The 288,358-nt window shown below is 38.9% G+C and overlaps 1 protein-coding gene across 1 annotated transcript; it reads left to right on the top strand.

Moving 5' to 3' along the window:
• The first annotated feature begins 117,091 nt into the window (after window positions 1–117,091).
• LOC149143773 (NADH-ubiquinone oxidoreductase 24 kDa subunit) lies at window positions 117,092–240,507 on the top strand. The gene is made up of 10 exons (XM_089447578.1): window positions 117,092–117,324; window positions 117,409–117,468; window positions 117,555–117,620; window positions 166,785–166,901; window positions 188,284–188,361; window positions 238,929–239,034; window positions 239,491–239,537; window positions 239,657–239,734; window positions 239,893–239,958; window positions 240,053–240,507. The coding sequence occupies exons 1-10, from the start codon at window positions 117,289–117,291 to the stop codon at window positions 240,158–240,160; spliced, it is 762 nt and encodes a 253-aa protein (XP_089303704.1). The 5' UTR covers window positions 117,092–117,288; the 3' UTR covers window positions 240,161–240,507.
• Window positions 240,508–288,358: the final 47,851 nt, after the last annotated feature.

Raw genomic sequence — 288,358 nt, 5'->3', positions numbered from 1 at the left:
TGTGTGGCTTGTGTGCTTTGTGCAGGTATCCTCTAGCTAGATCTGGCTTCAAGTGTCCCCTTCAATCCTATGGCTGCACCTATTTTGCTGCTGTGGCTTGATTTTAATGGGATCAACTGCTACAGGAATTCCTACAGGAGCTCCTGTAGCTGCATCTCCCTTTAAAATTTTAGCTAATTTTTGTGTTGGGAGCTATGAGGATGATACTGGAGATAGTGATGAAGACAAAGAGGTACTTGGTAAGGTACAGGTGAGATTTGGAGGTGTTGTTCCTTTTTTTTGTTTTTTTCTAAAAAACTAGTTTCTGTGTTTTTTGACAGGAAGGAAAGAAATCGATGATGATGAGGTGGTGCAGGTGTGGGATGGATGGCCAGGAGGGTGGATAGCTATAGGAAGGCCTACATGATCTTCATGAAATCTCTTAGCCCCTCAAACTACTTTTTGAGACCATTTCTGGCTCTCTATGATTTCTACAGGAGCCTCTTGTAGAACACATAGGGCCTCCTGTAGGATACACAGTCTTTGGAAAAAAAACACAGAGAGGTGGAATGAAGGTCAGAAACAATGGAGAAGAGTGTGGGGGATATGAAATAGGCTCAGTGGCATCTTCTCTTGCTCCTGTGGTCCACCTGTAACCTGCAATGTACATTAAAAGTCAATTTCCTTTTCCTTCTTTCTGTTTTTTTCTTCTTCTTCTTTCTCTCTTTTTTTTTTGAAAGACAACTAGGGCACCTCAAGGAGGTTTTCACCCTAATTGCCTGCCCTAGGCGCCTCCAAGGGAGGTTTTCACCCAGGGATCTTATTCTTTCTCTTTTTTCTATTTTTGTCATCACTGGGCCGCCTCAAAAGAGGTTTTCAACCCAATGATGGGACTCAAGCGCCTCATGGAGGTTTTCACTTGAGTCCTTATTATTATTTTTTTTTGCTTCTTCAGTGAGTGGGTGGAGTGGAGGCTAAGACCTGCTCCACTACCAACACTGTCTTATTCAGATCTTCAATGAAATCTTTCTTGGAGAGGGGCTTCTTGTAAATTTTCAACCTATGTCCATTGACAAGCATGGGGATGGCTTCCTCATCAATGGTTCTGATCAGAACTAAACCATTGTCATTACATTTTTCCACAGTGTAGGGTCCCAGCCATCTTGTCCTCAGCTTGCCTTTGAAGTCTTTATACCTTGAGTCATAGAACAGTGCCCAATCTCCCTCTTGGAATTGCTTCTCCTTGATATTTTTGTCATGCCATATTTTCCTTTGAAGCTGAACTACCTCTGTGTGGAGAAGGGCCTACAATATTTGTTCATCCAATCCATTGAGCTGGAGTAGTCTTTCCCTCTATGCATGGCTGAGGTCTAGGTCCAGCTGAGCTGCCATCCTTAGTGTATTGTATTCAAATTCTATTGACAGCAAAGCCTTCTTCCCATAGACTAGTTCATAGGGTGTGAACCCTGTGGTGGTCTTCCATGTTGTGTTGTAGGCCCAGGTGGCCTCAACTAGTCTATCTGCCCAATCTTTTCTGCTGCTACTCACTACCTTGGTCAGAATTCCTTCCAAAGCTCTGTTAGTGACTTCCACCTACCCATTGGCTTGTGGATGGTAAGGGGTGGAATTCCTGTGCTTGATTTTATGATGTGTGAGGTCTTTAATCAAATTGGAAGTGTACTAGTTGTCTTGATCTGTGACCAGTTCTCTTGGATACCCAAACTTATAGAATATGTTTTCTCTTAAAAACTCAGCTACTTTTTCCTCTATTGTTGCCTTGATTGCTTTTGTCTCTACCCATTTTGTCAGATAATCAGTGCACACAATGATGTATTGCCTCTGTTTTGAAGGAGGGTTGATAGGACCCACAAAGTCCATGCCCCACTTCTCAAATGGCTCAAAGGTCACTTGAGGTTGCATGGGCATCTCATCCTTTGGAGTAGGTTTCCCCATCCTTTGGCACCGATCACATTGGCTGGTATATCTCTTCACATCTTGATGAAGAGTGGGCCAATAGTAGCATGCCTGCAATATTTTGAAGGCAGTCCTCTTTGCTGCAAAATGACCTCCACAAGGCCCGTCATGACAGGTCAGGAGAATGTCAAAAACTTCCTCCTCCCTGACACATCTTCTCAAAATCTGATCTGGGCCAAGTTTGAAGAGATTGCCCCCAATCCAGGTGAAAGGGGCACTTTTCCTCACGATCTTGCTCTTCTCTTTTGAGGACAGGTGTGGTGGGAACTGTGCTAAAACCAAGTAATTTGCTATATCAACAAACCATGGAGAGAGTACTGAGATAGAAAATAGGTGTTCATCTGGCATTTGATCATCCACCATTCCTTCTTCACCTATAGGCAAATTTACTCTAGACAAAAAGTCAGCAACAACATTTTCTTTACCAGGCTTATCAACAATGGTTAAATCAAACTGTTGTAGTAAAAGCAACCATCTAATGATGCAAGCATTTACATTTGGTTTATTCATTAAATACCTAATTGCAGCATGATCAGTGTGTACAAAGGTTTGATAGCCTGTGATGTAATGTCTGAATTTATTTAAGGAATGCACTACAGCTAGGAGTTCCTTCTCGGTTACCGTATAGTTTAACTCTGCCTTTGACAAATTTTTACTTATAAAGTATATGGCATAAGGTAACTTTTCATCAATTTGTCCCAAGGCTGCTCCTATTGCTTTGTTCGAGGCATCTGTGTGAATGTGGAAAGGTAGGGCCCAGTTTGGGCCTCTCAAAATTGGGGCAGTCACAAGTTTGCCTTTCAAGGTATCTAAGGCTTCTTGACAGTTTTCAGTCCATATGAACTCGACATCTTTTCCCAAAAGACCAAACAATGGAGAGGCTAACTTACTAAAATCTTTAATGAATCTTCTGTAATATCCCGCTAAACCTAAGAAACTTCAGACATCTCTCACCTTTTGAGGAGGTGGGACCCTTTGGATGATGGCAACTTTGTTGGGGTCCACCTGCAATCCTTGTTGAGATATTGCATGACCTAGCACGGTCCCTTCAGTCATCAAAAATTCACATTTTTCCAGACTGAGGGACAGGTTCATTTCAATACACTTGTCCAAAACTTTTCCTAGGTTAGATAAAGCTTCTTGAAAGTTAGAACCATAAGGAGTAAAATCATCCATATATATTTCCACTACATCATGAACTAGTTCAGAAAATATACTCAATACTGCTCTCTGGAAAGTGGCTGGAGCATTGCACAAACCAAAAGGAAGGACCCGATATGCAAAGGTACCCCAAGGACAAGTGAAAGTGGTCTTATCTTGGTCTTCCGGGCTGATTTGAATCTGATTGTACCCGCTAAACCCATCTAGGAAGGAGAAAAAACTTTTTCCCCGCCAGACCATCTAACACTTGATCTATGAAAAGCAAAGGAAAATGGTCCTTTTTAGTGGCCTTGTTCAATTCCCGATAATCGACACAGATTCTCCACTTACCATTTTTCTTTGGAAATAGCACCAAAGGAGAGACCCATTCACTGTCAGAGATGGGGTAGATGAATCCTGCATCAAGTAATTTTTGCAATTCTTCCTTAACAATGTCTTTAAGGGCTGGATTCATCCTCCTTTGAGGTTGCCTGACTAGTTTGCAATCTTCCTTAATGTATATATGATGAGTACATACTGAAGGGTGCACTCCCTTCATCTCCTTATAACTCCAAGCGAAGGCATCTAAATGTTTTCTCAATAAGTTGCACAGTTCCTTCTCCTAGGAAGTGGATAGAAATGAGTTGATTTTCAAGGTTCTTTTTAGGTCAAACTCTATATTCTTAACACGGAGAGAGGTCAGGTCGGCCACACAGAGATCAGTTAAGGGATTGTCTTGGGTTTCTTTCACTAGATCTTCTAATGGCAAAATACTGGGGGGTGGATTCTGAATTAAATTTTCAATGATATCATCCTCATTTTGCGGTTTCCCCCCCATGACAGTTTCTACTGCACACAGTGGTGCAGAATAGACTTCATCCTCATCCTCCTCCTCCAACCAGAGAGGTAGATCATGTTCTAGCAAGGGTTGGGCAGGAGGGTATAGGATTAGCTGCTTGGACATACGCCTGTTCTTGATGGTCATATTCCCAGCCCAATAACTGATGTAAGCATCGGCAATGGCCAACCAGGGTCTTCCCAGGATCAAAGGATACCCAGTGAGCTTTTCCTTCGGTTGGAGAACTAAGAAATCAGCAGGGTACTCCCAAGAATCAATGGAGACCATCACATCCTCCACAATCCCTTCAGGGGTCACGGTGGAGCGGTCTGCTAGCTGCAATACTGTCGTGGTCTTCCTCAAGGAGCCCTAGAGGTTGAGTTTGAGCATGGTGTACTTTGTCATCACATTAATGGCAACTCCCAGATCAATCAAGGTATGTGGGATCATGGTGCCATTGTTGTGGACATCAACTATTGGGTTTCCAGGGTCTAGATATTTCGGACAGATTACCTACCCCAACATCAGGTCGGACAGTTGTCCTATGACATTGATGGTTGGGGCATCTCTCTTGTGCTTACTTGTATGCCTGAAGCACTTCTCTTTGATCATCTTATTGTATATAGGCACATCCTTTATGGCTTGGAGAAGTGGTATCTTTACACATAACTATTTCAATTCTTCCAGAAGTTCAGTTTCTTCTGGGATGGGTTGTGTTGTCCCAGATAATCTCTCAGGAAATGGTGGAATTGCTTTCAGTTCACTTTCCTTTTTATCTTCCTCAACCTCCTGAGGGGGAGCCTGGATATCTGGGAGAACCTTCCCAAATCGTAGGTTAATCTCCTGAATCTCCACAGCATAAGTTGGGCATGATGGTTCCCCACTATATACTTGTTGGGCCTATCTGTTGTTCAGGTTCGGGTTCGGTTGGGCAGGCATTTGGGGTTGCCTTGGTGGAGGCAAAAGAGCGGGAGGAGAGTTGTACTGGGGCCTCCACCCCTAATGAGATGCATTCCACTGAGGTTGTGGCTGAGCATAGGATTGAAATGCATGAGCAGCTGGTTGGGCATGATATTGAGATGGATAGGACCAAGGAGGAGGTGTGGACTAGGAAGGATGAGCAGGAGGGCCCCAAGAAGGTATGGAAGTGGCTTGGTTGGGGTTGTAGTATGCCTGAGATGTCCCTTGCATCCCCTGCTGGTATGGTCTAGGTCCATGCGGTCTCCTTTGGTTCATGAAATAGAGTGGTTCAGTGGCTCCTTCGGCCCCCTGGTATACAGCTTTAAGTCTGGGCAAGGAAGGGCACTTATCTATAGAATGATCTTCTTCACAGATCGAACAAACCTCTATAGAGTTTAATGGACATTCATTCCTAGGATGCCTTCTGGTGCACCTAGGATAGAGAATGGCCAAAGTCCTCTCTGCTTCATCTTGTTTCCTTTTGATAAGAAAGGTATCCATTTGCATGGCAAGAGTCTGCAGCATCTCACTCTTGAAGTCTTCCAGCATGTTTCCAAGTTCACCTTTGAGGGATGAACTGGATGAGGAGGTACTGGCTATGGGTTGACTCCCCCTACCTCTCTTTCTGGCTGCCCTAGAATGGTTTCTAAAAACAGTCTTTATGTCTTCATAAGGTAGTTGGTAGATGTCTCCTCCAACCAGTAGATGGAGGGTGTCTAGAAGGTCTTCCGGAATTCCCCTGAGCAGGACCAACTTCAAAGATTTGGGGTCAAGTGTGCACCTGGCCCTTTTATAACTGAGCTGGAACCTCTCTTCATAATCTTCCAAAGATTCATCACTTCCCATGGTCATTCGAAAGATTTCTTCCTTGGTGTATTTTGACCTACAATAGTCTCAATATTTGTTATTAAAGGCCTGCTGCATTTGAGCCCAAGTTGTGATGCTATTGCCAGGCAACCCCATGAACCAGCGCAATGTTGCATCCTTGAGAGTAGAAGGAAATAGTTTCAACTTTTTCTCATCTTCTGCATAGTCATAGGTTTGACAGATAACAACAAACTCAAACAAAAAGGTGTCAGGATCTTCTGTAGTCAATCCATGGAAGTGAGGTAGGGCTGAAGGGCTTATGTTCTTCATTTTAGTGTCCCCATTGGTCTCTCGGATGGGAAAGGTACCCTCTAATCTTTCTCCATTCCTCCTATCATTTCTGTTTTCAGACATTGTCTTTAGAGGGATGTTTTCTTCTTCTTCTTCTCCTATAGGTTCTTCAAATATCTCTAGTTGTTCACTTAAAGGTTCTTCCTAATCACTACAACCAAAGAAGAGAGAAGGGTGGCTATGTGATGTGGTGGGGGTGTTGGGCAAGAATTTTCCTGAATTATCTCTATTCCTACGAGGCATGAAAAGAAATCTTTTGGTTGATTTTTGCTTTTTTTTTCTTGTACCTGCAAAACTGAAATTGATTGAACAAACAAATTGCAACTAACTGAAATGAACTTACTGAAATGAAATTGCAGAACTGAAAAGGAAAGAAAATGAGATGCAGAAAGGAAAGCAAGGAAATGACTAATCTACTTTTGTTGAAATGGAAATTGCAGAATTGAAAGGAAAGTAGGGAAATGACTAATCTACTTTTGCTGAAATGGAAATTGCAGAAATTGAAAAGAAAATGCAGAAACTGAAAGGAACAACTACTCTACTTTTCTTGAAATAAACTACTTAGCATAATGTTGCAGTAGAAAATAGAAGAAAATAAGTAATCACAAACTCCTGGGCTTCCTACTTTACTTTTATCAACTCGGTAGTTCGTAACAAACTTGGAAGCAACGGTGATGTATGCACAAGTATTAGTTCTTACTACAGGCTGCTACTTGGTCAGCTGGTGCAAGATCACTGGGAGCTCAAGCCAACTTCTATGGATTCCAGAAGAAGCTCTAGATGTGATGAAAGAAAGGAAAGCTTACTCTATAGAGGCTACTCTACTTGCAGAAAGGAGAAGAAGACTGAAATGTAAGGTAAACCTAGCAAACCATAATTAACCAACTAATCCTACTTTTGCGGAAAGAGAGATGAAAACCATGAAATGAATGTCATCACTTAACCTAGGAAGTAAACATCTACTCAAGCTATTTCTAGAAGGAAATGAGAAAAAAACATCTTTTTGGATTTTTATGTATTTTTAGGGGAAATTGTCATGCATGTAATTTATTTGTTTGTGATTATGATAGTGATTAGGTGGTGATGGAGGACGACTTTGGAGTTTGCAAAGGTGTGAGAAGGTGTGGATGGGTCCTAGGAGGCCCCAGGTGGCCTTCTGGAGGCTTTTCCTGCAATCGGACTTCAAAAAGACACCTACAGGAAAATCTACAGGAGGCTGCAGGCGATCTATAAGAGGTCTACAAGAAGATGTCGAGAGCAGTTTTGGAGGTTTTGAAGGTGAGAAAGCGAGTGGAAAGGGTAGCTGAAGACTAGGGTGATGTGTTAAGGTGTCTAAGGTTTAGCAAGAAGGATCAGGGAAGAGAAAGATGGTTTGACTTGTTCAAGGAAAGAAAGGAAAGTTCATGAGAAAAGTGCAGAAAACTAAGGCAGATTTGTGAGGGACTTTGGGTGACTTGTGGAACATAGATCAAAGAGAAGTGGTGATGGATGGTTGGCTAACTTATTGTGAGAAGAGGATTGCTGCAAGAGAACTGAAACTCACATCATGAGATTAAGTAAGCAAAGAAACTAGCTATATCAAAAAACAGAAATTTGCATCAAGCGAGTCTAAATTCTGATCTAGTAAAGTAAATGTTGAAGAATGCTACATGGAAAGAAAGCATGGAAGGAAATTTATTGCAAAGACATAAATGAGCATGGCGAAATAGATCTACAGCAAAGCATTAATCTTCTAACAAAATGCAACACTAAAAATCCTATGGAAGAGGCAAATCTGTGTTTTTTTGTGGCAACAAGAGGGTCTTGGCCTCAGTTCATGGTCCCAGAGGGAGGAAAGGAGGCCAAGGCTCTGTCGATGACCTTTTTGTATCTTTTTCCTATCACTGTTCAACTTGCTACAGCAAACTAAAATGGAAACAACCCTTTTAAATCACCAAAAGCAACCTATTCTTAACTAAGACAAAAATCTATCTAACAGCAACTAATTCATAAACTGAAACAAAACATATAAATACAAAACAAGAGGAGCTTGGCTGCTTGGATTGGGCCCTAACCCAAGAGCTTCAGCCCTCTTAGGTAACTCAGTGCTAGCTCAAACAAGATTTCATCTTCATTATCAAAATAATAATAGGATTACATGAAACTGTCAACAAAAGTAAGCTCGAGCCCACGGGGCTTTGGATTGACGGTGAATGGGTGCGCTGTTAAGGCACTCCTTGCGATAGGTCACCGGTTCAAATCCCCCGTGGGTACTTAGGTTAGTCTTAACTAGAAAAAAAAAAAAAAAAAAACCAAAAGTAAGCTCGAAGTTGAGCAGAGCAAAGTTGCAACAAAAATTCGAAAATTTGACTAACTTCCAACAACCTAATGAGGCCCTAGGCCTCTCTACTTATACAACTGAAGCTCCCAACAGCTTCCTTAAAATCAGGAAGGCTTGGCTCCCAAAACTTGAGATAAACAAAGTTATCCTCCACTTGCTCGGTTGCCTCTTTGGTGCATTGATGTGGCTGCTTGTGCTCCGAGCTGCATGATGGAGAATTTGAAATGGAGAGTCACAAATGAGGGGGATACCCTCCTATAAATCCTCTCCCTTGTCTTCTTCGAATATTTGCTGCCAAATGTCCATTAAATCTTTGACTTTGTCTCCAAAATAAAATATGCATTAAACACACATTAGACTCCATGGCATAATGACCAACCCAACTCACTCTATTAACATAAATATAATAAAAAAACATGCAATAAACTAATGAGAATGGTGGATTAAGCTAAGTTAGGAGGCAAAATGAGCCCTTATAATTACCCATTTATGGGGCTCATCACTTCCTTTGGTTTAACTATAGTTTCCTCTTTGCCCGATCTTGTTTGATTTCCATGCCCAAAATATAGTTTGTAGCATCAAGATCCTTCGTGTCGAATTTAGAGGAAAATTGGGTCTTCAAATCCTACATAATTTCTTTGTCATTTCCAATCAGCAACATATCATCCACATACAATCCCAAATATGTAGCATAGTCGCCAATTAATTTAAAATACACACAGTGATCCGCTTTGCTCCTGGTGAAGCTAAGTCCCCGTATATATGTATCAAAATTTTGATACCACATCCTTAGTGACTGTTTTAACCCATACAAAGACTTTTTTAACCTGCACACCAATTCTTTCTTACCCTTCACTCTAAAGCCTTCAGGTTGCTTCATTTATATCTCTTCTTCGAAATCCCTGTCAATAAATGTTATCTTCACATCCATCTATTTTACTTCAAAATCAAAAGCAAAAACAACAGATAAAAGTAATCTAATAGAATGTAACATCGCAACAAGAGAAAATATATCACCAAAATCAATTCATGGCACCTAGGAATAACCTTTTTCTACCAATCGAGCTTTGTATTTCTCGACCTTTCCTTTTGTATTCATATTCTTCTTAAACACCCATTTCCTTCCAATGGGATTCCTTCCATCCACAACTCCACCAGATTCCAAGCCTCATTTTTATCTAAAGATGCCATTTCTTCAGCCATGCTATCTTTCTAGAGTTTTCCATCCTTTGAATCCACTGCCTCTCTGACAGTTTTGGGATCATCATCTGTAATAGATAAAGAAAAATTTGAATAGAAAGTAGATGGACTATACCTCTTTGGCTTCATTCTCTCTCAAATTTCTCTTCTCAAAACTGGAGTTTATGGATCTTCCTCTTTTGATTATTGTTTTGTTGTAGATTCTAATTCTTCCTCCTTCAGTTCAAACTCTATCTTTTTATGTTCCTTTGGTAGGACTTCGTGTTTAACAACATCCTTCACCTCTCTAAACACCACTTCTTGGTTGTACACAACCTTCCTTGTTTCTTGTTTCCAAATCTTATAACATTTTAAACCATCCTTATAGACAATAAAGATGCACCTTTCAAACTTACCATCCAGCTTAGTTCTTTTCTCCTTTGGAACATGTACATATGCATCACAACCAAATACCCTGAGATGTGAGAGAGGGGGTTTCTTACCATTCCATACCTCATGTGGAGTCTTATCCTCCAATGTTGATGAAGATGATCTATTAAATAGGTAACATGCAGTATCCACTACCTCTGCTCAGAATTCTTGTCCCAACTTGGAACCACTGAGCATGCTTCTTGCCTTTTCCATCGTCCTTTTCATTTTTTCTGCAACTCCATTTTATTGAGGTGTGTATGGAGTAGTCTTTTGTCGTGCTATACCACACTTCTTACAAAACTATTCAAATTCCTTCTTGCAGAACTCTTCACCATTATTTGTCCTCAACACCTTAATCTTCTTCTTTGTTTGATTTTCCACCAGAGCCTTAAATTCGTTAAACTTGTCATATACTAAAGATTTTTTCCTAAGGAAAGATATCCACATATTCCTCGAGAATTCATCTATAAATGAGACATAGTACACAAAATTTCCCAGTGATGGAATCAACATAGATTTAAACGCATCATTGTGCACAAGCTCTAATATCCCTTTCGCCCTCTTGGCACCAAAGGGGAAACTCACTCGATTATGCTTCTCATATACACAATGTTCACGGAAATCAAAATCCATAGATAAATTAAACATACCTTCTACTATACCATTACCATGTAGTATTTGAAGGTCATTCTCTCTAATATGTCCAAGTCTTTGATGCCACAACATTGTCTTTTCTCCATAGACCACTAGATTTTCATATCTGCTTTCAAGAACCATAGAATTGTTGCACCCATCACTAATAGTGCTACCTAGAAGCTTGTACAGAGTTCCAATTCAAACTCCCCGCATCAATACCATTGCTTCCTAAACCATCTTGCAGTTATCTTTCTCAAACACTGTTTTTACACTTGCATCATCCATCTTGCTTATAGAAATTAGATTTCTAGCCAATGTAGGAATATGCAAAACACCATGAAGTGTTCTAATCCTTCCATCTTGCAAATTTAGACTGACTTTTTCGCATCTAATGATTTTGGCCTTCCTGTCATCCCCTAGGAATACATCACCACAATCATATTTCTCATACTCGCAAAACCACTCCCTATGGGGAGTAAAGTGATAGGATGTACTTGAATAAGAATCCAAGTACACTTCCCGACCTTCATCTAAGGTGGTTTCCACCTCTACAAAATGAGCATCATTAGATTCATTTCCTTTCTCATGAGTTTTAGATTTACAATCCTTTTTGTAGTCCCCTTCTTTTCCACATTCGAGCATACCTTTACAAGATTTCCTAGATATTTAGATCTCCCTCTAAATCTAGATCTCCCACTTGAGGACATATTTCTATTTTTGTTATGGGTTCGTCCTCTTACAGACAATGCATCTCCATTTTAGCTCTCCATATTTTTTAGTCTCATCTCCTCCGACAACAAGGATGAGACTATTTCATCACACTTCAAGATAGTTGTATTGCTAGCTATAGCAACAACTAGGTTATCCCAGGAATCTAGTAGAGACCACAGGAAATTGATGCACTTATCTTCATCTGAAATTTTTATATCAACAAATATCAACCGGCGTACCACAATATTAAAGGCGTTCAGACGCTCTGTCACCGAGTCTATGTCCTTCATCCTCAGGTTATATAACTTTTTTCCACAGGAACAATTTGTTCACCAGAGACTTAGATTGGTACAAAGTCTCTAATTTGTCCAATAAATTCTTCATTGTAGCTTCCCCTGATACATTCAACAATGTTGAACCTGAGAGACATAATTGTATTGTGCTCTTCACCTTCCGATCTAACTTTGCCCAGTCTTCTACCAACATTCATGTTGGTGTTGTGCTTGTATCTATAGCAATTCACTGATCTCGGTCCACCAACAGATCCTCCATCTTGAGCTTCCACAGCACAAAAATCTAACTATTAAATTTCTCAATCTCTATCTTTCCACTATGTGCCATCTTTTTTAACCACAAGAATTGATCCCACATATCTCCCACTGAACAAGGTCTACCAAAAGCCTGAACAAAACCCCTCAGAAACAAAGGTGTCCCATTAAAGTCGAAACTATTCTGATACAAAATGTAGGTTTTAATCCTGTACAAAAATTACCTTCAAACAAATTCTTAAAACATAAAAATAATGATGAGAACATAAAACAAACATACACACATATTTTCCCTTGCATCCCAAAACCAGGACTACCAGATTGATATTTCTTTATATTCCTTTGAATGTTACAATATATATATATATATATATATATATATATATATATATATGTGTGTGTGTGTGTATATATATGTGTATATATATATATATATATATATATATATGTATATATATATGTATATATATATATATACATATACATATACATATATATATATCTATATATATATATATATATATATACATGTTGAAGCATTCATAAACCCCAATCCACTAGCTATTGATTAGAAAATAACCATAGTTCGTTTGATCGGATCTACAAAATACCATGAGCATAAAACTATCATGCCCAAAGCCATGCGTAAAACTGCAAAAAATAAATAAATAAATAAATTGGGACACTGCCCGAACCCTGAAAAATGTATTTTTGGGCCATTTGTGGAAAGAATATAAAAAATACCCAACAGGAACACCATACTCGGTGTCTAATGACACTTATAAACCAGTTAAACACATGTTTCCCATGGAGCATTATAACATAGCTCGATGCGGCATTTACATCATATCATATTGTTGAGACTATGACCATCATAACTTGAACACCATACCACTTATTAGAGCTTTATAACACAAATTGATGTGGTATTTACGTACATATGCATATATAGACATAACCAAAACACAACATTAAAACATATATCAGAATACATCCACTCAACTAACGAATAGAGAACGATACATAGTCTGCATATGATCAGCCATCTCCCATGTAGCTTCATTGAGCCCAAAGCTCTTCCACTACACTTTAACTTGCTCGATTGCTTGATTTCAGATCATGAGAATATTTCGCTGCAAAATGCACCGAGGTTCCGGTTGGAATTCACCTTCTGGTTCCACCTGGAATACAAACCATTCAATCACATGATCAACATCTTTCACATACTTCTTAAGCAATGGCACATGGAAAACATCATGGAATTTCACTGTTGGAGGAAGTTCAAGTTGGTAGGCCAGTGGTCCAATCCTCGCAAGGATCTAGAAAGGCCCACAATATTGAGGTGTTAGCTTCACACATGATCCAATCCTCAAGGAACTCTTCTTGGGCTTGATGTACAAGTACACATGTTCCCCAACATGAAACTCCTTAAATACCCCATGTTGATATACATATCTCTTCTGCCTATCATGTGTTGCCTTTAGATTCTTCTTGATAACCTGCATTTCTTATTCTATCTCAACCAACATGTCCGGTCCCATTAATACCCTATTCACTATATCACTCCAACTTATGGTAGTATTACAACTCCACCCATAAAGTGCCTCAAATGGACTCATATTCAGGGACTTTGTTGGTACCCTTCATCAACAGTTTCAAGAAATTGAGAGATCATATCCAGGGCTCATATCTAAAAATTCCCTTTAAATCAGCTAAGGAATGAAATTGTCAGACCCTAGAGCCATGGCAGAAGGTCTCAAGTTAAAGGCACTGCTCACATGACCCCCATTGGGCAAACGCAGTTAGGCAAAAACGAATTTGTGTACTGACGCAAGTGATTAGTTAAAACTTGCGCAGTTTCAGGGTGGATCTTCGTTCTTCCCCCCCCCCCGACCACCCCCTGGAAGCATTTTTGGGGGGGTTAAATTGCGTAGAAAATAAGAAATCCCCCTCCCCTGGAGTTGAAAAGTCAGATCGGTGGGCCCACCAATCCAACAGCCCAAATTCATCCCGAGGGTGAGCGCTAGACTCAGTCTTCCACTATCGTACTTGTCGAAGGATGGTGGGAACCACGCACCACGTCAGCCAACCCAGTGTCACCAATTCAAGCGAGCATGAAGTTTAAAAGGTAAATGGTAACTTGACTACCTCTGGTCCCATCCCATTGTCCCGCATCATCGCTCGATCTCACCCAGTCATGTGTCCCTCCCATGATGTTATCCCACGTCAGTTGATCATTTCCCCCTCTTCACTTATATAAAACCTTCCCACCTTGCATTTTCAAACATTCCTATCAGCTCCCGGTATAAGCTCTCCCTCCACTCACCTCTTCAAAACGTCGTTCAAGCTCTCAGCCTACCAGGAATCTGCTCACTACATCATTTTCGACCCACTCCATGACATCCAGGTAACCAGTCAGTCCCTTCCACCTGTAGGTCATTCAAATATTTGTAGAACATGAATAAGGCATTTGCTAAGACCCCCAAGGCTCGTGAGGCCAAACCCTCCTCCAATGTCAACCCTCTCATGGACACGGAGGCACAAATTGTTGAGCCCTCATGTTCTTACCATCTTTCAAACCTCCATTTCAACTTGTATTGTAGCCACATCAGGGGAGAAGACCCATTCCAGGTAGTCAACTCAGGTTTATATTACCAAATCACGCCCTCTGTGCACCACTTCCCTAAGTTCATCTCTTGGTTGACTACAGCCTACATAGAGGAGAAAAATTTCTTTGTCTCTTCTACTGGGGCCAAAATCCTTGAAGTAACCCCAGAGCTTATTCAAAAAGCCCTACTTTACCCTAGCTCTCTTGAACCCCAACATTTCATAGAAACCACATTGGTTTACCATTACTCCACCCTTGTAGTTGATGAACAACAATCCTTCCTGCAAATGGTCCTAACCCCTGGCCTGCAGTCTTTACCCATTGTTGAGTGTTTCCCATAGCCATCTTTGCAGAGCCCATTTAGCCTATTTTAGCCCTAATTGCTCATATGTTGGGGGATGATGATGCCAATATTGATACTAAGGCCACTTTGGGTTTCCTGAGGCAAATGATGTAGCCTGATCATTTATTTGACATTCCTACCTACCTATCTGGGGCCATAAGATTCCAGCTGCACCATTTTCCTACCACATCCTTTTTCAGATATTATTCATTGTTGTTCAATTTGTTGTGTACACTCATGTGGATGATATTGAGTGTCTGAGCATCAACTTGGTGGTCGGTAACAAGCAGAGGAAATCCGTGTTCGACTAGGATGTGGTTGTTAGGCAGAGGCTAGATTTTGATGGTTATTCCTAGTTTATATCTTCTTATATGGCCATTTCCTATAATATTACCCATGGTGTTCCCTTACCCCTAGAATTCTCCCTCAACAAAAAGAAATTCTCCAGCTTAGTAAGGACAACAGGGTATGGAACTGGTATCTTTTCGAGAATTACATAGAAATCAAGGTCTATGGGTGTGAGATCCCTCCTTACCACTTACCTGTGTTCATGCCCATGAGGATTTTTGCTCTGGAATTCATCAGACAAAGCCTTAATGTGGACCAAGTCCATTTTGTCCCTGCAAAAAAGGGATATATGTTTAAATTGGGAAGGCATGTGGGGCCTTTTATTGTCAATTCTAGACAGGCTTTCAAAGTAGTTGAAGCATTACTCAAAAATATGAATTTTTACCTAGGGGATGTCTAGCATTATGACCCTCATGGTGTCATTTCCTAGAGAAGGGAGAAGATCAAGGCTTCAACTTATGAGCATGAACCTAGGCCTAAGATCGAATGGAAAGCTAACTTTGATTCATGGCCTATGAACATAGAGATGGAGATTGAGGCTCCAACAACCAAGGACAAAGCACAAAAGAGGATCGTGGACCAAACTGGAGACATCGAGATGGAGGATGTACACACAGTTAAAAGGGAAAAAACCCAAGAGGTAGAAGAAGAAGAGCTTGAAACCAGGTTAGTGGAAATAAGGCCAGACCAACCAGGTTTCCAAGTGACCTTGGAGGATCCACTACAAACTATTGCCTCATCCTCTTCAGAGATAGCCATTTTAGGTGAAAAGGGAAGTGCAATTACCACTAAGTCAAGCTGGCCTGCTAGAGAGGCCATCGAAGAAAGTAACAATAAAGTGAGGGAAGAGATCCAACAGCAAATGGCATCTCATTCAGTTCCATATCAGACTAGATTGTTGGTTGCTATGGACTTAGAAAGGAATCAAATGAAGTTCTCACTACAACATCCACTGGCATAGTCTTTGCCTTCAGGTTCTCAGTTCAAAGCCTTAGATGTTTCTCTGGATTTGACAAGTGTTCCCCTGCCAAATAAGATAAATTTCCATAGGCAAGTTGGAGAGATGCTATACAGTGAGCTCAATAGGAACGCAATGACTATCAGTAAGGTTGAGAAGCTGCTGGAAAAAGTTGCAGCCAAGTTAAAGCAAGAGAGAGCCAACTCTAGGGCTCTTCACATGCAGAATGAGAGCTTCAAAGAGCTGATCGTGAAGCTAGGTGTGAATCCTGAAGACAAAATTGCCTTCAAAGCCCTCCTTCAAAGTTCCCAAACAGAAATCCAGGAGCTAAGGCATAAACTGAAGATGTCAGGTAGTGAGCATGTGCAATCCAAAGAACTTGCACAAGTGGAAGAAGAGAAGGAAATCCTAGCCAAAGAGCTCATTGAAAGGAATAATGAAATAGTAGCTCTCAAGCAGCAGGAAACAGAGCTGAAAATAAGAATAGACACACATATTTGTGCAATAATTGTACCTAAAGATCCTCAAAACCCCACTGAACAGCTCACCAAGACCCTCACTAAACTCCAACTTTCAGAAGGGGAGCTTAAAAGGGTGAAGAACGTCTGGATGTTGCCCAGAGAAGCCTAACGTAGAAATAGAAGCAACTAGAGACTACCAAGACAAATGTAGACATCATCAATAAGAACCTACATGCAGCAAACCAAGAGATAAGGAACGCTAAAAGGAAACATGTCTCTGCTGCAAGCCAAGCAACTGGTCTGGGATGAGATCATTGAAGAGATAAGGAACAACTGGGAGTACATAACCTTGATGGATGAATAGAGAATTGTAATCAAAGATTATGAAGGCTTCATCTTGTCAGCCAAAGAGGATGGAGAAAAGAACTCCCAGATTGCCAAAATGTTCATTCAGTTTGTGAATGAGAGACCACTCAGTGAGTTGAGGCCCATAGATGTGGTAGACAGAGTGACTACTATCATGGAGATCTCTAAAGTTGTCCAGAAGGAGGAAGCTAGAGTCAAAGCTGAGGAGTGCCTAGAGGTGGTAACAAAGGATGTGGCCACTTTTAATGTTGAGTTTGAGAGGATTATCAGAGTAGGGTTACCCAGTTGTTGGGACTTTGGGGGAGTACTAATCCAATGGGAACAATACAGTCAAAGACTAGTGGAGGCCAAAAGCAAGGTAGATTCTTCCCATGAGAAGACTTCCACTCTGAAGGGTAAGACCGTGGTTAATTACTTGAAGAGGGATTTTCAACTGTTGGGGATGGTAAAGACCTTGTTTCGTCCTAGACTAAATTACACAGGTCTGACCAATCTTAAAATTGCATATCAACGATTCTTTCGGGCTCCTCTACTAGCTCCACCACTGTGGAAAATATGTGAGTAGTTTGTCAACCCTCTTATGCTCCAAGTCATCAAACCATCAAGGCTACCTCTGCAACCTATCTATCATGACTAGAGATATTGTAGATCGTGTCTACCATAACACTTTAATTTCATGTTTTATGTAAATATTTTTATTTTCATTCAATTATAGTTCGGTTAGTATAGTTGTGTTATGGATCACGTTGATATTTTGTTATGATGATCCACTGTGAGAAATCAAGAAGGAATATTTTGTAATGGGCTCTCCCTCTGAGGCCCTATAAAAACAGTTTTATGATATAGAACCAAGGGTTGAGAATTTTGGTTTTCCAATAAAGAAGTCTTTTATACTGTCAATGAAATGTATGCTATGTGGAATATTAATACAAATTTTTGGTGATTCTAACTCATCTAAATCTATAGCATGTGTTATTTTTTATGTTGTTCCATATGTCTCACTATTCTTCTTAGATTACATGTAATAGTAGTTATTGGATATGTTTTCATGAATGTATGGATTCATCTAAGTTAAATGTTGGTTACATATGCCTATATTGATATGAAATATAATCCTTAAAATGCACTCCATGTATCTTAACATTCCACTTAAATCTTTGTCTCATCCATTTCACGTTGAACTTTGATACACAAAATTCTTAGATTTAATCTTTGTATATTGATTTTCTCTCTTACTCAAGTCTTCTACCAAATCTACTACAGTGACTAATAAGTTACAAGTTATGTGATGTTGGTCATCGAGAATCTAATACTAATACTTCTATGAGAAAGAGTTTACATCTGGCTTTGCATTTCCCCTCTTAAGGAAGGTTTTGAATCAATTTTATCTCATGCATATTAAATACTAAGTGTGATATGAATTTCTAGCAAATCTTTAAGACACTTATCAAGATGTCCTAGGAACTGGTCTCTCCTCAACCCAGGGGTTTTCTCTAGGAACTACAATAGACTCTTGATACCCATTATTGTATGCAAACTCTACCAATGGAAGATACTCTTCCCACTTCTGTTGTCAATGCATAACATGCACCCTCAACATGTCCTCAAGAATCATGTTGACCCTCTCTATTTTTCCATCTATCTATGAATGATAAGTTGTATTGAAGGCCAACTTTTTCCCCAAACCTACAAACAACTCTTTCCAAAACTTGGAAGTGAACTTGGCATCTCTGTTAGATACAATCTTCCGATGAATACCATGTAACCTCACTATCCACCTGATGAAAATATGAGTTATGTCACTAGTTGAGTTCATGAACTTATCTGCGATGAAATGAGCTACCTTAGTGAACCTATCAACCACAACCATAATAGAATCATGTTGCCTAGATATCCTTGGAAAACCTGTAATGAATTCCATGGAAATAACCTCTCATTTCCACTCTAGAATCAGAATTTGTTGTAATAAACCACCTGGGTGATTACACTCTGCTTTTACCTACTGATAATCTTGTTTAGTGTGTGTTAAATTTTTTCCACGACTAACCGCATGCACTGGGGGCGTGAGCTACCCCTGTTTGTTGCATCGGGCATAGCAAGGGGGTCACAGGGGGGTTTTAGGGGGGCAATAGCCCCCCTGTACAGGGTCGAGAAAATAAATAAACCTATATCGGCTGGGCGGACCTACCTGTTGTAGCATTTTTTGGTTTCGGTAAGTTAGAATAAATTAGTCCAAAAAATGAAAATATTTTTCAAAAAATGTTAAGCTAAGATATGGACAAAAAAAAATACTGAATAAAAATGTTAGGAAATATTTTGATAAATATGTCCATATCAAAGAAAATGTTAGAATAGATGCCCTCAAAAATGAAGGCAAAAATAAAATGTTAGGTTAGAGAGAAAAGCAAAACACAAATCATGAAAGTGTGCAAGTCCAAGTGCCACTACTTTTTACTTTATTATTCAAAATAATGGTTGTGTGCAACCTGTCACCACAACCCATGATACTCAAATAGTTTAATATTGACTAGTTCATGCTTTAAATTCCATGTGTATAGTTAGAGAATAAAGATCTAGCCAAACTGTTTAATCTCGGTAGATCGGTAGTTAGGTAGAGAATAATAAGGAGCTCATCAGTTTAATCTGAGCCCTCCGATGTTACAAGGTTAGAATTCGATAGTTTGTTTTTCAAAAGAAAAGGGTTTGCTAGCCTAAATGCACCCAATTAAGTGAAGAAAAAAATGTTAGGATAAGTAAAGGGCAGGTAGAAGAAAGGTTGCAGAAGTACAAAGTTGATTGAAGCATAAGCACGTTTATCATGTGTAATCCAATGTTTCAATGTGTAGAAGTAGTTATGAAAGTGAAAAGATGTTCACAAGTTGATTTGGTTAACTTCCCCTAATTTCATTTCATCCTCCACTATATACTTACAAATTTCCTCATTATCCCATCATTTCCTAAGAAAATACCCTTTCCCTTGATTTTCACCCTTGCCCTTTGGTTTCACACATTTTCCTAGCAAATTACCCTCCAAACTCATTCCCCTACCCAAAAACCCTTTTTTCTTAGTGTGAAACCCTTTCCGTTGAAAAAATCACTTTCCCCTTATTAATTTCCCTATTTTTCCTAAAAAACCCATAAATACCCCTTATCCTAACTTTTATTCCCCCCTCTGTGTTATTTAATTAAACTCCGCCATTCATGTTTTTCCCGACAAAACCCTTTTAACCCATAAAACCCCTTTAGCCTAAGTTTTGTCTCCCTCGGCTTTATTTTAATTAACTCTACAATTCACCATTTTCCCGGTACAAAACTCGTTTAACCTACCCCGCCGCATTTAACCCTAGTCCCATTTTATTAAACCCGCATTATATTCAATCCCCTATTTATTCATAAATTAATTACAATTCTTTGTAATTAACCCCCCGTGCCCCGGGAATCTCCACCCGATTTCCCTCCGTGCAGCTTCACCGTGCGATAGTCGTTAGATATTTCACCCCCGGATCTAATGACCCACATCCATATCATGCACTCCTGATGTCCGGCAATTAAAAGCCTGAGAGCACGCGAGATTCATGGATTTGCTCGGGCCCCTTTTTGCTACGTGGCAGCACTAGGTGAACTCGCGTGCTCTCATGAAAAAACCACCTGACGGCCAAAAGCAGGTGCGACAAACCTTAATACCACCTCCCCACTTAGGCCGAAACCATCCACTATTCACTTATCGAATTCCGCGCCAAATTTTAAACTTTACCCGTTAAAACGCCAAAGACCCTCGTTTTCGCTCTTTTCGCCCGTTTACACAGTGAAACCTGCCTAACCCTTCCTGCGCCACCTTGAACATCTGCAACTCAATTCGACCACCGATTACCTTCCAAACACTGCCAGGACTCTGTCCACAGACCTCTCAGCTCAAATAAAGCCATTTATCTCCTTCCTGCAAACCTGTGTTTTCATTAACTACTGGTTTATTTTTTTAGGTGATCATATAAGAACTGGACAAACAATTTTTATAATAGTTAAAAACCTATTTGTTCCAGATTCTCAGGAAATGTATTCAAATGGTTTTCCTCAACAGAAGATTCCATACATCAGCACACCAGAAGAAATCATTTACACAAAGGCAGTAAATGATAAAACAGAGATGAAATCATTTTCACCAGCAAATAGTGAAAGATTCATACTAGCAACTCTCCAGGACATATTTTACTGCTTGTTACTTATGTCTTATTGTAAAAGGTAAAAGTGAAAAGATAACAAAGCAATAAGGTGGAAGAATTCACAGTAATTGTTAAAACAGAGCATTCATGGTAAAAGACTAAACAGAGGAGGCAGATAAAGTGTATCAGATGAAAGGTCATCAGTAAATATGACATCCAGCGTGAAAATCAAACAACATTCAGCTTTTGGAGGAACAATCAGCCAGCTTCAACAATTTTTAGTTTTTTCAGTGATAGTCACCAACAGCTCAGCATCAAAATAGTGTCAGATCAACTAGCAGTCTTTATTTTGATTTTATAATAATCTGTTTTTGTAAAAATAGTTTAGGATATTTTCTTAGTTCTACTGTTGTATAAATAACTCTCTTCACAAGTTATTAAGGGTTGCACCCTTGATGAAGCATTTCTAAACATTTGATGTACTTGACTTTTCTGGAACCTTAATACAAAGCAAAGGATTATGAATTCTGTTTTACACAGTTTGTGTTTCTTGTAAGTTTTTCCAGTATTACTCATTATGTTTTTCTTCATATTCTTATGTCTTACAGAGATAACCAGGTAGGAATAATTGTGTTTCAATCTATTCCTATAAGCTTTTGAAGTGATAATCTATAAAGAGAATGAATTAATGGACTGTCTATTTAATTAATTCCCTCTGAATCAATAAATCATCAGCATCTTTTGTAAGCTTAAGCATATTATCTTAAACCTTCTGAACATAGGTCAGAGGTTTTCATACTTATGATTATTTAATTTTCAATTTGAAAATTGTGATAATCATATTTTTTTTGTTTCTGCTCACCACCATACAAGCTATTTCACTGTGTGAAATTTTATAGCAGCCCTCTGCTTTGGTATTAATATTATTCAAAAGGTTAGGCATTACAGTGTTACATTTATTTCATTCATTGGTCCTCCAAATTAAAACAAAACCCCCAAAACAATTATCTTAGATGCTTTGGCATGATAGCTGACCATTATCATCTCAGAGGTACAACATTGATCTGGCGCTATTGCTGGGGAATCGAGTTCCATTAAGTTTTCCTGGGGCAACGATATAAATTCTATTCCTTTAAGGTGATTAAAGGTTAAAATCCTTCACCTGGTGACTCCACTAGCCCAAACTGACACCTTTTAAGAACACTAGATCTCATTCGAAATCTGACTTAGTTAATCCTTAGTCAGATCCTGAAAAATTCTGAAAAAAAAATCCAATTCTAAAAGGAGACATCAACCATCTTCTTCTTCCTCTTCAGCCTTGCAATCTGAAGATTTAGTATCATTTGATCCTTTTAGTAATATTCCATCTGATCCTAATTGGACACAAATACCTCCTAGGGTTTCTGAACTATTAGATAGGGAGTTGATTTAGATTCAAATTTCCTCATTCATTCTTTTGAAACACATCCATAACCCCCACTACCACCAAGATCACCTAAAACTGAGTCTGACTTGGGTGTTCATTTGCCTAAATACAAACCCACGGATTTCATATCCCCTACCACTTATTCATCTCCTTCCACTTTTGAACGACTTGAAGCTTCTACTTCCGAACAACCTGAAGAGACCCTCTCTATATATTCAAATCCACTCTTTGAAACAAAAGAGGGTGTTCATTCACAGGTCCCAAAGTTAGTTCTTAAGACTCCTTTAAAGTTATTCATGAGATCCCCTCCTTCTTCACCTCCACATAGTTACACACCCCCTCAGTCACCCTCTTCTACCTCTTCTTCATCTTCTTATTCTTCATCCACACAAACACCTCATACACCACCTTCTACTATGGCATTCCAACCTATTGTACAGACTAGATATGCAGCTTTAGTCTTACCTGCTTACCTCGATGCATTCCCAACTGGGTACTTGAAATACCTTCCTAGGTATAATGGAGAAACTAGTCCCTCAGCTGAGGACCATCTTCAGGCTTTTCTAGACTTTGCAAACAACATGAATATCGAACAACAAAATGTTTACATGAGATTGTTTGTATAGTGACTTGAAGGAAATGTAAGAATCTGGTTTAGGCAATTACCTGTAAATTCCATTAGAAATTGGGAAGAGATTACAAACATATTTAAAAATCAATGGGGTGTAAAGAAAGATCCTCTTTACTTTCTGACTGAGTTTGAAGAACTTAAAAGAAACTTTGGTGAACCTATATCAGATTTTATCAAAAGGTTTAATAAACTTTATCATAAGATGCCCCCTAATTGTAAACCCCCTGTAGCAGCAGCTAAGTCTAGGTTTTCTAAAGCCTTTGACGATGATTTTGTTGTAATGCTAAGAGAGAGAACTTCAAGAACTCTTGAAGATATGCAAACAAATGCTATAGAGGTGGAAGCAAATAGGGCTGCTTTGACTTCCTTGAAAGCTAAAGAGGAAAAGGCCCAAAGAAAGCTCAAATCTATTCAAGAGGCCTCTAGTTCCTCTAGTTCTTCTAAGACTAAAACAGAAGATTCTAAAATAGATGAAATAACTTCTCTTCTTAGAAATATATCTAATATAATTTCCAAGATTGAGACTCAACCTAGGACAGTTCAACAAACAGTTACTAGACCCCAAAATCAAAATCAAGGTCAGTATAAAAGGAATCCACAATTACAAATTCTTCAGAGACCTAGTAATGATCAGCAGGATCCCAATCCTTTATTGATAGATGACTGGCAGCCTAATGAAAATACTATGACTATTACTGAAGATATCAATAACATGGATACTTCTTCTAATCAAACAGTTATTATTCCTCTCTCACAACAAAATCAGGTTCAAGAAGATCAAGAATCCTCACAAGTTTCTAAATACCATGCCTTCTCTGAATTTTTAATTGCAGAGTTGAACAAGAGATATGATCTTAGGCCTAGACCCTGCCCTGCCCTGGAAGACCTCCTAAGGAGACTCCAATAATTTAACCTCGTACCAAAGATGTTGAAACTCAAACAATTGTTATTCGACCATTAAATCAGTTAAATGATACTTCTCAAAATGATAAAAAAAAAAAATTGACTACATTTAATGTTGAAAAAGAGTTAGAAAGAGTTAAAATCCCAATTCCACTTTCAGAACTTTCCAAGAACCCTGGGTATAAAAATCAAGTCTCCAAATGGATATAAAACACCTCAGTTGATGTTGAAAGTGATATCATTAGTCTGCAAGATGAAAAACCTACAGTTGTCTTTGGTCCTAGCTCAGATATGATAGATGAAATAGTGCCTCCTTTCTATATAACTCTTAAGACAAATGATTCCATGTTATATAATTGTATGCTTGATTCTGGAGCATCACATAACCTCATGCCAAAAACTATCATGGACCATTTGAAACTTGACATAACTAGATCCTATCATTACTTGTACACCTTTAATTCTAAAAGGGTGGCCTGCTTAGGATTGGTTAAGGATTTAGTAGTCACCCTTGCCCAAATTCCAATGCAAAGTGTAGTGCTTGATATAGTTGTCACAGATATTCCTCCCAAATTTGGAATGCTCCTTTCTAGGTCTTGTTGTGCCAAATTAGGGGGAACTCTTCAGATGGATATGTCTTATGCCACTATTCCAGTTTATGTGGGAGAACAATTAAGGTTATATAGAGAGGTAAGATTTGTGCACATTGTTTGCAAAATAGACCAGCCAAGGAACCATCCCATTTATGTAATTGATCAAGAATTTGGTTGCTTTCAACTCTCTTCAAACTAAATACATGAAACTCAAGTTAAAATAGAAGATGTAATTGAAAGTCCTATACCAAATCAAACTGATGTATGGAAACTTTTTTTTGATGGTTCTCGTACAAAAGATGGAGCAATAGCTGGAGTAGTTTTAATTTCACCAGAAAAAATAAAATATCACCCAATCATGCAAACTTGACTTCGAAGTTACAAATAATGTGGCTGAATATGAAGCTTTCCTTTTGGGACTGCAATTAGCCAAAAGCTTAAAGGTTCAAAACTTAAGTGTTTTTACTGATTCAGAACTTATTGTCAAACAAGTGAGAAATATTTGCCAGACTAAGCATCCTAGACTTAGGTCTTATCGAAATGAAGTTTGGGATTCAGTTAAAAACTTCTTTGATGATTTTAATTTGACTTATATTCCAAGAAATCAGAATATTCATGCAGATGCCTTAGTTGTTTCTGCTAGTTCATTTAAAATTCTTGATCAGACCAATGTACTCTATCAAATACAAGTCAAGTACAGACCATCCATCCCAGACAATCTAAAACACTGGCAGATATTTGAAGATGATGAACATTTGAAATCTTTTCTGCAGGTTATAGATGAATTTTCAGTTCTACAAATTGATGAAGATAGAACATAAATAAATGAAAATACAAATGGAAATGATACTTCAAATTTCAATTCAAAAATTGTTGATCATGACATTATTCAATTGTCTAACAATTTTATTCCCAAAGGCCTCATTCCTTTAGAAAAATTGTTTGATCAAAATGATGTCCTCTGAAACCCTCAGTCCATTTCTTCACAAGATGACATAGAAGAAATTAATATTGGAACAAATGATGATATTAAAAACATCAAAATCTGTGCATCTCTAGATCCTGAGATCAAAGCTCAATATCTTAAGTTACTTCAAAATTATAAGGATGTTTTTGCATGGACCTATGCTGATCTAAAAACCTATGATACTTCATTAATACAGCATAAGATTCCTTTAAAGCCAGAAGCAGTTCCTTATCAACAGAAACTTAGGAGGATCAATCCAGCTCTTCTACCAACTGTAGAAAAGGAAATTAAGAAAATGCTAGATGCCCAGATCATTCTCCCTCTTAGATATTCTAATTGGGTTGCAAATTTAGTTCATGTTAGAAAGAAGAATGGAGAAATCAGACTCTGTGTGGACTTTAGAAATTTGAACAAAGCATCATTAAAGGATAACTATCCTTTGCCCAAAATGAATCAGTTACTTCAAATGTTTTCAGGAGCACAAAGAATTTCTATGCTTGTTGTTTTTTTAGGCTATAATGAGGTAAATGTTGATTCAGCAGACAGAGAGAAGACAACGTTTACTACACCCTGGGGTACATTCATGTATGCTAGAATGCCATTTGGATTATCCAATGCTGGAGCAACATTTTAGAGAGCTATGGATGTAGCTTTTGTGGGTCAGGTAAATAAATTTGTGGTCATTTATCTTCATTACATAACTGTTTTTTCTAAATCGGATCATAAACATCTAAAGCACTTGATCAAGGTTTTTGACAGGTGTAGAAAATTTGAAATATCATTCAATCCTAAAAAGTCTATGTTTGTTATCAAAGAAGGAAAACTACTGGGCCATATAATTTCAAAAGAAGAAGTGGTGATTGATCCCAATTGTGTGTCTGCCATTAAAACATTGACCTTACCTAGAAACAAGAACGAGATTCAAGCTTTTCTAGGCAAGATTAATTTTTTAAGGAGATTCATCCCAAATTATGTTGAGATTGTAAAAGATATAACTGATATGCTCCGAAAAGATCATGAAGTTAAATGGATTGTCTCTTCTAGGCATGCATTTGATCATATCAAGAAAGCTATCTCTGAAGCTCCCACCTTGGCCAACCCTGATTACACTAAACCATTCAGTATCTTTTCTTTTGCCTTAGAAACAACCCTTGTTGTTGTTCTACTACAAAAGAATGAAGATTCCCATGACCAACCCATAGCCTTTTTCAGTAAGGTTATGAGAGATGTTGAGCTTAAGTATGACATAATTGAGAAGCAAGCCTATGCCCTTATTCAAGCCCTAAAATCATTCAGGATGTATGTCCTACATTCTCCTATTACTGCTTATGTTCCTAGCAGTGTTGTAAAAATTATTTTAACCCAACCAAACACTGATGGAAAGAGAGGTAGATGGATCACTCAAATACTGGATTTTGATCTAACTATCAAAACTATAAAGCTACTAAAAGGCCAAGGATTAGCTAAGCTTCTAGTTGCATCCAACTGTAAAGTGATCGGAATCAATTATGTTTTAGAGATACGAGGGAAGAATCCACAAGAACCTTCTCAAACTTTAGATAAGAAGAATACACAAGAACCTTCTGTCCTTATAGAAGGGTAGAATCCATAAGAACCTTCCCTTCATCCAGAAGAGGAGAATCCACAAGAACCTTCCCTTCATCCTGAAGAAAAGAATCCATAAGAACCTTTACCTTCATATCAGATCCACCCTTTATACATTAATGACAAATTTATGTTGTGAGATTGGTACCAAGACATTATAAATTTCTTGATCCATTTTGAATGTCCAGCATCATTCTCCAGAAGCTAGTGTAAAACTCTCAAACTGAAAGGAGTCAAGTATTGTATCATAAATGCAAATTTGTAGTGCAAAGACCCACTAAATATTTTGTTATTATGTTTAACAGAATCAAAAACTGAAGGAATCATTGACCAGTTTCATACAGGATTTAGTGGAGGACATTATGCTTGGAGAGCAACAGCATATAAGATATTAAGGGGAGGATTTTATTTACCAATGTTGTTTTTGCAAGTATAAGCAAAGGTCAGAGGTTGTGTTCCTTGTCAAATGTTTGTTGGTAAGCAAAAATTAGCAGCTCTTCCACTGGTTCCATCAATAGTCTCAGAACCTTTTCTCCAATGGGGATTAGATTTTGTTGGAGAGATTCATCCCATATTAAGTAATCAGCATAGATGGATCCTCACTACAACAGACTACTTCATTAAATGGGTGGAAGCAATTCCAGTGAGAAATGTTATTGATTCAGTAGTAATCAAATTTATTAAAGAGAACATCTTATCTGGATTTGGTTGGCCAACTCAAATTGTCATTGATAATGCAGCAGCTTTTTCTAGTATTAAAATGATTGAGTTTTGCCAGAAATATTAGATTATGTTACATCATTCAACTCCATATTACCCACAAGGTAATGGCCTTGCAGAATCCTCAAATAAATGTCTGGTAAAGGTAATCAAAAAGACTCTAGCAGATCATAAAAGGAGCTAGGACTCTCATTTAATTTATGCAGTATGGGCAAACAGAATTACTCCAAAGAGATCTACTAGAAAATCTCCTTTCCAATTAGTTTATGGGAAAGATGCAATCTTCCCTACCAATTTGGCCTTCCCTGTTTTAAAATTCCTGCAGGATTCAACAGATGAACTTGATGATTTTTCAAGGAGAATAAATCAGATTATTGAACTAAATGAAAACAGAGATGAAGTTCAATACAAATTGAAAAAGTATCAGAATAAGATGAAGAGCCTATTTGACAGAAAAGTCAGGGAAAGGGACTTCAAGGAAGGTGATCTAGTTCTAAGATGGGATTCCAGGAGAGAAGAAAATGGAAAACATGGCAAGTTTGACAACCTATGGTTTGGACCTTTAGCAATTGCTGAAGTGAAGGGAAACAACACTTTTGTGCTATAAAATATTGAGGGGCTATATTCCACTTATCCTGTAAATGGAAGGTTTCTCAAACATTACATTCAGTACTGAGAAGTTGAAGTAGATTTCATTACTACCATTGTAAAAACTTTGGTTTCTTTATTTTTCAAGCTGTTAGTGTGATTTTTTACAGCAAAAGACTCCATAGCCCGAGGAGAAGGCACATGGATCTGCAGGTTCTCTGCATTCTATAGGAGAAAGCAGTCCCCATATGGAGCCAATGTTGTAGCATTTTTTGGTTTTGGTAAGTTAGAATAAATTAGTCCAAAAAATGAAAATATTTTTCAAAAAATGTTAAGCTAAGATATGGACAAAAAGAATACTAAATAAAAATGTTAGGAAATATTTTAATAAATATGTCCATATCAAAGAAAATGTTAGAATAGATGCCCTAAAAAATGAAGGCAAAAATAAAATGTTAGGTTAGAGAGAAAAGAAAAAAATAGATCATGAAAGTGTGCAAGTCCAAGTGCCACTACTTTTTACTTTATTATGCAAAATAATGGTTGTGTGCAGCTTTTCATAAATGCCACAACCCATGATAGTCAAATAGTTTAATCTTGACTAGTTCATGCTTTAAATTTCATGTTTATAGTTAGAGAATAAAGATCTAGCCAAACTGTTTAATCTTGGCAAATCAGTAGTTAGGTAGAGAATAATAAGGAGCTCATCAGTTTAATCTGAGCCCTTGGATGTTATAAGGTTATAATTAAATAGTTTTTTTTTCAAAAGAAAAAGGAAAGCAAAGGGTTTGCTAGCCTAAATGCACCCAATTAAGTGAAGAAAAAAATGTTAGGATAAGTAAAGGGTAAGTAGAAGAAAGGTTGTAGAAGTACAAAGTTGGTTGAAGCATAAGCACATTTATCATGCTTATTCCAATGTTTCAGTGTGCATGAGCAGTAATGAAAGTGAAAAGATGTTCACAAGTTGATTTGGTTAACTTCCCCTCATTTCATTTCATCCCCCACTATATACTTACTAATTTCCTCATTATCCCATCATTTCCTAAGAAAATACCCTTTCCCTTTATTTTTCACCCTTGCCCTTTGGTTTCACACAATTTTCTACCAAATTACCCTCCAAACTCATTCCCCTACCCAAAAACCCCTTTTTGCTAGTGTGAAACCCTTTCCCCTTGAAAATATCACTTTCCCCTTATTAATTTCCCTATTTTTCCCAAAAAAACCCATAAATACCCCTTATCCTAACTTTTATTCCCCCCTCCGTTTTATTTAATTAAACTCTGTCATACATGTTTTTCCCGATGAAACCCTTTTAACCCATAAAACCCCTTTAGCCTAAGTTTTGTCTCCCCCCGCTTTATTTTAATTAACTCCGCAATTCACCATTTTCCCGATACAAAACTAATTTAACCTACCCCCATTGGTGTGGTTAACAAACCCCCCTCGCATTTAACCTTGGTCCCATTTTATTAAACCCGCATTATATTCAATCCTCAATTTATTCATAGATTAATTACAATTCTTTGTAATTAAACCCCGGGCCCCACTAATCTCTGCCTGATTGCCCTTTGTGTAGCTTCACTGCGCGATATCCATTAGATCTTTAACCCCCAGATCTAACAACCCACATCCATATCACGAGCTCTAGATGTCTAACAATTAAAAGCCCAAGAACACGCGAGATTCGTGGTTTTGCTCAGGCCCCTTTTGGCTACGTGGCAGCACCGGGTGAACTTGCGTGCTCTCATGAAAAAACCACCCGATGGCCAAAAGCGGTGCGATGAACCTTGATACCGCCTCCCCGCTTAAGCCGAAACCATCCACTGTTCACTTATCAAATTCCGCGCCAAATTTTAAACTTTACTCGTTAAAACGCCAAAGACCCTCGTTTTCGCTCTTTTCACCCGTTTACACAATGAAACCTACCTAACCCTTCCTGCGCCACCCTGAACATCTGCAACTCAATTCGACCATCGATTACCTTCCAAACACTGTCAGGACTCCATCCACCGACCTTTCAGCTCAAATAAATCCATTTATCTCCTTCCTCCAAACTTTTGTTTTCATTAACTACTGGTTTATTCTTTCAGGTGATCATATAAGAACTGGACAAGCAATATTTATAATAGTTAAAAACATGTTTGTTCTAGATTCTCAAGAAATTTATTCGAATGGTTTCCTCAACAAAATATTCCGTACATCAGCACACCAGAAGAAATAATTTACACAAAGGAAGTAAATGATAAAACAGAGATGAAATCATTTCCACCAGCAAACAGTGAAAGATTCATACTAGCAACTCTTCAGGACATATTTTACTGCTTGTTACTTATGTCTTATTGTAAAAGGTAAAAGTGAAAAGATAACAAAGCAATAAGGTGGAAGAATTCACAGTAATTGTTAAAACAGAGCATTCATGGTAAAAGACTAAACAGGCGAAGCAGATAAAGTGTATCAGATGAAAGGTCATCAGTAAATATGACATCTAGCATGAAAATCAAACGGCATTCAACTTTTGCAGGAACAGTGAGTCAACTTCAACAATTTTTAGTTTTTTCAGTGATAGTCACCAACAGCTCAGCATCAAAATAGTGCCAGATCAACTAGCAGTCTTTATTTTGATTTTATAATAATCTATTTTTGTAAAAACAGTTTAGGATATTTTATTAGTTCTACTGTTGTATAAATAACTCTATTCACAAGTTATTAAGGTTTGCACCCTTGATGAATCATTTCTAAACATTTTATGTACTTGACTTTTCTGGAACCTTAATACAAAGCAAAGGATTTCGAATTCTATTTTACACAGTTTGTGTTTCTTGTAAGTTTTTCCAGTATTACTCATTATGTTTTTCTTCATATTCTTATGTCTTACAGAGATAACCAAGTAGGAATAATTGTGTTTCAATCTATTCCTATAAGCTTCTGAAGTGATAATCTATAAAGAGAATGAATTAATGGACTGTCTGTTTAATTAATTCCCTCTGAATCAATAAATCATCAACATCTTTTGTAAGCTTAAGCATATTCTCTTAAACCTTTTGAACATAGGTCAGAGGTTTTCATACTTATGATTATTTAATTTTCAATTTGAAAACTGTGATAATCATATTATTTTTTGTTTCTGCTCACCACCATACAAGTTATTTCATTGTGTGAAATTTTATAGCAGCCCTCTGCTTTGGTATTAATATTATTCAAAAGGTTAGGCATTACAATGTTACATCTGTTTCATTCATTGGTCCTCCAAATTAAAACAAAACCCCCAAAACAATTATCTTAGATGCTCTAGCATGATAGCTGACCATTATCATCTCAGAGGTACAACACTACCTATAGTTTTGTGCATGGGTTTTGCACATGATTTTGGGCATGATGGTTTCTACCCATGGTATTTTGTAGATATGGTCAAGGGAACTATGGTTATGTTCTAATCCAAGGTTAATGGATTGGGGTTTATGAATGCCTTGACATGTATATATATGTATTGTAACATTGAAAGGAACATAACGAAAAATCAATTTGGTAGTCCGGGTTTTGGGATCCAAGGGAAAATATCTGTGTATTTGTTTTATACTCTCGTCATTGTTTATTTCGTTTTTAGAATTAGTCTGTAGGAAATTTTTATACAGGGTTAAAACTTACAAATCCAAACATCTTACAACATATTTAGCCACCTCATTCTTCAAGTTCAGCCAATGGTAGAACTTATTAACTATTTTCAGTGTCTTATGATATCCTAAGTGACCTGAATAAAGCTTAACATGAAATTCCCTCAAGATAATATTCTTGAGCTCACTGTTGTCTGACACATAGATCATGTCCCTAAATTTGACCAAACCATATATCATGAGATGATAATCCACATCCTGTTTACCTATACCCTCGTGTTGTAACTTAAGCTTAAGTTGTTGGTACATGTCATCTTGTTGTCCTGCCTGCAATATCTGCTCCTGCAAGTCTGTCCCATATGAATTCATAGCTACAATGCGATTTACCTGCACTCTTCTACTAAGAGCATCTGCAACCCAATTCTCTTTACCCTTAATGTACCTGATCTCAAAGTTAAACTCACTTAGTGTAGCCAACCACCTAGATTACCTGGAATTCATATTAGATTGGTCAAACAAGTACCTCAGCCCACTGTTATCACTCATCAAAATTAAATTCTTGCCAAGAAGATAGTGTCTCCATATTTTCAATGCATGAATGATTGCTTCCAACTCAAGATCATGAGTCACATAATTCTGCTTGTGCTCATTCACTTTCCTTGACTCATAGCATACTACTTGTCCCTCCTGCATTAGGACACCACCAAGTCCTCTCTTGCAAGAATTTGTACATAGTATGAACTCTTTATCTGGATATGAAATCTTTAGAACTATAGCATTTGTAAGAAATTTCTCAAAACTAGTTGCACATTCTTCTGTCCATTCAAATTTCTTTCCTTTCCTCTGTAAAGATGTAATAAGATAGGAAATCTGTGAGAAGTTCTTAATGAACCTCCTATAATAACCTGTTAACCCCATGAGTGATCTGACCTCATCCACATTCCTATGAGATACCCATTCCATGATAGCTCTAATATTTTCCAGATCCACCGCTATGCCTTCCTTGGAAACATCTCCTAAGTAATATACCTTTGTCTGGAAGAAATTGTACCTACTATGCTTGGCATACAACTGATGCTTTCTTAGAAATCTCAACACTCTTGCCAAATTTTATCCATTCTCTTCCTCATTCTTAGAATATATCAATATGTCATCAATGAATATTATCACAAACTTTTCCAGATAAGGACACAACACATTATTCATCAAACACATGAAAGTAGTTGGAGCATTAGTTAAACCAAAAGGAAACACAACAAAATCACAATGCCCATACCTAGTCCACAAAGCAGTCTTGTAGATTTCCTCTTCTTTGATGCGTACATGGTGATATCTTTATCTCAAGTCAATCTTTGAGAACATTGTTTCTCCCTTCAACTGGTCAAACCGTAGTCATCAATCTGTGGTAAAGGGTACCTGTTCTTGATCGTCACCTTGTTCAACTTCCTATAATCAATGCATAACTTGAGAGTACCATCCTTCTTCTTCACAAACAACACTGGTGCAACCCAAGGTGGTACATTTGGCCTAATGTATCCCTTATCAAGCATTTCCTTTAACTGCAACTTAGTTCCACCAACTCTAGAGTGCTCATCCTGTAAGGTGCCTTCGATGTTGGTGTTGCTCTCTGCATCAACTCAATAGAAAATTTGACTTCCCCATGAGGCGGTATCTCTGAGATCTCTACAAGAAATACATCCTAAAACTTCTGCAAAACCGGATACTTCTTCAAGACTCCAGCATCCTCAACATCCTTCCCTTTGATACTAGATAAATGGATTGTAAATAATACACATCATTTCCTGCTTGCACTTTGCCTGCATAGTTGTAACCATTCTCACCGATGTAGGCTACTTCTTACCCTGCAAGAATCTCTTCTCTCCATCATCATCTGAGAACTTAATAGCCTTATCATAGCAATCTACCATAGTCTTGTGAATGTATAACCAAGCCATACCCAATAGCATATTGTATGATCCCAATGGAAGCACATTTAGATGCATTGATGGAGACATATCGTTTAGTTCAAATGCACAATATCTTGGCCAATGATGAACTCTTTTCTTAGTACCTGTAGCCAACTACACCAACCAAGACTCTGCATGCACTTCTTTATTCAAGAAACACTTATCCACCAAGTCAGGACTGATATAACTATAGTTAGATACAGGGTCAATCAAAATAGAAACAACTTGATCACAAAGCTTAACTTCCATCTCGATAATAGATTCTAGATAATTAGCATGCCTATTATCCAATGTTGGATAAATCTGAGGAATACTCTCTCCAACATCCCCATATTTTTGTGCCTCCTGAACATTGTAGAACTATAGTCTGCCACCCTGATGTTGTGGACAATCTCTCCTGCGATGATCCTTGCCACAAGTCCAACACTGCAAAGTCTTATTTCCATCACCCTTGTTCTTATCCTCAAACTGAAATCCCTATCCTTTGTCAACTACAGTGGATTTCTTGTATGATGTTGCATTATCCTACTCATCTATATCCTGAGGTTTTCCTCTCTTCTTAGCCTACTTTCCTTTATTCTTCTCATTACCTTTCCAATCCTGCTTAGACTCGGTATTGCGCTTTGATTTCTCATAACAGTGCTTCAACTTTCTGATAGCTTCCTCCAACGATCTAGGCTCATTAAACTCAATCTTGTCTTTGAATGTTTCTGGCAACCCACTTGTTGTAGTGAAAACACAACACCCCCATTTTATTCTATCATAATAGACATGGGGACCCTTTTGCATCCATTCAGGCTTTGAGTGGCTTCAGTTTATCCTAGTCATCTTTTTCATTAACACTTGTTTCATCTTCCCTTGTGGTTTGCAAATTTAGCCTTAGTTTTACTGTTTAGACTTTTAAGTTAATTAAAATATTCAATTTTCTAAATTTAATAAACTTGTAATTATTCTTTTGTTTTAATTAGATTAATTAATCAAACATAGCCCCCAAGACCAAGATTCATACATTAACCATATTATAATGTGGTAAGTGGCTTAGCCCTTTTTAATAAACATACAAATATAAACTCTGAACCATATGACAAATGGCTTTAATACAAACAAACAAATATAGGTTTCAGTGATATATATTATAAAGTGGTTGAAGTATTATGGAGGACCCACATACCACGTAACCCTCCTCTGCTCCCTTACATCGGAGTTTGTGTTATGTATCACCTCTTAAAAGTTCTGATAGCATATAACCTCTGATCTCTGATATGTGATATAACCTCCAACCTCCGATATGTTTTAATCTCTGATATGTCGGACCCTATTTGATTTAAGTTTTCGATTAATTAAAAATTGCATCCGCTCTTATATCAGAACTTTTGAAATTACATATATCTAAAATCATTGATATGACTTAATCTTTTGATCATAAATTTGGTTGTGGATCCGTTGGGCTTTATCACAACGATTTAATATAATGTCGCATCCGCTCCATATCAGAGCCGCCCAATATCGCAACTACTTTGTTTTGTCTCATTTTAAAATTTGAGATGAGCTTACCTCCGATACCACTAAGATCTTGCCATGTATAAGTAAAAGTCACATAGTTAATTTAAAAGGGTTTCTTGGCATAAGTATAGTTTAACGCATTTTTATAGTTTAATCTATGTTTTCGCTATTTTAATAAAAAGCCAACTATTTACAATATGATTTTGTTTTATGAGCAGTAGAATGACTACCTTGTCGGTGTTTTGATGTTGAGTAGCATGAGAGGAGGTGGAGTGAACAAGATGGCGACGGAGAGGGTTTATGCAGGTGTCTCTCATGTGATTTTCCAGTCCAGCGCCCAGGGAATCATCACAAAACTTAGGCCTTGGTACCGTCTGCCTTCACGACAATTCTACAATCACTTTTGTGGTCTCGGTCAGACTGCCCCCTGTGCACCTTTACCATGAATCAGAGCAAGAAAATATTGCATCTGCATGGTCTTTGTTTGGATCCGGGCTTATCCTCCCCTCCACGAAAAACAACTTTATCTCCATATATGTTAAAGATCTAACAGATCCATTCACCCAAAACACTGATTAGACAACTCCCCAACTAGATTCGGAGGTCTGTACACACCTTCGCTCTGTTCTACTCTGGATTACAACCCCAAAACGCAGAGAAGGGTATGTATGGGAAGCACTATCAGGAGCCTGGAAATCCCAAACCCATTCGTCGTCCCTACCAGATGAAATAAAAACAATAATATGTTACAATCGAGATGAGGGTTTGCAAATAAGGCCGTTCCTTTGGAAAATTGTATACTCAGTCCTCCAAGGAATAGCAAGCTTGACCCAACATTTATTTTCAAAGATCTTGGCTCCTCTGAAGTTCCCTTTGAAATCCTTTTCCTTTCCTTTACTCTTAAATGGCTTTTTACTACCTTCTTCAAGGGTGTTTTTCCCTCTTGCCTCAAGATAAGTGGCTTGCACACAAACATCATCTAGATTATTGGGATTAAACATTAGGATAATATGCCTAAGGTAACTGTGTAAACCCCCTATGTACTTCAGCAATGTGTCATGTGATTGCAAATCTACACCTAACATCAAAGACCTTTTTCTGAATTCTTGGGTGTAATCTTGCACATTTTGACCTTTAAGCTATCTAAAGTTTTGCCAATTCATGATGGATTTCTGCATATAATCTAGATGGTAGAATTGTCTTTTGATTGCAGCAATGAAATCATTCCGAGAAATTGAGATCCTACCGTGTTTTAAATCTCCTCTTGGGTCTTTGGTTCCCACCATACTAGTGTTGCACTCTCCATTCTCAAGGAAGCTAACTAAATTTTTATGTCATCCTCTTGAAGTTTTTGAATCCTGCAATAGACATCCAACAAACGAATCCAATTATCAAGCTTCTTTGCATTCACTTCACCATTATACATGGGCAGCTCAAATTTAACATCAAGTTTTAAAAAAGGCGATTTACCAGTTCCTTTTAAAGTATGATGATGAGTAAGAGTAAGGGTTGTGTTAGTGGAAGAGGGTGAAGATGCTCGTGAAGAAGATGATGAAGAAGATGGTGGAGAGGGTGGAGGTTTTTCTCCATTTCCATTACCTCCTCCTGAATAGCCTTCTCCTTTGGGAGGTTTGGAACTTTCCCCTTGCAGCCTGGTATTCCTCTCTTCATAAAGGACCTTCACCATCTTTGTCATATCAAAGAAAGCCATTTTGAAGGTCTTCTCATCTTCTATCATGTTTGTAGGTTCTCCTTCATGAGACATGATCTCTAGAGCCTCAACTGCAACTCGAGGTTGAACTAGTGTTGGAGATTGTGGCAACCTTTCGCTCCTTCCCCTTGACCCAACTTCAGGGCTTCCAACCAGGTTCCCTTCTCCTCTTTTGAGTTGTAACCTTGTAAGCATGACATAAACTTGCAAACAGTTAAATCCTTCTTTCATAAATCAAACCTTGTGCTCTGATACCAAAATGATTTGATTTAGAATATTAGATTTTTGTGCTAAGATCCTCCTTGAATTAGAAACAAAATTCTTTCATTGTGCTTAAGGAATTACGAATTTTTGCAAGTGAAATGATGAGTTTTTATGTTAATTTTATGAGCAATTTAACATAAAGAAGAGACTGAACAATAGCATAAACATGTACAGAACAACATCAAAAACACATTACAACAGGAACATTATAAAGGAGTTCACCCCTCCTAGGATACGTCTCCTTGGTCCAGCTTCCAATGGCTTGGGCCTCTCTATTATGCTCAAAAGTGTAAAAATATGTGTTTACAATGCTCAAATGCTTCTGCAACTTGCTCCAATGACTCTAGAATGTCCCAAAAAATGGCTATCTAGCCTCTTTTTTCATCTAATTTGGTGAAAAACTCCAGAAGTTATGACTTCCCCTTGTTTTGCCAATATTCACTCCACAAATTGCCGCATTTCTGGCATGATCCTACAAATTAGCTCCAAAAATCGCTAACTGAGCGAAAATTTTATTGTGTGGTAGTCCATGATCTTTCGGCACTGTCTTCCCCATCGGAAATCACAATCGGCGGAAAATCGTCAGTCTTATGGTCTATGAATGCGGCGGGCGATGTACGATTGCAATATGGCAGACCCGACGAAACTATTAACTGTAACCCAAAGTCGCATCGCATCCGGGATCCTTTGGCAAATCGTAATCGGTGGAGAAATGATAGGTGACATAATGCGATTGTGATTTACAATTGCAATTTATCGTATCAAAACCCTGACCTTGCTTGGGACTGATTCTTTAACACAAGGACCTCTGTCTTTTGCGAAGTACGATTTATGAAATGCGGGGGCCAATGGCGGCCTGCCACTTGGTGCTTCCCCATTCGTTGAAGGGCCTTGCCACATCATATTTTCCTGCCATTTGTCCAAGTCAAACCTAAACTTTGACTTACTCTAATTTCTTCATACGAGCTCAGATTCCAGTGTCATTTGCACTGTTGGAATTAGAATGACAAGATATCCAATTTGAAGCTAATTTTATCAAGGTTACGACACTTTGAGTTTTGAGCACCTGATCACTTTGGATTGTGGACTATTCTGCTTTCCAACCTGTGATGTCATTTAGCTCGTGTGTTCCTTTCAAGCTACGTACTATTACAGGATTCTAAGGGACACACTTCCTTTTACCCTCTGTGTGTTAGAACCCCGATGCATCTCACTTGACTCGCTGCAATGTCACACACTTGCTTCCGACTAAGATATCACACTTACCTTTGCATGTTATCGCAGTCAAGGCATTGCCTTACTACCCACTGCTAGGACTCCTACTCCAAACAGTATGAGGTATAGTTGGGCGTTCTTACCAGGGAGATCCCCTAACATGTTGGCGGGTCCAGCACCTTCAACAAGATCCTTCCTAGGTTACTTAACCATTAGATTGTGTTTTAATTAGAAACATTGTAAATGTTATTCCCCTCCCTTATATTCCCTCTACCCTCTCATGCTCTGTCCCTTGTAATCATTGCAATAATTTTAATCAAGCTTTGGTAAGGTTTTATGATGGCATGGTATCCTATCAAGACGTGTCAAGTTATGTATTCTGTCACCATGCAAAGACATTTTTTCCTGCCTCGCATGCTCGAATTAACAACATTTATCTGCCCAAGCCTTGGATTTTCCCTTCAATCAGAATAATGATGGATCTCCTTGGACGATGTATAGGGAAATTTAATGTTTTGAAGATGAAAATCGTGTGGAGTGACAGGGGAAGCAATGTTAAATTAGAATGGTGCCTCTATTTAGCTCCATTCATTCTTGTTATCATTCCTTTGAGTGCATCACCCCCTCAGGAGTCTGTGAATTTGGATTTTATTTGGCCTCATGACTTAATTGTGGCTTCAAGGCAACCAATCTTTTGGTAGCTCTGCGAAGAGCTTCGCTGCAGACTTCAATTGCTTCCACATTGGACAGTGACTTTATGGGTAAGGCACTGCTTCTCATGGAATTTTTGGCATCCAAGTCTTGCTAGTTTGGAGTCCTCCCTAGCAGAGCCTAAGCATCCTTTCTCTATCGTCCTTAGTTTGGTTCAAGCCTCAATTTTGGAAGGTATATCTAAGTTTCATGTTTTCAACTTTGTTCTCTACACCCAATTTGGTTTGGATGGAAATTCCAAAGATATAGGCTCTTATCTCGACTCTTTGGATGTTAATTGGAGTCTATTAAGATGGTTTGAGGCTCCGTTGGTTAACTCGGCAACATTGTCGCCCTTCTTTCCTGGAGCTTTTTACATGACATTGATTCTGTGGTGGTAGCATTATCTCTTGTCTCCTTCCCAGCTGAGTTTAGACCCCTCTATAGGTTTGCATGGATATTATGTTTATATCTAGGCTCGAGTCTATAATTTAAGGGTAAAAAAGGTGGACCTATCACCTCATTGTGATAAAATCCTTGAAGCCAACGAAGGGAATCTTGGGTCACCTCCTTCTACCATCAAGCTTCATTGAAATCTCGTTCAGTGTGGTATAATGAATTCTAATTCAGACTCAGAGTCCTCCTCATTTGATAGTCCCTATTATCATTACTTGTCTTCCAAAGAAACTCTTCGTAGGGCAGATTATGATCTCTAAGTCAAATTATGCCAAATGTACCAAACCCAGGTGGACATCACGGACAAGTTATTGACACTTCAACTTTAGTTCTCTCATTTGATAGATGATGTGGACGTGCTCAAGAACATTATCATGGACCTCAAGCTAAGCAAAGATGCTCCCACAGGTCTTGACCAACACCAGGAAGATTCAGGCAAGCGAGACATAGATCTCAACATGCCAACAACAATCAATGATTAAATCTAGCTACTATCACTACATGTGGATTTTTGTCCTTTTTGTAATCTTACAGATATGATGTAATCAAGTCTACTATAAGTTTTTTGGGTCCTTTTATGTAATGGGTCAGTGTTCTCTCTGAATTTTGGTCAGGTCTAAATATCGAAGATGTAACCCCGTGTATTTTGTTGCGACAAAGCGGATATTTAATATTAAATTACTCATTTTTGTGTAAGAAAAAAGATTACTCCAGCCAATTATTGATTCGTGATGGCTATGTGTGTGTGTGTGTGTGGATTTTTTAAATTTTATATTTTAATGTTAGTTTTTTATTTTTATTTTTAAATTTTATTTCTTTTCAAATTTTGGTAAAGATATATATATATATATATATCATTTTTAAATTAGTATTCTCCTCGTTTTTTAACCTTAAATATGTTTCCCCCACATAGGGTGATCAATAAAACCAACCCAAGTTCCTAAATTTCATCTCTCAGGTCATCCCTCTAGTGGTCGTTGGACAATTAAAATGCAGATGGAGGTAAGTATTCTTCAATTAATTCATTGCAGAGGTGGACCTCACCTCAACCAGTGCCATCACCTTGCCATGAACGCTCATGTTATAGGCACTCATTACATTTTAGTACGGGTTGTCTAATAGTTATCATTCTCGGGCAATTTAGTATTTGGTTTCATGTATATTATCATGGAGTATTTATATCCTACTTCAATGAAACATCTCCCTCACTTGATGAGTTTTTTTTTTCCATTTTGTCTCTTTTGAGTTTCAAAGTTGTGGTTTCTATTTCCCCCTCCTAGTTTTATTTCTCTATTTAACAAAGTTGACAACTATTTTGCTACAACTATGTGTTGATTTCTCTTTACGCCTTAGCATTTCTTCTACTCCCCAACTGATTTTATCCTCCCACTTTCCCACTGCAATATCCCTTCGATTTGTCTCTCTCTATCGTCTTTGTTTCTTGTGTTCATTATGCCCTATTAGCCCCTTCCCTATCCTAATCCTTCCCTATTTCTCTTTTCTCTCCCCCTCTACTCTACTTCGTTCAGCAACGTTGCTCCCTCTTGCGGTTCCTCTAACTTCCGAGAATCTGTCACTACAGTTAGCTTGTCTCATAGGTCCATTGTTACTCTTGGTCAATGCCCTAGAAGTAGAGCCCCTCACACTTGCACACATGCATAAACATATGTGGAAGTTGTTGTTAGAAGATACAGCGACCTCATTCCCTATTTAGTTCATGGAGGGATAGAGGATGTTGAGCAGAGAGCTTGAATTGAGATAATATTTCTCTTGGATGTTAAGGTGAAGGAAGATGTTGGCCATTGGGTTCCTGACACTGGAAACACATGCACCAAGCACACTAAATATGAGCAAATAATGGAATTATATTAGTATCTAAAGACCATTATGGGAAAGGTTCTCGTCGAAAGAAACGAATCTTGTGAGGAAATCCCCCTCTACATTGATGCCCTACAATAACAATTCAACAAGATGGACCACGAGTTCAACAAGTTTGCAAAAAAAAATTGGCCAACCTAGACCTTCAAAGCATTGAAGAGGAGGATCTAGGCCCAACTCCTATCGAGGTGGAATCTCTTACTAATAATAAAATAAGTCTATCTTTAGTTTTATTTAGGCACTCGATGCAACTTTCCTAGTTTTGCAAATAATATTTGTAGTTTCCCTATCATTAAAACTACTCTTAGTTACAAACTTCGTTATCTAATTATGTTTTATTTTGTTTTAGGACGTGCTTTCAAAACATGCTTTTGTATTTATGGTTTAGTTTCCCTAGTGGCAAACTATAAATATAATTTATGTATATATTTTTTCTTGAAAGTATAGGGAAACCTTAACCTTTTTTTTTTGTTAATTTAAGAAGTTTATTTTTTTTCTTTTCTCTTTTTATTAAAACAAAACTATGATTTTTCCTTATGTAAGTATTTTCTTTTTTAAAGTTTTGCTTGTAATGGTAGATTTTCTACTCATGAATTTTAAAATTTCACAATTTTAAGCTAAATAAAAGAGGTGTTATTGATAATGTCTCTTTTTAACATGGCAGTTGGCCTTAATATTTTGGATTCAACTGTATTGATTGACAAGGTCACGATTTCAAAAAACTTGCAATTTTATCTCTTAAAAACACAGACAGCTACTTAGGTTACCACTTTATGGTTCAAGGTCAATTTAAGGCTTTGTTTACAATGATGTCAATTGTCCTGTTTGGAGGTTCAATGTTTCAAAGAAGTTGTGGTTTTAACTTTGAAAATAAGAAAAATGGTGTTTTTTTGGTGTCATTATTCGATTCCTAGGTTGATTTCAAGGCTTTTATCAATAAAATTATGACATCGTTGAGGCCACAGTTATAGAAAGTGGTAATTTTAGCCCTTAGAAAAAGGGGGAGTGTTATTGGTAGCACCAATTTTTGAAACAAGGGTAAAAATAACTACTAAATGCAACCTCTAAAAAAATGAGAACTTTAGATAATTCTCTTCAAGTTGGAATATTTTTCATGATTTACACCCATTCATATTGCTCTATAATATAGATCTGGAATGTCCTTATATTTACTTGCTTCCCTTACAATTCCCATTCCAAATGAGAAAACATCATCTACAATGACTAAGTGGGTTAGAAAAAGGGATCTGCTAAATATGTCTGGCTTGCAGGTTTGATTTAGAGCTATGTGATTCATGAACTTAAGTTAACATTTGGAGCAGGGAATATTAGCATGCTAAAGTCCCTATCTCGCCTTACCTACCTCAATAAATGATAGAGATTTGTATGAGCCCTAATGTGGAAGTAAGATAAGTCAAGTCATCCCCACCCACACAAAGAGTCATTTTTTCTTTGGTCATGGGATAAAATCACTACACTATTAATTGAAACAATAGTTTACCTCAATTAACATAACCAGGGAAGAAATACCCTCTTTAGTAGACCTAAACACCCACTGAAGTAGGAAGAAAGATCGTTTATCCTTTATATATGCTCTCCTCAAGTACGAAGGATATGTTCTTTCTTCGACATGGGGGGGGCACCTATATTTCTTATTTCTTCGATCTATGATGAGTTCTTTGTGGATTAAGTGATGTTAAAAAAAGTAAAGATCAATTTATATATAATATAGTTGTAGGAGACCTAAATATAGTCATGGTATTTTTTCTTGTAAGAATAAATGGATATGAAATCTTTGAAAGGTGTTATTAAATATAATATAATGCATGGGTTAGTCACTTACACCCTTTCCCTCTTGATGGTCGGGTGAGAAACTCTTTTACTCACTCCTCACCCTCCCCATGATTTTCTATTGGTCATTCATGCTTCTTTCTCTTTTTCATTCTATTACTATTTTGCTTAGGACCTTAGCTACCATTACAAAAATAAAAAGAGACATTGGGCAACCTTGTCACTGACCCCTTGAGGGATTATAATTTCTAGAAGCTAACACATTTATAAGGAGAGAAATATATATTAATGGTATGCATCCCATGATCTAGTTATCTTACTATAGATCCATCCCAATATGGATAAGCATGAGCCTCGAAAACAACTAATTCACCCTACCATGGGTTTTTGGCATGTATAACTTTAATGCCATTGGTGACACTTTGTTTTATTTTATCATGCATCCTTGTGCCACTTCATCTACACCATGAATCCACCTATTATGTAAGAATCCAAACTACGATTTTCAAGTGGAAGTTAAGATGGGCCTCTTTAGCATTGTGGCTATTACCTTGCCAATAAATTTGTACATTATGTTTCATGGGGTTGTAGGTCTATATTACTCAAAACCTTCTAGATTATTATTCTTGTGAATAAGGCACATGAAGGTAAAATTAATAAAGCCAAGAACTTTTCCTACAACTTTTAACTCCTAAACAACTCTCATAATGTCTTCTTCCATCAACTAATAAAACCCGAATAAAATTCATTGGTTTATCTATATTCTTGTTCTTTGGTGTTCTCATTTCCTTTTGCTAACCAAACTACCCCACTTCACATTATCTTTTTTGCTTCCTCCAAGTGCATTATCTTCTTTTTTTTCTCCTCCAATGCCTCGAGATTTGCACTTTCTTCTTTTATAAAGGTTCCTTTTACACTTTCATTAAAATTATATTTCATCTAAGCCTCTACCTCTTTCAAATATTTTTGGGAAGTTTTGAAACTACCTTTCCCCATCCACATATAATATTCTTCATGATGTTTGAACTTTCAACAGATTGAAACATAAATAACTCCCCATTAGAAGGATCAGTCTTTCTCAAGTTTTGCATGATCAAACTTATGAATTCATCTATCCACTTGGGATTAAATCTAAAATAACTTGAAGGTTTGTTCTCATCTTTATCTATTTGGAGAAGGATCAAAAGATGATATGAAACACCTCCTTCCCCCACCCAATATTTTATTCAATCTGCTTCCTACATAATTGTAACGCACCGCCCTACCTCCCATGGACTTTGCCAAGGATGTAAGGAAATGGTCACTATGCCGACCTAACTTTCAAGGTACCGTTGGGTAAATGTTGAAAATGCAACAAGAAAAATCCTGATTTAATTTTCCCTTGAATTAAATTAGGAATAAAATCGTAATTCCACATCACAAGACAACTTGTATGAGTTAAATAAGTTAATTTGACTTAGTTGGCTTAGTTAATTCGAGTTGAGGGTCTAACTTGGGTCATGTAAAGTGTCTCCTACTTTAGAGGAGCCCTGGCTCTGTTTATTTTGAGTTATAATTAATTAATTCAGTTTAACTGAGTTAAGTCAATTAAACTAGTTCCAATTGATGGAGGAATTAGTAGGAGGTTAGATAGTGGGGTGTTGCTTCATGTGTTCAACCAATTAACTGATGATTCACTCATAAATAACTCATGCATGTCAGATCTAAGAGTTACCTAGTTGAGATTGGAGTTCAAGGGCAGTGTACTATCAGTTGTATAATCATCCAAATTGTACAGGTGGTGCATGCAGTCAGAGGAAGGCCTATGAGGATTGCACAATTCCAATTGAGGAATTTCCCTAATTAATAGGGGGATAATTCCCAAGGAAATAACGCAAGGAAATAGGGACTTGGGCAAGCAGAAAATTGGTTAAGTATTGGCCTAGGCTTGTCTAGGAAGCTGTGATATAGATAGAGATAGTGCAAAGGTTGCTCAGGCTTGAGAAATGTGTTGTAATCTTCTCATATTTTCTGACTAATGCAATATACATATATCAAGGGTTTTAGTTGTGGCTTTCCCTAAGAAATCTTTGTGTAATGTGTTGATTGAATTATTTCTCTTGTATGTTTCGTGATTTCTTAATCGATTAATTATTTCCACTAATGAGTAGAGTTGATTTAAGTCTTTTGCTTTAGAAAAATAAATAAGTAGTTTGAATCTATAAGGAATTTATACATGGTATCATAGCATAAATCACTCTAGAAGAGAAGAATACAAGTTTGTCTTTGTAGGTGGAATCGAGTTTGCAGGATCATCTTAAGAGCCAGCAGGATGTCGTTCTATGGATTGAGACTTGAATATGCCCTTGAGGGTAGTTCAAATTATATTTCTTGGAAGGATGGGATGGAGGTAGTGTTGGAAGACAACGGGCCAAAAGAATTCATAGACAATGATATTCCTAAGCCTCCAACAACAAATGCTCAAGATCTAACAAAGTGGAAGAAATGTGTTACAAAGGCAAGGAGGATCATACTAAAAGGAGTTCGAGATCATATTGTCTCAAACCTCCATGGGAAGGATACACCATATTCAATGTGGAAAGCCTTGATCAACTTGTTTTAGAACAACAGTGACCATAGGGAGTTGGCACTAAAGGACAAGCTTCGAAAGTTCAAGATGGAGAAGGGAGACATAATACCATAGTACTTGAGTAGGTTCACCCAATGTCGAGATGAGCTTGGGAGCATTGGTATTACAGTTGCTGAAGATGATCTGGTTAGCCTAGCATTTTTAGGCCTCCCCAAGAGCTTGCAAAACTACCAGGATTCGGTAAATGGGAGGGAGCACCTACCAAAGTGGGAGAGTTTGTGGTCTGACTTGGGGCAAGAAGAGATAAGGCAAAGCACCAGAGATGGGACCTCATCCTACCATGATGATGAGGAGAATTTTGCCTTAGCTATAAAGGCAAAGAAAGGGAAAGGGAAGAAATCCCAATCCAAAGGGTATTCCAGTCAGGGCGGCAAGAAGAAGGACTTGTCAAATATTAAATGTTTTCACTGTCATGAGTTGGGACACTATGCCATGAAGTGTACGCACAAGAAGGTTAGAAAGAAGCCCTCGGGAGGAGAAGCAGGTGAAGCTCTTGCATCGCAATTCGAGTTGGATTCCACCCTCATTACATGCATGGTGACATCGGCGATGGGTAGTGTGTGGTATCTGGATAGTGGAGCCTCATTCCATATGACAGGAAACAAAGAATTTTTTAGTGACTTGGAGGAGGGGGACATCCATATGCACATCGAGATGGGAGATGGTTAAAGGTATAGCGTGACTGGCATCGGTATTGTTAATTTTCAAATGGAGTTTGGTTCTCCTCTCACATTAAAATTCTGGGTTTGAAGAAAATTTAGTTTCAGTTCCTATGTTAGAAGATTGTGGCTACAATGTGATATTTAGAAAAGGAAAGGCTTTCCTTCGTCACATATCCACAGAACAGGTGAAGCCGATCGAGATTCGAGTGAAGAACCTCTACAAATTAGATGTAGAATATTGTGCAGCATTGAGAACAAAAGCAAAGAAGGTGCAAAGCCAAGACATCAGTGAATTATTGCATAGAAGATTGGGCCACTTTCACCATGGAGCCTTGAAGATCATGCAACAAATTTCTACACAACTTCCCAAGGGTACACTAGAACAATGAGATAAATGCAAAGGGTGTACATTGGGGAAGTATACCAAAGCCACCTTTCATGATAAGGACAATAGAGTGCAAGTGATCCTTGAAAGAGTTCACTCAGATGTGTGTGGACTGTTCTCGACAGCCTCCATGGTCAAGCACAGGTATTATGTAATATTTGTAGATGATTTCTCAGATAAGTGTTAGATTTTCTTCATGCAGAAGAAATATCAAACGTTCTCTAAATTTTGTGAATTTAAAGCACTTGTTGAGAAAGACACTGGCAAGAAAGTGAAGGCTCTCAAGAGTGATAGCGATGGAGAATATGTGTCAAATGAATTTAATATTTTTTGTACATCATAAGGCATTCGAAGGGAGTTAATAGCACTCCATAACCCATAGCAGAATGGGGTGGTTGAGAGGAAGAACAAAAGTATTATGGGAGATGCACGAGCGATGTTACATGATCAAGGCCTACCGTTGCACTTGTGGAATGAAGCATGAAACACAGTTGTATATGTGCAGAACAGGAGTCCTCATCGAATTTATCGAGATGAGTACACCAAAAGGATCCTTTTCAGGGAATAAACCAGATGTCACACTTCAGGATCTTTAGTTCATCAGTTTAGTGTCATGTTACCAAGGATGCAAGGAAAAATATAGAGTTGATAGCTGAGTTAGCCATATTTTTGGGGTACATTGATACACCTCACAACTATCGGGTGTACCTGCCATCTCACAGGATGACAGTGGTTCGTAGGGATGTGAAGTTAGATGAAGAGAATCCCATGAGATATTCCCTTGAGAAGGAGCTTCAGTTACATGCAGATGATGAGCTTTTAGCTCCAAAGGAAGAACCTAAGGATGATGTGGAGCAGCCATATGTAGAGGAGAAAATAGTGGAAACAACCACTCATGCAGAGACATCCAAAGATGGAAAGAAGCGCACTAGAGAAGCTGACATATTGATGCTTGATGCTAGAGAGAATTTGGGAGCACCCACATCACAACGCAGCTAGAGGAGGTCAACAGATGGGTACACTAGCTACATGGCTCTGATGAGCGAGAGTGTAGAGAATGAGCCATCCTCATTCAAGGAAGCAGTGTAGCAACCAGTGTGAGTTGATTCCATGGTAGAGGAGAATGACTCCATTTTTAGGAACAGTGTTTGGGAAGTTGTCCCAAGGCCAGTTAATAAGTCAGTGGTAGGTTCCATGTTATGAAACCAGCTCAAGAAAAGAGAGAAAAGATAGATCAACGCCTTAGAATTCAGCCTCTTCGAGGGGCTACCTCCTTTACATTACATAAATGAACAATTCTTGGATGATACAAATGACAAAACCTCCTTTCTATATATAGGAGTCTAAGGAGTCACAATATAATCCAGCCGACCTAACAATAATAATATAAAGCCACAAAAATAACAATAGAGGGATTCTATGGGGCACAGAAATAACGACATGGCGGTAATAGGGGCACAACAATATAAATAAGGGGTATAACTACAATAGTAATGGGGTAATCACTAGTATTATAGGGACCCAACATGCCCCTCTCCTTCAAAAAAGTGTTTTCCTCAACGCTTGAGTAGTTCTGGATACTTCTGCATAAAATTCTCATCCTCCCATGTGGAATCTTCAGCGGATAAGTTATTCCACTTGATAAGATACTCTGAAATTCGGACCCAAGGTTCAGCGCGATTTCTTCTCAAATGGGTTTTTTTTACGACTTCTGAAACGTCACAAAAAAAAAAGTTATAGCGAAAATGCCACGATGACCTATTTGGAGCAGCGAAACCCTAGAATCCAAAGCTCTGATACCAAATGTTATGAAACCAGCTCAAGAAAAGAGAGAAAAGATAGATCAACGCCTTAGAATTCAGCCTCTTCGAGGGGGCTACCTCCTTTACATTACATAAATGAACAATTCTTGGATGATACAAATGACAAAACCTCCTTTCTATATATAGGAGTCTAAGGAGTCACAATATAATCCAGCCGACCTAACAATAATAATATAAAGCCACAAAAATAACAATAGAGGGATTCTATGGGGCACAGAAATAACAACATGGGGGTAATAGGGGCACAACAATATAAATAAGGGGTATAACTACAATAGTAATGGGGTAATCACTAGTATTATAGGGACCCAACATTCCAGGTGGATCTACAAGGTGAAGCAGCCACCATATGGGAGTGTCGAGAAACACAAGGCCAGATTTGTGGCCAAGGGGTTCTCTCAGGTGGAGGGAATTGATTATGAGGATTCCTTTGTTCCAGTAGCAAGGTACTCTTCATTCAGATATATTCTAGCACTTTCAGCGCATAATGGATGGAATATACATCAAATGGAAGTGAAAACATCCTTCCTCAATGGAGTGATTAAGGAAGAGGTGTACATAGATTAGTTAGAGGGATTTGAGACCTTCAACAGAGAGTCGCATGTGTACAAACTCAAGAGATCATTGTATGGATTGGAACAAGCACCCCATCCTTGGTACACCAGGATCGACAACTATTTCACCAGGGGTGGCTTCACCAAACGTGAAGCAGGTGCAAACCTTTACCATATTTTAGTTGAAGGTAAATTATTAATTATAGTATTATATGTCGATGGTTTAATTCTAACAGGTGATGAGAAGCTGGTAAAATCTTGCAAGAGAATTCAAGATGAAGGACCTGGGGCTCATGCATTATTTCCTTGGTATGGAAGTACAGAAAGGAGATGGGGAACTATTTGTCTCTCGGGACAAGCATGCCAATGAGATACTAAAGAAGTTCCACATGGAAAGCAAAAAACCCATGGAGACTCCTCTAGCAGGGAATTGGAGGAAGGAAGATGCTACTTCAGGTGAAGTAGTGAAGGCTACTATTTACATGTAGCTCATGGGTTCACTTATGTACTTGGTGAACACACGATCGAACATGTGTTTTGCAGTTAACCAGCTTAGTCAAGCAATGGTTAAGCCAACCAAACTGTATTGGAAGGCAACTAAACATGTGTTGAGATACCTTAGAGGCACCACTCAGTTTGGTATTTGGTACAGATGGAAAGAGGGAGTGAAGATTCAAGGCTTCACAAATGCAAATTGGGCAGGGAGTCCATCAGACAGGAAGAGCACATAAGGGGGAATATTCAGTATTGGGTCAGCAACAGTTTCTTGGTACAACAGGAAGCAAAGATCAGTTGCACTTAGTTCAGCAGAAGCAAAGTACATGGTTGTTAGTCAAGCAACTTGTGAGGCTATCTGGATGAGGAAGATCCTTGTTGGGTTATTTGGTCAGCAGATGGATCCTACAATGATTTATTGTGATAATCATAGTTGTATCAAACTCTTTGAGAATCCATTTTTCATGATCGGTCCAAGCATATCGACATTCGGTATCACCATCTACAAGATTGTGTGCAGAGGATAATCATGTTGTTGCAGTACATTCCTACAGAAGAACAAGATGCGGACATCTTGATTAAGGCACTATCAAGAGGAAAATTAGAGTTCCATAGAGGCGGGATTGGGGTATCTGGTAATCCCTTTATTGTTGAGAGGGAGTGTTGAAAATGCAACAAGAAAAGTCTTGATTTAATATCCTTTTGAATTAAATTAGGAATAAAATTGTAATTCCACATCACAAGACAACTTGTACGAATTAACTAAGTTAATGTGACTTAGTTGGATTAGGTAATTCGAGTTGAGGGTCTAATTCGAGTCATGTAGAGTGTTTCCTACTTTATAAGGGCCCTGGTTGAGTTTATTTTGAGTTGTAATTAATTAATTCAGTTTAACTAAGTTAAAGTCAATTAAACTCGTTCCAATTGATGGAGGAACTAGTGGGAGGTCAAACAGTGGGGTGTTGCTTCATGTGTTCAACCAGTTAATTGATGATTCACTCAAAAATAACTCATGCATGTCAGATCTGAGAGTTACCCGGTTGAGATTGGATTTCAAGGGCAGCGTACTATCAGCTGTATAATCTCCAAATTGTACATATGGTGCATGTAGTCATAGGAAGGCCTATGAGGATAGCACAATTCCAATTGAGGAATTTCCCTAATTAATAGGGAGCTAATTCCCAAGGGAACAACACAAGGAAATAGGGACTTGGGCAAGCAGAAAATTAGTTAATTATACGCCTAGGCTTGTCTAGGAAGTTGTGAGACATATAGAGATAGTGAAGAGGTTGCTTGGGCTAGAGAAAAGCATTGTAATCTTCTTATATTTTCTGACTAATGCAATATATAGATAGTAGGGGTTCTTAGTTCTGCATTTCCCTAGGAAATCACTGTGTATTGTGTTGATTTAATTCTTTCTTGTATGCTTCGTGATTTCTCGATCGATTAAATGTTTTTGTTGATGAGTATAGTATATTCAAGTCTTTTGTTTTAGAAAATCATATATGCAGTTTGAATCAACAAGGAATTTCTACAGTAAATGGGATGAAGAAAAATCGATCTTTTTTCACTCTTCCAAAACTTAAAATGAATGACACCATTGCATGTGTCTCGTCGAGAAGATTTCGATGATAGATAATTTGGCCTCGATCGGGTTCTGGAATAACAAGTTATGATCCCACAAATATTGGCATATTAAACTTCGCTTGGTCATCTTCACCTGCCATGTGGCACCCACGTGGTGCCTACATGACCAATCTAAAAATGCCCACGTGGAAACTCAACCACAATTGTTGACATGTTTATGCTAAGTCACAACCTTCCCCGAAATTTGGTTCTGGGAAAAAAGGAAGAGAAAGGAGGCGACGGAGCGATGGAAACGATTAGGGTTTGCCCCTGCAGAGTGATGATTGTTGCCGCTTTGGTCCTAAAGCCCGCCGCAGGGGCCAAAGGCGATTCAGGGCCTGGGATAACAGAGAACGCTGCTGGTAGACTGTTTCTAGCGCGATTGCCTACAGTGGAATGGCCTGTCATCCGCAGTCAAACGCCTCAAATCTTTCCAGATCTGCACGGCTACGTATCTGTGGAGGCTGCAGTCAAAAGGAATCAAGCGATTCTGGATCGGGGACGAGAAAAAAGCGTTCAGCGAGAATGTGAGGCGAGGAAAACAACGGAAGCCCTTTTCTCTGCGTGGATATTTGAGGAGGGTCTTCTCTCACGAAAGAACGAGATCCTGAAATGCGCATTCGAACAAAGAAGATCTTGTGGCGTATGGTGCTTAGAGGAAAGGCCCTGTCAAAGCAAGAATACTCAGAGAAACGGCAGAGGGGGACTGCTCGATGCAGATCCGCTCTCTCTTTCATCGCATCGACCCAGCTACTGCAGTATTGGCTTAGATCTACTCGATCAAGCCTTTACCCGAGTACAGTTTGTCCCCAGGCCTCAGATCGAGGGCAAAAACCATAGATCGTGCAGAGTTTCTGCAGATCCGGGCATGCACAAGGAGGAACGAACAAAATCAGGGCCAGATCTGGGGTATAGCACGCCACCAGAGCAGGTAAAAACAAATAGTTTCCAGATTCTGATAAAACCCCCTCAGGGGATATCTCGTCTAGTGTGGGTTCATGCAGGAATTACCGTTATGCAGCTGAAATATCAAATATGGGCAGAAATGGGATACCCTGTTCAGATCCAACATCTGGTCAGTGGTAGGCGGTCTCTCCAGGACTGCAGATCGATGGAAAGCTATGAGATCGGCCCAGGATCGATCATTATCTTAAATCTTAGACTAAGAGGAGGGGCTCTGCCTCAGGGACAGACAAGCTCCTCAGGGTGAGACAAAGGGAAAAAAGTAGCAGCCCAACACCTACCAAAGGGATCATACAAAAACATCTTACAGGGCAGCAGGAATTCAAGTTTCTCTCCAGATCAAGGCGGACACATGCCCAGGCCATACATAGTAGATCAGTCAGAGCAAACCCCAGCATTAAACCTAGATTCTTCAGGGCTTGATGATTACGTCAAGTCCTATGAAACGAAAGCCCTAATCTGCCGTTTCAACAGCTTTTGGCCAAAACCTATGGATCTGTTCCACTGGATCTTCAACAACTGGACCATGGAATGCGACATTCATTTATGTGCAAAGGGTTTCTTCATAGTAAGATTCACATCCAAGGAGGTCAGAGATACAGTCATCAGTGCCGGACCATGGTTCTGGGGAACATCGGGGCTGTTTGTGACCCCATGGTTCCCGGATTTCGACCCAAATAAAATGACTGTAACCAAAATGCCAGTATGGGTTAGACTACATAATCTTCCTTTGCACTTTTGGGACGAACGAGTGCTGGAAGGCATTGGGAACAACATAGGGAAATACATCAAAACAGACCTGGAAAGGATCGATGAAAGGATCTACACCTTCGCACGAATCTGTGTGGAAGTAGATTTAAGTAAGGGGCTGCCTGAAAGTATAAGGTTGATCTACAAACAACAGAACTGGATGCAGGTACTAGATTATGAAAACACGGCTTTCAGATGTAGGATCTGTAGCCAGATAGGACACTTACAAAGTTCATGCCCAGAAGCCAAGAATAAAAAGAAGCAGCAAGGGAAGCCGAGGAAAGGATGGCACTTTTCTCCTCCAGATTCAGATGACGAAGAATCAGAAGCAGCAGAGGAAGAACTCCCAGCAGAGAAAACTGAGGTAGCCCAAGAAATGGAGAATCAGAAAGAAATCTCATCAGACAACAAGGCAGTGGAGACAAGCATGCAACCTAGTACGGGCGGCATAAAACGGCACCACCTCTCAGATACTTCAGATTCAGACAAAGAACCTGGCCCACAGAATACAGAAACACAACTAGTCATTGCTTCGATCGAGCCCTCACAAGGAGTGTGGCGTAAGGTCGAAAAGAAAAAGGGGCGAAAAACTTGATGCGTGAGTTCTACTCACTGCCGGATTCCAGTTTTTGCCTCACATTCTCTCTCCTCTTCTCTCGTTTCTTATTCTTTGTGCACGTTAGTTTTCTAACGTTGCGTGGGGTGCGAAAGCACTCGGGCCCTTGCGGCAGCGTACAGATTGCTTCAATGCTTCTGGGCACAAGCAATCTCAGCGGAATGTTTACTCATTCCTTTTGTAGCTTTTTTATTTTTTGATTAATAGAAAAGCGCGGTTTTTTTCCTCAGAAAAAAAAAAGTCACAACCTTCCCCTTTTTATGGCTTGTAAATTGTTTATATATATATATATAGGAATTTCTACAGTAAATGGGATAAAAAAAATTGATCTTTTTTCACTCTTCGAAAACTCAAAATGAATGACACCATTGCATGTGTCTCGTCGAGATGATTTCGATGATAGATAGTTTTGCCTCGATCAGGTTCTGGAATCACAAGTTATGATCCCACAAAGATTGGCCTATTAAAATTCGCTTGGTCATCTTCACCTACCATGTGGAACCCACGTGGTGCCTACATGACCAATCTAAAAACGCCCACGTGGAAACTCAACCACAATTATTGACATGTTTATGCTAAGTCACAACCTTCCCATTTTTATGGCTTGTAAATCGTTTGTGTGTGTGTGTGAACCTCCCCCTTTTCACCATATAGTAACGTATGGGCCCCCTTTGACACACCACCCTGGTAACAAAATCTTGGGGATTACCATTTCACTCTGTTCTAAAATACCTCAGGTGTCTATCATATGTTTACACACACACATGTGTGTGTGTGTTATTGCCAAGGTGTGGCACCGTGAAGCCATGTCACCCGAGCCTTATTACCTTGACTATTTCTTTGAAACTCCTAGGGAGAATGACCCAAGACATGAAAAGCTCCTCGGCAACTATCGCACATATTTCTGTCTCCTAACACTTTATTTTTGTCCCATACTCAGTTTCCCCGGATGATATTATTATTACACGCTTATGGGAAAACCTATGGAGTGATATTAGCCTAGGGTGACATCACACCTGTGCCTACTAATAACACAACCCCAAGGTTGAATCTCATTCCATCACGTGGACCAATAACCTTGGCGTACATGTATGCTCGACCATCCCATGATGAAGAGTTTTCTTGCTAATATTTGATTGGGGTTTTTCCTTCTTTGATTTGCGTTGAGCATTCAGCTAGCCCCACTGCACCGAGTCACCTTAGGAGTAAAATATTGGGAGTTTCCTTTGGGGAATCCCTTTGAAATCTCAGGGGAAAATTTCTTGGGGTCTTCAAATAGCCATAAGTACTTGCTCATTGACACCCTAGTTCCCTCCTCTATATGTGCTTGGTCACTGTGCTAGGTCAGGGGATTGAAAATGGGTTTAAGTCATTCTTCCAAGGTGCTAAGGCTTCTCCCCCACATACATAAATGAATACATGTAAATGCAGTTAGCACATTTCCTCAAGATATCCTTCCTAAGCTTACCAAGACTTGACCAAGGGCATTAATCCCCTGTGCATACATATATATGCTTATGCATACACATAAAAGCAATTACATTATCTCTTTTGAGCTTTGTCTGTCTTAGCTCGACCCTTTGGCTTGCGTCCCATATACATATATTTATATATTTACATATTGATAGCTTTGTTATTTCTCCTGAGCTTATTCTATTATGAATTTCAAGCCTGGTAGACATGCCTATGATAAATTCATTCATAAGGCAGAATTCTACCCATTTCCAATTACTCAGGCAACTTAAACAACATTTCAAAGACTCGGGAGACTTAGGCAACATTTCAGACCTCAGATAATAATAGATACATGTATATATACATGGAGAAGTTGCATACATGCCACATGACCCAAATTTCAAGCTTAGATTTACACATAAAACATTTTAACAACAAGGACTCGCCCATGTGTTTTACTTAGTTATCAATACTATTGTCAAGTCCATAACTAATCATAGGAAAACAAATCTTTCCTTGTGAAATTTTGAATGGAGTAGTGGTATTCTTCATTTATGATTGATGACCCAAGTTCATATTATGAATACGGCATTCAACCATTACAAATCACACGTGCAGGAAATTTAAACAAAATAAAAACACATTTAGAAATTTATTTATCTAGCAAAAAATGTTGAAAATGCAACAAGATGATGGATCTTAGTGAAAAGAAGTCGCCTTCACTAAGTGGGCCCGCAGGCTATTTTTGGTGCAAAGTCTATTTTTAGACTATGTCTATTTTTAGACATATGGATCATGGTCTATGAGTTGCAGGATGCTATTTGGGGATGATTGGTCATGTTGATAAAAATAGATGGACTTCTATTTTTAGACATATGGGCGGAGTCTATTTTTAGACTACCAGTCTAATAATAGAAAAGTCGAATATTATTAGCTCTTAATAATATTTGGACTATAAACATTATCTTATCCTCTTGCAGCACTTCAGTTCGAGCTACGGATGTGGCACATGCAACTGCCAGAAGGAAATACGCTTTTCTTATGGGTTAGTTGAGCTATTGCATGATGGACTTCAGTTAGAACTCAAGTGATTGAGTTTGGTGGAGTTGATTGAGGAGTTGATGGAGTTGTGTTCTTAGTTGAACTAGTTGTATTTAGTCTAACTTCCAAATACACTAGTGATGAGTGATGTGAATTAATTATTAATTAATTCACTAATTATTAACTCATAAATCAACAAAAGAATACATCAGTTAACTCAGTGCATGGACAGTTCCGTGGAGACAAGTGTTAGAGGTGGGTGAAAGGGTGAGACTACTATCAGTTGTGACTATAGTTGTGCATGAGATTTGCACAATCATTGATTGAGATTTCTAATGAGCATTGCGCAGTACAAGCCAAGGAAAACGAGCTTGGATCATTCCTATTCTCAACTTGGATTGCGCAGTAGAGGCAGGCAAACAGTGGAGGAGATTTGAACCTGTGACTTGATTCAGATCTGAGCTAGTTTGTGTGTAGCAGGTGGAGATAGTACTGAGTACTTGTGAGGAGTATTGTACTATGTATTGTTACATGTTCTCTATCATTATAATATACAGATAGTTGGGGGTTTTCAGCTGTATGCTTTCCCCAGTACATACTGTGTTGATATGTGTGATTGATGTTTCAATGTGCGCATGCGATTGTTTTTAATTCCGCAAATTGATGATCAACGTAGAGGAGGTTATGTATTATGCATGCATTCCACAAATAGTGTATAATCAGGATAATCTCTGTGAATAAGTGTTATATTATTCAAAATTTCTACATGGTATCATAGCAAAGTTGATCATCAGATCTATTATTCAGAAAGTGATTACATTTTATTTCTTCGGGCAGAGTTTGTAATCGGGTCAGGTAGCCTCTAGATTCATCCTTCTTTTGGAAGGTGAGATATCCTGTAAATGCCCATACAGTCAATCTCTGTACGAGAAATACTTTGTTCTCACAAATTTTAGATCAGAAGTGGTTGAGTTTTGAGCTGGTGGAATTCGAATTTGCAGCAGTGTTTTCTTGGTGTCGAAGTTGAAATGTCTTTCAACGGATTGCGATTGGAGTATGCATTTGAAGGCAACTCGAATTATATTGCATGGAAAGATAGGATGGAGGCGGTGTTAGATGACAATGGGTTGAAGGATTTCATAGAGGCTGAGGTCCCAAAGCTTACTGATGCTACTCACGTTGAGGCTTGGCAAAAGAAGACAACAAAGTGTCGAAGGATTCTGTTGGAGGGTGTGAAGGATCACATTGTATCCAGCCTGCATGGAAAGGCTTCTCCATACTTGATGTGGAAAGCGTTGACAGATTTATTCCAAAGCAAGAGTGACTGGAGGAAGTTGGCACTCAAGGATAAACTCAGAAACATTAAGTGTGAGAAAGGAGACAGTATGCCCAAGTATCTCACGAAGTTCACCCAATGCCGGGATGAGCTGGGAAGTGTGGGGGTGACTGTCGATGATGAGGACTTGGTGAGCTTGGCTCTCCTTGGTCTTCCGAAGAGTTGGCATTCCTATCAGGACTTTGTCAATGGTTGGGAGAAATTGCTAGGATGGGAGAGACTTTGGTCTGATCTTGTGCAAGAGGAGATCAGGCGGAATACCAGGGACGGATCTTCATCAAAGGCATCTGATGAAGAAAATTGCGCTTTGGCTGCCAAAGCAAAGAAGGGGAAGAACAAGAAAGCTTCTCATTCCAGTGCGAAAGGCAAGAAGCAGGACATGTCTAAGGTGAAGTGCTTTCACTGTCACCAGCACGAACATTATGCCACAAATTGTCCGCAGAAGAAGAAAAATAAGCAAGCTGTTGGATCTGCAGCGGGAGAGGCCTTAGCCTCGCAGTTTGAGCTGGATTTTTCACTGATCGCATGCTTGGTATCAAGTGTGATGGGATCGGTATGGTTCTTGGACAGTGGTGTGTCTTTTCACATGACAGGAGATCGAGATTTGTTTTCTGACCTGGATGAGAAAGATCTTGGAGTGCACATCGAGATGGGTGATGATGGTAGATACAGTGTGACCAGTATCGGTACCATTTCCTTTGAAAGGGAGTCTGGTAAACCCTTCGTATTGAAGAAAGTGATGCATGTTCCAGGATTGGAGAAGAATCTTATCTCTGTGGTGATGTCAGAAGACAAGGGATATGATGTTGTTTTCAGCGAGGGAAAGGTTTTCCTGCGCAGTAAGACAACTGGAGAAACCCAGAAGATAGGGGTTCGAGTCAAGAACCTTTATAAATTGCATGTAGATGGCTGCGCAGAAATGGCATTCAAGGCTGAAGGATTGGTGAGCCGGGATGATGGCGAGCTGTGGCACCGGAGATTGGGCCACCTTCACCATGGAGCCTTGAAGATACTACAGCAGATTTATACTAGGCTTCCTAAAGGCACTCTTGCGCAGCCAGATCAGTGCAAGGGGTGTACTTTGGGAAAATTTGTGAAAGCCACCTTTCACGAGAAGGATAGTCACGCTACGACGATCCTTGAGAGAATTCACACAGACGTGTGTGGACCTTTCTCAGTAGCTTCGACAGCAAAGCACAAGTACAATGTGATCTTTGTTGATGATTTCTCTTGAAAGTACTGGATCTTCTTCATGCAGAAGAAGAGTGAGACATACTCAAAGTTCTGTGAGTTCAAAGCACTGGTAGAGAAGGAATTGGGGAAGAAGGTGAAGGCTCTTAGGAGCGACAATGGTGGTGAATTCATCTCTGGTGAGTTCAAGGACTTCTGCAGCGCAGAAGGGATTCGACGAGAGCTCATAGCTCCCCATAACCCACAGCAAAACGGGGTTGTTGAGCGGAAGAATAGAACGATCGTGGGTGCTGCATGGGCGATGTTGCATGATCAGAGCCTACCCCTTCACTTGTGGGTGGAGGCATGCAATACTGCAGTATATGTGTAGAACCGTTGTCCTCACAAGATACTTGGCATGAGTACACCTGAGGAGGCTTATTCTGGTAAGAGGCCTGATATTTCCCATTTGAGGATTTTTGGTTCTCCTATTTACATGCATGTGACGAAGGATGCCAGGAAGAAGTTGGAGCCGACCGCAGAGGTTGGGATATTTGTGGGGTACACTGATATGCCCCAAAACTATCGTGTGTATTTGCCAGACAGTCGCAAGACTATTGTGCGATGGGATATCAAATTTCAGGAGGAGAAAGCCATGAAGTGTTCGCTTGAGAGGGAGCCACACTTGCATGCAGATGAGGAGCTATTAGTTCCTAAGGATGAGCTTCAAGACATGGATCAGCCACAAGATGAAGTTCATGGAGTGGAAGAGACCACTCATGCAGCGCCAACCATCAGAAGGCGAAAGCGCACTACAGAAGCTGAGCGACTGGCTCAAGATGCAGAGAAGGTTGTAGGACCACCTACAGCACAGCGCAAACAAAGACAGTCACCTGATCGGTACACTGGATACATGGGTCTTGTGAGCAAATGTGTCGTGACTGAGCCATCCTCTCGAGGAATCTGTGGAGGATCCCGCATGGGTAGATGCCATGGTGGAAGAGTATGATTCGATTGTCAGAAACAGTGCATGGGAGATTGTCCCAAGACTGGAAGGGAAATCAGTGGTGGGTTCGAGATGGATCTACAAAGTGTAGCAGGCAGCTGACGGAAGTGTGGAGAAGTACAAGGCAAGATTTGTTGCCCGAGGCTTCTCACAGATAGAGGGGATCGATTATGAGGAGACCTTTGCACCTGTCACAAGGTATTCTTCCATACGGACGATTCTTGCTCTCTCAGTGCAGATGGGGTGGCACATTCATCAGATGGATGTGAAGACTGCATTCCTCAACGGAGTCATTGAGGAGGAAGTGTACATAGAGCAGCCCGAAGGTTTCGAGATCTTCAACAACGAGTTGCATGTGTGCAGGCTCAAGAGAGCGTTGTATGGGTTGAAACAAGCACCTCGTGCTTGGTACACACGGATAGATAGTTATTTCATCGGACTTGGATTCTCCAAGAGTGAGGTGGATCCTAACCTATACCAGATTGTGGTGGAGGGTAAGTTGCTTATCATTGTACTTTATGTAGATGATTTGATTTTGACGGGAGATGAGCTGTTGATACTTTCATGCAAGGAGGATCTTGCTAGAGAGTTTGAGATGAAGGACTTTGGCCTCCTTCATTATTTCCTGGGATTGGAAATTTGGCAGCACAGTGATGGACTATTTGTTTCTCAGGGTAAGTATGCTCGGGAGATACTGGAGAAGTTCAACATGCATGGCTACAAGCTTGTTGACACTCCTCTTTCTGGAGGTTGGAGGAAGGAGGATGCTACTTCAACGGAGGTAGTGGATGCCACTATTTATGGACAGTTGGTGGGGTCGCTTATGTATCTGGTCAATACCCGACCCGATATATGCTATGCTGTTAACAAACTTTCACAAGCTATGGTTAAGCCAACCAAGCTCTTCTGGAAGGCAGGCAAGCATGTATTGCGTTATCTCAAAGGCACATCGGGATATGGATTGTGGTATAGACAGGAGGATGAGGTGAAGCTATGTGGCTTGATGGATGCAGATTGGGCAGGGAGCCCAACACACAGAAAGAGCACATCTGGAGGGATCTTCAGTATCGGGTCGACAGTAGTTTCTTGGTACAGCAGGAAGCAGAGATCTGTGGCACTCAGTTTAGCAGAGGCCGAGTATGTGGCAGCAAGTTTGGCTGCATGCGAGGCTATATGGATGAGGAAGATCATGGTCGGGTTGTTCGGGTCACACTTGGAGCCTACTGCGATTTATTGTGATAACCAGAGTTGCATTAAACTCTCGGCTAATCCAGTATTTCATGATAGATCTAAGCACATCGACATCAGGTACCATCATATCAGAGATTGTGTGCAGCGGAGAATCATGTTATTTTCATACATTCCCACGGAGGATCAGGATGCTGATATCTTGACGAAGGCGCTCACCAGGAGCAAATTCGAATACCACAGAGGTAGGATAGGGGTTGCAGATAATCCATATCTTGTTGAGAGGGAGTGTTGAAAATGCAACAAGATGATGGAGCTTAGTGAAAAGAAGTCGCCTTCACTAAGTGGGCCTGCATGTTATTTTTGGCGCAAAGTCTATTTTTAGACATATGGATCATGGTCTATGAGTTGCAGGATACTATTTGTGGATGATTGGTCATGTTGGTAAAAATAGACGGACTTCTATTTTTAGACATATGGGCGAAGTCTATTTTTAGACTGCCAGTCTAAAAATAGAACAGTCGAATATTATTAGCTCTTAATAATATTTGGACTATAAACATTATCTTATCCTCTTGCAGCACTTCAGTTCGAGCTACGGATGTGGCACATGCAACTGCCAGAAGGAAATACACTTTTCTTATGGGTTAGTTGAGCTATTGCATGATGGACTTCAGTTAGAACTCAAGTGATTGAGTTTGGTGGAGTTGATTGAGGAGTTGATGGAGTTGTGTTCTTAGTTGAACTAGTTGTATTTAGTCTAACTGCCAAATACACTAGTGATGAGTGATGTGAATTAATTATTAATTAATTCACTAATTATTAACTCATAAATCAACTAAAGAATACATCAGTTAACTCAGTGCATGGACAGTTCAGTGGAGACAAGTGTTAGAGGTGGGTGAAAGGGTGAGACTACTATCAGTTGTGACTATAGCTGTGCATGAGATTTGCACAATCATTGATTGAGATTGCCAATGAGGATTGCGCAGTACAAGCCAAGGGGAAAACGAGCTTGGATCATTCCTATTCTCAACTTGGATTGCGCAGTAGAGGCAGGCAAACAGTGGAGGAGATTTGAACCTGTGACTTGATTCAGATCTGAGCTAGTTTGTGTGTAGCAGGTGGAGATAGTACTGAGTACTTGTGAGGAGTATTGTACTATGTATTGTTACATGTTCTCTATCATTATAATATACAGATAGTTGGGGGTTTTCAGCTGTATGCTTTCCCCAGTACATACTGTGTTGATATGTGTCACTGATGTTTCAATGTGCGCATGCGATTGTTTTTAATTCCGCAAATTGATGATCAACGTATAGGAGGTTATGTATTATGCATGCATTCCGCAAATAGTGTATAATCAGGATAATCTCTATGAATAAGTGTTATATTATTCAAAATTTCTACAAAAAATTTGCCAACTGAAAATGGGACTTCAACTCTCCACCCAACCTTAGAAAATATCCTCAATCAACCCATGGTTGATGTATTTAAATTCACCAACCCCTCAAGCAATCTCCCTCCCCAAACAATGGAATTTGTGTCCCTTTCCCTTAGCCAATATATTACAATTATTTATAATGAGGAAAAAATTAACCAAGGGTTGTCACAACAACCCTTTGAAACACCAAATTTTTGTCCAATCTTTTTGAATTCCATTAATCTCATACCCTAAAATTCCTTTTGGCTGGTTGCATTTATAAAGGTGACTCGTCACATAAACCAAAACCATAAGAAAATGAATGAAGTGCCAAGCCATTAGATCAACCATTAGTGTTTCCTCTCTCTCCACCCTTGCAAACTTTTTTTTCATGCCTCCCCAATAGATCAATCATATGTCGTTTTTTAGGTTCCACGTATTCAAGCTCTTGGACAACGCATCCCATTCCCTCTTTAATTTTGTTTTTCCTTTGTTTCTTGTTGTTAGGGCCAAAAGACACACGGTTGCTCAACCATTAGATCAACCATTAGTGTTTCCTCTGTCTCTCTGCCGTCACAGACTTTTTTTTGTGCCTCCCCAATTGACCAACCGTCTATCATTTCTGAGGCTCCATGTATTCAATCTCTTGGATAATGCAACCCATTTCCTCTTTAATTATATTTGTCCTTTGTTTCTCATTGTATTTAATTCTCATGGCTATTCTACCATTGTCTGTTTATCTTTTGCTTCCTTCTTGTCTTCAACTACCCCTTCATTCATACGCTAGGATTCATTCAGATATCCTTTCCTCATTGGACTCCACTCAACCCTTCCCTAGAGCTCCATTATCTTGCATCCACACCCAACCCTTCCCTAAAGCTCCATTATCTTGCATTCACACCCAACATATTTTCCAAGACCCGAGACATAGAAGGAAAAACAAAAGGAAGATGAAATGTTCATAATAATGATACAAAACATAAACAACATAGCATGACCATGCACAATTCAACAGTAAAAAAAAGAATAGTAGACCCAATGTGAGTGCAAGTCAACAGTAAAATCAAGTATTGAAATTAATATTGAAACACCAAATGCATTAAAACATTCAACATCTGCAACAACCCAATCACCATGAGTTATGACGTTTCTCAACATTTCATGAATGAGACTCAACCCAGGCCCTCTCAATGATTTCATTCAGTGTCTTTACCACAACCAACCACAACAATTTAATTCAACTTCAGCAAATGGGGTAGCAAGCTAAGTGGGCTTGATTATGGGGAAAACTCCACAGTTAAGCGCGTTTGAGCCAGAGGAGATCTGGGATGGGTGACCTCCCGGAAGCCCTGGTTTACCGGGTGCAAGCCCCGGAAGTGACGTTTGACGCTATGTGATTCATTTCACTAGTTTCAATCCCACTTCTTCACCCCTGTGAGCATCACCCGATGCAATGAGTGCTAAGTGAACAATTCAAAAATCATGAGAAATTAGTCAATTATGACTACCTCTCATGGAAATGGTCATACGTTAATGACTTACTTAACACAGTTGAATCCCAAAAACCATATCTAATATAATGCACTGCGTAAACCCCTAATACTTAAATTCAAAAAGAGTGAAGGGATCTCTACTTGAATGGTTCATGAGGCACAATACTTGCTAAGGTTTTGCAAATGGGGTAGCAAGCTAAGTGGGCTTGATTGTGGGGAAAACTCCACAGTTAAGCGCGCTTGAGCCAGAGGAGATCTGGGATGGGTGACCTCCCGGGAAGCCCTGGTTTACCGGGTGCAAGCCCCGGAAGTGATGATTGACGCTATGTGATTCATTTCACTAGTTTCAATCCCACTTCTTCACCCCTGTGAGCATCACCCGATGCAATGAGTGCTAAGTGAACAATTCAAAAATCATGAGAAATTAGTCAGTTACGACTTCCTCTCATAGAAATGGTCATACGTTAATGACTTACTTAACGCAGTTGAATTCCAAAAACGATATCTAATAAAATGCATTGCGTAAACCCCTAATACTTAAATTCAAAAAGAGTGAAGGGATCTCTACTTGAATGGTTCATGAGGCACAATACTTGCTAAGGTTTTGCAAATGGGGTTGCAAGCTAAGTGGGCTTGATTGTGGGGAAAACTCCACAGTTAAGCGCGCTTGAGCCAAAGGAAATCCGGGATGGGTGACCTCCCGGGAAGCCCTGGTTTACCGGGTGCAAGCCCTGGAAGTGACGATTGACGCTATGTGATTCATTTCACTAGTTTCAATCCCACTTCTTCACCCCTGTGAGCATCACCCGATGCAATGAGTGCTAAGTGAACAATTCAAAAATCATGAGAAATTAGTCGGTTACGACTACCTCTCATGGAAATGGTCATACGTTAATGACTTACTTAACGCAGTTGAATCCCAAAAACGATATCTAATATAATGCACTGCGTAAACCCCTAATACTTAAATTCAAAAAGAGTGAAGGGATCTCTACTTGAATGGTTCATGAGGCACAATACTTGCTAAGGTTTTGCAAATGGGGTAGCAAGCTAAGTGGGCTTGATTGTGGGGAAAACTCCACAGTTAAGCGCGCTTGAGCCAGAGGAGATCTGGGATGGGTGACCTCCCGGGAAGCCCTGGTTTACCGGGTGCAAGCCCTGGAAGTGACGATTGACGCTATGTGATTCATTTCACTAATTTCAATCCCACTTCTTCACCCCTGTGAGCATCACCCGATGCAATGAGTGCTAAGTGAACAATTCAAAAATCATGAGAAATTAGTCAGTTACGACTACCTCTCATGGAAATGGTCATACATTAATGACTTACTTAACGCAATTGAATCCCAAAAACGATATCTAATATAATGCACTGCGTAAACCCCTAATACTTAAATTTAATTACACCGCTTCAATTGGAAACAAGGCTATTATGCTTCCACATCTAATCAACCCTCTTGCTAGTTGACGTTGGGTGACCATCTTGCCTATATTCCACAGTTGCGTTGGCTTTGTGCACATTCAAAGCCACATCCCAAATTGTCTCAGCTTCCTAAATGTGGTACAACCTTGAGCCTCTTGGAAATGTTACTAGTGTCGGTCTTATAATGTAATTCAGATGTACTATTAATGTATTTATTATATTCATTTATTGTATTCATTATTATTAATTGTAGTCAAAGCATGTTATTCATGCTTATAGGGTCAATTGAGTCAAAAAAAGAATTTATTATGAGTCAAATAAATATAATTGAGTCAAAGTCCCATTTTGACTTCTTGTAAGAAAAGGAAACTTATTTTTTTCTTGAGTCTGTTGTCACCCTCTGCAAAATGTGTTTTCAGTTGTTAAAATAGGGCAAAAGAGCAGAGATTTTTGCATCCACCTTCCAAGCCACAGAAGCACTCAAAGCTAAACTAGACCCCCTCCAATGGATAGTGCTCGTAATAATTAGCTTTCCAATGGTATATGGAACTCCTCAAATGGACTTTGGAATCAAAAGTTAGAGCAGATTGAAGTTACCCTTGGAAAACCAAAAGACAGAGAAAATGCCTAAGGGTAGAAACCTGAGTCCCGGCATATCAGCGATCCCGCATATTGGCGATCAAAGGTCCAAGGTGCAATGCAACAGTTGAATCAGTGGAATCATCCAAGAATTGTTCATTTGTGTAACGTAAAGGAGGTTGCCCCCTCAAAGATGCTCAATTATAAGGCGTTCATCTATCTTTTATATCTTTTTCTGAGCTGGTTTCCTAACATTTTGTATCAGAGCTTTGGATTCTAGGGTTTTGCTGCTCCAAATAGGTCATCGTGGAATTTTCGCTATAACTTTTTTTCTGCAACGTTTCAGAAGCTAAAAAAAAAACCCATTTGAGCCAAAATCGTTCTAAACTTCGGGTCCAAATTTCAAAGCTTGTCTCGCTATATTTGCGGAGATATGATCTCAGGAATTACATTCCAAACAAGTGACCTGGGGAAAATCGTCATAACTTTTGTTTTGAGCATCAGATTGAAATTTCGTAAGAAGTTTCAGAAAGAGAATGGCCTATAGTTTTATGTGTATCATTTTCAGGTACTAAGGTCGAAACAATGACATGTGACATGTCGTACAAGTTTGCTCTACTGAACTAGTCTATAATCAAGTCACCGTGGGAGATTTGGCATAACTTTTCCTTGGAGAATCCAATCTTGATCAGACTTGTGGGGTTAGAAAGAGGACTCAAAGGGATATGGCAGAACGCGATTTCAAATATTCGAGATCCACAGTTACAGAGATACAACAGATTCAATATCAAGCTCTGATACCAAATATTAGGAAACCAGCTCACAAAGAGATAGAAAAGATAGATGAACGCCTTAGAATTCAGCCTCTTCGAGGGGGAAACCTCCTTTATGTTACACAAATGAACAATTCTTGGACGATACAAATGATTAAACCTCCCTTCTATATATAGGAGTATAAGGGGTCAAAATATAATCAAGTCGACATAACAGTAATAACATAAGGGCACAAAAATAACAATAGTGGGTTTCTATGGGGCATACTAATAACAATATGGGGACAATAGGGGCACAATAATAACAATAAGGGATATAATGACAATAGTAATGGGGGAGTCACTAGTATTATAGGGACCTAACACCCGCACATCGGAGGTCCAAGGCATCAGAGCATCAAGAGATCGACGCATCGCAATCGGCGATCAAATAGGTGACACCCTTTCAAAGTTGCGATATCGCATAGAGTTTCGATTGCGATTAAATTCGCCAGGATTTGAGCCTCTAGCATTAAAGTGCCGAGAATGCCTTGAAACATTTAGCAAAGGAAATCAGTCGCAAAATAAGAAGAGGGCTGACATCTTCTCTCTCCTCAAGGGGGCCATGTGACTAAACATCATTGGATACGATAAATAAAATGTGGCTACACATGATTGGTTCTAATACATGACACTTGGCAGCATATGCTTGGTTCTGATAAGGGACACGGGGCAGATGACATCAGCATGACGCAGTGGTACGGTGGACACGTGGCAGGAAAATTCAGCATTTTGAGGGGTCATAAGGGGCCAAAACAGGGCGACATGTGTCACCACTCACAAGGTGACATGTGGCAGAGGATGACATCACATCAGTGGTCAGAGGATGAGCATTGTCGCTCCTAGTGAAACCTTTGATTGTGATTTGCTGATAAAGGGGCTCTGACATAGGGGTTGGCTCGCGGTCGCATAAACAGCGAAAGATCCAAGGGCTTAGCGCAGAGGGAGTTGGGCGCGGGATCCCCCAAGGGAAGTTTTGGGGCTTAAAGCCCAGATTTTGATTAAATCCGATGTAAAGACTCCGCGTTTTGTTGGTGCAGAGCGCGAACTTGTAAATGAGTCATAGGGTTGTCCTCCCTCATTTTTGTAATGTAATGTCGACTTTAGAGATCTACCCATGGTCCGCGGACCATGGGATTGTATAAATAGAGTGAGGCTCTAAGTTGTAAATGAAAGAAGTAGAGAATTGAGTCTTATCTAAGTGTAGAGTTGAGTCGTTGGGTCGTAGAGTAGGAGAAGACTCTGCAGCTGAGTGCATAAAGGCCTAGTAATCCGCAGTTGAGTGCACAAATCCCTGTAGCTAAGTGCGTAGGGCAAGTTGAGTCTGTAACTGATTGAAACATTAATAAAGAGAAGTTTTATACCATTCTTGTGTATTTATTTACTATTTTCTGCATCGAATGTATTGGATATAAATTACATTTCTGTTGTCTATATGATGCGCGAACATATATGATTGTGTTGATTAAGTAAATATAGGATAAAGTATCTGTTTACGTGAAGTTAACTAACAGTTATAAGAAGATAAGTCAGATCTGTGGTATAAATTGGGGAAATAGTGCAGATCATTGCCTTAGCAGCGCGAAAGCACCTCAGCCCCTGGTTAGGGTTGCGCGAAGGCAATTATAATAGATCACGAAGGCCTCGCAGGTCAGGGCAGTGCGCAAAGTGACCTGCGTGAAGCCATTCACAGTTGGACTAAATCGACCCCTTAGACATCTCAAGGGTGCGGAAACTTGGTTCTAGCATCCCCCCATACTGCTTCGGGTGAGACCTCAGTCCGCGCTCCGCGGGCTGTTGCCAAAAGGGCCAGTAGTGTAGGGATTTGTTTGGCTAATTAACTTTGAACCTGGGTCAGACCCCCTCAAGCCAACAAATGGTTCCGTTGCTGGGACCGCAATCTGTATAGAGATGTCGATGTCGTATCATTGGAATCAAACTAAGAAGGAAATTGAAGGTTCGTTGGACATGCGGATTCACGAGTTTGCAGCGCAGGAGAACATGAATCCGCATCTGACAAAAGAAGAGTGGTTAGACTGCTACCTGTACACAGAGATCCACGAAATCTTCTTCGCATCTTTCCCTACTGAGTTGTATGATTGGATCGCGAAGCTAGCAGATAGCCAAGGAAAGTGGAAGCTCGACAATCCTATTGTGTGGATCCCAGGGTTGGTGCGCAGATTGGAAGCATTGGAGGATAAGATCGTGCGCGACGTTGATCACTGGCTTGATCAGATTATAGGAGGATTCATTACTAAGTTCGCGGTAGATACTTCAGTCAGCTATAGCGAGGCGAAGCGACGCTTTCTCAAAGGACTGCGAGGTAAGTACGTAAAGTCTCTGAATACTTGGATTAAAATGTTATTGTGTGAAAAGATGGTTATGCAATTACCTTGATGTTCAAAGCTACGCTAAGCGGAAAACCCTACAAAAACGAAGCAAGTAAGGGACCAGAGAATAGCCCTTTGATTCACCTTCGCGAGGGGACGAGGAAGAGCTCACGAAGGTCTCGCCACGAAGTGCGATCAATTTGATAAGGTAGAGGATTCCGCGCATACCACCCCGACCCACACCGCCACCAGCTTCACTGCCTTCACCTCCATATTCACCCGTACCACCTCCACCACCATCGTGAGTTAATATGGCAAGCACGATAAAGTTGATTGTGTTCAAGGGAGTAGGAAATGAAGATCCGGACCAGTTTTGGTTCGTGATAAAAGCCTTATGGGAAGCGCAGGGGGTTACAGATGATAATATAAAGAAAGTGACATTGGTCAGCGCCCTGCAGGACTGCGCGTTAACCTGGTATATTAAGCATTCTAATGACAACCCGAATGCAGGAATTGCGGATATCCAAGCAGTGCTAAACAGAGAATTTAGCAGGTCAAAGTCAAAGGCGCAGTCAATCATTAGATTCAAAGATATCACAATGCTACCAGGCGAGACTCCTTGGGAGTTGGATCAGAGGTTGAAGTGCATGATTCGCAAAGCTAATATGAATCTGACGAACGGACAACATCGTGAATGGTTTATAGCATCGCTAACGCCACATCTAAGGAGCGCGCTGTCGCAGTGGAAGTTAACGACTCGGGCAGAGGCCTTAGAAATCACAATGAAGCTGCATGAAACCCCGATGCAATATCTGAACTTGGGAGTTTAGCAGATCCACACGCTTTGAAAAACTTATGCCTTAAGATGCAGAGTCTGAAACAGGATAGGACAGCTTGACCATAAGTATGCGAAGAGGTGTGGTGCGTAAAATGAAAGGGTCAAGGTCACGATAAGGACCACTGCCCAGTGTTCGTGAATTACCTCCTGGGAGTAGGACAGATGCCGTTAAGGTCAGAAGCACAAGCAGGACCTAGCACGACACCTGCTTTGTGTGCGTGATTTGTCAAATAGGTGGAAAGCATGCTACGGACAACTGCCATTTGCTACAGAAGAATACACAAAATTCGCAGTAATTATTCTGTAATTTTTGTAGGTCGATAGGACAGGATGAGCGCACTTGTAGAAGTTATGAGCTGGTGATGGATAAAACTCCCACCTACAGGGTTTAGGATGAAACACAGCCCCTAGACCAGAGTGCAGGAGTGGCGCGAACTGTATTTTAGGGGCGCAGACGAGGCTGAGGTGGAGGAGGACCTAGAAGAGGTCGTGGACAGTTGATATGCTACAATTGCGAAGGGCCATGACATTATGCCCGTGATTGTACAAATCCAACGCATCCATCATGTTTGTATTATACCTTGTTTGATCATGAGATAGAGGATTGTCCTACGCTGATAGCTAGGATACGCGACAAGGGAGCGCTACCACCTCCCCCAACTCAGAGCCTGCAGATGATGAGGTCTGAGCTGCGCGAGGAAGATCCGAATGTGAACATTATTCTCCGAAGTGGAATCGCAACGAAAGATGATAAAGGCAAACAGACTGAAGATAATACTTGGGTTTGCAAGGCTCCGACGAAAGAAGCAAAGTTTGATTTGGAGTGCGCTAAGGAAACCTTCATGGAAGCTAAGAAGAGATTCGCTAATGCCTCCACTTCAAGAAGCAAAGATAGACCGGAGCCGGAAATGGACCCATGTATGCTTACAACATTCCTGGAAACATGCATGAAGCTACTGCGCGACAGTAAGGTTGTAAAGGGACTACAGGAACTCATTAACAGATGCACTGGAATCGCACCAAGAGAACCATGCATAGTCCAGAATATTGGAAAGCATACGACGAGGACGGGAAGAGAAATGAGGTTAACCGCATAGATTGGAGAATATGAGATGGACCAAGTAATTTTGGATTTAGGATCGGACGTGAACGTTTTTCCGAAGCAGACATGGGAGCGCATGGGGAGGCCTACGCTGCAATGGTCTCCTATTTAGCTGCGAATGGCGAACCAGCAGAAGATAATACCTATGGGGAGATTGCAGGGAATCACTATGGATATTGAGGGAGCGAGCACGCTAGCAAACTTTGAAGTAATAGAGATTGTTGATGACAGCAATCCCTACCCTACGCTCTTAGGAATTGATTGGGTCACTGACATGAATGGGGTGATTAATTTGAAGAAGCGCAAGATGATTTTTAAAAAGAAGTCTCTACGCGTAGTTATACCTCTAGACCCTGCAGAAGGATCGCGCTATACAAAGCTGGTGCATGACTATGAAAGTGACGATGATTTGGACTGCATCTACAAAATAACCACATGAGAGCAAGATTGGGTAAATCCCACCGTGGACGGATGGATCTCATGGGAGCGCGAAAGCTCCTGTATGTCGAATTCTGATGAAGAGATAGAACAATGGCAGAACTGGCTACACGAGGTAACCACGCTAAACTGTAATATGATGACAAGATTGTTGCGCTGCATATTGATAGAAGTGAGGGGTCTGCCTACTTATGATGGGTTAAGTGAGGTAGATGCTTTCCTAAATAAGTTTGAAAAGAAGGCGCCAGAAAAGCAACGGTTCCAGGCTTTGAATTGGGTACTGCGCGCTACGCCCGCGAGGTGGTGGGGTACGCACAGAGGGATCTTTGAAGACTGGCGCAAATGCAAGAGAATTATGCGCACATGGTTTGGGAAGCCTAGAATGCGATTGACCGATAAATACAATGGACAGGATGGTCCACGCGCGCATATGTCCAGGTGGGTACAGGAATATGGCAAACAACATGTGCGGATGCACATGAACTTCACGTTGGGAAATATCGTCAATAAGCATGTATTGGGGGGGGGGGGGGGGGGGGAATGCACCAACAGCTCCTCAAATTGCAATGTTAGAATGTGGAGAGAACGATCGCGTAGAAGGTTATCCACGCAGAAGCATTTAACAAGGTATGCGAAGCACTGAACAAGGTATGTAGTTCGCAGCAAAGTGATTGGGACCTGTGCGTACCAGCTATTTTATGGGCTTATAGGACAACGTGCAAGAACCTGACGAGACAGACGCCTTCTAGGCTGGCCTATGGAGCAAAGGCTGTAATACCGATGGAGTATATCATGCCTATTCCGCACGTAGCAACGCCCATGGATATGACGGATCGCGGAGCCTTGGAAGACGGGATCGTGTGGCTGGAAGAACTTGAAGAAGAACGCTTGGGAGTTGATGAAGAGATTCAACAAAGTGATCTTAGGCTCCAAGCACTCATGAATGAAAGAGCTCAGTTGAGGGAGAAAAGTGCCCTGGCGGAAGCAGAAGTCCAGAAGCTTGGGGAAGAAATAAAGAGGGACTTTCTTGATAAAAAACATGTGGTGATAGAATAGGATGAGCGCAATTACGTTGACAAACTTGGGGACTACCGCCAAAATTTTATCGGTTTAATGCATTGGATGCGACCGTATGTTATTAAAGAAATCATAGATGGTGGCGCGGTGTAGTTGATGAAGTTAAATGGTGAACTCTTCCCAGGAAAAGTAACCGGTAGAGAAGTTAAATGGCGAACTCTTCCCATCTGACTAGCCCCAGGGAGCACAGTCTTAGTGCTCCAGACAGTTGAAAGGAGGCGTGGGACTATAAACTACTCTGCCCGAGTGCTGCGCGATGTCAGGGCTGTGCGCAGGAGTGAAGTGTCACAAGGTTTGCAACAACGTAAGGGTAGGTGCGCTGCTGCACGGTTTGGATGGAAAGTGACCGTTATAGTCACTATTCATGATGTGATGCTTGGTTTGAGACCAAATGGAGCGGGTGGTAGGCATCTAAGGCAAACTTTATGGGCTATATTTAGGAAAATATGCTGCCAAGGGAGCATTAATGGACCGGATTTGGGGGGGACATTTGAATTTGAATTCAAAAGGCGCTATAAATTGCAAAGGGGTGCCCAACAAACAACACTTGGCCATTTGAGAATTGAGTTGTCATGCGCCCAGAGATTTCTAAACCTAAACCTATTTGACCTATTGGAGTTGAAGGAGTTACTTGAGCAGTTGAGATATTTGTGGAACAACAATATGACAGCATCTGAAGAAGCCATGGATATCGGAGAAATGACTGCTGAAGAGGTCACGCAGGCCATGACAATAGGAGATGCCCCAGAAAGCGTCAGGATAGTTGCAGAAATCCCTAAATCGCCGCGCACGTCGAGGCCCAAGAAGGATAAGCAGCCTATGGTTCTGGTACTCGTGTCCCCTCGAAACTTGCTGAGAACTAAATTGAACATGGAAGAAAAAGGGGAAGCGGTTAATTTGGAAACCGACGAGGAAGAGGAAGACCTTGAGGAAATCTTGGTGGAAGAGGAGGAGGACAAAGAAATGGAGGAAGAAACCGAGGGTGCAGACCCTCTGATGAGGCTGCCCACGTATGTTCCTTCGCGGAAGGGGAAGGCAAGGGTGCCTAAGGACCTAGATGAGAGCAAGAGCTCTCTATAGACTCTGATGCTACCCGATGATATCGTTTCTGAAGGAGCGCACTTGGGACGAGTGTCGCATCTAAAGTTTGAAGACTGGGATCTCGCGGGCCACGAGAAATTCCCACACTTGGCAATCGCGCAGCTAATGTGGCTGAAGAAAAACACAGCAACGAGAGTCATAGAGTTGGAGCCACACAAGTGGTTACGAGGAGTAGGAAAAGTAGGGTTGTTAAACCTGCTCTAGGTGCCGCATTTCCATTGTGCCCCAGTAACTATCTTTGTTATCAGGTAGCTGCTCAGTGTGCTCCCGATCTTGCAGCAATTCGAGCAGAGTTGGGAGGTCTCCACGCAAAGATCTCCACAAAGTGAATCGAGGGCGAGTCACGATGTTTATGTTGGGGGCCTGTTGGGCGCGGGATCCCCCAAGGGAAGTTTTGGGGCTTAAAACCCAGATTTTGACTAAATCCGATGTAAAGACTCCGTGTTTTGTGGGCACGGAGCGCGAACTTGTAAATGAGTCATAGGGTTGTCCACCCTCATTTTTGTAATGTAATGTCGGTTTTAGAGATCTACCCATGGTCCGCAGACCATGGGATTGTATAAATAGAGCGAGGCTCTAAGTTGTAAATGAAAGAAGTAGAGTCATGAAGTAATAGATAGAGAATTGAGTCTTCTCTAAGTGTAGAGTCGAGTCGTTGGGTCATAGAATAGGAGAAGGCTCTGCAGCTGAGTGCGCAGGGCAGGTTGAGTCTGTAACTGATTGAAGCATTAAAAAAGAGAAGTTTTATACCATTCCCGTATATTTGTTTACTGTTTTCTGCATCGAATGTATTGGGTATAAATTACATTTCTGTTGTTTATATGATGCATGAACATATATGATTGTGTTGATTAAGTAAATATAGGATAAAGTATTTGTTTATGTGAAGTTAACTAACAATTATAAGAAGATAAGTCAAATCCGTGGTATAACTCGGGGAAATAGCGCAGATCGCTGCCTCAGGAGCACAAAAACACCTCAGCCCCTAGTTAGGGCTGCGTGAAGGCAATTATAACAGATCGTGAAGGCCTCATAGGTCAGGGCAGTGCGCGAAGTGACCTGCACAAAGCCATTCACAGTTGGACTAAATCGACCCCTCAGAGATCTCAAGCATGCGGAAACTCGGTTCCAGCATCCCCCCATATTGCTTCAGGTGAGACCTTAGTCCACGCTCTGCAAGCTGTTGCCGAAAGGGCCAGCAGTATAGTGATCGACAATCGTCAATTGGTGAAACAACGCATCACTCCATATTGAAACCTCCGATTGCGATCTTCCGATAAGGGGGCTCCAATTTCGTGCTAGCGCATGGTCTAGAACAACTTAAAAGAACAAGGTCGCCTAACCATGTACAAAGGAAAATAGTCACCAGACAGGAGTCTAAAGGCCCTAACACCTTAAGGCTAAGCACCGAGTCATATGATGAAGAAGTATTGAAAGGGCTCAAAGCAAAAGGGCCCTAAAGGGATTGGAGTTCGTTGTTTCATAGAGCTTATTGTGTGTAAAGATTGCGACAAGTATAATCCCTAATATTACACCGTGGTTGTTTTATGAGGCATGTTACATTCCGATAGCGTGGTACAGGGATTTAAATACGTAATGGGTCAACAACCGGGTATTTAATGGAGATATGGGGACTCAGGAAGACTTAATGGCTCAACATGGAGCTTCACTCAGTCATAAAATGAAGGACTATCAGGACAATCTCCACTTTTGATCTATGACAAGCCACCATAGTTGATCGCTACCAACTCCAGAGAGTGGTGAAGTTAGGCAGTTAAGGCGAAAGCGACAGGAACCGACTAAGCAACTAGAGGGACACATTGTGGCAGAGACGTGGCCTAATCAAGGGCCTTCATAGGAACGACAAAAGGATATTTTCCTCAATCATCTTTCAATTTTTCTTATTTATGTTTATTTTGTAATTTCTGTGTATTTTCAAGAAAGGAATCAAATCCTTGGTAATCATTTTAGGCAGCAGAGCTATCGCACGCCAAGATAGCTAGTCTATTGGACAACTGACCCTGGGCTAAGATATTTTTTAACTGATTCAAAGCTCCCCCTCTCCTTATAAATAGGGGGAAGAAACACTTAATAAAGGTTCCAGAATTCTGCACTCAAGGGGTCCAAATTATATGATTCCACTTTTGGTTCTATCCTCATGTTCAGGAGGGACTTGAGCTATGTATTACTAAATGCAAATGGACTAGTGAATTGGACTCATTTTGAAGGATGAAAGAAACGCATTGGTGATTCCAACCAGAGGAATGTGCAATATGTTTCCCCTTTCTTTATCACTTCATGTATGTTTTTCTCCATCTGAAATAATGTAATGAAGTTGTCGGTTTCACTCTTATTCATGGTTGTATATTTTGCTACTAAGTAGTAACAGTACCCGTGGTAATTACATATTTACTTGTGTTATTCGATAGCCAACAGTAGAGTATGAGCACAGATTTACTATGGTAATTAGTAACAAATGTATTCATGATGTATAGATCGTGGGACCTTAATTAGTGCTCCATTGTTTATGCCATTCCACCTCTTCAGTATTCCATACTTCTGCCAGAATATTGTTGCTTATGACTCTGTATTATTCCCAACCCTACGCATCAGATTCCTTTCTTTCTCTCCTGCTTTTCATTTTACTACAACTCCAATATTAAGCTACCTATTTTTGTGTGTCGACCACCAGAACCATACATTTCTCTTTGAGATTGGCCCGTTTTACCCCCTGAGCATTTGGATCCATGTATTGGCTTGAGTTTACCTTAATGAAGGCCTATTGAACCAAGCCCCCTTTATTATCTTTTCAAACTACGTGACAATTAGAGTGCAGTAGAAAGCCCCATTTATAATCTTCCAAAGCACTCCTCTCTTTAAGATGTCTTAGGCACTGGTCTACAATCAACCCAGAGGTTGTCTTTAGGAAGCTTTCTATATCTCCTTAAGCACTTGTGTTACAGGTGATAGAAAAAGCGACAACAGAGTCAAAGAGTCAAATTGTCAACCACAAGACCAAGTCGGCCTAAGAGGCATCTTTTCGACCTCATGTACATCTATAAATATAAGTCAATTCGACCACTTGATGAGCCAATCAATTCAACGATCATCACATTGATTTATGTGCCAAGAAAAAAAGATAAATCAACGTAAGTCAAAGGAGAAAGAGGAAGAGTTATTTCTACCCTAATTTTTCTCACACGTGAGAATTTTCTGCTATTTTTCAAAGGCTATTACAAGGCCGAAATTTCAAGAGTTGACTATATTTCATATATTTGACCAGCGTTGACTATTGTTGACTTTGACTTGGTTAGAGGAGACTTGGAGGAGGGTTCACTTAGGCGTTTGTGGTCGTATTAGTCTTGGTCTTGGGTATTAGATATCTCACTTTGATCTGATTCTATAAGAAGAGGATTTTTTGGGTTTTCCCCCTTGTGGGGTTTTTCTCTGGCTTCGAGCATAATTTCTTGTGTTATTTTTCTCTTTGTGATCTTTATGTTTTGGTAATTGCTTGACGAAGAGAATATAAATTCAACAAGAAGCCAAAAAACATTCACAAGTAATTATCAAGTAAGAGAAATCAATCATTATCTTCTAGCCCTTATTTATCAACATGATATTAGAGCTAAGGTGAAAGAAATGCAGTCTGAAGATCACACCTTGTTGGCATATTTGAAGACATTCTTGCAATAGTTACACTTGAATATATCCTTGAACCAGTTATATAAAAGGCTAAATAAGAAGACTTGAATACCATCATCTTTGTAGCAACCATCACTCAAGGACATTCTTGGAAGCCAAATCAATATTCTTGGAGACATCCTTGTACTCCTAATTAGATAAAATCCATTTGTATAGGAGACCGAAGCTTATTGTCTAAAGTTACATAAATTTTATCTTTGTGTAGCGTCCTAAGCATAGTACTATGATAACCCTAAGACATATATTGTTTTAAGGTCATTACTCTATGTTACATACAAAGAACATAATGTGAAGGTCTACTCTTTGTCCAAGTCCTATAACTTTGTGGAAGGTCCAAAATTATTATTCCTGCTCAAATTATGTTGTTATCCGAGATATAAAAAGACCAAGTTTTAGAAGTAAGAGTATATGCAGTCACTCAAGCAAGAAAGGAAGGTCAAATCTCTGAAACAATTTCCTATGGTATACGAAGTATCCAAAGTCCTGTAATATGCAAAGTCTCTATAGCATTGTGACATGTGAAGACACTATGGTAACCCTAGATAGAGGACATAAGTTTGAGACTTGAAGATCTGAACCTATGGTAGCATTTGTAACCTATGATGATACTCTGGAAAAGAAGTAATCTGAATTATCTATGGTAGAATATCATAATTTTTGTCACAATAGTCCAAAGTCTCTATGATATAACAAAGATACGAACTGTGTGGAAACCCAATTTGTTTATATGAACTATCTAGAAGTCTTGAACATCTAATTCTCTGGAATTTGTGAAGGAAGATGAAGAGTATCTAGTGAAGCCTCTTCTAGCTCACTCTTGCTCAAGGTTGAAGATCGAGTTTATAAGAGTCATCTTTATAAAAGGATCAAAGACTATCCAAGCAAAATTCTGAAACTTCTTCTCTGTGCTAAGACATCTGAAGCCTATTGTAGCAACATATTCTTGAAGATTCAAGGCATCTATAATTTATTCAAGATCTTAAGGCATCCAAATTTTTTGAGTCATCAAAGAATCTGAGTTCAATAAGGGACGTTAATCCATGATATAAGGCCCATCTTTGTGATGTTAAGTAGTCATACTTTCAAAAACCTTCTCCTATACATAAAGAAAGGAAGTGATGTAAATTCTTGTAGCATATCTCTCAATGTTGATGTGAGTTCCAGTGATACATCTTCCTACAATAAAGCATGCTTCTCATGGCACCTATATCTTTGTGATGTGACAAACTATCTTTATGCACAAGTTCATGTTGAAAAAAATTCATTGTGGTAACATACTTCTAAGAGTCAAAGCATCTATGATAACATTAAGAAAGACATATGAAATTGTTAAGTCTAGAAATTCTTCTCTATATGCATTTATGAGGCACTATGACTATATGTGAATTCCTAAAAAGTTAGTGACATGTAGAAATAGAAATAATTAGAGACTGATACCTTGATACCTTGCAAACTCTGTGAAGAACTATGAAGCACTAGTATGTGAAGCAACCACGCTAACAAAAAATATTTTTGTATACATAATAGAAGAATGAATGACATCAATGAAGTCGACCTATCTATGAAGCAAGGACAAAGCCAATAACTCAAAGAGATTTATGTGGTTCATGCAATGGTTGAAGGATTGGGATACCTTTGTTGGAAGAAAGTCAAAGGATCATATCTTTGCAAGAAAAGAGGATACTATACTTCTTCTCTTGCTTTTCGGGCTTAGCTAGCTTCTCTGGCGGCTTCTCAGACAGAAGGTAGCAGATCCTTCCTAATGTAGTTGAAGGAGAGAGAGCAGTAAGGGTCATTTTATTGGTAAGGAGGCGAGGAAAGGCCTGTTTGGTTCCAGTACTGGAGCTATGGTTCCGTTGAAACCTTCAATTCTTCCGCCACATCACTTCCGCTTCAGCTCTTTCTTCTGGTTTGCTCTGCCTCCACATAATCTTTCGGCGGTTCTTCCTTCCCTCAATCCCCTTCCCTTCCCTTCCTTTCCTATCAAGCCCCCTCCATAAGTTAAGGTCAAAAGAGGTATGTATCATTCTTGTTCATTTCATAGTTGTCTTGCAAACTATTGTGCATATAATGCTAAGTTTTCTAGATCATGGTGAATTCACATGAGGAAAAAGTTAATGATCTTATGCTCTTTTGAAAGTTAGTGTCATCTTTAGATATGTTAGAGTTCTCTCCCTACATATAAGGACTAGGCTTTTATGGTCAAGGAATGAAATCTCTGGTATGGAAGGGTTGTCAATTTTGCAACTAACTCTCTAGTGTGCTTGTAGAATTTTCAATTCTTAAATGGTTGATTTTGAAGACTTTGGAGAATTGTAACAGCCCTGAGTTAAAAGTTCACGTAACAAAGTTAATAAAGGAAAAATAAGACCAAGGTCATGGGACATGTATTCCAAGTTGAATGTTGGGAAAAACATCCTAGTGCATGTTCATTTTGGTTTATTATGGCTAAGAAAATTGACAAAGGCAAAAAGGCATTTATTGGCATTTATTTATGAAAATAAAGTAAAGTAGGAGAAAAGGGAGATGAAATGTCGCAAATTTGCATGAGAGGAAAATTGAAGGGAAAATAGAGGCCTCAGTGATAAAAAGGCTTATGAGGATCGGTTCACAGCCATTTGGTAGTTTGGTTTTCAAATTAGTCTCAAAGAAAGAAGAGCACCAAGAGGAGAAAGCAAGCAAGCAAGTAAAGGAAAGAAAAGGAAGGACAAGGAAAGAAAAGGACAAGCAAGGAAGGTTGGATCAAGTAGCTTCAGCTGGAATACTTGCAGGTAACAGGTTGCATGTGTTATTTCCTAGTTGGTTTGTGAATTCATGGTACATGCATGTGCATATTTGGTTCTCTTGTTGTCATTGGCATGGGTTTTTCCAGGTGTGATAGTGGTTTTAGCCTTGCCTTGCCATTTTTTGGTAGCCATGGTGTGATGGGGTTCTTTCATTTGGTTGAGCTTTGGATTGCCATAAGGTTTTGGAATTGGGTAAGCTGGTGTCATGAAAATTCCCATAGGGCCTAGGAATCCCTTTACAAGTTTTGGTGGGATTGCGGTAAATACTGAGGGTGGAGACATGCGAATTCCTAAAGGTATTGGTGAATAAATTATGAGGCATCCAAGCTTGTTTTGGGACTAGTAATCCCTTGACCAATTTTGGTGGGATTGCGGTAAAGCCTAAGGGTGGAGGTGGTTTAATCTCTGGGAAGCCCTGGTTGTTTATGTATTGGTTTGCTTATGTGATCTCTTGACTGATTTTGGCGAGATCGCGAGAGCATGAGGGTGGAGGTGGTTTAATCTTTGGGAAGCCCTGGTTGTTTTGTCTTGAGTCCCACATTCATGCTTGGAATATGGCACGGGGGTGATTGGTTGAAAGAAAGATTTGGTTCAACTTAATTTATGGTCGAGTGGTACGTGGAAGTCCTTGACTTGGTTGGCTTTTGCATATGTTAATAAGATCTCTTTTCCTATTGTATTTCATGAGTAATTGTACTTGTTATTATGTGGCTTTGATGGTTGTTCTATCATGGTTATTATTCTGGTTATATGTTGGTTATAAGCATGGTTCCATAACAGGTTCTAGCTATGGCTCTTGATATGTTTGATTTGTTGATGAATGGTTAATGAATGCATGAGCTAACAAATGTTATTGCAACTATTATGAGAGGGAATTAGACCTTCTTGATGATTCTTATATAAGTATCAGACCCCTATGTTTAGATATGCATTCATGACCTGTAGATTACATGTTCTCAATATGTTTGACGAAATGCCTATCATGTTCTAGGCAGTTTAGGTCAAGTTTTGCCTTCAAAATTATATGTCTAAGATTGTTGTCCTGTCATTATTGATTTTGATAAGTTACAGTAAGTTCTAGGCAGTGGTATGGAGCCTAACATGGAATCTAGGCTCAGATCTTGGGACCGCATGCTCCTAACTAGAAAAATTGGGTTGCAACCGCATGGATGTAAGCTTGTGCATGTGATTGGAGGCTTCCAACCACATGGAGGCCTTGTTGTGGGTGTGGTTGAGGACCCAGGGTAGAAAAGGAGGGGTCCAACTCAAGGTTTGGCCACCTGGGATGGTTTCTCAGCCTCTGAGTGTCATGTAGCCCCTATAGGATGTTATGAGATGTCAGTTTGTTGTCAGTAGTCGGCCCCACTTCCTTAATGGGACTTAGGAGTTTGGGTCATGTCATAGTAGCTCTTCCTCTCATGTTTACCACAACGCGCTGATGAAATTAGGTAAATGTGGGAGGGGTGGTTACAGGGTGGTATCAGGGCATGGTTCAAATAATTGGACGAGATGGGCTGGGTGCATGTTTTTATGCATGCATTGTCACGGTTATGGTTATGCATGCATAGTAGGTCAAACATGCATCGTGGTGGTCATTATGTAGTTTGTGTAATCATGATGTTGTTGGTATGTTATGGTGCTAATGTGTTAGCCAAGTTGGAGCAGGAGATGCAGATCATTGGAGCAAGGTTGCAACACTAGTTGTCGAGGTAAGAGCAGATCGTCACACAAGTTGCATGCAGGTATGTTGGTTAATGGTTGTTATAAGCATTATGGCTATATAAATGCCTGTCATTCTATTGTTGTTGTGGTTACATGCATGATAGATGTTAGTTAATGAGTGTGGTCATATGCACATGTGTCAGATAGTCGTGAATGATAGTAACTTATTGTTATATGCATTGTAATAATACACATGATGATTATGGTTATTACAGTCAAGGACTTAATGTTATATGTATCGTGCTAATATGGATTGGCATGTGCAGATGGTTACAGTTATGATATTCAAGTATGAGTCAATATACTTGTGAAGTTGTGTCACACTAATCTGCACTGACTTATGCAGATGTGATAGCCTCCCCTGAGATACATTGAGGTATGAGTTTGATTATGTTTCCATTTGGTTTATCTAACATGTGTATGTTTACAGGTTGTTTGAATGTTTGATTACTTGCGTGACATGAGTATGTGTGTCTATAATATTGCATGAAGGAATGATGTTATTCTAAATCGGTTGTACTAACACAATATGTGCTGAAACAACTAATATGTACTTTAGTGCAAGTGGGTGCTAGTTGTAGTATTATGATTAATGACTGTGAGTTGACTGTTGATTATGACATGGTTGTTAGTCTTGGTAAAGGTTGATTTCAAATTAATAGGCATGATTTCTAGATCTTTGGAACATCTATGAACAGTTGCAGGGCAAACATGCTTAGTATTAGCATAACAAGGTAATAATTGATTTGTTTATATAACTAACAGTTGGGTGATGTGATAACATAAAATAAGACTCAATTGCAGCAAGGTAAAGAGGTAAAAGAAAAGAATTGGGCGAGAATTCCTTTAGCTGTGTTTGGAAACAACAATTCCAAATGAATGAGTGCTTTGCATGAATACGAAAGTCTTCTTAACCTTGATTTTGTCTGACATTATGTGGATGTGTGCTATATTCATGAATATGTAATTGATAGGTATGATAACTAATTTCCAGTTATGGCTGGATTAGTCAAGGAATTGGAGTCCCTTGAGAGATGATACATGCACGAGTTTAGTTACAGGTCAGCGTGTTGGGTCAACATGGTAAGGTAACTTGTATATTGTATATTTATTTATGCACTGGAAGTTATGTGTTTATGGTGGTATGATGTAGGGAATTGCAAGGAAAAAGAGACTTCCATCAAATCGGGTTGACCTTTCCCTTGGAATCATTGGGAAACATGGGGTTGAGTCATGGTGTTTGTTGCTAGTTTTGTGCTTTCGGTATTTTGTGATTTGTTTGCATTTGTTTTGCAGTTTTGATCGTGTCTGATGCATGGTCATGTCACATTGTTTGTGTTGTCGTATTGTTATTGGTTTTCTTCTTGTTTATTTCTTGAGGCTCTTGGGAATTTGTTGGGAAAGAGGAAAGTCAATGGAGCCTGAGGAGAGCTGAATGAAACTTAACAGGTAATGTAAGACCCAGATGAAGCCTTGTGTATGTATAAGGGAAGCTGAAGGTAAGAATATGATAGTCAGTTGGAATGGTTGGATCCAATGGGATATATGGACGGTGGCGGGATAGCCATGACAAAGGTAACAGGAAAGGTAAAGTAGGTGGATTTGAGGCGTGAGATGCCTTGGCTAGATTAGGAACTATTGTTCTCGATGTTGTGCGTGTTGTGCATGGACAAAGGGAGTTCTCTTAACCTTGAACTTATGATATCTAGTAATTTTGTTGTGATTATGATTATGTTAATGATTATATATATGTATGTCATTGTTTAACAAGGTAATCAGGGTTCATGATTGTTTTATGTTAATATTCATATGTATATATGTATGTATGTATGCCATCATCTAATAGGGTTGTCAGGGATTATGATCATTTTATGTTAATGTTTACATGTATATATATATGTATGTATGTTGCCGTCTAACAAGGTCATCATGGATCATGCTTGTGGAGGAATGATTGCTTATGTATGTGAATGGCATGAAGAGGTTCCTGGTTTCACGAGGAATCCAGTGGGAAGAGTAGCTCTGATAGATCTATGAGGTTAGTATTGTGTGGATATGAATTGATATTATGTGCTTATATTATACCTATGTTTATGCTATGGTAGGTAATGTTGAGGGATACACCAGTGGAATGAAAGTAGTGTAATTTGCAACATGCTAGCACAAGCATGGATAGTAGAAAGACACTAGAAGCAAGGTTGCTTAGTAAAGACAGTGTGGTCTCCAGATGTGCAGAACTAGTGTTGTTTACATGTTGTATATGCGGTGTTGTGTACATGTGGTGTTGTGTACATGTTGTATATGCGGTGTTGTTTACACATGATGTTGTGTGCATGTTGTATATGTGGTGTTGTGTGCATGTTGTGCATGTTGTACATGTGGTGTTGTGTGCATGTGGTGTTGTGTACACGTCGTGTAGGTGGTGTTGTGTACACCTTGTGCAGGTGGTGTTGTGTACATGTGGTGCTACATACACATTGTGCAGGTGGTGTTGTATACATGTGGTATTGTGTATACATGTGAACTTAAGGTCAAATTCATGTTGTGTTGTGTATATGTGGTACTATGTTACGAGTATTATGTAGTCATTGTGTCGCAACATGTGTACTTGTGTGTTGTACTATGTGTGCATAAATATATTGTATTGTACATCGGGTGTAGGTGTATGTATTGTGTTGTACACCGGGTGTAGGTGTGTGTGTGTTGTGTTGTACATTGGGTGTAGATGTATGTGTAGTGTTGTACACCAGGTTTGGGTGTATGTGTGGTGTTGTACACCGGGTGTGGGTGTATGTGTGGTGTTGTACACTGGGTGTAGGTGTGTGTGTGGTGTTGTACACTAGGTGTAGGTGTGTTTGTGTTGTACACTGTGTATGTGTATGTGTTGTACAGTGTCATGGGACAGGTAGGTATGGGACTGTCTGGGCCCTTGTTGTTGATATTGAGGGTTGAGGCAGTTTAGTATTTGGATGCTCTTATTATTGATATTGGGGGATGAGGTGGTTTAGTCTCAGGATGCCCTTGTTACTGATATTGAGGGAGGAGGCGATTTAGTCTCTGGATTCCCTTGTTACTTCAAGAGAAGAGAAGGCATTGGGTGCTTGTTGTGTTTAACAATAGATTCAATGTGTCTAAGGAAAGGATAAAGAATAAAAGCATAAGCAACGAACCATTTGAAAGATAAGTATCAATATTTTAATTCAGTTTTTAATTATGCATGTGATCTATGACTGATTTATGATGGTTGCGTTTTGAGCTAACCAGATGTGATATGTTTATATACATGATGATTTGATCAAGAGTTAATTTGATTTGCAAGTGATAGGAAGTGAACAGAATTGCATGTATACCTTATTAATGAGTTACCAATGAGGTATGATTTGAATTTATTTCAATTCATTATGAATATGATGGTAATTATGCGCTTGGTACAGGAAATCATGGGAAATGCCCGATTTGGGGTGGTTGAAATTAACTCCAAGAATGTTAGCAACATCAGTGAAAGGAATTGGAACATGCAGTAATATGCAGGTAAATCACTTCAGAAGCAGAGCCATTGTGGGACATTGGTACCCAATAGTGTCCATTAATTTCCATGAGCATGTTATGACGATGTGATGGTGTTGAGTTAGGCATATACCTTGGTTATTGGACCTCTTGATGCAAGGAAGCTTTGCCAAGGGATGGATCACCTGGGAAGGGGATGCCGGGGAACTTGGAAGGTGAGTGACTGCACGAAAGGCGATGATCGGGTTGCCCGAGGGACTGTGAAACAGAGAAGGGAAGGTCAGAGGATGGATTTGTTTTGGTCAATGGAATTTCCAGATGGAATCAGATGCACATTAGGAGTGTGTCCTAGGACAATGAGTTGGTAATTGTTCACTGAGGAAACAAGTAGCGCAAGGATCATAGTGTTGGACATTGGATGCAGGTTTGACTTTGGTAGTGGATTATGGACTTCCTGGGAAGGAGGTGAATCCTGGTATTACTTTTGAGGGTGGAGGTGTGAGCCTCTAGATTCCCTTGTTGACTGATGCAGACATCATATCTTTTTATTTACAAGTTAAAGCAAATGTGCACATGTATATATGCGTATTTTATCGTGAATATTGTATCGGGATGGATTTATATAGCTCCATAGACAATATGATTATTTATTGGATGAAGAAAATATGCATGAGTATACATGTGGTTATTATTGTAAATATTGTAATGAGTTGCGCTATAAAGCTTCAGTAAACAATATGATTTTCATGTTTTCAACAGTGGTCATTGTAAATATTGCAAAGAGTTGGGTTATAAAGCTCCATGGACAATATGTTTTATTCTCAAAGGTTGCTGGTCATAGGTGTCATAGAACACCGAGGATGATGTTCCCCTAAGGGGGAGGGGTTTGTAACAACCTCATGTTAAAAGTTCCTGTAACAAAGTTAATATAGACAAAATAAGACCGGGACACGTATTCCAAGCTGAATGTTGGGAAAAACATCCTAGTGGGTGTTGCTAAGGAATTTGGCAAAGGAAAAAAGGCATTTATTGGCATTTATTTATTAAAATAAAGGAAAATATGAAAAATGGAGATAAAAGGTCACATATTTGCATGAGAGGAAAATTGAAGAAAATAGAGGCCTCAATGATAAAAAGGCTTATGAGGATTAGTTCACAGCCTTTTGTCAATTTGGTTTTGGAATTAGTCTTAGAGAAAGAAGAGCACTAAGAGGAGAAACCAAGCAAGCAAGCAAAGGAAGGACAAGCAAGGAAGGTTGGAGCAAGCAGTTTTAACAAGAATACTTGCAGGTAACAGGTTGCATGTGTGATTTCCTAGCTAGTTTTTGAATTCATGGTACATGCATGTGCGTATTTAGTTCTCTTGTTGTCATTGGCATGGGTTTTGCTAGGTGTGACAGTGGTTTCAGCCTTGCCTTTCCATTTCTGGATAGTCATGGTGTGATGGGGCTCTTTTATCTAGTTGAGCTTTAGATTGTGAGATGGTTTTGGAACCGGGTAAGGTGGTCTCAGGAAAATTTCCATAGGGCCTAGGAATCCCTTGACCTGTTTTGGTGGGATTGCGGTAAAGCCTGAGGGTGGAGACAAGCATATTCCTCAAGGTATTAGTGAATAAATTTTGAGGGATCCAAGCTTGTTTTGGGCCTGGTAATCCCTTGACCGGTTTTGGTAGGATTGTGGTAAAGCCTAAGGGTGGAGATGGTTTAATCTCTAGGAAGCCCTCGTTGTTTATGTATTGGTTTGGTTATGTGAGCTCTTGACTGGTTTTGGCGGGATCATGGGAGCATGAGGGTGGAGGTGGTTTAATCTCCAGGAAGCCCTGGTTGTTTTGTCTTGAGTCCCACATTCATGCTTGGAATATGCCATGGGGTTGATTGGATGAAAGAAAGATTTTGTTCAACTCAATTTATGGTCGGGTGGTACAAGGAAGTCCCTAACTTGGTTGGCTTTTGCATATGTTGATAAGAGATGTTTTCCTATTATAATTCACCAGTAATTGTACTTGTTATTATGTGGATTTGATTGTTGTTCTATCATGGTTATTATTCTGGTCATATGCTGGTTATAAACATGGTTCCATAACAGGTTCTAGCTATGGTTCTTGATATGTTTGATTTGTTGATGACTGATTAATGAATGCATGAGCTAAAAAATGTTATTGTAGCTATTATGAAAGGGAATCAAACCTTATTGATGATTCTCATATAAGTATCAGACCCATATGTTCAAATATGCATGACATGTTTATTACATGTTCTCAATATGTTTGACGAAATGCTTGTCATGTTCTAGGTAGTCTAGGTCAAGTTTTGCCTTCAAATTTGTATGTCTAGCATTGTTGTCATGTCATTATTGATTTTGAGAAGTTATAGGAAGTTCTAGGCAGTGGCATGGAGGTTGACTTGGAATCTAAGCTCATATCTCGGGACTGCATGCTCCTAACTGGAAAAATTGGGTTGCAACTACATGGACGTAAGCTTGTGCATGCGGTTGAAGGCTTCCAACCACATGGAGGCCTTGTTGTGGGTGCAGTTTAGGGCCCAAGGCATAAAAGGAGGGGTCCAACTCAGGTTTGGCCACATAGGATGGTTTCTCAACCTCTGAGTGTCTTGTAGCCCCTGTAGGATGTTGTGAGATGTCAATTTGTCATCAGTAGTCAGCCCCACTTCCTTAATGGGACCTAGGAGTTGTCATTCACCTCCAGCCTTGGAGGAATTTTCTTCTAGTGTTGACCATTGTTTTGTTCCACCATGCGTTTGTGAGAGAGAATGAATCTTTGTTATTCACCAATTCCTCCCACTACGCATGTGTTTTCTCAGTCTCTCCGCCCTCACATACTTGTTTTCCTGCCTCCCCAACAAACCAATCGTCTGTCATTTTCGAGGCTCCGTGCAATCAACCTCCTGGACAATGTAATTGGTTCCCTCTTTAATTATGTGTGTCCTTTGTTTCTTGTTGTTAGGGAAAAAAAACACATAGGCTTGTCCATGGCTTTGACGTTAAAATTATTTCATAGTCATCCCATTTAAGCTCCTCATCCAAACCATGACTGGTGTATTTAAATTCACCAACTCCTTAAGCAATCTACCTCCCCAAGGAATGGAATATGTGTACCTTCCTCTCATCCAATATATTACAATTATTTATAATGAGGAAAAACTTCATGAGGAATTGTCACAAAACCCCTTTCAACCACCAATTTTTTATCCAATCTTTTCGAGTTCCATTAGTCTCATACCCTAAAATTTCTTCTGGTTGGTTGCATTTATAAAGGTGACACATCACGTAAACCCAAAACATAAGAAAGTGAATTAAGTACCAGGCCATTAGATCAACCATTGCAGTAGTCCACCACACCCCTTTTTTGGTGGTGAGATTGAGATCCTTACCCAATATTACATTATCTCCTTCAAGAACTCACTTAGCATTTAAATTATCCTATAAAAGTATCACGTCATCATAAGGTTGATGTAGTTTTATCATGGAGAAAACATTCTCTAATCTCATTGACCACAACTCTATGGTTAACCCTACATTAGTAAGGAAAGATGATAACAAGTTAAAGAAAATATTCCATCTCATAATCAACACCCCTTCCTTGATCTTCTATTCAATTTTAAGTATTTAAATAACAATATTCAAGATAAAAGATCAGATTCCTTTTTCTTTGTTCACATCACACATAGTTTCATGGATGCGAATTCTCACTAGCTTATATTTTCCACCAAGCTCACGAGGGCTAATTGTTTGTAAAATCCCATTGGCCCCTTACTTTTAGGGATATGATAATCATAGTTTAACCTTTCCTAAGGAAATTCTTGTTCCAAGGTCCCCCTCGATTGCTTACAACTTTACTTCCATAATTTCGCTTTTTTGCTTTTTGCTTTTCTAAGGACATGAAAGTTTTTCTACCTACAACATTTTAATGAGTAAGGTCCAAACCCAAGCCCACTTTTGTATTCATATCTTTTACTCACATTTCTCCTTTTTTAGGTCTTAGCTCATATTTGCAAGGCTTCCCACCACTATATGTTCACTACTTCAAATTGAGTTTAGATTTGAAGAACTACAAATACCTGATTAATTCTCCACAATATCATTTTTCCTCAACAAAGAATAATGAAGCCTAAGCTCATGGAGAGAAATAAATTTTGTATACTGGGATTGGGATTCTAAGTAAAATGGTTGTCTTTAGGAAAACCTTCTCTATCATTTGAATCGAAATTACCCACTACTTCTTTAACCATACCAAGTTTAAGGGTTGTATGATTCTCAAAAAGAGGAAAATTAGGGGTTGTACCAAATGGCTTACCTTCATTTCTTTTTCAACTATGAGGTAGTGGTTCATTTCCTTTAGCATTCTCCTTTGCCTTTGTTTCCATTTTTCTCATTTTTATTGACCAAGTAATTGGATGCCTCCAAATAATCCGATACTTTAGTTTTTTTCCAAGGTCAAAATTTTGGGCATTGGGTACTACTCGTGGAAGAAATCCAACCTCACTCTCAAATTGAAGGAAAGAGATATGTTGTTGGTACAAGGCCAATCCTCAGTATAAATTCACTTAAGAGCGCAACAAATTACTCTATTATAGAGTGTAAACATGCCAACATAGAAGACTTGAACCTAGGTGGTGTTCACTGCGACAAACACCCTCCAAAATTTTGCCTATACTTGAATTTTGGAGCCTATTGTGGATCTTATGATCGGTCGTTTCATAGTCACTTCTTGGTCAGTTAATATTCTGTTAAGTCTTTAAGCTCCTTTCTTGGATTGTAAGTGTCGAAGTCACCTTCTCACACATGCTTAGTCCGTAATGAATTCATGAGTACATTCCTTCATGCAAGCATGAACAAGTCTAGAACAATCCATCAAGATAGTGTCTGTACAATATTCAATTCATGACGACAGTCAGTGCACACTGACATTGATAGTCTTTCACTTCTGGCTACATGTGTACTTATATTTTGGTGAGTTTTTCAAACTATAGCTTTCGCACACCTTTGTTTTCGCAAGTGCCATTTTCATGCTTTCGATTGTCACTTTTGCTTGATTTCACTTTAATTAGTGTCGTTTTCATGTTATCTTTGCTCTGGAACGTGTTTTTTTCACTGTCATTCACATATCACAAGTGTCGTTCACACTTTTCTCTTCATATAGAAAATTTCGTCTTTTAGCATGGCAGGCGTCGCACATTTTATAAAATTAGTTTTGGTTTTTTAAAGGGGTAATATTTGTGTTAATGAGTTGTTATTATCATGTAAACATGTATCACAATCATTCCTAATGTTTCAAGCACTATCACACAAGTGTCGTCACTGTCGTCGCAAAGGGTATCTTTAGTGTCGCACTTAGAGTGGGTTGTCGAAATGTTGTTGTACTGAGGAAAGTAAGTTGTTCATGTAACCTGAGTGTCCTATGTCGTGTCATCAAGTTATCCAAGTTCATGATCATGCTCAAGTCTTGTTCTTGGTCAACTTCATTTCACTGATCTCACACTCAGTCAAAAGTGGGAAAACTCCCCAACTGGGCCACTAAGCCTCATCCATCCCTTCTGAACTACGCATTGTGCAGTCTCAGTCCTCAAGTAGCAACCTTGCCTCTTGGTAGTGCACAATGTGCAGTCTCTGCCTCTCAAAACTGCACACTACGTAATCTCAGTGCTCAAGCCCAGCCCATGAGCTCCAAAACTACACAAACTTTGTCTCTAGCCCAGCCTAAGATGCACATTGCGCAGTCTCAGTCCTCAAGCCTCAGCATTTAGCTCCTGAACTGTGCAATTATGCAATCACTTGGCCTCCTGTCTTTCCACAATTACGTAGTGTGAAAACTCAGTGTTTAAGCCTCAAGCTTGAGCCCTTTAACCCCTCAACTATGCAATCTCCCAGCTTTTCCTCCTACCAGAACTGCGCATCGGGCAACTCCAAGCCTCAATCCTCAACCTTGAGCTCTTGAGTCCCTCAACTGCGCAGTCACCTAGTATGTCGTCTTAGAACTATGCATTGGGCAACCTCAATCCCCAACCTTGAGCTCTTAAACCCCTCAATTACGCAATCCTTTAACCCTGGTCATCCTGAACTGCCCATTGCGCAGTCTCAAGCCTTAGACCCGAACCTTGGCCTCTAGAACTGTGCAATCCTTGAGTCAAGAACTCAATCAACCACCTAGTTCCATTTCTAACAAGAGATTTCATGAATCATATTATATTAGGAGATTTTTGGACTGATGTCGACTTGCCATGAGTGGTTTCAGTTGCAGGTACTCTATTTTATCATGACAAGATCATGATGGATAGAAGGAGAAGGAGACCATGCTAGAAGACACCTGTGGAGCTAAAGAGATAAGATTATCATCAAGTGAGAAGACAAAGGAACATCATTGTACAATAGAATCTCAAAGGTCAGGACCATGTGAAGACTCCATATTGATTCAAAACCCTTTAGAGGGTGGATATGAAGAACAAAGCATATCTTATGGTGAAGATGGAGTTTTGGATACATCTTTAAGACAAAGCAGCAAGAAGGACAGTTTGGCACTGCCAAATCATCATGCAATCCATGTCATCAGTGTCATGTCATGTCCCTCAACTGCACAGTCACCTAGTATCTCATCTTAGAACTGTGCATTGGGCAACCTCAATCCCCAATCTTGAGCTCTTAAACCCCTCAATTACACAATCCTTTAACACTGGTCATCATGAACTGCCCATTGCGCAGTCTCAAGCCTTAGTCCCGAACCTTGGCCTATGGAACTGCGCAATCCTTGAGTTAAGAACTCAATCAACCACCTAGTTCCATTTCTAACAAGTGATTTCATGAATCATATTAGATTAGGAGTTTTTCGGACTGATGTCGGCTTGCCATGAGTGGTTTAAATTGTCTATTTTATCATGACAAGATGATGACAGATAAAAGGAGAAGGAGACCATGCTAGAAGACACCTATGGAGCTAAAGAGATAAGATTATCATCAAGTGAGAAGACTAAGGAACATCATTTTACAGTAGAAGATCAAAGGTCAGGACCACATGAAGATTCCATACCGATTCAAAACCCTTTAGAGGGTGGATATGAAGAACAAAGCATATCTTTTGATGAAGACAGAGTTTTGCATACATCTTCAAGACAAAGGAGCAAGAAGGACAATTTGGCACTGCCACATCATCATGCAATCCATGTCATCGGTGTCATGTCATCTCCGGTCATGAGTCATTATTTGCCACATCATTTGTGGATTTTGTAAATTCAATATTGGAGAAATGTAATGTAAATTGGAATTCCAAGAGTCATCCATGCAATACGAAAAGTAATGTATGAATTTGAAAGGTCATTGAGAAGTCAAACAATCATGAGGGTAGTATAAGAGTCACAAGGGAGGTGAATAGTCACCCCATTTGTTATATATATACCCTTATTACTCATGTAGAAGACTTTTCACCTTGGCTCTCTACCAGGCATTGGATAGGAAGATAATTGTTTTGGAGGAGCGAGTGACTGCTCTAATGCTCCACTATTGAGGCTAGTGGTGTTCATTGTCTTGATGTATCTTGGAACTTTTACTTAATTCATAAGCTCGTTGAGATGACACGCTTTCATGCATATATCGTAAATATTGGAAGACTATTCTTTGAATGTTTGTGATGTTTGTTGTTTTCATCTGTACTAAGGAAATTGAACTATTTCGGTGGCTTTGGTACTTATCTTGTTGAAGGTGTGTTGTATTTTCTTTAAAAAACATTGCTTCCTTGTGAACTATTTCATTGTTTGATCAATGATTCATTCATATGTATATGCCTGTGTGTCTTTTCTAGATTAGGTATATTACTTGTCTTAAAGAGCCCACTTTTCTCTTCCCTTTCGGTAGGAGGACCTTGATACTTTCAAAAACTAAACATTTCACAAGGCATACTCACTTGTTGATCCAAAAATACATGTGTATTACTCTCTTATGTTGAACTTTGTAGCCGAGGAAAATCTACAAGGATACATGGCATTCGGGTCGTTACTCCGGATTGAGATCCTACTCTTAGTGGTGTGAGGTCTAATCGGGACTTCACATTGGGGATACCCCCTCGGTTGATGGATTTCTAGCACCATTAACAAAATGGCGCTAGAAGGAGGTTCAGATGACAAGTTGTGCCCATTGAGTCTATTTTGAATCTCTTATCTTAAATGGATCATCCTGAAATCATACTCTTGGGGTGTTTTTCTAACCTATCCCCTGGTAAACTTTTAATCCCCAATGAGCCTCTTTATCACTTGTCTCAATTAAAGTTTGATGGTGAGGATGGAACATCCATAGCTGAGCACATCTATGATTTTCTTAAATTTTGTGAATATTACGAAATTGATGATGAATATTTTGCATGTGTCGCTTTCTTCCTCACCCTTGAAGGTCGTGTTAATCAATGGTGTCATACCTTACCATCTGCTTCCATCCATTCTTTTCATCATTTCCTCAAGGAGCTTCATCAAGCCTTTGATAGGTATGATTACCGAGATGTTTATAAAAGAATCAATCAGCTTAGAATGGAACCTAATGAAACAATTGATGATTTTTCTAATAGATTCCTTCACTTATGTTATGAGTTTCCTGAAGAAGACATGGATTGGGATTTCTTCAAGCAAAAGTTTGAGTGTTTGGTTCATATCTCTTTGCACGGTGAATCCAAACCACCTGATGTTTTTTCTTCCCCAACTCTTGTAAATCACGAGACATCCATAATTTTAGAGGAGGAACCTACTATTCCTTTTATTCTTGATCCTCCTCCTTTTTCATTTCCAATGCGGGTGCCTCATTAAGATGACAATAAAGTTGGGAAATCTTCAAATCAAATTCCTAATCCATCTTCTCATCCTCCTTCCCCTTTTCACGATTTAGATCCCGTGGAGGAAATCCCACAATGGTTCATGAAGCCTATTGTGAAGATTGATTTCTTCGTTCATCAAGATGATGTTTTTTGTTTTGTTTTGTTTTGTTTTTTTGTTTCTGGTTTTGTTTTTTTGTTTTTGTTGTTGTTGTTGTTTTTGTTCAATCCTCCATGTCAAGATGATTCTCTTACATTCTTGGATGATTTGCAATCATCTAATCTTGGTAGTGAATCAAATGAAATCAATTTGTTCAGATATGAAGTCTTGAGCAACAATCATTCTTATGATGATGGCTTTGTTAATGTATGTGATGAAGAATGCCCAAGTGCACCAATTGATCTTTCAGTTCCTCTATAAGATGTTAATTTGACATAATTATATCTAGAATATGATCCATCCAAAGAAAATTTTCTTATCAAAACTTCCTCTTCATCTCACTATCCCTTGTGCTCACATGTTTGTGATGCATCTACATGCAATGAAGATACTCCATGCTCTTCAAGTTCTTCATTAGATGAGTTCACTTCTCAATTGACACAAGGTAGTGAGGTTGTCCATGATGAAAGAGAAAATAATTAGATCATTGAGTATCATTTCCATCTCGTATCATCCCTTGTTTTGCATGAAGACAACTCTTCAAATTGACTTGCCCATGAAATCTCTTTTATTCATACATCTCTAGATTTGCGATCAGAAGAATCTTCTGACTTGAGAAATTTGTTTGTTAAAGTTGTAAAATCCGATCAAATCGGTAACAAAGATGGCTGCCATCTGATTAATAGTGGTCTCATTAAAATCAGTTAGAGAAACTATCCTCACACCATGCATGATCTGATTCAATCTTCAGAATGTGATTTTACAATCCTTGAAAGTTCTAGGACTTTTAAGGAAGTCGAGGCACTTCAACTTTCGTTGATGGTTATATCATAATCTCACAACTCTAGTAAGATCCCAAAACTAAGCCAGATCTGATTTTCCTCGCAAAATCCCTCTCTCTCCATGGTTTCACTCGATGTAAACTCCTCTTGAAATATGTTTGGTGTTGCGGATATAATCTTTCAAATGTTCAAGATTCAATTTATTATTGGATTCAAGATTCAATTTCAATTGATTCATCTCCATGCAAAGATCTTGCTCTTAACTCAGGTTTGGAGTGTGTATCTCTCACATAAGCATGGAACTGCGAAGTTGATTATTTCTGTAGAAATTTTGAATAATTTAACACATATTCAATGGAGATTATCATGATCATGTACTATTGCGGAATACATACACAATACATAAGCTCCTCTACGTTGATCATCAATATAGCAGCATCAATAACAATAAAACATCAAGAGCATTCACACATTAAGACAGTATGTAACCCGGGGAAAGCATCTCGCTAAAAACCCCACACTATCTGTATATTAATGATTGAGACCATGTAACATTACAAAGTACAATGCTTATCACAAGCAATCCAGTACCAGCTCCACGTGTTACACACAATACAGCTAAGATCTGATCTCCAAATCTATTCCACTGCTTGCCTGCCTCCACTGCTCAATACCTGCTCAAGAATGAATGAGAATGGTCTACCAAACTCGTATTTCACCTCCAAAGAATCACTCACAATGTGTAAGACGTGAGCAGAAGCTACAAACTGGGCAAATACATGAGCAAACTCATTGGCATACTCAATCCTTTGATTGTGCAAGATCTGATGCACAACTATAGTCACAACTGATAGCAATCTGATTCTCTAACACCTGTCCCTGCTGAACTGAACATGCACTGACATGCAACTAAGTTAACTGATGTATTCTATAGTTGTATTATGAGTTAATAATTAGTTTAACAACTCATCATTAGTCTATCTGCAGTTAGACTAACTACAACTAGTTTAACCAAGTCAAACTGAACACAACTCCACAATCAACTCCAACAAACTCAACTGATTGAGTTCTAACTGAAGTCATGCATGCAACAACTCAACTGACTCATAAGAAAAGCGTACTTCCTTCTGACAGCTGCATGGGCCACATCTGTAGCTCAAACTGAAGTGCTCCAAGAGAATAAGATCAAGTTTATAGTCCAAATATTATTATGAGACAATAATATTTGACTTTTCTATTTTTGACAGCCAGTCTAAAAATAGACTTTGATCACCCACACTTTGATCACCCACACTTTGGTCACCCACATTGTGATCACTCACACTGTGATCACCCACACTATGATCATCCACACTGTGATCATCCACACTGTGATCATCCACACTGTGGTCAACAATAGAACTTGCGCCATAATTTGCCTGCGGACCCACATAGTGAAGGCGACTCTTTTCACTAAGCTCCATCATCTTGTTGCAATCTCAACAATTTCAAAGTATATCTTTGTCTCAAGGAATCATGTCTATCAAATTCATTTCAGAATAGTCAGCTCCTAGTTTTTCTTATCAATGTTATATTGCTAATATTTGTCTTCATCGAACCTGAAATCCTCTTGAGCACTGGTGAATGCATGGGTTATTTGATGAAACAAGTTCTTCTTCACTCATTTTACCCTGACTGGTTTCATGTGTTTGCTATGCTAACATTCCTGTTCACTTATTTAGACAATTATGATGTTAGTGTAGTGTGTATCCCGTTACAAGACAACGGTTTGTTACACTCATCACACGAGGAAGATGATTCTATTATGCAGAGCATTTGTGCAACTATTCAAATTGATTTATCCTTTGTCGAATTGAGGCTTCTGTGATCCATATCAATTTATGAGAGATTCTTCAGCGTAAATCACATAGAATATCATTTGTCGACGCGTTTCGAACCAACTAGTGTGGTTCATCGTCAAGACAAGTTGAAGAAACAGATCCAGCTTAGCATGTTAAATAGTCTGAGCAGAGTCTCCAACGGCTAATTTTGACCTTGGGACCAGGGTCAGATTATTAATACTATTATAATAATAATACTAGTTGGTTCGAAACGCGTCGACAAATGATATTCTATGTGATTTACGCTGAAGAATCTCTCATAAATTGATTTATCCTTGTTAATTACAAACTGGGGATTTGACGCTTTAATAAACCCATCTGATCATGATTATGGCTATGATGATTGTCATTCAACTTACCATTTTCCCATCAACACATCCAATGATAGTTGTTTTACATCCTTTGATCTGTATGGTTTAACATCTCACTATCTGGGTACTTTTCAGGCAGTTGAGGCACTTTCTCACTCGCATATGGTTACGTTAGGTCCTCACTATGCCAGTTGAATACGATCAAATCTATTTTCCCTTACAAGATTCTCACCTTGATCCCACGCTTCTGATTGAAAATTCATCTTTTCAAGGATCTTAGAGTTCTCAGAAGGATTGTTTTGAATTTCATGATCCAATCGCTAAATGGCTGGGGAAATCTTACCTGGAAATATCCATCACAAATAACAAGCTTCAATATTTTCTCATACTTGCTAAGAAGTGCAGTGCAGATGAAGATACATTCACAAGAATCTTTTGAGGTTTGTTTAAATATGACTTTCATCGAAAAGGTAAGATCGCAAGCTGGATAGAAATAGTGACTATGACACATCTTTCTATTGACAAGAGAAACGTTCAATATGTTGTGAAAAATATTCAAGTTCTTATCTTTTCTATTGCACAATGCTTTATATAAGTTTTAATTGATTATATCTTTGTGTATGCAAGTCGGGAGCAGCTACGATGGCTACATTGGAAATTTCATTATACGTGACCTTGACCTTCTAGCTAGTTAGGTTAGGAGTAGGTCTAGTTGCATATTAGTTTCCCTTGCACATGCATCTTGCACTTGCTTTTGTAGTCTTTTGTTTGTTTTCTAGTTTTTGTCTCACACTCTATTTTCGGTCTAGCCTCCTTTTGCTTTGTCCTTTTGATTTTGTTTTTTTTATGTGTCTTGTCTCTTCTTTCATGTTTTGCTAAATAAGACTTCACATGAAGGATGTTCCCTTTGGCTTTAAAGACGATGTGGCAAAATAAAAAGGGCTTCATGACACTGCAACATTTGGCTAACCTTCAGTCCTTCTTCTCTGTCTTGGTTATCCTTTGGTTGATGATGTTCTAACAGAAAATATGATCCTTGCGTGAGGAAAGCTCTGTGTCGAACCATGATATCTGTGTCTATTCTAGAAACCTCATGCCTATGATTGGTGATGAGCCTAGGTATTGCAATAATAACGCTGCAACTCCCAGGGCTACCAGCTTTACTTATCAACCCGGGGTTCGTACAAACTTGGAGGTGACAATGCTATATGCACAAGTAGAAGTGAAGGTCCTGCCTGTTGTCACTGTTTGTTTGGCAAGAGACCCCAGGGGTTCCAAGCCAAACTTCTATAGGGTCAGAAGAAGCTTAATTATTTGATGGAAGGAGAGCAAACCTATTCTAAGAGAGAGCTACTCTACTGCAGTAATGAAGAAAACAACATGAAATGCTAAATCACACCATGACCTAACTAACCAATTAAACATCTATGTTAAGCAGAATTGCTAAATTAACACTAACCTAATGCTAATTATCTAAGTTGCAAAAGTAAATAGCATCAAAACTAGACTAAGGTGTAACAAAGAAACTTAGGCTAAATCGGGTTTCAAGCGAAAAAAGCAATCGAAGGTCGAAATTGGTGAAAGGAGGACATGAGGGAGCAATAGTGCATAAGAACCATTGGATCACTAGAGTGAAAGGCAAATGAATAGCGGAGATTGGATCGCAGGAGGTTACGTAGATAGATGGGCGAACATGGTTAACTAATAGGATGAACGGTGGAGATCTTATCACGAAGGCTTAAGTGAATGGATGGATGAACAAGGGAACAAAGCAGATGAACGACGGAGATCGTGTCGCGAGGGATTAGGTGAGTGGATGGACGAACGAGGTTAACAGGAGATGAATGGCTGAGATCTAATCATGTAGGTGAATTCAAGAGATGGACAGACAGGCTAATAGGAGCGATGAATGGCTAAGATCTTATCACGTGGGTGAAATCAAGAGATGGACGGTGGAGATCATATCACGGGGAAAAGAAACGTGCGGAAATGAGGGAGCGAGTTTCTAAGGCGGTAAGTAGTTTCTTGTGCACCCTTCAGGCTGTAAGCAATATTTGGAAATTTCATGCAATTAGCCTTACTGCGCGACACGTAGCATGAGAAAACCACTTTTCTTGCATGCTCTTGGGCGGATAACGTTCGTGCACTAATCTGCGCGAGATTGTGCGATAGCCGTTGGATCAGGCGGGGCTGATCAACGGTGGAGATCAGCCAAGCTAGTTGGCAATCGGGTGAAGTGACAGCCATCAGATTAGCAAGGCAGATCGACGGTGGGGGTTTAAAGTGCCTAAAGTGATCAGGTGACACGATAGCCATCGGATTAAGCGAGGCAGATCGATGGTGGCGACTTAAAGTTCATAAAGTAAGTGGTGGACTCGATGCAAGGCAACAGTTGGAGAAAAGAGTGAATCAGGAGGTTTGTTGGTGATCGAACGGTGAGGAAGTGATGCATGAAGAACATGCTGGAGGCGGTTTCAAATGAAAATGATAGAGAAAACCAGTGTGGGTGAACAAATAACTGCATTAAACAACGAACTCCATAGCCCATGTGAGAACCAGAAATCTGTGTTTTTGGGGCTGCTGAAGGGTCCCTTCCTGAAGTCATGGTCCCAGAGGGAGGAGATGAGGCTGAGACACCTGCACACAACTTGATAGTGATTTTTTCCCTCTAACTAACTTGTGAACTGAAAGAAGGCATAAATGGAAGTAAAGTACAACAAATGCAGCTAATGAAGCAGATGAACAGGAAAACCATGCATGATCTACGCTATATTGTTGTAATGAAAGTGCAACTACTTAAGCAAATAAACAGTGAAAACCTTAAAACTACTTAAGCAAATAAATAGAACAAAACTCTATGCTAGCATACATGTACAGTAAAGAGGAGTTGTGGTTGCTTGGGTCGGGCCTTAGCCCAAGAGCTTCAGCCCTCACAGTTAACTCAGAACGGGCTTAAACAAAACTTATTCTTATTAGAAAAACCATGGATTATAGAGCAAATTGTCACAAGTCTTTGCAGCTCAGAAATAAAACAGAGTTTTACAATAGAAGTCTGGATCCTACTGAGGTCCTAAGCCTCTCTATTTATAAATTTGAAGTCTTTAACGACGTCCTTCCCATTAGGGAGGCTTGGCCTCTAACTCAAGAAAAACCGGTTTCTGTCCTTTTCACTTGCTCGGCTGTCTTCTAGTCTTCAAAGTGATGGTTGTTTGCACTCCGAGATGGTGGAGGAATATTCGAATGGAGGGGTAGTAAATGAGGAGGATTTACCTCTTATAATTACTCTCCCTTGTCCCATTCTAGTTTTACCAAGGTCTTTGCCATAGTTCCTTGCTTTTATCCTTTATACCTGCATTTTCCTTGCTTTTATTCTTTATTCCTGCATTTCATGCACATTAGACCACAAAGCAACATATCCAACTCTAACTCATTTCATAAACAAAATATAATCAAAAGTATGCAATAAGTTGTGAGAATAGTTGGTTTGACTAAGCTAGGAGGTGAATTAAGGCCAATTAAGGCCCATATAATTACTCAATGATGAGGCTCATCAATTGGATCTTTACATTTCAGTGTTTTCCACGCTGATCCAATCAAGTAGAGAAGGACAAGAGGAAAATCTAAATGAGAAAACCAATATCATGTCTTACATGTGCTTCTTTGGAGGAACAACCTCTTATGCTCTCAATAAGTCGGGATCCCTCTTCCACCTATGAAATGAATAAGTGACGATACTCAGTCCTATATAAAATAAATAAATAAAGGGTGAAAGAAGAGAAAGGCTTCCTGTGCAGGGAGGTGAAGTAAGCAACTTCGTCGGGGTACTGTCTAGTCTCGTTGGCAACAAAGAAATGTTTGTGTTCCTGAAGTGACTTTGTCGTGGTGCAGTCCAGGCCTGCTGGTAGCAGAGCAACACCAGAGATGAAAAACTATACTTTGAAAATCTAAAGCTCACGCGCTACATTACCCCTCTCCTATCTTGCGATATCACTTGTCATATGTTTATGTTTAACCGAGAAGGAATGAAGGGGACTATGTTTACATACAGAGTAAGTGGGGGAGATGGAGTGATCCAAACGATGAATCAATACTCCCTAAAGAACTAGACCCTGCACAAAGAATTTACCAAGGCATAGAAGCTGGAGTTCTACCAGTGTGTCGCCAAGTGTTGTCGTTGCGACAAGCACCCTCCAAAATTTTGCCTATACTTGAATTTTGGAGCCTGCTATGGATCTTGCAAACGGTCATTCTATATTCACTTCTTGATTGGTTGATATGTTGTTGAGTCTTTAAGCTACCTTCTTGGGTTGTAAGTGTTGAAGTCACCTGCTCACACATGCTCGGTTCGTAATGAATTCATGAGCACATTCCTTCACGCAAGCATGAACATGTATAGAATAACCCGTCAAGATAATGTATGTATAATATTCAGTTCATGACGATAGTAAAGTGATCTAAGTGTGTGATCATGCTCAAATTTTGTTCTTGTTCAACTTCATTTCACTGATCCCACACTTAGTCAAAACTGAGAAAACTCCTCGACCAGGTGTTGAAAATATCAACAAGAAATGTTAAAAATAACATCAATAAAAATCCTAATTTAATTTGTCCTTGAATTGAATTGGGAATAAATTGTAATTCCACATCTCATGACAACTTGTAATAATTAACTAAGTTAATTTGACTTAGTTGGCTCAGTTAATTCGAGTCGAGGGTCTAACTAGAGTCATGTACAGTGTCTCGTACAATTAGGAGCACTAGTTGAGTTTATTTTGAGTTGTAATTATTGAATTCAGTCTAACTAAGTTAAAGTCAGTTAAACTAGTTCCAACTGATGGAGGAATTAGTGGAAGGTCTAGCAGTGGGGTGCAACTTGCAGTAGTGGGATGTAACCTGCAGTAGTGGGGTGTAACCTGTAGTAGCGGGGTGTCACCTGCAGTAGTGCGGTGCTTCTTGTAATAGTGGGGTGCAACCTGCAATAGTGGGGTGTTACCTGAAGTGTAATGTGGTGCTGCATGCAATGATCAACTAGCAAACTGAATATTCACTCATAATTAACTCATGCATGTCAGATAAAAGAAAGACCCAGTTGAGATTAGAGTTCAGGGATAGTGTACTATTAGTTATTAAATCATCTAAATTAAACCGTTGGTGCATGTAGTCAAAGGAAGGCCTATGAGGATTGCACAATTAATAATTGAGGAATTTCCCCATTAAATAGGGGTTAATTCCTTGAAGCAAAGTGCAAGGAAGTAGGAGCTTGGCATGCAATAGAATTGGCTAAGTTTTGTATTGAGATTGTATGGGAAGTAGTGAGATAGATAGAGATAGTGTAGAGGTTGCTTGGGCTTGAGCAAAGCGATTTCTACATGGTGTGAGACCTAGATTTGTAGAAATTTCTACATGGCATCAGAGCTAGATTTGTGGAAATTTCTAGATGGTATAGGAGCTTAAATCACAATAGAAGAGAATAATTTGAAGTTGTCCTTGCAGATTGATGGAGCTCTAGTTTAAGGCAGATCAAGAAAACCCTATGTGCAGACTTCTTAATGGAACAAGAAGGTTGCTAGTGGGCAGATTAATGAGCCAATGTTTAGTGACACGAAAAGGAGTTTTGATCATTGATATTGATAGAATGAGGAGGAGAGAGATTTCCCATAGGGAGATCAAGACTCAAAGGGAGTCTAGTTTCAGAGGGAGCAGCCCTATGGAAGCTAGTAATTCAAGATATCGGAAGGTCAAACTCATTATTATAGTAGTTGCAGTAGTAGTGTGGAAGCAACAACAGAGTAGTAGCAACAACAATATGAGTAGATCAAATTCAGCTCGTGCATGCAAAGGCTTGAGGAGAAAGTCAAAGGTTAGATATTTGGTGGTTGAGAGGAAGCATGAATTATGGTGGCTTGGGTGCAGGCAATATAGACAACCTCTCAAATCTGGCTACAATTTCTTCAATATCTGGCTGAATTCTTCTTAGATATTTGGTGGTTGAGAGGGAGCATGAATTATGGTGGCTTGGGTGCAGGCAATATAGACAACCTCTCAAATCTGGCTACAATTTCTTCAATATATGGCTGAATTCTTCTTTCTCTTTCTACAGGTCTATTAGTCATCTATTATTAGCCTGACTGCTTCATGGGTTTTCCCTCTGATCACCCCAACCCTGGTTATTGTCCACAATTAACAAACCGAGCCTCTGTTCCTATCGAACTGTAAATCCATAGTATTTACACAACACACTATCGGCGGGCTTTTAAAATGGGATTAATGCAATACACTATCGGCGTGTTTAAACATGAGAAAACTGCATTTTCACGCAAAATACACAACCAACAGAGATTTCGTTCCAAAGGAACAAAATACACTATCGGTGCTTTTCAACACTGTCGCGGCTTTCAAATGGTCTTGGTGTAATTCCAAATGAATTACACTATCGACGCTTAATTTCCAAGACTTTGCATTAGCCGAAAATAACACTATCAGCGCTTTCATAATCGGCCCTTTCAACACCCCTTTTCCCGATGCGATAATCAACAATTGCTATCGGTGATTCCACAATTCTAAAGGTCTGGCTCCTCCCGCTCCGACTTTGTGATGCAATATCAAACGTAGACTCGATAACTTATCCACTCCACTTTATGGCATTTCGGGTCTGAGCTATCGGAGTTTGGACTTTGGCGATTCCAATGGTCTTCCACTCCACTTGTGGTTCTGCAACGTGATATTAGTTCGAACCCGATATGGGTATGACCCAAATCTAATAAATTTTCAGGTCTGGAATTATGCTTCGGCTAAGGAAATTTTGCGATTTCTCTGTGTAAACAAAGTTTGGCCACGGAACTCTATAAAATGATTTAAGAAGCATGTGCTCGTTGATATGAAGGGAAAACTCCCCAATAGGTCTAATATTAAGAGTTAATTGAAAAACAAAGGCCAGATCACCATCTATAAGCTCAGAAAATAACAGAACCGCACTGATATATGCATAAAATAACAATTTACATGGAACCATAAAACCAGATGAATAGATAGAGCTTTTTGCAGATGATAATGCTTCTAGCTCTACCCTCTGAGAGTCCCGTTGTTTCTTATTTATAAATAATAGATAAGCCCTCTCAGTCCTTATCCATACAAAAGCATGCCTTTTACATAGAGTGATTTAAAGCCATAAAGCTACTACAACTTATCATAAAGCGACTATTACAACATGGTTTTATTCTTAATTCTATCTTTATCTTAAACTAGAAAAGCATGAAACTTGCTGGCTAAAGGACCCCACTCCCTTGCCTATAGATTCTTTTGGATTTTTGGAATATGTTTGAGGATTTTTTCCCTCTAAGTCACATGCTCCTGCATCAGACCCTTGAGGACAAATTTCTTCATGGGCTCATGTCCATGAGTTCATCTACAGAACTGCCCAGTTTTTGTAGCATGTCTTCTGTAACCCAAGTAGCTTTAGCGGTTGGCTGTCTCTTCCATTTTACCAAATACTGGAAGTACTCTTGTCCCCTTGTCTTCTTAAACACCTTCTTGTCCATAATTTTTTCTGGCTGCAACTCCTTTGTTGTGGGTAACTGTTTTACCTAATCAATCTCTTGGGTCTCTTGATCTTGTGCTATATCATTTGCAGTTTCACCTTCATATTTGTACAGGTCTGCAACATTAAAAATTGGTGATATCCCAACATTAGGGGGTAACTCAATTTCATAGGTATTTGCATAGAATTTTCTCAATACTTTGCACTGTCCAATTTTCTTGAACTTCAATTTATTATACTCCCTCTTTGGAAACCTCTCCTTTCTGAGATGTGCTAAAACCAAATCCCCAACTTCAAAGTTCACCTCTCTTCTCCTCATATCTGCTCTGGTTTTGTACTTGATGTTGCTATCCTGCAGCTGTTGTTTCACTTGTTCATGTATTGCTTGCATTTCTGAAGCAAAATCTTCACCCTCTGCACTTCTCATCTCTTCTTTTCCCAAATTTCTTAATTCAGATATTCCTCTTGGATGCATTCCATAAACAATATGGAATGGACTTTGTCCTGTACTCCTGTTAGGTGAGTCATTATATGCATACTCAGCTTGTGCCAACACTTGATCCCATTGCTTTGGATGTTCTGCAGTAAGGCTCCTTAAAAGATTGCCTAAACTCTTGTTCACCACTTCAGTCTGTCCATCAATTTGTGGATGATAGGCAGAATTGAAACTTAATTTAGTTCCCAGCTTCTTCCATAGTGTCCTCCAGAAATGTCCAAAAAATTTGGAATCCATGTCTGAGACAATACTTTTGGACAACCCATGCAATCTTACAATCTTCTTAAAAAACAAATTAGCAATGTGAGAAGCATCACTAGTTTTATAACATGGAATAAAGTGTGCCATTTTTGAAAATCTTTCCACTACAACAAAAATTGAATCATTACCTCTTTGAGTCTTTGGTAAGCCACAAAATCCATACTTACCATATCCCAAGGCCTATCTGGAATTGGTAATGGAACATACAAATATGTGTTTTGGCTTCTTCCCTTTGCATATTGACAAATTTTACAAGTTCTCACATACTTCTCCACTTCAAATTTCATTTTCGGCCAGAAATAAAATCTGTTCAACTGTTCAAAAAATTTCTTTATGCCAAAACGTCGTGCAAGTCCTCCACTATGTTTTTCTTTGATTAAGTTCTCCCTCATTGAACAGTTTGGTATGCATAACTGATTTTTCTTAAGTAACAGTCCATCTTGTAAGAAGTAATCCAGCCATCTACTCCTATCCATCAAAACAGGATTTTTACAAGCTTCAAATGCCTCTCCCTCATTGAACAGTTTGGTATGCATAACTGATTTTTCTTAAGTAACAGTCCATCTTGTAAGAAGTAATCCAGCCATCTACTCCTATCCATCAAAACAGGATTTTTACAAGCTTCAAATGCCTCTTTAAAATTTGGATCTGTTTCATACAATTCTTTAAGAAAATCAAAACCCAACACTTGGATTTGACTCTCTTGAAATAATACACTTCTCCTACTTAAGGCATCTGCAACTTTGTTTGATTGACCGTTTATATGCTTCAAAACAAAATGGAAACCTTGAAGATACTCTACCCATTTGGCATGTTTCTGGCTAAGCTTTGGCTGCTACATAATATACTGTAGTGCATGGTTATCTGAATAAAGTATGAATTCCTTTGACATTAGATAATGCCTCCATTTCTTCAATGACTGCACAATTGCATAGAACTCCTTATCATAAGAAGAATACTTCTTTTTGGAATCATTTAGATTTTCACTAAAGTAGGCTATAGGTCTATCTTCCTAGCTTAAAACACCTCCAATTTCTTCTTCGCTGGCATCACACTTCACTTGAAAAGGTTTGTTAAAATCAGGCAGAACCAAAATAGGCTTTTCAGTGATTTTTTTCTTTAACAGCTAAAAATTCTTTTATGCTTCAGTAGTCCATCTAAATGGTTGTTTGTCCTTCTTTATGGTCTCAATAATAGGTGCATTAATCTTACTAAAATTCTTGATGAATTTTCTATAAAAGCTAGCAAGACCATGAAAACTCCTTACCTCAAAAACACTCTTGGGTGAAGGCCACTCCATAATTGCCTTGATCTTCTCTGGATCCATCTTCAGCCCTTCAACAGAAATAACAAAACCCAAGTACACTAGCTCTTCTTTCATGAATGAACACTTCTTCAAATTCAACAATAATTTCTCTTGCTGCAGCCTTTGTAAGACATAATTCAAATGTCTCATGTGCTCCTCCTTAGACCTGTTATAAACTAATATATCGTCCAGATATACTATTACAAACTTACCAATGAACTCTTTAAAAACTTCATTCATGAGTCTCATAAATGTACTTGGTGCATTTGACAACCCAAAAGGCATTACTCTCCACTCATACAATCCCTCATTTGTCTTAAAAGCGGTTTTCCACTCATCCCCTTCTCTTATTCTTATCTAATGATACCCACTTTTAAGATCTAGTTTTGAAAAATACTTTGCTCCACTCAAGCAATCCATTAAATCTTCAATTATAGGCAAAGGAAATCTGTACCTGATTGTGATTTTATTGATGGCTCTTGAATCTATACACATTCTCCAGCCTCCATCTTTCTTTGGACTCAACACTGTTGGTACTGCGCAAGGACTCAAACTTTCTCTGATTAGCCCTTTGTCAAGTAATTCTTGCACCTATTTCCTAACCTCTTCATTTTCTGTAGGAGTCATTCTGTAAGCTGCTTTGTTAGGTAGACTTGCTCCAGGAATCAAATCTATATGATGGCTAATTCTTCTAATGGGTGGTAACTCATTAGGCAAATCATCAACAATAATATCACAATATTTCTCCAACATTTCTTGAATTTCAATGGGTAAATTAGAAATTTTAGCAGAAATCATTATTACCTTGGGCTTGCAAATTACAACAAAATTTACCTCATTCTCTTCAATCTACTTCAAGTATTCCTTTCCTCCTAGTAACAGAGTTTTTGGATCAGTCTTCTTTCCTGGTACATCTTCTTCTTACAGAGGCAACAACATATGATTGACACCATGCTTTCCAAACTTATAGGTGTTTCTTTTTCCATCATACATGGCTCCTTTGTCATGTTGCCAAGGTCTTCCAAGCAATATGTGACACACATCCATTGGCATACATCACATACAATTTTATCTTTATACTTGCCCACCTAAAATTATACTTCACACTGTTCATTCACTAACAGTGGATGTCCCTTTTGCAACCATGACACCTTGTAAGGTGTTGGATGTTTCATTGTCTTCAGCTTCAATTTCTCCACCACTTCTGTAGAGACCAAATTATCAGTGCTACCACTATCAATGATCATCTGACAACATTTACCTTGGACTTTATACACTGTCCTGAATAAAGTCTTTCTTTGTGATGGTTCCACTATCTCCTTTGCTGGCTTGAGCAAAACTTTATTAACTACTAAAGATTCTCCTCTCTCTGGTATATTTTCTTCTTCTATCACTACTGCTACTGTTGCTTCTCCCTCAGCTTGAGCAACAATGGCATTCCTCTGATTTGTTTCTGCATTCTTTGGGCACTCAAAAGCTTGGTGTCCCAGCTTGTTACATTTGTAACATCTTATTTCGTTGCCTCTTCCTCTGCCTCCTCTTCCTCTAGAAAAACTCCCTCTGCCTCTCGCATCACCCCCTGTGGGTGCATGCTGGGTTGAGCTGCTGCTAGCTCCATCTTTAGGTGTTGTAGATCTTCCTCTATCACATTGACTTCCTCTTCCTTGGAAAGTACCTCTCCCTCTGGCAGACTGCTTCCTCATGAGTTTTTCTTCAGCTTTCAGTGCTATCTGATAAGCTTCCTCTACTGTTTTAGGAGACATTAGATTTATCTCATATTGAATGTCCATCCTAAGGCCATTCACATATCTAGCCACCTTCTCATTTGTATCTTGAGCTTCTCCAGCTCTTATGCTTACCTTGTAGAATTCCTCTGTGTATTCTTTTACTATCATAGATCTCTGTCTAAGATTCTGCATCTGTCTGAACAAGGTTTGCTGATAATTACTTGGCAGAAACTTACCTCTTAGCTTTGCTACCATCCTGCTCCAATTCTTGATTGGTTGCTTGCCAAGTCTCTTCCTTTCTGCCTGCACACCATCCCACCAAAGCGTTGCATGGCCTTTTAGCTTGGTGACTGCAAACTTCACTTTCTTCTCATCTTCTGTTTCTTCATAGTCGAATAATTTCTCCATGTCATTAATCCAATCTATTAATCCTTTTGGGTTCAGTCCTCCTTCATATATTGATACCTTGGTCTTTGGCCTGGCCATGGATCTCAACACTGACTATAAGAACCTCATCTCAGGAGTAATTGCTACAACTTCCTCCTCTACAACTTTAATCTTAGGTTCACTAACATCTCCATCATCTATATTTCTTCCTATGGCTAATGCATCCAATCTAGCTTGCATCTGTTGCACAACTTCCATCACTTCAGCATTTGCAACAGGCCGTCCTCTTCCACCACGTCCTCGTCCTCTTCCAACTCTGAAAGCCATAGTAACTTTCCTTCTCCTGCTTCTGAGATTCAATCCAATGTCAGTTGGCTGCTTTGATACCACTAATGGTGGCCTGGGTGCAGGCAATATAGACAACCTCTCAAATCTGGCTACAATTTCTTCAATATCTGGTTGAATTCTTCTTTCTCTTTCTACAGGTGTATCAGTCATCTATTATTAGCTTGACTGCTTCATGGGTTTTCCCTCTGATCACCCCAACCCTGGTTATTGTCCACAATTAACAAACCGAGCCTCTGTTCCTATCAGAATTGTAAATCCATAGGATTTACACAACACACTATCGACGGGCTTTTAAAATGGGATTAATGCAATACACTATCAGCGTGTTTAAACATGAGAAAATTGCGTTTTCACGCAAAATACACAACCAGCGGAGATTTCGTTCCAAAGGAACAAAATACACTATCGACACTTTTCAACATTATCGCAGCTTTCAAATGGTCTTGGTGTAATTCCAAATGAATTACACTATCGGCGCTTAATTTCCAAAACTTTGCATTAACCGAAAATAACACTATCGACGCTTTCATAATCGGCCCTTTCAACACCCCTTTTCCCAATGCGATAATCGACAATTGCTATCGGTGATTCCACAGTTCTAAAGGTCTAGCTCCTCTCGCTTCGACTTTGCGATGCGATAACAAACGCGGACCCAATAACTTATCCACTCCACTTTATGGCATTTCGGGTCCGAGCTATCGGAGTTCGGACTTCGGTGATTCCAATGGTCTTCCACTCCACTTGTGGTTCTGCGATGCGATATTGGTTCAAACCTGATACGGGTATGACCCAAATCTAATAAATTTTTAGTTCCAGAATTATGCTCCGGGTAAGGAAATTTCGCGATTTCTCTGTGTAAACAAAGTTTGGCCACAGAACTCTATAAAATGATTTAAGAAGCCTGCGTTCGTCGATATGAAGGGAAAACTCCCCAACAGGTGTAATATTAAGAGTTAATTGAAAAACAAAGGCTGAATCACCATCTATAAGCTCAGAAAATAAAAGAACCGCACTAACGCACTAATATATGCATAAAATAACAATTTACATGGAACCATAAAACCAGATGAACAGAGAGAGGTTTTTGCAGATGATAATGCTTCCGGCTCTACCCTCTGAGAGTCCCGTTGTTTCTTATTTATAAATAATAGATAAGCCCTCTTGGTCCTTATCCATACAAAAGCATGCCTTTTACATAGAGTGATTTAAAGCCATAAAGCTACTACAACTTATCATAAAGCGACTATTACAACGTGGTTTTATTTTTAATTCTATCTTTATCTTAAACTAGAAAAGCATGAAACTTGCTGGCTAAAGGACCCCACTCCCTTGCCTGTAGATTTTTTTGGATTTTTGGAATATGTTTGAAGATTTTTTCCCTCTAAGTCACATGCTCCTGCATCAAAATACCTCTCAACATGCAGCCTTGAAAGCAACCTCAGTAAGTTGTTGAGCAACCACAATTGGAGAAGTAGAGAGGAGACAGAGTGGGAACATCCACTCAAGCAAAGACCTCCAGTAGGGGGGGAATTTTGAGCCAATTGGGCAAAGGGAGCACATGCAACCATACCTCTAGGTGAGAGGTGGGGCGATGTGAAGCAATAGTCCCAAGAGTACAGAAATTTGTGCACGATCCATTGAGGTGTTTTTTGGATTATTACCTTGCTACGGGGGCCCATAGTATTTAGTATCAGGAGGTTCAATGTTAGTTTGATACTAAGGAGTGCATAGCGGTGTTGACAACAAAGTAGGAGTCTTAGTAGCAGAGCCAAAAACAACACAACTTTTTCCCAGTAGATAGTATCAAACACAATTGATTCAGTTTATTTCGTTTGGATGCTTTTGGTTGCAGATGTTGCAGCAGCAACAACAATAGTGATAAGAGTTGCATGCAATACATTCCAAAGGTATTGGATTGGGATAGATCATAATTCCTTTCTTCTTGAGAGGGAGTGTTGAAAAATAACAATAAGAAATGTTAAAAATAACATCAAGAAAAATGCTAATCTAATTTTTCCTTGAATTAAATGGGAATAAATTGTAATTAAACATCTCATGACAACCTGTAATAGTTAACTAAGTTAATTTGACTTAGTTGGTTAAGTTAATTTGAGTTGAGGGTCTAACTAGAGTCATGTAGAGTATCTCCTGCAATTAGGAGCACTAGTTGAGTTTATTTTGAGTTGTAATTATTTAATTCAATCTATTTGAGTTAAAGTCAGTTAAACTAGTTCCAACTGATGGAGGAATTAGTGGGAGGTCCAGTAGTGGGGTGCAAGTTGCAGTAGTGGGATGTAACTTGTAGTAGTGGGGTATAACCTGCAATAGTGGGGTGTAACTTGTAGTAGTGGGGTGCAACCTACAGTAGTGGGGTGCTACCTGTCGAACAATGGGGTGTTGCCTGAAGTGCAGTGTGGTGTTCCCTGCAACGATCAACCAATAAACTGAAGATTCACTCATAATTAACTCATGCATGTCAGACTAGAGAAAGTCCTAGTTGAGATTGGAGTTCAAATACAATGTACTATTAGTTGTAAAATCATCTAAATTAAACTGATGGTGCATGCATTCAGAGGAAGGCCTATGAGGATTACGCAATTCATAATTGAGGAATTTCCCCATTAAATAGGGGCTAATTCCTTGAGGAAAAGTGAAAGGAAGTAGGAGCTTAGAAGGCTAGGAATTTGGCTAAGTATTGGCCAAAGGCAATTAGTTAGGCAGAGGATAGAAAATACTTGTGCAGGTTGAGTTCAAGGTTTAACAGAGCATATTGTATTCATCTAGATTTTCTGATTAATGCAATATACATATAGTAGGGGTTTTTAGTTGTGGCTTTCCTCAGGAAATCATTGTGTTATGTATGATTAAATTCTTTCTCTTGTATGCTTCGTGATTTCATCGATCGTTTATTGTTTCTGCTGATGAGTAGAGTACATTCAAGTCAATAGTTTTAGCATATTACAATATGTAGATTGAATCTACAAGCAATTTCTCACCGGGCCACTCAGCCTCGTCTAACCCTTATGAATTGTGCATTGTGCAATCTCAATCCTCAAGCAACAACCTTGCCTCTTTGCACCATGCAATGTGTAGTCTCTACCTCCTAGAACTATGCATTGCACAATCTCGTTGCTCAAGCCCAACCCCTGAGCTCTAGATTTGTGCAATATTTATCTCCATCCCAGCCTGAACTGTGCATTGCATAGTCTGAGTCCTCAAGCCTCAACCTTGGGCTCTTGAACTATGCAATTATGTAATCACTTGGCCTCCTGTCCTTCCACAACTTCACAGTGTGCAAACTCAGTCTTCAAGCCTCAATCTTGAGCCCTCGAACCCCTCAATCACGCAATCTCCCAGCTTGTACTCCTGCAAAAACTACACATTGGGCAACTCCAAGCCTCAAGTCTCAACCTTGAGCTCTTGAGTCCCTCAACCGTGCAGTGACCTAGTATTTCATCTCAGAATTGCACATTGAGCAACCTCAAGCCTCAAGCCCCAACCTTGAGCTCTTAAACCTCTCAATTGCGCAATCCTTTGACCCTGTCCATCCTGAACTGTGTATTGCATAGTCTCAAGCCTTAGTCCTAGACCTTCGCCTCTGGAACTTCGCAATCCCTGAGTCAAGCACTCAATCAACCACCCAGTTCTAGTTCTAACAGGTGATTTCATGAAGCACATTAGATTAGGAGTTTTTTGGACTGATGTTGGCTTGTCATGAGTGGTTTCGGTTGTAGGTACTTTATTTTATCACGACAAGATGATGATGGATAAAAGGAGAAGGAGGCCATGCTAGAAGACACCTATGGAGCTAAAGAGATAAGGTGATCATCAAGCGAGAAGACGAAGGAACACCAAAGTACAATAGAAGATCAAAGGTCAGGACCATACAAAAAGTCATGTTGGAAGTTGAAAGGTCATTGAGAAGTCAACCAGTCATGAGGGTAGTCCAAGAGTCACAAGGGAGGTGAGTGGTCACCCCATTTGTTATATATACACCCTCATTGCTCATGTAAAAGACTTTTCACCTTGGCTCCTCCTACCAGGCATTGGAGAGGAAGATAGTTGTTTTGGAGAAGCGAGTCACTACTCTAATGCTCCACTATTAGGGCTAGTGGTGTTCACTGTCTTGATGTATCTTAGAACTTTTACTTAATTCAGAAGCTCGTTGAGCCAACATGCTTTCATGCATATGTCATGAATATTATAAGACTATTCTTTGAATGTTTGTGATGTATGTTGTTTTCATTTGTACTAAGGAAATTGAACTATTTCAGTGGCTTTGGTACTTATCTTGTTGAAGGTGTGTTATATTTGTTTTAACAATCGTTGCTTCCTTGTGAACTATTTCGCTAGTTGATCAACGATTCATTCATATGTATATGCTTGTGTGCCTTTTCTAGATTAGTACTATTACTTGTCTTTAAAGGGCCCACTTTTCTCTTCCCTTTTGGTAGAAGGACCTTGATACTTTCCGCAACTGAACATTTCACAAGGCATACTCACTTACTGATCCGAAAATACCTGTGTATTACTCTCTTGTGCTGAACTTTGTAGCCAAGGCAAATCTACAAGGATACATGGCAACCAGGCCAATACTCTGGATGGGGCTCCTACTCCAAACGGTGTGAGGTCTAATTGGGACTTCACATCGGGGAGACCCCCTCGGTTGAGGGATTTCCAGCACCATCAACAGGTGGAGAGGATAAAAACTATTCTTCCCAACCACCCAAGCTAAACTCAATTGACAATCCAATACATTAGTTATAAACTCAATATCTACTTTCACATCCATCTCCGTGTAATATGAATTTTCTCCTCTCGAGTTTTCTCTTTTTCTACTAATGTTTGCTTATTCAATTTCTTCTTCTACTGGACCCATCTACTTCCAAACCTCATACAATTTTTGCCTTGTTCCCATGGACATGGCATCTAACACAAAAAAATGGGATTCTTCGGTAGTCCAACAATAAATAAATTATAACCTCTGTCCCCTATCAAAAGTTCCAAAGACTTTATAGCCAAATTTCCCTTGTGTCAATTTCCACTAATATCTTGGTTACGATTGTGGATGGTTTTGACAGAGTGCATTTTCTTTTAAATCGATGAAAACCCCCAGGGCATTACCTATTGCATCCAAAACTTTTTGATTTCACAGTTCAAATGTCATACTTGGAATTTTTACTTTAGTTTCGTTGGGATGTCTTCTTCTCTATCCCTGAGTCAAAGCAAGGAGGCCATTTCCTTAAGGCCAACAATGTAGAATTGTTTAACCAATTTTATTGTAGGATCCTTGTCACATTAACTCTTGACTAAAATTTGAAGGCTATCTAACCCTTGGCTAGAACATCACATATTGACCCATATATTATATCTTCCTTTTCCACACCTTTTCTACACACTAACACAAAGATTTCTTAGAGACCATTAAACTATATAAACACCCAATTAAAGTTCTTTCTCTTGCATTGTATCCACCCCCATGGCCACACCTTCATTGGGCATTGGTTTAACCTTTCCCTTCCACTCACAACCCTAGCGTCCACCTAATTAGAATCTTTTCTCTCTTATGACCCCCAAATTAATTATTTAAATTTAAGGGAGCCAAAATTTACTCCTCTTTTATGAATATTACTATTAACGAATTATCTACCTCAAGTTTAAAAACATGATCATAAAATTTTCCTTGAGTGTTATCCCCTTTATTTTCATAAACATGTGTGTTCTGTATGTGCAATGAAGTTGAGTTTGAGGTTACCTATCGTTATTCCTCTCATGGTTGCGTCCAAGTTAGCCCGCACCCACCGGACTTCCAATTCTTTGTACTCTCAGTGGAAGAAAACCCTTAAACCCTTCACCATCATACTTAGGATATATCTCCTGTATTTCTATACCTTGAATTGACCAACATTCTTTTTTAAGTCCTTTACATCTATTTTTTTCCTCTTCATCTAAAAAATGTGATAATGACCATGCTCTAAAATTACATCCCTTCATTATTTAAAGTTTTCAAAATATATATTTTTTCAATTATAAAAACCCAAACTAAAACTTGGAGTGATAGTGACAATGCTCTAAAGTTGTATCCCTCCATTATTTAAAGTTTTCAAAATATATTTTTTCAATTATGAAAATTTAAAGTAAAACTTTCTCCATAACCAACATTAGATTGAAATCCTTTATGAGCCTAAAAACCAGCATAGATCCATCTTTACTCTGGATCTACCAAGCGCCTAGATGGATCAAATATTTTTTCACTCTATGCTAGCTTGCATATGAGGATATTTGATCCCTTTGGGCGCTTAGTAGATCCAAAGTAAAGATGGATATACGCTGGTTTAATTCCCCCCTTTAAATAGGTAACATTCCCCGCGAATACCATGTGCCATCTTTACTTTTATTAATATTAATATTAGGGTTAATAATGTTTTTTTTGCATGATATTAATAATAATTTGGCCCACAAGCTTCACCTAAATAAAACCTCATTTTTGAGTGTTCATAAGTATAAAGTGAATTATGGAGTAAATATACAAATTGTTTTATTTATTTACCATACCTTTGGTTTATTTATATTTTTATTAATTTACCATACCTCTTTTATAAATATGGTATTTGGCAAAGAAGCTTCACCTAAATAAAACCTCCTTTTTTGTGTCTTCTTTGAATATAAAGAGGCTTTTGTTTCTTATGCTTCTATGATGGTCTTGATCGGTTTTTATCTTATTAGCAAAATATTCCAGCTACAGAAATATGTTATTGCTCTTTATAGCACCTCTCTTATGTAAATATCTTATATATTAATATAAATCATGCTTTTTTTCGTAAAAAAAGAAAAGAAAAAAGGTTTATGGACTAAATATAAAAAGAGGTTTTATTTATTCACTATACCTCTAATTTATTTATATTTTTATTTATTTACCATATTTTTAGAGTAAGTAAAAAAAAAAGTTTTATTTATTTACCATATCTATTTTTTTTAGTGTTTTTTATATTTTAAATTTATATTAGGTTTATAAATAATAATAATTAGATTAATTTCTAAATAAAATTAACACTATATTAAAAATGTTAAAGGTTTATATTTACTCGAACATTTATGTGAGATCTACCCCATATTGCGTTGTAGAAGGCTTTTAGCTCAATCTTTTATCAATCTAGTAAACTTTACTAACTCCTTTCTCCTTCCTCTAAGTAAGCTTCTTCCTCCGCCATTGCAATGTTATATTATTGATATAATAATACCATTTTTTTTCTCTCAATGTTATCAAATTATTGTGAAGATGTTGCCATTAAAATTGCTTTTATTTTTATATTATTGATGTAATAATACAATTTTTTTTCTCTAAATGTTATCAAATTATTGTGAAGATGTCGCCATTAAAATTGCTTTTATTTTCTTAAGATGTATTATTTGATTGTGTTATTATTTATGTAAATTGAGAGGAAAATAGTTTGTTAAATGCAGGCACTGGATGGGGAAGATCAATTTGGTTTGTGTTTTGATTTGGAAGTATGGTGAGGTAATGCTGGATCGTACATATTAAAATATACTTCAAAGGAGTGGGCTGAAGAGTTCAATTCCCGTCGAGGATCAACAGCAGACCATCGACGAGAAACGAAGATGTTTGGGATTGCAGAGGTAGCGCGCAGGGCAGCGGTGGGTTGCATAGCTCTGTCAATTCGACTACACATTACCATTCTTCTTCTTTTTACTTATTGAACTTATCTTCTGTATACGCAGGTGAGGCTTAGGGTCAGGGTCAATCCAGGGCTTCGCCATTTCTCCACGGCCTTGAATTATGTAAGCAGAAGTCCAAGCCATTTTCTTCAGCTTTGAAAATACTTCGTCCAGTTCATTCATTTAATGCGCATTTCACTGCATTGCAGCATTTGGACTCTCCAGATAACAATCCCAACACGCCATGGGATTTCACAGAAGCCAATAAAGAGAGGGTAATGTTCCATTCCATGGCTCAGTACATTAGATCTATAATGCATGTTTAGAGATACCCTAAGTTGCTTGTCCACACCGCCTGTTTGACCCTGTATTGTGGGTTCTTAGCTGCCATATTTTTGTCAATGGTAGATTAGTTAGATTCCTTCTGGGTTTTTCGGGATTTCTGGGGTTTGGCACCGATTTGTAATGCAGTTAATATCATCATACTTGAATCTAAACCCAGGCTTGCCTGATTAAGAAGCCATTCATTTAATCACGAAATGTTATTGTTATTGTTATTATTATTTACCTTTGGAAGGGGCTGCACCACAAGTGCAGACTTCCCTTAGCTTAGCTATCTTTTTTGTGGAAATCCGCCGGGACTTGCACCCGGCGTCATCCTTTTGAAACTCATAAGTCATACAGATAGGACAAACCGCATCAAGGATGGAATCATGTTGGGCAACTTAACATTCCGTGGATGTCACCAGTGAGTCAATGCCCTATTTACAACTTCATGAACCGGATAAACTCAGCTTACCAAGCTGTTTGCTTCCTCTAAACAGCTCCGTTCCTAGCCTGGAATTTCCCGAAATTTGCAGTATGGGGCACCTGCGAACAGATTCACACAAAGCACATACAACTGAAGAGAAAATAAAAGAGAACAGAGAACTGTTAGGTTCTATCAAAATCCTCTCAAGTAAGACAGATGCATATAGTAAAATATCATAGATTTGGTAATTTGTTTCTAGAGAATAAATTGCATAGACAAAAAAGAGAAAAACAAAGCATCATTCCTTTTTTACTACTCCATTTTCCCACCAAAACTTTGCCATGTTTTCCCTTACAACATAAAACGAAGTGATCTTGATTTTACTAACATAGAGGGGCATGGGAAGTACATCTGTCCCCCGAAAGTCTCACTGGAACTGCCTCGTTGGCCCAAAAACCAATTCAGTTTATAGACCCGACAATTGCCTCTAAATATCTGCTATTGTATTGAATTAACAAGTCACGAGGTTCCCTCCATCATCTCGATGATGTGGTGAGCCACTGGGAATGCTTGCATGACCTCACCGGGGAATCAATACCCGGGTGATTATGAGGTGGAATTCGTTCAAATTGTAAATGTGTTTTTGGTGTTATTAGGTACAAACTCAAGGTGGTTTAATGAATTACATGCAAAATAGCATTTTATGCAGATGAAAGCTGGAAGGAAATAAAGTGACAATGTATTTACATAAATGGCCAAGAGCAGTCTATTGGACTGTTGGTTGGTACTATAAGAAAGTATCTTAGGCATCTCTATGATCCAAGCTAACTGCAGAATAAATAAGTGCAGAATTTGTGACCAACCTTACCTGAATCTGATATAGTGTAGCATACAAAATGGCAGATAAATCTCCTGACAGAGAATGAGGTGCATACAAAAGTGGCTATCCATTGAAGAGTAATGTAACAAACCCATAGGCTAGAAGTTAGCCGATATAGATCAGTGTTGCAAACATCCCTATTTTATTGCGATTTATCCTGATTTCGTGATTATTTCGCCTAGCTCTTATTTGCTGATTTTTACCGATATTTTGGTGGTATCTTAATTTTGCCGATGTTTGCTGATTTTTATTGATATTTTCGTGATTTTTTGGTTTTCGGACCCTTGCCGATTTTATCCCAATGTCGATGTTTGCAACATTGATATAGATGCCCATGGTTGGGTAGTGGGCATGCTTCTAAGGTCAAAACATATAAAGGTATCAAATTGTGACCAAACTCCAAATGTTTACATCAAAGGAAATCACTGACAAATTTGGTGAATACAATGAATAATGCTGTGATTTATGTGGTTGGCATTTTTTTTTTACAAGAATCGAGGATTTTTATATTTAAAGAGTTTGAGCAGAAAACTCAATAATTACTTGCCGATATTAATAGGAGGATCTTTCTCCAAAATTACTGTTTCTAGATTCCTATAGTTCCTATCCAGATTCTTTGTTTTTACATATGCAATTCTAATTATCCCGCTACATCTTTTGTAACATCTCCAGAAGCGGTCTATAAAAAAACAAAACGTACATTTCATCCTTGAAACTAATTGAGGATTTGGAGGCCTTAAGAGGCGGTGCCTTCCTCAAGAGTCTCCTGTTGAGGCCGATTCATTGGTTTGTTCCCCTCATTAAATTGAGAGAACTTAATCTTCCCATTAACTTTTAGAACATAATGATTTTTAGCGCTTTGAATTCTTGACGAGAGAAGGAGATTCTTTTGGTGCTTGGACTTTGAACAGATATGCACTTCATTTGAGGTAACCTTGTGCATCATATTTATCTGCAAGGAGGCTGTAACCTAGATGCTACACAAAGAGATTACACAGAACCTAAATTCCAAAGCTTTTTCCACCAAAGAATCATGCTGACTTGTTGTTAATTTGAAATTCATCGAGAAATCCATCATGGACGCATTCTCAACCAAGAGGAGGCATAACAACATAACTAAATAATTCAAAAGAGCCATGAGATCCCCACATTCACAAAATTCATGGGAGAAGGCCACGACAAAGACGAAATAGTGAGACTGCGGCGCAAGGAAAAACAGAATGATAAACCAACAGAAACAAGAAGACCACCACAGGGGAGCCCACAAGACAGTCTTAAGACTAAACAACAACTGCCAATTACAGAGAAGAAAGAGCAAAAAAGCCAGAATGGTACATTTGATACACGTGCACCATGTCTAAAGAACCAAGAAAGACATTTTCTAGAGGAAGAGACATGCATTATAAAGACCAAGCCAGACGACTTGTAGGTGCTCAACACCACCAACCTCCACAATGTGGCATAATGTTTCCCTATACTGTCCTTAGCTAACTGCATTATGAGATGAACAAGTTTCCTCCCATATGAATCATTCGTTCTCACTTGAGAGTGCCAGTAGTTTGAAGTCCCAAGAACCTTCATTGTTTTAGAATGGTGGAGGCTCATCCTTCTATAGTGCAGGAGATTGTAAAATCTAGTAGCGCCTTTGAGAATGATTAAGGGCTGGAGCTGCTGGAAGTCGACTTGATAAGGCACTTGTACTCTACATTATAACTTGGAGGATGTGAGGAGATGGGCATATCTTGAGGAGGCTTCATTTTAATTTTCACGAGGGAGCCAGGGAAGGGGCTCATTTCTGAGTTGACCTTGCTAATCAAAGTCTCCCTTAGGGAGATATGTGTTGAGAAATATAAGGGCAACTAGATTAGGTGATTTCTCTTACTTTGATAACTGCTTGTGATGTATTTTTACTTAACTTGATTATCTTCTTCTTTCACTGGATTATTATTATGTTCTTATCATCAAACAACTACCAAACTATGAAATACAATGAGACAAGAGGACACAAGATATAGGCTATAAGCCAAGTCTGAAACCTCTCCTGTTGAGAGGAAAACCCACAAGAATTCTTCTCTTCTTATAGAATGTTTAGATGACGAATTCCAAGACCTATGATCCTTGACAAAGACCTCTCCAAGATCAAGTCAAACCTTCCTTTGATGAGCTTCTCTTCCACAAAGTCAATGCCAATCAAACTTGCTACAATACTTCATATTTCGACCTTTCCTCAGATTTTTGGCATGCGGCTTCATGACTGCAATTTTGGCTTCTACTGCAGAAACCCTAATTTGGCACGTGTGAGAGAATAATGGTGAATTTCTTCTCTTTTCTCCTTTGCTTGGGCAACTGCTTCTTCTATAACAATTTGGCTTGCAAAATAGATTTTCTTAGTACTTTAATTCGACTTCTTATGATGAATGTAATTCGGTCTTGAAGCCCATGTTTCCAGGTTCAAACTTACCAAATTTCCCTCTCTTCCTTGTTGATGCTGCATATGCTTGAGTTTGTTCATTTGATCCAACATCATTCTTTGCTTTTAATCTAGATTCTTCAATTTTGCATAATGACCAAAAATCACTGAATGGAGTGGTTTCCTTCTTCCCATAGATGCTAGACACAAGTTGCCCCATTCATCAGGTAGTGCATTGAGCACAATGGTGGTCATTACTTGATGAAACATTATTTCTAATTTTCTCGAAGTTCTTGTAGTTGGTCTTTAATCTGAGATACCTTCATGAAATATGAAGCTATCCCTTCTTCCCTTGAGATTTTCATCTTGTATAGTTCGCTTCTTAATGCTATGATCTCTCCTACAATGCTTACAAAAAATAGCTTCACCAATTGGTCATAGATTTCCTTCACTGTCTTCAATTTTGCAACATAAGGGAGGATCCTTGATTGACTCTATGAGGATCCTTTGTGCCTTATCTCTCCTTTCATGTACTTTGATAGTGCTTGGGATTGTTCTTGAGATGGTTAGGTGATGGGGCCCTTTACATGTTCCATGAGAATTAAATCAATTCTCTTCTTCCATGCAAGGTAGTTCGAGGTTCCAACCAATTTATTGTTCTCCTTGTAGAATGAAGTCATCTGATTTGAGGATTGAGACATAAAAATATATAATACGTACTTGTCAAGTGAAGATGCTCCTTTGAGGATGATATCTTCAACTTGATGCCTTCTTGATGATGTAGATAATTGAAGATGCCTTCTTGATGATGATTGCTTCCTTGATTATCTTGCATTTACTTCAATATGAGAAAAGACTTTGAGGTGTAATCAATTCTTCAATGAGAGGGAGATCACCTTGAATTCTTTGATGATGATGACAATGCTTTCTCCTTGCTTCCTTTGGTTGATGATTGTAGAATGTAGAATCCTTCTTTGAATGGAGGTAGGGATCTTTTCTTTGAGGTCTTCTTCCTCTTATGATGATGTGATCCTTGTCCTTGTGATGTGATGCATGGTCCTTCTTGATGCCTTTTGTTTCTCCTTGATGATTGATGCTTCTTCTTGTACTTGGCCCTTGTGTATACTTCTTGAATTGGATGATCTCCAAGCTGCCAATTCGTCTTGTTGTTGTCACCTTAGCTTTGATACCATGTTGAGAAATCTAAGGGCAGCTAGATTAGGTGATTTCTCTTACTTTGATAATTGCTTGTGATGTATTTTTACTTAACTTGATTATCTTTTTCTTTCACTTGATCATTATTATGTTCTTATCATCAAACAACTACCAAACTATGAAATACAATGAGACAAGAGGACATAAGATATAGGCTATAAGCCAAGGCCAAAACCTCTCCTCTTGAGAGGAAAACCCACAAGTATTCTTCTCTTCTTATAGAATGTTCAACTGACGAATTCCAATACCTATGACCCTTGACAAAGACCTCTCCAAGATCAAGTCAAACCTTCCTTTGATGAGCTTCTCTTCCACAAAGTCAATGCTAGTCAAACTTGCTCCAATACTTCAGATTTCAGCCCTTAGATTTTTGGCACGCTACTGCAGGACTGCAATTTCGGCTTCTACTGCAGAAACCATAGTTTGGCACATGTGAAAGAATAATGGTGAATTACTTCTCTTTTCTCCTTTGCTTGGACAATTGCTTCTTCTCTAGCAATTTGGCTTGCAAAATAGATTTTCTTAGTACTTCAATTCAACTTCTTATGATGAATGTAATTCAGTCTTGTTACAGCGAAGAGGATGCCCCAATTACAACTCACACGTGTGAGAGATGGTGGCCCTAAAACTCAGATTTTGCTTTCACCTTTTGTTTCCTTATATCTTCTTCTTCTTTGCTGATTTTGGTGTCTTTTTCTTCCTTGGTCGAACTTGATTGATGCCATCTAAAAATGAGGTCGAGCTCTTTATATATATGCTTCTTCATGGTGGTCGAATGGTTGTTCATGAGGCCGACTTGTCACTGCTAGAACGCTGACTTCTCTTATGCAGGCTGACTTGTCTTGGAGGGTGACTTTGACATAATTTATGACTCAAATAATTTCTCTTACATAATACAACATGCCCTAATAGGGTCTTTACATATGACAATGACTTCTTTGTCTCAATGACAAAACCTAGAAGCACTCAATTGGTGCTTGACCTATAAATAAAATAACCTTGATCATGAAACCCATGCTTCAAAATAATAATAATAACATTTCTTTTTCTCTTTTCATCAATTACACATAATTACATTAGACATTATGAAGACCGAACCTAGTTACACATTTCAACAATATGTTCCTTTGTTAGCCATCTCATTAGCATTAGTATTGTGGCTAATGCTAATGAGATTAAGGTTGTTGGAAGGGCTGAAATTATAGAGATCTTGGAATGTGGTTCAGGGGATTAAAGATTCTTTGAATGGTCTGAGTGATCTTTGCATCCTAGGGTAGAGTTTTGGTCATGATCCTTGATATGATAAGGAGAGAATCTTTGATCACTGTGATTTCATGAATATTCATTTTCACGACTTGTTTTATCCCTTAGAATAGAGCGTAGGCTTCGACAACATTATTTGTTGGCTTTCCTAATCCCCAAGCATATTTATATTCCTGTTGTTTTTTGAGATGAATAATCACCCCCTCGCACTTGTCGCCCCTTATGTGGTTGGCATTATTGGGACATATTTCGATACTTACTTGATACTTAAGAATCCAACAATAAATTTCTGAAGGAACTCAAAATTGTTGCTAAATGTAGTAGGTCAACATCTATATATGATGCACTCCACCAATGGCAACATCACTTCATAATGGACTTGTTGTTTAACTTGTTCATTGCTTACATATGGGATAAACATTGCATGAGATTATCCAATGGATCCACAACCACTTCATTAAATAGGATGTAAAACCATGCAGAATAGGGTAATCAAAACAATATGCTGAACATGGCATTCCTTCTCTTCGTTAATTAATCATGAAAAAATGTCATTGTTGTCATGGGATATGCTTAGAAGACACATGAATAACAAATTAGTAAGGTATATGTTAGAAAATTGGAAAGGCAAAAATATTTTCTTATGTTGATAATTACTTGTGATATTCTTGTAGATTTATTATCTTCTTTTATCTTAGTTTCATCAAGCAATCATCAAATCAAAACATGAAGATCAATGACACCAGATGTAGGCACTCAACCAGGGCTAAAACCCCCCTATAGGGGAAAACCTAGCCAAGCTCTTGCACTAGTAAATCAAATTGGGATAGACGAAGACCTTAGACCCAAAAGACCTTCCTCCTCCACCAAGTTAGCCTTCCTAGATGATTCAACAAGCTTCAATAGTCTCTTCTTGTCCAACAACTTTAGCCCAACATGTTAAAATTGGCAACTAGGGCCAAACTCCATGTGTGTCATCTTATTTATGGCAGTTGATATTTTTCTTGGATCCCTCTCATCGAGAGGTGTAGGATTGATTTAAAGATCATCCGATTCCGATAAGTATTCATGGAGTTATGAATTTAATTGTGTTATAAGACAATTCGTTAAGGTCGGCTAGCAACCAAATAAACCCCACATGTGCTCAATGTTTCAATATAAAAGGAGATGACTTGAGAGTCATTTCACACATACTTCTATCTTGATTTCTCTCAACTTGTCTTGGGTTTTAGTGGAAGAGAAATCTAGGAGTGGAAGCCCTAGACATTGGAGGAAAGGAGGTTGCCCTAGTTGCAGTCTAGAAGAAGGAATACGCTGCCCTAATCTAGAGGACGCAATCATGAAAGAGAAGCCCGTTATCAAGAAGGAAGCCTACAACCCTATACGTTGGTCCCTACCAAAACGCAGTCAAGGAGGACAATACCATGCCCTAGGCTGCCCTAGGCAGCGTGGAAGGGTTGTATGGACAACGTATTGAGCACGAGTCTTAGCCACTGTTTGGAGGGGTCCGAAGTGTTGGAGAAGAGACCGACTTCCCTTGTTGTCATGCGGTAGTCATAGGACTGATTTGTGGGCAGTTTTAGTGACACATTTATAGGGCTGTAGTGAGGGACTGCTACAACAATTGGGAGATGAAGTTTGGATGGCCGAGAGACCTAGAACGGACCTCCTAACTAGGTTGTAGTCACCTCTAAGGACAGCAAGGCAAACATGGACATTTTTCCTACACGTTAAGCTAGTTGGTGTGCCCTAACTAGACTAGTACATGCACAGAACCCTAGGCAGAAATAAGCAGTGACATGCAATAGAATTGATCCGAATTGGATCCATAAAAATTCTCAAAGTGCTATGACTGTATCAAAATCATGACAGACTTCAAAACTTGTGAACAAAGAGTTATCGGGAAGGACCTCTGGACAGTGGCAATTTGTAGCCAGCAAGGAACGACAAAGACCTTGGTCAAAGCGCACTGATCGAGGCCCATGGAGACCACGCAGGATGCAAACTAGCAGTTAGGAAGTCCGGATCGAAAAACAGAGGCCGTTTCTGATGTGCAATTAGCGCTAATTGCGCATCGCTGGGCAAAACCCCTCGAGAAGGAAAAGCCCCGAAGCACTCGGTCGCATGGGAAGCCGGGAAACCGTAGGGAAAGTGCTAAAGCAAAAGGCGGGCCCCGCGCTCCAAAATCGGCGGAATATCGGAGGCATGTTGGGCGGTAAGCGGATTTGGCAGGAGAACGAGCGATTCCATACATTGCACGACACGTGTCCAGCGGATGAGAGAGAAAACCACCTCTCATCGCGGGCTAACGGTCAAGCAAGTCAACCGCGCGATAAGAGCGAACACCGTAGGATGTGGGGACTCTAGATCTGACGGCAGAGATTACGCCCGATGAGAAACCAGATCTGAAGGAAAAATAAGCTACAACACATAAAGTTTGAAGTTCGATTTGACCGCTGAGTTGGCGGATGAATCATTACACAACGTAATTGAAATACCGAACCGTTTGAGGAAGAGCTGGTGCAATTCGTGAGAGGACAAGTGGCCACTTCCCTGTGAGACGTTGGTGATGGCGCGGAGGCAGGGAACTCCAAGCGAATAGCAGCAGGCGATTTGAAGGGGCGGAAGAGGAAGCGAACAGTCATGAGACAAAGCGGCTTTAAGCCATGAACAGATAGAGACAAAGACCAAGGAGAGCGCAAAGCGAAAGCAAGCGAGCACTGTAAGGAAGAAGGAGACAGTGGGACAGAGAGATAGAACAGAGAATAAGCAAGAAGCATAAAACAGAGAGCCGAGCTAACCTGCAGAGTAAGGTAGCATCGAGCAGACAGAAGGCTTGAGAGGTTCGAGCAATCCCTGAGAGGATATCTGTCGGGAACTGGGTACCAAATTGGACTCATCCCATTCAAGACCAGTTGAGGTCGAGACTTAGTAAGGAAGAGTCTGTGCACTCTAGTGGCTTGGGGAATCCAAGAGCCACCCTGCTAAGCATCATCTGTTTCAGGAGACTCAAATTGAGCTCCTCATTGTAAGAACTCTGCTTTAAAGACACAATAAGAAAAGGCCACCACTGAAAGCTGGACCGGAGATGTAGCCCAGGAAGATTGGGTGAACTCCTTATTAATTTGTTGTGTTCTTGTATTTGCTTACTGTGTTTCTCTTACTGTTTTCCATTTTCCAGTGTCTGTGTATTTTGCAATTTGATCGATCCGTTGCCTAAGATAACATAGACACCCACCAACACTTGAGTTTGTAATACCATCATTCATTAATTAACTAACTGAGATCACTTACGAGTATTTTCAGATCAAGTGGTATCAGAGCTCAAGGTTGTTAAGGTTAGACAAGCTTGTGTTGGATTAGTTGTTGAATGCTAACTAGATCAAAGCTCAAATTAGGAGAAGGAGAGTTGGTTGAAACTAATCCTGAAATTAGGAGAGTTTGTCCTCGGAAGATAATGTCAGAGGAAGGTTCTATGGGGCCAGACCCTCAATTCATAGATAGTTTCCTAAATCCTAGCCATAAATTCCATCGTAGAGGAAATGTATAGGGACTTTCGAAAACACAAAGATGGAGATTCATCAGGCTCCAAACAAGACAAAGGAGAAGATGAGTCTCACTTCCATGACCACTCAAAAGGCAAAGGGAAAGAAGAAAGCTTTCTCACACCTCTTAATAGCCCTGAACATAAAAAGAAAGCATCTTTGATTAAACTAGATGTCAAATTTGATTTACTTATATATGATGGAGAGTTGAATGCAGGAAAGCGGGACAATTGGATTAGACAAATTGATGTTTATTGCAGAGTGCAGAATATCGATTCAGACAAGAGCAAGATTCAGCTGGCAACCCTACGCCTTGGAGGCACTGCCTTGGTTTGGTGGGAAGGCAGGACCCAAGCTGACCTGAAGAGACATGGTAAGGCTATCTTTGTCTGGAGTGAATTTGTTTTTGCAATAAAAAATCAGTTCTATCCATTGGCCTACATGCAGCAAACCATGATGAGCTGGAAAACTCTTCGACAGTTGAAAGGGCAAAGTGTATAGGGGTACACTCAAGAATTTAGAAAGAGAGCATTGATTCTAGGAATCTCATTAGACTCACCTGAGACTCTGTTGAAGTACATTGGTGGTCTACACAGCTACATGAGGCACACTATCCTCATGTTTAATCCCACTAGTATAGATGAGGTATCTGTACAAGCTACTCATCTAGAAGCTAGAGGAAAGAATGGAAGTCCAGAAGTTGGGGGATCATCCCAACCCACTGCAAGCAAGAATAAGGAGAAAAGAAAGCAGAAATGGAAAGCAAGGAAGGCTAACACTGCACAAAAAAGCAAGGCTTCATGCACTCACTGTAAAAAGGATGGGCATGATGATGAGCACTGTTGGATTCTGCATCCAGAGCTGAGACCTAAGAAGTTCGAGGGCAAGAAGAAGAAGACTGCTGCAGCTATTTAGAAAGATTTGGGGTCAGACTCGGGAGATGAAACAACTATTGCAGCCACAGGTATAAGAGGTAAGAATTCTGAAGCATCTACTAGTAATTCTGCACAATCTACTATTGATGAAGAAAATGAGAGAAAAAGACATGAGTTTTTCCATATTCGAGTTATTTCCAAACATCAAAAGATTGATACTTTGTTTGATAGCGGCTCACAAGTAAATTTAATTTCTGAAGCAACTGTAAAGAAGTTGGGATTAGTGACTACACCTCACAAGAAACCATACCCATTAGGATGGTTAAATGATAAAGCACAACTACAAGTGACTAGACAATGCAAACTCAAGTTTTCTTTTGGGTCAGCATTTGTAGATGAGGTTGAGCTAGACATAATTCCTTTGGATATATGTGGAATTGTTTTAGGAAGTCCTTACATGTATGACAAAAAAGCTATTTTCTATAGAGCTGAGAATAAGTATCTACTTGTAAAAGATGGAATCGAATACTTTGTAAGAGCTCATAAGCTCAAGAATAATTATACTCTCATAAACTCAGGGCAGATGAAAAGAATGATAAATTCATGCAAACAATTCTTATTGATGGTTGTAAAGGAAAAGAAACCTGATAAAACCAATGTATTTGAGGGTTGTAATGCTAAACAGCACGCTGATTTAGAAAAAGGTTGTTTCAGAGTATGATATCTTGTTTCAAGAACCTAAAGGTCTGCCACCCAAAAAAGGAAATAGTGCATGATATTATTTTGCAGCAAGATGCTCCATTGCCTAACATTGGAATGTACAGGTTGTCCGCTTTAGAGAATGCAAAAATCAAGAAGTAGGTGCAGAAGTTGCTCGAGAAAGGGTTCATCAGACCTAGCATATCACCATGTGGGTCACCAATTGTTTTGATGAGAAAGAAAAATGGCTCGTGGAGAATGTGCATTGATTACCGAGCACTGAATAAGATAACAGTGAAAAATCGTTATCCCCTTCCTCGCATCGATGATCTTTTAGATCAATTGAAAGAAGTTGTTTATTTTTCCAAGCTAGACTTGCATAGTGGATACTATCAGGTCAGAGTTGCAGAACAAGATGCATGGAAGACTGCTTTCAAAACAAAGTAGGGATTGTATGAGTGGCTGGTTATGCCTTTTGGCTTAACTAATTATCCTGCTACTTTCATGAGATTAATAAATGATGTACTTAGACCTTTTCTTGATGATTTTGTTATTGTGTATCTTGATGACGTTCTGATGTTTAGCAAAACGTGGGAAGAACACTTAAAGCATGTCAAGTAGACACTAGATGTTTTGAAAAGAGAAAAACTTTATGTTAAACTTTCAAAATGTAAATTTGGCAAAACATCTTTGAATTATTTGGGTCATATGGTAGGGGGTGGTGAATTGAAGATAGATCCCTCTAAAGTGGCAGTTATTGTGAACTGGCCTAAACCCATTGAAGCACAATATTGGAGGAAGTTTATTTCTAACTTTTCCTCAACTGCAGCTCCTTTACATGCTTTAACAGGATTGAACAAGTTGTTTCAATGGGGAGGCAAACAACGGAAAGCTTTTGACACCTTGAAAGAAAAGATTAGTACAACACCTATACTAGCACTGCCTGATCTTCAAAGACCGTGAGATCTAAACGGATGCCAGTGACTATGCCATGGGAGCAGTGTTAACACAACACGATAAACCCATATGTTATCATTTTGAGACATTTAATTCTGCAGTAGTTAACTATCTTATATATGATAAAGAATTGTATGCATTAATACAAAGTGTGAAAAAGTGGAAACATTACTTAATGGGCAAAGAGACAGTAATACATATTGATCATCAACCACTTCAATATCTACACTCCCAAACTAAGTTGTAGCAATCAAGACACTATAGATGGATGGGTTTTCTACAACAGTTTCATTTAGTCATCAGATATAAAATGGGAATACACAATAAAGTTGCAGATATGTTATCTAGACCAATTATAAATGCATCTACTATACATAAGCATAATTTTGTGTTACATGAGAGTTACATTGAACAATATGTTCAAGATATAGACTTTAAAGATGTATATGCAACTTTAAGTCAAGGCAAATGAGTAGAAGAATTGGATTATCATGTAAAAGACCGATTCTTATATCATTGTGGGAAGTTATGCATTCCACAAACTGAAAGAGTAAAGATAATTCGAGAAGCACACACTTGTCTAATATTGGGTCACTTTGGGGTAAGTAAAATAGTTGCACAGCTGCAAAGATTTTGTTATTGGCCAAAAATGAACGAGACAGTTTCTAGATATGTAAGAGGGTGTACTATGTGTGCAAAAAGCAAGCCCAGTAATAGAAAACTACGCTTGTACACTCCATTACCAGTTCCTTCTCACCCTTGGGAAAGTGTTTCCATGGATTTTGTTGGAGGACTGCCTAAATCTAGGAAAGGTCATGATTATCTGTATGTTGTTGTGGATAGGTTCAACAAAATGTGTATTTGGATACCTTGTAATAAATAGATTACAGCTGAACAAACTGCAAAACTGTTCTTTCAACATGTATGGGTTCATTTTGGATTACCCAGTTCCATTGTATCTGATCGAGACACCCGATTTGTGGGGAAGTTTTGGTCAAGTCTGTGGGAACTGATGGACACCAAACTGAAGAAAAGCACAACTTTCCATCCACAAACTGATGGCCAGACAGAAGTAGTTAACAAGACAGTGATCTAGTTACTCAGGGGATATTGCAGCAAGCATCCTAAGCTTTGGGATGAACATTTATGTTATGTGCAACATGCTTACAACAGAGCAAAACATTCTTCTACACAGAGATCTCCTTTTGAGACCTGTTTTAGTTTCACACCAAGGTCTCCTTTGGATTTTGTCTTTGGTAAAAACACCACAGTTGAGGGACACAATGATGTGGACAGGGCAACTAGGTTCATTGAACAGATCTAAGAGATCCATCAGGCAGTACAGGAACAGCTGGAAAAGAGCTAAGCGAAATACAAGGCAAGGCATGACAAGCATCAGATGGAGCATAGTTTCCAAGTTGGTGACCAAGTCTGGCTGTATATCAACAAGGACAGGATGCAAGGTGAAGGTAAAAAGCTAAAGCCTATTAGGTATGGACCCTTCAAGATACTTGAGAAGATTGGTGAGAATGCTTTTCGCCTTGATCTACCAGCTTACATGCACATCTATTCAGTCGTAAATGCAGATTGCTTGAGATTGTTTGAACCTTCACTAATTGAAGATCTCAAAGAGCAGAGTATATTGCCTTCTATTAATGACCTGTTACCTGAAAATCTTAATGAATTGCAGGAAGACACAGTTCTGGACAGGAAGGTGAGGACGATGCGCAGGGGAGATGTTGAGTACCTTAGAGTTGGGCTCAAGGGTTCAAAGCGGAGTGGTGCAAAGTGGATAAAGATTGGACAAGTGAGACAATTGTACCCTCACTTAGTCGATGCTTGAAACCCAACTTTTGGTGGTCCAAAGGATTTTACAGTGGGAAGGCCGTGATCCGAATTGGATCCATAAAAATTCTCAAAGTGCCATGAATGTATCAAAATCACGACAGACTTCAAAACTTGTGAACAAAGAGCTATCGGAAGGACCTCTGGACAGTGGCAGTTTGTAGCCAGCAAGGAACGACGAGGACCTCGGTCAAAGCGCGCTGACCGAGGCCCATGGAGACTGCGCAGGACGCAAACTAGCAGTTAGGAAGTCTGGATCGGAAAACGGAGGCCGTTTTTGATGCGCTTAGCGCTAATAGCGCATTGTTGGGCAAAACCCCTCGAGAAGGAAAAGCCCCGAAGCGCTTGGTCGCATGGGAAGCCGGGAAACTGTAGGGAAAAGCGCTAAAGCAAAAGGCAGGCCCCGCGCTCCAAAACCGGCAGAATATCGGAGGCATGTTAGGAGGTAAGCGGATTTGGTAGGAGAACGAGCGATTCCATACATTGCACGACACGTGTCCAGCGGATGAGAGAGAAAACCACCTCTCATCGCGGGCTAAAGGTCAAGCAAGTCAATTGCGCGATAAGAGCGGACACCGTAGGATGTGGGGACTCCAGATTTGACGGTGGATATTGCGCCCGATGAGAAACCGGATCTGAAGGGAAAATAAGCTACATCACATAAAGTTTGAAGTCCGATTTGACCACTGAGTTGGCGGATGAATCATTACACAGCGTAACTGAAATACCAAACCGTTTGAGGAAGAGCTGGTGCAGTGCGTGAGAGGACAAGTGGCCACTTCCCTGTGAGACGTTGGCGATGGCGCGGAGGCAGGGAACTCCAAGCGAATAGCAGCAGGCGATCTGAAGGGGCGGAAGAGGAAGCGAATAGTCATGAGACAAAGTGGCTTTAAGCCATGAACAAATAGAGACAGAGACCAAGGAGAGCGCGAAGCGAAAGCAAGCGGGTGTTGTAAGGAAGAAGGAGACAGTGGGACAGAGAGACAGAATAGAGAATAAGCAAGAAGCAGAAAACAGAGAGCCGAGCTAACTTGCAGAGTAAGGTAGATCGAGCAGACAGAAGGGTAGAGAGGTTTGAGCAATCCCTGAGAGGATATCTGTTGGGAACTGGGTACCAAATTGGGCTCATCCCATTCAAGACCAGTTGAGGTCGAGACTTAGTAAGGAAGAGTCTGTGCACTCTAGTGGCTTGGGGAATCCAAGAACCATCCAACTAAGCATCATCTGTTTTAGGAGACTCAAATTGAGCTCCTCATTGTAAAAACTTTACTTTAAAGACACAATAAGAAAAGGCCACCACTAAAAGTTGGACCGGAGACGTAGCCCAGGAGGATTGGGTGAACTCCTTATTAATTTGTTGTGTTCTTGTATTTGCTTACTGTGTTTCTCTTACTGTTTTCCATTTTCCAGTGTCTGTGTATTTTGCAATCTGATCGATCCGTTGCCTAAGATAACATAGACACACACCAACACATGAGTTTGTAATACCTTCATTAATTAATTAATTAACTGAGATCACTTACGAGTGATTTTCAGATCAAGAATTGAGGGCTGTTTGTGGACTGATGGATAGATGCATGGGACAACAAGGCAACTAGTACAACAGTGCTAATATATATATGGGACAACTAGGCTACATGGTGCTGCTAACTAGTGCAGCAAGGTAAATAGGACAAGCTAGGCTACATGATGTTGCTAACATGCATGGGACAACAAGGACATTGTGCTGCTAACATGCATGGGACAACAAGGAAATAGTGCTGCTAACATGCATGGGACAACAAGGTGACATAATGCTGCTAACATGCATGGGGCAGCAGCCAGGTATGCTAAGACATATGGGACAACTGCAAGGTATGGCAAGGCAAAGTGGGACAACAACTGTGACATTACAACAACAAACATGGTACAACAGTAAGCATGGACATCATGCATAGCAATGGCAAGCATGGTGCTGCAAGCACATGAGACATGCAGTGTGACAACATGGTTCAACCATGGCACATGGGACAACAGTGCAGGATAAGGTGCAACAGTCATGAGGTCCAGCATTGTAATGATGGGTGCAACACGATGCAACACGGTGAGGTGCATCACGATGATGAGATGTAGCACAATGAGAGGTGAAGGAGTCACCTTGGAGAATCAGTTGAAGCAACGTGTCTTCAACTGATCTCATGTATCATCTTCTTAGAGATGATCTCTGCTCTTATCTAGATAAGTCAAAGTGTTGACTTTTGTTGTAAATGTACTATCTCTCTCTCTTTGCTGAACTATTGAAGAACATAAAAGAAGAATTGATCAAGGGTTTCCCCACATTGGGGTTTGTCCCTGGCTAGCGCCACATCTTGTGTCCTCTTGTCTTGGCTTGTCTTCTGAGATTTATGTTTATGTTCTATCTGTAGTTTACTTTAATGCTGATATGATTGCTAATCTGGAAAAGATATTGAGCTAATTGTGAAAATTGAAATAAATTGCTCTAAGCATAGAACATACCTAAAATTAACATGGAATCACAGTTGAGGTGAAGACAATGCCCAAGAAAGAGTGAAAGAGCAATCGCCGAAGACAGTTGGGAAAGGACAAAAGGATCAATGGATTCCTCATCCCTCTTCAAATTCGCCAAGGGTGAAGTCGAAGTAGAAAACATTATCAGAATGGCGCAGGGGAAGCTTCTGATGGCCTACCTAAAGATCACTTCATTGGGAAGTCCGGATCTAAGGGTGGAAAGAAAGACACATGCCTTGTTTGTAATAAGTTCGACCATTATGCGAAGGGGTGTCCGAATGGCAGGGACACATCTCTTGATGAAGACAACAATCATTCCAGGGACATCTTCAATGATCGAGGGAATGACAATTAATGTAGGTCATCAAGGAAACGACTGGCTCTTTAAGAAAGCAAGGAACCCCAGGTATGAAGAATCAAATGTTGTTTTTGATAAGATAAAGAAGCGTTATCTTGTATTGGTCCTCTCCTTCAGATTCTTTGGGAATCTAGCTTATTGATTATAGTGCTTCAAGGCACTTCATCGGATAGAAGGGTGATCTCTCTAATAGAGATGGAAATAATCGTGGGATTATACTTGGAGCCGATGCCACCTATCCCGGAAAGGGTGTAGGGAATGTTACCCCTAAATTGAATGAGGGTAACTCGATTCATTTACAAAATCTCTTTTACGTACCTGATCGTAAGAAGAACCTGGTGTCCATTTCGGCAATGGAAGTCAAAGGTTACAAGGTGGCATTCATCAATGGAAAGGTACGTGTTTGAAAATGGAATTTTCAAAGATGCTTTTGAGTTCAGGGTTGGCAATTTGTATCTAGTTGTGGGATGGTCCATTGGGGACCATGTTAGTTGGCACATCTCATCTATAGCACTGAAGGTCTACTTATTATGGGGCCCTACCCAATGTGAGTTATATGGTGACAGGGATGCCTGAATTCAAGAAGAGCATGAAGGTACATGTCTGAGATGTACTGAAGGAAAATCTTATAAGGGGACCATTCCTCTCATATAGCAGGTCCACAGGTTTGGAACAACCCAAGGGGTTTGAGATTCATGATCGAGAATCTCATGTGTGCAGGTGGAAGAAAGCCCTCTATGGCTTGAAGCAAAACACCCCGAGCATAGTATGAGAAGATTGATAGCTGTCTGATGAAGCTGAGATTCACTAGGAGTGAAGCCGATCCAAACCTTTGCTTGAAGGTTGTGGATGATAAACCTCTCATACTAGCACCTTTGAGGACGACCTCTTTCTGATAGGTGCAAACCCTCTCATTTGCAAAAGTAAGAGGGAGTTGGATTCCGAATTTGGAAATGGTGAACTACAAGCCAGTGACTACCTCAGTGGAGCTTAACTTTCAAAAGTTATGTGGTAGGGATGCCGGACTTGATTTGGTAAATGCCTCTGAGTTTCATAAACTCATTCTAGCATTGATGTTCCTGGTGAACTTCCGTCAGGATATATGTTTTTGCAGTTAGCATGGTGAGCTCATATATGGTTGAGCCTCACTAAATTGGTGCCAAGGATCTTATGAGATATCTCTGGGGCACAATCTCTCATAGATTGAGATACACCGCCGGAAATATAAAGCTGCATTATTATTCAAATACTGAATGGGCAGGCAGTGTGGAAGATCACAAGAGCACTTCCGAGTGCTAGTTCTCTTTGGGTTCTGTTCGATATCTTGGATGAGCAGGAAGTAGAAGTCGGTTGCTATAAGCACCGCTGAGACCGAATACATAGCTATGAGTATGATCTCGTGTGAAGCTACCTGGTTGTGGAAGCTCTTCAACGAGCTATTTATACACATGATGGATACCACCGTGATCCTTTGTGACAACCAGGGGGGATTTGATTGTTGAGGGATCTTGTATTCTATGATTGCTCCAGTAGATAGACATCATATACTACCTTATCTGGGATATGGTACGTCGATGAGTGAGGAGGCTCCATTGCATTGAGACTGATGTACAGGTCGCAGACATTTTGTCAAAGCCCCGGGGAAAGGTCAAATTTGTGACTTTACCGAACGACTTGGAGTCATTGAGAGACCCTCTTATGAGGGTCCTGCATGTTGCATGCATTGAGCTCTAGGAGCTCCGAGGGGCTTGGGGTACTTACTGGAGTAGCACGCGACCATAGGGCGATTCACCCTCCCCTAATGGTGCGCTGTGTACAAGGTGAATGGCTTAGCCTTCCCTTATGATACCCCGTGGCAACTTAGTGACATGATGAATGGTTCTCTTGTCGAGGCATCCTGCCCATGCAGTCTGGGACTCATGGGAAGTACCTCTCATCTGGCCAATGAGCAAGGAAACGGGGTTAGGGACCATAGTAGTACTATCGATGGATGCATTGTTGTATCTACCGTACTCCCTATGCTAGGATGACCTCCATTGATCTGGGATCAATATGAGTGGTTTGAGACACTCTCTTGTGATATTGATCTGGGATCAATAAAACTGACTTCAGTCAGTAGAGAATGATATGAGACATCCTCAATCAATTCTTCTTTTTCATGATTCAGTAGAGAAGAGCTCAGCAGAGCAGTGCAGGGCACTGATGGTAGAGATAGTATAGTTGGACATATGGATCAGCGGATGGAGTTCTCCCTATTTGAGAGGGAGTGTTAAAATTGGCAACTAGGGCCAAACTCCATGTGGGTCATCTTATTTATGGCAACTGATATTTTTCTTGGATCCCTCTCATCGAGAGGTGTAGGATTGATCTAAAGATCATCCGATTCTGACAAGTATTCATGGAGTAATGAATTTAATTGTGTTATAAGACAATTCGTCAAGGTCGACCAGCAACCAAATAAACTCCACATGTGCTCAACGTTTTAGTATAAAAGGAGATGACTTTAGAGTCATTTCAAATGCACTTCTATCTTGATTTCTCTCCACTTGTCTTGGGTTTTAGTGGAAGAGAAATCTAGGAGTGGAAGCCCCAGACGTTGGAGGAAAAGAGGTTGCCTTAATCGCAGTCTAGAAGAAGGAATACACTGCCCTAATCTAGAGGACGCAGTCATGAAAGAGAAGCCTTCTATCAAGAAGGAAGCCTACAACCCTATACGTTGGTCTCTACCAAAACGCAGTCAAGGAGGACAATACCATGCCCTAGTCGCAGCATTAGGAGGCTGCCCTAGGTAGCGTGGAAGGGTTGTATGGACAACGTATTGAGCAAGAGTCTTAGCCGTTGTTTGGAGGGGTCCAAAGTGTTGGAGAAGAGGCCGAGTTCCCTTGTTTTCATGTTGCAGTCATAGGACTGATTTGTGGGCAGTTTTAGTGACACATTTATAGGGCCGCAGTGAGGGACTGCTACAACAATTGGGAGATGAAGTTTGGATGGCCGATAGATCTAGAACGGACCTCCTAACCAGGCTGCAGTCACCTCTAAGGACAACAAGGCAAACATGGACATTTTCCCTATACGTTAAGCTAGTTGGTGTGCCCTAACCAGATTAGTACATGCACAAAACCCTAGGCAGAAATCAACAGTAGCATGCAGCAGAATTGAGGGCTGTTTGTGGTTTGATGGATAGATGCATGGGACATCAAGGCAACTAGTACAACAATTGTAATATATATATGGGACAACTAGGCTACATGGTGCTACTAATTAGTGCAACATGGTAAATATGACAAGCTGGGCTGCATGGTGTTGCTAACATGCATGGGACAACAAGGACATTGTGCTGCTAACATGCATGGGACATCAAGGAAATAGTGCTGCTAACATGCATGGGACAACAAGGTGACATAATGCTGCTAACATGCATGGGACAACAACCAGGTATGCTAAGACATATGGGACAATTGCAAGGTATGGCAAGGCAAAGTGGGACAACAACTGTGACATTACAGCAGCAAGCATGGTACAACAGTAAGCATGACAACATGGATAACAGTGGCAAGCATGGTGCTGCAAGCACATGAGACATGCAGTATGACAACATGGTTCAACCATGGCACATGGGATAACAGTGCAACAGTCATGAGTTCCAACATTGTGATGATGGGTGCAACATGGTGCAACACGGTGAGGTGCAGCATGATGACGAGATGCAGCGCAATGAGAGGTGAAGGAGTCACCTTGGAGAATCAGTTGAAGCAGCATGTCTTCAACTGATCTCATGTATCATCTTCTTAGAGATGATTTCTGCTTTTATCTAGATAAGTCAAAGTGTTGACTTCTGTTGTAAATGTACTATCTCTCTCTCTTTGCTGAACTATGTGAAAAACATAAAAGAAGAATTGATCAAGGGTTTCCCCACATTTGGGTTTGTCCCCGGCTAGTGCCACATCTTGTGTCCTCTTGTCTTGGCTTGTCTTCTATGATTTATGTTTATGTTCTATCTGCAGTTTACTTTAATGCTGATGCGATTGCTAATCTGGAAAAGTTATTGAGCTAACTGTGAAAATTGAAATAAATTGCTCTAAGCATAAAACATACCTAAAATTAACAACAATCTAGAATTTCGACCTCCAACAACTTTATAATTTCAGCCCTTCCAACAACCTAGCAACTTCGCACGTGTGAGAGATAGATTTCCCAAGAACTCGATTTTGGTCTTCCAACTTCTTCAATCCTTCTCCAACAACTTCGATATATTTTTCTGCTTCCAACATTTACAGATTGAACTTGATGGGTTGATGCTCCAAATGAGTTCGAATTGCTACCTTTATATAGTGTTTGTGTGAGGTTGAATTCCCTTGATGAAGCTGACTTGTTCTTCTTGAGGCCAACTTGGTGGAGTCAAACTTTCAGTCACTTGTACTTCCCCTGAAGCTGATGCTACCTTATACTGTCAACTTGTAGGAAAACTTTTGTATCTGACCCATACCCGTCCTGACCTTTCCTTTGCTGTTGGCCTTATTGTTCGGTTTATGCAAAACCCACATGAAAGTCATTGGAAAGCAGCTAAAAGAATACTTCGTTATGTTCGAGGTACAATTTAGTTTGGGATTCATTACAGTGCGGAAGCATCTCCTCTATTGGTTGGTTTCACTGATTTCGATTGGGCTGGTGACCCTGATGATCGGGAGTCTACTGCAGGTTATGTGTTCACTCTTAGTTCTGGACCTATTACATGGGCTTGTAAGAAACAAAGTGCCATTTCTGTTTCTTCAGCAGAAGTAGAGTATCGTGGCGCCGTAGAAGCTAGTAAGGAAGCCCTATGGCTTCGTCAGATCCTATCAGAGTTTGGCTTTCAATAGCAGCATCTGACTACACTTTGGTGTGATAATCAAAGTGCCATTCAACTATGCAAAGATCCAGTCCAACATTAGCGCAACAAACACATTGAACTACATATGCACTTCATCAAAAAGCTTATTCATGACCATGTTCTTGAAGTGCAATATTGTTCAATTGATGATCAAGTTGCAGACATCTTTACAAAGGCTCTCACAGAGGCGAGGTTTACTAAACTTCAATTTATAGTTGGAGTTCAGGAAGTTGTCACTAAGGGGAGATAGGCTATAATGCCTCCTTACTTCTCCTTGGTGTCATATTTGTACATCCTTCAATCCTATCCCAAGTTGTTCTTAAGGGGGGCTGTTAAGATATTCCGACACATAGGAAATAGTTAAGTATAACTTGGTCTAGTGTAGAGTTAGGTAAGGTGTGTTTCTTTACTATGTACTTTTGTAACTTACAATCCGACGGTCACGATATGTTCTAGACGTGAAGTGATCCGATTGTTCATTCTTTCCTCGGTATTACTGACACTTGATTCGTGGCTTAACACCCGATTGGTCCATGATCTCTATTTAAAGAGCATGGAGGGTCATTTGTAAGGTGACCGTTCATGAAATAAGCTTATGTAAATTTTCTTTCCTTTATTAATAAATTGCCTAAAGTGGCTGCGTTGGCTCAGGCTGTGGACTGTTTCCCTTTTTGAGGGTTTTAACCACGTCAAGAATACTAGTGTATTGATCTGTGATTTGTTTGTGAGGGTTTTAATAAGTCAATTTCTTTTATAATAAAATTTCGTTTTCTTTCTTTTGACAAATAGATTACATCATGACTCAAATACAATTACGAAGACCGACACTAGTTACATTCTTCAACAACATGTTAGGTTGGCTTACACACAAATTACATGACGTTGTACTTATTTCTACTCTCTGTTTGGCTAATTGAGTAGTTGTGAACCAAATAAGTAACTCTTTCTCAGTTGAAACATGCCTTTACTTTAACCTTTCTTAACGTGATTTAATAAATGCCAACAATGCTTCAATTGGTGCATCTCTACCAATGATGTGTGCACAATTCCTTCACTTTCCTATATGCTTACTAGGTTCATCTTGTTGAAATTATAGTGTAGCAAGGACTAGAATAGTTTTTCACAATTGATAACTACTTCTATTGATGCAATCAATTCCTTCTTTATACTTTAATCAACAAGTAGCTATACATGAAAAACTTCAACCATTCAATTCTTCAATAAGAGTAGTAAATAGAGATCACAATAAACAATGAACAATAAGCAAGAGACAAGAGAAACCGAGATTAGGTTCACAGCCAGGGCAAAACTCACACAGGGAAAACCCAAAATTCTTTCCTTATGAGAGAGAGCTGTTGTCCATCAAAAAGTATATCAAAATTGTTCCAACAAATTTAAATTTATTCCTCAAAAAATACCAGTCAAAGTTTGCCAATAGAAAGAGAGAAAGTCAACTTTTGTCCAATGATTGAGGTTTGCACAATGAAGCCGAAATTCTAGCCCGTGATCATTGTAACAAGAGGCCGAAGTTTTGTATTGAAGTCTCCGCAGAAAAGTCAACAAATTGTTTAGAAAAGCTTGGCCCAAAAACACAGTCAAGATACTTGGTCAACCCAGTCAATGCCTAATGTGAGAGTGAATTTTACAGTTAGCGAAAATCAACAAATCTCTTAAGTCTTCGACCTTCAAGTTGATACAAAATAGAAGCTCAAGCAGACGTACAAATGCCCAACACAAATGCGGTCAACTTTAGCTCGAAGAATAAGGTTAAGGCAGATCAAAAGAAACCCTTTCCTCTTCTTCGCACGTGTGGTATCTCTTCTTGTAGTTACAAATCGAACTTGTTGAGATGTTGTCCAAATGTATGCCAATGATGACATATATATATAAACATATATATGTGTGTGTGCGTGCGTGTGTGTTTCACACGTGGGCCAATTTGCCTTAATGAGGCCGACTTGAGGATCTTATTAGGCTGACTTGTAGATGACAAAATAAATAAATTTCTTCCTTCAAATAATGAAAAATGTCGACAATAACTACATAATCATTACTAACATTGGATTGTTTTTGTAAACCCTAGGTAGGGCTTGGAGAAAAAAATCTAAGGATTGATTATGTTTGTTTGAGAGAAGAAACCCTATTTGATTACGTGATGACATGTACCCCTTATGATATGGTCGAAGTCGATTTTTTGAACAAGGTAAACATTTGATGAGATGTACGAGGTCAACCTCTGGATGATGATATGAACTCCTTCGTGATGAACTCCTTGATGATGAACTTTGTGGATGTGAACTCTTTCTTGTTTTTGATGTAAAGATGTGGATGATGGACTCCTTGTGAACTCTTTGACGCTGATATGACTTCCTGATGATATGGACTCCTTAATGATGATGAAGAGGACTCCTTGATGATGATGTAGATTGAACTTCTTGAATGAATCTCTCAATAATGATATAGACGAGGTCAACTTCTTGATGACGATATGATGATGATATGGACGAGGTCAACTTCTTGATGAGAACATGGTCTCTGTGATGATATGATAATGATGTTTCCTTAATGATGTGGACTACTTGATGATGATGAAAAATGAATTCGTTAATGATGTAGATTCCTTGATGACGATGAAGATATGGACGTGACTCGTTGATGATGATAACGATGTGGACTTGTTGATGATGTAGACTCCTCGATGATGATAATGATGATGATATGGACTCCTTGAATGATGGTATGGACTCCTGATGATGTGATGAATTTGACTCAATTTGAGAAGGCTAAAAAGGGAGTTGACACACTCTCAAAAGATAACTATTATCTTGATTATTTCTATTGTTTGTTTCATTATGAGTCTCTTGGCTTGCTTGGTTGTTCTTGTTCTTCCATAACTTCCTTGTGAAGATTGCAGGTATGGTAATCGTTGGAAATGATGGAAGAACAATATGACAAGAAGACTTGTGATAGGCTCTGTACTCAGAGGGAGCAAACAAGATCAGCCTGATTAAAGCACGTTTCTATGAAGGTGGCTAGAAGTTTTGAAGATTGATGTGGATCCAAATATAAAGATTAGCCTGCGATTTTTTTCTGCTATGTAGAGGACTTCTGTGTAAGAGGGAGTTGTTGTTGTAAAGGCACGAGCTGGTGATATCTTTGGCCCAATGGATTGTAGGTCCATTGACATCTCCCCGATGAATGATTTGAAGAAGCTACAAGACTCTGATATTGACTTGGTTGATTATTTGATTGGTTTGTTGATCTATCTGGTGATGCTTATTTCTTCTGAAGCCACTTGTTATCTGCTGGATTCAATTATGGTTTGTTATATTCTACTATGGTTGTTGATGCCTGCCTATGTGAGAAGCCATCTATTATCCATTGGATTCGACTATGGATTCTAATATTCACTACTGTGGTTGCCGATGATTGCTTCTTAAATGTATTATTGTCTGTTGATAATTGCTGATTTTTGCTTTTGAGAGAAGCCCCGACTAATGCTGGGTGAACAACTGAATGTTGTTTGCTGAAATATTTGAAATCCACCATGGCTACATTTATGATGATGAATTGGTTGCTGATGTTTATGTGAAGAAATTGGAATGATTGAGAATACCGTTGAAGTGGGAGCACTAATTACATAACATCATGTTATGGACCATCTCCTGTAGTCTGTGCGTTGCGAGACCTTGTGGTTCGGGAGATGCATTGTTGATTCCTCTTGTAGGTTGTTTGTCAGTAGACCTTGTGGTCCGGGAGATGCATTGCTGATTCCTCCTGTAGGCTGTGTGTTGTGAGACCTTGTGGTCCGGGAGATGCATTGTTGATTCCTCCTGTAGGCTGTGTGCTGTGAGACCTTATGGTTCGAGAGATGCATTGTTGATTCCTCCTGTATGCTGTGTGTAGTGAGACCTTGTGGTCTGGGAGATGTATTGTTGATTCCTCCTATAGGCTGTGTGCTATGAGACCTTGTGGTCCAGGAGATGTATTGTTGATTCCTCTTGTAGGCTGTGTGCTGTGAGACCTCATGGTCGGGGATATGATTTGAGATGGATGCTATGTATCTTTCCTTATGATGAGACTGATTCTCTTCCTTAGGTTGTGGGCTGTGCGATCTATGATTTGTCTAGAAGATTGATCTTGAGAGCGAGAATAAAAAGTATCTCCCTAGATAAAGAGGGAGTGTTGGAAAATATGGTAGCGATAGTCGATATTTTCATCTTGAAAAAGGAATTGAAATTTAAGTTTTTTAATTTGCCACCAAATATATTAGGTCGGCTGGGCCACTAAGAGGCACCATTCAACCCCCACTTGAAGGCTATATAAATGAGATCATTTCTCCTCATTTGGACACATCAACTTGGTTTGATACATCTCTGATCCAACAAAATTACAAGAAGGTTGAAATTTCATGAGGCGACCGAAATTATTTCAGGGATTTGGATTTTGACATGACACTTGATCATGATTTTGGCTACTAGTCTGGCTATTATTCTGCGATTTGTTATTTATGGTGTATTGATAAATTTGGAAACTCTCTCTTTGTCTTGTAAGGAAGAACTTTTACTGGGTTTTGCCCTGGCTGTGTGCTTAATTTTCTGTCTTGTGTCTCTTTGTTTCATGGTTACTTTACTGCTCTTTCATGTTTATTAGTTGATGTTTTTTTGTTTTTTGTTTTTCTTCTCAGTATAACTGCCTATATGATATTGAATTTAATGCTATGTGAAACTAATGTTTAATTGATCATTGAAGTAGTTATCAGGTGAAGAAAAACTAAATTCTAGCAGGTGCCCTAAAAATCAACACGTTTGTGCCCAATCATTGACGTTGCCAAAATTATGGTTGAGTTTCTTTCCGTATTGTTCAAAGGAGGAACTTCTTTTGCTAAGGCTTGAGATGGCTCAATGTCAGGTTGAGCTGAGTTTAAAGGTGCAGATTTGGCACTAGGTGGCCTCTGTTTATGTGAGTTGTCTTGCTAGTGAGCCGCTGTAGCCTTGGAACTGTTGGTTCCTTTAGGATCTTTCCATCCACGGTTCTTGTTGATAGCTTCTGAGTGAGAATAAGATCCTTGCGAATAGGGACATGCATTATGAAGGTGAACGAGCTGCTAACGAGTCCTGCAATGAAAAGTAGTGTTTTCATAATCCACCGATTGAGAATAAACCCTACCTCTCCATTTGAGAAGGAATTTCTCTAACAATCTTTTACTGAGGTCCACTTCGATGCATATGAAAACAAATGTGTGCATGCGTTTTTGCAATCCTATCAGAGTCAATTTTGATGAATCGACCTAATGAGTTTCCCACATCTTTAAGGATATCCGAGTGTGTCAGATGGATGGGTAGATTGGGGAGCCTTACCCAGACTGGGGTTGCCAGAGCCGACATAGAGAGAGGATTAAAATCCAGAAATCAAGGTTTAAAGGTGTTGAGAATTCAATAGGGCAGTGAGTATGGTAATTCTCTTAACTTGATAACTGTTTGTGTTAACTTTTTCCTTATTAGCTTGTTCCTTATTATTACAATGTGAGATACATCAAACAACTACCAAAACAATAAGAACAGTGACACAGTATATAGGCTGCAAGCCAGGGGCAAAACCCCTCCTCTTGAGGGGAAAACCCTTAAATCTCCTCTTCTATAGATTCTTCAATTGACGAATACCATGAGCTAGTGACTCAGACAAATACCCTCCAAGATCAAGATCAACTCGACCTCTTGTTGCAATGACTTTGACCTCCCAGTGTAGATCCGAAATTGTGTCTCATGACAATTGTCGCTGCATCTCTTAGAGACTTTGATCTCCCTTGAATAGCCTTCTCTTCCCTTCGCTTGCCTTTCCTTGAGACATAGGGCTAATGAGATGCCCTAAGTGACCTTCACTTGCCTTTCCTTCAGTATCGAACTAGAGATAGACCCAACGCAAAAACCCTAACTTCTACTTTCACAAGAGAGATAGATCTAGCCCAAGCACTTCGACTTCTTCGACTTCCTCTTCGCACCTTCTTCTTTGTCCTTTATTCTTTGCTCTTCTTCGCATAGAATGAGATGAGTGAATGTGTCTAATGGAGGACGAGTTCCTCTCTATATAGAGGCTCTTGTAAGGCTAGACGTGGCTCTTAATGTAGGCCGACTTGACATCTCTTGAGGCCGACTTGATTGTGGAGGTATTTCGACACTTAAAAGACAAAATAAATTTCCCTTTACAAGATACAATGTGCCCATAGCGTCTTCAATATATGACAATGACTCTTCTAACCTAGGACAAACCTTAGAAGCACTCAATGGGTGCTTGACCTGTAAAATAAAAGAACTTGAACATGAAACACATGCTCCAATAATAATTTCTTTTCATTTTATTATTTACAAGAATACATTTCATACTTATGAAGATCTAACCTAGTTACACTTTCTTCAACACTCCGTCTTAACTAGGGAGGTATTCATAAGAGGTACATTGTCATTCTCAATTTGAAGGGATCTCATAAAAAGAGTCGGATTGGTAACCCATCTGTTTAGCATCATATCAACCAGCATTGTTTACATAGCAAGGCCTTGACTAACAACTCTATCCACATGATCAGAGCACAATGCTGGCGAGACCAATGATTCATAGACACCATAATCATTGTCTCTCAAGGTACATACTCCACCTATGTGTTCACAAAGTATGACCTTCCTTTGGACTATTTTTATCTTGGATAGCTAGTCCTCAAAGAATATCGGTCCACGACTACTCTTGTCTTGAATGCCCTACCACATTCTCAAAGAGTATCGAATGCCAGATGGTTACCCAATCCTCCATTCTTTCTTCCCAAGTGAAGACAAGAATGTAGTGTCTATCTCTCCCTCTCAATTAGGGAGGATACATTGATCGAACCAAGCCTGTCCCTTAAATATATAAGCTTCTTGTTTGGAAGTTACTTTGTCAATATGTCAGCTACCTGCTCATCAGTGGAGATGTATTGTAGCTTCAACACACCATTTTGTACTAGCTCTCGGATATAGTGATACTTGTTGTTTATATGCTTTGTCTTTCCATGAAACACTGGATCTTCAGACAAACGTATACAACTGGTGTTATCACACTGTATCATTGTAGGGTTCATCAGTCCTTCAATCAGATCGAATAGCAACTTCCTCAACCATACTGCTTCTCTGCTTTCTTCACAGGCTGCAACATATTAAGCCTCAACACTACTCAAAGCAATTGAGTCTTGCTTTCTGCTCATCCATGAGACCATGGAGGATCCCAAACTAAAACATCCTCCCGTAGTGCTCCTTCCATCTTGCTCACTGCCTCCCCAATCAGAATCTGTATATCCAATTAATTGGACATCATTCCTTCTATCATACTTTAGACAATAGTGGATGGTTCCTTGTAGATATCTCAAAATATGTTTTGCTGCTACCCAATGATCATGCTTCGACTCCACTTGGAATTGACTGAGAACATTTACTGCAAAGCATATGTCTGGACGAGTATTCACCAAGTACATTAATGAGCCAATGAGTTGCCTATACTTGGAAGGATCCACAGGCTAGATTCAGAACTCCTTAGTCTCTTCAAGTTTGTGATCATTGGAGTAGTCATAGGTTTGCAGTCCATCATGTCAAACCTTTTCAGTAACTCAATCACGTACTTTCCTTGACCCAAATAAACTTCATTAGGTCCTTGCCAGACTTCTAGTCCCAAATAGTAATGCATCAGCCCAAGATCCTTCATGTCAAATTCTACTGCTAGTTGCTTCTTACATTCTTCAATTCGACCTTCTACACTTGTCAAGAGAAGATCATCTACATACAGAAGAATGATTACAGGTTCACCATCTACAACCTTAATGTAAAGGTTGGAATCAACAAAGCTTTTTGTGAAGCCTATCCTTTGAAGGTATGCATCCATTCTAGCATACCATGCCCTTGGTGCTTGTTTGAGGCCATATAGTGCTTTCTTCAGTCTACAAACATATGCCTTTCTATCTTTGACTTCGAATCCCAAGGGTTGCTCTATGTAGACTTCTTCATCTATTGTGCCATTCAGAAACACAGTCTTGGCATCCATTTGGTGGATGTTCCATCCCATCACATGCTGCCAGAGAGATTAATGATCGAATCGTTGTATATCTTGTTGTTGGAGCAAATGTCTTTTGATAGTTGATGCCTTCAAGTTGAGAGAAACCTCTAGCCACAAATCTTGCTTTATACTTATCTATACTTCCATCAACTGCATGTTTGATCTTATAGATCCATTTGGAAGTAACTACAGATTTGTCTTCGGGCCTAGGTACGATATCCCAGACTCCATTCTTCATTATAGATTGATATTCTTTGTTCATGGCATCCTTCCTTTCTCGATTATTTACAACCTCTTCAAAGGAGGATGGTTATGCTTTTATCAGTTTTGTCATATATGCAACATATCCATAATATCTCTTGGGTTTCTTGCTTTTTCTAAATGAGCCTGCTGCTGCATGACCTTTGCATCAAGTAGTGTAGATTTCAACCAATTAAGTCTTTTCCTTGTTTCAGGGATGATCACAAGTTGAACAGGTTCACAGCGACCTTCTTCTTCATGGTGTGATTCTTGACTTGTTTCCCTTGGTCAACTTCCTCCTCAAATATCATAAGTTCTTCATCATCGGAGTCTATGGAAAGTTCCTTTGATTTCTTAAATGCTATGCTCTCACTAAATATGACATCACGACTGACTTCTATGTAATGTCCATCTCTCATGTAGATCCTATAAGCTTTTGATGAGTTGCTATACCCAACAAATGTTCTCTTCATGCCGGAGGGATCCAACTTCTTTCTTTTGTCCTTTGGTATATGGATATATACAGGACACCCAAAGATCTGAAGATGATCTACAGATGGCTTCTTTCCAGTGAACACTTCTTTCGGAGTTTTGTTGTCTAAAGATCTGTGGGGACTTTGATTCTGAATTTAGACAACTATCTTCGTGGCTTCTCCCCCATAGAAACATAGGTAGATCTTGATCGTGTAACATTGTTTTTACACTTTCTTCAATGGATATATTCTTTCTTTTTTCAACTCCATTTTGTTCAGGATTATATGGGACTATCAACTCCCTCTTAATCCCGGACTCGTTACAGAATGCTATAATCTCTTTGGATGTATATTCTCCTCCATTATCAGATTTTAGTATCTTGATTCTTCTTTTTGTAAGGTTCTCCACTTCAGCTTTGAATTCTTGAAATTTTGTAAATACTTTGTCCTTGGTTTTCATTAAGTAAACCCAGGGCTTTCTTGAATGATCATCTATAAATGTGACATAATATAGATGACCTCCAAGTGATTTAGGAGTCATAGGACCACATACATCAGAGTGAATGAGATCCAAGATTTCTTTTGACCGTGAAGCACTACTTCCAAATGGTCTCTTGGTATTCTTACCCAATGCACATCCCTTACACACACCTTCACTGCAGAGGAGATCTTCATGATGCCCTTAGATAACTTTAGCTTTGATACCATGTTGAGAATTCAATCGGGTAGTAAGTATGTTAATTCTCTTAACTTGATAACTGTTTGTGTTGCCTTTTTCCTTATAAGCTTTGTTCCCTATTATTACAATGTGAGATACATCAAACAACTACCAAAACAATAAGAACAATGTCACAATATATAGGTTGCAAGCCAGTTCCAAAACCCCTCCTCTTGAGGGGAAAACCCTTAAATCTCTTCTCTTCTTATAGATTCTTCAATTGACGAATACCATGACCTAGTGACTTAGACAAATACCCTCCAAGATCAAGATCAACTCGGCCTCCTGCTATAATGACTTTGACCTCCCATTGTAGATCCGAAATTCTATCTCACGACAATTGCTGCTGCTCCTCTTATAGACTTCGATCTCCCTTGAATAGCCTTCTCTTCCCTTCGCTTGCCTTTCCTTGAGACTTAGGGCTAATGATATGCCCTAAGTGACCTTTGCTTGCCTTTTCTTCTCTCTTTCCTTTAATATCGAACTAGAGATAGACCCAGTGCAGAAAACCTAACTTCAACTTTCACAGGAGAGATAGATCTAGCCCAAGCACATCGACTTCTTCAACTTCCTCTTCACACCTTCTTCTTCGTCCTTTATTCTTTGCTCTTCTTCGCATAGAATGAGATGAGTGAGTGTGTCTAATGGAGGATGAGTTCCTCTCTATATATAGGCTCTTCCAAGGGTAGACGTGGCTCTTCATGTAGGCCAACTTGAAATCTCTTTAGGCCGACTTGATCTTGGAGGTATTTCGACACTTTAAAGACGAAATAATTTTTCCTTTACAAGATACAATGTGCCCATAGGGTCTTTAATATATGACAATGACTCTTCTAACCTAGGACAAACCGTAGAAGCACTCAATGGGTGCTTGACCTATAAAATGAAAGAACTTGAGCATGAAACCCATGCTCCAATAATAATTTCTTTTCATTTTATTATTTACAAGAATACATTTCATACTTATGAAGACTGAACCTAGTTACACATTCTTCAACAAAAGGAGAGGCCAAACCAACCCCAAAACTAGGGTCCTTGATAAAAAACCTTCTGCCGATCTTCTAAATTACTAAAGAGCACAACAAAGAATCCTTTTGAGCAAAAGGCAACATAGTGTTCTGAGACCAATTTTGGTGTACCCACTCTTGAAGGGCAGATGTTGTGGGCCAAAAACCATTGAAACAACAAATAATCACTAGTCGTTCATAATTTGCAACCACAAATCCACATATGACATTATCCACTTCAAGAGAAGGGTTTTTGCTGCTTGTTCCACCATGAATGCAAGTCTGGACAGATCTTTAGGGTTTGTCAGTGAAGGTCCTTGTTTTAGGACATCCTTAAATATATTGGGTTGGGCTGAGGAGGATGCACCCCAAACTTTAGCTCCACATCTTATTTTTGCTACAATGTAAATTGTGGCATCCTTGACTATGTTGTTCTCGTTGATGGATTTCTGATCTTGAAGTTGTCGACCTCCATGTAGGAGCCAAATGCAACCATATGGGATTCTCACCCTATCTTGTATCCTGGTTGCAAGTGAGGAGACTAGATCTATGGCTTTGAACTGCAAGCAAAGGGAAACCCCTGAGGTTGATTTCACAAATATCATATTCTTCGCCATATCTGGGGTAAAATTCTCATCTTGGGAGTGAAAAGAACCCCGCAACAAACATGATTCAAAACCAAGCACATCGCAACCTCCTAAATGTCCACAATCATATTTGAATCAAGGTTGCTTAGCCACAGGGGCGAGATCTGCAGTGCGACCATTTGTTCGAGCTGCAGATCTAGACTAGCTAGGGTTTTTCATTGTAACGTGATAACAAACCCTAGCGGCTGTTCCTAATACCTGTTGATTTTTAAATTTATCGATTAAAGAATTTGCTTCGGTCCATTTCTAACCAATAATTTCCTTTGAGTGGACAACTTCTAATGGCTGATTGCCATAATTTCTATCCCAGGGCTCGGTTTCCTCCACCCCTACAGTGGGCACATACATCTCAGTGAATTCAACTGCTTGCAAAGCAGGTTAAGCACCTTCGTCAGCGATTTTAATTTCTTCAGCCCTAACTTTAATCATTTCAAATGCTAGTGTACAATTTACTTTTCATTCCCAATAATTTATTTAACAACCAAATATATTTTGAATTATTGAAAAACATAATCAATGGTCTTATAACTTCTAGAAATATAAGTAGCGGAAAATAAAAATTTAGAGAGATCAATCACACAATTCAATAGATAAATACCCACAAGAATTCTCTATCTTTTTTTAATTTGGAAAATCAAGGTTTTCGACCCACAGAGTATTACTTGGAAAAATACAATTGCCGAAACCTATAACACGACCCCCACTAGTCAAATTTGGCCCAAGGAAATTCAGCCTCCTGGAAATTAGCCTGGAGAAATTCGGCCCAACGATTTGCTGGCAAATTGACCCTATGCCTTAAATACGTGGTGCCATTGTGCCTCAGGAAATTCAGCCTCCAGCAAATTGGCTTCTCCAATTAAATCGACCTCCCTCTCTTTAGCAACTTGGCCTCTTGTATACGCCCTCGAATCCTCCCTAGACTTCCTCCTTTGTGCTTCAATATACTGAGCTACTTGCACTATAGAAAATCGCTTCCTCTTGTTTTGTCTCCTCTCTTGTGTCTTCACCTCTTGTGTAGGCTTCTTTTTATAATCTTCATTAAGCCCAAATATCTAACCCTAGTCCCTTCTAGAAGATCTTGGAGATCAATGGTTGATATATGTACCCTGCCTGACCGGATGTGTAGAATGTGCTCCTCCTTACCAATATGTTGGCTTCCACAATAATTAATTGACTTTAAGTTTTGTACTTTTCTTAAATTAGACTTAGGAAAGAAGGCATAAATCACTTAGTCTATCAAGCAAGCACCTAAAGAGGCAATAAATCATCTTCGACATGCTAAGACACCAAGCCTATGAACACTCCCTCCTAGCAAGGAAGGGATTCTCCACCACCCCCAACTTATCTCGATACTTCACAAACTTCCCTTTCATTAGAGGCTTAGTGAGAATATTTGCCACTTGCTCCTTTGTGGAATGTAATGCAATCTCACATCATATCTCTGCACCTTGTCTCTAATGAAGTGATATCTGATATCGATATGCTTGGACTTATCATGAAACACAAGATTCTCAAAGAGCTTGATGCAACTTTGATTATCACAGTGAATCACCGTTGGCCCCATATTAAGATCAAATAGTCTTGCAAGCATCTTGCGAAGACATATTGCCTCACAACTCGCTATACTCACTGCATTTTCTATGCCTTTGCTGAACTAAGTGCCATTGGTTGTTGCTTCCTGTTGATCATGACTAATCCCAACCAAAAACATCATCTAGATGTGGATTTCCTATCCATAACACACCCATCCCAATTACAATTTGTGTACTCTTGTATCTCCATTCCACCAACTCTGACCTATTTTAGTCCAAAGTCCACCGTACCTTGCAGGTACCTCAGTGCATGCTTTACTGCACCTAATGAGCCTGTCTTCGCTGAACCATGAGCTGGATGTGTGTGTTCACAACAAAACAAATATCCGGTATAGTGTTGACTGGATACATCAAGGAATCTATTAGCTGCCTACATTGTGTGGAATCCACCGACACGCCTTCAAGAGTACTCAACTTCTTCAGGTCAGTGATCATTGGTGTAGACATAGACTTGCAATCCTTCATCTTGAACCTTCTCAAGATCTTAACTGCATACTTGCCTTACCTAAGGAAAATCTCTCCTGGCTGCTGCCACACCTCCAATCCCAAAAAGTAGTGCATCAAGCGAATGTCTTTTATCTCGAACTTCGAATCAGGATCCTCCTTGCACATCCCTATGAGCTTCTCCGATCTTGTTAAGAAGAGATTATCCCCATAAAGTACCAAGATGAGTGGCTCATCCTCAATAAGTGCAGAGTACAAGTTAGAGTTTGTCTCACTCTTGGTGAAACACAAACCATGAAGATATCCATCGATCTTGGCATCATGTGCACGGAGCCTGCGACAACCCATAAAGGTCCTTCTTCAATATACATACATGAGATTCTCTCCCATGCCCCAAGGCTGCTCAATATACACTTCCTCCTCAATCACCCCTTTGAGGTAAGCAGTCTTCACATCTATTTGATGTATCCTCCACGGTATCTCTAAAGCAATGGACATAACTTCTCTAATGGATGCATATCTAGTGACAAGGTCGAATGTCTCCTCGTAATCCACTCCTTCCTGTTGGGAGAACCCTCTTGCCACGAACTTTGCTTTGTACTTCTTGATACTACCATCAACTGCATGTTTGATCTTATAGATCTATCGACAAGTGACCACAAATTTTCCCTTCAGCCTTCACACTATGCCCCATACATCTTTTCTCATGATGGAGCTATACTCCTCCACCATGGCATCCGTCCAAACCTGCTCATTTGCAACGCCCTCAAAAGTGGAAGGCTCAGACTCATTGATGCTACTCGGCAAGGCCAAATAACCGGAAAATCTTGTTGATGGTCTACTTTGTTTGAAAGTGTTGCTAAGAGCCTCCATATGCTCCTCAACATGCCTCAAGGTCTGCTTAACCCATCTCGACCTCTTGCTAGTAGAGCTCGAAGGAATATATCATTCCTCTTCCAGATCTATAGGCTGTGTCCTTGTTGTTGTTGTCGCTGGTCCCTGCTTAGTCTTACGAGCCTCTTGCTCCCGATCCTCTACCCCTATTGGATCTTTCTCATGAGATATCCTAAAGGTCTTGCCCTCATTAAATCTCTGAAGAAGTGGACCTCTTGCTCCTGATCCTCTACCCCTACTGGCTCTTTCTCATGAGATATCCTAAAGGTCTTGCCCTCATTAAATCTGACATCCTGAATGATTATTACTTTCCTTTGTCCTGGAATGTAGACCTTTAAGCCTTTGAGACCTCACAGTAGCCCACAAATATGCCCTTTTCTGACAAGGGCTCCAACTTAGTCTTCTTCTCCATGGGAATGTGGACATATACTGGACCACTAAAGATGCGCAAATGGCTCACATTCGATTTCACTCCTGTAAACATCTTCTTAGGAGTCACGTTCTCCAATATTCTATGAGGACTCTTGTTTTGCACATAAACAACTGTATTGTATGCCTTTTCCCACAAGAACATAGGAAATTCCTAAGCATAGATCATTGCCCTCGTTGCCTCCATTATGGTCATGTTCTTTCTCTTGGAAACCCCATTTTGCTGAGGGTTGTAAGTTACGATGAGCTCCTTCTTAATCCTTGTTGCCCTGCAAAAATCTTGGAACTCATTAGAGGTATACTTGCCCACATTATCTGATTTCAACACCTTAACGTTCTTCTTTGTCTAGCTCTCCATAAGAGCTTTGAACCAACGTTGCATGAATTCGGGACGAAACAAGGACGCTTTTTTGGAAGCGGGGACGCGAAAGCGTCATTTTAAAAAAATTTAGGAAGCGAAGCGTCTTGGAAGAGTCTACTATATATATTTTTTTATTTTTATCTTTTTTGCATTTATATTCAAAACAAACATCCCAGATACCAAATTAGTTGTATAAGACATGAAAACATGCATAGTTTTACATAAATCAAGATAGATATTGCATCCATGATTCCATTGTACTTCAATGATTAATTATTCGAGCATCAACCATCTATATTCTAGCAATTACAAACATACATCAAATTTTTATGCATATTATTTTTTTGTAAGCTTGGTAGGACTACGTCTTCATCATTTCCAACTTCTCACCCCGATAGGGGGGATAGCACAAGAATTGAACCTAAGACTTTCGGTTCAGTGAGACTTCATTTCCACAGCTATTGCGAATTGAGCTACCCCAAGAGACAATTTTTAAGCATATTATAAAACATAAAACATAAAGCATATTATCTAGCAAGTGAGCAACTGTCAACATTAGTCATGTCCAAAATTCAAATAACAATGTTTACAAAATAGGCCACTTGGCCACCACCAAGACAAAAAGTTTCAAATTCACAACAAGCCTACAAGTCTAATGATTAATCTATGACAAGAGTAGTAAATTGTGAATATATCTACTAATCTCTTCTCCTTCCACCACGAAGAGTACCTGGTGGTTGGCCTCCACGTGGTGGCAATGAAGAAGATGGTCCTTGTGGAGGTTGTGGCATTGAAACTGATGAAGACGAAGCCCCTGTTGTTGGTGTTGAACCATGGAACCTGGGAACCAAGGGACCAGATAGGGGTGGCATCTCAACTCGATCATCATCATCCTGGGATTGCTCAAAATATTCATACAAAAAAAACTACTAGTTAACAAAAAAAGTTAAAAACATGAATTAGAGAAATGCTTTATAAGCAAAATTGACACATTTGAATTCAATGGACATACCACTTATTCCCTGAATTTTGAAATTCATACCACAATGGACATACCTGGATAAGAACATCCTCTAATTGCTCTAATCGCAACACTCCATCCTCCAAATTGTGCGCCTCTGGATTCCTGTCCCAAACCTTAAGGTCTTTATTAGTCTTTGCATCATCACAGTAATGGGACAACAATTGCAATTTGTAATGAACATAAACCAAGCTCTTTCCCCGGTGTAAACTAAACTTGTTCCTTTTAACACTGTGGATGAAATAATAAGAGCTCCAACACCTCTCTGCAGAAGAAGTGTTTACCACCTATGATAGTACTTGCAATGCCAAAGTCTGTAGAAGTGGAGTAACACCTCCATGCATGTTCCACCACTCAAGAGAAGAAAAACTCTCTCGATCTCTAATTGCATGCATGCTCACAAATGGACCAGTGCTAAGCGTATAGTTGCTCAACTGTTTCTGTACCATGGCGTCCTCCTCCTCATCAGGGACTAATTTATCCAATGCAATCATATATTTTTCTAGAACCTCTGGATCTAGGCGTGGTTTTTCCCTGTTCCCCCCCCAGGTGTTGGTGTTGAAAGCCATGATGGATGATAGTATTTAGGTGTCAAAACATATGCTAATGCATGCAATGGAACATTTAGCATTTCCCATCGGTTTTCCACCTTTGCACGAATATAATTGTACAAGTTGATATCTCTAGGCTCAACAATGTCTTTAATCTGCCCCAACATGCTATCCATTTGCTCATACACCTCCCCAATTATTTGCCGATCCAAATCTGCAAACTTGATCATGTTATAAATTGGTTTGGTGATTTGCAAAACATATTTAACTTGTGATCAAAAGAACATGTCAAGAATAGTGTCCTTGGAAACATTAGCACCATCTCTATCAGTGTTAATTTCCTCCCATGATTCAGAGGTCACCATATTAGTTAAAGCTTGTCTCACCTTCACTAGCTGCCTAAAGGTGAGGTAATAACTTGCAAATCTTGTTTTTGCAAGTTTAAGCAACTGCAACTTGGAGTAAGTGCCATAGAAGTAGTTTACCCTTGTATGCCTTGTGATAAATTTAATGAGTTGCTTCCCTCTCCTGTAAAGCTCATTAATCCACCCACATTCTTTATGCTTCACAATATCATGCATCAAAAGGTTCAATGTGTGCACCAAGCACCCAGACCAAAAGATGTGTGGATGAGTATGCTCAATAACTTTTCCTGTTGCCTTACAATTTGCTGCATTATCTGTGATCATTTGAACCACATTATTCAGACCAACATCTCTGATTGATTGCAATGGGAGATTTGCAATGTTTTGGGAACTTGCACTGATGGAGGAGGAGTCATGACATGTAATAAATATTGCACCACTAGCATAAACACCAAGAACATTTATCGAATGTTGGTTTCTAATATTTGTCCACCCATCTGATACAATGGATACCCCACAATCCACCCACTCATTTGTAAAACATGTCAAAGGTCTTTGAACCTTTGCTTTTTCTCTTTCTAATAATGCTATTCTAGCTTTCTCATAGTTGGGGGCTTTGTATCCTTTTGGGGCTTCATTGATGGCGTTTACCATTTCATGCCAATAGGGAGAGCGAAGCACATTGAATGGTACATCCAAGCACAAAGAAATCAGACTATCGTTCCATCCACATCATCCTTCCAAGCAACATTAAGGAAATCCCCTATTGTTCTTTTACCTCCAGAGCTTGCAGAAGTACCATGAGGAGATGAGCTACCAAATCTAGAGGTTGCACTTGATTCAAACTGAGTTTTTTGTTTCTTGCTTTTTTGTTGTGCAACCTCCCCTATTTGGATGTATTTTCTTCTCTGTTCAACTGAAATGTTTGGGCAAATTTGTATCCCCACAACACACATTTTATCATCACTGTCCATCACCCCAAAAAGATGCCTCCTGACACAGGTATATGAACCACTAAATGGTTTTCCTCCATGACAACCATGAGGGCACAAAAATTTGTAGCGTCCACCAACTTTCCCCCCTTCATGTTTGGTCACATAGTTCCACAAGGATGTCAATGCAACTTTCCCCTCAGTGTTTCAGTGTTTCCTTCAGGTTCATCCCCTTCCTCTTCCTCCCCTTCCTCCTCATCATACATTTGATCTCTCATATGGGGACTACTATCCTTTTGTTCTTCTTCCCTTCTATTCCTACTCCCCCTTGTCATCATTAAAACCAAAAGTGGAATGATACATAGAAGCCAAAAGAACACCATCTTGAAATATGAATATAGGTGGTGGACAACCTGCAATTAAATGAACAAGAAGAAAGAATGGGAAAGAGTAGGAGAGGGAGGACAAAAATACAAAAAACAATGGCAAAAAAATGAGGGAGTTTGGGGTTTGCACTTACCTCTTTAGCTCTTGTAGATGGAAGCCCTTCTTTACTCCTCCAAGCTCCTCCTCCTTCTTCACTCCTCCAAGCTCTCCTCAAGTCTCTCTTTCTCCTCTCTTCTCCAAGCTCTCAAAAAATAGAAGTGAGCAAATGAGAGGTGAAAGAGCATTTTAATCCTTTCATTCCCTACCCTAACCCGACTTTGACCCACCCCCAACCACTAGATAAAAAAATAAAATTGTGGGGCCGCACGGCGGAACCGACCGATTTCCCATGGAATCAATTGTGATCCGTATGGATGTGGCCTCGAAATGTGGCATTTCACCGAGGTGATCTGCCGTTGGAAACGCGAATCGGGCTAGGCGGTTCCCACAGGGCATTTTCCAGCCTGATCTGTGTTTCGGAATTTCCGGGACGTGTTTCAGGCGACAGATCACCCACAGATCTGTATGGGTCGTGTTTCAGGGTTTTGATCCCGGGGGGGGGTTTGTGCAACACTGCTTTGAACTCTTGAAACCGACCGAATACCTCTCCCTTGGTCTTTACGAAGTAGATCCGGGTCTTCTTGGAAAAATCATCTATGAATGTTGCAAAGTACAAAGACCCTGTGATTGACTCCACAAACATAGGACCACAAATGTTTGCGTGCACCAACTCTATCAGTCCCTTAGATTTGGTCTTGATGTGAGGAAACACATCCTTGGCTTACTTGCCAAGCGCACACCATTTGCACACTCCATTTTGCTCCACCCTTACCTTCGGAAAACCTGTAACCATTCTTCGTAACATAGGAAGAGCCCTATAGTGTAGGTGCCCCATCCTCCAATGCCGAATATCACTCTGGCTGTCACTCTCATGTATGAGAACCTTCACCAGCTGTCCTCTCAACAGATAGAGATTTTTCTTCCTTCTCCCAATTACTTGCTTCTTGCTAGGATCAGTTCCTTTCGACCCAATAGCCACTTCACCTCTCGTGAAGCTTATGGTTCTAACTAAAATGGGATTCTTCTCCAATTCTAGTACAAAAAACACTTCATTCACCTCCATGATAGCAATCGAGTCCATCCGAAACTCAATGCTGCCAATGCCTTATACTGCATACTTGGCATTTTCACCAAGCTCTACATGTTATATCCCTAGGCTACTTGGTTATGTTGGTGAAAATGACTTGAGATCTTGTCATGTGACAAGATGCTCCACTGCCCACAAACTAGACACCTCTCGTGACGGTTCCAGAAAGACATGGCACCAAGGCAAAGTTCTTCTCGAACTTTTCATCCATCTTGTCCATCTGTGTAGTGACTGCCATGGTTGTCTTACCCTTGCCCTTCTTGTTTGAACATTGACTGGCAACATGCCTGAACTTGTGTCACGCAAAGCACTTGACTTTGCAAAGAAATTTGCTGCTGCAAACCCTAATGATCTCAGATCATCCTAAGCTACTATAATCTTCAACAAGGAAGCCTTCACTCACTATATTTGCTACACATTGAATGCTTGAGAGCCAACTGTATTTTATGCAAGCTATTTCTATAAAGCATTCAGCATATTGAACTCTTTCTGCCTACGTTGGAAGGGACGAATATTCCTGAATCCTGAGGTACCCTAATGGGAAACTGTTTTATGCGTATGGCAGAGGAACAGAGTGCCATGGCTGTATGATGGTTTGATGAGATGCTTGGATTGCTCTGTAATGAACAGATTGTCTAAGCATGAGACCCTGAAGGGAACATGTTTTGTGTGTATGGCAGTGGAAGAGAGTGCCATAGCTGTTTGATGGCTCGATGAGATGCTTGGATTTCTCTGTAATGAACAGATTGGTTAAGCACGAGTGCAATGGGTTAGGTTGAGTGAGCTAGAAACTTGTAGCTTGGTTCCTATGCCCTTGTACCGCATAGCTTAGACTGGTGTTGGTATTTGTATGGGATGGAATATTGTTCCTATGCAGCCAGTTTCTTGGACTATCTTTTGTTAAAAGATAAGTGTTCTGTTTTTGTTTATGAATCTGCAAATTAATGTTATTTTCTGCTATGGAAACATATGAAATTGAATGCTTTGTGTGTGTTTATGATTAATTCTGAATATGGGCACTTTACTGCCATGAAATCTGTTAAACCATGCTCATTTCATTTTCCTTGGAAAGTACTTTCCAGGAAACCCCTGGGCATTTCTTGTCATTCCGAGGATGGTACTCAGTGTAAAGTGGGCTATGTAGACTATTGTACACTACACTGACTTAGTAGGGACATTGAGTGAGGCCTACATATGCCAGCCCGAGGACTTGATCCTGAGACCTTCTGCTTGCTAATCACAGCTCTCAACTACTCAAGCTTGCCCACTGCGGACAAACCATGCTTATTTAGTTTCACTGCATTTTAAGTACTGTACCTCTGCATGAATTTTATATAATTTTGGGCCTCTATGGGAGAACTTCCCTACAGGGATTACGGTGAATGGTGTTTGAGGGCTGAAATTTGATTGCCTTCTTTAGTGGATACCTGTCCCGTGGCTGGGGGTGCTGGGTGGGGATACCACATCCTTCCTTGACACAATTAACATAGTTGAATACAACCAACATTCCAACTAATCAGTGCTACCACTAAAGTATCTGTATTTGTCAATATGCGCATTGCGTCCATTGATTTATTGATATCCTAAAGTTGATAAAGATCATGTTGATGCAGCTATCCTGATATCAAGATATTGATGGAGTATACCTTTAATTAGCAGCGTATAGAAGGATATCCCTTTTGTTTCTATTATAAAAGGGGTTTGTTAGACTTGATATCAGACCAATCTAGCATATCCTTCTATGAAAATATGCTTATTTAGAGAAACAAGTCTTTTCATTAATTGAAGGCAATCCAGACAATGACGCATCGAGAAGTGCATGTTACAAGGAAGGTTAATGTGTTCAAAAATTTGGGAACTTACTTATCCTTCATTTTGCATGGAGTTGTTTATTGGAGATGATAAATGGAGGAATATGGATTCCAAAGGTTTTTTCTTCTTTGTAAATGATAGAGAGTAGTTATCAAGTATTGAGCATTTCAAAGTACTCTGTCCAAAACAAGTGGACCGAATATATTTGTAGATGTCAAAAGGTAGCCGGCTTAACAATTCATACATGTCATTGTCCATAATCAATGGAGAAAAATAGATTTATTTGACATTCCTGTAGCTGCTTCTATTTTGTAAGGGAGTTCAGAGTTCACATCAACTAATGGGTTGTGTGCTGAAGCCTGATGGTATTCCTTGAGAGCCATTCCTGGTTGTATCTTTGGATTTTGTGCTTCTGCTGAGGGTGGCATTGCTAATGCATCAACAAATTGTGAGGTGATGGTGAAAATTATTTGCTGTTTGACATATTTGCACTATTTTGGATATTAAGTGGTTGGAATTGACACATTCTCACCATTGCTCTTTGGTTGACATTCAAGTATTCTTATAGCGGCGAGGCTAGGGAAAACAGGTGATTATATACAAAAGAAAGCAATTAATTGGACTGACTAAATTGTCACTATTTGTATGTGAACAAAATTGATTTCTAAATGGTTGAAGCTATGCCTCTAGATAGTCCATCAAAACAAAACCTTAGTGGAAAGATGATTATGCTGCCGTCATTTCTCGTGTTAGTGGTTGAACTGACACTCATTCATCCCATTTGCAGTTGAATACTAGGCGCAGAAATAAAACGGACATACATGGAAATTTAGTTAACTCAGCAAAAAAAATAACATCACCGATCTACCTTGGAGAAAACCTCATTTAAGGACAAATTCCAGTAAAAATGCTCTGTTTTTTTACTCACACAAGGGGATTTGTCAAACACATCAGCCAAACACTTGTATTACAAAAGTTTCCTTTTTGTGTTTTAACTCTCCGGCCTGGATTGTTGAACACATTGTAGAATTATTCTCTTTAACAGCCTTCCAAGATCTGCCTTCTAGAGAGCTGTCCTGTTTTGTCTCTCTGCTCTTTTATAGAGCCTTTTGGAGAGGTAGTTAAAGGTCTCAACTAATTATGTGCTATGGCACTTATTATTTGAGGCTCACTTAATCAACTTTGAAGTTCAATAAATCAAAGTCAAACCATTAAGTGCCCTTTTTTAATATAGCTATTCAAGACACCATTACCTGTTTATTTTTATCACTAGCAGAATTTACATGAAATGTCCTTAGTTAACTCTTCAAGGCTTAACTAATTTGTCCAGGACAGCCAACTATGAGCACTCAAGGCATATCGCATGAAGATATTTACTGTTACATATTGCATGGATTCTTGGCCTTCAAAGCAACAATCTTTGTTCCTTTTCCAGTGCATTCACACAGCCAATTTCATCTTCTTTTCCCCTCAGGACTGGAGTTGGCTCTTTGATTTGTTTCGTATCACCACTCTCCCCATTTTGGAGTCTTTTGGTCTTAGAAAAGCTCAATTGTGAAAAAGGTGGAAGCACATTGTCTCCCAACCTTTTCTTTAAGTCTTCTGTTTCATGCTGTTTGAAGATACTCTTTTTCTGGCTTCTATCAATTAGTTTCTTGCCCAAACTTGTTTGATCCTTTCTTTGTGTGCCTTAATGAACTAGGTACCCCCACCTTTGAGCGCACAAATTTTGTTTTCTCTTCTGCAAAGAGTGCATCCATATCCTATAGATAAGCACTTCCAAAAGTCAGTTCAGATGCATCAAGTGGTGCTACATCACAACACACTTCATTGGAAAAATTAGCATATATGGCAAACTTTAACTTACAACACCTTGTGACTCTCATAACATAATTCTTTTGCAACCAATTCAATGAACATGGTTGCAGATGCTCATATGTTTCCAGATCAAATTCTTCAACTAAAGCTGCAGAAATCAGATTGGATTGAGAACCACTATTGAAAAGTGCATTGACCTTCCTGTTCTTCACCTGAACATTGACGTGGAAGAAGGCATTCCTTTCTCCACTCACCCTTGGCTTCTGCAATGTAATATCGACAATGTTCTCATCCCCACATCAGAGCACTCTTTTGTCTTTTGACCTTCTATCTTGGTAGCTATATCTGCTCCTTTTCTGGGGTTGTACCTTTTCAAACACAGTCCCTGATGAAGCTTCCAACACTTCCCTCATTTATGTGTCCATCTACATCACAATGCTTGCTGTACTTCTAGGGATGTTAAGGTTGTGATGTGTATCGGTCATAGCCTATCCTATCTTAAAGTTAAATTGAGTACATGCTGGATGGGTCAACTTTCAATCATTCAGGGATCTCTTGATTTCATAGTTGTCAGCTAAGTTCAGGATCAAGAGGCAGTCTATTTTGTGTTGTTACTCGACTTTCAGGTAGATCCAAAGGAGGCTTGTAGAAGCCAAGCTCACAACTATGTTTGATGGTACCCAAACAGATATTTTACAAGTTATTTTCTTCAGTGTTAACTATATACATTATTTCCTCCAACATTTGGGAGGTAGATATATCTCTTTATGCATTATGCTTTGACAAGCAATAAGAGTTTGGAATAAGTAGATATAATTTAGTTGACTGGAATTCAATATTTGGTGCCCCCTCTCAAATATTTGTCTTTCTTTTTAGCAGGTTGATTACTTTTATTCTCTGTTACACGGGAACCGCTCCCAAGAGTTGAGAAACCCGTTCCAAAGGTTCCCGCACTCCCGGAAGCTTTGGAACTCTATGGGAACGTTCCCTTTTCAGCGGGAGCTGCAATGAGAGCTTGGGAAAGTTCCGGGAGCTTTGAAGACTATCTCTTTATGCATTATGCCTTGACAAGCAATAAGAGTTTGGAATAAGTAGATATAATCTAGTTGACTGGAATTCAATATTTGGTGCCCCCTCTCAAATATTTGTCTTTCTTTTTAGCAGGTTGATTACTTTTATTCTCTGTTACACGGGAACTGCTCCCAAGAGTTGAGAAACCCGTTCCAAAGGTTCCCGCGCTCCCGGAAGCTTTGGAACTGTATGGGAACGTCCCTTTTCAGCGGGAGCTGCAATGAGAGCTTGGGAAAGTTCCGGGAGCTTTGAAGACTATCTTTTTTTGAGTTCCGGAGTTCCTGGGGCTTGAGGAATACAAATTATGTACAGAAATATGCCGAACTACCCACAAAACATGAGCCTAAGTTGAAACCTTCACAGGAAGAAAGGGCAAAGACATCCTTAACACTCATATCCTTAATTGAGAAACTGGAGAAATCTCTTGATGGGTTAAGGAAGCGTGTGGCACCTCGATGTAAGGGCGATATCTGGGATGTCATGCTGATAAATATTTCTTTTGTTGTTTATGTATATATATCACAGAAGATTGTGTGTGCATATTGTATGCGGCAGTCAATGCTTAAACATTAGAGTTGCTTTACTTTTTCTCTTAAGAATAACTAGAGAAACATATGTAAAACTGTTCCTCTATATTTTTAAGCTAGATTGTTTCAAAGACTCGTTGTGTGTCATAATGAACTTGACATTTTAATCTTTTATATATATAAAAGGGAGAGACTCACGGATAGAGACACCCAAAGAATATATTTATGTATAGGAGAGATTATATATTATATATTTATATATTTAAATTGATTTTAATATTTGAATATTTTGATTCAATATTTATTTTGATTATTATATAAATATATAATTTAAAAAATAATTTTTGTTTTTATATTTTATAATTTTTTATTATATAATATTACCGCTCCCGATTAGTTGTTTCCTTTAAATTTTGGGGAAACCTCCAGCCGTTCCCGACACCCGTACCCAAGTTCCCAACGTTCCCACATTCCAGAAACTCATGCAACATAGCTTTTATTACAATTGGAATTGTATAGTATGAGTGTGGGCATAATTCCCCCTCTGGTTTAAAGCTAATTTGCTGGATTTTGTCAGATTGTTGCGCAGTCTAGCAATAAAACTTTAAGGTTATGCATATCAATATGTTGGCTGGTTTTTTTTTATCATGTAAACTTCTAGACTTTTTTATGGGTACTTTCCTAGAGGTCCTATAGAAGATTGCAATACATGTAAATTTCAAAATTGCCCTAAAATATGCTTAAATTGAAACCCCAGTTCTTTTCATTTTTTTTTTCTATGTGGTTCATGTACCCTGGAGATTGGTGACCGCTACATCTACGGAATATCTGTACCAGCAGATCCACCTGAAGTGATCACTTCCTGTTGGCTCAACCATGGAGTCTGACCCTGAGAGTGTCGAGGGAATTGAACCTGTGAGCTTTCAATAGAAAAGGTGCTTTAATGACAGGGACTCGGCCAATTGAACTAACCCTTGGGGCTTACCCCAGTTCTTTATTACTATAATCAAGCCTGAGAATTTGGATAAAAATGCACTGGAGGTTTCTGAAAATGCCTATAATACCCAACTTCTGAGACAAATTCATTCCTGAATCATAATAATTGTGGAATTTGAGAAAAGTCTGGAAATTTAGGACAGTCTGATAAAACTTTAGTGCTTGATTAAAGGACTTACAATGTGCTCTATAACAGCAGTTACAAATATACTTAAATTTTCCCCTTGAAGCTAGAACAAAGTTGACTGAAAACCCTAATCAAATATTTTTTTTGGCCTTTCACATCTTCAATACGCTGATGTAGCCTTGAATTAAGTGTTAAGAAGCACACCAAATAGAATGAAGTGAAAATTTATGATTGTCAATGAACTTATGGAATAGCTGTATAAATTGGTTAATATTGATATACAGGGCTTCTATTCACTGTACTCGGTAATTTTCTGGTGGAACTTTTGTTGTTTGGCTTGTGCCTCTCTTCGATGAGGCTGATACACTCGCTCAACTTTCATTTTTACACTCCTTTGGTCTTTTTATTTCCTCAGTGAGAGATCTCTGATGCAGACTATTTGAGCTTCACTTTTGTAGCAGATGTGCTTTATAGTGCTGAGATTCTGGGTGGGGAAGTATAGGTCCAGTTTTACTCAGATAATGAAATATAGATTTGTGATAGTATTGCTGCCATCTATTGTCACTCTCTTGGTAGATTTATGGATTCTACTTTTGTAAATTGGGTTTAACTGACCTTGCATATGCTCTTGTACCTGTAAATGCAATCAGACTTAAACTCAATTGGAGGGATTAATATGAAGGAATTACATAACCAAATAGGGCAATGTCAAAAACCATGTAAATAATGAATCGATGTCATCTCAATGGTTAGAGCTAATGTTTCACTAAGCCATTGATTCAGTCCTAAATAAAATGTTCTTCCCTTATTCAACAACTTCCCAATTGCCCTGTGCTTATGGAAATTATAGTTAATTTAGTAACAGTAACTGTAGTTTGGGCAGCGATGGTTGATTCTGATTTGTCTATAATCTAGTTATCATCCCAAGTGGACCTACTGGATTTAGCATGGATGAATAAAGGGAGTAAAGCAGATGGAGTATAGATTACATACCATATTTAAATATGAAATGCTCTAACAGATGCTGAGACTTAACTTACTGGTATTTTCATTGCTGCTGGAGAACTTTGTTTCCATGGTTTGTTTCCTATGTGTGCCCTTACTTATATATAATAGATTTTGAAAAGTATTATTTAGAGTTCAGGTTTTAGGTGCTTTCCGACTTATGTCCTGTTACATTTTGAAAATAGATCTGGTATTCTTTGTGATATTCAATGTTTATAACAGTATATCTTGACTCTAAAATCTAAAGATATTCTAACATTGAAAATTTTGTGAACTTAGGCATTTATCTAGTCATGGCAATCTGGTAGTCACTGAAGTGGGTCTGAGTTTTAGGATCTTTTACAATCTAGACTAGATAGCCATGCTGGATTTTCACATGTTATTCTAAAAGCATATTTCGAAGCTCTTTTGGCATTCATAGATATGATACACATAATTCTGTGTATTGCAGCCTGCAGGCATTGAACATTGTCTGTAATTCTTAATACAGAGTTAAAGTTAAATATAATCTTAGTAGGTTAAAATATATGCTATGTAGATGTCAGTCTCAGGCATATGTTTGACTCCTTTTGTTGCAATGTCTTTAGGTGAAAGAAATAATAACTCACTATCCATCAAATTACAAGCAGTCTGCAGTTATTTCTCTTCTGGATCTTGCACAACAACAGCATGGAGGTTGGCTACCCGTGTCAGCTATGAACAAGGTACATTGGATGCTTTGGGGTTGCCATTGATACTCTTATGGATCCACTTTGGGCAAGATATTTCTGCAGTACTAGATTATGTGCTTTTGTTCTGTTAACTGTCATCTGATCTGGATGTGCGTTATCCATTCTCTATGATGCACTTTGGCAGTCCCATTGACTGCATTTGGCCATCCACTGATAACCCTTTATTTTCTCTGTATTTATTTAATTTTTGTTTGTAAAACTCATTGCATGTCCTTGTATTTTCTTTACAGCTCAATGCCCCAAGCATTAAAGTTTTGATTATTATTGATATGACTTAAACAGATGTTTTTTATCTACTATTATATATTTCTTGCTCATGAAGTGGATTGTTTATGTTGGTTTGTCTTCTTACACCAGTGAAAATTTTAGATAATAATGAGGAAGTCTCTTTTTGGAAAAATAATTTTGTGGACCAGAACCAGAAATGGTATGGACTAGTGCTTTTTCTGATGAAATGCTCAAGAAACAATAGTGGATGAAAATGACATCTGGAGCAAGACCTCATTTCTTAGGCTGTTTTGGGCCCATTTCTTGTTTCTCTAGAAATGGTCCAAAAACAGGCGACTAATTCAGCTGTCTCTTGGCCATTTCTTGCCATGAGAGAAACCACAACACCTTTAAGAGAAGAATACATCTTAAAAAAAGAAAGAGAAGAAGGAATGGATAAGTTGTTGATTTTTATGTAGCATCGAGAGGTATTCCCACATGCCAAAAGGCCTCTCAAGTCGGCCAAAGAAAAATTATGAAAAATGAAAATGAAAATTATGTATTTTTGGGCTTCATGTAGGACCCAAAAGATCAAGTCGGCCCTGCCATGAGGGGGTGTGACTTTGGGTCAAAAAGTAACCATTTGACTAATATAAAAACACAAATTGACCTCCACATTGGGATTGATTTGAATCACACACATTCTTCTAATTTCTAATCCACACGTGTGAATCCAAAGAGGGAATCTGAAGGTTGACCAAAATAAAGGATCTGCCATTTGACAGAGTTTGACCTGTTCTGTCTGACCAAGAATCTGCTGAGTTTTATTGAATTTGACCGCAGAAAAGGGGCAAATTTGACTGCAGAAGAAAGGAGACATTGACCACAGATTTGGGCTGCAGTCAACCACAGTTGACCGCAGACCCTTTGACCGCAGGACCGAGCTGACCTCAGTCCAAAATTTCAGACTGTTGACCAGCATTGACCAGCACTAATTTCTCTGATTTTTTAGGTTTGACCAGCATTAACTAGCTGGTATTTGACCAGGTTTGACTGGTATCTTGGACTTGGATTTGTGGCACAGATTTCTAGAATTCTCTTGGAATTGTAAATATTGCTGAAGAACAATTTCTCCTTAGAAGAAAAGTTGCTGGGTTTTTCCCAAGGTTGGGTTTTCCCAGGGTAAATTTGTTGTCTCTATTGTGCTTGGCTGTCTCTTTATGATCCTACTGTTTTCATTGCATTACTGTTGAGATTTTTGTGTATGTAATTGCTTAATGATATATGTGACATAAGATAACTGAATTGGAAATCATTGGAAAGTAATTATCAGATCAGAAGATCAGTTTCTACTGTGCATTATTGTAGAAAATTCAACATAAGTCAAAAGACTACATGGAGCAGGGTTATGATTTAGATTACTAGTCTGTTATCTATTAGACTCCAGACTACTCAGATTTTGTAAAGTTTGTCAATTGAAACTTGATAAAATATCATGTATGGTATACTGTTAATTACATTCTTTTGTGCTGCCGGGACTGAGTTTTGATTCTTAATTATAGTTGTTAGCTTTCTGTAATTTTGGCTCTTCAGTCTTAAGATGTGGCATGGATGTCTTATTTTATGAGATTATGAATGTCATTGTGCCTGATATATATGTTTATTTTGTCCAAAGAGAATAAATTCTTATGTTCATATTTCAAGCAGAAATGAAGGATACATTTTGTATTGCCTCTAGGGCATAAACAAAAATGCTTATATCAAGTATGCCTAGATTCCCACATAAATAGTCCAATAAACAACAATCCTTTAAGACATCAAGGTGTTTGCCTTATTGGTCTTAAAGACTTCATCAAAAAAGGAACCATGTTCTCCTAGGGTTCTATGAAATGTTCTGAACAGAGACAATATCAATGTCCTTATGGACTTCTGACCACTCCAAACAATCCTTATCAACTTAGCACATGTAATCAATCAAAGAAAGATATTGTTACAGGTGGCAGCCTCAATCCGTCTTTCACTTCTGCAATGGTGATGGTACTAACAGTCATTTCCAGCTGTTTGTGCAGTGAATCCGCCTGGCAACTTAGTTCTCTAGATACATGTGGGCAGGTGACATCCCTGAAGTTCCCAATAATCTCCATAATTTGTCTATAAACAGTTTCCAACAGCGGGGTTTGTAATTTTTTGATACCATGCCAAATATCTGCATGTTTTGTATATTCTTTTCCACTGCTAGTCTTAACAGTATCAGAAGAGAGTTTAGTTCAGCCCAATTATTTGTTTCCGATCCCAAAGCAGCATTGGACTCCATATGATGTGGTTCAAATATGTGAAGGACTCCTCCAGCACCTCTCACAATAAGTGAACCCTGACAGGCTCCATCAAAAACGCCTCATGGTTTCGATTTGTCTGTGATCATTTCAGGCACAATCCTAGGAGGTTTGGGTCTAGAAGCAGTCCAAATCTCCTCATATGAAAATATGATTCTATGCAAGACATGGAAGGTTGGAACCTTCTTTGTTGTGGAAGACCATGCAATTTGAGTCAATGACACTGCTCATGATACAATACCGGGGAGAGCCCTATGGTCTGTAAGGATTTGTCCTACCACCACTATTTGAAGCAATCTTCAGCAGAGTTCCCATGCCAAGACCCCTTTCTCCAGATAGTGCTTTTTTCTGATTCCAGACTTCTTTTGTGCAAGGACATTGATCCAGAAGATGGTCAGCAGCAGTGTTGCACATATTGCGATAATATTGATATTATTGCGAAAACCAGACTCACCCATATTATCACCTAAAATTATTGCGATAATTTTCCCAATCGATATTATTGCCCTGCTGCTGGAAAAGGCGATATATAATTCCGGTTTGGGTTTTTTAAGGGTCATTTTTGTTTTTGTCTTGTGCTAAGATTGAGCTATGAGGGTTGTGTAAGTCTTGTGACCATTTTTCGTCAGAAAACAAGGGAAAATCCATAGTTTTCTCTGCCACCAACCGAGTATTTTTGGAATGGAGATTTACTCCAGTATACCACTTCCATATTTCCAGGTATGTAATTTTTTTTTGCCTTCCTTTTCTTCGTTATCCAAGATTAGTTTATATTATAAATTTAGAGTCCGCCTCTTCTTACCCTTTTTCGAAGTTCCACATTTGTTTTGTGTCGTAGGTCCAAAACTTAAAAATTTAATTCTGCAAAATGGCAAAGCCATTGGACCAAATGTGGGAGTATGGTGAGCCATGTGAGGGTGATAATAGAACAAAGCTGAGTTGCAAGCTATGTGGAATGGAAATGTTTGGCGGAATCACCCACTTGAAATACCACCTTGCCAAAATCCCAGGGCATGAAGTGGATATTTTCCCTATAGCTACCCCAGACATTGTCCTTATTGCAAAGAACTCAATTCTTGATACTGCTAGAAAGAGAGATTAGAGGGAGGAACTAAGGAATTGCATGGGAACCACAAGCTTCTCAAGGGCGAGGGAAACCTAATCCTTGGCCACACCTTCTTAGTGCATTATTATTATCGGATTATCGTTATAGTATCTAGATGCCTCATGATGATCATCTCATGAGATGCATTTATTTTGTTTTAATGTGATTTTGTATTAACTATTATCTTGTTAGAACTTATGACTGAGGACAAATATCATATTTCAGTATCTACTATCAATGATTGATGTACCACTTGACATCTTATACATTTTATATTGTAGTTTTATTTTCATCTTTATGTGACAATGTGTTTGTTTGATGTTAATGTTGCTTTAAAAGAATACAAATTTGAAAAAATGATTATTTATGTATTTTTTTTAAAGTTTCCTAGTAATTTCCGATATTTTCCCTGATATTGGTGATAATTTAAATTTTGGACCCCCTGCGATATATTGCATATAACGATATATGTAACTTTGGTCAACAATCCCTGCTGCATCCTTGTATATCACACATGTACCTTGTTGTTTAGGGTCTTCTTTGCAGTGTGTCACATGCTAGTATCTTCTTTGTCAAAGATAAACAAAGGAATAATTGTTTGATTATGTGTTAATTTTCCTTAGGGTCTAGATTGTTCTATGCTATAGATAATTGCATTCTAAAACTTTTCAACATTTTACATTACACTCACCCCTTAACATTATATCATCATCAACAATTATATATAAAGAGAACAATAACATCAGTAATGCAGTAGAATAGTAAGGAACAACAAAAGAAAATCATGCAGAATAGAGACACTAGGATTTAGATCAGAGACCAGGGCAAAATCCCACAAGGGGGAAAACCTAACTAAATTCTTCTTCTATTAGATATTCATCAAATGTTCCACTGAGATACAAAGTACAATGAGCATGGGATAATCACATTAGGCCTCTTATGGCCAACCCAAGTCAGTTCACAACTTCGTTTATGAATTGAACAAGACAAGTCTAAGAGAGCTGCTATCATATCATTGTCATATACAATATCACATCTACCATCCATCATGTAATCATTGTCATCAAGGGTAATGTCATATATGTCACTGTTGATCCAACAATGTCACTGTCGTATCAACTAGGGTCACTGCTAGTCAAAGATAATCCCATCTTGAATCATAGTTATTGCTATGTAGGATCAGTGCCATCATATATCATGGTCACTACCTTATAAATCACAGTCATCATAGTATCATTGTCAAACAAGATCATAATTGTATCGCATATGTCATATGTATCACGCCCTTTTATTACACAGAGATATAAAAGCAATGTCATACCATGAATATAGAAGTTATGTCCCATAAAGATGCCATAGATAGAAGCGATTCCATACATCTAAAGTGTTTGACACAGGGTTGCGGGGGAGTGACCACCCCTCACGCTCCCACTCCCAATTCGCGCTCCAGGCAGGAGTGACTCGAGAGTGCGCTCCTAAAATCACTCCCGAAAAAAAAAACACTCCTGGGTTTTCGGGAGCATTTAGTCTTTTTTTTTTTGCAGTAATATTTCAAATGCAATTTTTTTTCAAAGAAACAAATAAGTTTTGAGTGGGACAGCCTAATGATCAAGCCTATGGCCCTAGTATTAATATGCGATTCATGGTAATGTTAAATTCTTAAAGTAAAAGCGACATTCTTCTTAATCTTCATTTTCATCATTTTACTTAAAATTTTAACATTACCATGAAATGATTTGGGATGTTTGAGAGTGGTTTTGACTTCATTGGATTTCATATGGAGAAAGTAGAATTTTAGATTTCATTCAAAATCCAGCAGAGTTATCATTTTTTCAGGATTTTAGGATTGGGGGGATTGCAATGTTTCCATTGGATTTTGTCATGTATTAAGATATGGAACTTATATTTAATCAAGAGCACCAATCCCTCTTTGTACCTTGATGTTAGTGACATTGGTTGTCGAACTCTTCTATCATGACTCTCCTAAAAATGTACGCATCACTCAAACAAAATCTTGACTTGACATACTATGCTTTTTATATTTTAATATAATGCTTAGAGGGTGATATTAATGACAAAGATCCCTATACAGATCCAAAGGTAATGACAAAGATACCTCTGGATATTAATGCTTAAAGGGTGATATTAATGACAAAGATCCTGATTTTCCAACAAGACTAAAAAATTAGACATTCTCGTGGCGGCAAGAGGCCCAAGCATTAGCAATAGATAATATATTTACTTGTCTTTTCTAGTTTCTAGTAGTTTTTATAACTATTGACTCTTTCATATTTATTATGGTATTTTTTGTAAACAATATATGACAATTTAAGTTTGAAGTTTGAAGTTGGCAATTATAACTCATTAGTAATGAATGATGAATTTGATGCTTCGTGAAAGTTGAAAGTTGTTTCATTTCATTTCATGTTAGATATTATTTGTTGTAATGGTTGCACTTAGCTTACAAGTACAACTTTGGTCATCAATGATGATAAATGTTATATATTGAATTTTGAAATGTTGAAACTTTAAGATTGATGAATCATGAGACTCAATATGTTGTATGTTATTATGTTACTAACTTGCGGACGTGGTTGATGAAGATTATAACTTCTAGATGATTGTTGTTATATGGTTCAATCTATGTTTTTATTTTATTTATTTATTTTTTAATCTCTTCGTTACTTAATATTTAATTCATCATTTTACATGCTTTTGTTGACATATATGCATCAAAATATAAAAATATATATATTATATAAAAAATGTTCCTGAAATTGCTCCCAAACCGGGAGCTTCTGAAAATGTCGCTCCCGCTCCCAAGTAACCTTGGTTTGACATTCGATGCCACTGTGAGTTTGTTATGCAAGCCAATGTATGGAGCTATATGAATCATGGTTTGTCTGCCATACGAGCCATAGAGTATCTGCCATAGGAGCCATAGAAGTTTGCCAAATGATCCATATATTGTCTGTCATACGAGCCATTTATTGGCTGCCATACAAGCCATAGAATGTTTACGATACGAGCCATAGAATGTCTGCCATGCAAGCCATATAATGTCTGCTATATGAGCCATAGAATGTTTGCCATACAAGCCATATATTGTTTGCCTTACAAGCCATAAAATGTCTGCTATACGAGCCATTTATTGGCTGCCATATGAGCCATAGAATGTTTACCATACGAACCATCGATTGTCTGCCATACGAGCCATAGATTGTCTGCCATACAAGCCATAGAATGTTGGCTATATGAGCCATAGAATGTTTACCATACAAGCCATATATTGTCTCTATACAAGCCATAAAATGTCTGCTATACGAGCCATAGAATGTTTGCTATACAAGCCATAGGATGTTTGGGTCAAGCGATGTCATTGAGGAGAGACGAGCCATCACAAATCATAGCGATCACTAATAAAACATAAGAACGAGAGACCCCTGTAATAATTACGTCGCAGAGCATGCGGTGCGAGACCACGAGCCACATAGGGGTCATTGTTTATATAGATGCCACTGCTGTGAATACTTAGAAACAAATTGAGCTTCATAGAGATAAACAAATGTATGTTTTATTGAGATAAACAAACCCATGCTACAAAGATAAATGGATCCATGCCGCAGAGCCGTAATCTGCAAACGAGCTTCCACCGAAAGATCTGAGATCCATACCATGAGGAGGAGTAGGAGTCACTGTTTGTATTGATGCCACTGCTGCAAATACTTAGAAACAAATCGAGCCTCACAAACATAAATGAATGTATGTTATTGAGATAAACAAACCCATGCTACAAAGATAAATGGATCCATGCCAAAGAGCCATAATCTGCAAACGAGCTTCCACCGAAAGATCCGAGATCCATACCATGAGGAGGAGTAGGTGCCAATATATATAGAAGTGTTATCATGACTTAGGATGAGCCTAATAGATGTTTGAGGCCAACTTATGGAGGGAATTTCAATTTCGAAAGATTTCCAAATAATTTCTTTCTTACATTGTCAGTAAATTATTAATAATAATATTTCATTTTAGCCCAATTGAATTTTCCTTATGACCAATATAAATCTTCTTTGGGGCTCAAGGGGTTGCTCTTGGGGACTTAGGGTTTCTACGGGAAATTTGTCCCATAGTTGCCCAACTTTTCAACAAGATGAAGTTTGACTGCCAGATTTTTCTCCACCACCAGATTGATTCCCCTTGCATATCATCAGTAAACATTACTTTGTATGAAAGCTTTGTTGAGTAGCTACTACCCAAACCTGAATATTTAGACAAAAGTTTGCATCTTATTCGTCTCTAAGTCTTATAGGACTTACTGTGTGTACAAAGTCATTCTAGCTAATCATAGCATCCCATTCAGAATCTATTGTTAATGAAGATTTCCAGCCCTGATTCCAAATGGAGGTTAAGCTCTGATCTGCAACATTAGCTAGTGAGAGAGTGCCATTGTTACAGAGAGATTCAATAGTAGCTCTAGGAAACCAGTGATTCCCATCACATTTTTTCTGATGGGTCCTCACCTATTTTTCTCCATTGCTTATCCTCCACACAAACCAGTTACCCCGTAAAGGTAAGGATCCTTCCATTTGTTAGAATATATATAATTCTGATTTTCTGGAAGATGCATCACATGTTTCATTAAAATGCATCATATGTTTTATGTCCAAAGAGTAAAGATTACATCAAGATTCATGCATCATTAAGTCATGCCATGATTATATGTAGTAATCCTTTCTACATGGGGCAAAGAAATGTATGCAACACGATGTTCATATATTTATATATAGTTGATTTTCTGGATAATTCATCATATGTTTCATTGTTGAAGAATAAAACTTACATTAATAATCATACATCATTAAGTCATGCTGTGATCATATGCAATAACCCTTTCTATGTATCTAATTATGTTTTTATGGAAAATGCATCATATGTTTCATTGTTGAAGAATAAAGATCACATCAATAATCATGCGCTATTGAGTCATGTTGTGATTATATGCAATAACCCTTTATACATGGGCAAAGAAATGTATTCAACACAATATTCATATGCATCAAATTTCAAGTGTTGGTGGTGGTGTTAGTCCATGACCTTTGCTTTCTAGATTCAATGCCTTAGTGCTTCTTCATATGGCATAGGGGGGTATGACTTTGTTTCTAATTTTGTAGTTTGGCAACAATCCTTCCATAAAACATCTCTTCAGTGAAGCCATCAATAACTTGTGTTTCCATCTTTTTAACTAGTGCCTTTAAGTTCAGATTGTAGATACATATGCTCTGCCCTTTTCTTGTCTGAGGTTGAACATTTCATCTACAGTGTCACTATCCTTTCTTAACAATCTAAACTGTTTTCTCTTTCCAAAATAAATGCTTGCCCACGACTTTCATTTGCTAGATTCAATGCCCTTGTTAATGCTTCTTCATATGGCATGGGGATATGACTTTCTTTCTAATCTAGTACTTTGGCAATAACCCATCCATAAAATATCTCTTCAGAAAAAACGAACGCTGCGGGGGAGCGACCCCCCCCCACCAAAAAAAAACTTACTCCCTGAGTGTGCTCTAAATGAGAATGTTTTTTCCGCAGCATGCCCCTTGGAGGTTCCATAAATGCTCAGGGAGCATCCAAAATGCTCTAGGGAGTGTGCTCCTGAGGCAAAAAAAAGGTTCTTGCATCATTTTGCCCGCGCGCGGCCCAATATGGGCTTTTTTTTGTTTTTGGAGGGAAATGTGAGGGCCAAGGGGAATAAAAGGCCTCCTCCCCTCCCACTTAACATCATTTTATGAGTTTGTGAGAGAGATCGAGAGGATTTGAGAGGATTGAGAAGATAAGATTGTGGGAGCTTGCAAGGGAGATTGAACGCTGCCACCACCATTGGAGAGCCAAAGAGGTAGGGTCTAATCCCATTCTTGTTTTTTATTATTATTTGTTTTCTATGTAACATTTGTGTTTTTTATATGTTGAATGAATCAATGAAATCTAGAAGTAGAAACTAGTTACTAGAATCTAGATGTTCTCTTCTCCTACTCTTTCCCATTCCCCCCTCATTTTATTGCAGGCAAGAATCTCAAGCTTCAACAAACATGATGGGTATATGGCTTAGCCTTATCTTGTTGGTTCCATTTTTGGTTATGATGATGGTGTTGGGAAATAGATGAAGAAGAAGTGATGAAGATGATGCAGTGGGTAGTGGTGGATTAAGATACCATGGAGAAGAGGAGGAGTATGAAGAGGAAGAGGAAGAGGAGGAGGATAATGGGAGTAAAGATGATGATGGAAAGAAAAGTAAAACCAAAATAGACAAAACACCCTTGTGGATATATGTTACAAGGGTTGGAGGAGGGAAAGTACTTACATAGGTTCATATACTCGTGTGAGGAAGCATCTATGTGGGTAAAGGCCATGGGATGGAAAGAAGCCAATAGGAATAAAAACCTGTGCAAATGTGGTAACACAACAGAGAGCCAAATGTATAATGGAAGAGTAGGAAGCACAATACCAATCAAAAAGATAAAAGGATGTACATGAGGCCACTAGCACACATAGAGCAAGAACACCTAGAGCAATGATCTAGGAGGATCTTGTCAGATCAGTTGCACAGGTTCAGTTTCGTCGTCAGCATTCAATGACCAGGGTCTTCAACTTCGATAGTGACGTTTATGGTTCAGGTTGTCCGGTGGATGTCAATGGTGGATATGGTTTTCATGGTGTTCGAAGGATATGTTCCTGGTTGTCGACATATGTTTGTCGTCAGTCTGCCGGGTTTGGTTGTTAGGGATGGAACAGGTCGTTTGACATGCGTTTGTTGTCCGTCTCACAGGATTTGGTTGTCGATGAGGGTTTGTCATCATGTGATGTCACCAATGTTGCTTTGTGACAAAAAAACAGGTGCATGGATTTGTTTTAGATCTAAAAAAAACATCTAAAGCCTACGTTCTAAACCTATGCTAAAACCTATGACTAAAACCTAGTCTTAAAAAGCTATGGTAAAAAAACATGTAATTCAAGACCTAACATCTAAACCCCTAAACTAAACCTAAACCCATGTATTAAAAACACATAAAAAAGCCATAATCCCAAGGTTCCTAACCCTCGGACCTTCTAAACATATTGCATAACATAAAAAGACATTGTAAAACATTCAATTACAGTCCTAACCGCTGGACTAGACCACAACGTAGTCTAACTATGATAGACAATGTGATTAGATGTAGGTAAGCCGTCAGGGCTTCGGAACCGCAGAGTTAAACAGTTACCCTAACCGTGCAGAGGATCCACTATAACTGCAGCATGTGAACATGTGGTTAACCGCCATGGCATGAGGTTGGAGTCTGGAAGCCGCACCGTCAACCAAGACTGCCCGGAGGCAGCTGTCACATGCAACATTGGAAAGCGGTCCCAAAACCGTGGGATAAAACGGTATCTGTGTCGCTTTGTGGCTTGACTGCATGCTGTTCACATGGGCAGTCAACCAACTCCGCACTGTCAACCTAACCGTTAGCGGTGATTTGTTATTACAAAGTTATTTTTGTGTTTTTAATTGTATTTTTGGATATCAATTAATTCCTAAAAGGTGAATGTCATTATGTGACATTAGAACTCATAACCAAAACCCTAATTAAACCCCTAAAGTCAGCGAATTCATTCCTAAACTTGGCATGAAGGAGTTCGAATGCATTTGCAAGGTTATAAAGGCAGTTTTGCTCATTGAAGATGGGATGAGCGGTTTTGAGTTTTAGAGTGCAGATTCTGGAGGATATAGGCGATTTTGTTTTCAGTGTAATAGGGGCATCGAGAGTCAGAATTGGGAATCGAGACAGGCGTTGAAAAGCTAATTCAGAGAGCTTTCTTATGACAGTGACCAGAAGTGTCTACGTGTACAATCAGTCTGGTTAATTTGCTGTGTAATTGACCTCCTCGGATTCAACCTTAATAAAGTGGTCGACCATCTTGAAAGCGGTCCCGGAGACGTAGTTCATCAGGGACGAACTCCGTAATCAATCTTGCTGTATGGTATCGCTGTGTTGTTGTTGCTTTTCACTTATGTTTTACATGTTGCTTATGTTTTTCATCTGTGATAAAGTCTTTCTTCTCATGCAGTTCTCATGGATTAAAGCACTTTAAGTTAACATTCAATTCACTATTGGCATTAATCAATTCTACTTCAGTTTAACATATGATCATTTCAGATCATATAATTTGGTATTAAAGTAGGTTGCGTTTGTATAATTTGTCAATGAATGTTAACGAAGTCAAAATCGCAACGTGGAGAAGGAATCCTCGAGGAGATTGATCCAGAGATTGGAAAGTGAAGAGTCGCTCATAAGTCGACCATGACAGGATTTGATGCAGGTGAAAATCCTGAAACTAAGATGAGCGATGAACAGTTTCAGCAAGAATTCTTGACTATGCAGCATATGTTGGGAGAACTTTACGAAGATAAGAAGGCGAGAGATGCAACTTCTTCTTCAAAGACATCGAAGAAGGACAAAGGTAAAGGCAAGGCTGATAAACCTCCTTCGCCGCCATCATCTCCATCATCATCATCATCTTCTTCTTCTTCTAGTGCAGAATTTGAAACAAAAAAGAATCCTAAGAAAACATCTCTTATGAAACTTGACGTAAAATTTGAGTTACCTATTTATGATGGCGAAATGAATCCTGAAAAGCTAGATAACTGGATTAAGCAGTTAGAAGTGTATTGTCGTATTCAGAACATTTCTGACAATAAAATGAAAATTCAGTTAGCTACACTTAGAATGGGGGGAACAACTTTAATCTGGTGGGAAAGTAAAACTCAGATAGATGTAAAGCGGAAAGGTAAAGTCATCTCTTCATGGTCTAAGTTTTTAAAAGCTCTTAGGAAACAATTCTATCCTTTAGGATACATGCAGAAAGCTGTTATTGATTGGCAGCATTTGAGGCAAGGTAAAGGACAGAGTGTTCAGGAGTTTACTCAGGAGTTCAGAAAGAAAGCATTGGCGCTTGGTATTTCATTGGATACACGTGAAACTTTATTAAAATACATCGGCAGTTTACATTCATATTTGCAGCATACATTATTGATGTTTAATCCAATGTTGTGAAAATCGCGATAAAATGAAAAAATCGCGATAATTAAACGAAAAAATCGCCGGATTTTTTTTTTGCCGATTTTTATTGAAAAAATCGTGATAAAAACTTAAAAAATCGCCGGGGGTCACGACAGCGTAGTTTTATAACGTTTTTTTGGGTTTTTTCATGCAATTTTTTTTGAAAGAAACAAATAATTTCTGAGTGGGGCAGCTTAATGATCAAGTCTAGGCCCTAGTATGGATATGCTATTCATGGTAATGTTAAATTCTTAAAGTAAAAGTGACATTCTCCTTAATCTTCATTTTCATCCTTTTACTTAAATTTTTAACATTACCATGAAATGACTCAGGATGTTTGAGAGTGATGAAGTGTGTGTTCAAGCCATACATATTGAATTAGGTGGCATGCCATTTAAGTTTTCACCGCAATCATCCAAAGAGTCGGAAATCAAGGATTCCAATGACATTAAAGGGAAGAACAATTCAAAGAGAAAGAAATTAGCGACAGCTCATAAGGAAAGACCTACTTGTTCTCATTGCCAGAGAATCGGTCATGATGAATCTAGGTGTTGGAAACTTCGTCTTGAACTTAAGCCCAAAAAGTTCCTTAAAGAGAAGGATGAAAAGAAAGCAATTGTAGCAGTTCAACAAGATCTAGGTTCCGATTCAGGTGATGAAAGCAGGATAACTGCCATAGTTTCGACAGGTAAAAATTCTGACACTGGTTCAAGATCGAATAGTATTGCATCTTCATCAAACATAAATCCTTCAAATGAGGATAAAAGAGTTGAATTATTTAACATAAGGATAACTTCTAAACACACAAAGATTGATACAATGTTTGACAATGGATCACAGGCAAATTTAATATCTGAATATTTAGTTAAGAACTCGGGTTTGGATACACGGAATCGTCCAAGACCTTACCCATTAGGATGGCTAAATAATCAACTCAGATAAAAGTCACAAAACAATGTCGATTAAGATTTGCCATTACAACTAATTACATTGATGAAGTGGAATTAGATGTGGTTCCAATAGACATATGTGGAGTTGTCTTAGGAAGTCCTTATCTTTATGATCGCGATGCAATATTTTATAGAAGAGAGCATAAATATCACCTTAAGAAAGATGGGGTTGAATTTATTATCAGGGCACACAAAGTAAAAATCACTTGAATTTAGTTGTTACTAACCAGATGAAGCGATTAATAAGTTCAAATAAGAGATTTGTAATCATGTGTGTAAAGGAACAACATAAGAATCGACATAATGTTTGTTCAAGTTATGAGTCGCAGCTTAAATATAGTTTGATCAAAGAGGTGGAAACTTTTCTAGTTCTATTTAAAGGAAACAAACATCTTACTCATAAGTAGGGAATACAACATGAGTTACAGTTGATGCCTAAAGCTCCTCTTCCTAATGTCAGAATGAATCAATTCAGTCCAAGTTTGGAAGTTATAAGTTATAGGGATGCAGGTTAGTATTCGGGAAAGTAAGTGTTAAATTTCTCTTATATTGTGTCACCATTTCATGTTTCAAACAGTTTGGAAGCCTCTTTTCAAGTGGAGAGGAAGCCTATTTGTTTTCATATCAAATCCTTTTCTAAAGCAGTATCAAAGTATCCAAAACATCTAAGGGAAACTTATGCATCAGGGGAAAGTGATAAACAATGGAAACACCATTTAATGAATAAGGAAACAGTGATTCAAACAAATCAACAGCCATTTCAATACTTTCAAAATCAAACTAAGTTGCAACGGTTTTCATATTACAGTTTGATGGGTTTATTGCAAAAAGTTCACTTAGTAATTAGGAATCAGGAAAGTATATCAAGTCAAGTGACTGGTTTGATGTCAAAAATGTCTATGAATGTCTCTGTCATTCCGCAATGTAGATTGTTAATATATGTCAATAGTATTGAACACAATATCCTGTAAAGTCTTTTCAAAGATATGTATGAATCACTAATTTCATGGTACTTCGTGGAAGGAAGTCAATTGCCATGTTCATGACAAGTTGTTTAACCATCTTCACAAGTTGTGCATACTGGAGATGGATGGAACAGTTCACAAATTCAAAATGTGCCATAATCAGCATCATCAAGGTCATCACTGTCAAGTGGTTGATTGAATGTATTGGTACATTATCAGGGCAAGGTGGAGAGTGAGGGAACTCTATCCTCATTTACTATCTGTTTAAGTCAAACTTTTGTGGTCCAAAAGCATTCAAGTGGAGAAGATTGATCCAGGAGGATCTTGTCAGATCAGTTGCACAGGTTCAGTTTCATCGTTAGCATTCAATGTCCGGTGTCTTCAGCTTCGACAATGATGTTTATGGTTCAGGTTGTCCGGTGGATGTCAATGGTGGATATGGTTTTCATGGTGTTCGAAGGATATGTTCCTAGTTGTTGACATATGGTTGTCGTCAGTCCGCTGGGTTTGGTTGTCATGGATGGAATAGGTCATTTTGACATGGGTTTGTCATCCGTCTCACAGGATTTGGTTGTTGACGAGGGTTTGTCATCCATCTCACAGGATTTGGTTGTTGACGAGGGTTTGTCATCATGTGATGTCACCAATGTCGCTTTGTGACAAAAAAACAGGTGCATGGATTTGTTTTAGATCTAAAAAAAACATCTAAAGCCTACATTCTAAACCTATGCTAAAACCTATGACTAAAACCTAGCCCTAAAAAGCTATGGTAAAAAAAACATGTAATTCAAGACCTAGCATCTAAAACCCCTAAACTAAACCTAAACCCATGTATTAAAAATGCATAAAAAAAGCCATAATCCTAAGGTTTCTAACCCTCAGACCTTCTAAACACATTGCATAACATAAAAAAACATTTCAAAACATTCAAACACAGTCCTAACCGCCGGACTAGACCACAACAGAGTCTAACCATGATGGACAATGTGATCAGATGCAGGGAAGCCATTGGGGCTTCGGAACCGCGAAGTTAAATAATTAACCTGACCGCGCGGAGGATCCACCATAACTGCAACATGTGAACATGTGGTTAACTGCCATGGCATGAGGTTGGAGTCTGGAAGCCGCACTGTCAGTCGAGACGAGGCAGTTGTCACATGCAGCGTTGGAGAGCGGTTTTGAAACCGTGGGATAAAAATGTATCCGTGTCCCTTTGTGGCTTGACCGCATGCTGTTCATATGGGCGGTCAACCAACTTCGCACTGTCAACCTAACCGCCAACGGTGATTTGTTATTACAAAGTTATTTTTGGGTTTTTAATTGTATTTTTGAATATCAATCAATTCCTAAAAGGTGAATGTCATTATGTGACATTAAAACTCGTAACCAAAATGCTAATTTAACCCCTAAAGTTAGCTAATTCATTCCTAAACTTGGCATGAAGGAGTTCGAATGCATTTGCAGGGTTATAAAGGCAGTTTTGCTCATTGAAGATGGGATGAGTGGTTTTGCGTTTTAGAGTGCATATTTTGGAGGATATAGGCGATTTTGTTTTCAATGTAACAGGGGCATCGAGAGTCGGAATTGGGAACTGAGATAGGCGTTGGAAAGTTAATTCAGAGAGCTTTCTTGTGACAATGACCAGAAGTGCTTGCGTGCACAATCAATCTGGTTAATTTGCTGTGTAATCGACCTCCTCGGATTCAATCCTAATAAAGCGGTCACCCATCTTGAAAGCGGACCCAGAGATGTAGTCCATCAGGGACGAACTCTGTAATCAATCTTGTTGTCTGGTATCGCTGTGTTTTTGTTGCTTTTCACTTCTGTTTTACATCTTGCTTATGTTTTTCATCTGTCGTAAAGTCTTTCTTCTCAAGCAGTTCTCACAGATTAAAGCACTTTAAGTTAACATTCAGTTCACTGTTGGCATTAATCAATTCTACTTCAGTTTAACATATGATCATTTCAGATCAAGCAAGAACTCCATCGGCATCTACCCATGCTAGTGGATTCACAACCATAGGCACAAACATCCCTTCAAGGCATAGAACAATATCAAAACTCCTTGATCAAGGTTGTATGGATGGCGTGGATACAAATGGTTACTTGTTTCTCTTTGCATGTGGCATAGCATTCAATGTTTTTCGCTCACGTAATTGGCATGAAATGGTTGCCACCACCAATGATGCCTCGAAAGGATATAGGAGCCATGAGTATGACAAAGCTAGAACCGTGGGAATTGATCGAGAAAAAGCCAAATAAAAAAATGCTTTGGGTAAATTCACAAATGCTTGGAAAGAATATGGGGTATCCATTGTATCTAATGGTTGGACAAATGTAAAAAGCAAACCATTGATAAGTGTTCTTGGTGTGTCTGCTACTGGAGCAATATTCCTTTCATCTCATGACTATTTAGATAAGTTCAAGACTGACATTTGTAGAGCCATCAATTCAAACAATTGAAACTATTGGGCCATACAGTTTCATCCAAGTAATTACTAATATCACTTCTTATTGTAAGGTGGCAGAGCAATCATTGAGGATAGATACCCCAACATATTTTGGTTTGGGTGTCTGGTTCACATAATGAACCTTTTGATGCATGATATTATTAGGATAAAGGAACCCAGATAGAAATGATTGGTTCATTGTACAAGAGAGGCAAGTACATGATAAGATTTATTACGCCTATCATAGCTATGCCCATGACCTTTTTTGTAGTCACTCAAGGTTGGAGCTATTGAAGATTTCAAAGGCTAGATTTGTTAGTTATTACCTCACCTTCAGGCGACTTTTGAAGGTAAGAGAGGCATTAACTAGCATGGTATCAAGTGAATCATGGTAGGTATTAAAGGATAGGGCTGCAACCACATCTGATAGGGACAAGAGGTGGAGGATATCGTTCTTGATAGTCAGTTTTGGGCAAGTATGAAGAATGTTTTGCAATTCACCAAGCCCATTTATATCATGATTCTTTTTGAAAATATAGATGCGTTGATGATTGGGGAGGTGTATGAGCAAATGGATAGCATGCTAGGGAAAATTAAAGATATTGTTTAGCCGAAAGATGCCAACTTGTATGATCATATTCACAAACATGTGTGATTAGAAGGTGGGAGCAATCGTTGAGGATAGATACCCCAACATATTTTGGTCTAGGTGGTTGGTTCACACACTGAACCTTTTGATGCATAACATTATTAAGATAAAGGAACTCAAATACAATGGATTGGTTCATTGTACAAGAGAAGCAAGTACATGATAAGATTTATTACCAATCATAGCAATGCCCATGGCCTTTTCTGTAGTCACTCAAGGTTGGAGCTATTGAAGATTGCAAAGACTAGATTTGCTAGCTATTACCTCACCTTTATGCGCCTTTTGAAGGAAGTAGAGGCATTCACTAGCATGGTATCAAGTGAATCATGGCAAGTATTAAAGGACAGGGTTGCAACCATATCTAATAGGGAAGATTTTCAAGAGGTGGAGGACACCATTCTTGATGGTCAGTTTTGGGCAAGTGTGAAGAATGTTTTGCAGTTCACCAAGCGCACATGATTCGTTTTGCAAAGACAAATGCGCCAATGATTGGGGAGGTGTATGAGAAGATGGATAACATGCTAGGGCAAATCAAAGATATTGTTCACAGTTCAGCTGGAAGATGCCATCTTGTATGATCATATGCACAAACATGTGATCAAAAGGTGGGTTAATCTTAATGTTCCACTCGATGCCTTGGCATATGTCCTTATGCCAAAATACTACTCCATCTTGGTTGGCCAAACTTGCACTTGGGGGTGGTGTTAGGAGAAAACCCCATACAGATCATAGAGGTACAAAATGGGTATATGCTAGCATTAGGCAAGCTGGTCCCTGATAGGGAGGATTGTGGTAGATTGCGTGCAGAATTAAGCAAATACCTCAGTCAAATTAGAATGTTAGGTACTTTGCATGCAATCGACTATAGAGATAAATTGGATCATGTTGAATGATGGAACATATATGGCTCTGGGGGACCTTTGGCGAAATTGGCAGTTAAAGTTATTTCGCAAGTGGTTAATACCTCTTCTGCAGAGAGGTGTTGGAGTAGCTATAGCTTCATCCACATTGTCAAAAGAAATTGCCTCAATGAAAACCGGGTAGAAAGTTTGGTTTATGTAGACTACAACTTGACGTTGTTGACACATTATTGTGAGCGGGCTCGATTTGATAGAGCATATATTAGTTGGCACAACAACCCGAAGGATAATTTGGAGGATGGGGCCTTACATTTAGAACAGTTGCAAGCAAAAATTTTGGATGATGAGAATGACGATCATCAAGCAATAGCAATGGCGTCAACAACAATGCCGCCACCATCGACAAGCAATGCTCGAGTTGCGCCAACTTTGCCACCACCTCCATTTGCAACATTGCGTGGAGGTAATGTGCCTTCTGGTTCTAGACGTGGTTCATGACCATTCTAGAGTGAGACTATGTGAGAGGAGACTCCCATTGTTAATAGATCACGACTCACGAGAAAAGAAATTAGAAGTTTCACGTGGCACGAAGAAATTTTAGTCGATAGTAGATTTACTTGCCTTTTTTGTTTCTAGTACTTTTTATAACTATTGACTCTTTCATATTTACTATCGAATTTTTTGTAAACAATATATGACAATTTAAGTTAGAAGTTTGAAGCTGGGAATTATAACTCATTGGTAATGAATTATGAATATGATGCTTTATGAAACGTTTTGTTTCATGTTTGATATTCTTTGTTATAGTTTGGTAATGGTTATAAATACAACTTTAGTGATGACAACTGTTATCTATTGAATTTGGAACTTTGAAACTTTAAGGTTGATGAGAATTGAAATGTTGTGGACCTGTGGTTGATGAAGATTATAACTACTAGATGATTGATGTTATATGGTTTAATCCATGTTTTTATATTTTTTATAACTAAATCATCATTCTACATGCTTTTGTTGACATATATGCATCAATATATATAAAAATATATATTATGTAAAAAATGCTCCCGACCCAAAAGCTTCTGAAAATTGTCATTCCTGCTCCTGCTCCTGCTTCCAAGCAGCCTGGGTAAATCCATCAGTGACCTGCATTCCCATATTTTTAACTAGTGCTTTAACTTCAGATTGTAGATACATTTGCTTCACCCTTTTCTTGTTTGAGGCTGGGCATTTCATCTGCCATTGCAGTATCCTCGCTTAACAATTTATTCTCTTCTCTTTCCAGAAGAAATTCCTGCCCACGACCTTCATTTTCTAGATTTAATGTCCCTGTACATGCTTCTTCCTATGGCACAGAGGGTATGACTTTATTTCTAATCCTGTACTTTGGCAACAACCCATCCATAAAACATCTCTCACTGAAGTCATCAGTGTCTTGCGCTCCAATTTTTTAACTAGCGCCTTTAACTTCAAATTGTTGATATGTATGCTTCACCCTTCTCTCGTTCAAGGTTGAACATTTCATCTGCAATTTCACTGTCTTCTCGTAACAATCTAAATTCTTGTGTGTGCGCAGTCTATATTTCTGATCATGTTCTTGAATGGCCCATCTTTAATCTCTGTGAAAGTCATGTAATGTCACAAGAAGTAGGTGGGGGTAATTTTCGACCAAAATGACTCATTGTTCTAATCATTTCTTATCCAGATAGTCTTACAAATGTTACAGTGCCTGGTGATATCTTTGTTGCTCATCCCAGTGAAGGTAGGTAGTTTTTGTCTTTTCACAATTGAAGCCATTATGAGTTTAAGTTGTGAGTTAGTGAGGCTTCCGCTCATGTTCTCTACCCTCATAGCTTCACTAGCAGGAGATTTCTCAGTATTCTTTTTGGTTGTTTATGTGTTTTAATCTACAATAAGTGAGGGTTGTGCCACAAAAGGATACTAGGGGGCTTTCAAGCAATATGACTTATCATCCTACCCGTCTGCTACATATGAGGCAATGCACTATATGATTATCTGTTCAGAATGTGTTGGTTCTCCAACATACATGATGTATAATGCACATCGCATAGATATGTACACTAATGACACATGCATGTGTGTTAATTTGTCATGTTCTGATTCTGTGTTCCTACTGCTTTATTTAGAACAGAGGAAAGAAATTAATATTTTTTTTGATATGTGTAACGTAATTGCTGCTTGTAGCACTTCAATGTATAATGTATTTATAAAATCTGGGAGTTATCAAGAAATAAAAATTCAAAGCATTTTTATTGAAATTAGTCAAATAAATTTGACACATTCATAGCTGTCAATTTTTCAAAGTTTCAAACTGTATATGATTGTAATGTTCCATATAATAGCTATCATTAATCTCTCCGTATCATATATAAGTTGCCGTGCAGTGTATCTCATTTGACCTCTTAGGCACGTCTTAAGCACTTCTCGCTTAATTGTGATTGGAATTTTCAATAACATATTTTATTGTGTTCAAACAAATCTTTGGTTCTATTTTGCTGTTCTTTGTGCTGAATACAGAAAGTACTAAATTAAAAATCATTGGTTCAGGCAAAATCAGTTTGTGCTTGCCCTCATGATAAAGTTAGTTGAATAAACACATGTTTATTCTCATCACAGTTTTTCTTTTACTCTAACACATTTAGCATTGGTAGACTTTTGTACTTTTTCTCCGAAGGGTTATGATCACAAACACAATGAGCATGTTTTATCTGATGATACAGGTTGCAGAGGTTCTTGAAATGGCTCCAATTCGTGTATTTGAAGTGGCCACTTTCTATACTATGTTTAACCGGACAAAGGTGAGATTCTATGATACTTAATGTAAGATATATTGTCTTTTCTTATATATTATCTTCCTCAAAACCTGGGTCCTTGATTGGATTTAGCTTGCATATCTATGCGACATTATAATCAGAAGCAAAGAATAATTATAATTAACTCTTAGTTATGAGTTTAAAACTTTAATCAACTTTCTTAAGAGAGAGAAATAATTACAGGGATATGTCTTGTGATTATTATTGTAAAATTAATTTTGATATTGCACTTGAGTGGCTTTTATCCAAAGATACGAGAAATGCTCATTCTAGAGAATTTTAACTGCTCCATTATGGGAAGTTTAACCAAAATAATTAAATCACTTTCAAGTTTCAATTCTTAGCTATCAAAATACATATACACGAGACAAGACTGACGATGGAAAGAAAAAACAAACACTTCTTTGTCTTTATATGGTACACACACGTGTGTCATACAAAAATGTTTAAAATAATGTCATTCAAGATGAAAGTAGATCTTCAACATTTTATAGATCTAGCCCAAATTAGACTGTCCTGGCTTTTACATTTCTTTTAGATTTTCTTGTATGTGCAAGGATTTTCTTTTGCTGTGGAATTGCTTTCTTTAAGATAATGTGTTCTATTTTCAAAACAAGTATGAGTCTGAAAAATGGCCATTAAATATTATAACACCCTTTAATGATCGTTTTGTTTTCCTTTACACCAATCATCTCATTAAAGTTTAAACCTTTCAAAAATGTCCTTGTTTAATTCCTTTTTGAAGATATTTTATAGCTGATCTTCTGTCCCACACAGTTACTGTGACAGCCCTTTCATTTATGCCGACTTTTGTAATGTGATTGAAATGCCAACATGGGCACATGAGCCACGGCTAGCTGTTACAATATTTGTAAACACTTAACTTTATTTTTTGTGATGGCTGATTGAAGGAGGGGACGGCCTTACAGATCCCAATGTCTAAGGGAGCTTGCTTGTTTGCTTGAAAGGGCCACGAAACCAGCCCTACACGTAAGTGCTGAAGTTAATGAGGCATCCGTTGGAAGACCTGGCAGGATGTTAGATTTCCTTAAAATCCAGTAAACTGATTTGCAATTTCTCAGTGTAAAAACCCAGAAATATAAACTTCTAGAAATTTAAGTCACAAACATACTAAGTTTTCTAACTTAATATGCACAACGTAAAATAAATCAGAAGACAAACACATCAACCATAAAACACAAAATAGACCTAGGAAACCCCAACACTGTGGAAAACTTGCAACGCTGTGTGTATTTTATTCTTTTGCAGCAAAAGATTTTCTTCGGAGAATTACAAGGGAGAAACTTTCCAGTTTATCACAAGAAAAATATTCGTCCATTCTCCAGCTAAATCGATTCCCTTCCTGAGCACTGGATCTGTGCAATTCTTGCTTAGACTAGCAATTCGATCCACAAGTGTGAATAGAGCTCTGCGCTGGTTATAAAGGCTCGACCCTTTCTCAATTTCTTCTGCTTGGATGCTGAGTTCTACGATCTGCTAAAACCCTTGCTCTTCCTTTGCTGCTCTCTCACACCTGCTTGTGCTCAACTGACTTGCCACCAACTCGCTCTATCTCCTCTTATAATTTTGACCTCAACCCTAATCTCCTTCTCAATGGCTGAGATTAAATCGTGATCAATCGCTGAGATTAAATCATAAGTTAACTTATAAACTTTTACTTTTTCATAAGTCTAACTTTAGGAAATAGTTAAATAAATGAATGTTATGCTAAAGTGATAGTCTTGTGTTCTTCTGCTAGTCTTAGCACTTAGACAAGCATAACACTTCTTCTCTACTTCAATTAACACTCCCCCTCTTAGAGAGGAAGTTTTATGTACTACACCCAACTTCTCTTTGAGGTATACAAATTTGCTACCTGGCAATGCCTTGGTTAGAATGTTTGTTGTCTGCTCCTCCGTTGGTACGTACTCGAGTGTAACGATACCTCTCTAAAAAATATCTTTGATGTGGTGGTAACGTATGTTGATGTGCTTAGAGTGATTATAAAACACTAGGTTTTTAGAGAGCTTGATGCAACTCTAATTATTACAGTGTATCACGTTAAGCTCCAACTCTATCCTGAACAAGCACACGAGAAGATTCCTCAACCAAATAGCTTCGCACCCTGTGTTGGGTCTAAAATGTGGATGCAAATTAGAGTTTCATTTACTATCAATCTGGGTAAGTAAACTTTGAGCATCATCCAATATATATGGCCTTAGAGACAAACTAAACTAAGCTAGGTGAAGAAATGCCAAAGCTCCCTTACAAGAGGTCTTTCATTGGGATTTCCAACACGTATTTAGTCATTTAACAAAATGAAATTTAAAGATATTGCGGCAAGTGTAAGAAATATTAAAGATCCCTTACAAGAGACCACTCATTAATATTTCTAATCATCTTAATTTTACAAACAAACATAAAATGAAAGCTTACCAAAACAAAAGTGTACTTGCTAGACAATGGGGGCCCTCTTCCAAGGATTCACAAGCACATCAAAAGAGAAGTCAAATGTAGAAGATCAAAGAAACTCCATATTCCCTCTTCATATTCACATATCTCTTAACCAATGGTGACACATAACCCTATCCTTCATGATCTTCTCCATGAGGTCCATGATCTCCTCAAATTCGAATTTGAACATAGAGTGCCACATAAGGGTGCCTTAGAAGCTTCCTTTGTACCTACACATGTCAACAAACTCATTCTAATTGTTAGGTATAAGTATATGGATATTGTTTTCTAAAATTTAACCACAAATTCTCTTAAAAATACTAAGAATTAATAATATTTTGGAAAACACAATGGTAACCCATTTAATGATGAGTGTGAAGCGGATGTGATGACATGGTGGTGGAATAGAGGTGAGAAAATGTGTGAATGGAGTGAAAGTGGATGTATTTTAAGGATAATTCTTAGGCCCAACATACCCCCAAATTGAAGGTATTCCATGTCTTCATGCAATCTATTACATTACTTTTGATATTTGAGTTTTGGCTTAAACTTTGCATGATATCATTACTTAACTTTTGCAAAGTGTGTTTGTTGAATTGCAACTTGGTTGGTTCTTGTGTTTCAACTGTATTTTGTTTGTTGCATTCAAATTCAATGTATGATCTTTGCATAATGATAATGCGATATTTATTGTAAAGTATTTTTGTTGGAATGCATCATGGTTGGCTTTTGTGTAACAACCATGATTGTGTTGCATCCAATGTGGAAAAAGTCGAAGTCGGGATTAATTCGGCAAGGGTCCAAAAGTTGAAAAACTCGGCAAAGTCGGGAGTTTTTCGAAAAAGTCGGCAAAAAGTCGGCAAAATTAAAAAAATACAAAAATATTCATTTTTAAAAAAATCTGGACTTTTTCAATAAAATCCCGACTTTTTCAATAAAATCCCGATTTTTTCAATAAAATCCCGATTTTTTCAAAGAAAAAAAAATCATTAAAGAAACTACCACGATTTTTTGGAAAAAGTCTCGATTTAATCCCGACTTTTTTGATTTAATCCCGATTTTTTCGTTTCTTAAAAAGTCGGCAAAAAATCGGCCGATTTAATCCTTTTCTTGAAAAAATCGCGTTTTGGGGAATAAATCCCGATTTTATCGGGACTTTTTCCACACTGGTTGCATCCAATTAGCTTTTAAGTACTTTTTACAAAGTCTTTATATGCTCATGTAATAGTGAACATATTTTGAAGGTATGGGGGTTTTAGAATGTGATATATGAATATGGAAAAATATGAATGTGACAAAGTATGAATGTAAATGGTTTTGGCAATTTTATGAAATGAAGAAAGAAAGTGTATTTTCCAAAAATTATCATTCTAGCTTTCAAGGAATTAAATGGTTAAAAGTTAGAAAATATCATTCCTCAACTTACCCTTTCAAAAATGGATGAGAGTTGTGCATGTGTGGCTGCAACATTCTGATCATAGTCTTTTTTATTTGGTTGTGAAAATGGTCGATGAAGTTGAAAAAGTGAATTTTTTATTGTTGCTGCATCTACTGCTAAATCTGCTGCTGGATCTTCTGTTGAATGTTTGGAGTTTGCTGCTGAATGCAGCTGAAAATGTATAAGGCTTGGAAGGTAGACAAAATTTAGAATTTACACTTCCCCCCAGCCTTATTTATTGAATTGTCCTTAAGTCATTTACATCAAAAATTGAAAAGTAATGAAAGTAAATCTGATTCCTCTGCTACAAAATGATGGATCTTCAAGTCTTCAACACTCGTTGGCACAATTCTTATTATGTGAATAAATGTTTCGGTGTCGAACATAACAAGAAATTGTTAACTTAGTGGCTATTAATGTATGCCACTAGTCAACACGAGAACTCCCATCTTTGGTGTGGATGAGAGTCAAGATGCCCCGAATTTGTTGTTGAATACTTAGAAGATCCGATGAACAAAGGACATTGATGTATTCCCTTTGTTTATCGGCATGATAGCTTGCCCTTAAGGCATGCAAGCTTAAAGTTGTTTTTAGAAAAATATTTAGACTCAAGGACTATGGACTCAATGGTGTATGGAAGCAAGGTTTTATTTGCAAGGGTAGGAAAAAGGAAACTGACAATGAATATGTAAAGTGGAACAAAAAGCTTGTAAATGAGCTTCATTGCTTTTATTGGTGGGTTAGGATTGAAGAAAATGTAATGTAGTGTATGAGGAATGGATAATGACTCTTGCTGAGAAAAAATGAATTATGGCATGCAAAATCTCAATAATAGCAAATTTACTCTTTAATTATGGAATTTCTGCTAAAGTAGCTGAGTTTGACCAGCGTTGACCAGCCACCTGTAGACTTCGAATTCAAGAGTGGATAGGTATTTCACCATCCTTGGACATTTAGGAACAACCCCTAGATCTTCGAATTTGCTAATCTGTCATGCAACATGTCAAACCATTAAGCTATTACAGGAAGTTGCAAGAACTTGTAATTTTCGGGAAATTTCGTTTATGATCATGGACTTGTTCTTTAGAATTTCTCATGAAATTAGTCTTTTGAAAACCAATCGTTGGTACGATTTAACATCCAGTATTAACAATCTATATTGCGGAATGACAGAGACATTCAAAGACATTTTTGACATCAAACTAGCCACTTGACTTGATATACTTTCTTGATTCCTAATTACTAAGTGAACTTGTTACAATAAACCCATCAAACTGTAATATGAAAACTGCTGCAACTTAGTTTGATTTTGAAAGTATTGAAATGGCTGTTGATTTGTTTGAATCACTGTTTCCTTATTCATTAAATGGTGTTTCCATTGATTAGCACTTTCCCCTGATGCATAAGTTTCCCTTAGATGTTTTGGATGCTTTGACACTGCTTTAGAAAAGGCTTTGATATGAAAACAAATAGGTTTCCTCTCCACTTGAAAAGAGGCTTCCAAACTGTTTGAAACATGAAATGGTGACACAATGTAAGAGAAATTTAACACTTACTTTCCCGAACACTGACCTGCATCCCTGTAACATATAACTTCCAAACTTGGACTGAATTGATTCATTCTGACATTAGGAAGAGGAGCTTTAGGCATCAACTGTAACTCATGTTGTATTCCCTGCTTATGAGTAAGATGTTTGTTTCCTTTAAATAAAACTGGAAAAGTTTCTACCTCTTTGATAAAACTATCTTTAAGCTGCGACTCATAACTTGAACAAACATCATGTCGATTCTTATGTTGTTCCTTTACACACATGATTACAAATCTCTTATCTGAACTTATTAATCACTTCATCTGATTAGTAACAACTAAATTCAAGTGATTTTTACTTTGATGTGCCTTGATAATAAATTCAACCCCATCTTTCTTAAGGTGATATTTATGCTCTCTTCTATAAAATATTGCATCACGATCATAAAGATAAGGACTTCCTAAGACAACTCCACATATGTCTATTGGAACCGCATCTAATTCCACTTCATCAATGTAATTAGTTGTAATGGCAAATGTTAATCGACACTGTTTTGTGACATTTATCTGAGTTGATTATTTAGCCATCCTAATGAGTAAGCTCTTGGATGATTCCGTGTATCCAAACCCGAGTTCTTAACTAAATATTCAGATATTAAATTTGCCTGTGATCCATTGTCAAACATTGTATCTATCTTTGTGTGTTTAGAAGTTATCCTTATGTTAAGTAATTCAACTCTTTTATCCTCATTTGAAGGATTTATGTTTGATGAAGATGCAATAGTATGAGTTACATGAGTAGTTAACTCATGCTAATTAAATCAATCACAAAATCATCTTCCTTAATTAGAAATTCACTAATTTTAACCATTCGAATTGCGTTAAATAGGAGGAACGAACACACTCTTCTATCATAATTTTGTGAGCTTGTGATAGAAAGGTGCCAAGCATTCTTTTCGCGAATTATTGGAGAGGGAAGCAATCCTTCTAGGAAGTGCACACAGAAATAGGGGTTTTTCCTATTTAATAGGGGTTACAAGTGCGCATAAAATTGGAGGAAGAATTGGGGATATTGTAGGGTTGTTTCAAGCCTAGTTCAATGCTGAGAGATCAGTTTGTATTCTCTATTGAAGCAAGGTTATTTGTAATAGATCTACTACTCAGTTTATTCAATAATATTCTCAAGCAAGTGAGGGTTTTCCCAGTTGGGTTCCCTAGAAAAATTGTTGTGTTCTCTTGTGGGAATTGTGCATCTATTTATGTTCTATTCTGTTGCAAATTGAGTAGATAAATTTTGTGTTTATATGAAAAGAAAGTGTTTTTCAGATTTTTCATATTAGCATATCAGAATTTCGTGGAATTTCTACAATTTCACATTTTGGATTGCAGGGCAATGACCACGCCTCTAGTCACAAATTGGAGGAAGGTGGATACATCTAGATTGGAGTGAGTAGATCCCACACTTTATCGGTAGATGATTGGGTCATTGATGTATTTGGTGAACACGGGCCTGATATATGTTTTATAATCAACTCTTTGAGCCAATTTTTGGTAGAGTCAACCAGAGCGCATTGGGCTCTGCGAAGCATGTGTTGAGATGTCTCAAGGGACAATAGGGAATGGACTGTGGTATAGACAGGTTGATGATTTGAGGCTTGAGGGCTTCCCTGATGCAAATTGGGAAGGGAGATCCAAAGACAGGAAGGTCACATCGGGGTGCGCATTCAATGTTAGATTAACAGTTGTTTCTTGGTTCAATAAGAACCAGAGATTAGTCGCATTGAGTTCAATCGAGGCCAAGTACATGGCTGCCAGGTTAGCAGGGTGTTGGGCCTAAGAATTATCCTTAAAATACATCCACTTTCACTCCATCCACACATTTTCTCACCTCTATTCCACCACCATGTCATCACATCCGCGTCACTTTCATCATTAAATGGGTTACCATTGTGTTTTCCAAAATATTATTAATTGTTAGTATTTTAAGAGAATTTGTGGCTAAACTTTAGAAAACAATATCCATATACTTATACCTGACAATTAGAATGAGTTTGTTGACATGTGTAGGTACAAAGGAAGCTCCTAAGGCACCCTTATGTGGCAATTTATGTTCAAATTCGAATTTGAGGAGATCATGGACCTCATGGAGAAGATCATGGAGGATAGGGTTATGTGTCACCATTGGTTGATATGTGAATATGAAGAGGGAATAGTGGATCCACATTTATGAGTTTGTTATCGTAACTTTTGTATAAATGGGAGTGTTATCTCCTTCATTTGTAATTTGGAATTTAGAATTTAGAATTGAGAAGTTAGAATTTAGAACCTTAGGATCTTATAAGTTTGTAATGAGAAGTTAGAATTTAGAATCATTGTAATGGAGATTTTAGAACCTCTTGGAATGTAGAACTTGTAATTGCAATTTGCAATTGATGATAAATAAAATGGAGTTTCTTTGGTCTTCTACATTTGACTTCTCTTTTGATGTGCTTGTGAATCCTTGGAAGGGCCCCCGTTGTCTAGCAAGTACACTTTTGTTTTGATAAGCTTTCATTTTATGTTTGTTTGTAAAATTAAGATGATTATAAATATTAATGAGTAGTCTCCTGTAAGGAAGCTTTAATATTTCTTACACTTTTCGCAATATCTATAGATTTCATTTTGTTAAATGACTAAGTAAGTGTTGGAGATTCCAATGAAATACCTCTTGTAAGGGAGCTTTGGCATTTCTTCACCTAGCTTAGTTTAGTTTGTCTCTAAATCCATATATATTGGATGATCCTCGAAGTTTACTTACCTGGATTGATAGTAAATGAATCCACATTTTAAACCCAACATTTTGGCGCCGTTGTTGGGGAGGATCATTTAGAGATAGAATTAGGAAGTTATTTTTATTGCAATTTCTTTTTATGGACTAACTTGTGAAACTTGGTGACAGCGGGATCTTCATAAAGGTGTTCAAGTTTGAGCTTTTTTATTTTTCGTACTTAGTTTGATTTTAAATTCAGTTTTTTATCAAACCCCCTATTTCTTACTAATTCATCTACGGATGAGAAATTTGAAGATGTTAAACAGGGACTTCTTGGAGAGCAAGAACAATATTGAAGATTGGTTTCAAAAGAACCTTGCACCAAATCCAAGAATAAAACATGTTATTCACATCCTTGCAAATAAATAGGTAAAAGTTTTAAATCTTGATGTGAGCAAATTCAAATTCTTAGTCCGTAGGTGGTTTCACTGGAAGCATTCTTTTCCCTAGGAAACAAAAAACTCTTTCAAGCAAGTTAAGGTAGAATAGATTAGAAAAATCAAACGAGATCTCACTAGAGTTTGTAATCTTGTTTTAAAAAAAAACATAATCATTTCTCATGAATAAATTTACATTTCATCCACACTAACCTGCAAAAATAATAAAAAAACAAATCAATAGGTTAGTATGCTCTCTTCCTGCGCTTCGAGCGATCAGGGAAGATCAGAAAATCTATTGATTTATTTTGCACAAATCAATAAAAATCTCTTTCTTGGAACTTGCACAAATAATTAAAACTACAACATTATAAGAAATCGAAATCACTTTTTTTTTTTTAAAATTCGTTTATTTTTTATTCCAAATTTAAAAATTAAATCTGTAGTTTAGTGATTTGATCAATATGTTAAAACTCTCTGCATATGTTTATTTACTCTTAACAGAACACAATTTGCAGCTCCATGATGTACAAAATATTCATTATATTCTGCTTTGATGTACTGGTATCATTTCTTCAAACAAGCCAAATCTGTATATAAACAATTCAATGTCAGTGTTTAAGGAAGAAATCTGCAATAAAAATCTGTTCGGCTTGATCTAATTGCAATCAAATATTTGCTCTTAATCTTTTTGAAACCGATTATTTCATGACAAGGGAGGTTTTACACAATTACTCTATCCTCTGTCTCGCAATTTCAAGTTAAAACTGAAAACAATTATAAAGAAATTGAAGCAGACAAGCAGCAAATAAATGTTGTTTGTAAAAAGTTCTAAAAACTTTTAGAATCAAGTCTTTATAAACAAAGCACCCAAACTCAGTAACACTGCTTCACATATACGACGCTCATAGAACAAATAGTGCCAGCAGCAATAGTACTATCATATAACTGCATGGAACTCATTGTGGAAGCTACAATATTTCTTGCAATGGCTCCAACAACATTGACCCTTGCAACCACAACGATATTTGCATAAAATTCTTCTTTAGACTCTGTCCTGAAAAAGCCTTCGAATTTTAGGCTCAATAGCCCATGTCTTCCAATGAAAAAAACCAATTTGTCATTGCAGAATTTTCTATTTATTCTAATATGTGTATCCCATATATCCACAGATTAGAATAAATAGAAAATTCTGCAGTGACAAATTGGTTTTTTTCATTGGAAGACATGGGCTATTGAGCCTAAAATTTGAAGGCTTTTTCAGGACAGAGTCTAAAGAAGAATTTTATGCAAATATCGTTGTGGTTGTAGGGGTCAATCTTGTTGGAGCTGTTGCAAGAAATATTGTAGCTTCCACAATGAGTTCCATGGAGTTATATGTTAGTAGTATTGCTGTTGGCACTAGTTGTTCTATGAGCGTCGTATATGTGGAGCAATATTATTGAGTTTGGGTGCTTTGTTGATAAAGACTTGATTCTAAAAGTTTTTATAACTTTCTACAAACAACAGTTATTTGTTGCTTGTCTGCTTCAATTTCTTTATAATTGTTTTCAGTTTTAACTTGAAATTGTGAGACAGAGGATAGAGTAATCATGTAAAACCTCTCTTGTCATGAAATAATCGGTTTCAAAAAGATTAAGAGCAAATATTTGTTTGCAATTAGATCAAGCCGAATGGATTTTTATTGCAGACCTTAAACACTGACATTGAATTGTTTAAATACAGATTTGGCTTGTTTGAAGAAATGATTCCAGCACATCAAAGCAGAATATAATGAATATTTTGTATATCATGGAGCTGCAAATTGTGTTCTGTTAGGAGTAAATAAACATATGTAGAGAGTTTTAACATATTGATCAAATCACTAAACTACAGATTTAATTTTTAAATTTGGAATCGAAAATAAATGAATTAAAAAAAAAATGATTTCGATTTCTTATAATGCTGTAGTTTTAATAATTTGTGCAAATTCCAAGCAAGAGATTGTTATTGATTTGTGCAAAATAAATCAATAGATTTTCTGATCTTTCCTGATCGCTCGAAGCGCAGGAAGAGAGCATACTAACTTATTGTTTTGTTTTTTAATTATTTTTGCAGGTTAGCTGGATGAAATGTAAATTTATTCATGAGAAATGATTATGTTTTTTTTAAAGAAAAACAAGACTAAAAACTCTAGCGAGATCTTGTTTTATTTTTCTAATCTATTCTACCTTAACTTGCTTGAAAGATTTTTTTGTTTCCTAGGTAAAAGAATGCTTCCAGTGAAGCCACCTACGGACTAAGAATTCGAATTTGCTCACATCAAGATTTAAAATTTTTACCTGATTATTTGCAAGGATGTGAATAACCTGTTTTATACTTGGATTTGGTGCAAGGTTCTTTTGAAACCAATCTTCAATATTGTTCTTGCTCTCCAAGAAGTACCTGTTTAACATCTTCAAATTTCTCATCTGTAGATGAATTAATAAGAAATGGGGGGTTTGATAAAAAACTGAATTTAAAATCAAACTGAGTATGAAAAATAAAAAAGTTCAAACTTGGACACCTTTATGAAGATCCTGCTGTCATCAGGTTTCACAAGTTAGTCCATAAAAAGAAATTGCAATAAAAATAACTTCTTAAATCTATCTCGAAATGATCCTCCCCGGCAACGGCGCCAAAATGTTGGGTCTAAAATGTGGGATGCAAATTAGAGTTTCATTTACTATCAATCCGGGTAAGTAAACTTCGAGGATCATCCAATAGATATGACCTTAGAGACAAACTAAACTAAGCTAGGTGAAGAAATGCCAAAGCTCCCTTACAGAAGGTATTTCATTGGGATCTCCAACACTTATTTAGTCATTTAACAAAATGAAATCTAAAGATATTGCGACAAGTGTAAGAAATATTAAAGCTCCCTTACAGGAGACTACTCATTAATATTTCTAATCATCTTAATTTTACAAACAAACATAAAATGAAAGCTTACCAAAACAAAAGTGTACTTGCTAGACAATGGGGGCCCTTCCAAGGATTCACAAGCACATCAAAAGAGAAGTCAAATATAGAAGATCAAAGAAACTCCATTTTATTTATCATCAATTGCAAATTGCAATTACAAGTTCTACATTCCAAGGGGTTCTAAAATCTCCATTACAATGATTCTAAATTCTAACTTCTCATTACAAACTTGTAAGATCCTAAGGTTCTAAATTCTAACTTCTAAATTCCAAATTACAAATGAAGGAGATAACAATCCTATTTATACAAAAGTTATGATAACAAACTCATAAATGTGGATCCACTCTTCTTTTTTCATATTCACATATCTCTCAACCAATGGTGACACATAACCCTATCTTCCATGATCTTCTCCATGAGGTCCATGATCTTCTCAAATTCGAATTTGAACATAGAGTGCCACATAAGGGTGCCTTAGAAGCTTCCTTTGTACCTACACATGTCAATAACTTCATTCTAATTGTTAGGTATAAGTAAAAGGATATTATTTTCTAAAGTTTAACCACAAATTCTCTTAAAAATACTAAGAATTAATAATATTTTGGAAAACACAATGGTAACCCATTTAATGATGAAAGTGAAGCAGATGTGATGACATGGTGGTGGAATAGAGGTGAGAAAATGTGTGAATGGAGTGAAAGTGGATGTATTTTAAGGATAATTCTTAGGCCCAACACCCTGCTAATCTGGCAGCCATGTACTTGGCCTCGGTTGAACTCAATGCGACTAATCTCTGGTTCTTATTGAACCAAGAAACAATTGCTAATCTAACACTAAATGCGCACCCTGATGTGCTGTTCTTGTCTTTGGAGCTCCCTGCCCAATCTGCATCAAGGAAGCCCTCAAGCCTCAACTCATCAACTTGTCTATACCACAGTCCATGCCCTGTTGCCCCTTGAGATATCTCAACATGTGCTTCGCAGAGCCCAATGCACTCTGGTTGACTCTACCAAAAATTGGCTCAAAGAGTTGATTATAAAACATATATCTAGCCCCGTGTTCACCAAATACATCAATGGCCCAATCATCTACTAGTAAAGTGTGGGATCTACTCACTCCGATCTAGATGTATCCACCTTCCTCTAGTTTGTGACTAGAGGCGTGGTCATGGGCCTGTAATCCAAAATGTGAAATTGTAGAAATTCCACGAAATTCTGATATGCTAATATGAACAATCTGAAAAACACTTTCTTTTCATAGAAACACAAAATTTATCTACTCAATTTGCAACAGAATAGAACATAAATAGATGGACAATTCGGACAAGAGAACACAACAAATTTTCTAGGGAACCCAACTGGGAAAACCCTCGCTTGCTTGAGAATATTATTGAATAAACTGAGTAGTAGATCTATTACAAATAACCTTGCTTCAATAGAGAATACAAACTGATCTCTCAGCCTTGAACTAGGCTTGAAACAACCCTGCAAGATCCCCGATCCTTCCTCCAATTTTATGCGCACTTGTAACCCCTTTTAAATAGGAAAAACCCCTATTTATATGTGCACTTCCTAGAAGGATTGCTTCCCTCTCCAATAATTCACATAAGAATGCTTGGCACCTTTCTATCACAAGCTCACAAAATTATGATAGAAGAGTGTGTTCGTTCCTCCTATTTAATGCAATTCGAATGGTTAAAATTAGTGAATTTCTAATTAAGGAAGATGATTTTGTGATTGATTTAATTAGCATGAGTTAACTACTCATGTAACTCATCCTATTTCAAGTCAACTGCTTGAAACTCAATCACTCGTGCTTTTCCTCAATCAACTCACACTAGAAGACCAAAAGCTCGACCTTCAACTTCAACACTTTAGTTAACTGCATCTTAATTCATTCTAATTTTTTGGGGCACTCGTAAATTTTAGGAACTTGAATTGACTCCTTGAATTAAGGCACAAATCAAGGAATCGATTTCTCGCTACATTTTCAACACTCCCTCTTAGTGAGGAAAGGATTCTGTACAATTCCTAACCTATCCCTGTGATGAAAAAAACTACTTCTTGCCAATGCCTTGGTCAAGATGTTTGATGTTTGCTACTTATTTGGAATGTATGATAGCTTCACTATCCCTTTCTGCACACAATTTTTAAGATGGTGATACCAAATCTCGATATGCTTTGAGTGATCATGAAACACTGGGTTCTTAGAGAGTTTGATGCAACTTTGATTATCACAGTGAATCATAATAGGCTCCATCCTCTACCTGAAAAGTCCCACAAGCAAATTTGTCATCCAAATATGCTTGCATGTTGCTAAACTAGCATCCATGTACTCAACCTTTGCTGAACTGAGTGTAATTGATTTTTGCTTCCTGCTATACCAAGAGACAATCGTTGACCCACTGCTGAAGATGCCACTTGAAGTACTCGTCCTGTTTGTGGAGCACCCTGCCCAATCTGCATCTGTGAAGCCCTCAAGCCTCACTCCATCAATTTGTTTGAACCACAATGTTAAAATTTGGGTACCAGAGGACAAGTGGTTCCCTAAGGCTTTGATCTTTGGCCTAGGGAAAAGTGTTCGAATTTATTTTTTACTTTTCTCCTAAAGTGACTTTATAAGTGGTGAAGTTAATTTAATTTAACAGTGACTTTATAAGTGGTAAAGTTACATTCTAATTTAAAAGTGACTTTATAAGTGGTAAAGTTACATTCTAATTTAAAGGTGACTTTATTAAAGTGAATGAAGAATTAGAAAGTGAAAAAGTGACTATGGAAATAAAAGGCTAAGTGGGTCTTTATTTAAGTGGGTGAGTTAAAAAATAGAAAGTGAGAATTAAATGCACATTTATTCTCATCTCTAGATCTAAATGAATCTCAGCCATTAGATCTTAGGGTAACCCAAAAGGTTATTTAGAGAATAAAAGGAGAAGAGAAGAGGAAAAGATCATTCATTCTTTCATGAGCATTTGAGAGAAAGAGAAGAGAGAGCAAGGAGAAAATTTCTGAGCAGTGAGGAAGTGAAGGAGAGCAGCAAGAAGACATTTCAGCGAATCTGGGCAGCAACATTTATTGGCACGCATCCCAAGGAAAAACCGTATAATAGGAGAAAGGCACAAAAATCGAGGAAGAGAGGGACAACAAGTTCTGGGCACATTTCTCAAGGCTGTCCGTACAACATTTAATGTTGTTTTATTGCTGTAAAAATTTCGGTTTTGGCTATTTGTTGATTGGCACAATTTTCGAGGTAGAGTTCAAGTACGGAAATCAAGATAAGTTGTAATTTGTGGTTGCTAGAATTTTTATTGTGTATTTCAGATTATCTATAAAAGCATTTTCAGAAATAAAGAAGAGCTCTCAAATTGGTTTTCCCCAAGAGTTGTAGGGAGTTTTTTCCAGGGTCACATTGACAAAAAATCAATGTTATTTTCTGTGTGTAGCTGTCATAATTTTGTTGTGTTTTATTTCTGCAATTTCAGCAATTGTAAAATCTCTAAATTAGTGTTTTCAAAAAAATATTATCATTTCCAGATTTTAGAATTTTTATCATGTTTGGATTTAAAACTAAATGCATGGAGTGATAAGGAAAACTGATAACTGGAGTGGAGGTTGAAATTTCTTCATGGTATCAGAGCTTGGTTGGCTGAAAAGTGCAGTTTGGGACAGCAAAGTGAAAGTTACAACACGTTGATTTTTACACGGAAAATAGAAACCTTTACCACATATTTGAAAATTTCAGTTTGATAGGGCAGTGAAACATGTCTTTGGGTTTGAGAGTTGAAGGTAGGTTGGATGGGCAGAACAACTACAGTGCATGGAAGGAGAGAATCCAAAGCATCTTTGAAGAAGCAAAAGTCTGGGGCATTATGGTAAATACCACACAGAACCCCGTAGCATTACCTGCTGACCTTGTACACTTGGCAGAGTTTAACAAAAAGAATGCTAAGGCAAAAAGATTGATTCTAGAAGGAATCAAAGACCATGTCATTCCTCATGTGAGAGGAAAGACTTATGCACATGAGATGTGGACAACCTTGACCAGTCTTTACCAGAGTTCAAATGAAAACAGAAAAATGGTCCTAAAGGAGAAACTGAAGGCCATTAAAATGGCTAAGACTGACAGTGCTACAACATACCTCACAAAGATCACTTCAATGAGAGATGAGTTGGCAGCCATAGGTGAGATCATTGCACCCACTGAGTTGGTGAGAATTGCTTTGAATGGTCTTCCCAAGACTTGGGAGAATTTTGTGGATGGCATTGTTGCACGGGAAAACCTTCTCGATTGGAAGAGGTTGTGGGATGATTGCATTCAAAATGAGATAAGAAAGAACCATCTTGGGGCAGCTAAACAAGTGGAGGAGGATGACAATGTGGCATTGTTAGCAAGAGGCAAGAAGGGCAGAGCAAAGAAGAAAGCTTCCAACAGTGGAGGCAAAAGCAAAGGTAAAGGTAAGCAATGGAACAAGGAGAAGGACTATTCCAAAGTCAAATGTTGGAATTGTCAAAAGTTGGGACACTATGCTATTGTGTGTTCGGAGAAGAGGAACAAGAAAGGGAAAAACAAACTCATGGCAGCTTCTGCAGAGATAGAAAGCTTTTCAGAGAGATTTGATCGGGAGTTTGAGTTCATGGCTTGTGAGGCCACTAGTGCAGGATCACCTACCATACAAGTTCAGAGGGAGTGTGCCTTCCCCACTACTAGCAGAGCATCTTCTAGCATTTGGTATGTTGACATTGGCGCTTCCCACCACATGACAGGAGTCAGAGAGTACTTAGAGCTTTCAGAGGGTGATACTGATATGGAGGTAGTACTTGTGATGACAACATTGTTAGAGCAGTCGGTGTGGGGATATTGACATTTGATAGGGGACCCAAACCTCCCTTGAAAGTGTCAGATGTTCTATATGTGCCTGGAATGAAGAAGAACCTGATATCCGTCTCAGCACTTGAGGATAGAGGGTATGATGTGTTGTTCAGGAGAGGGCAGGTGCTTATATATCCTAGGGGAACTCCAGCGTCTTCAGCTAGAGAGATTGTTGTGCGCTATGCCAAGGTGTACAAGTTCTCATTCCAGCCCCTGATGGCATTGAGTAGCAGCACTCAAGACAGGACCGACAATAGATCTAACAATTCAGAGTTGTGTGAGATTTGGCACCGCAGGATGGGGCACATGTATCATGGGGCCTTGAGTACATTGCGGGAGATCACCATTGGTGTGCCAGATTTCAGTTTTGATCACCTTGATGTATGTAAAGGCTGTGCTATGGGGAAGTTTGCCAGAGCCCCTTTTCTCAGCAGTGACAACGAAGCGACCGGGATTCTTAACTTGATTCATACCGATGTGAGTGCTCAGATGTCTCATGTATCCTTGAGTGGCTATGAGTACTATGTTTTATTCATTGATGACCACTCCAGGAAGACTTGGATTTATTTCTTGAAGACCAAGAGTGAGGTCTTCAAGCGGTTTCAAGAGTTCAAAGCTCTTGTGGAGACCCAGACAGGTAGGAAGATCAAGGTCCTTAGGTCGGACAATGGAGGGGAGTATACCCTTGGTGAGTTTGTTGATTTTTGTGCTAAGGCAGGCATTAGGAGGGAGTTCACAGTTCCTTACTATCCCCAACAGAATGGGCTGCAGAGAGGAAGAACAAATCCATTGCAGGGGCTGCTAAAGCCATGCTTCATGATCAGGGGTTACTTTTATTTTTGTGGGCAGAGGCCTGCAACACTGATGTGTACTTGCAGAATAGGAGTCCACATCGTGCCTTGGGGAATGTGACTTCGGAGGAGGATTTTTTCGGGAAGAAGCCTAATGTTGGGCACTTTCGTATCTTTGGGTGCCTTACATATTCCTATGTCCCCAAGGAGAATAGGACCAAGCTAGAGCCCACTGCAGACAAGGGCATCTTTGTGGGTTATAGCGAGACCTTGAAAGCTTATCGGATTTATATTCCTGCGCAGAGGAAAGTGGTTGTCAGGCGGGATGTGAAGTTCGAGGAGGAGAGAGCTTTCAGGAGGTCACAGGAGTTAGAGTATCCAGAGTCACCAGACCCTTAGGGGCAGCTGAGTCAGTCATAGGGACCCAGTGGTCAGGGATTAGGAGGTACGTCGATTACAGTGTCAGGGCCATCAGTGAAGAGTGGCTCCCAGATTCAGGTGGGTGTTTCTTCGAGCAGCGTGCAGGGCAGTCCACAGAGTAGTTCACAGGGTAGTCCACTAATGGACAGTTCGCACAGTACTTCAGCATCTACAGGCACAGGTTCAGGCATGAGGTCAGTTGACAGGCCTTCAGGAGTTCAAGCTTCTGATGATGATGAGGATTCTTTCACTCCGGTGGGAGAAGTATGCTCAGGGAAGAGGAAGCCCAAGTGGCTTCAAGATACCTTGCGCGAGGCCACATCAGTTGCTGGGCCAAAGAGACAGGTTAGAGAGAGTAAACCACTTGAGCGGTTCTATAGTTACATGGCATTGGTAACAAGCATTGTTGACTCCGAGCCTTCTAGTTATGAGGAGGCAGCCAGCCAGCAGGTCTGGAGAGAGGCCATGATGGAGGAGTATTCTTCTATTATGAAGAATGATGTTTGGGAGGTAGTGTCGACGCCTGAAGGTAAATCAATTGTTACTTTCAGTTGGCTCTACAAGATAAAGCATGCTGCAGATGGCAACATCGAGAAGTTCAAGGCTTGATTTGTGGCGAGAGGGTTCTCACAGGTAGAGAGTGTTGACTATGAGGAGACCTTCTCTCCTGTAGCTCGGTATACATCTACTCGCTCCATTATATCGATTGCAGCAGAGATGGGTTGGAAGATCCACCAGATGGATGTGAAGACTGCATTTCTTAATGGCTTCATTCAAGAGGAGGTTTATATTGAGCAGCTGCAGGGCTTTGAGGTGCATGGGAAGGAGTCCCATGTATGCAGATTGAAAAAGACACTCTATGGCCTGAAGCAAGCTCCTAAAGCTTGGTACTCAAGAATTGTTACATACTTGTAGTAGTTGGGTTTCACAAAGAGTGAGGCTGATTTGAACCTATACTTCATTGTGGTCGGTGAGGAGCCTCTCATTCTGGTGTTGTATGTTGATGACTTGATCATCACTGGTATAGAGAGACTCATTGAGGGCTGCAAGAGACATCTTACTTCAGAGTTTGAGATGAAGGATATTGGCTTGATGCATTATTTTCTGGGATTGGAGGTGTGGCAGGAGGAGGGGCATTTCTTCGTGGGACAAGGGAAGTACATTGTGGATATTCTTAGCAGATTTCACATGGAGGACAGCAAACCCATGTCTACACCTATGATCACTAACTGGAAGAAGCTTCACGCTTCTGATTCCGAGTTGGTGGATCCTACTCTATACAGACAGTTGATTGGTTGTTTGATGTATTTGGTCAACACTTGACTAGATATATGTTTTGCAGTTAACATTATGAGTCAGTTCATGTGTGAGCCCGGGAGAGTGCACTGGGTAGGTGCAAAACACATTCTTTGTTACTTGCAGGGGACAGTGGATTTTGGTCTGGATTATAGACAGGGTGATGGAGTGAGACTGGCAGGGTACATGGATTCAGATTGGGCAGGTTGTGCTTCAGATAGGAAGAGTACTTCCAGGTGTTGTTTTGGGTTGGGTTCGGCAGTTGTGTCGTGGATCAGCCGGAAACAACAGTCAGTTGCATTGAGTTCAGCTGAGGCAGAGTATATGGCTGCTAGTTTGGCTAGTTGTGAGGCCATATGGCTTCGCAAGATGTTGTTTGGTCTATTTGGTCAGGCATTGAGACCTTCAGTAATTTACTGTGATAATCAGAGTTACATAAAAGTCACGGAGAATCCAATTTTTCATGACAAGTCAAAGCATATTGAGATCAAGTATCACTTCATTAGAGATTATGTCCAAAAGGGAGTTGTCAAGCTTGAGTACATTTCCACAAATGAGCAGGTAGCGGACATTTTCACCAAAGCCTTACCACGTGGCAAGCATGTATACTTCAGAGACAAGATGGGAGTGGTGAGGAACACTTTCCTCGATAAGAGGGAGTGTTAAAATTTGGGTACCAGAGGACAAGTGGTTCCCCATGGCTTTGATCTTTGGCCTACGGAAAAGTGTCCAAATTTATATTTTACTTTTCTCCTAAAGTGACTTTATAAGTGGTAAAGTCAATTTAATTTAAAAGTGACTTTATAAGTGGTAAAGTTACATTCTAATTTAAAAGTGACTTTATAAGTGGTAAAGTTACATTCTAATTTAAAGGTGACTTTATTAAAGTGAATGAAGAATTAGAAAGTGAAAAAGTGACTATGGAAATAAAAGGCTAAGTGGGTCTTTATTTAAGTGGGTGAGTTAAAAAATAGAAAGTGAGAACTAAATGCACATTCATTGTCATCTTTAGATCTAAATGAATATCAGCCATTAGATCTTAGGGTAACCCAAAAGGTCATTTAGAGAATAAAAGGAGAAGAGAAGAGGAAAAGATCATTCATTCTTTCATGAACATTTGAGAGAAAGAGAAGAGAGAGCAAGGAGAAAATTTCTGAGCAGTGAGGAAGTGAAGGAGAGCAGCGAGAAGACATTTCAGCGAATCTGGGCAGTAGCATTTATTGGCACGCATCCCAAGGAAAAACCGTACAACAAGAAAAAGGCACAGAAATCGCGGAAGAGAGACGACAAGTTTTGGGCACATTTTTCGAGGCTGGCTGTACAACATTTAATGCTGTTTTATTGCTGTAAAAATTTATGTTTTCGCTGTTTGTTGATTAGCACGATTTTCGAGGCGGAGTTCAAGTATGGAAATCGAGATAAGTTGTAATTTGTGGTTGCTGGAATTTTTATTGTGTATTTCAGATTATCTGTAAAAGCATTTTCAGAAATAAAGAAGAGCTCTCAAACTGGTTTTCCCCAAGAGTTGTAGGGGGTTTTTTCCAGGGTCACATTGACCAAAAATCACAGTGTTATTTTCTGTGTGTGGCTGTCATAATTTTGTTGTGTTTTATTTCTGCAATTTCAGCGGTTGTAAAATCTCTAAATTTGTGTTTTCAGAAAAATATTATCATTTCCAGATTTTAGAATTTTTATCATGCTTGGATTTAAAACTAAATGCATGGAGTGATAAGGAAAATTGATAACCGGAGTGGGGGTTGAAATTTCTTCACACAATCCATAGTCCGTTGTGCCTTTGAGATATCTCAACTCATGCTTCGCAACAACCGAATTCACTCTGGTCGGTTCCACCATGAATTGACTTAGTTGGTTGACTGGAAAATAAATATCAGGTCGTGTGTTGACCAAGTACATCAATATGACCCAATGAGCTGCTTGTATACTGTAGGATCCCCTCGCTCCAATCTATTAGCATCCACCTTTCTCCAGTTTGTGACTAGAGGCATGGCCATGGGCCTGCAATCTTGCATATGAAATCTCCGAAGAATATTTGTAGCGTACTTCCCCTGTCCCACGAAGATCTTACCATGACCCTTGGTAAGATCTTGGAGTGGCCTAATAGGTCAAGGGTCATGTTCTTGGTATTTGTCAATTGGAATCTCTATAAGAAAAATTTTGTGAGTTTTCTTCTCAAAGAGTGAGAGGTTTTGGCCCTGGCAAAAAGCCAACATTTTGTGTTCTTGTCTCTTGGATTTTGATAGCTATTTGATGAATTAAAGAAGACACACTCTAATAATAAGAAAAGATTGTACTAGTAATAATAAAACCTCACAAATAGTTATCATGCTAAGAAGAATCCCATTCACTGCACTTGCCCTAGATTTTTCAACACTGTCTTCTTCTGCCTTGTAGAGAGACCATAATTTGATGAATGGGATAACTTCCTTTGCCCTAGTAGATATGACGTTACCTTGTTCATCAATCAATTCATTTAGAATAACGAAGATCATTACGTTATCAGGTACCATCTCTCCTAAATATTGCAATTGATCTTTTATTTGAGATGCTTTTGGGAGACATGACAATATCCCTTCATCCTTTGACACCTTCAATTTATATAGATAAGATCTAAGTGATATGATCTTTTCTATCGCGCTTTTAGAGAAAAGTGCGTATCATATATTTCTTTAGACGTCTCCATCTGGGCTACATAGGGAATGAGAGGATCTTTAATAGATTCCTTATGAATCTTTTGAGCCTTGAAATCCCTTTCCATATATTCAGATAATACTTGTTCTTTGGATGGCTTGGAGACCTTTCCATGGACATGATCAATGACTTCATTTATTTCGAGAACTATGTCTATCCTTCTTTTCCATGCAAGGAAGTTTGATATCCCAACCAACTTATGGTTCTCCTTGAAACATGAAGTCATTTTTACTAGATTAGATTATAATAAAAGGTACTTACCTGTGAAGATAGAATCTTCAACTTGATGACGAACTTGTTGCTTCAGATGATCCTTTTAAGAAGGTTCTTTCTTCTACGAGTGATGACTACCTTCTTTAGGATGCTTATCTTCCAAATGATTTGCCTTTTGATCTAACCTTTCTTAGATTTGAAGAGCTTCCACTTCTTTGGTGATGTACGAGTGATGTTCTTCCTGCTTCCTTCTTGAAGATAATTTCAAGACTCTTGTTGGTCTAGATTTCTTCGATCTTGGGTTTTGAAGATCTTGCCCTTGGCAGCCCTTGGATTTGCTACAGTCCTTCTTTGAAGCTTGATTCTCTTGTGTCTACTTGCTTGAATGCCCCTTCTGACTTCAACACCTAAGCTATGATACCATGTTGAGAAATCTAGGGCATGAATAGTTAAAAGATAGTTCTGCTTGTAATTGCTTGTGATATACTTTAAATTCTTTGCTTATAGTTTTTTCTTTGTTATGTTATTATTGTGTTCTTTTCATTAAGACAATTACTAATATGCACAATAAAATGCAAGTGACATAGTATGTAGGTTTGTCAGCAAGGGCCAAAACCTCTCACCTCTGGGAGCTCGATCAAAATTCTTCTTCTAGATCTTCAATTGACGAGTACCGAGACCATGACACAGACCCTTGACACTAGTATCCTCCCAAGAACCTTGTCGCTAACCTTGATGTTCTTCCTCTTCCCTATCTTGTCTTTCTTCTTTATCTCAAATTGCTCTCCTCGGCTCCTTCAAGAGAAACTTGGTCTCTATTCTTCACACTGCTCCTTCTTGGCTTCCTCTAGAGAATCTCGGTCTCTAAGCTGTCACTGATCTTCTCTAGAGAAACGTGGTCTCTAGATCTCTATCTTGGTCACCTAGAAGAATCCTTTCTTTGCTGCCCTGGAAGAAACTTTTCCTTCGCTTGCCCAGAAGAAACCTCTCCTTCACTTGCCCAAAAGAAACCTCTTCTTCGCTTGTGTAGAAGAAATCTCTCTTTCGCTTGCTCAGAAGAAACCTTTCCTTTTCGCTGTTTGCTATGCCCAAAAGAATCCTTTTTTGTTTGCCCAGAAGAAACCTTTACTTTATCACTTCTTCGTACTTCTGTTTCACCTCTTTTTCGCATTTCTGCTTGTTCTAATGCAATTCGAGTTACTTGTTGTAAGTGAGGCCGAGTGTGACTTATATATACACCTTTCCTCATGTCCTTTAGGCCGACATGATCACTTGTGGTTAGGCCTTCTTCTAGTAGTTTCTTACATCATTGTAGGCCGACTTGAAGAGGATAAGTGACAAGGTCTTGGAGGATACTTTTCATAGACAAGTTTGACCTTTTACAAAGTGTAACATGACTAACATTTTATGACCAGATATCAAATAAATCCTAAAGACTCTCAATGGGAGACTTGATTCAAAAATAAAATCTCTTGCTCATGAAACCCATGAAGCAAGTCAATATAATGATTTTATTTTTCTTCTTTACATCTCATTACATAAAATCATAATTACATGTCATTATGAAGATCGAACCTAGTTACACTTTTCAAAAAATAAGTTGAGAAATACTTATCTTCAATGAGAGGCGATCCTCTCCCTCTTGAACTAGTCTTCAAGAGCCATCAATGTCCATGGTCCATATACCAATGCTGCCTTCAATTATCCACCAGGTTTACTAGGGATTCTCCCATCAAGGGCTTCATCAAATCTCCCACAAATGCTTGAGCATCTTCACATTGATCAGCTAGGTTCCATATCTCATATAGTTTCCATAAACTATGGTTTTCTCTCCAACCCTAACCTCATAAAATCCATCAAACCCTAATAATCAAGTTGCCTAGGGTTTTCTTCAAACCCTAGAATTCTTTTAGGTCTCCACCATCCTCTTTTTGCTTCCATCAAAGTTGTCATCATTGGGGTGATCTCCATGGCTTTTCTTCAGCCTAGCTTTGAAACCATGTTAATTTTCCATAGGGCTACATTGTTCTTTGCTTCGATAATTGCATTTTATCATTAATACATTAAGTTCACCCCATATCATCATTACATTATTCAGATCTACACCATTATTCATCAACATATGCAATTATATAGAAAGAACAACATCATCATTATCATCAATGAAACGAAACATAAAGAAACAAGAGAAGAAAAGCACACACACACAGAGACACTAGAATTGGTCGGAGACCAGGGCAAAATCCACTATGGGGAAAACCCTTGCAAATCTTCTTCTTAGATCGTCATCGAATAATTCAACAAAAGAGAGTACACTGATCTACAACTTTATCTAAGCAACAAAACAATCTAATCATGCTTGAAGACAAAACCCTGATTCTGATGGCTGAATTGTGATGTCACTGACTGTAATCAACTGCTAGATATTGTTGAACATTGTTGTCATTGAGCGGAACCTTCGGAATACAGATATCTCATCCATGAGTCTTGGACGTAAGGAGGAGTTGTGCGAGCGTCTATAGCAGATTTGGACGCTCTCTGCATAACTGGATGATTGCGTTCGGAACAGATTTGGACGCTCCCAGGTGAATTGGATGAGGGCGTCCGAGGTCAAACATACCTAGACCTGCTTCAAGCCTTGGATGCTCTCATAAGGTTGTTGTGTGAGCGTCTATGGCATCCCGAACGCTCTCAGGACCACTCTGTGCGAGCGTCTGGGGACTAATACAACCCGATCTGACTCTCAAGCCTTGGACGCTCCCATAACTCATTGTGCCAATGTCCAAGGCTCCTTGGACGCTCCCATAAGCCTGTGTGCTAGCATCTAGGGACTAAAATGCCTAGTTTTGTGCCAGCGTCTGGGGATCAGAAAACCCTAAGTCAGAGTGAACCTTACGCCTGTGATTTCGGACCCTTGCGCGAACTCCTTCCGTCGAACTTGTGCGAACCAAGACAATAAGAGAAGAGAAGATATCTTGATCGAATGTGTCCAAATGAGCTTGAGGTCTCTTCTATTTATAGGCTTTCATGAGGGTCCATTTGGGGTTAAGGCCGACTTAAGTAGTTACCCATTTGGTTGTGGCCAACCCATTCCATATTATATGTATGAATAAAATAATTCATAATTCAACTTCCGCTTGACCAAATTGGGTGATCTTTAGGTCGATTTTGGTCCTCTTGAAAAGAGGAATCTGATACAATCATCATCTCGGTCATTTGAGCCGTCCAAGATGGAATTTGACCACAGTTGAAAAAATTAACACCCATCACTCAAACAAAATCTTGAATTGACATTCTAAGCATTTTCTATCTTATTTTAATGCTTAGAGAGCTAAGTAACCGGATTCTTCCTATAGGCCCCACGAATCCCGAATCCATTGTGTCCGACGCGATTCTCTCCAGATTCGCGTCCAAAACCCATGACACATCGTGTCCTTTTTTGACACGTCAAATCCGACTGCGTGTCATGATTTTCTTAGCGTGTCACGTTTTTGGGAATCGTGTCCTGTTTTCCAGGACTCGCTAGGCTCAAAAAGTGACCTGCTTGGGTATGAAAAGGCTGCATTTGGTCATTACAGCGACACATATTTTCATTTGGCAAGCGTTTTGGCAGCTTCATGATCAAGTCTAGGCCCTAGTATTGATATGCTATTCATGGTAATGTTAAATTCTTAAAGTAAAAGGATGAAAATGAAGATTAAGGAGAATGTCATTTTTACTTAAATTTTTAACATTACCATGAAATGACTCAGGATGTTTGAGAGTGGTTCGTGCCTCATTGGATTTCATATGGAGAAAATAGAATTTTAGATTTCATTCAAAATCCAACAGACTTATCAGTTTTTCAGGATTTTAGGATTGGGGGATTGCAATGTTTCCATTGAATTTTGTCATGTATTAGGGTATGGAACTCGTATTTAATCAAGAGCACCAAACCAGGAGCTTCTGAAAATGTTGCTCCCGCTCCCAAGTAACATTGTTCCTGATGATATGGGTCTGGACACCAGTGTTGAGTTGGCATTGGCCAACATGGATCTCAATTATCCAGTGCTAGAGCCTATTAGATTTGATGACTTAGAGCGTTCATCCTCCACACCAGCAGATGCAGAGGCAACTATGGATACAGGGGAGGAGGAGGATGCAGAGGAGAGCAGTGGGACCATGATGATGAGGACATTGATGTTGATTATGATGCTGATTGATGCCTTGAGGCTTGTATACCTGTAGTTGTTTTATATTTTCTATTTCTATTTGCATTGGCATTGCACCAACACTACCTATGTAACACATTTTGATTTGATGACTTAATGAGAAAACTACAGTTGTCAGCGTGTTTATCTTACTATCTTTTAGCTGTAAGTTGTCTTTCAGTTATGAATTATGAATCATGATTTATGTGACCAGTACCACTGACATGTATTTGAATTTTGTATGTACTATGCATGCTAATAGCTATAGATGAAGATCTATGTTTGAAATCAATAAATTTGTATCATTAATTAAAATTTGTGTAAGAAATATCTAATTTTTAATATATATATATATATATATATAGATATATATATATATATATATATATATTTTTTTTTTTTTTAAGTATATATATATATATATATATATATATTTTAAATATATATATATATATATATATATATATTTTAATAAAATAATATATAACGAATCCTACGTGTCCTATTCCGGGGGTTCAACGTGTTCGAATCCGACACCACGAATCCCGAATCCTATGAATCCCGAATCCCCGTGTCAGGTGACTTAGTTAGAGAGTGATATTGTTGAAGAAGATCTCAATATAGGCTAATATTTTGATGATATGTAGGTATTTGTTGTAACATGATTTTTTTGGATGCTAGAGGCCATCTAGGGCCTGTTTATTGATGTATTTTCCTTTCAGAGATGGATTGCATTCGGTGTTGCTTTGGTTATGTGCACCCTTACATGCTATATGAATGGGAACTTTTGTTTATTTGTGTACAAATGGTTTGGATTCATATCGATGCTCATGAATATATATGTTTTTCTTTAAAATTTGAATATTTATGTGTTTTTGGTTACCAGTTTTGTGGTCCATTTTTTTACCGGTTCTGATCGGTTCCCAGTCCGAGGGGTTTATAGTTTAATGACTGGTCCGGTTTTGATAACATTGGTTATGACGTGTGTGCCATGTGGACCCCCATGTGGCGATAGTGTGGCACCATGTGAGTGCCATGTAGATTTTCTAACATCCTTTATGTTGACTAGAACATTTATAAATAATTTGTATCATTATGCAATCCAACGTGATAACTGTTGCTAGCAAAAACTCTCTTTAAAGATAATGGAATTATTTATGTTGAAATTCATTTATACCCTGATGGTGGTACTGAGATGTTTGAATACTTTATTCAATATTAAAAAAATTATTAACCATGGGTTAATGCATTATTTATATTTAAAAATTATTTATATAGTTGCCTTATTTAATAGTAAAAATCTTTTATGATAATTTTTAATTATTTTATTGTTAATCAAATTTAATTGAATGATGCACGAATACATAATTTTTTGGATATATATACTCAAGATGAATATATATATATATATATATATATATATATATATATGTGGTTCACAGACATTGAGTGGTTGCTACATCCATGGGAAAATCCAGGTAGATCAACCCGAAGGGTTCTACCTGCCAACCAAACTAGCAAGGCATAACCCCAAGGGTGTCGAGGAGATTTGACCCCGCGACCTCTTGATAGGCGAGGTATTTAGCAACAAGAACTGAGATGAATATTCTTACTGAGATGTCTGTTGTGAATTGATTGCCCAATTCTGCTGAAGAATTTAAAAACTTACAACTAACCTCACTTGTTGGACAAATATTTGAACTTTGTTGTACGCCTTGGGTGCATGGGATATTTAATTTGTACTTTAGTTATAAAAATTTAGGACCTCCTAGCCCTTATAATTTTTTACCAGAATGTAATATGGCTTTCGGAAATTATAGCATATGATTTATGATTATGGTTGTGTTAGTATCATGAATGCTACTCATTTAGTTATGAAATCGCAAAGATTTCACTGTTGTGAATAATATAAGCTATGCAACTATTTTGACTATATGTTCACTAAATGTTAGGCAAAGTACTCACTCTTTCCAACATTGTTGCATAAATTCAAGTACCTCGTCTAGGCACTCACTACGCTTAGATTAATGTTCCATTGTGCGATATAAACATTACTGGTGTAAATTGATGTGGGATTGCACTCTCTTCTGGTCTCAATAGTTCTATTGGAGCCATTGTATTTATTTACTTAGTCAAGCGTTGTTGTGTTGACGTCCTCAAACAACTGATATATATATATATATATATATATATATATATATATATACACCTTGGGTAAAACAGGTTTAGGGTTGCACCCTTTTATAACTCATGTTTTAATCAAGGCGAAGCTTGCCACCCCTTTAAATTTGTAAATTATGGAGTCATAAAAAGTGTTGTAATTTCTTACGCTGACCTTATTATTCCTTTTTACATAATTGTTGAGGTCTATTGGTCGCAGTGCTTTGTAAAGGCTAATTCCACCCTTTTTAAACTTTGAATTTTGATGCTCGACCCTCAAGCCTTGGGGCGACAAGCACCATTGGTTGAGAATGGCCAATACTCCATCGTTGGGTTAATTCATGACCTCTAGGCCTTTGATAAAATTTGCAATTGCGCTCACAATGATTCGAAAGACCAATTTTCTTTCTAACGTGTTAATAAGATTATGGAGTTGTTTAAAAGTTTACTAGATGGTTAATATGGATCGACAACCCAAATCATGCCGTTGTTGTAATATAAAATAGGGTGACCACCACCAAATTTCGGGGTGTTACCTCGCTTGTTTGAACATGTCTTGGCCAATGACTTTGACTTGACATGACATAAGCCATAGTAGGCCCTGCCATATTTCGGGCATTCGGGCGTTAGGGTGTAACCTCACTTATCAATTAGTGTCGCCAATGGCAAGCCTCGATCGATGGGGTGTGGCATAGTGAAGGCCCAACAGGGTTTCAGACTGCGAGTTTCAGGCTCCAGTGTGGTGAATGTGAATGTGATTGGGATTTCTCAACCTAGTGGAGTGCGCTGAATGGACCACTGGCCAACGGACCTACGACCATAGGCTTTATATATAATAATAATAATAATATCTATTTTTAAGGTCACAGCCAAGCTAGACACCAAATTGGTTTATGAGACCCCCTTGTTTGTGGGACAAGGGACCCACCTCTGCGCAGCGATTCCACTGCTAAGTCTAGAAGGCATACATACTCTACCTTCCTCTGGTTTTGAACTTGTTACCTCTTAGGAGGAAACACATGCTCTTAACCATTAGGCCCACTCAAGCTTGGGTATATGATGGGTAGTGGATTATCGTGGAGCTTGGGTCGACGCGGAGCAAGAGCTCCACCACGCGAATAGTTTGATTATCGGCCAGCACATGCATCAACCAATGTTATAAGAATCAAACTATAACTGGTGGAATCGACCGGTCTGATAGGTTTGGGCCCGAAACTGGTTCGATTAAGGCCCCAAAACGTGTTAATAAGATTCTGGAGTTGTTTAAAAGTTTACTAGATGGTTAATATGGATCGACAACCCAAATCATGCCGTTGTTGTAATATAAAATAGGGTGACCACCACCAAATTTCGGGGTGTTACCTCGCTTGTTTGAACATGTCTTGGCCAATGACTTTGACTTGACATGACATAAGCCATAGTAGGCCCTGCCATATTTCGGGCATTCGGGCGTCAGGGTGTAACCTCACTTATCAATTAGTGTCGCCAATGGCAAGCCTCGATCGATGGGGTGTGGCATAGTGAAGGCCCATCAGGGTTTCAGACTGTGAGTTTCAGGCTCCAGTGTGGTGAATGTGAATGTGATTGGGATTTCTCAACCCAGTGGAGTGCGCTGAATGGACCACTGGCCAACGGACCTACAACCATAGGCTTTATATATAATAATAATAATAATAATATCTATTTTTAAGGTCACAGCCAAGCTAGACACCAAATTGGTTTATGAGACCCCCTTGTTTGTGGGACAAGGGACCCACCTCTGCGCAACGATTTCACTGCTAAGTCTAGAAGGCATACATACTCTACCTCCCTCTGGTTTTGAACTTGTTACCTCTTAGGAGGAAACACATGCTCTTAACCATTAGGCCCACTCAAGCTTGGGTATATGATGGGTAGTGGATTATCGTGGAGCTTGGGTCGACGCGGAGCAAGAGCTCCACCACGCGAATAGTTTGATTATCGGCCAGCACATGCATCAACCAATGTTATAAGAATCAAACTATAACTGGTGGAATCGACCGGTCTGATAGGTTTGGGCCCGAAACTGGTTCGATCAAGGCCCCAAAACGTGTTAATAAGATTCTGGAGTTGTTTAAAAGTTTACTAGATGGTTAATATGGATCGACAACCCAAATCATGCCGTTGTTGTAATATAAAATAGGGTGACCACCACCAAATTTCGGGGTGTTACCTCGCTTGTTTGAACATGTCTTGGCCAATGACTTTGACTTGACATGACATAAGCCATAGTAGGCCCTGCCATATTTCGGGCATTCGGGCGTCAGGGTGTAACCTCACTTATCAATTAGTGTCGCCAATGGCAAGCCTCGATCGATGGGGTGTGGCATAGTGAAGGCCCATCAGGGTTTCAGACTGCGAGTTTCAGGCTCCAGTGTGGTGAATGTGAATGTGATTGGGATTTCTCAACCCAGTGGAGTGCGCTGAATGGACCACTGGCCAATGGACCTACGACCATAGGCTTTATATATAATAATAATAATAATAATAATATCTATTTTTAAGGTCACAGCCAAGCTAGACACCAAATTGGTTTATGAGACCCCCTTGTTTGTGGGACAAGGGACCCACCTCTGCGCAACGATTTCACTGCTAAGTCTACGAAGGCATACATACTCTACCTCCCTCTGGTTTTGAACCTGTTACCTCTTAGGAGGAAACACATGCTCTTAACCATTAGGCCCACTCAAGCTTGGGTATATGATGGGTAGTGGATTATCGTGGAGCTTGGGTCGACGCGGAGCAAGAGCTCCACCACGCGAATAGTTTGTTTATCGGCCAGCACATGCATCAACCAATGTTATAAGAATCAAACTATAACTGGTGGAATCGACCGGTCTGACAGGTTTGGGCCCGAAACTGGTTCGATCAAGGCCCCAAAACTGAAATGGGTTGGTTCGGTATCATACGGGCCTATTTCACTGAACTAGTTGGTTTGGCACTGATTTTGTGGGTCCATACTTGTGTAACCTGGAAAAAAAATGCATTTTTGTTTTGTTTTGTTTTTTTTTTTTTGTTTCTAATTTTTCCCTAGGCCCCTTAAGCCTATTCATTTGAGTCTCTTGAAATTCTTGAGTTGAGTTTTGTGAAGAGAATTTGGAAAGGTTTTTGCAAGGTTGTTTTGAGCGAGTGTTTTTGCAAATTTGAAGAGTTGATTGGGGTCTTGGAGAGTTGTTGGGCTGATTACTAAGGGAAATTTTGGAGCGGTTTCAAGGATTTTTTTGGAAAGATCTTTGGGTGGTTTTTGGCGCTGGTTGAAGGGGCATTTTTTCGATTTTTTGGGGGTTGCTACAACGCTGATTTGGGAGGATTTTGGACTTGAATTTCTTCAGAAAATTTAGAGGGCAAATCAAGGTAATTTTTCCATCCATTATTCTTTTATTTTTCTTTGTAAATCTATTATTTTTTCCTTGAAAATTTAAAGCCCTAAGGGTTTTTATGCAGATTTTTATTTTTTATTTGCAAAAGTTGCTATGGCCCCCTATCTTCTATTTTTTTTTGTTATCTCAAAAATTGCGATTATGCAGGGTTATTTTGAGGGATTTCGTTGGCAGATATGTAAGGGAGATTTTGGAGTTGATTGAAGGGTTTATTTTCTGATTTGTGAGAGCTTCTTGTCTTCTCAAAATGTACAGATCTTCTCCAGGTATTTTGTGGCTTCTATTCCTCTTTTATTTTGTCCAAAAAAAATTGCTCTAAGGTTTTCTATACAGATTTTCATTGCTTGTTGTAGAAGTTGTCATGGCCCCAAAAAAACAAGAATGATCTAGCTTGGGTTCACTGCCATGTAAATGAACAAAGGATAAAAATCTACAACTATTGTGGGATCCATGGAATTAAAGAAGACCTAACACATTGGAGAGGGCAAGTAAAATTTTGTAAGAAGGTTTCTGATGTTCTTAAAACATAGATGCTAAGTCTAATTGAAGCCTATAAATTAGAGAAGGGAAAAAACAAGAGAATTAAAAAAATATAAGCAAAAGTCAAAAGGATCATGGTGTTCTTAGTGACCTTGATTTTGAAGAATATATGCCTAGTTTTGAAGATTCCTCTAGTTTCCTTGTTAGGGTTGGAGAGGGTACTTCTAGCCCTAGATCAGTTGTGAATAAGAGGACAACAACTCGTAAAGGGATTGACTCCTTTGTACTTTGCACCACATCTAGTTCTCAACCCACCATGGATGCTAAATAGAATAAGATAGAGGAGGTTGCATATGAATGCATTGCTAGATGGTGGTATGATGTAGACATACCTTTTAATGCTGCTAGTTCTGCATATTATCATCCTATGATTGATGTTGTAGCTTCATGTGGAGCAGACTTCAAAGGCCCTAGCTTTCAAGATATCAAGGGGCCACTTTTACAAAATGAGGTCCAAAGAATACAAGAGTACTTTACAGAGTTCAGGCAATCATGGACCAAAACTGGGTGCACTATTATGTCTAATGGATGGATTGATGGTAGATCTTGCACCATATTGAATTTCTTAATTGCTTGTATAAAAGTACTATGTTTCTCACATCTATTGATGCATCTGATAAGGTGAAGGATGCACAATTACTATTTGTCTTTTGGATGTAGTTATGGAAGCAAGGGTTGAAAATGTTGTACAAGTGATCATAGAGAATGCCTCCAACTATGTTGCAGCTGGAAAGATGTTGGAGGAAAAACACCCCACCATTTGGTGGTCTCCATGTGTAGCCCATTGTTTGGACCTCATGCTTGAGGATATTGACAAAATTGAATGGGTGAAGTGTGTGGATGAAGCAAAATTCATAACTAAGTACATCTACAACTACTCATGGGGTTTGAACCTTATGAGAAAACACACTGAGGGTAAAGAGCTTGTTCAATCAACCATTACACGATTTGCAATAAACTTTCTTTTGTTGCAATACGTTGTTCAACAAAAATCCAACTTGAGGAAGATATGTTTCTGTGATGAATGGAATGAATCTCAATGGAGCAACAACGGTGAAGGGAAACAGATGGTTGACCAAATATATGACAAAAAAAAAAATTGATCAAGAGCAGAGGAGATTGTGTTATTTAGCGAGCCTCTTGTCAAATGGTGGATAGTGATAAACTTGCCATGCGTTTTGTTTATGAGGCCATGGATTAGGCCAAGGAACAAACAAAGACAACATATGGGGATAAAAGGCAAAAGTACATTCCCCTATGGAGAATCATTGATGAAAGATGGAACAAACAACTACATAGACCATTACATGCAACTGGCTATTACTTAAATCCAAGGCATGTAATTTTAACTTTTAAGACTTTTAACTTTTGTCATTCATTACTAATTATAAAAGCTTTACCAAATATTACACTTTTGAACTTTGAAGGTACCATCACACTACATATTTTGAGGCAAATGAGGAGCTACAACGGGGATTGTATAAATGCATTGAGCGCATGGTCTTGGATCCCAAGACTCAAGATCTGACTCATAACAAGCTCTTGAATTTCAGTGAGAGTATCAATGTCTTTGGCATTTCTATGGATGTAAGAAATAGAGCAAGGGATCCCCCAGGTAAGAACTATCAAAATTTGCAAATTATTATATTATTCATTTCAATTTGCAATTGTTGAGTCTAAGTTTCAACTTTCAAATTCATTTGCTAATACTTGTTTGCCTTGCACCTTTTTTGCGGCCTATTGGTGGCAACAGTGTGATAGTGAATGCCCTTAATTGCAAAAATTTTCAATTCAAATATTGAACCAGACATGTAGTGCTTTAGGGTGTGAGCGGAATTGGAGTATGTTTGAGCTTATACACACTAAGAAGAGGAACCGTTTGGAGCAAAAGCAGTTGAATGACATGGTCTTTGTTCAGTACAACCTTAGGTTGAGGCGCAACCAATTGCTGAACAAAACCCTTGACTCAAGGAACATTGTTTTGGTTGACTTTGATCCAACATTAAAATGGGTTGTGAAGAGTTTGGCACCAACATTTGTGGATGAAAACCTTTCTTGGTTGGACTTGGACCCACCTCCACAAGTTGCAGAGGCAAATATATTAGAAGTACCAGTACCACCTTCAAGGCTAGGGGAATCATGCCGTAATTCCATTTTAGACTTGGATGCTACTCATTCTGCAAATGAGGATGAAGAAGATTAGGATAATGATTTTGATGATGACAATTAACACTTGTAAGCTGTCGCTGTAATATTGCAGATTGTAGTATCATACTATCATGCATATTACTTGCTATATAAATAAGAAATTTTGTATATTAGTGTATAAATGGTTTGGATTCATATGGATGCACATGAATATATATGTTTTTCTTTAAAATATGAATATTATATGTGCTTTTGGTAAACCGGTTTTTTGGTTCGGTTTTTTCACTGGTTTCGACCGGTTCTCTGTCCACAAGGTTTTTCGTTTCAATCAATGTTTCGATTTTGATAACATTGTTATCAATATAAACACAACACGTTAAGCCCACTACTCCACTATAGAGTCATGGACCTGCTGTCCACATGGCATTGTAACTTGGACTAGGAGAGAGACTGCTTAGGTGCCACATGGCTTTGCCACTTGGACAAGGAGAGAGACTGCTTAGGTGCCATATGGAATTTTTTTGGCCATGTGGCCATCATTAATAGGTCAAAATTCAATCGTGCATAACTTTTGATCAGGGACTTGAATCAAGGAAAAATTTATATCACAAGAAAGCTCTCACCAAGCTGGATGAGATGGAGATATCCATTTTTAATTCAACGAAGTTTTGAAAAGAAGCAGTTTTGTTATCTCATTTTCCTGACTGACTATGAAGCTTGGGTTAAAGACGTCAGTAATAGCTTCCTCAAGGGGGTGGGAGGTAGTGTTACAAAGTGGTATCAGAGCCCAAGTTCAACACTTGGATTGAATGGGCCTTGAATATTGAAATTTAGAACCCTAATACAGAGAAATCAAAGTTGAAATCCAATGGTAAACCTAAAGAAAGTCAGATAAAATTCAAATAATATCTTAGCAATTGCATTTATAGCTGACATGAATATTACTCTTGCTAGAATGATTAACATGTTTTGTAAAATTCTGGTTAACTTGAAAGCTAAATAGCTTCAAGATTAAGCTGATGAATTGATGTACTTATGACAGATTTAATCAACGATTACATGTGTGTAACAACAGATAAGGCAACGTATGTTCTAGCTAGAAAGTATAGGATGATCAGCAAGATGATGCAATACAGCATGGACAAAGCCCAGTATGATCAGGAGGAAGAATTAGTTGGGAAGGAGGGTGGAGGAGCATTCCCTTGACTGGATGGACACCCTTAGAAGTTTGAAGGTTGAGTTAAGAAGTTGCAAGGTAGACAACGAATGAATTGTTAGAGCACATGAGAAATAAGCAGAAGTGAAGATGATCTTGTAGAGTCTATTAGACTTACAAAGTTAAAAACAACATGAGCCTAGTGCCAACTATCTGGACGAACACAAATCCAAGCAAAGCCCAACTGAGGTAAAGAGGCATGGATTTGAAGCTAATAGAGCAGTAGGTAGTAAATCGAGAAAAAGGCATAGGCAAAGTAGTGAAAATACTGTAAGAGGAGAAACTCCACTAAGCACTCCAGAGAGAAAAGCATACAACCTTGATCAATCATCAAGGGTTGCAACTAAAAGACATTATTGACAAGGAAGGAGTGAGAAAGGTTGAATACCAGAGGAGTTTAAGAAAGCAAAACCCCCCCTTTGATGCAAAAAATAAGAAAGTTGAAGAGGCAGAGGCCTGGTTGCAGGGGATGAAGAAGTACTTCAGAGTACATGACTACTCTACAAACATGAAATCTAGGGTAGCAATTTTAAACTTAAAAGGTAAGGTTGATATATGGTGGGAGGACTTAGACAATGTTAAAAACATTAGAGAAAAGGAACTATCATGGAATAAGTTTGAAAAGTATTTATGCGAGAAGTACATGTCGGAAAAGTATTATGACGACAAGATCAAGGAATTTCACGAGCTCAAATTGGGGCAGATTATTGTTGATGAGTACACAAATTTTTAGAACTACTAAGGTATATATCATATATCAAGGACGATAAAGTAAATATTCAAAGGCGCCTCAATGGATTGCCGCAAGCATTCAAAGACAAGATCATATTCGATGAGCCCAAAACATTAGAGGATACCATCTAGAAAATCAGTTACTATTATGAATAGTCCATGCATAAAACTAAGAACCAGATTGATTGGAAGAAAAAGGATTGGAACAATTTCAAAAGGAAAGGATCAAAACCCTATGGGCATAAGTAGGAGGGGTTCCTCCTAACAAGGATTAATCTTCTAAACTTGCAAGAGAAGAAGCCGAGGGGTGCAAGAAAGCACCACTTCAGTGTTGGATATTTGGAGGAAACAACATGTGAAGGGATTGTCGTCGGCCGCAAACGCAAATTGATAAAATGTTGTGCAATGTAGAAGAGGTAATGATGGTGAACGTGTGGCTCAAAGTATGCCTCAAATTTACGAAACATTGGATAACTAACAATCGAATCATTAGGCCTCAGTCATTGAGATGGAAGGTACGTTCACTAACCAACCAGTTTCAATTTTAATAGACCCATGCTCTAACCTTAGTTATATTAGACCTAAAGTTGTAAAATATTGTACCGTGCAAAAGAAAGAGCACACCAAGCCATGGTTGGTCCAACTAGCCACGGGAACCAAGAAGAAAGTAACAAAGTTAGTAGAATCATGCCACCTAGAACGAGATGGCATGCCTACAACAATCAACCTCAACACCCTTCTGTTGGGTTCATATAATGTATTAATTGGCATGGACTAGTTGGTAGCCCACAAAACCAAATTAAATTGTTACAACAATTCATTAGATTGCCTTAATTATGAAGCCGAAGGAAGGACATTGCAAGGGAAGAAACAACCTATTTTTTGTCTTACAAATTTCAGCTTTACAAGCAAAGTAATGTAGTCAGAAGGGCTGTACTCTGTTCATGATATAGGTAAACAATATGGCAGAGGGCAGCAAAGCTAAGCTTAAGGGTCACCCCAATTTGCAACAATAAAACGATGTATTTCTAGATGAAATACCAAGGTTACCACCCAAGAGAGACATTGATTTCTCTTTGAGCTAATTCTCGGTTCAGTGTTGGTTTCTAAGACACCATATTGCATGAGCGCTCTTGAACTAGTGGAATTAAAGTTGCAGCTAAAGGAGGTGTTGGATAAGAGGCACATCAGACCCAACATATCACCCTAGGGAGCACCAACTTTGTTTGTGAAAGAAGAAGGATGACACATTACAGTGATGCATCAATTACCTACAATTGAACAAAGCTACAATAAAGAATAAATATCCCCTGCCAAGAATTGATGATTTATTTGACCACCTAAGAGGAGCTACAATGTTTCAAAAGTTGATTTAAGGTTTGGCTATGACCAAGTCAAGATTAAGGATGAAGACATTCATAAGACTACGTTTAGGACAAGATACAATCACTATGAGTTCGTGGTGTTGCCATTTGGACTTACAAATGCTTTAGTTATGTTCATGTGCTTGAACAATGTGCTCAACCATACTTAGTCAAATATGTGTTAGTATTTGTTGATGATATTCTAGTTTACTCAAAAAACCACAGAGGAACATGAGGAGTACTTTAAGGCTATGTTACAATTGTTCAGAGAACACAAGTTATAGGCTAAATTTAGTAAATGTGAATTCTTCAAGACACAAGTTTAATATTTGGGACACGTGATCTCAAAAGGAGGTGTAGTTGTAGACCCTATGAAAATCAAAGCCATCATGGAGTGGCACACTCCTAGAAATGTCACAGAAGTCAAATCTTTTATGGGATTGGTCGGATACTACTGATGATTCATCCAAGACTTTTCGAAGATTGGGTATCCAATTACAGCCTTACAGATGAAAGGAGTAAAATTTCAATGGACATCAAAGTGTGCAACCAACTTTGAGCAATTCAAGCATTTGCTCGCTCATGCTCCTACCTTGAAGATAGTTGAACTTGAGAAAGATTTCTTAATTTGCACGGATGCTTGGGCAAGTACTAATGCAGGAAGGGCATGCAATCTACTATGAATTAAGAAAGTTAAATGAACATGGAAGAAACTATGTCACCCATGACCTAGAGCTTGCAACAATTGTACATGCATTAAAAATGTGGAGACATTATTTGCTTGGAAGGAAATCCGTGTTGATGTCGAACCATAGAGGGTTGAAATATCTGTTTGACCAACCTAAACTGAATACAAGACAGGCCATATGGCTATCTCTCATCAATGAATTTGACATTAAATTCAAGCATATCAAGGTTAAAGAGAACAAGGTGGTAGACACACTTAAGCAGAAGTCTGCAAGTGGCTCACTTTGCAGCCTTGAGCTCTTTTGAATTTAACATTAGGGAAAAGATCAAGGAAGTGTTGGTACAGGACGAACACTTCTAGCATATGAAGGGTTGTTTGTAAAAAGAACCAGAAGGACCATTGAGTAAGAACTACACACTCATAGACGATAGAATATAAATTCAAAGACAGGTGGTATATACCTTGCATGGGTGACTTGAAGAAACTCATTTTAGATGACTTTCACAAAATACCCTATTCAGGCCATCGTGGATATCAGAAGATGATAATAGCTATCAAGAAGATGTATTATTGGCCAGGTATGAAAAAGGAAATCGCAAAGTACATTGCCAATTGTCTGGAATGTCTGCAAGTTAAAGTGGAATGCAAACACCCACCTGGGCTATTACAACCGATTCCAATCCCTGAGTGGAAGTGGGAAGCCATTCCCATGGAATTCATCATGGGTTGCTGAAGACACCAAGACAACGTGATGCCATCATGGTATTAGTGGACAAATTGAGCAAAGGAAACTCACTTGATATTTGTTAATTGGACCCACAAGGCCATTGATATTGCACAGATCTTCATGAAGGAGATTTTTAGACTGCATGGCATACCCAAGAAGATAATCTCAGATCAAGATGCGAAATTCACATTTAATTGTTGGAAAACACTATTTGCTAGTTTTGGAACTCAGTTGGCATTTAGTACAACATATCATCCTCAAATTGATGGACAAACTGAGAGGGTGAACATGGTGTTAGAAGACATGCTGAGAATGTACGTTATGCACCAGTCAAAAAGGTGGGAAGAGTTTCTTCCCTTAGTTGAATTTGGATATAACAACTAGTGCCTCCTTCCTTCTCCTATTGTGTCATATTTGTACATCCTTCAATCCTATCCCAAGTTGTTCTTAAGGGGGGATGTTAGGATATTCCGACACATAGGAAATAGTTAAGTATAACTTGGTCTAGTGTAGAGTAAGGTAAAGTGTGTTTCTTTACTATGTACTTTTGTAACTTACAATCCCACGGTCACGATATGTAGTGATCTGATGGTTCATTCTCTCCTTGGTATTACCGACACTTGATCCGTGGCTTAACACTCAATTGGTCCATGATCTTTATTTAAAGAGCATGGAGGGTTGTAGAGTAATCGTTCATGAGAGAAACTTATGTAAATTTTCATTCTTTTATTAATAAATTGCCTGAAGTGGTCGCGTTGGCTCAGGCCGTGGACTGTTTCCCTCTTAGAGGGTTTTAACCATGTCAACAATACTGGTGTATTGATCTGTGATCTGTTTGTGAGCGGTGTCCTTTGGTGTTCTGTCTGAGGAACTTACCCTGTAAATTCCTACATGGTATCAGAGACAAGTTGAGGGCCGCATCCGTTGGTGATCCAAATCTGAAGCCGGTAGAACTGCATCTGACTGTTGTTTCCTAGATCTATTGTTTCTGACTGCTTTTGGGCCGAGAGCACTGCTCTATTGTGTTAGGAGCATCTGTTCCAATGAGGAACCCCTTTCGTTTCATGCGAAAAGGTTTCTGGTAGCCCTAGCTACGTCATTTTTAAGATCTGGAGGTATACAGTGTTTATTTGCAGTTTCTAGTTATTTTCTCTTTGTTTGTTTCGATTTATTTAGCTCTTTGTTTTTTATTACCGGATCTATACCTTTCATTTCTGCGTATGCTCTTTGCCCCGCGACTCTATGCGATCTGGGCAAATCAGAAACAAAAAAGGAGGAGTTTTCTCATGCGTATGCTCTTTTCCGCATCAACTTGAAAATGAACTTAGCCCATCAACTTGAAAATGAGTTGCTTACATTGGACCCCAATAATTTTTCTTCTAAAGGAGATTTTCTGTCCAAGTTCAAGACCCTTAGACTTCTCTTGGAAGGTGTTAAGGTTAAGAAAGAAGATGGTAACCTTATCTATTCCATTCTTAATAAGTTGGGACCAACCTACTCTGTGTTTGTTTCCACCGTCCATCCTACAAGAGAAGCCTTCATTTCTCAAGGACAAGACTACAAGTCCCATTCCTTTGATTCCTTTTGTGATTCTTTAATAAGAGAACAAGAAAAACTCTTACACCTTGGTCTTCTTAATCTTGGAAACTCTTCTAGGAAAGCCTTAGCCGCCTATCAACAACCAAATTCAAAGAATCCTAAGAAGCCGTATCCTAAAAGGAATGGTCCTAAACCAAACAAGGGTCCTAAGCAATTTCAGCCTCAAAATGACAAATCCAAAATGATAAGGCAAATAAAAGCAAAGGGAAGAAGACTAATCGACGTTGCCACTTTTGTAATCGAGATGGCCACATAGAATCCAAATGCTTTAAGAAGATGGAAGCCTTGGAAGCAGCCTTGAAGAAGCATAACATCCATTTGGAGCACTTTTCAACTTCAACTTCATCTTCAGGAATAACACTTTCTGCATGTGGTTGTCAAACATCTTGGTTTGGATATGCACTAAATGTATCTTCTTCTAATTTTCGTGAGTGGCTCATTGATTCTGGAGCTTCTTATTACATGGCCAAAAACAAAGCCATGATTTCTTCTTTAAATGATTGTAACACCAAAAATATATATGTTGGTGATGATAGATCTCTTAGTGTTGTAGGGACTGGAACTGTTCATATAGACAATGGTCAATTTAATGATGTATTATGTGTTCCAACCTTATCCTGCAACCTTCTATCTGTATATCAGATAACTCATTCAGGTGAAGGTAAAATCGTTGAATTTTCACCTCACGATGTTGTAATTAAGGACCTAAGAGATCCTAGACAGATTTTAGTTACTGGCATTGCTGATGATTCTACAAGGTTGTATAAGTTTAACAACTTTGGGTCATCGAATATTCCCTCGGTATTTGTTGCTCATAATGATGAAGTGAGCAAACTTTGGCATGAGTGATTTGATCACTTAAACTATCGCTCCCTTCAGAATCTATGTAAAGAAAATATGGTGATAGGTCTTCCAATGGTATCTTGCAGAGATGGTGTTTGTTCCGGATGTGTACACGGAAAACATCATTGGGATAGTTTTGAAAAACGTGCCTTTTGGCACGCCTTAGCCCCTTTACGACTTGTGCACAGTGATTTGTGTGGTCCACTTCCAGTTGTTTCATTCTCTGGCTACAAGTATATCTTAACTTTCATTGATGATTTCTCCAAATGCACTTGGGTATAATTCTTAAAACTCGAGTGAAGTATTTAACATGTTCTTGGTCTTTAAGGCCTTTGTTGAAAAACAATCTGGACATCAAATTCTTAAGCTAAGATTTGATAATGGCGAAGAATATGTTAACAACAAATTCATCAACTTTTGCACTAAGAATGGAATTCAAATGCAACATACTGTTCCATATACTCCACAACAAAATGGTGTAGCTGAATGGAAGAATCGCACCTTAAAGGAAATGGCTAATTGTATGCTTCAATCTAAAGGACTTAGTCTTAATTTTTGGGCAGAAGCAATTAACTGTGCAAATTACATAATAAATTGCACTCCTAATAAGGTTTTAAAGAATATTACTCCAGAAGAAGCATGGAGGTCAATTAAACCAGATGTAAGTCACTTTCGTGTTTTTGGAAGTGAAGCATGGGCCCATATTCCAGATGAGAAACATAAATCTTTAGAACCTAAAAGTGAAAAATGTATTTTTGTTGGATATTCTGAAGATTTCAAAGGATATAGACTTATTCCACTTAAGTCCAAAAATGTTATCATTAGAAGAGATGTAAAGTTTGCTGAAAATATATCGGCCTACGAGCCTAGTTCGGCGGATGTGCCACCTCTCTCTATCTCTTCTACTTTTGAAAATATTTCTTCTTCAGATGATGAAAGCGAGGATGACAATCCTCCCCCACCTTCTTAGGATCCTCCTTCAGCGCGTCAACTTCCAAAATGGGTCTGTGCTACTCGGGACGCAGCAGGTGCTCTTGTCGATGACCCTACAGATCAGCGATGTACACGTTCTTAGTTCGATAGAGCCTCTTCTTTATTGGCTCAAGCTTCAGCGAATTATGATCCTGACACCTTTGAAAAGCTTCAGGCCATCCAGATTGGGACGCAGCTATGAATGAAGAATATTGTTCATTATTGGCAAATGATACATGGGATCTTGTTCCTCTACCAAAGGGATGAAAACTTGTTAGATGCAAATGGGTTTACAGAACCAAGTATGGACCAGATGGAAAAGTTGATAAACATAAAGCTCGTTTTGTTGCTAAGGGTTTTTCACAAGTTGAAAGCATTGACTATACTGAAACCTTCTCCCCTGTTGCCAAAATGAACTCTATCCGCCTTGTTCTTTCCCTTGCTACCTCTCTCAAATGGGAATTCCATCAGATGGATGTTAAATCTGCCTTCTTGCATGGGGACTTGCATGAAGAAATCTATATGGAACAATCTATTGGCTTTATACAAACAAACTCCACCCTTGTATGTCGGCTTAAGAAATCCCTTTATGGTCCCAAGCAAGCTCCTCGGGCATGGTATGCCAAAATGGATAGCTTTCTTTTAGAAACTGGCTTTTCTAGTTGTCATTTTGACAATACTGTCTACACTAAGAAAGTGGGCAAGTCTCTTATCATTCTTGTTCTTTATCTTGATGATCTTATCCTTACTGGTAGTGATCCCAACCTTATAACCCATGTGAAGTCCAGCCTTAAAAAGAAGTTTGAAATGACAGACTTAGGACATTTGCATTATTTTCTTGGTATTCAAGTCTTGCAATCCAAGGAAGGTATTTCCCTTTCCCAGTCCAAGTATGCTTGTGATCTTCTACGCCATTTTCACATGGAAGACTGTAAGCCAGCCCCTTCTCCCTTTCAGTCTGGAGCCAAACTTTCAGTCACTTGTACTCCCCCTGAAGTTGATGCTACCTTATACCGTCAACTTGTAGGAAAACTTTTGTATTTGACCCACACTGGTCCTGACCTTTCCTTTGCTATTGGCCTTATTGCTCGGTTTATGCAAAACCCACATGAAAGTCATTGGAAAACAGCTAAAAGAATACTTCATTATGTTAGAGGTATAGTTTAGTTTGGGATTCATTACAGTGCAGAAGCATCTTCTCTATTGGTTGGTTTCACTGATTCTGATTGGGCCGGTGATCCTGATGATCAGAAGTCTATTGCAGGTTATGTGTTCACTCTTGGTTCAGGACCTATTACATGGGCTTGCAAGAAACAAAGTGCCATTTCTCTTTCTTCAGCAGAAGCAGAGTATCGTGGTGCCGTAAAAGCTAGTAAGGAAGCCTTGTGGCTTTGTTAGATCCTGTCAGAGTTTGGCTTTCAGCAGCAACACTCGACTACACGGTGTGATAATCAAAGTTCCATTCAACTATGCAAAGATCCAGTCCAACATCAGCGCAGCAAACACATTGAACTGCACATGCACTCATCAGAAAGCTCATTCACGACCATGTTCTTGAAGTGCAATATTGTTCAACAGATAATCAAGTTGCAAACATCTTTACAAAGGCTCTCACATAGACAAAGTTTACTAAACTTCGATTTATGGTTGGAGTTCAGGAAGTTGTCACTAAGGGGGGATAGGCTCTAGTGCCTCCTTCCTTCTCCTATTGTGTCATATTTGTACATCCTTCAATCCTATCCCAAGTTGTTCTTAAGGGGGGATGTAAGGATATTCCAACACATAAGAAATAGTTAAGTATAACTTGGTCTAGTGTAGAGTTAGGTAAAGTGTGTTTCTTTACTATGTACTTTTGTAACTTACAATCCAACGATCACAATATGTAGTGATCCAACGGTTTATTCTCTCCTCGGTATTATCGACACTTGATCCGTGGCTTAACCCCTGATTGGTCCATGATCTCTATTTAAAAAGCATGGAGGATCATTTGTAGAGTAACCGTTCATGAGAGAAGCTTATGTAAATTTTCCTTTTTTTTCTAATAAATTCCCTGAAGTGGTCGCGTTGGCTCAGGCTGTGGATTGTTTCCCTCTTAGAGGGTTTTAACCACGTCAATAATACTAGTGTATTGATTTGTGATCTGTTTGTGAGCGGTGTCCTTTGGTGTTCTGTCTGAGGAACTTACCCTGTAAATTCCTACAACAACGTCTATTAGCAATCACTAAAGATGAACCCATCCAAAGTTCTGTGTGGCAAGTGTAATACACCCATTAACTGAGATGACCCATTGAACATGGTTATTCTCTGTTAAGAAATGTAACTAGTATCGGTCTTCATAATTGTATTTGAATCATGATGTAATGTACTTGTCAAAAGAAATAAAAGAAAATTATTTGTAAAAGAAAAAATATTTTTGAGCATGGGTTTCATGCTTTGTTTATTTTGTTTCTAGGTCAAAGCACCCATTGTGTGCTTCTAGGGTTTGTGTCATTAGTTATTGTCCATGTCATTTTGTCCTAGACCCTTCTTGGGCTCATTGTGACAAAGAAAGAAAATCATTTTTATGTATTTTGACATCTATGCCTCCTCCACCAAGTCGGCCTGCCCTTCTCTTCATGTTGACCTCATAAAGGAGCTTCAAACTACTATAAATAGTTGAGCATTTGACCTATTATGAGATAATCCATCAATCAATTCGATCTGCAGTTTCTAAGGAAAGAAAGGAGTGTGAAGAAGCTAGAAATGAAGGTCTAATGATTGCAAGAAGAAATGAGTCAAAGCGAAGAAGAAAGAGACCATAAATCTACTCTTTTATGTCACATGTGCGAGTAGATCTGAAGTTGTAGTGCGAAGGTGCAGGGTTGAGGGTGCAAGACAAGATTTCAGTGTTGCAGAGAGGGTCGAGACCCTTGTTGACTTACCTTGAAGAGTTGACTTGTGTTGACTTGTGAAGAAATGGGCTAGAGTTTGACTAATTTTCGCGGGGGGTTGACTTGGTTGATTGCAGGGGGACTTTGTCTTGGTCAAAAGGTCACGGTTGTCTCATTTGAATTGGTTCTTGAAGAAAATGAGATTTTTGGGTTTTCCGCTTGAAGAGGGGTTTTTCCCTGGCTGAGAGCCTACATCTTGTGTCTCCATTGTTTTGACCTTCATGCATTAATGTTTTGATAGTTGCTTGATGAAAAGAAGTTAAAGAAGACATAAAGAACATAATAAGAATACAAGAATATCACAAGTGATTATCAAGATGAGAAAATATTTCTGCCTTTATGATTTTCTAACATTCTTGAACCTGATATGTTAAAGGAGATGGAATGAGAGGTCATTAGTATCAGACAAAAGTTGAAGGCAGCCTAGGACAGACAGAAGAACTACGCAGACCTACAGAGGATGCATAAAGAGTTCAAGTGGGAGGTCACGTATGTCTCTGCATTAAACCGAGGAGTTCACTGAAAATGGATCCTGTGCTAAGTTGGCACTTAGGTTTGTCGACCATTTTAGATTTCAGAGAGAGTGGGGCTAGTGGCTTATAGACTAGCCTTACCCCCCACCATAAAGGTTCATGATGTGTTTCACATAGACTTACTGAAAAAAGTATGTGCGTGACTTTAAGCATGCGATAGATTGGTCTATGATATAGGTGGAGCCCAAGCGAGAGTTCGAACCCAAACCTTTGTGCATCCTGGATTAGAGGCAAACCATTCTTGATAACTGAGTAATAGAGCAGTTCAAGGTGCAATGGAAGCACTTTGGACTCAATGAGGCAACTTGGGAGCATACAGATAAGATGAAAGTATTGTACCCATTTTTGTTCAATATGTAATGGAATCATGGATGTAAAAGAGTTGTATCTATGAAGCTCAATACTTGGACAGTCTTGGACCATTCTTGCGTGCTTGACACCTAGCCTATGTAGAAGTACCCATCCGCTCTTATATCATCAATAGAGGATAGGACATTAGTTTTGGAGGACTTGGAGTTTAATATTATTGTTGAGAGTCATGACGTTGATTGTATTGAGATGCCAGCCACATCTACTACCATGGGTAGCAACACCCTAGCAAAATTAACCTCACAACTTCCATAGTTGCGTTGGGTTCATGCAACACACGATGACACCCTTTCTTGATCATAGGAAGTTAGTATAGAAGTTTCTCATTGTAAGGGCACACAAAAATTATCAGGCCAGGCAGTAACTCCATAGGGCAGAAAATTTGACTGTATTATTCCATCAGGTAGGTCCTCATTATATACATGAGGGAGAGACTGTTCAGTTCGTCTCCCGATGACTGTTCATATTTCCTATCTATCTATTTACAATAATTCACCCAATCACAAGGATTAGGTGTCAACATTCCCCCCCTTAATCTGAAGGGATGTTGGTGAGTCCAAGCATCATTCTGAATCGTTCAAGCTTTTCCCTTCCAAGCGCTTTGGTGAAGATGTCTGCAATTTGCTCATTTGTGGAACAATGACGGAGATGGATTGTTTTGGCCTCAACATGATGTCGAATCAGATGATATTTAGTATTGATGTGCTTCGTTCGATCATGGAACTTTGGGTTCTTGGCCAACTTTATTGCAAAGGTATTGTCAATCATGAGTGGAGTTGATTGTACTTGTTTTACCTGCAAATCTTCAAGAATTTTCCCGAGCCACACAATTTCTTTTGTTGCTTCAGCTGCTGCCACGTATTCTGCTTCTGTTGTGGAATCTACTGGAACTGATTGTTTGCGTGATCTCCAGGAGACAGCTACTGATCCAAGACTCATAGCATATCCTGAAGTAGATACCCCAGTTTCTTTGTCTCCATCGAAGTCTGAATCAGAGTATCCAATCAAGCTGAAGTCGTCCACCTGTGTATACTTGATTCCAAAGTCTTGAGTTCCCTTCAAGTACCTTAGAACTTTTTTTGCAGCAGACCAATGTCCCTCACAAGGCTTTTGCATAAACCTGGAGAGGATTCCAACAACAAATGAAATGTCTGGTTTGGTAGTAGTTAGGTAGTTGAGACTTCCTACAAGCTGTCTATACTTTGTTGCATCCTCAAATTCTTTTCCTTCAATAGATGTGAGCTTTAAGTTTTGTTCCATTGGAGTAGTAAGAGGATTGCACTCTGTCATGCCAAACCTGTTCAACAGATCTCCAATGTATTTCTTTTGAGAAAGAAATATGGACTTTGGATGTTGGGTTACTTCAATGCCAACATAGTAATGAACATAGCCCAAATCAGTCATTTCAAAACTTTTCCCCAATTCCTTCTTTATGGATGCAATGTAGCTTTCATTGTTCCCTGTCATCAAAAGATCATCTACATATACCACAAGATATACAACTGTTTTGCCAACTTTCTTGACAAATAAAGTTGCATCATCAAGATCAGAATGTTTGAAATTGAGTTTCAGAAGATGCTTAGTTAGTTTTTCATACATACAGTTACGCTGCCCATGTTTTACCTCTCACAAAGCTGTCATGCTGTTTTGAAAAACTTGAACGATTGGCTCCAGAAATGCTGTCACATATATACGCTGCTTTACATAAACGCTGATGTTTATATATTTATTAAGTATAGGTAACATGGATTTGGTTGCACCCTATGAACATGATTTATGCAGATTCCAAGATTGAATTTGTAATCACGTGAAAGGTAAACTAAGCAGGAATCTATGGACAATGAAGAATCGATGCAATCATCTATTAACTGATCACATTTCTGAGCATTTCACAGATTCGGAATTTACGGTGAGAGCTGGTTATTTATTCATCTTCATCGTCGTACGGGCTGAATATAAGTCGTATGGTCCTTTTTTGTGGTTGTCACATGGTAATTGAGTTTTAAAAGGAGACGTATGCCATATAATAGTGGATTTATATAAAACTTATATGAAGTTTATATGAGATTTATATGGTGGATTTATATAAAATTTATATGAGATTTATATAAGGTGGATGGATTTATGTGGGTAATGCCCTTTTGAGTACAATTTTACTGTATATTGGCAGAAATATTTTTCTATCAGCAGAAATAATTTTTTTACAGAATGCATTCAATCATATCCATGGTGGGAATAGTTCTCACTGGCAAGGAGAACTATCTTGAATGGTCCCGGATGATAAAACACACCCTCATCTTCAATGAGTTGTGGAAAGGAGTGTATGTTGGAGAAGGAGACAATGACCCAGTACAACGTACCTCAGACAAAGAGCTCGCTCGCTTCTACCTGCCTCCAACGCCTACGATTTTCAAATCCTCTAACGCCTCCGACAACGTCCAGAATGTATTTCAGAGGATGAGCAGTGCAGCTTACAGTGAATATGAAAAAAATGGTCAGAGAAGAGGGCGCAGGCAGTAATGTTCAGGTGACATAGTGGAGCAGGCTACCATATTTATGAACAGGCAACATTTTTGAATGGAAAGCAGAGGAGCAGAATAGGGAGTTACAAAGTGCATAAAACCTAAAAAAGGAGCTGGCTCTGATACCATGTCAGGCCAGGCAGTAACTCCATAGGGCAGAAAATTTGACTGTATTATTCCATCAGGTAGGTCCTCATTATATACATGAGGGAGAGACTGTTCAGTTCATCTCCTGATGACTGTTCATATTTCCTATCTATCTATTTACAATAATTCACCCAATCACAAGGATTAGGTGTCAACAAAAATAGATAATAGAATTCTCTTTTTTCATTTCTTTACTTCTGATAGAGGTTAGTGACGAGTTTAGTTTTGTGATTTGAGTTTCGAATATATAATTTTTAAATTAAGCACATGGCCTATTTTGTTAATGTTATATGCATTCTACAACGCTTTGGTCTCCCATTAGATGTCAATATCCAATATATAATTTGTAAATTAAGCACATTGCCTATTTTGTTAATGTTATATGCATTCTACAACTCTTTGGTCTCCCATTAGATGTCAATATATTAGAGGAGTAGATCCACATGAGATCATCAATGTGGTATGCACATTGCAAAGTTCAACTTTGATGGCCATTAAGAGTCATAATTTGGTGTTGTTAATCTGAATTGTGCAATTTTGGCACTATCATTGGTGTCATAGTTCCAAAGTTTGATCACGCTAAAATAGTGTCGCAACACACAACTCCAGCTCAGCTCAAGTATGCTGGTGTATATAGACAACGCAACAAGTAGTGGTGCGTGGAAGGAAAACCTTCACAACTGATTGTCTTCTTCTCTCTATCTCTTCATCTTTTTGACACTGTATACTTATGTAATTTAGGATATGAACAGTTGAGAAATGAATTGCTTTGTATTCCCTTGGTTGATTACTTTTACACCACCCTAATATTGTAAATGGGAATCGAGCAGAATCAGTGGCAGATGGGTGACACTCACACAGGATCATAACAATGCTGTTTCCCGGATGTGTAAATTGGTGCCTGGAATTTTTTTTTTTTTTTTTGTTCCTTATTAAAATTTCCTGTTCTGTGTTTGCATACCCGCAGAGCTTATGGGCTGCATGAGCTGTTAGTTTAAACTGCAGCCCATAAGATGGCACTTCTGGAAATTGATTCTGCGTTGTTTTTATATAACTACTTCCTACTTCTTCAGTGTTATTGCTGCCTTTTTATGAGTGCCATCTTTTATGGATTCAATTCTGGAATTTCTTTTATTCGCTGCATTTTATCTTTTTTCATTCTTTGTTTCTCTACATAGCCAGAAAATGGATACTAGAAGATTCCTAGTGCCGAGGTGGCCAAAGTCCGTTCAATTGGTCAAAAGATTTGATACCACTTATGACATACATTATAATAGTCATAGTGTGCTATAGGCATTTATAGCTTGAGGCAGAAGGTCATTTAATGCAAAGGACAATTAAATATATATTAGCTATAGAAGTTACAAAGTTATCTTGATATGCAGTCAAAACGGCTATCATATATATGACAGAAGAGACATGACTGCCTAACAATTAGTAATGTTAAATAATTGCATCTCTGATACCGTGTTTGTTATCAAATTGCACAAGCATGGACAAGGTACATGATGGAAGGAAGAAAATCATATAAGTGGAATGGGTTTCATTTGAAGTTTCAATACATTTGAATGCTAGCATTTTCTGCTAAAGCACTACTCTGTAGGTTAATGGAGTTTTTGCAAATGTGCAGGTGGGTAAATATCATCTTTTAGTCTGTGGTACTACCCCTTGTATGATACGGGGGTCACGTGACATTGAAGGGGCGATATTGAAGCACCTTGGTGTGAAACGAAATGGTAAACTTCATTATTATATGGATAAGTTTATGATCCGTTTTCTCTTCAATTCACACTTGAATTTTTTAGAGAAACCTAGATACAGTAAATGTACCTTGCCTTGCTTTTTCTAATCCAGTGCATTCAATCTGTATTTCATCTAATAGCAGGTTGTATTCTAACTTTTATCAGCTTCTATTTAATAGACATGAATTGCAAAGTTTGCTTGTGTACTTAGTTGTTTTACTTTTTCTTATGGATTTTAAATGCTTCAGGCATCCTGCCATTAAAATTACTTTAATAGACATAGCTTGCAGACTGTTTGCTTATCCATAGATGGTTGAATGCTTACTTGTTTACCTATTCCTTATTGATTTTAATTGCTTCTGACCTTCGGTCATAAGATTACTTGGTATCTTTTAAGTTGATGATTTTTTGGGCCTGAGGCATTTCCTGGTTGCACACCTTATATTTCAGAGGTAACCAAGGATGGCATGTTTTCAGTAGGCGAAATGGAGTGCATGGTAAGATGGAGTTTGTTAGTTTTATTCTTCCCACTTTTACATGAAAGCATTTAGTTTAGTAGGTTGGTTTGATATTCTAGATTCATTCCGTGGTACTTTGTTGTTTGGTTGTTTCCCAGGGATGCTGTGTCAATGCTCCAATGATTGCTGTAGCCGATTACACAAAGGGTTCAGAAGGATTTACATACAACTACTATGTAATGCTGTCATTTTACGAGCAGTATTTAGACGTTCTTATGTCTAGATTATCCTCAAAGTTAGAATTATGTATTTCTGATAGATGTTTTGATGTTATTGCAATGAACTTTTCCATGGTAGGCACATACTGTTTTTAATGTAATAGTACTTTGTACAGGAGGATGTTACACCTAAGCGTGTTGTTGAGATAGTTGAGATGCTGAGGCGAGGCGAAACTCCTCCAGTAAGCTTAAATAATATTCCCCACTCTGTTTTCTCATCATGTTTTCCAAGAGAAATAGCCAGCTTTTAAATCATTCATGCTTTTTCTTTTACAGGTTGGAACACAGAATCCAGAACGTATTAGATCAGGTCCAGCTGGTGGCAACACTACATTACTTAGTGAACCAAAGCCTCCACCATGTCGTGACTTGGATTCATGTTAATGTGACACAATTTGAAATATTTTATTGTCAGTGCAATAAAATAAAATCATTGTGCAATTTGTTCAATTCCTGAGAATGCGAGTATCTGCAAATAAAACTGTCAGGGAATTAATTGTCTTGCAAGTGTTTCCTGGATTTAGCCTCTGGTAATGCTTGAATTTCACTGCTCCAAATTCAGTATCTCATTATATTGCTATTTATCCTCAGTCTTTCCTATAATGCCAATTCATATCATTGGTTTTATTTCTACAAAGATACTTTGAACTTGCACATGAAATCTTGGTGAATTCATGTGAGGAACTATACATTGTAGCAACTTGACGGGGAATCATCAAATTTTTGTTTTACATGTTGCAGTTATTTACTGTGATGAGTGAAGTGTTGTTGCAATCTATCATTGCACCAGCATACTCACTACTATTTCTTCAGTTTTGTGTTCTTCCAGGATTGACTACACGCTTTTGGGCTGTTGAGACCAGTATTTAAACATTATATGCCTTACTGTGAAGGCCAAACTTTATTAGAGGATGAACCGTTGATGTCTAAACAATCACTAATGGAATTTTTTATTGGTTTTATTTAAAATCGGCCTATATAAGCTACTTGAAATGACAAATTACGGAATGATATCTCAGTGTTCAATTTTATAATGAAGACTTGCGTTTTTTCCTTGGGATAGAGGCTGAATGCACTTGATGCATATACTGTATGTAACTTTTTACATTAATAGAAAGTTACGATTTATTCTTTGGGAGAAAAAACATATATTTATAAGTAAAATGGTTTTTTATCCTTTTAGGATACAGAAACTCATGTTTATAAATATATTAGTTTCAACATATGTATAAGAAGGTTATTATTTATATATATAAATTTAATACGAAACAAAATATATTATAACAAAAATATTATTAATTAAAAATTAAAGATTGATTTCCATAATGCTTGTATGAAACTTCTGAAAGCAATGGCCTTCGTTATCATTAAAACTAAGTAAAATTGTCACAAGTATTCTTGAACTGGACTGACATATACAAAATGTTGGAAAATATCTGTTTAATTTGCTCACCACCCATGAATGATATTATATGGTTTACGTCCAAATGCTCTTTCGTGGGTTGTTTGTTGTATCCATTATCAACCAATGGTAGTACTTAGTACTTGTATATTGGCTGATAAATATGTACAACAAACATAACAAGAAGCCATATTAACATGTTTACAATGAAAGACAAATTTTTTTATCCCCAACGGAATACCCCACCAGTGGATTGTTAGGAACACCAACTCCTCACCTTGTATAGACTGGCTCAACTATAGCTCATCCTTGCTCTTCACCCCAACATCCAGTTTTCTAACCCTTCAATTCTCGTATTTCCTTTTCTTTGAGTATAGTATTAAGCTTTCAATTTATCTTGACCAATCTTTAAATTTATGCAATCTGTAAACAGTAGGCCTATGGCCTGCCCATCTCGTCAGCATGCATAAAATTAATTCATTGTATCTGTGCTCTGCATTCACCAGTAGGCAGGAAAGAGCTCTGTGCAAATCTGGTTCAGTGCTTGGTTTATCTGTTTGTGATGGCCAGCTTAATGCCCAACAAAGCCACTCTTGTTTCCAATCTAATTACCAACGCAGCCAGTGTCTGGAAATGTGCAATCACTATTCTCTAAACAATAACAGATCTGCTGCCCTTTCAAATTCTGTGATAATAAAATAAGAACTCCCTCCTGTGAACTTGGTGCCAAAATGACTGGAGGAGAACGCAAGTGAACTTTGCTTTAATTTGGCTTCAAGACTCTGCCCACAATTTTTTCAAGCCACTTAAAGATACGTATATAAACTATGTTTACTCATGACAATTAACCATTTGAAGGAGTTTATACCTACAGAAAGGAGTTTGTGCTATATGGTCAACGCATAGCTGAAGTATGACTCAGTTTTGTGATATAGAACGTCCAATATTCAATCAATTTGCTTCCTTTTACATAGAAATGCATGGTGCTGAAGCCTTTATGCATAAACAATACGATCCCATAGGATTTAGCGCTGGAGTTTTAACCCAGTGATCCAATGTTTAATAGCAAGGATTGGGTAATTCAAACAATGGTCATGGTTGTAGCAGATGGCAAAATATCCCAGTGATTTAATAAATGTGGAATCACATTATAGGTACCATGTGAAAATATACGATGATGTGAATTTTGTAGGTGTATTATTGCAAGAATGGATGACGACGGGAATTGAGATGTGCTGTGCTTCATCATCAAAGTGGATTAGACAAGATTGTAAGTTCTAAATAGGATATACATTCTTTACAGCCGGCTATTTAACTAGCACACAACAATCAACCACAAAGAAATTAAATGCACCATAAGCACACTGCTTGTGGAAACCCAAATGGGAAAGCTAGTGTTTGATGGGGGGCTTTTATTTTGCTTGGAAAATGGTTACAAAGGTGAGCCACACTTTGAAGTAGAGGTTTAATGCAATTTTACTCACTAGGAAAACCATATATGGCATTGGCTTAGAGATGGTGTTCAATCTTTGAATATGGTCTTTTGAGTTATTCATACTTTTCTACTCCATTTCCTCTAGAGGACTCTTCATTTTCATTTCATCTTTCCTTAGTTAATGGGCTACCTTGGAAGGTCAACAATCGGAATGGTTCATTTTGTCTTCCAAAGTGGAAAGGAGTTTTGGACTATCATACAACTTTGCACAATTAAATTTTGTTATTACATGGTTAAAAAGAGTGATTATTTAGAAGATCTATTTAGGATTACACCCCTCTATTGCAGGGTTTTGATTGCCATTGGCTTCAAATCACTTCAATCTTCTTCTTCTCCACATCTTATGTGCCTACCTCGATCCTTCTCTATTGCCATCATGTTGAAGAAAGGGTAACTAGGTTTGGTCTTCATAATGACACGATCTTTGTAAATGATGAAATAAAAGGAATAAAATTATTTTTGTATGCCTTGCTGCATGGCTTTTTTGAGCAAGAGGTTTATTTGTTAGTGGCTCCCGTTAAGAGCCTTAGGATTTATTATTAAGTCCAAAAGTCAATATCATGTATGAATAAGCTCTTCTTGAGCCTATGTTCAATGTATACAAGTCTATAGAAATGTTTAACAACCATCCAATGACAAGCACAATCCTTCTTGAAGAAGTCGGCCAACAAATTGAATTAAAGGAAGATCATGTCGGCTTGCATTAATAGACATATCTCTTGATATTGTCATGTGGACTTAATATTGTGAGAATATTTGAATCTACATGTCAAAAATCCCACTGCAATCACTGGTTTATCATCTGCTACTTGTTCTTTACATTCAACAAGTTATTTAAATATTTAAACAACGATGAAAACACTATTGCAGACTACACCTATATATAGATCATGAACTGAAATAAATTGAGACAATCACTCAAGGGACACCGTTATTTTTGGACAATAGTCCCCGAAAAAACTCAATTTGGGAAAACCGATGCAGCATATAGAGGGTTCATATTATTAAGTAGATTTCTGAATACAATTAGGGTGCCAAATCCGGCTCTCCCAACAAAGATTAAACTTGGTAGAAGTACTTCTATCTGGAGACAGATATTTTGACAATTCCAACAACTAGATGATCAAACCCCAAAGATGAGAATTCCCAGTGCTGGCTAGTGATCGCTGCTCCAAGCTCTACACTGGGATTGCATCACCCTCCTAGTGAGCCTCCCTTGCTTAGAAGTTGATATGTTGAACTACTGCTCCCTTTGCCCCACAGAAAACCCCAACGTTGCCTCTAAGGAACTACGTCAGCCCCTCTAGCTTCTGTGTCACCTTCTCTAGAGCTGCGTTGTCTCCCCCACTGTTGCTCTGACTCTCTGCTATGTATCCTCGACCTTGGACTGAAGTCCTTAGCTGAACTGCCCCTCTCATTGCAACTCAAATCACTTAGCTTGACTTTCTCAGCAAACCACGCCTCAAAAAAGTCGAACTCTTTAATCTCTTGGTGTATCTCCAATTGACCCTCAACCTTCCTCTTATACTTTTCCTATTGATAAATCAACGACCGTGATCTAATCTCTAATCAACGACTAAGATTAAAACAGACTTGATCCTTGTCACTTAGAACCTTCTCACCCATATTTTTATTAATACACATTAATATTTTTATTTTCCTAAGCTTAGACTTAAGAACTCATTAAAAATATTAATTATTTTAATAACTTCTCATCCGAGTAGAATTTCTCCAAACGATTTCTGGGTTTTGGAGATCTCATGTGTTCTAGCCCCTCCATAAAATTTCGAAGCCTAGTACATCCGATGCTACCCAAAATCAACACTCACTCTTAGCGAAGAATGTGCTCTAGTAACACTTCTCAACAGAGGTACTACATTGATCCACTGCATCGGTCCTCTGTGTTGCTGATGCTTGGCCTGTTGCCCTTCATTCGCTGCACTGCTGCTTCTTGTACCACTGCCCATGACTCTGCCACTACTACATCTGTACTCAACTCCCTCTCAAAACATTGCATCATGTTGCCCATAATACTGCCATTGCTAACTGTTGCACTGCAACTCAGTTGCTGAGAAGTAAGCGACTGAAAACTCACCCAAACACTAACATGTTGGTCAGTATGGATGCCTCGTGATGTTGAATCTACCTCTGTTGCTAATTGTGTTGACCCTCTACTGCCACTGTGTTGCCTCAGACTTTGGCACTCTAGCTTTGCCATTGTTGCTCTATCACACCTCTCTCCAATTGACACCCGTCACTTTGCAACTGTCGTTAAGGGCTCCCGTAGCCGTATGTGATCCAAGAGTTTGGGCACCTCAAGAATCCTGCCCTAACCATGTAGTCCTTTCGACTACAACTCCATGTCGCCCCACCTCTTCTCTAGAGGTGCATGAGCAGTCATAGCACAATCATCATCCTCACCTTCCTTGTCAGCTTTCCCTGGAGTATCCTTTGATTCAAAAGCCTCCCCCTTGTCCTTTTTACGGGGTCACTGAGTGGCATAATGTGCCAGTTCCCCACAATTGAAGCATTTGACCTTAGTTATGTTCTTCTTCTTTCTCTTTTGTTGCCTTTGTTGTCCTGACAATGCGAGAGCTGCATCTTCCTCCTACTCCTTGACCCGAGCTCCTTTGCCGCTATCACCTGCCTTGGTCAACCTACTAATCTCTTCTTGTCAAAGAGCTGCCCACATCTCCTCCCAACTGGGGAGAGTCGCTCTACCCAAGATACTTTGGACAAAAGTCTCCCAGTCCTCGATGACTGCATTTAGGGCAGTCCTAACCATGAACTCAGGATCTGGTGTAGACCCCACGGAAGTCAACTGGTCACGAATCCCTTGCAACCTGAGAAGGAAGGGATCGATCTCTTCTCCCTTTTGCATTTGATATTGTCTCAGCTGATTTTCTAATAGCATATCTTGATAAAAGGTGGCCAGCGCCTCCCACATCTCCCTTCTTGTATTCTTCTCAGCGATGTGTGGTACTACAGGATCTTTGACCCTGTCTAGGATCATGCACTTGGCCTTAGCCTAGGCCTCCTTGTACTTCTTCAAAGGATCAGTGTCGACTGGTTCAACAACTACCTTCAAGGCATAGTCCTTGATGCAATGTTTGTCTAGGATTTCCAGGATCTTGGCCTTCTAGATGACAAAATTGGATGCTCCATCCAATCTGTCCTGATCCCTCAACCCATTCACTACCATCTTTGCTAAAAAATAAGATTGGTTCTCTTCTCCCTCTCCTGTTGCCAATCTAGCGAGACTTGCATCTAGATTTCTTTGGCGCTAGAAATCCTCTAAGGAACAAGCTCCTCTAGACTCCCTCTAAGTCCTGATTTCCTTCACGGAAATCCTCTTACCAACTGTCAAATCACTTCCTCTCCAATCCTCCTTTGCTGCTGCAACCCAAATCTAGATTTCTTTGGCTATAAATCTGTCAAGGCAATGACTCCCTCTACCTTGTCTATGTCTCCACAAACACTGTTCTGCATCAACAGAAACAACGTCCCACCAGCGCTACGAATCGAATTTGCGCTGCTTCTCCAACCGAAACCACTGGTTGATTCGAACCTTTCAGGGTTTGTGTTGGCCCATAGAGATGACGCAGTCACTGCGTGGGCTCCTCTTTGGCTCTGCATCACCCTCTGCAGGCTTGAAACGCTGATGCAGGTACTGTGTGAGCCTCTGTGTCACTCCTATGGCTCTGCATCACCCCTGCAGTTGCTCCTCTGCCTCTGAAACAACGCTGTCACTCCGGACAGATGCTTGTCTGTAGCAAATTCTCTAGATTTCTCAACTGGTGTCTTCAGTCTCCTATGATCTGCAATGCTATGATACCATGTGAGAATTTCTGAATCTACACATTAGAAATCCTACATCAGAAATGCTACTGTAATCATTGGTTTATCATCTCCTAGTTGTTCTTTACATTCAACAAGTTATTTAAATATTTAAACAACGATGAAAACACTATTGCAGAATACACCTATATACATATCATGAACTGAAAAAAACTGAGACAATCACACAAGGGACACTGTTATTTTTGGACAATTGTCCTCGGAAAAACCCAATTCAGGAAAATCAGTACGACATATAGAGGGTTTGTATTATTAAGTAGATTTCTAAATACAACTAGGGTGTCAAATCCGGCTCACCCAACATAGATTAAACCTGGCAGAAGTACCTCTACTCGGAGAGAGATATTTTGACAATTCCAACAACTTGATGATCAAACCCCACAGATGACAATTGTTGTTGCCAGTGCTGGGAAGCGATGGTTGCTCCAAGCTCTGCAACTGTGTCACCTCCTCTAGGAGTTGTGTCACCCTCCCAGTGAGCCTCCCTTGCTCAGAAGTCGATATGTTGAACCATTGTTGCTCTCTGCCCCACAGAAAACCCCAGCGTTGCCTCTAAGGAACTACGTCAGCCCCTCTAGCTTCTCTGTCACCCTCTTTGGCGCTGCGTTGTTTCTCTTGCTACTGCTCTACCTCTCTGCTATGTATCCTTGGCCTTGGACTGAAGTCCCTCTGCCAAACTGTCCCTCTCACTGCAACTCAGATCATTTAGCTCGACTTTCTCAGCAAACCACGCCCTAGAAAAATCAAACTCTTTGACCTCTTGGTCTATCTCCAACTGACCCTCAAGCCTCCTCTTATATTTTTCATGTTGATGAATCAACGACCATGATCTAAACTCTAATCAATGATTAAGATTAAAACATGCTTGATCTTTGTCACTTAGAACTTTCTCACCCATATTTTTATTACAACACATTAATATTTTTATTTTCCTAAGTTTAGACTTAGGAACTCATTAAAAATATTAATTATTTTAATAACTTCTCATCCGGGTGGAATTTCTCCAAACGATTTCTAGGTTCTGGAGATATCATGTGTTCTAGCCCCTCCACAAAATTTTGGAGCTAGAGCACATCCGATGCTACCAAAAATCAACAAATATGTGACACAAACCACTATAAATACTTAGGTAGGGTCTGTGCAAAAGAGTAGGAACAGGAACTCAGATTTCCTGCAATTCTCAGATGAGTAAAAGGTCTGAAATCCACATTACAGGAGGGCAAAATATACTTCAGATGCCTCTACATTTTCGTGGGTAATTACAGTGAATGTACCTTGCAAATCTCTGAGATTTCGGTAAAGCATTCTAATCATCAAGCTCAGGTTATTTCAATTAAGTCTTGGTGGATATCACAGAAAAGGACTCGGACCTGTCTCCTAGCAGCGTCAACATATATGTATCTCAATAACACTCGTTGTCTTGACGTACATTCTAGACGCAGTCACAGTGTTGGTGATCACTGTCTCAGCATATTAAACATCATCATAGAGTTGGTATATTTGTGATGAAGAGGATCTCTGTGATACATTCTAGACAAAATCCTGATCCTGGCATAGATGTAATCATGGTAGTTATAAGGTCATGATCTTGATCTCGGTATAACTCTCATATCTCAGTGTAGAGATCTCATTGTCCTAATGAAGATCTCAGTGGTGTAGCAATGATGCAACAATGATCTCAATGTATCAAAGATGCAACAGTAAATGATCTCGGTGGTATTGTAGTGAAGGACTCTGTGTTGTAGCAGTGATGATGGTCTCAGCAATGACAAAGAAGATGATTGGTATCTTGGCCTTGGAGTGGCTAAATAGGTCAAGGGTCTTGGTTTTGGTATTTGTCAATTGGAATCTCTATAAGAAGAATTTTGTACAAGTTTTCCTTCAAAGAGAAAGGTTTTGACCCTAGCAGAAAGCCAACATCTTGTGTCCTTGTCTCTTTTATTTTTGATAACTATTTGATGAACTAAGAAGACACACTCTAATACTAAGAGAAGATTGTGTTAATAAGGAAAAGTTAAAAATACCTCACGAATAGTTATCATGAAAAGAAGAATCTTATTAACCTTAATTGCCCTAGATTCTTCAACGCATCAAACAATAATCAATATATCTTCAAGAAAGTTTGTCTCCATTGCATGATGGAAGATGGATGTTAAATAGGTGTTGCCTTGGCATGAGTTTGTTGTCCATCTCAATGCTAAATATTACATTATCTGTTGTAATAGGTCATTGAACAATTGTTTTTCCTTAGGTTGCAAGTGCAAGCAATTCTTCTTTTCCTTTGACTTTGATTCTCCATGCTTTCTTCTTCACTAGTTGTTCTTGGGATGGAGTCCTGAATGAAGCGTCTAGCATTTCGTCTACCAATGTTCAACGAATTTGAGGTGGTGGCAATATAGTTATTGCATGGGCTACTTGGCCCTTTAGATTGCCAACCATTATTACCTTTATGACCCATTTTCTTACAACATGAACAAACCAAAGATACCATGCCATATCCTTTTGGCTTATGACAATGATTGCCAGTGTGGTTCCTTGGTCTCCCAAGTATTGTAGTAGATTCGCGCCGGGGAGAATCTTCACTTTGCTGTATTCTTCTGGTTTCTACAAGTAGATTTGAGTGATCTATTGCCTACTCTTTTTAAGTGTAAAAATAACTTGAAATTTGCAGTTGCTAATGAAATCATATTGAGCTCAATAGACACAAATTTCTTCTATTCAATCTACAGAAAGGAAAACATACAATAGTAACACATGCAATCATTCAATCACAATGAACACAAATTTTTACTAGGGAACCCAATTAGGAAAAAACCCCTCCTCTATTTGTATTGTATCATATGAGAATAATGATCTATTATAATGACAACTTCAATCCTTGAAGCTCAACCCGCACTTTAATACTAATCTCCTCCACCTGAGTCTTATCTAGCAAATGCGTAGCCAAATCTAGGCTTCTCGCCTCTCCTATTTCCTTGCACAATTCCTAAGGAAATTAGTTCCTAAATAATAGGAAGAGCCCTTATTTGCTTATGCAATCCCAAGATAATTTCACCTGCTACATTCAAACTTTGTACACTCAACAATAAATACAATTATGTCTTTTTCCCTCAACTCAACTAAGCAATTCGAATTGCATGCATGACTAGGGCTATGTTTAGTAAATTGACTAGTTAATTGAGAGATCAGTGAGTTGACCACAGTTACAATTACTCAATTGAACTCACATTGGCTCTATTCTAGACTAGAGCTTAGATAACTGAGTTTCACTAACCATAACTCCACTAGATTGCTATAACTTAGCAATCAACTCATGCACAACTCTACTTCTTTCCCACGAACTCGAATTGACTGACTTAACTAAGTGACTTGACCATGTCACTCCTTCTAACTGCAACTCAAGTCATCTTGCTAATGTGGAAATTCAAATTTCTTCATTTGACTAAGGCACAAGTCAAATGAAGACTTTTCTTGCTACATTTTAACACTCCCTCTTAGCAAGAAAAGGGTTTTGAACAACCCCAAGCCCGCTTTTGGCAGAACTCAAACTTGCCTCTTGACAAAGCCTTTGTCAAGATGTTTGCATCCTGCTCCTCTGTAGGAATGTACTATAACATAACTAACACTCCCCCTCATTGTCAACTGCAATTGAGAAGCACCAAAATATTGAATCAACCACGTCTTTGTGCTGCAATTGTCTCCCAAGATCTGATTACATCAACAAACACTGATCCTTCTACTACTGAACATTGTGGACACCTGTAGCAAGGGTAATGATCCATGAGAAGAGTATACTGCAACTATTGCTTCTCTCTTATGGACTCTACCCAAATCTTTGCAACTCTGAGACTAACGCTCTACATCGCTCCACCTCACTCTAGGAGGTATAGTTGCATACACGACGAAATCTACCTCTAGCTTGTAGATATTTTTAACTCGAACACCAATTTGTTTAATTTGTCCAGTAGCGGCATGCTTCAAATAAGCCTTTCCCTTATTGAACACCACATCATATCCTCTATCTTCAAGTACAACTACAGAAACTAGATTTTCCTTCAAACCATGCACAAACATTACATCCTTTAGGTGAAGATGGGAGCCTGACTCCATCTTAAAGGTGACAGTGCCAATCCCTTTGGTACTATACCTTCCATCATCTCCAAGCTCTATGTGTAATTGTAGGTCCTTCTCTAAGCTACTGAAGAACTCCTTATTTCCTGTCATATGAAATAAAGCACTAGAGTTTAGGTATCATCCATTCCCTCTTATTGTGTTTGCCATGCAAGCAATGAGGGTGAAATCCAACTCGAATTGTGATGTGAGAGCATCTCCTACTATTGTTAACGGTGGTTCCTTATTGGATTTCTTATATGGACACTTGGTTGCATAGTGTCCATACTCATGGTAGTGAAAGCATTTAATTTCACTAAGGTCTTTCTTCTTGCCATGGTTCTGGATGGATTTTGCCTTGGCTTGGACCTTTTTTCCTTTGGAATTATTTCCTTTTCCAACAAGAGCAAAGACTTCTTCCTCATCGGTTTTGGATGTGACACCATCTCTAGTGTTTCTTCTAATCTCCTCCTACCCCAATTCAAACCAAAGTCTCTCCCAATTTGGGAGCTTGTCTCTTCCATTAACGGAAACCTGATAGTTGTGTCAGGGCTTCAGAAGACCAAGGAGTGCTAAGCTCACAAGTTCAGATGATTGCACATTCTCTCCTACTCCAATTTCATCTCTGACATGAGTGAATCTAGATAGGTATTGAACAATGGTTTCATTTTTCTGCATTTGAATGTTCCCGAGATTATCTTTTAATGCCAGTGTCTTGGCATCACTGCTACTTTCAAATAATCCTATGAGTGTTTTCCACATTGCATAAGTAGTTTGCTTGCTATGCAAAATCGAAACCACATGGTCTTTGACTCCCTCTAGGATAATCCTCTTGGCTTTTTCTGTGTCTTTCTTCCACTGGGCCAGTTGTTGTGCATCTGATGTTGCTGGTTTTGGAATATCAATTTGTGTGTATTCTGATAATTCATTGTCATCCAACACAACTTCCATCCTATCTTTCCAAGCACATATATTCTAGGTGCCCTCCAATGCATACTCAAGCCTCAATCCATTGAAAGACATTGTTCCTGCACTGAAGAAAATCTACTCCAAAAACTCTATTATTCAAATTTTATTTGTTTATTTATTTATTTTATTTTAATTTATTTGTTTATTTATTTTTGAGAGAAGATTTGGAACTTGGTTTCGATGTAGTCTTCAATGGCTCTGATACCATGTAGAAATAACTCGAAATTTTCAGTTGCTAATGAAATCAATAGACACAAATTTCTTCTACTCAATATACGAAAAGGAAAACATAAATAAAAACACATGCAATCATTCAATCACAATTAACACAATATTTTTACTGGGAACCTAACTGGGAAAAAACCTCTCATCTATTTGTATTATATCATATGAGATATGAGAAGATCTATTACAATGAAAACTTCAATCCTTGAAGCTCAACTTACATTGCAATATTGTTTCCTCCTCCTAAGTCTGCTTTGCCAAATACTTAGCCAAATCTAGGCCTCCTGCTCCTCTTGTTTCCTTGCGCAATTCCTGAGGAAATTAGCTTCTAAAGAATAGGAAAGCCCTTATTTTCTTGCACAATCCCAAGAGAATTCCTCACCTGCTACATGCGAACTTTGTACACTCAACAATATACAACAACAAATACAATTATGCCTTTTCCCTCCACTCAACTAGGCAATTCGAATTTCATGCCTGACTAGGGCTATTTTTAATAAATTGACTAGTTAACTAAGAGATCAGTGTGTTAACAACAATTACAACTACTCAAATAAATTCATACTAACTCTATTCTAGACTAGAGCTCAGATAACTGAGTTTCACGAATTATAACTCCACTTGATTGCTAGATATTTGCAATCAACTCATGCACAATTTTACTTCTTTCCCACAAAGAATTCACAGACTTAACTAAGTGACTTGGATATGTCACTCCTACTAATTACAACTCAAGTCATCCTGCTAATGTGGAAATTCAAAATTCTCCATGTGACTAAGGCACAAGTCAAATGAAGCCCTTTTCCTACTACAATTTAATATTAAGTTGCCTTTTCTTCCACAAGAATGACTTCTGATCTTTGAAGGTGAGTTTATAGTGCTTGACTGCATCATGGTGTTGGATTTTGTAGTGGAAACATAAGGGACTTGCTTGTCTCTTGGACAATGGTTTGTATAGTTTTTTCATATCATATCATTCACCTAATACACAAATCAAGCCCTAGTGATCCCAATAGCTATATGACAATCATGGTGGACCACATGTTCTCGAATCTCTATGCTACAATTCTCCATTTTGAAGCTCTATGGGAGCTTGAGTGGTGATATCTTAGAGCTAGAGGATAGATCGGATTTCGACCTGAGCATTAGACTACTTATCACATTTTTACACTCAGGGCCATCATTTAGGAAACCCATCATTTCTCTTTGAAAGTTGAATGCTATTTTGTAGGCTTTTGGAAAGTTTTGATTTTGTCCCTAAGGAGGCTTTATTCTAGAGACTCAAGAGACATTGGCATCTTAGAGACCCTATTGTTAGCCACCATGCATATATACAACTCATTTCTCGGTTGTTTGTGCATAGCACATGGTGTATCCAATTTAATCTAGATGATTATTGAGTTTAAACGAGGTTGCCCCCAATCCCCCACAATATTTGGGATCTACTGATGAGCTGGAGTCCTTAACTGAACACATCCTGGATGGTGATGGTTTCCTTTTACATTATGTCCTTATTTCTATCCTTTTGTTTGCAAATGATGTGATCCCTCTAGCCTCATACTTAGATGGTTTTCAATGACAATTAAATGATTTTTCCCTTTTCTATGATCTTAGTCAGTTCAACCTAGGTAAAACCAAGGTCATTATCTTTAATGCATCAAAGAAGATTCTCTTTGATCACCATTGTTTCTTCAAAGGTAAGGAGATCAAGATTACCAACACATATACCTATTTAGGGGTTCTATTCATGGGACCTTGCTTTAGTGTGCAGTATGCACTTCAGTCACGAGTCAATAAGGGCTATGAGTCCTTGGCCCTACTTGAGAGAATGTTTTTAGAACCACTTTCATGACACATTTTTTAAGATATTAGTCATGGATACTCTTGTATGGCCCACAGCTCTAAATGGATCATAGGTTTGGAGACTTGGTTTGCTAGAGTCTAATTAGTCCTCAACACAGAGAGTACAAGCCATCCTCCTTCATCACTTCATTTGATGCGAACAAATAATTCCCCAACCAATCATCTTGCCCATTTTTACTCGAGGTAGTGTTCAATGTCGTCTCACTTCTATATTGTGTTCAATTTTTTGTTGATACAATGCAAGGGCATGGTAGATATCCATACTCTGCCTACTATTCATTAGGGTCCATTGCAACATCTAGTCCTTCGACTTGGTCTCAATGCTGATACATCAAAGTCTCAAATTTGAGTAGACTTCATGTTTTTTATTTTACTTCTTGTTCTTTATATAGGAGACGTTTTAGAACTCCTTTGTATTGACATCATTGTACACAACTCATTTGTTGGACATTAATATTATTATATTATTTTATCTATTTTATCTCCATTCAAACTCTATGATGTTAATAAAATAAGCAATACAATGTTGTGAATTTGATGGCAAAGGATTAACCTATCCTCTATGTATTTAAATTTATGTTGCATGTGGTCTTGTTCCCCACAAAAGAACCCACGCACCCTATATTCCATGTTTCGAGGGCTTAAGGACACCTAGAAAATATCCCCAAACTATTGGGGACTTCATTAGGGGTTTAGGGACTTATTGGCCATTCCCAAGATGTTTTGGGCAGATTTCAAGGGTGTTCCTGTCAAACTCCAAGGATGTTATTAGTTGATTTTAAATATTTTTGGGGGATATTTCAAGGATATTTAAGGCATGTATCTTCAATATTAACAATCATGGAGATTAATGATTGTACAATATGATAATTTTTCCCATCCATTATTTTTGTATACTAAATCTGAATTTGTTGTACAAGTTGTATCTCAAAACACAGGTTTTGTACGATGAATTTAAATTTGGATTTCTGATGATTTAAGTGTTGTATTTTAAGCAGCAATATTAAAACAAGCAATGCTTCCCTGTCTCGAAAATAAGAAATGCAACATTTTAAAAGGTTGATCCTTGTGGTTCTTGTTCTTGTTCTTCTCATTTTGGGGGTCATCTTAGCTTTTAAATATTGTACATGGGTTTCCAGAAGTATTTAAGTCCATTTTTTCCACCATCTCAACCTCAAACATTGTGAAAGCAATCATATAATAGTGACTTGGATTGGGCACTAAATGTTTGAATAAATTCGTATTCAATCACTATCTTAATCTAAAATATGAATCTAATCTCTTTATGGAACCAAAGTGTTTTATAGCAAGTTTCAACATCGTTGTGAAAACCTGCAAACCATGTTGACAAGAGAACATCTTTTATATTTTGACATAATCATCATTAACAAGAAATATGGGGAAATTTTTTTCTATAGAGACATTTCACTTTTTCATAGTTTCTTCATGGACCTTATCTAACATTGAAAATAATTACACTTAAGTTTCCTAAAACTAAATTGCACTTTACTCATGTCTAGCAACCAATAATGGAATGTCACTCAACCCTTTTCTAAATTGCTTAAGAATTTATAGGATTGGAAAGTGTAAGGATTGTGAAATCTATCATCCCCTAACAAATAAGGGATACACTTCAGACATTCTAAGGACACATCACCATCATTCCTCATATCAAAAACTAGTAGAATAGTACAACATAGCTTTAAATACATTGACAAAATATTCCTTTTAAGATTGTTGTTGGAAAATGTAGGTCATTAGAGAATAATGTAAGTGCATTGTGCTTTAATTTGGCTTTAATATTGTCGAAAATTCTTCTAAGCCAATTAAATATACATATATAAACAACGTAGTTTAATTAATAGACGTTTTTGGCCTTAGGCATTTTTTTCAATCAATTTTGCCCAAAATGTGGCAAAGATTTTTTTTATAGTTGTAAGTTTGAGTTATGTATGCAAAATCCAAGTGCCATAGGAGTTTTCTAGGGTGTTGAATCCATTTATATATTCAAAAACACATATTAAACAAGAAAACACAATCTTACCCACAAATATATCGTCAGATTCTAGTGTAAGAAGCCAAAACATCTATTTGTTAGATTGTGCTTATATAAATTGTGTTTGCTCATGATCCATAATTGACCATTTGAAAGGGTTAATGCACATACAAAGGACCCTGTACTATATGATGAACTTATCGTTGAAGTATGATTCAATTTTGCGATATAGAATGCCAAATATTCAATCAATTAATTAATTGTCTATTACATATGAATGCTTTGATCTATATGAATTAGCGTTGGAGGTTTAATCCAACAATTTGATGTTTAATGGGCCCCAAGGATTTCGATAGGTAAAGTGTTTGGGCCAACATACAATTAATTAGATATGATTGCACCTTGTATAATTCGATGAGGTGTTTGTGCAAATCAAAATGATGGGAGAATGCATCACTATAAGTAAATTGGTTGGCTATAGCCACACTTGACAACGCAACTTGAGTGATGGAAAAATATCCCCATAGGTACCATGTAGGAATGGATGACAATGAGCATTGTGTTGTAGGTGTAAATGCAAGAATGTGTGGTGATTCATCAATAAAGTGGATTAAACAAGAATGTAAGCAAGACATTTCTCACAACCAACACACTTTTGCAATGGAGAAATTAAATGCAACATAAAACACGGTTCTACTTTGGAAATTCAAATGGGAAAACCAACATTTGGTGGGGGTTTTATTTTGTTCAAAAAATGACTACAAAGGTGATTTGCATTTATAAGTAGAGATTTAATGCATTTTTACTCACAAGCAATGTTGGAGAATCTAGTAGGGCATTTATTTAAACCAATTCTCCTTAACCTTAATAATTTCCTGTGAACTTTATTTATCTTTTTATGCTTCTTTATTAGATATTTTTATCAAACAATTATCAAGAGCAAAAACAATAAAGACAAAAGACACAAGAAGTAGGCTCCAAGCCAGGGAAATAATCTCTTCTCTTCTTATAGAATCAGTTCAAATGAGAAAAAATAAGACACAAATACCAAAGTCAAGACCTCCTCCAAGATTCAAGTCATCCCTCCAAGAAATCCTTCCTCAAGCTAGTCAAATCCTTCAAGGTCAACGAGATTCAAACCTTCCTTGAACTACTTCAATTATAGTATTTGATCCTCTACTTCAGATCTACAACTTCGGCTCCTTGTAGACAATAGAAACCCTAGCCTTCTTGCATGTGTCAACCTTCCAAGAGATTCTTCCTCAAGAAAATTAAGGTCTTCAAAGTCAAAAAAAAGTCAAACTAGGTCAAATTAGAGTTTCAACCCTCTATATTAGACTTGCAATTTTCAGCCTTCTAGCAGCTGCAAAAACCCTAATTCTTCACACGCGTGAGAGAAAATAGTCACAAACTTTAGATTTTTTATTTCTTCTTGAAATGATTCCTTCTCCTAGACCTTTGCTCTTCTTGCTTGAGATCGAACTGTAGAAGTGTATGTCAATTAGGTCGAAGTCCCTTCTATATATATGCTTCTCTTGTGGTCGAATTAGGCATCTTTAGGCTGAATTCTCACAGGTAGGACCAACTTGAGCTTGGAGGCTTATTTGACTTTCTAGACTCATAAGTAATATCTTTTACATGTTACAACTTGCCCAATAGGGTTTTTTATACAAATGACAAAGACTCTCTTGACTCAAGAAAAATATTTTTTTAACTCGACAAACCCTAAGAGCGTGAGATGCATGCTTGACCTAGTTGACCAATAAAATGAAGCATGAATCCCATGCTTAAAAATAATATTTTTCTTTCTTATTTTGCTTGTAACATAAGATATATATAATGACATGATTACAATGACAATTATGAAGACCAAAACTAGTTACATTTTCCAACAAGCAAGATTATAGATGTCTTTGGCTCAAAGAGGACCTTCAAACTTTCATCAAGCTTCTTCTTCCGAGTCCTTCATATTTTTCTTATGCATTTTCTCTTCAGCTCTTTGCTTCATTTCCTCTTGATCTCTCCTCCCACCTCTCTTAATTTTCACAACATTGATATTGAATCAACTGCCTTGGAAGGCCAACCATCATAGTGGTTTGTTTCATCTTCTAATGGAAAAGGTATTTTAGACTATTCACCTTTCTAGCAATTTCTTGAGCAAAATGAAAACTCCCCATCAAATGTTGGTTTTTCCATTTGGTTTGTTCAAAGTATTTTTGTCATTGATGTCAAGGATAGGTGGAGACTACAAATGTCCAAGTTGAAGATTGTTGGAAATATTGGTTAGATACCCATTTTTTTCATGCCTAGTTTGGATGCCCTATTTTTGAATACCTTTTTACTTTAAATACCTAGCTCAAATTGGAGCATAGGACCTTCCCAACGACACATGGCACTCCCTCTAACTCCATAGGAATGAAGATATATGAAAATGTATGTCAAGACAACCCAACCAGAAAGTATAGGTCGTCCCACCTAGTTTTACAAGTTGGCCCCATAAGTGAATACATAAACACTATAAATAAAGGATAGATGAGTGCATTTGTAGACCCATCCAAACAAAAAGACATTTAAGGTGTGAAAAAGAAGTTGGGGAAGACTCTTGGGGTTTTATAGTTAAAACAAAAATGTGATTTGTGGAGTGAACGACTCATCTTGGCCTTTTGCTATTTTTCTTTTGGGATGTTTTAGACTATGAAATTTTAAGAATATTGAGGTGATATATTCATGTACATGTGGCAAAAAAAAATTAAGCATTGGTTGTCTACACTTTTTGAGATATGCACTATGGAAGTTAGGGTTTGTGATTGATCTTGAAATATGCTTCAAATGAGTCATCTCAGGGTTTTCACTATAACTCAAGTTCTGGGGCGTCTTAGTTCATGAAATTTTGAGGAAACAGAGATGAGATATCTAGGTCCATATAATAAAAATTCAGACTTTGGTTCACTACAATTTTAGAGATATGCCTTGTGGAAATTAGAGGTTTGAATACTTAAATTAGTTTCAAACATGTCAATTTGACATTTTTACTATGATTTATCTTCTAGGATGTTTTAGATAGTGATTTTTTAATAAATCTATGATGTATAACACTATCTTACATAAAAAAAAAATTAGATTTCTTTTTGCTATAATTTTAGAGATATGCCTTGTAGAAGTTAACATTTCTAAATGATCCTGAAATCAATTTCAAATAGATCAGTTTGACATTTTTGCTATAACTTATTTTTGTGGATGTTTTAGACTGTAAAATTTCAAGGATTTGTGGAGACATATAGGAGTACCTTAAGTAAAAATTTCAGACTTTGGTTCTCTATACTTTCAAAAATATGCCTCATTGAAGTTAGAGTCGAAGAATGATCTTGAAATTAGCTTCAAATAGGTCAGCTTGGAATTTTTGTTGTAACTTATTTTCTGGAACTTTCAAACTAAAATTTTCAAAGATATGGAAAGACATACAAAAGTGTCTAAGGTAAAAATTTCATAATAAGGTTTGTAAAATTGGATATAGAGCCTGATGCACAAGTTTTTTCTTGGGAAAAGGAAAAAAAAAAGAAGTTTTGGGAGAAGCAGACCCGATGAAGGTAGAAGCAACTAGTAGACTTGGCGAAGGCAGAAGTAACAAGCAGATTGAATGAAGTAGGTTGGTGCCTATGAATATTTGCAACAATGGGAATTGGTGTCTCCCATAGGTTGGTGCCTATGAATATTTGCAACGATGGGTATTGGTGTCTCTAGTAGGTTGGTGCATATGAATATTTACAATAGTGGGGGTTGGTGTCTCTAGTGGGTTGGAGCTTACGAATATTTGCAGCGGCAAGGATTGGTGTCTCCAATGGGTTGGTGCATATGAATATTTGTAGCAGTGGGGTTTGGTATCTCCAGTGGGTTGGAGCCTACGAATGTTTGCAGCGCTGGGGATTGGTGTCTCCAATGGGTTGGTGCCAATGAATATTTGCAACAATAAAAATTGTTGTCTACAACAAGTTATTGCCTACAAATATTTGTAACAATAAATTGATGCCTAAAAACAATTATAAAAAAAAGTTATGGTTTTCTCCCGAAATAATTTTCATGCAAATCTTGTGTTCCATTTTCTACAACTCATAGATCTCATGTAATTTCTTATTGTTAATAAATATTTAAATAAATAAAAAATGTCTTATACTAACTTAACTCCTCTCACTGTAAGTGTGTACTCAACATAACTTTCTATGGTAAATTTTATGTTTATGGTACATTTAATCTCAATGGTTGATCGTTGTAAGAGTAAGTTGGTTAACTGGTTAGCTGTGAGAAAGTTTTATATGTACAAAGCTTACGTTCTTGCTTACATTGTTTACAAAGCCTACATTAATTCATTATTCACCAACCTTTTTAATGGAAGTGTTGCATTCATAATTTGGTCAAGGGTCGACTAATACCCACAACTATCCTCTTCAAACTTTTTGAAACATAGCATCCAACCAAAATCTGAGTTGAGAAAGACAATACAACATTATATCACATTGTTTGAGATTGTCATAGGGTTCATGATCTATAAGTTTTGGAATGATTCATGTGACCTCCAACTTGAACATAATTCCAATTGATTCGTAGAAGCCCATCATATTCTTCACGAAAATATATTCTCCATTGGATTCATGTTGATCCACCTACATTTTCCTTCTTTGCGATGACTTGTGACTTTTTAAAATTGATACTTCTAATGATTTTGATTTGTATTTAGGCATCTCATGAAAATTCACAACTTCGTGAGATCGATGTATGCATGTCTCCCTTTGAATAAATCAATGACATTGTAGTAATTAGTACAACATAATATTATTTGATATAAATTTGATTCATGTAAGCTCCACCTTGATCCACACAAACTTCTTAAGATGTGTATGTATGTTTACACTATATATATAATTATTTGATAGATGTTATAAACATATTAGTTACAATATGTTTTTAGAGACTTGAATCTATGTAATTAGGGAAATAAATTGTTTGCCAAATCATTTAAGTTAAGATATTTTCACTTTATAAAGAAGAACATGGAGGTGAGCTTTGATCCACTTACGTGTCCACAAATCACAAGCTACTTATAATATTAGTTGATATAAACTAGTTATAACATTTTTGTTCACCTTGATCCACTTATGTGTGCACATATCACAAACTACTTATAATATTAATTGATATAAACTAGTTAGTACATTTTTGTTCACCTTGTTTAAACTAGATGAAAAAAAAAATCATTTATAAGCATTATAGGAGCAACATTGTTTTTCCATTTATAATATATATATATATATATATATATATATATATATATATATACACTTTTTTATCAAGTATATAATAACATGGTTTAATCATGTAAATCTTTGATTTGGTTATTTCATAATCAAGAGTTTCACATGTTATTTTAAAACTAAAATAAGTTTGTTGTTATTTTCTTACTAGTGGATTATACATAAACAATTTGCTTACTTTGAATTTTTAAAAACCTATTATTTGTTTACTCTGAATTTTCATAAACATATTGGATGACATTACATTAGCTGGAAAAATTAGATAAATACAATAATCTTTTATAATTTTCTCATTCTCGTGAGATCTAAAATAACAAAAAGATATAAATGAATAAAGTAGATTTATTTGCATGAGTCTAAATACATCAAAAAAACTACATTTTCAAAATAAAATATAATGGATTAAAATGTCTTCATTGTTCATATACAAAAGCATGTGCTTTCCAAAATCCAAATTCAAACTTCTTAATTCTTTTTCACATCTCTCTAAAAAACAAATTAGAAGAGGGATTTACAACTCTTTGTCTTCTTACATTCCCTTTACTTCCAAAATAATTCAACTTTATCTAGCTCAAATAAAGCTCAAGGCATGATGAAACATTTCCTAACGAATATTTACTCTAGAAGTAAAATCTAAGAGGACTTGCCTATTTGTGTTGGGTCCTCAATGTAACATTAGCAAACCTTTATTTATATCTTACAAACTTAAGTGTTGTTTTCCCTTCATGTTTGACTCCACTTGAGAGCTCAGATATGGAAATAACTTGAAAGTATGCTTACTCTTGATTATTGACAACTTACATTTATATGTGACCTCTATTGTGTTAACAAAGAAAAGTCATTGATATCATGGAATACCACTTTAAGATCTTTAATATATCTTATTTGACATATTCATGTACATGATGAATGCTAACTCCAATCTAATCAACATCCATGGGTTTCAGTGTATGCATATTCACAGAAAAATAAGTAAATCCTTGTTATCACAAAGTTATTTTATCTAGACATTCTTGTCATTTGTCCATATTTGCAATTTTTTTATCAAGTTGCCAACCTGAGAATCAGGCTTCATTCAGGATTTCCTTCACTTTGAAAATGCACTCGAAAAAATTCAATTACAATAGCAAGCTTTCATCACTAAGTTGAAAGGCACAAATAATGAATTTGTTCAAGTTTTCTTTGCATGACTTCTAGTGGTCAACTTGATTTTTTGTCTAAATTTTCTTTCTCCTTTAACCTAATATTTTCTTAACATCTATATAACTTCTTGTGCTATTGGTACCCTTGAAGTTATTATTGCAATTGGATCCATTTCCATTAAAACAACAATAGTGACTAAAATGGTCTCTATCTCAATTTTATTTGCATTAGCTTTTATCTTTATGTGAATCAATTTCATTGTTACTTTTCTTACCAAAAGAGAAGGTTTAGATTGCCAGAGTAGTATCATCGTTGAAAGATTGGAACTACATTTGAGGTAGGGACCATTTCAATAGGGTCCATATTTCTATTTGAGTAACCTTCCAAGTTTTCTATACTACCAAGATTAGTTTTTCTTTCAATTTTTGTGTTTGGTCTTGGGTAACATCTTGGGTACTAGGCTAGTCCTTTGTGATGTTGGATCTTTGGAGTTTTCTTCCTTGGTAGTTACATGATTATCCTTGATGATGTAATTATAAATATAATACCATCCTGACTAGTTAAATCAACCACGCTATCTTCTTTAGTCTTCTTTGTGGTGGAACTAGTCCCTTCCTATGCAAAAATAAGAGACTCAACTTAGCTCATGATTTTAAGGTCATCTTCCAATGTTGTTTTCAACTCCTATTTCTCTTTTTTGTTCTTTATTTTTACATTGCATGATTGTAGTATGAGGAATTCATATTGAAATCTTCTTTGGAACATTTTGGGTGTATGTAAGGCCACTTGATGCTCTATGAAGCCAACTAAGCTTTGACTTCTGAATAATTCATCTTGAAATATTCTTTGGGACACTTTGTGTCAGGACTGCAAGTTGGAACCAAGGCCAACGGATGCCCATGATGGGCCATGCTCACTTGGAGTGGCGAAAAACCGAAGTTGGGACCGATTTGGGGAGATCGCATAATGAGGCGCGACCTCACGAGGCAGGGCACCCACCTATGCGACGAGGACAACTTGGTGACGATTTGGAAAAGAGCGCATGTCGGAGGGCGAGTTGAAGGGTGTGAGAACTTTATAGTGGATGATGCACACTTAAATAGACAAGGGGGATGTGTGATTTGGTGGAATCGTGCCCACGGGCATGCCCACACCAAGGAGGGGCACCCGAGCACTGCGACAAGTAGGACGTAGCAGCCAAGGAAAGTGCGACGTGATCGGTGAGTGAGCGGGCAACACAACAAGAAGTGAATGATACGAAAACGACAAGGGAGGTAGCGTATAATGCACGACAGGAAGAGCACCTAGGCAGGGGCATGCCCAGTCAACAAAGGGGCACTTTCCCGCCCATAGGCGAGTTTGCCTGGGGGCGCGCTTGCCCATGAAGGCGAGCCCACACAAGTTGAAAAGTCAGCTCCATGATGGAAGGGACGTCATCCCAAGTAATTTGTATTGGTTTAACATGTATATATTGGATAAAAGACATTCGACCAAGGAGGCATTGAACCAATCGCAGAACAAGTCACATAGACAAGTCTACAATATCGCATAGTTGGACGAGTTTGTGATATCGCAGGGTGCGCAAATTTGTGATATTGCAAAGACTCAGGGAGGTCGCACATCACAAAAGGACGTAGCGAAGGAGGGTGCAAGAAAGGTGGGGCTCACCCAGTGAGCCAAATGACTTGGGAAACTTTTTCGGTTATGTTTTGGGACGAATAACTTAGGGTTTTTGGGTAGGTCGAAGTGCAGGGTAGGACTGCACGACTTGCAAGATTTGGGTGGATGAGTTTGTTAGTTTGGTCCAGGAAGCTTCCACTCCATTGTAAATTGTAAAATTTTTGTTGTATATTATTTGTAACAGTTAATAAAAGTTGGGGTGAACTACTTTGGGGAGTTTCCCCCTCCCATCGCATAATTGTGTCTACTGTTGTATTTGTGATATTGTATTGTTGTTTTATACTATCGTAAGGTTTATCGTACTTTTATGAAGTTGAATGTAAATGAAGTGAAGTGAATTGGATGGATTTAGTTTCCGTTGCATAATTGAACATAAGAACACTTGAATGAAAAGTTAGCGAAGTGTTGAAGTGTTAGGCATAGTCTGGATGAAAGTAGTTTAATAAGAAGCGAAATCTCATCGATGCCGCACAGTGCCCACTGTGGTCGTAAGGCACCATAGCGTGGGGCTATGATAGTTGGTATTAGAGCCCGTTTGAAGAAAGTAGGCATTGAAAGAAGTTGGTGACACATATTCCCACTCCATGAGCATATGGTATCAGGGCCTACTTTGCGAAGGTGGGCACTTGGAGAAGTTTGGAAGAACTGTGATATAGGCTATGAGATTATTGAAATTTGGGCAGTACAATGGTAGGTCTGCAAGAGGGCCGCAATAGAATTATGCAGCTCATGGACAGATTGGGGTGCACGAAGGAAGAGAGGCCACGATTGCAATAAGAAGTTAAAGTTTTGGAAGACAATGTTAAAAGGGAGCTTCTTCGAATTGGTTGGTTAGGTTGACATTGCTGATTACAATGATGAAGAAGAAGCTACGATGTGAATAGGAAAGTTTTTTAGATGTGTCGAGGAACGAGGAGGAACTTGGTGCAATGGGGCTTGCCCAAGTTGAACCAGATTCATGCACTATGCAACCATTGAAGGAAGGAGGCACTCACTTAGAGAAACCTCATCAAGATGTAAGTATTGCAGTAACTTATGTTTCATTGAAATCTTTGGAAAATGGATCATATGTAGAGATGAGCGAAGGAAGCATGTGTTTTTCGATGCGATGGACAAATTTTCCTTGGAATGTTGGGATGAGTCATTGTGCTGTTGGGAAACAAAGAATGTTGATTTTTGCAGGACTTGTTTGGGCAGTATGTGACCTTAGAGCAGAAGGTGCAAATGACCGAGACAAGGGTGGAACGTGTTGATATTATGCGATGAGTGAGTTATTATTAGTCAAGACGAGATTTGGCTAAGTTCTTGGCATGACGCATGGACAAAACAAAGGAAGGGAACACCGAAGTAAAAAAGACTTGATATACATACTTGGGTGTACTTCTTCATTGCGATTTCGTTGGAGCCAAGAGGCAGTCTCAGTGAACCTTTAGTGGGGGAGACAATGATGAAGGAAGAGACTCACGATATTAATATGAGGGTAGGGTGACCGGGGGCGCTAAACTTACTGAAGACAAGAATGCAATGACTAAAGTTACGTTGGTTCTACTAAAGTGGATGAGTTGGGAAACCAAAGTTGTGTGCATAGTTGAAGAGAAGGGCATGGAAAACTTCGTGCAAGGACATCAAGCGAGGGTGCCTGTAGAGATGTCGCATATGAGAATCAAGTAGAAGTTCCAAGTGAGGATATTGTGTAGGATGGACTTACCGATGCCACATGAATATTTTTTGTAGATGGACCGATGGGGATGTTGCGTGAATTCAAACAACAAGGACATGGTCGTTCTGGAGGAAGACATGGGCAACCTATGAGAGCATTCATGCAACGAAGTGGGAAGAGGCAACTTGCAATGGGACGTGCGATTGAGACAAGTGTTCTTTCCTATAGTGTTGGGTGGAGATGGTTAAAAGGAGCCTATGACAACTTGAAGGAAGTTGCAGCTGATGAAGAATTCACGTGATGGTGGTCCTGGAGTATCTGGTTTGTTGAGGAGCTGAGGTCTATAGAAATTCTATCTAAAAATTCAGTTATGTAGATCTACTACAGGTTAACCCGACAATGCAATATAAACAAAGCAAAATACAATAACCTACTTCTACTATCAACTTGCAGAAGCTTAAATGTTTGAGCAAGAATGAGTTGAACACATATAACCAGAAGAAGAATCAATGCACATGAAACATAGAAAATACTCAGGGGAAAGCCTCAGCTAAAAACCCCACTATCTGTATTATCATACAAGGTGGAAATATCTCAAAATTACACAAATCCTTAGCTCTCACAGCTAGCCAGCTCTCAGTACAATCCTCCTGGATTCTCATAGGCAAACAAGGCTTCTCACAAACCTTCTCCTCTGCCCTCCAAGCCTCCTATTTCCTTGCGCAGTTTCTCATGGGTGATCCAGCTGTTACCAAATGTAACACTGATCTCACACCCTGTAAAATTGCACAATCCTCAAGGAACCTTATTCCTTCTGCATGCATGAGTTTCCTTTATAGGAGAAAACATGCAACTGATAGTACATTGTCCTTGACTTTAATCTCAACTGGGTCTTTCTCAGAATAGACATGCATGAGTTACTGATGAGGGAATCTTCAGTTATCTGGAGTACACTGGTTGAGTGCATGCATGCATCAATTGACTGATAACTCACAATTAGTTCCTCAAACAGTTTGGAACTAATTTAACTGGACTTAACTCAGTAAACTGAGCTAACTAATTACAACTCAAATATAACTCAATCTTATCTCCTTAATTTAAGGGATAACTGTTGCATGACTTCACAAAGACTTCTAACTTGAATTTCTTCAACTAATTAATCCATAATGAATTAATTAATTATTTTCCAAGCAGCTAGTGAGACTAAATTCGAATTTTAATTCAACGACAAATTAAAATTGGAATATTTTGGATTCTATTTTTATCATTTCTTGTTGCTATTTTCGACACTCCCTCTCAATAAGAAAGGAATTCAACTTGATCCTGATCCTGAACCTTTGGAATGTTCTACATGCAACAGTTCTCTCTAGTGTTGTTGCTCCAGCAACTTTAGAAAGAAAAAAAAAACATCCAACTTGAATCAGTATGATGCATCTATCATCAAAGTCTCTAACTGCTATTGCCTCTGTCGACTGAAAACTTTGCGCTTCGGCTAACTCTATCTTTTTGCATTATTGTCAAACCTTCTTTGTGCTCTTCAGTATCTGACTGCTCTAGCCTCTATCATTTTGATCTCTGACTGCATCAATCCCACTGATTCCTCCCGCTACTATGTACTTTGGGCTCCTGTAGCAAGGTACGATCCATAAGATAAAACCTCTCAATCGACCCTACCCAATTTCAGCCTTCTTTGGACTATCACTTCACATTGCCCCACCTCACACCTGGAGGTATGGCTGCATGTGATCCCTCGGCTCGCTCCAACTGTGGTTCCTCCACAATTGTCTGAGACTTCTTCTGGGACTGCATGTTGAGAGGTAATTTACTCTCCCTCTCAACCATCAAGTCTCTAACATTTGCCTTGCTCCTCAAGGCTTTGCATGCATCTTGAACCTCAAGAGCATACAAGTTCTTAACTCGTGAATCGATCTGTTTCACCTGTCCCGTGGTGATGTGTCTAAGGAAAACCTTTCCTTTACCGACAACATCGTAGCCTTTGTCCTCCAACATCACAATTGATACCAAATTCTTCTTCAGTCCAGGCACATACTTCACATATGTCAAGGTGATAGGAGCTCCATCCTCCCTCTGAAAAGCAACCGTGCCCACTCATGAAACACTATACCTTTCATCGCCAGCCATCTCTATGCGCATCTTAAGGTCTCTCTCCTCCAAGGTACTGAATAAAATTTTATCACTGGTCATGTGGAATGAGGCTCCACTGTCAAGATACCAACCACAACCCATCATCGATGACACCATGCATGCGATGAGGGTGAAATCCATCTCAAACTGAGAGGCTAATGCCTTACCTTCAAATCCTTTCGAGGATCCCTTTGTGGACTTCTTCGATTGGCAATTAGTCACATAATGTCCCATCTCGTGACAATTAAAGCATCTCACTTTAGACTTGTCACCCTTCTTCCCTCCATGAGAAGAATTCAATTTGGGATGGGAAGCCTTCCCTTTCCCTTTCCTTGCCTTACTTGCTAAGGCCAGATTTTCTTCATCATCATTCTTTGATGAAGAACCATCTCGTGTGCTCCTCCTGATCTCCTCCTGCATCAGATCTTACCACAGTCGTTCCCAATCCGGCAGTTTCTCCCTTCCATTCATAGAGTCCTAGTAGCTATTCCAACTGTTGGGTCCCTATAATACTAGTGATTACCCCATTACTATTGTAGTTGTATCCCTTATTAATATTGTTGTGCCCCTGTTGCCCCCATATTGTTATTACTGTGCCCCATAGAATCCCTCTATTGTTATTTTTATGGCTTTATATTATTATTGTTAGGTCGGCTGGGTTATATTGTGACTCTTTAGACTCCTATATATAGAAAGGAGGTTTTGTCATTTGAATCATCCAAGAATTGTTCATTTATGTAATGTAAAGGAGGTTGCCCCTCGAAGAGGCTGAATTCTAAGGTGTTGATCTATCTTTTCTATCTTTTTCTTGAGCTGGTTTCATAACATTTGGTATCAGAGCTTTGGATTCTAGGGTTTCACTGCTCCAAACAGGTCATCGTGGAATTTCGCTATATCTTTTTTCTACGACATTTCAGAAGCTAAAAAAAAAACCCATTTGAGAAGAAATCACGTTGAATCTCGGGTCCAAATTTTAGATCTTTTCGCGCTATATTTGTGGAGATATGATCTAAGGAAGTTGGTATTTTTGCAGACTCCTGAATTACATTCCAAACAGGTGACCTGGGGAAAATCATCATAACTTTTTCTCTGAGCATCGGATTGAAATTTCGTAAGAAGGTACAGAAATAGGACGGACTGTAGTTTCTTGTATATCTTTTTCAGAGCCAAAGGTCGAAACAGGGACACGTGGCACATCGTACAAGTTCGCTCTACTGAACTAGTCTATAATCAGGTCACTGTGGGAGATTTGACATAACTCTTCCTTGGAGAATCCAATTGGGATTAGACTGGTGGCATTGGAAAGAGGACACAGAGGGCTACTACAGATCGCAATTTCAGAACTGGATGATCCAAAATTACAGAGATACATCAGAGGCAATATCGAGCTCCTACAAAGTGAAAAAAGGTGTGCAGATTTTTTTAAATTTTTGCTTAAGCTTGGTTTGAAAAATTATTTTGAAGGAATTCAAAGGGCATAGTAGAGCATTGTTATCAATAACTGATGCCCCAAGGAAAGAAAATGAAAACACCTAGTAAGCAACCTGAAAGCTCTAGCATGACTTGTTATAGCTACAAATCTCACTCTTATGGTTTGTGAGGCTGCACTCATGGCCTAGGGCAACCCCTCCTTCCAGACCTGGTCCTAAAATTTAAAAAACAATGTTTTATCCCTTATATGCGACATTTCCCTGAGTTAAACGCGTGTATACGCGGGTAAGCATATACCCAACCCACGTATATGTATTAAAACACTTAAAAAAATATAAAACTCTTTAATTTCGGGCGGAGATCGCAGGTTTTACCTGCTGATCACCTGTTAGTGCCCGTGGCCCAACTGTTCCCAACCAACTCCCAACTAAAAAACTAATTTGGGAGAGGTATAAAAAGACCTCAATGGGAAGGCCTAAGGGAGGAGAGAAGAGAGAGAAAGGTTATTATGCTGAGATTTTCCCCCTGACCAGGTCTGAAGATCCTTGTGCCTTCTGCACTTCCCCCATTTGTACAGGAAACCCTTGTTTCCTTGTGTGTTGATGTTCATCCATTACTTGTGACATCATGGAGAAAGTCATGGAAGGAGTTTGTTAAAGGCTTGAGGCTAGACGAATCCAGAAGGAAGCTTTGCTTGGAGCCTGCGAAAGGTGACTCAGGTGAAATTATTCCTTTTCTGTACTTTATTTGTCTATAATAAAAGAAACACATGTCTTGGTTCCTGATATGAATCTTCTTTATGTTTATGATATTCATGTTAGAATTCATATGTGAACGGTTGTTTATATTTCATAACTAACTACCTTTCTTTATAACATGAAGATGGTTTCTTTATAAGTTTTTGTCCATATACTGTTGTGTTCTTTGGAATTGGTTGTTTTGCAGGACAAAGGAGCAAGAGGAACTTGAAGAAGGGTTTGGACCCTTGAGGACCTTCTCAAACGTAGGACCTAAGGTACGTTCCCTTATCATAGAATTTGCTTATAATAGCATAATGGCTGTGTGAATGTGTGTTTCTCTGTATAGACAACTTTCAATATTCTAGGGTTTCAACCCAAAAGCCCTAGGGGAACATTTCCCTTTACAGAATTGGCGACTCCACTGGGGACAACACTCTTGTTTTTCCTACTTTTGGTGTTTTCAAGCCAATCAGGGCTTAGCTGCCTGTTTGCTTGCTGTTGCTGTGTGCTCTGTTTTTGAACTTTAAGTTTTGCCAGTTTCTTCAGTTTGTTTTTTATTTTTCTTGAAACCTTTTATATACGCTGTTTTTCTTAGTTACAGAGGCGTATATACGCATGTTTCTTTAAGTGAACCCACGTATACGCAGGTTTCCTTAGTTACAGTCGCGTATACACGCAATTTGTACATCAGTACAGTCGCGTATATCTTGCAATTTTCAAGATTTTTAAATATTTTTGTCTCTGAAGGTCTGTCTGGTGGTTTGATTCAGTCTGAAACAGTCACTTTCCAGTATCAGTTGTTAGTTTTACAGCAAGCATCTTGTTCCAAATTCTCTCTGATTGTAAGAAGTATTGGTCTTGTTTTTGTTGTTGCAAGCGTCATCGTTTTTTCTAAAGCACGCAAGATTTCTTGCTAGGAATCTTGACTGCTCTGATTCATCAGGGCAGGAAGATTGATCTCAATCTTTGTGTTAAATCTTGCTTTTGGTGACTTTTTGTTTGCTTGACAAAACCGCTTTTTGTGACCATCCACTTCTTTGTTTCATGAAAGTTGTTGATTGATGCTTTCTTGAAATTGGTCTTTTTGATCTTTTTGGTTTTCGTAGCCAAAGCTTTCATTGCTGCTTTTGATTGTTAAGAGCATCCTTAAACACATTTATTTTTGTTGAGTTTTCATCCATTGTGTGGTGTCAACTTGCAAAAGTGTTTGTTGCCTATTCTTCAATCACAAAGTTTCAGTCTTGTTGAGAGCATTTTTGAAAAGACTCTTTTGTTGTTACTTTTGAAGAAAACTTTTTGAAAAACTTCGTTTTGCTTTCTTGAACTTTGTTTTCATTTGGTTTCCTTTTAGTGAATGAAAGTGCTTTATGTTTGTCTTGAAACTTGTTTTTAGTGTGTAGACGAAATGAATGGTAACATCTCATATTCCATCTAGACATTTTAAGTGGCAAAATAAAAAGTGATAAGCAAGCAACTTTCATTTCTTGTTTTTAGAGTAGTTTTGAATCTTGCATCAGCATATATTTGTTGCATTAGGATAGATTTGCATATCTTTTTAGGCATACATAGCTTTGTTAACTTTTGTGAGTTTGAAGCGTGAATTAACGAAAAGAAAAGAAAATTTTGTTTTATTAGAAGTTCCTCTGAACACTGTAGAAATTGCTTTTCATCGAAAAATGAAAACAAGTGCATGTGCATGTAGTTAGGTTTTTATTAATTTCTTTTGCGTCAAAAACAGCAATAGTTTCACTTCCGTTATCCCGTGACTTAAAGAACAGCCTATTTTAAAATCAAACGCTAATTAAAATTCACTAAAACTTTTTTTTAAGTTAGATACACTAACAAGTTTTAGGATTTTAAGGCCTTAGATTAGGCTAGTGGAGAGTTAACTCTCCAAGGCCATTTAAACGTCAAACGTAGGAGTCTGAATAGCGAGTGAAAATCCAATAGCATTAGGAAGACCAGGAAATCTCTGGATCTGGGAGCTAAGCACAAGGGTCTGTGAAGACATGGAAGAGAGATACCCCCTCTCCTACTTGTCCGAACTTACCTCACGACTGTTCCGCCTAGCTTCTGCGACGAGTTGGTATCCATAGTTGCTACTCCTAGGGATCTACACAGGTGGCTACGAAGGGGAATCCCGTGGCACCTGAGGTCGACGTTGCATCACTCTCGACAGTACTACTGGAGGGCACCCTTGTGAAGCTCGGGGGCTTGCACCGGCGCAGGCTGTTGTTAGGAGGTCAGCGTAACTTCCTCTGATACCTTCGCTGATAGGACTGGGCCCTCATCATCCCAGACTATCTTCGGAAGGCCCCTTAATTCACTTTCTTGTATTTTGGTGTCCGGTCCTAATCACCCAGAGCAGAAATACTTGGAAGTTGTTTGACTGGTTGTTATCTTTAGGGACTTTATAGTGTGTGCTCTGTGCTCTTAGTTGGCCTAGCTTTCAATTTTTTGAGTCTTTAGTTAGATCTTAACAAGAAATTCAAAGTGGCTGACCGATCACCCAGACGGTCTCGAAGACTTCGTGGTCTTTCACCACCAAGTTTAGAGCCTTCTCCTAGAAGGCGCAGAGGTAATATTGCTGGTGGGTTTCATTCCACGGCAGTTGACGCATCGGGGATAGATCCTCCTCTCGGGGGCATTAGTATTGAAGCAAGGCCTGGCACTTCCGCGAAACAAGAGAGGAACACTCCAGTTCTTTCTCGAGTTCTCTTTCAAGCGGAGAATAACATAGAGGTAGAAGAACTCTCAGAGTCATTAGCAGCTCCGAATTCTCCCCTACCATCTAGTCATCCAGACGTATTACAATACGTTGGGACTCCGACGCATAGACCGTCAAGTCTAGGTTACGCTACGCGCTTACCATCGATGACCACTACTGGAAGCATGGCTTCTACTACAAGTGCTACAACTATGCACACTCCAACATCGGTACAGGGGGGAGGAACGATTTCCATCTCCTCTGCTTCTTTGTTTGGATCTTTTGCTAGCACATCTTTAGTTGGGTCTACCTCCATTCCGTCCACGAGTGGAAATTCCCAAACCAATGCTTTTGGTTCTGGATTCTTCCCATTTGGCACCCATTCACAGGGTATTCCATCAGTTCCGTTTAGTGCCGCCACGTCCATGATGGGTGGATCGGCTTCATTCCAGGGTTTTCCTTTCGGAAGTGGTCATATACCACATTCCAACTCGACGATAGGATCCATGCATTTTTCTTCTATAGGACAAAGCAGCAATCCTTTCCAAGGTTGGACCAACCCTGGGGTTAGTGGCGTGGGAACTAGGAATCCGTTTATCGACCAACAAGGGAATAGGCCGTACTCCACAGTTAGTTCGTTTCAAAGTATTCCTCCCTTAGCTTCGGCTTGGAATCCGTATCAGGGGTTATCAACTCCTTATAATCCTTTAGGAGGAAACTTTGCTGGTTATGGAGGCTTTGCGGCCGGAGTTGGTCAAACTCCGAATTTTGCTGGATCAAAAGGCTTGCCTTTTGGTTCAGCCGGTTCTACTGGTTACTTCGGGCAGCCTGGTGCCTTCCAAAATCCAGGCCAATCTTTTCAGAACTTTGGGAGCTTCGCCCAGTCTGGGTGGAATCCCCAAGGTCCTCCTAGGCTTCCGTTTCTGGCAACTTTGAACTTGCCAGACCTCACTAAGTTAACAAACGATCCAATCAAATACAATCCGGCCTGGCCTCCGGTCCCAACCAAACTCCCTTTGGACATTCCAAAATTCGAAGGGAAGAGCGGTGAAGACCCAGGCGACCATGTAACCACATTCCATTTGTGGTGCTCATCTAACTCCATTATCGATGACTCGATTAGGTTGAGACTGTTTCAACTCACCTTGACTGGTAATGCGCCCAAATGGTATATAGAGTTTCCAGGGGGAAGCTTTACATCTTTCACTGACTTAGCCAATATTTTCTTAAATCATTTCCAGTTGCCTGTCCGTTATGATGCCGGAAATGAACTTCTGGCCACTTTTCGTCAGGATAAGGCAACTCACATTTCTAACCATATTCAAGAATGGAGACGAAAAAAGAGGCTCATTAAAGCCGAAATCCCTCCGGAGTACCATCTCAAATGGTTTTTGAAATCTTTACAACCCGAGATCTCTAAGGATGTCTCCATGTCTGGAGTCTATTCTGAGGAGCAAGCCATTTTTAGGGCCCAACAATTAGAATTGATCTACTCTCAATCTGGGATCCTACAAAAAATACTTGCCAGATGCTCCTGGGTCTAAGGTTGACATAGCTAAGTCGAAGCTAGGTCCCCACGCGGATGGTATCGTTGGGTCGATAGACACGAATGCGGTGAACTTGTTGAACCAATTGTAGCAGTTGTCTTTACAAACTGCTTCTAACAACCAAGTCACATCGTCTAACCCTTCGGCTTCCCAAACCTCTTCGATTAATGTTGTCCAATCTGATAACCCCAAAGGAAATCAAAATTCCAATGGGAAAAAGAAAGGACGAGGTAAGAAAAAGAATCAGGATGGGAAGGCTGACGCAAATAAATCCGGCAATAATGCTGGTGGTGGTAGAAATGAGTCTAGAAAGAAAGTCAAGTTTCCATGAAAATTGTGCAGTGGAGACCATTTAACTCACCTCTGCCCCAAGATTGAAGATGCTCAGCGCTTGTTAGGGCAGCAAGGGACTTCTAGTTCTCAAGCTGTGTTAACCAACCCTTTTCCCCAAGGGCAACAACTTCTTGCTGGCGCGAATTCAAATCCTGGTACCTCCGCAGGGGGCAACCAGGAAGGGGAAAAATCATCAAATGTTTTCATGATGGGTTCTAACGTCCATGTGGCTACTCGGTCACGTGAGTATGGTGAATCTGAAACTTCCAAGGATAAGATTGTTCTCGGAAATACCGACCTTCATATTGAGCGACCCCCTGTCAAGACTATACCACGGATACCGAAAGGTTCCACTAAACGCGCGACTATTAATCCTAATGCTAGGGCCGCCCAGAATTATTCCATTGTTGAGGATATGGCTCAGAGTCCATGCGCCATGTCCACTTTAGAGGTTCTCCAGTCGTGTCCGGCTCAGCGAAGTGCTTTACTTTCCGCGATTGGGGCAGTTGACCCAACTAACTCTTTCGTGCTCACTTTCGACATGTTAAATGTCAAAAAGCGACTCCCTCATCATATGCCTTTCCAAATAAAGTCTACATACCGGAAAATTAACATTTTTCGTACCGTTATTGATGAAGGAGCTTCCATGTGCGTCATGTCGATGTCATGTTGGAAGGCTATTGGATCACCTTCGGTTGTTCCTTCACCTACCGTCTTGACTGCATTTGATGGTCATTCTCATAAGCCGCATGGGATTATCCTGGCCTTTCCTATATGTGTTGGGGGGAAGGTCGTCAATATTGAAGTAGAAGTCATAGATGCTAACCTAGAATATAATCTCCTCTTAGGAAGGAACTGGGTATACGAAATGGATGCCGTTGTTTCGACTCTGTTTCGTGTCATTTGCTTTCCTCATGAGGGGAAAATCGTTAAGGTTGATCAATTGGATTATTTTCCAGTCGATCCTCAAGCAAGCTCGGACTCTACTGTCCCTTTAGTGGATAACCCTCGTCCGCCTACTGAGAATTTAGGAGTGGGGATGTATTCCTCATTGATGGGTACTTTTGATCTTCCCTCTCCTTTCACTAAAATCAATGTCGTTTCATCATCTAAGGAGTCTCCTCGAGAAGAGTTCTTTCGAACTCGTTATTTTTCAGACCCTTGGACCTTGCCTTCACCTACGACCACATTAGTTGAAGGAAAAGTGAATGGAATGGCATTCCCTATATCTGCAGCTGAGCTTAGATATCAGTCTATCGTTAACTCTGCAGACGACCACTCTACTCCTTTTTCCGAAGAGGAGTTAGATGGTGATGTGGCCTCAGCCTGGAGCCTTGATTCTACCTCTGCCTTGGACTGCTTAGATTCATTTTTACCTTCTGAAGAAGCAATCCTCGAAGCAATGATGGGTATAGATCGACCTTGGGAAGACTTACACCATCGTTCATACTTTCTTCCTCCATTGCAGGAAGTAGAATCTAGATTCTCCGAGCTCTTTACTAGTGATGTTTGTACGGTGTCAAATCCTTTGGCTCCAGCACACATTCATGCCGAAGGTAATATGTCGGTAATCTCAAAAACGATACCTATAAGCATCTCCAGGGACCCTAACATGATCGAAAATCTCTTCATTGGAATTGAATGTTCCCTGAAGAAATTCAAATTTACACTGACCTGTTCAAGGAATTTTGAGATGTATTTGCTTGGTCTTATGAAGAAATGCCTGGCATTGATCCTTCTATAGTTCAACATGAGATCAAGATGTATGAAAACACCAAACCGGTTCGTCAAAGGCTTCAGCCGGATAACCCTAGGAAAGCAGCAGCTATCAAAGCTGAAATTGAGAAGCTGCTAAAGGCAGGTTTCATATACCTTGTTCCTCTTACTGATTGGGTTTCTAATCCAATCCTTGTGGATAAAAAGCAAGGAACAATCCGAGTATGCATCGATTTTAGGGACCTAAACAAGGCTTGTCCGAAAGATAATTACCCCACGCCATTCATTGATCAGATTATCGACAAGTGTGCAGGTAATGAGATTTTTTCCTTCATGGATGGTTTTTCGAGTTATAATCAAATTTCTATCTGTCCAGAAGATCAACATAAGACAGCCTTTATATGTCCCTGGGGTACCTTTGCATATAGGAAGATTTCTTTTGGTCTTAAAAATGTTGGAGCCACTTTTCAGCGGGCCATGCATATGCTTTCCACGACATCAAACATGTCATCGAAGCATACTTGGACGATCTCGCTGCTCATTCTCGAAAGAGAACTGATCACCCTAGTCATCTTCGAATGGTTTTTGAGTGATGTCGTTTTTATAAAATCCGGTTGAATCCCAATAAGTGTGTTTTCGTGGTTACGTCCGGTCGGTTGTTAGGGTTCATTGTGTCAAATGAAGGGATTCAGGTTGATCCCTTCAAGGTTGAGGCAATAGTTCATTTGCCTCCCCCGTCCTTAATTCGACAACTTCAAAGTCTTCAAGGGAAGGCTAATTTCTTAAGACGGTTTATAGCGAACTATGCCGAGTTTACTAAAGGATTCATGTGTCTGCGACGGAAAGGAGTTCCATTTGTGTGGGACGACTTTGCGCAGCGGTCGTTTGATGCTTTGAAAAAGGCATTAGTCTCTGCCCCGCTTTTGAGTCCACCGGATTATGGTAGAGACTTCCTTTTATATCTCGCTGCAGCAGAATCAACCATTGGTATGGTTCTCATTCAGGAGGACGATGCTCTCACCGAGCATGTGATTTATTATTTGAGCCGAGGCTTAATAGGTCCTGAACTTCGCTATTCTTCGGTTGAGAAGTTGGCCTTGGCAGCTGTCCATGTTGTCCAGCGGCTCCGTCATTATATCCTGCTACGCAAAACTTTTGTCTTAGCGACGGTTAATCCATTTCAATTTGTCCTCAGTAGGCGAGTGATTGGGGGCAAATATAATCGATGGATAGTCATTTTGCAAGAATTTAATCTCGAATTCTTGTCTACCAAGTCTAAGAAATCCATGGTTTTTGCGGATCTAATTTCTGAGCTGCCTTGTGGAGAGGATACTGTTTATGAGGAAAGTTTTCCCGACGAACATTTATTCCTCATCTCTTCACTCGACCCTTGGTATGGAGATATCATTGTCTATCTCCAGAATTCGAAGTTTCCCTCCACTTTCTCCAAGGATGAACGTCGAAAATTACGTCACCTGGCTAAAAATTATGTTATCATTGGTGACACATTATACCGTCGAGGGGTTGATTCAATCCTTCAGCGCTGTTTAACCTTAGAGGAAGCAGAGTCAGTGCTCAATGACTGCCACAGTGGAGCTTGTGGTGGTCATCTATCAGGGCTTGCTACAGCCCAGCGCATCTTACGTGCCGGCTATTTTTGGCCTTCACTCTTTAAAGACTGTGTGGAAGCGGTCAAACGCTGTCACCCCTGTCAAATTTTTACTCGGAAGATGCGTGCACATCCAGCTCCTCTTTTTCCCGTTGTCACCGTCGGTCCCTTTACTAAGTGGGGTATTGATTTTACAACTTGTAATCCACCTTCAGCGGCGAATCACAAGTACATTATCGTGGTTGTAGACTACTTTACGAAGTGGGCTGAAGCCATACCTACTTATAAGAACGATAGTGACATGGCAGCATTGTTCCTTTTCAATCAGGTTATCTCAAGGTTCGGTATCCCAAGAGAGATTGTCATTGATCATGGAAGTCATTTCCAGAATCAACTGATGTCTGAATTGGCTCTCAAATTAGGTTTCCGGCAGGAGCATTCGTCTCCTTATTATCCTCAGGCCAATGGAAAGGTCGAGGGAGTCAATAAAACTCTTAAGACGATCCTCCAATGGAAAATCGATAAAAATCGGTCCAATTGGCACGTTATGTTGTATTCGGCTCTTTGGGCATACCGAACCTCCGTAAAGACTGCTACTGGTTTTACACCTTTTCAGTTGGTTTATGGGATGGACTCTATCTTTCCCGTTGAATGTGAAATTCCATCTCTTAATTTAGCTGTTGAGCTCCTTCCAAAGACTTCGAGTCTCGAAGAGCGCCTACTTCACTTGGAACATCTCGATGAGCAGCGTCGAGATGCTGCCACGATGAATGAGGCTCATAAGAAAAGGGTTAAAACACAGTATGATAAATCTGTCCGTCCTCAAGTCTTTTCTGAAGGTGACCTTGTCTTGGTTTATGACCAAGATAAAGACACCTTGGGGGCAGGGAAGTTTAAGCCTATGTGGTATGGTCCTTTCATTATTAAACGAGTTTTAGAAAAAGGGTCATATGAGTTAATCGATTTTGAGGGAAACAAGCTGGCAGAGCCCCGAAACGGGCTCTACCTAAAGAAGTACTTTGCTTAGTTTTGGCCAGGCAATGGCTTCTTTGTACTTTATGTATATTTGTACATATATCGTCGAGAGTTTTTTTGATATCAACACTTTTTGGTCTGCTGTGGCAGGTGTTGATGGATGACTTGGTCTATCTTGGGTTCGCCGATGGTGCTAGTTGCCACACTCAAAATCTCGCTTCCGCAGCTTGGGTACTTTATTATCCAACTGGTCAATTGATGGTATCAAGAGGCGTATGCATCGGTCTTGCTTCAAACAATATGGCTGAGTATACTGTCGTTATTAATTTATTATCCGAGGCAATCTCTCATGGGATCGACTCGTTGGTAGTGTATCTTGATTCTCAATTGATAGTGTCACAATTAAACAACATTTATCGGGTAAGGGATCCATATTTATATCGCCAGTATTTAAGGGTGAGGTTGTTGCAAAGATCATTTACTTATATTAATTATTTGCACATTCCAAGATCTCATAATTGGTTAGCTGATTCTATCGCTAATCAAGCATTAGACTGGCACATCAATCATTCATCACAATAAAATCAAGCATCAAAAAGTCGAACTGTATATATATATATATATATATATATATATATATATATATATATCATAAAGCATCTTGAGTGTACATATGTTTGTCCAAAAATATACAAAATTGGGACTCAAATGCCCATAATCATGTCCGGCATATCTAATGCCCCGACTCAGGATGAGCGGCTAAGTAGGTAACTATCGCATTGGCCACACGCCGAAAAGTGCGAACCCAGTCACGTGGCATGCCAACCACATGACGCTGCATATCCTCAGGAAGGTCCTCTATGGCAGCCATCGGTACTCGGCAGCTCAGTCTCACCAAGTGTCGTTGGACGTTATGTAGAGTCCGCTCTGTATCAGCAGCCGCCTCTTCGGCTCCTCGGCCGCGCCGTCCATGCCGCGGGAACCCATCTGGTCGTACCGGCCCAATGTCTGGAACATGATCATCATATCAGTCATTTGAATCTCATCAAAAATATTTTTCAAAATGCATCATTATATTTGAAAAATCCAAAAAATCATAAAATCAAAAATTCTTACCAATCTCGCCCCATGCTGCATTCGGCGGTAATGCTAGATCAGGATCTCCTCGGAAATCCAGCCCAGCATAGGGGTAGTCATCTACGGCGATGATCTGTTGATCCCACCAGGTGAAGAAGTCATCGTCAAAGGCAGTCCTTGGGACCTCCCCACCCCCCAGACGTTTCATCAGATCAGCCCACCGGCCCATGCGTGGATCTCGTGGGGTGCTGATGGAAACTGCTACCCTGGGGCGGAGTGCGGGAACCTTCTCGAAAAAGAAAGTACACAGGATAGTCCCATATCCAAAGTTTTTGGTCTGTCCCCTCTTGATAGAAGTGAGTTGGCTCTTCATGTTGGCCAGAAGAGGAGTACACCAGTCGAACACAATAGTGAGACAGTCAACTGCCACGCTCATGGTTAGCCGTGATGCCTGATGCAGAGAGGACGATCCGTTCACTCGAGCTATGGTGAACAGGATTATCCTCAGTGATAAACTCGCCACATGTGTGATGGAAATCTGGCTCCCAACCTTCTTGGGATGTCTCGGGCAATATATTTGTACGTAGTCCTCTATCGTGAGACTGCTCTGTGTCCTGCCCCGGGAATGTACTACCTCTCCCCTTCAGGAAAGGCCCGTGATAAAATAGATATCCTCCACTTCTACCCTGAGCGGCATCTGGTCAATCATAAAGGCTTCCTCCTCGACGTCCCAATAATCAATGAGCATCTCAAGCAGACGTGTGTTTGCCTTCATATTCGGCAGTTTGAAGAATTTAAGCAAACCGCATCCCCGTAGGGCTTCCAAAGCATCAGGATCGTTCATGACTTCATTATCCACCGCTGTATGCTCCCTTTCTCGCCATGTGACTGGCATTCTGAGCAAAAAATGATTTTCAACCGTTAGTTTTTTGGTTAAAAATGTTCGCGGCGTATACGCGGGTCCCTGTGCACACAGTCGCTTATAGGGCCCGCGTGTACGCGGGTTTCATATTACCAACCCGCATATATGCCGCGGTGAAATTTTTGGCAAAAAATTCAATGGTGAAACATTAATTAAAAATCTTAAAACCAGTCACAATCAATTGCAAGCTAAGTATAAGAGTTACCTGGAGGTTTTTGAAGAATTTGAACGGTTGAATCTGGCTATGGAGAGTTTGCTCCTTTTGCTCCAAATCCTTTGCTCTCCAACTCAAACGGTGAAAATGGTGAGTCCAAAATCTCTTTTATAGGTTTTGAAAATGTAAAAAAATTTCAAAATTTTATTTTGTTTGGCCTCATGTGACTTTAAACTTGGGAGCTTGGAATGTCGAGAATGGTTTGATTTTTAGGACATTTTGGATGTTTTTCGACAGTTTCGAGACGGTTCCATGACTGCTGACCCGTCATGGCAGGTATCGTTTTCTCACTGGCATATCGGTTAGGGACACCATTTTTCCATTGCATTATGCATACTAGCCTCCATTTGCCGATACATCTACCATAGGGTCGATCCCATCGTGTTATGGTTCGTAAGCCATCTTCACTCGCCGATTCTTTAAATCATGACACGATGGTAGAGCCATCCTTTACATGGGCATCGTAGTTAGCACCTCACTGACATTTGTTGCCCATGCCGCTCTGATTTGAGTAGGCTCGGGAGTCCTCTATAGTCCCGCCATGACTTATGCATTGAAGACTCATTCCTCTTAGATTCTTCGCTTTGTTCTGGCCTAGAGGCTCCTTTGTGTTGAGTTGTACTACTGCATTGCATGTTGACCACTTGCATCTTTTGGCCTAGAGTCGGCTTCACTTGGACTCGTGTTTAAGCCAACTTTTGACCATAACGACTGCAAAATCAACCTTGCATACCTTTGACTTCTGCAGCTTGACACACCTTGACCCGTGGAAGGAACACACCTTTGAGTGTCACTGACCAGTTTTCACCTCCCTGCATTGAGCATAGGAATGTTCCATTCCCAGGAACTAGATCATCTGTTTCACCAACACTTGTTCTTTCCACTATACCATAGCATTCTTTTATTCTTTTTCAAGCTTAACAGAAAAAGACAAAAAAATTAAATATTCCAAAAAAGAGCAGGAACGGGACAGTATTTCCATTTATTGTTGGCAGCTAGAGTCATTCGTGTCACCCTTGAACAAAGCACTCAAAGCAAAGTCTCCTCCGTTTGGGCGGGATTTAGTTTGACTTAGGTACGCCTTAACCTTGTTATTGAGTTAGTTCTCCCCCGATTGGTTATCTCTTCCAATCATATGGAGGGTTCGTTCGTGCCTCCTGCATGACGAACTTATACAGAGTCATCATATGTTGCCACATAGTCACATTGAGTCGTGCTTTTGTTCAAGGGAAGTTAGCCTGCGTCGGCCTCTCTGCGGTGTCTCTTGACTCATTTTTCAGTCGGCCATCCCTGGTTGTCAGTGTCATGTCTATCATCACATCAGCTATATTGGTCCTTTACTTGTGCCGGTTTGAGAAGGTCCCCATTGACTTCTTGCTGGCGGGTCTTGTCCTTATCGACGACGACATCTTGCTCTGAGGACAGGCCTAGAGATGCACCCTGGCCCTATTTTCATTATTGATAGGTCACCTTGTGCTCAGCATCGATCAGTATCATGGGTCTTTGACAGAGTGGTTTCCCTTGTGTTCGACATCAGCTTACATTATCACACATTGGGATTCGTGCAGTACCTTGGTTTCCATTTGACCCTATTGGTGGATACCTTGCCTCTGTGTCAACTTCCATTATTGGTTGGTTCAGAGGGTTTCTATCATGCGCTAGCCACATCTTGTGTACGTCGGAAACGTACTTCGGTTGGGTTACTACATCTCTTTCGTTCGATTCCTTCCACATTATTGGCCTACGGGTTACACTCGCACTAGATTGATGGAGGATGCCTTAATGCCTTCCTTCTAGCGGATCTTTCCCTATCGACTCCGACTCATTGCTCTGGGGCAAAGATCTAGAGTCCATTTGGCAGTACCATGGGGTTTGCAGTCATTAGTGGCAGATCCTTCGCTATCGACAGTGGGAAACCATCATTGTCTCATGATCGATAGATTCTTACAGGTGTTCGACTCCAGCTCATCTATTCACACTTGTTAGATTGTACTGGGTACCTTGACGCTCATTATCATTATCGGTGAGTAGTCTCGCGTTTGTTAATGGTATACATCAATGACTGGTAATCAAACGATTTCTCACATGTTCGACTTCAGATCATTTATTCCCATGGTGTAGAAATGTACCACGGCGGTCGGTGAAGACCTCAAGTTGTGTCAGCATTCATTGGTTCACTTGACAGTTGCTCTTGTTGCTGCTAGTTGATACCACTCCACCTTATATGTTGCAGTCAGTCATGGTGACATTCTATATGTTGGCACCTGATTTTGCAGTGTAGTACCATCCTATTCCATCATGTTCAGTTGGTACCTTTTGGGATCAGTGTTTGATATCAGCGATCCGTTACATCTTTCAGCATCATGGACAGTCTTATATGTGATATTCAGACATGTACTTGTTCGATCATGATAAGATGATCCATTATGTATTTTCCAGTCATTTATACTTGTATACTTAGTGGATCTGCTTGTACTTGATATGCGGACATGCTTTACTTTTTATGAGCATGGGTATGCCCGCCTCAGACAGTGTTTCTTTATGATCTCCTTTTGTGGCTTGGCAGGCTGAATTCTGGTGAAGTCCTCCTCGGTTTTTGACAGATTTCCTTTCCATGTACTTGCATAATACATTTCGACCATCATGTACCCCTTCTAACCTCATATATTAGGGGGCATCTGTTATAGCTCCAAATCTCACTCTTATGGTTTGTGAGGCTGCACTCATGGCCTAGGGCAACCCCTCCTTCCAGACCTAGTCCTAAAATTTAAAAAACAGTGTTTTATCCCTTATACGCGACATTGCTCTGAGTTAAACGCATGTATATGCGGGTAAGCATATACCCAACCCGCGTATATGTATTAAAACACTTAAAAAAATATAAAACTCCTTAATTTCGGGCGGAGATCGCGGGTTTTACTTGCTGATCACCTGTTAGTGCCCGTGGCGCAACTGTTCCCAACCAACTCCCAACTAAAAAACTACTTTGGGAGAGGTATAAAAAGACCTCAATGGGAAGGCCTAAGGGAGGAGAGAAGAGAGAGAAAGGTTATTATGCTGAGATTTTCCCCCTTACCAGGTCTGAATATCCTTGTGCCTTCTACACTTCCCCCATTCGTACAGGAAACCCTTGTTTCCTTGTGTGTTGATGTTCATCCATTACTTGTGACATCATGGAGAAAGTCATGGAAGGAGTTTGTTAAAGGCTTGAGGCTGGACGAATCCGGAAGGAAGCTTTGCTTGGAGCCTGCGAAAGGTGACTCAGGTGAAATTATTCCTTTTATGTACTTTATTTGTCTATAATAAAAGAAACACATGTCTTGGTTCTTGATATGAATCTTCTTTATGTTTATGATATTCATGTTAGAATTCGTATGTGAATGGTTGTTTATATTTCATAACTAACTACCTTTCTTTATAACATGAAGATGGTTTCTTTATAAGTTTTTGTCCATATACTGTTGTGTTCTTTGGAATTGGTTGTTTTGCAGGACAAAGGAGCAAGAGGAACTTGAAGAAGGGTTTGGACCCTTGAGGACCTTCTCAAACGTAGGACCTAAGGTACGTTCCCTTATCATAGAATTTGCTTATAATAACATAATGGCTGTGTGAATGTGTGTTTCTCTGTATAGACAACTTTCAGTCTGCTAGGGTTTCAACCCAAAAGCCCTAGGGGAACATTTCCCTTTACATGACTCATGAAGAAGAGGAAGAAATGCTACATGACATATCAAAATTACAAGACCAAGTGCAACAAATTTCACTCTCACAAAAGCTAACAAAAGCTAAGATAAATGGCATGGAATCTAAGATAAAGGGCGTGGAAGCTAAGATTGATGATATGAAGACAGATTTGAAGAGAGACATGGCAGATTTGAAGACATATTTGACAAATTTTCTACAAGAAATACTTACTAATGGTGAAAAGGTAGTAAAGGAAACTCATGATGTGAATAAAAGAAATGTTAATCATGATTTCATAGACTCTAATGTCGGATCGAAGACCCACCATATTCCAAAAATCGATATGAGGAAGTTTGATGGCAAGGATCCCGCAACATGGATATTACAGATGGAGCAATTTTTCGATCTCAATAATGTGCAAAACACACAAAAGGTACGTATTGCAACTTTATATTTGGAACCAAATCAGTTTGTATGGTATCAATGGCTTTGCTCTCGTAAACAAATTATCACTTGGGCAATTTTTACGGAAGAATTGATAGCACATTATGAGGATACAAAAAGCAACACTTTTTTTAGCCAATTGATAAGTCTCAAACAAAAGGGTTCAATAATGGAGCACATTGAGGAGTTCCAAAAATTGAACATAAGGGTAAAAAATATTCCAGAGGAGCATAGGATTGATGTGTTCATAGGGACTTTAAAGGATAATATCCAACATGATGTTCGCCTTTGGGAACCTGATTCATTAGAGAAGGCATTCAGGTTAGCAAGAAAAATGGAAAGCAAAATTATGGCAACTAGGAAGCATACCACTCACAACTATAAAGATGGAAGTGTTGTTGCCCTAGTCTTCCACAACCTATAAGGTTGACACCACAACAATTGGAAGAAAAAAGAGCAAAAGGGCTTTGTTACAGTTGTGATAGCAAATACACTAAAGGTCATAAGTGTGCTGAGAAGAAATTATTCTACATAGATTGTGAAGAGGAAGAAGAAAAGGAGCAAGAAAGGTCAAAAGAAGAGGATATACTCCAGGAACAAAGCCTAGATAAAGAAGAAATGAATCCGACCATATCTTGTAATGCATTGGCGGGAATTACCACTCCTCAAACCATCAAGATAGAAGGACAAATCAAGAAGAAAAAGGTAATAGTGTTGATTGATTCAGGAAGTACCCACAATTTTATTCATTGTAAGGTAGCAAAAGAATTGAATTGCTTCTTATATCCAGCACCAGAGTGTCAAGTGATGGTTGCAAATGGAGGAACAATAAATTGCTCGGAAAGTGCCATAATATCAAGCTATCCATGGGAGAATATGTATTGACTAGCCCAATGCTTTCCATTCCAATGGGAGGTGTTGATGTTGTACTAGGAGTCCAATGGCTACAATCCTTGGGTACAATAGCTTTTAATTTTCAAGAACTTTTCATGAAATTTTCTGTGGAAGGAAAGGAAGTTGAATTAAGGGGTATTGCAGGGAAACCAGGAAAGATAATCAGCTCTAATGGTATGACAAAGCTTCTAAAAAAGGAACAAAGAGGTGTAATTGCACAATTATGTTCGCTAGATGTTTCCACATTGGAATCATCTATTTCTCCAGATCTCCAAAAAGTCTTGGACAATCATTCCAAGGTATTTGAGACTCCCAAAGGTCTCCCACCTATTCGTGATCATGATCATGCTATTCATCTGATTCCAGGAAGTGTTCCTCCAAACATCAGGCCGTACAGATATCCCTATGCCCAAAAGAGTGAAATTGAACGTATGGTTGCAGAAATGCTAGAGGCTGGTATAATTCAACCGAGTCAAAGTTCTTTCTCTGCTCCAGTAGTATTGGTGCACAAGAAGGATGGATCATGGCGCATGTGTCCGGATTATAGGGAGCTCAACAAGCTCACTATTAAAGATAAGTTTCCCATTCCTGTCATTGATGAATTACTGGATGAATTGCATGGATCAATTTACTTCACCAAGTTGGATCTTCGTTCAGGATATCATCAAATCAGAATGAAGACTGAAGACATTCCGAAAACAGCATTTAGAACTCATGAGGGTCATTATGAATTTTTGGTCATGCCTTTTGGCCTTACCAATGCACCTTCAACATTTCAAGGTTTGATGAATTCAATTTTCAAACCATTCCTTAGAAAATTTGTGTTAGTATTTTTTGATGATATACTAATCTACAGCAAGTCTTGGAAGGATCATGTTGAACATGTTGACAGGGTGCTACAACTATTGGAGGAGAAACAATTATATGCAAAAAGATCCAAATGTTTCTTTGGAGTACAAGAGGTGGAATATCTGGGTCATATTGTATCTCATGAAGGAGTTAAGGTAGACCCTAGCAAAATTAAAGCCATTAAGGAATGGAAAATCCCCACATCCATAAAGCATCTGCGAGGATTTCTCGGGTTGACAGGGTATTATCGCAAGTTTGTTAAGAATTATGGGAGAATAGCAGCACCTCTAACAACATTATTGAAGAAAGATGCATTTTCATGGACTCCAGAAGCAACAAAGGCCTTCGAACATCTTAAAGAGGCAATGTGCCAAGCACCGGTCTTAGCTACACCAGACTTCACAAAAACCTTTATTGTGGAATGTGATGCTTCAGGAAATGGAATTGGTGTTGTTTTAATGCAAGATGAAAGACCCATTGCTTTTGAAAGTCGTCCAATCAAGGGAAAGTTTTTACACAAAGCTATTTATGAGAAGGAAATGTTGGCAATACTCCATGCACTTAAGAAATGGCGACCCTACCTAATGGGAAGACACTTCAAGGTAAAAACGGATCATGATAGCCTTAAATACTTTTTAGAACAAAGATTATCCTCTGAAGAGCAACAAAAGTGGGTCACAAAGATGTTGGGTTATGACTTTGAAATCATCTACAAAAAAGGGAAGCAAAATGTGGTGGCAGATGCACTCTCAAGAAAGGATGAGGATGTGGAAGCATTGTTGTGCGCCATTTCTATTATCCAACCAGATTGGATAAACGAAGCAAGGGAGGAATGGAAGAATGACGAAGAAGTGTGGGCACTTATTCGAAAGTTACAACAAGATTCCAGTACGTCTGATACATTTAGCTGGCAAAATGATTCGTTATGGTACAAAGATCGCTTATACCTCTGTAAGAATTCCCAGCTAAAACAAAAGATTCTTATGGAATTGCACACTTCTCCCTTAGGAGGGCACTCAGGATTTTTAAAAACTTACCACAGGGTTAAGAAGGAATTTTTTTGGGATGGCCTTAAATCAGATATTCAAAAGTTTGTGGCGGAATGTTTGGTTTGCCAACAAAATAAAGTTGAAACAATTAAGACACCGGGTCTATTACAACCTTTATCCATTCCAAGCCAACGTTGGGAGGAGGTTTCAATGGATTTTATCACAGGTTTACCCAAGTCTGAGGGAAAGAGTGTCATCATGGTGGTAGTTGACAGACTTACCAAGTATGCACACTTTTGTGCATTATCACATCCATTTAAAGCCAGTACAGTTTCTACTGCATTTATGGAAACAATTCAAAAGCTACATGGAAACCCAAAGATTATTGTAAGTGACAGAGATCCCATTTTCACTGGAAATTTTTGGACAGAATTATTTTCTTGTCTTGGTACTCAGTTAGCTCATAGCTCATCTTATCATCCTCAATCTGATGGGCAAACTGAGATAGTAAACAAATGTTTGGAAGGATATCTTCGTTGCTTTGTATCTGATAAACAGACACAATGGGTCAAATGGTTGCCTCTGGCTGAATGGTGGTA

This window comes from Pinus tabuliformis, chromosome X (genome assembly GCF_031772625.1).
Source record: "Pinus tabuliformis cultivar Carrire ecotype Pingquan chromosome X, CPIR1, whole genome shotgun sequence".
Taxonomy (NCBI): domain Eukaryota; kingdom Viridiplantae; phylum Streptophyta; class Pinopsida; order Pinales; family Pinaceae; genus Pinus; species Pinus tabuliformis.
Note: the sequence above shows the minus strand (reverse complement) of the source record. Positions and strands in the feature narration are given on the sequence as shown.

Bases quoted from the DNA above. Each gene is read 5' to 3' on its own strand.
- LOC149143773 (XM_089447578.1), top strand. From the start codon at position 117,289: ATGTTTGGGATTGCAGAGGTAGCGCGCAGGGCAGCG. The intron at 117,469-117,554 runs GTAAGCAGAAGT...ACTGCATTGCAG, and splicing joins TCTCCACGGCCTTGAATTAT to CATTTGGACTCTCCAGATAA. The intron at 117,621-166,784 runs GTAATGTTCCAT...CAATGTCTTTAG, and splicing joins CAGAAGCCAATAAAGAGAGG to GTGAAAGAAATAATAACTCA.